This window comes from Bos mutus, chromosome 16 (genome assembly GCF_027580195.1).
Source record: "Bos mutus isolate GX-2022 chromosome 16, NWIPB_WYAK_1.1, whole genome shotgun sequence".
Taxonomy (NCBI): domain Eukaryota; kingdom Metazoa; phylum Chordata; class Mammalia; order Artiodactyla; family Bovidae; genus Bos; species Bos mutus.
In genome coordinates, this window is record NC_091632.1 from 50,976,914 (window position 1) to 51,243,670 (window position 266,757).

At 39.8% G+C, this 266,757-nt stretch overlaps 4 protein-coding genes and 2 pseudogenes across 5 annotated transcripts; 5 read left to right on the plus strand and 1 right to left on the minus strand.

The window, feature by feature from the left end:
• Nucleotides 1–659: 659 nt before the first annotated feature.
• On the plus strand, nucleotides 660–120,768 carry WDR64 (WD repeat domain 64). The gene is made up of 28 exons (XM_070384485.1): nucleotides 660–804; nucleotides 11,624–11,754; nucleotides 18,104–18,206; nucleotides 20,930–21,033; nucleotides 23,955–23,984; nucleotides 25,258–25,368; nucleotides 28,748–28,962; nucleotides 32,802–32,936; nucleotides 43,123–43,202; nucleotides 44,773–44,912; nucleotides 59,297–59,423; nucleotides 63,062–63,210; nucleotides 65,291–65,414; nucleotides 67,262–67,437; nucleotides 75,394–75,570; nucleotides 80,568–80,698; nucleotides 83,339–83,440; nucleotides 84,628–84,697; nucleotides 85,574–85,610; nucleotides 86,188–86,330; nucleotides 92,376–92,481; nucleotides 99,060–99,118; nucleotides 102,353–102,462; nucleotides 106,677–106,865; nucleotides 109,535–109,640; nucleotides 113,562–113,642; nucleotides 114,446–114,559; nucleotides 120,685–120,768. Exons 1-28 carry the CDS (start codon nucleotides 660–662, stop codon nucleotides 120,766–120,768), a joined length of 3,279 nt encoding a protein of 1,092 aa, XP_070240586.1.
• On the minus strand, nucleotides 98,165–98,898 carry LOC102266099 (protein-L-isoaspartate(D-aspartate) O-methyltransferase pseudogene; annotated as a pseudogene).
• A 9,807-nt stretch (nucleotides 120,769–130,575) lies between the features above and the next one.
• Nucleotides 130,576–174,128, plus strand: EXO1 (exonuclease 1). Of its 2 annotated transcripts, none has more exons than XM_070384486.1 (14): nucleotides 130,576–130,763; nucleotides 132,186–132,359; nucleotides 135,262–135,381; nucleotides 137,132–137,255; nucleotides 139,616–139,753; nucleotides 140,655–140,867; nucleotides 142,326–142,513; nucleotides 143,204–143,300; nucleotides 150,522–150,747; nucleotides 153,281–153,527; nucleotides 160,659–161,211; nucleotides 164,768–164,869; nucleotides 170,600–170,793; nucleotides 173,536–174,128. In XM_070384486.1, exons 2-14 carry the CDS (start codon nucleotides 132,199–132,201, stop codon nucleotides 173,672–173,674), a joined length of 2,502 nt encoding a protein of 833 aa, XP_070240587.1. In that variant the 5' UTR covers nucleotides 130,576–130,763; nucleotides 132,186–132,198; the 3' UTR covers nucleotides 173,675–174,128. The 2 variants fall into 2 exon arrangements, with proteins under 2 accessions (XP_070240587.1, XP_070240588.1); XM_070384487.1 differs by having other exon boundaries at nucleotides 153,284–153,527.
• Nucleotides 174,129–187,284: 13,156 nt separating this feature from the next.
• Nucleotides 187,285–192,863, plus strand: MAP1LC3C (microtubule associated protein 1 light chain 3 gamma). Its single transcript, XM_005897204.2, has 4 exons — nucleotides 187,285–187,429; nucleotides 187,535–187,590; nucleotides 187,794–187,900; nucleotides 192,163–192,863. Exons 1-4 carry the CDS (start codon nucleotides 187,372–187,374, stop codon nucleotides 192,386–192,388), a joined length of 447 nt encoding a protein of 148 aa, XP_005897266.1. The 5' UTR covers nucleotides 187,285–187,371; the 3' UTR covers nucleotides 192,389–192,863.
• Nucleotides 192,864–196,956: 4,093 nt separating this feature from the next.
• On the plus strand, nucleotides 196,957–197,846 carry LOC102264582 (ferritin light chain pseudogene; annotated as a pseudogene).
• Nucleotides 197,847–222,289: 24,443 nt separating this feature from the next.
• On the plus strand, nucleotides 222,290–223,585 carry BECN2 (beclin 2). Its single transcript, XM_005897211.2, has one exon. It carries the CDS (start codon nucleotides 222,290–222,292, stop codon nucleotides 223,583–223,585), a length of 1,296 nt encoding a protein of 431 aa, XP_005897273.1.
• Nucleotides 223,586–266,757: the final 43,172 nt, after the last annotated feature.

Here is a 266,757-nt window from a genome sequence, read left to right on the forward strand (position 1 = left end):
TTTAATTGAAGGACAATACATAAAGGAAGAAAAAGTATTTTTATTCTCTGTGACCTCAAAGACCATCTTCATTTGTCATAGAAAGGTCAGATACTGAAATACATTTTCATCTTTAGAAGTTCAGGTATCCAATCAAATATGGCTGCAAGAGTGAATGTGAATTTACTCTCCAGGGCATATCCTGAGGAAGGCAAAATGAGGTGAAAAGAGATATGGGGGGAGAAGGTAATGCCCAGTTTCCAAACTTGGCCTTTATCCATTCTTCTTTCCTCTTAGGGAGTATATACACACACACCCCACACACACCCACACATGCATACACACAAATTTGTGGAGAAAGAAATCTCAATTTCCTCTTTATGAAGGAAGGAGGATGTTACAAAGGTATTATGATGCAATAAGGACCATATGAAGGACACTGGTAACATTATGAGGTCAGGAGTTTTACTGAAGTGTTTGCCTATATGAAATGCATTAGACCTAAGTCAGTGTTTTCCCTGCTATACTCCTACCCACAGTATGGGATGTTAAGATCAAAGGAATGAGACCTAGGGCAAAAACTGAGGCAGCAGGGAGGCATTGCAACAACTGGAAGGTTTTCCCAGTTGGCAAATTTACACTGTTATTTCTGGACAAAATAAAAGATTCCCTATGTCCTTATGGATATCAGGGAGGAAAAACATATCAACACTGCACTGCAGGTTAGCAGTTTCAGGACAGCCTTGAGAGGGTTTGAAAGATTGGTTGAACACGTAGCAGCCCAGAAAAGAGATGAAAGAGCCGGCGTGTTTGCCCCAAAAGAAGGTAAGATCAGTGAACATGGGGCAGTCTAGTTGGCTCTGTTGATTAGAACTGGGAATACTATCAAACAGAAAGATGATAGAATTTAATAATTTACAAATTACTTTAATAAATATAATTTAATTACTTCTTATAACAGGGATAGGCAACATAGCTGAATAGCAAAGACATTGAATGGGAGGGTGGTGTACAGTTCCTCATCTGACTCTGTCCTTGAATAGCTAAGTGGACTTGAGGAAGCTCTTTTCATTTCTCTGAATGTTCAGTTCAGTTCGGTTCAGTTGCTCAGTCGTGTCTGATTCTTTGTGACCCCATGAATCGCAGCACGCCAGGCCTCTCTGTCCATCACCAACTTCTGGAGTTTACCCAAACTCATGTCCGTCGAGTCAGTGATGCCATCCAGCCATCTCATCCTCTGTCGTCCCCTTCTCCTCCTGCCCCCAATCTCTCCCAGCATCAGAGTCTTTTCCAATGAATCAACTCTTCGCATGGGGTGGCCAAAGTATTGGAGTTTCAGCCTCAGCATCAGTCCTTCCAATGAACACCCAGGACTGATCTCCTTTAGAATGGACTGGTTGGATCTCCTTGCAGTCCAAGGGAACCACAGTTCAAAAGCATCAATTCTTCGGCGCTCAGCCTTCTTCACAGTCCAACTCTCACATCCATACATGACCACAGGAAAAACCATAGCCTTGACTAGATGGACCTTTGTTGGCAAATAATGTCTCTGCTTTTGAATATGCTATCTAGGTTGGTCATAGCTTTCCTTCCAAGGAGTAAGCATCTTTTAATTTCATGGCTGCAGTCACCACCTGCAGTGATTTTGGAGCCCCAAAAAATAAAGTCAGCTGCTGTTTCCCCATCTATTTGCCATGAAGTGATGGGACCAGATGCCATGATCTTATTTTTCTGAATGTTGAGCTTTCAGTTGTGTCCAATTCTTTGTGACCCCATGGACTGCAGACCATCAGGCTCCTCTGTCCATGGAATTCTCCAGGAAAGAATACTGGTGTGGGTAGCCATTCCATTCTCCAGGAGACCTTCCATAACCAGGGATCAAACCCAGGTTTCCTGTATTGCAGGCGGATTCTTTACCACTTGAGTGACTAGTGCATAGTGATCATTAGTAAGCCACATGAACTACCTGCCATCACTTTCCTTAAGGGTATCACAAGATCATAAAGAATTTTATAAGTAAGGCAAAGTTTCCTGCCTCACCATGGTTCACTCGCTGGGCCTCTCCTCATGTCTCTGCTGCTGCTGCTAAGTTGCTTCAGTCGTGTCGGACTCTGTGCGACCCCATAGACGGCAGCCCACCAGGCTCCCCCGCCCCTGGGATTCTCCAGGCAAGAACACTGGAGTGGGTTGCCATTTCCTTCTCCAATGCATTAAAGTGAAAAGTGAAAGTGAAGTCACTCAGTCGTGTCCAACTCTTAGCGACCCCATGGACTGCAGCCTACCAGTCTCTAGGCTGGAATAATTTCAAGCATGCCAAGGTAAGGAGATGGTGGTGAGCAGTGATCTGCCAGGATTACTAGAATCAGATACCAACACAGAACTGAACGTATAGCTCCATGGTCAAGGTTGAAGGGGAGTGATGTAGTGTGTAGCTTCAGATCATTGAGGATAGCAGTGAAGAGCAAGGCTTAATGGTAGAGTAAAATTCTAACAGAACAAATCCTGCTGTTGTAAGGGAAGTAGTGGGGCCCACATAACTGCTAGAGGGTCAGCATGGCCAGCCTCTTAATATGCCAGGCTGGAGTAGGAAATGGCAACTCACTCCAGTATTTTTGCCTGGGAAATCCTATGGATAGAGGAGCCTGCTGGGCTACAGTCCCTGGGGTTGCAAAGAGAAGGACATGACTGAGTGACTGAACAACAATGACAACAACATAGTCATAAATAAGTGAAAATGTTGACTTTGGGTGTTCAAACCCAAACCAGTATTATTTGAATAGTCTTACTGACTTAAAAAACATGCACAACCTGAGAGCTGCGAGTTTAATTTTATTGGGGGCAAAATGGGGACTGCAGTCTGGGAGACAGCACCTCAGATGCCTGAGAGACTGCTCCAAGACGTAGTGGGGGAAGGTCAATATATGAGATTTTGGAGAAATGGGAGTTCATGCAATCAAGCACTTATCTTACAAAAGATTTTCTGCTAGTTACAAGGCGCTGATGTCACCATTAAGGGATTTAGGACTTTTGTAGATAGGAGGAGATTGCAAGGGATGGGATCATTAAATCAGTTCCTGAAAATATCTAACTATCTAAAGACCTGTTCCACCAGTTTTCCTGGAGCTTGTGCCTGCATGCTAAGTCACTTCAGTCCTATCCTACTCTTTGCGGCCCACCTCCTGTTTATGGGATTCTCCAGGCAAGAACACTAGAGTGGGTTGCCATGCCCTCCTCCAGGGGATCTTCCCGATCCAGGGATCAAACCCAAGTCTCTTACAACTCCTGCATTGGGAATTGGGTTCTTTACCACTAGTGCCACCTAGGAACCCCTGCTCTCCACCCTGAACTCCCTTCAGAGTGTCAAAGGTCAGCTGCTACAGCAGCACAGATTCAATCCCAGCAAAGGCAGATGGCAAATGCCCTTGGCAACTGCCAATTTGTAGTTGATAGTATTTAAGAATTTACAAATCATTTTAATAAATAAAATTTAATTACTTCTCATGACAATTCTAAAAGGCAAATATTACTGTCATTGCTATTTTTGTTGTTGTTGAGTTGCTAAGTCATGTCCAACTCTTTTGTGACCCCATGGATGTCTAGTCAAAGCTATGTTTTTTCCAGTAGTCATGTATGGATGTGAGAGTTGGACCATTGAAGAAAGCTGAGTGCCAAAGAATTGATGCTTTTGAACTGTGGTGTTGGAGAAGACTCTTGAAAGTCCCTGAGACAGCAAGGAGACCAAACTAGCCAATCCTAAAGGAAATCAGTTCTGAATTTTCATTGGAAGGACTGATGCTGAAGCTGAAGCTCCAATACTTTGGCCACCTGATGCGAAGAACTGACTTATTAGAAAAGACCCTGATGCTGAGAAAGATTGAAGGAAGGAGGAGAAGGGGATGACAGAGGATGAGATGGTTGAGTGACATCACCAGCTCGATGGATATGAGTTCGAGTAAACTCTGGGAGTTGGTGATGGACAGGGAGGCCTGGCGTGTTGCAGTTCATGGGGTCCCAAAGAGTTGGACATGACTGAATGACTGAACTGAACTGGACTCTAGTCTGCCAGGCTCCTTATTGCTATTAGCTCCATTTTATTTGTTAACAAATGAGAGATACGTAAAAATCATCTGTTCAAGTCACTCAATTCCTAAGTGTTAGAGCTGACTCAGACCTTTTATTAATAGATATGCTTTTGTTAAACGATTAAGAACTTGGCTGGGCTTTCTAAACTACTCAATAAGCTTTCATGTTTCCTTAGTCCCCTTGTTAGTTGGTTTTAACTCTCTCTGTAACTGATTTTCCAAACCCTTGCACTTTTTCTCAGTCCTCAATGGGATCTCACCTCCTCTCAGTCAAGCTTCCAACATCGTAAGTGAAAGCAAAGCCAAAAGATAAGAATTCTCTCAAACTCTCTTTCTTCCACTTCCAAATTACCTGAAGCAATACCTGTCCTCTCTTCCATGCCTCCTCCCCTCCAGAGCTGTTGCTACCTTGCTGCAACAACTGCAAAATCCTCCTTTTCCACTGGTTTTGTCCTCTAAAACTGAAATTATGATGACAGTCCTTACCTTGACTTTCTCTAAAGCTTGTATGTTTTTCCTTTGCTTCTCTGCTAAATTTCCGCATAGTGTCACCACTTAGCTTTCAATCAAGTATGGCTTCCTTCATCACTTTGCTGAAAAATCCTCTTACCAAGGTATTCGATCACCTAATATGCCTGCCAAATTCAACAACTTGTTTATATTTTCCAGCTTAGTTGGCCATTTCACTGCATAAACAGTTAGCTGCTACTGCTTCTAGAAATTCTCTTCTGTGTCACTCATTAACACCACTCTCCTCTTATTTTTTCCTCTTCTCATTCTTTCTTTGCCTCTTTTTTTCTTGAGCTTTGCCTGCATTGTCTCTCAGTCTTACAGCATAGACATCAACTAACTAGTCTCCTAAGCCAGGTGTCTTGGTATAAATGTTGACTGTTTATTTCACGGCATCTCACTCTTGGGTTATTATAACAGCTTCTTTATATAATGGTTTTCTTGCCAAGAGTGATTCCTTTCTGTATAGTTCTGCTGGGAGATTTTCCATTAAAAATCCGTTTAGAATTTCCATATTCCTAGTATATTAGAGCACCCTTAAAATCCATATACATTAACTTGGCATCATCCCCTAACCTACTTCAGTTGTAGCTCCTTGGAATTGCCCTGCCTGCACCTTCTGTCCTAACATTAAGTTCTCAGCATTTCCAAACCTGGCATACTGTTAACGACTCTGATTTTGCACGCATCATCCCTGCAAAGTGGTATACATTTCCTCCCTTTTTGAGGGTCTATGAATACTTCCTCATTTTTCAAGATCCAAATCAAACATCACTTCTTTACAAAAGCTTCCAAACTTTTCCTGAGCAAAGCCATCCTTAGAAATTTTGATGCACTTTATTGCCATCTCTGCTTTTGAACTGTGGTGTTGGAGAAGACTCTTGAGAGTCCTATGCACTACAAGGAGATCCAACCAGTCCATTCTAAAGATCAGTCCTGGGTATTCTTTGGAAGGAATGATGCTAAAGCTGAAACTCCAGTACTTTGGCCACCTCATGCAAAGAGTTGATTCATTGGAAAAGACCCTGATGCTGGGAGGGATTGGGGGCAGGAGGAAAAGGGGACGACAGAGGATGAGATGGCTGGATGGCGTCACCGACTCAATGGATGTAAGTTTGAGTGAACTCCGGGAGTTGGTGATGGACAGGGAAGCCTGGCGTGCTGTGGTTCATGGGGTTGCAAAGAGTCAGACATGACTGAGCGACTGAACTGAACTGAACTGATTGCCATCTTAAGGAATTTACTGCTAATCTTAACTTGTTGAAATTGATATACATGTGTGTATTCCTGCCTTTTCTTTCCAGCATTGAACTGTGAGTGCTTTGAAGACTTGGTAACCTTAGGGTTAGCCCAGAGTCTGAAGCCAGGAAGCACTCCTTAAATGTGTGCTAAACAAATAAACCTTGCTTAAATCTACAAGCTTGCAATTACAAAGCCACAATGAAAATTTCTTTCTCTAGTATATATGTTTGGAGAAGGCACTGGCGACCCACTTCAGTACTTTTGCCTGGAAACTTCCATGGACGGAGGAGCCTGGTAGGCTGCAGTCCATGGGATTGCTGAATCCGACACGACTGAGCGACTTCACTTTCACTTTTCACTGTCACGCATTGGAGAAGGAAATGGCAACCAACTCCAGTGTTCTTGCCTGGAGAATCGCAGGGACAGGGGAGCCTGGTGGGCTGCCATCTACGGGGTCGCACAGAGTCGGACACGACTGACGTGACTTAGCAGCAGCAGCAGTATATATGTTTATATACACACACATATACATATATATACATATATTTATGTTTATAGAGAGAGAACACATATATATTATAGACATATATATATACATTTTTATAGTATATTATACTATAACTAATGTGTAATGTACTAGTGGACTAAACTAAAAGATTGAGAAGGGAGAAATGTATCTGAATTTTGATCAGACTGCTAATACTGGCATACATTCATTTTTGTTGTTGTTGTTTAGTTGCTTAGTTGTGTCTGACTCTTTTGAGATACCATGGACTGTAGCCCACCAGGCCCCTCTGTCCATTGGAATTCCAAGGCAAGAATACTGGAGTGGGTTATCATTTCCTTCTCCAGGTGATCTTCCCAACCCTAGAGATTGAACCTGTGTCTCCTCCCTGGCAGGTGGATTCTTTACCAGTGAGCCACTTGGGGAGCCCCAAATCGGATCTACCTCTCACCATAGGCAACATTGGCAAGAAGCTGAGAACTACAGAGAATGTTTCTTAATGGCACCGTTGTTTACCTCAAAAACTATATCAAGTATATTGTAGGAGTTCATTTGTGCAATATTGCTCTTAAATCTTCTTGTTAATTACCCAATAGACTTAAAATCATCTGAGGAAAGAAAAGTCTTACATTCCTTATCCAGTGGCATTTAGAATGAGACATCTATCTTTACTAGTTGGTATGAATTTAAAACAGCTAAGCAATTTGGATCTCTCATATGAATTTCAAACTTAATATTACCAAGATTGAATGGTTTATTTTTCTCAAGAAATATGACTCTTACTCATTTTCCCCTGTTTTGGTAAATAGTACCAATATCTGTTCAGTTTTGAAATCAGAAACCTGAGTGTCATTCTAGAGCAAGGTTTCTCAACCTTGATACTGTTGACATTTGGGGCTTGATAATTCTTTCTTCTGTCTGTATGTGTATTCTATGGGTATGTGTGTGAGGCCAGGAGTGGGGGTGGGCTATCTTGTGCACTGCAGAATATTTAGTGGCATCTCTGGTTTCTACCCACCAGATGTCAGTAGCATCTTTATTCCTCATTGTAACAATCAAAAATGTCTGCAGATATTGCCAAATAGGTAGGGCAAACTCTCCCAATAATAACCATTACTCTAGAATCCAGCCTGTCCTTCACTCACAAATTCTGTCCCCCAAACTTACAAGCTGTTGCAAGTCTTTGCAATTCTACTTCCAGCCATATCTCACCATCTCACTGATCTCTCTTTGGTGCCTGTGTGTGTATGTGTGTATGAGTTGCTCAGTCATGTCCGACTCTCTGCGATCCCATGAACTGTAGCCCCCCAGGCTTCTCTGTCCATTGAATTCTCCAGGCAAGAATACTGGAGTGGGTTGTCATTTCCTTCTCCAGGGATCTTTCCTACGCAGGAATTGAATCCAGGTCTCCTGGATTGCAGGCAGATTATTTACCATCAGTGCCTATACCACTTATCATTCAGCTAAGGACACTTTCAAGAATGAAAGGGGTTGATATTAATAATTAAGTGGACAAAATAGGTGGGCTTCCCAGGTGGCTAAGTGGTAAAGAATCTACCTGCCAATGCAGGAGATGTGAGTTCAATCCTTGGGTCAGGAAGATCCCCTGGAGGAGGAAATGGCAACTCACTCCAGTATGCTTGCCTGGGAAATCCCATGGACAGAGGAGCCTGGCAGGCTACAGTTCATGGGGTGGCAAAGAGTTAGACAAGATTGAGCAACTGAGCACACTCACAGAGAAAAGAGGCATAAATGTATCATCTTGACCTAAGCCTCCACATCTGAAACCTGAATTAAATACTCAAACCCCTCACTAACTTTATAGTTTTCATCCTTGTCTCCTTATAGCAACCAGGGTCTTTCAAACGCTCTGGTAATAGCTCACCACCACGCTTAGAATAAAATACAAACTTCTAACTCTAACTTGGCCCTCCTTCCTCTCTGATCTCACCTCATGATAACTTTCCCCAGTCTTCACTATGCTTAATATCACTGACTTTTCCAGAACACACCAAGCTCTTTCCTGCCTTAGCATCTTTGTGTTTGTCAGCCTCTACCTAAAATGCTCTTCTCTAGCTTTAGCATATGTCTGACTCCTTTTGCTTATCAGGTCTCAGCTTTGTTGCTTTTTACCTGTCCTTAGAAAGGGATTCCCTCGGGTCCACCCTCACCCACCAGCATAGGATAATTCTGTTAACATCACATCTCCCTATTGATTTCCTTCTGAGCATTTATCTCACTCTCAACGATTCTCACATTGTTACTAAGATATGACCTACGTACAGTAAAGCACAGAAAGCGCACTGTTCTTAAGTGTATAACTCAATACATTTGGACATATGTAAACATACCTGTAGGTATCAACTAAATCAAGACAGAGAATATCTCTACCATTCCTGAATGTTCTCTCATGCCCTGTTATGCAGATAACCACTAATCCAATGTCCATCTCTAATAATTAGTTTTCCTGTCATAGTCCATAAATATTTTATTCACTTGATTTTCTGTTTATCCCATTAGAATATAAACTACCAGAAGAAGGGGTCTTGCCTACCTAGTTTTCCATTCTATGACCACTGTCTAGCTCAGCTCTGACACATAAGTTGCTTAATGTATATTTGTGTCTAGCTCCTTGTTGTCCTGTAACTCAATAGCTATGCCCCAGTGAATCATGAAATTTGTCAAAATCAACATTCAGTCAATGGTGTGGTTTGTGTACATGTGTGTTTACAGTGTCAAATAGTCAACAACTGTTCTTCATAGTGATTGTAATTATGTCCATTTAAAACATGGGAAACTAGAAAGTTAGAAATATTAAGTTACTAGTATGGCTCACAAAAAATCAATAATTATCAAAGCTTAGTTCAGTTCAATTCAGTCGCTCCATCATGTCCAACTCTTTGTGACCCCATGAACCACAGCACGCCAGGCCTCCCTGTCCATCACCAACTCCCGGAATCCACCCAAACCCATGTCCATTGAGTCGGTGATGCCATCCAACCATCTCATCCTCTGTCGTCCCCTTCTCCTCCTGCCCTCAATCTTTCTCAGCATCAGAGTCTTTACAAATGAGTCAGCTCTTCACATCAGATGTCCAAAACACTGGAGTTTCAGCTTCAACATCAGTCCTACCAATGAACACCCAGGACTGATCTCCTTTAGGATGAACTGGTCAGATCTCCTTGCAGTCCAAGGGACTCTCAAGAGTCTTCTCCGACACAACAGTTTAAAAGCATCAGTTCTTTGGCACTCAGCTTTCTTCACAGTCCAACTCCCACATCTGTACATGACCACAGGAAAAACCATAGCCTTGACTAGATGGACCTTTGTTGACAAAGTAACGTCTCTGCTTTTTAATATGCTCTCTAGGTTGGTATAACTTTCCTTCCAAGGAGTAAGCATCTTTTAATTTCATGGCTGCAATCACCATCTGCAGTGATTTGGAGCCCCAAAAAAGAAAGTCAGCCACGGTTTCCACTGTTTCCCAATCTATTTCCCATGAAGTGATGGGACCGGATGCCATGATCTTCGTTTTCTGAATGTTGAGCTTTAAGCCAACATTTTAACTCTCCTCTTTCACTTTCATCAAGAGGCTTTTTAGTTCCTCTTCACTTTCTGCCATAAGGGTGGTGTCATCTGCATATCTAAGGTTACTGATATTTTCCCGGCAATCTTGAATCCAGCTTGTGCTTCTTCCAGCCCAGCGTTTCTCATGATGTACTCTGCATATAAGTTAAATAAGCAGGGTGACAATATATAGCCTTGACGTACTCCTTTTCCTATTTGGAACCAGTCTGTTGTTCCATGGCCAGTTCTAACTGTTGCTTCCTGACCTGCATACAGCTAGAGTCCAGATTTTTTTTTTTTACTTTGTCTAGCACCCACTCCAGTACTCTTGCCTGGAGCATCCCAGGGATCAGGGAGCCTGGTTGGCTTCCATCTATGGGATCGCACAGAGTCGGACATGACTGAAGCGACTTAGCAGCAGCAGCAGCACGTGGCAAGTTAGTGATAAAAATTCAGGAAAAGTCAGATGTTATCCAAGACTTTAGGAAATTTGACATTAGTAAAAATTATTTCAAGGAGAGAGATTTTAGAAGAGATAGTGAAAAACAGATTGGAGCCTTTCAACAATTACAGAACAACTGCAAATGGTAAGAGAAAGAGGGAAGTTACACAAATAATGACAGTAGATACAAAGAACATTACTGAATAGGTTCTGCATGTAAAGGATTGGGATAAACTGTGAAAAATAATGCATTACAAGGGTGTAGGGGCAGGAGAATTCTGGGAACCAAGGAACCTGCAGGTAGACCACTTCCAGTAACAACCTTTTTGCTGAGACCTAAGAGGAGTAAGGGGCAAGTGAGGGCTCAGGATCTGTGGGAGTTCCACTGAAAGGTGGTATGGAGACCTGTCTTTCATGTGTTGAATGAATTCACCTCTCTTTCCTTTAACATGTATCAGAACTTTATTATGAGCTGAACTCTCTCATCACATACTCCTGTTCCCATTCTTCTTTCTTTCACAGGAGTTCTCCCCACCCCCAGTAAATTTCTTGCAATTCTGCATCTGTCTTGGGTCTGCTTCTTAGAGATGAATGAAACACCCTCACTTTACATAATATGTAAAAATATGCTGAGATGAACTAACGACATAATGGAAGAAATAATATAATTTTGGTGAGAAAACAAAACAAAACAAAAGAAGACATGCTCTTTACTCACTTTTATTGTCTAACAAATATTAGTTTGAGGAAATACTCCTGTTAGTAAAACTTCTTCCTAATAGGAAAGAAGTAATTCACTTTCTTACCTTTGTATTCCTGAACAAGACTTCTAAAATAATTGAAATAAAATCTATGGGGGAGATACTAAACACCAAAGTAAATTATTTCTTTCTGACTACATAATATTCTAGCCAAGAGCTTCGTTATGTTCCCATGGAAAGATCTTTAAACTTTAGAAGTTGTTATAGGTTGAAATAAGGACATAGATTGGGCTTCCCAGGTGGCTCAGTGGTAAAGAATCCACCTGCTAGTGAAGGAGACATGGGTTCAATCCTCGAGTTGGGAAGATCCCCTGGAGGAGGGCATGGCAACCCAGTCCAGTATTCTTGACTGAAGAATCCCCACGGACAGAGGAGCCTGGTGGGCTACAATCCATGGGATCACAAAGAGTCAGATATGACTTAGCAACTAAACCATCACCACCAGGAAATAAATTAGAAAATAGAAAAAGCAACTAAAAATGCAGTATAGTCCTTTGAATTTTCTGACAATGTTCATGTGCTTTGTTAAATGCAGATGCAGTTGATTATGACAAGTTTTACAAGATGGTACAGGAACTCTTTGGTCCAGAAGTGAAGAGTCAAGATGTGAAATGCTTTTATAGGAAGCTCTGCAACAACCCAGATGCATCTATAGACTGGTGTGAGGTATCCACTTTTCTTGTTTATAATATGAAAATCTGGTATTATTTTCCCTTGTTCAGCAAAAAATAAGTGTTAACCCCATAGGGGTTAACCACAGTGTGCCGTGGTTTCGATGCCTATACCCATTAAAGGCAAGGCACTGCCCATAATTAAGTGAGTAAGGCAGACAGAGTAAGGTTTTCATTACATTCTAAATGAGATATTCTTTTTCAGTAGTGTCAATGTATATAAATTTCAGTATATCCATATTTTTAAGAGAAGAATGAGGTTGACCAGCTCTTACGTTTGCCAAGTCATTTTCTTATCAGTCTGGTATTGACTCCTTAGATATCGTTCTGGTGTTATTGGAAGAACATATGTGAAGAAGCATATTTGATTGCAAAATAATCTGTGAACTATGGAAAAAGAGAGGGGAAATTCTTCACTCCTCATTTAAAACTCACAGAAGACTGCATTCTATAGATATGTTTATAAATCTAAAAGGATTTGAGGTAACTTAGAATTGAAAAAATTGCACACTGCATACAGAGTAATCAAAATGATCTCTTAAATTATTTGGCTGTCTCTGAAAAATCAGTAGATATAGTAGAAAAAGAAATAGCAAGGATTTAATGGATATGACTATCACATTTAAGGAACTAGTAAATATGTGTATATAGAATTTTGAATCAAAGATTTAGAAGAGATACATCTTCTCAATTATATATAGGGCCATCACAAAATTGACTGTGTGGAAAGCTAAAAGTAATATTTCAATTGATTCCAATTTGATAAAATCAGAAACCAATAGTAAATGATACCTCAGATCCTCAAAGTCAAACAAATAAATTCATCAATTAATTTTGGGGGAAAAATTGCAAACAAAAAAGTATTTCTATTAAGCCTTTAAGGAACACAAAATTCCCAAACTGAAACCAAGAAAAAGCCTGCAGGACCTTCCCAGTAGGTCTGGGACAATACAAACTGCTCTGTGTCCCTGCTTGTTGTTGATTGGGAAAAGCAGCTATAGAAATATGCCATGACTCCCTAGGCTCTCCGTGTAGAGTGAAGGACAGGCCCTAGCAGTTAAAGTTTGGGAAGTACAGAATGCAGAAACAAAGACAGGAGAGTCAGGCAGGAGAGTACCTATAACTCGAGCAGTTATGGCTATAGCTTAAAAGAGTTAAACATAACAGATCTATCCTAAAGACCCCAGATTCTGTTTTAAAGACATAACCCTAAGTATGAAGCAAGTACCTAACTTTTGCAGATATTAAAACACCCACCAGGTTGACTGCAACTTTAACCAGAAGTTCACTGCATCAGTATGCCCCTGGCATGTAGCCCCCAGACTAGTTAGAACCAGAAAACTGAAAATGGAGATTCCAACCATCAGCTAATCAGGGAATTTGAGCACAAGCTGATTTTTATTGTGAGCACAAGCTGATCACATACCCTGATTCTTAGTATCTGACTTATTTCACTTAGCATAATACTCTCAAGGTCCAGCATGTTATTGCAAACAGCAGGATTTCCTTTTATCTAACCTAACAACTCAAACTCATGTTCATCAAATCAGTGATGCCATCGAACCATCTCATCTTCTGTGATCCCCTTCTCCTCCTGCCTTCAATCTGTCCCAGCATCAGGGTCTTTTCTGAGGAGTCAGTTCATTGCATCAGGTGACCAAAACATTGGAGCTTCAGCATCAGTCATTCCAATGAATATTCAGGACTGATTTTCTTTAGGATTGACTGGTGCTCAGCTTTCTTTATGGTCCAACTCTCACATCCAAAAATGATCACTGGATATATTGGGTGGGCCAAAAAGCTCCTTTGGCTTTTTAAATAAAAATAAAAGACACATTTTTCATTTTTCACCAAGAACCTTATTGAACAATGTCTTCAATGCTTTGTTCCACTGCCTTCAGCAATTTTTCAGGCAACTTCATAATTCTGTCTTCCCAAAACTTCTCACCTTTTTGAGCAAAGAACTGTTCCAGGTGCCTTTTTCAGTCTTCAGGAAAATTGAAACTTTTTCCATTAAGAGAATTTTGTGAAGACTTCTGAAGGTGCAGTGTCTGGAAAATATGGTGGATGAATCAGAACTACCCAGCCAAGCTGTAACAGTTTTTGCCTGGTCATCAAAGAAACATGAGGTCTTGTATTATCCTGATGGAAGATTATGCACTTTCTGTTGACTAATTCCTGACACTTTCCATTGAGTGCTGCTTTCAGTTGGTCTAATAGTAGGTGGTGCTTGTTGGAATTAATCCTTTGGTTTTCTGGAAGAAGCTCATAATAGAGGAGTTCCTTCCAGTCTCACCATGTACACTACATCACCTTCTTTGGATGAAGACCGGCCTTTGGTGTGGTGGTGTCATTTCGCTTGCCCCATGATCTTTTATATTCCGTATTATTATACAGTATCCACTTTTCATTGCCTGTCATAATTTTTTTTTTCAAAACATGGAAAGTTTTCATCACACTTCAGTAGAGAATTTCATGCGGAAGTATAGTCAAGAAGGTTTTGTTCATTTAACTTATGTTAATGTTAACCCAAACATCAAAGTGATTAACACAGCCAGGCTGGTGCAAGTGACTTTCAAGGCTTGATTTGGATGCTTTGACTATAGTGGCTATCTCCTGGGTGGTAAACATTGATGTTCTCAGTGAGTGTCTGGATTGGATTGTCATCAACCACTCTACCTGACCACAGAGTACTGTCTAGTGTGAAACCTCCAGCATGAAACTTCGCAAACCACTTTTGACATGTTTCATCAGTCATGGCACCTTCTCCATACAGAGGACAAACTTTTTGCCCCCCTTTTTTTTTTTTTGCATTGCAACTATGTTTTAACATTTCTTGAAATAATGAAGCATAATATGCCAAAATGTTGCTTTTTTTCTTTATTCAATATTAAAAATGGCTACATAAAAATTCACCAATTTGATGTTTTTTCTAAAAAATGCATGCTGATATGACAGCTGTGACAATCTAATAAAATTAGTTCTTTTTTTACATTTTCAAAAAATCCAATTTATCATAGCCAGGTTCTTAAAGTTCATTGCACATTTAAAACTGCCTTCATGCATTTTGTATATTCAGTTCAGTTCAGTCACTCAGTCATGTCCGACTCTTTGTGACCCCATGAATCCCAGCATGCCAGGCCTCCCTGTCCATCACCAACTCCCAGAGTTCACTCAAACTCATGTCCATTGCGTCGGTGATGGCATCCAGCCATCTCATCTTCTGTCGTCCCCTTCTCCTCCTGCCCCATGGGATCACAAAAGAGTTGGACATGACTTAGTGACTAAGCAACAAAAATACTGTAAACCTGAAACTATTTGCTAACTTCAAAAATGAGAAAAGAATGCTCCAGGATAGGTTTAAAAATGAGTTGCATACTGGTTTTTATTTTTCTTTATCTGCTTTTTATTTTCTCCAAATATTCTACATTGAACATGTGTTCCTTAGGTAATCAGGGAATAAAAAAAAAGTATAGTTAAAAAAGATGGATCACTTAATGCATGTAGCAAGCCCTTTAAATAACATAGTTAAAATGAAAATTAACACTGTGAAGCATCATCAATAGTCATAAAATTCTCTAAAATGTCCCACTGGTTACTAGACTGAAATTTAAACCATTGAAAGAGAAATTTTGAGATTCTTGAGGCTACAGCCCATCACAAGAAAGTAGATGTTTTTTGTTCTTTAAAAACATTTTTTGTAAACCTTTTCTTTCAAAGTGTAATAACAGATAAAGACAGCTAAAGAGGGGTCTCTTTGAAAGGCCTTTATGTTGTATAATATCTCAAATTTTTTCTCAATAAATGTTAGTAATTTGATGTTTTTAGTATTCTTTGGAAATTGCTTATGGTAAGTATTGCAATATTGTATCACTAAGCTTAAAAATAGCAAAATGTATCATTTTCATAAGAGCAGATGTCCTATAGGATGGCACCTATCATAGATGTGACTGTAAACCACATATATGACAGATTGCATGGCTAATGTACTGACCGGGCAAGCAGCAAAGGTGCCCAGTGGACAGTTTAGAACCTGCAAAGAGGATATTAACGCAAATATTCATTCCTATTGTCATTTCACATTATTATCTGAAAATTATCTCACACGACTATCTGAAGTTAAATAGCCTGCTAATATCGGTATTTGTATTGTATTTTGCACAAATAGCTTATTGTATTGAATTGCATTTATAAAAGGAGGATGTGATAGGCAGAATGCTAAAGATGTCCCCCATGCCAGCCACCCACCCCAAGATTCTTGTCCTGTGGTCATCCAATAAAACATCAGAGTAATTTAGGTACTGCTGTGAAGGGACTTGGACTGCAAGGAGATCCAACCAGTCCATTCTAAAGGAGATCAGTCTTGGGTATTCTTTGGAAGGAATGATGCTAAAGCTGAAACTCCAGTACTTTGGCCACCTCATGTGAAGAGTTGACTCATTGGAAAAGACTCTGATGCTGGGAGGGATTGGGGGCAGGAGGAGAAGGGGACGACAGAGGATGAGATGGCTGGATGGCATCACTGACTCGATGGACGTGAGTCTGAGTGAACTCCGGGAGTTGGTGATGGACAGGGAGGCCTGGCGTGCTGTGATTCATGGGGTAACAAACAGTCAGACACGATAGCGAATGAACTGACTGACTGACTGTGAAGGGATTTTGCAGATGCAATTACAATGACTAATTAGTTACCTTAAAATAGACTGTCCTGGATTATCTGGGTGGACCCAATGTAATCACAGGAGTCCTTAAAAAGGGAAGAAGAAGGCGGAAGAAGATTCTAAATGTGAAGGATGTGAAGCACCATTGCTGGTGCTGAGATGTAGGGGCCCAAGTAGTAGGACTGAAAAGAGGCCTCTGAAAGGTTGGGGTAGCCCCACCTGACAGTTAGCAAGGACGTGAGGACCTCGGGCCTTCCTTTCAGCATGCTCTCGATCCTTCAAAGGGACTTAGATGCTGCATGCAGAATGTTTTGTACTCATGGAAAGTTAGCTTCAATTTCTGAAAAGTAATAAATTTCTTAATCTTTTAATGAATATTGGTTTTGCTGATGGGAAGAAAAATGGAAAAATACAAAAGAGTCTTTGATAATCTTGGTCTTCCCAAGGAATAAAACCTAATTGTAGGAAATTATTAAGGCAGTTGATAGATGTTGTGAGGTTTGGATGTGGGAGAATGTAAAGGAGGAGGTAGCAACATTTGTGAAACAACTGATGAAAGGATATGTAAACACATAAAGCTAAGCCATTACCTACATCAAAATAAACGAATGTTATTATAACAGACTGATATATAGTTGGTCCCTCATGGGCAGCTTCTTAGAAAGGTGCGCTCCCAGGCCTACAAGTCCGAACTGCACTTGAGTAAGATCCAGTGGTTCATATCCACACTTGAGTTTCAGAAGCTCATTCTACTCATTTACTAACAAGACTAGCTAATCTCAAGTTTATGAGAAATACAGTGTCATTAACTTCTAAGAACTTTATTTCTGCTTATCATAAGACAACTGAAAAAATAGCTATCTTATGTTTCAAATTCCTTGGAATTACACAATCTTGACAATTTATTCACAAATAAAAAGTACTTTATTTCTTCAAGATATTCTTTTTATAATAATTGATTAATGCAATTCCTGGAGGGTAGGATTTGGAACAGTAAAATTCCAAAGTGAGTGTAAGTGTTAGTTTCTCAATTGTGTCCAACTCTTTGCCACCCCATAGACTGTAGCCCGCCAGGCTCCTCTGTCCATGGAATTCTCCAGCAAGAATATTGGAATGGGTAACCATTGCCTTCTCCAGGGGATCTTCCTGACCCAGGGATCAAACTTGGGTTTCCTGAACTGCAGGCAGATTCTTAATTGCCTGAGCCACCAGGGAAAGCCCAACCCCCGCCCCCCTCCCCTACCACCAATAAAGAAATGAAAAGTCTTGCTCAGGAAGATTTATGGAAAATGGGTAGGAATAGTTATCTGAGAGTGGCAAAATTCAGCATCAGTGTTCTCAATTGAGCACTGAGAACTGTCTGATGAAGACTGATTTGATTTCCAAACAAGTGCCAGCTCCTAATTGAACTATCAGTCTGAGCAAGGATATCAGCCTGGGACATCAGTTTATCCATTGGAAAGAAAAATCTATGACTGCTCAAAACTCATGCCCATCAGCATGCAGTATGCTGAATAATGTTAAACCGCCTTCCGATATTTATATCAGAACTTTGTATTTATAAAGCAATGAGTTGATTGTTAATTCAAAGTAAGCCTTCAGATTCAACTGACATTAAATCTCTTACTCTATAGCCATTTCTGAGATACTGTGAGTGTTTACCTGTGTTGTTTGGATTTTCAGATCTTTGGCTACTTTTCCTCTGAAGAAGATTCTCTTATTAACCAAATGGATGAAGAAAATTTGGTTTTCCTTGTTTCTAGAAAACAGCGAGTTGTAATTTCAGGTGATAATTTAATTTCCCTAACAAATTAACATGGGTTTTAATATTTTATCAAAAATAAATAGTGGGAATACATTTCCATTGAACCATTTTCCATCTTATTTACTTGATCAGTAATTTATAACAAGAGAGGGGAGTGACAGTTTCAAATGCAGTATCAGAAGAAACTTGCAGTCGAGTTGGAAATATTATCGTTGCTCTGAAGGACACTAAGTAGGGAATATAAGGAGGGAAAACTCCCATTTTTCAGGAATGGTTCAGATCTCAAGTTAAATCTCTCCACAGTGTCACCTCAATAATGTGTGCTCCAGTACCAAATGGATCAATCACATTTTTAAAAATATATATTCTTAAAATTGAATTTTCAAGTTTTCACTTACTAGTGCTCTTTCCCAAGCTCCCATCCTTGATTATATTATGGAGGTTAGCCTTAACACCTCTCAGACTGTGCATTTGGGTTAATAACAGAGGAGTGTTAGTTCAGTTTGAGGTCTCCAGTTTAGATATGTCATTTGCTTTAAAATTTGAGCCTGGGTCCCGTGAATTCATTTCCCTGTCCACTATTGAAGCCATGGGTTTTCCTTCTTTTCTTCCCTCCAGGGTGGGAGAAGTCCAGGATGTGGAAAGAATCTGTCTCTGTCCTCAAGCATTTCATCTCAAATTCTGAGATGAAGGACATAGTCTAGATCAAATCTGGTGTTCTTTAAAAAAGAAAAAAAAAACAAAAAACCCTGAACTTACTTCAGTCCTTTGTGAACAAAACCCACCCTGGTTTTTGACCCTTCCTTAGCCCAACAATAGAGCTCACCAGAGCCTAAACTCCGGGCTTCTCCATGGGAACTGTCATCAAAGAACAGAAGCTAGGGAGCAGCGGTGATCCTGCTGTCATCACTTGAGGAGTGGCCAGTGACCAGGGGAGACGTGTTTCTGGCCTCCTAAATTAGAATTTCAAAAGCATCTTTATAGATGGCCATTGAGTTCTGTAACTTGTTTATTCCCTCAACAAATATTTGTTAAGATCTGCTTTGTAAGCCAGGCTTCCCTAGTGGCTCAGTGGTAAAGAATCTGCCTGCCAATTCAGAAGACATGGGTTCAGTCCCTGGGTCGGGAAGATCCCCTGGAGAAGGAAATGACAACCCACTCCAGTATTCCTGCCTGAAGAATTCCATGGACAGAGGAGCCTCGCTGGCTACAGTCCATAGGGTTGCAAAAGAGCTGGACATGACTTAGTGACTAAACAACTTTGTGAACTAGGTGACTTTCTAAGTGCTAGGAACACAGTGATGAACAAACAATCATAAATCCCTGACCTCATGGAATCTATATTCTAATGGGGGAAGAGACAGACAATTAAAAAAAAAAAAAAAGAGTAAATTAAGCACTATAGAAAAAAATAATAAAATGAGCAGATTGTGGAGAAAAATAAAGCAGGAGTGTGGGAGGAAGTTGAAGTTGGTTTGGACACGCGAACATGTGCTGGGACTTAAAACAGGGTAGTTGGGAAAGACGTGGAGGAGATACGCGAATAAAGCACACACTCCACGCTGAAGTGGAGTGGTGGGGGAGGGAGAACAGCAGAAGAGGGGGAGGTTAGAGCCGCAGCAGCGGTGAGGGCACTGATGTCCAGGGCCTTGAGGCCACACTAAAGACTTCTGAGACAAACAACTGTGAGAGGGCCTGGCCGGAGTTACACTTCGACAAATGTTCAGGCCTCTGTGATTAAAGTGGTCTATAGTGGGGAGGGAATGGAAGCAGGAAACATGTTGGTGGCTTGGCATAAAATATTCTCAACAGATTTTGTGTTTTTTTTTCATAGTGACCCCTCCAAGCAGTCTTTTGGAACTTTTTTCCTAATTGCAGGAAAATCCTGCAGGAAAATTTTCCTGCAGGAAAATCCATCCCCAACTCCCTCTCAACCTCATTTCCCCAAGCTTCAGACATTTTAATATCTCAGATACTGTGTCTCTGCCTATGGATTGTATGTACATCCGAACTTTGACACAGAGAGTAAGAGTTGTTTACATGCCTTGCCCACCAAGAACCAATTTGTACCCTTTTGGAGAAAATAATTTCTCTGTTGAGAATGTGTGGGTTAGGCAGATAATACTGGAGTATGAAATTTGTTCCCTTGCTTTTCCTCCCTAAACATTTGCAATTATAAAAACTTGATTTAAATCATCCTGGGAAGAGGCTCAATATGTGTGGCTTTATCATTCAGCACATAGGCAAAGAAACAGGAAAGTGTTTTCTCCAAAATACATTAAAAAAAAAAAAAAGAAAGAAAGAAAGCCTAAAACAGTATTAAGGCAGTTTCATTTTTTTGTACTGGAAAGCCTGAGATAGTATTAGACTTTCGTTCTGTGTAAATCACATGGTGACAGTTCAAAGAAAGGATTCCTGAATGTGAAGATCTTGAAATAATTCTAAAAGACATTTGGAAAACTCATTCTCTGAAATGTGCATGTTGTGATCTTAACAGCTTCTATGGGAGATCATGGACCACGTTTAGTTGGAAAGCATTAAAAAGTCAGATTAGTATCTCTAAGGATAATTAAAAAGCAATCATTGCTCATTTTTTTGGTTTTATTCTACTTTAGTTTTAAAGTAACTAGAGCCTTTCTAGCTTAACGTTGGTTGTTTCCTTTTTCTTTTATGATTAAAACTCTAACAAGTGACTTTTAGGGTCTTTACTGCTAGGAGCTGAAATGAGTGTGTGCCATTCACAGGGAGTAGAAGACGGGATGTGATTAAGTGCATTGTCAAGATCCCTCAGTTGGATTTACTAATAACAGCTTCTCAGAAAGGAATGATAACAGTCTTCAATAGCCAGGTAATTTGAGAGCTTTGTTTCCTTCCTCTCCTACCTTTCTCTTTTGTTTTGTCTATGCATTATGCCTATGTATCAGATGCAGCAGAAACCATAACCATATTTAAGAGTTATTCCAAGAAATAAAACCAAGTATTATTAAAACAAGAAGCTTGCTCAACCCCAGAGCAGCTTTTGAGAATTTAGTAACCACATTTGTCATTGTTCCTCTGGGTAACCTATTGAACCACGTGCATCAACACAATTAAAGGATGCCCTTAGATAATTTCTCAAATAAAATGATAAAAACTCACAAGTCAAGTGATTTTGTCATAATACTACCAAGTAATGAAAGCTTCCAAGACGAAACCTTGTGCTTGAGGTTTAAAAAAAGGCTCAGATGCTAGCTCCTCTATTTTACCATCCTATATGTTAAGCAGGGAACTTAATGAGCCAACTTACATCTTTTCATGTCTCTTTTTCTCGTATTTGTAAAATGAGGACAACAGGATCAGTCTCCCCGCCCTCAGAGCACTGTAGTGAACATCAAATGAGATAATGAATATGGACACATTTTAAGGCATTGCTATTATTAATGTCATTTCTTTCTAAATTTATGTTTTTGGACTTCTATTTTCAAAATATGAGGGACTGTAATGGAATGTATGATGACATGATAAAATATGATATAGACAAGTGTTTGGTGTTAAATATACAAAAATTGATTTAATTATTAATTTATTTTTAAGTAGAGTCACGCTTTAGACAAATAAAATATGTTTAAAATAATTATCACACGATTAAAATTTCAACAATGATTTTCAGCCTTTCAGTGATTTTCATCACAGGCAGACAGATTGCGTCAAAGGGAGCCACCTGCACCCAGAGGTGCAGCAGGAGATTCTGAGTGCAGGTGTGGAGACTGGCTCCCCCTACGACCTCCACCATAGCTATGCATGTTACCTCTAGGCCCCAGTTCCTCCTCATCCAGACCAGAGGACATGTCTCCCTAGGTAGTTGTGCTGTTTGCATGATTTCATCAATACAAATCACTTAGCTTCATTGTAAACCCTTAGTAAATAATGACAATTATAATTATGAACAAATAACGTGAAAATAAAAATGGATTTGCCTCATTAAGTAGGCTTCCCTTGTGGCTCAGCTGGTAAAGAATCTGCCTACAATGCAGAAGACCTTGGTTTGATCCCTGGGTTGGAAAGATTCCCTGGAGAAGGGAAAAGCTACCCACTCCAGTTTTCTGGCCTGGAGAATTCCATGGACTGTATAGTCCACTGGGTTACAAAGAGTTGAACACTCATTAAGTATGAAAATCTTCCTCAGTCTCTTTTTTTCTCTATGCATTATTATCCTTTTCATTTTTTTTTTTACCTTTAATTCCTCAAAAATAGAACTAATATGGTATCTAAAGAAAAACAGTGAGGAGAAAAATTATGATGTTCATAATGAAATAGTTTAGGATTATGTGAATTCAGTGAGATGGCATTATCAAATTTCCAGAGATACGTGTGTGTCTCTTTCTCTTTCATATACACATAGGATTATGAAAATTTTAGAGCAGATAAGGGAATTTTAAAGTGTCTTCCACTAAAGATGGAGAGAAATAGAAGAGGAATTTCTCTAATCCCTTTATTTGTTCCTTTAAAAAAAAGTCCCTGGTTGCAAAAGTATTTTTGAACTCTTCAGATGAAAGACAGTCTGTGATGACTACAAATAACAGTTCGAGTAATCTCTTTGATTCACATTTTCTTCTTTTCGCATAATCCATCCTTCTAGAATGCCATTTTCTAAACTTCTCCAAAGACCATTTGAGCATGCAATAGAAACTAGGTCATTAATAAACTTCAGACCCTTACCTTTACCTTGGGAGCAGTTAACATGTCTTAAGGGTATAAGAGGGCTTTACCTGGGGGCTCAGTGGTGAAGAGCAAGTGCAAGAGATACGAGAGATGAGGGTTGGATCCTTGGGTTGGGAAAATACTATTGAGAATGAAATGGCAACCACTCCAGTATTCTCGCCTGGGAAATCCCATGGACAGAGGAGCGTGATGGGCTAGAGTCCACGTGGTCACAAAAGACTCAGACATGACTTAGCAACTAAACAACAACAACAAAAGGGTATAAGAGGCTGCTCATGTACTTACTAGCTCTCCTGAGATAAATCTATGATTCTTCACTAGTATAGTACTTAGGATATTATACTCACTCAATACGTATTTATTGGGGCTTCCCTAGTGGCTCAGATGGTAAAGAATATGCCTGCAATGCAGGAGACCTGGGTTCCATCCTTGGGTTGGGAAGATCCCCCAAAGAAGAGAATGGCAACCCACTCCAGTAATCTTGCCTGGAGAATTCCATGGACAAAGGAGCCTGGTGAGCTACAGTCCATGGGATCGCAAAGAGTAGGACACAACTGAGCAAAACAACACATACACATACATTTATTGAATAAAAGAGAAAACCCACTAGATAGAATATTCTTAAATCTCAGTAACTTGAGAAATAACTTTCAAATGAAATGCTTTTTTTTCCTGTATTGATCTATATTCATATTGACCTATTTACCATTCTTGCCATTGCTGTTAGCATTATTTTACAGTCCCAAATTTTAGTATCAGAGGTTGCTCTGAATAGTTAAAGAATGTGAGGAACTGTACAAATAGAAGGAACAAAATAATTAATAAAGTTTAAGAGCACTGGGCTTAAAGATAAGACACAGAAGCCTAAAGTTGCCCAAAGCAAACAGTGCGTTATTCCACAGAGACAGGCTTTTCAGAAGCAGGAGGAACCAGAAGACTCACAGAAGGTAGAAATGACAGCTGAGGTTAAACCAAGGAGATAACATAGTGCTTTATACCCAGTATTTTCATCTTTAAGCATAGTGCCAACGGGGGTTCATTATTCTCTTCCTTTTTCTTTTTTAATAGATGAAAGTTCAGACCAGTACCAATGTTACAGTAAGTACTTTTTAAAATTCTTAATTAAGTTAAAATGATTGATGATGATTCTTCCATAACCAATCAAAATCTCAGTGAAGAGCCTGAATAGGCTCTGAGAATAAGATGTTTTCATAGGTTGTAGTTTTATCTTTATTGACTAGGATCCAAACTAAACCTTGAGCAACAGCAAAGAGGACACAGATCTTGTTTTCTGAGTTAATTTGCTTGGAAATTGATTATTCCCTGAAAGCTTCAATTTAAAAGCTTTGGCTGCTTTTCTAAGTGCTCACTGTTAAGGAATGTAAAAAAAAAAAAAAAAAAAATGGACAAAACCCACACAGTGTGAGGACAAGGAACTAGTCAGTGATAGTTATTTGAAAACATTTTAAACTTGAAAACAGCATAAAGAATTTGAGTGCAATTTTGTAATTGATTCAATACATATTACTAATTGGAACAGCAATCTTGTCGCAAATGTTGTAAAGCTATGGTGACTTCCCACTGTAGAATCCATGGCTTCTCATAGTGGAATCCCACTGTGGAATCCCACTGTAGCTTTATGAGGGATATGGAATGGTTGGCTTTCACCTTACCTGTATGCACTGAAATGCACTGAGGTACCAGGCAGAGGAGTCTCTGAGTCTCTGTTTCTTAAACTTTCTTAAAATTCCTAATGGGTTTTACAGAAGATTCAGGGCATACCTGGAGCACCGGGAGCCGTTTCTGGCACAGACACACTCCCCAGTGGGAGCCTTTGTTCCTGTAACATCGTGTGCTGTCAGTGGTAGTATGGGTCCAGGCCATGCCAACCTGGTGGCTTTTGGAAGGCATGAGGCAAACTTGTTGGCCTCAAGTTGATCCCTGACCAGATGATCACCAAGGTCTTATCCAGCTAAAAATGTTAAGCAGGAGGACAGGGCCAGAGAACTTGCTTAATCAGCGCCCTAAATCTAGTCTTACCTCCTATGAAGAAGTGTTCTCATGCAGAAGAACAGTGCACAAAGATGATTGCTTGACCAGTGGCTGTGAGCTTCCAGGGAGCTGTGCCAGGGCCCTGGCTGTGCCATTCTCCAGCTGATGGTGCTGAGAAACTCAGGGTAAAAGGGAAAAAGATGAGGCCCTCTTGTCAAGACATCAAAGAAGAGATATTGTGTGGCTCCTCTGCAAATAAGGGGGCAAAATGGTGCTTTTAATGTAACTAATCTACTCCTTAGTAGCCAGTCATTATGTGATAGAACAAAACACAATATAGTCCAAAACACAACATTCTGATTCCATGTTTTTCCATCAGGATACCTCCTGGATTACAGGATGCGATTACCTCTCACAGCTGAAACGAATTGTTGCTACTACCGAAAGGACTATTATTGTCTGGGATTATAAAGCTCAAGGGAGCAGCCAGGTACTGTGTTAAGGGAAATACTCAAAGAAATTGGATTGTCTTTTCCATACAGGTAGGATATGAGCAACTCACTTTCTCTATTGAACATCAGTTTCCTCATATATAAAATGAAAGTGAAGTGAAAGTTGCTCAGTTGTGTCCGACTCTTTGCAGCCCCTTGGACTATACAGTCCATGGAATTCTCCAGGCCAGAATACTGGAGAGGGTAGCTGTTCCTTTCCCCAGAGGATCTTCCCAATCCAGAGATCGAACCCAGATCTCCAGGATTGCAGGCAGATTCTTTACCAGCTGAGCCACCAGGGAAGCCCATAAAATCAGGGGTTAACTGTTAATAAAATAGTCTAGCCCAGCAGTAATATTCTGAGCCTTAATTAAAAGGGAACATATTTTCATTTAGCGTATGTTTAATTTGTTTTGTTTTTGAGAGCGAGAGATTGACTAGTTCATTTCTCATTTTACACCTTTCTCTGAATCCAAGTATTATCTTTGATTATGCTCATGTTATCCAGTTCAGACTTTCCCTTCAGTCCAGCTTTATTTGGCAAGAGAATTACTAAAATCAAATACCTAATTCTGGCAAAAAGAATCTAATGGGGTAGATGTTAATGTTAATCCTTTCAGTAAATGAAATGTTACGGCTTAACCAATTTACAGTATTTATTGAGCATCTGCAGAAACAAAGAAGAACATGTTCCCTGTACTGAAACAAAACTCAGCCTTGAGGAATCTCGTGAACAAACATAACATGTAATACAATGGTACAGAAAATTATAATGTAAAAAAGAACAAGAGCTCAGGGAGAGGTGAGATCACTAAGAACTTCCTGAGGGCGTATTTAAATAAATACGCCCTCAGGAAGCAGGCTGATTTTGACTGACATGGAAGATTAAGAAATAATTTACCCTTCCTCTGTGCCATACTAGTCTCAATGAAAAGTAAATTTCCTATGCTTGTCCATAATATTGGCCAACTAATGATGCCAAGATGATTTTAAAGAAGACAGCTGTTTGCTTAATGTATTTTAATATATGATGTGTCACTATCTCGTGTCATATAGTTTGATTATAATCTCTTCCTTCTCACTCTCTTGTTTTCACTCTTGGTTTTCATTCTCATAGAAACCTCCACTGTGTTGAAAGCATCTTCTTCCATGCTTCAGTACCCCTGCTTCTTCTCTCTTTCCCTTCTCATATTACCCCCAAGATGGGTCATCTCTTAAATCTCTGTCCTTCAAAACTTGAATCTCAGGTAGATGCTATAGCCCTGCTTTACTCCCTTGCAGTGGCTAAGCTCTGCTAGAGAAGAACTCAGAACCACACTATTTGGCATCGCTACAAAGTAAGGGTCTGCCACCTCGCTTGAGCACTCAGCGTCTTCTATCAACCTGTTTCTGATTCTTGCCAACTCACTTTCCCACTCCTGGCAAGTGTTCCCTTTCAGCAGATTAACTTCTTCCTGTTTCTGAGAATACTGAGTCTGGAAGGTTTCTCCTCTTTCAAATTCCAGCCTTAATTAAGCTTTAATTAAGAATGCAACACTACTTCCTTCCTTTCTTTGTTCCTCTCTCTAAAAACAAAATTTGACACTCTCTGTATCCAACACCCCCATCCCCTCCCGCCTTGTCCAGAACAAGGCTCCATAGCTTCTTCCCTTTCTCTTTTTTTGACATTAATCTCTTCTCCTAGGATCCTCCTTTTCAACCTCCTCTGAATCCTCCTCTCAACCAATTCAGATCCCAGATCCAAGGTCAACTTCCATAACCATGGGACCCAAAGTGACCTCTTCAGTAACTCTTTATCACAGCGCACTGGCTTATTTTTTAAAGTGTACATCCTATTATCTGGAATTATCTGTTTTATTCATCTGTCTCCCCCAACTGGGATAGTAGTTCCACAAAGTCAGAAACTTTGGTTCATCACGAAAAGGAAATCAAAAGCCTCTTGATGAAAGTGAAAGTGGAGAGTGAAAAAGTTGGCTTAAAGCTCAACATTCAGAAAACAAAGATCATGGCATCCGTCCCACCACTTCATGGGAAATAGATGGGCAAACAGTGGAAACAGTGTCAGACTTTATTTTTCTGGGCTCCAAAATCACTGCAGATGGTGACTGCAGCCATGAAATTCAAAGACGCTTACTCCTTGGAAGGAAAGTTATGACCAACCTAGATAGCATATTCAAAAGCAGAGACATTACTTTGCCAACAAAGGTCCATCTAGTCAAGGCTATGGTTTTTCCAGTGGTCACGTATGGATGTGAGAGTTGGACTGTGAAGAAGGCTGAGCGCTGAAGAATTGATGCTTTTGAACTGTGGTGTTGGAGAAGACTCTTGAGAGTCCCTTGGACTGCAAGGAGATCCAACCAGTCTATTCTAAAGGAGATCAGCCCTGGGATTTCTTTGGAAGGAATGATGCTAAAGCTGAAGCTCCAGTAATTTGGCCACCTCATGTGAAGAGTTGACTCATTGGAAAAGACTCTGATGTTGGGAGTGATTGGGGGCAGGAGGAGAAGGGGACGACAGAGGATGAGGTGGCTGGATGGCATCACTGACTCGATGGACGTGAGTCTGAGTGAACTCCGGGAGTTGGTGATGGACAAGGAGGCTTGGCGTGCTGCGATTCATGGGGTCGCAAAGAGTCGGACACGACTGAGCGACTGATCTGATCTGATCTGATCTGAACAGCCAGTGCCTAGAATGGTTCTTGCCATATTGTAGGTGCTTAATAAATATTTGTTGAATAACTGAATGAACCTGTCAATATGTTCAAGTTTTATTCATTCTATAGGAAACAAGACAGATTTAAAATTTTTTAAATACTTTTTTCTTCTCTCTTAGGTAGAAACTAAGTTCCAGGAAAGCAATGGCTATATAGCTTAGTGAACCCAGTTTGATAATACAGAGCCAGCTCGATAGATGCTTGCTGAATATTTCTGGATACTGTAGATGTTAGGATATTTTTCTCCTTGTAAAGTAATTGGGACTTTGATATTAGATTTTCCCATTACCACTCATTTTTATTTCAATGGTCTTTTAACACCTGAACTTTTTTTTTTTGCTTCCTGTTAATATTGCCTTACAAATTCAAGAAAGGAATATTCATAGTAATATATCAGAAAATCTCATTATTTATTGGGCCAAAGATAGATACCTCACACTTTTCTCCAACAAAACACCCAAAAGCACAGTGTTGGGCTCACAGCAAGTGTTCATTAACTTCTACTTAGTTAACTTTGTTTTTTTCAAGTTCCTTTAACAGTGGGAGTATCTAAAATGAAAAACATCAGAAAAGTAAATCTTATAAAGAATAAGAGCAATATTTAAATTTAATATGTAGATACTTAGAGCAACACAATAACATTTAAAGTGTTCTTCTATTTCTAGGAAAACTATTTTGTCATAAAACCTATGGATCATTGCCTCCTCTGCGTGTGTGTAGTGTCTCTGCCTGACCAGCTCTGCCGAGATGATATCCTCTTGGGGGACGATGGTGGTTTTGTGAGCAAATTCACAGTAAATAGTGAAGACTTTGGATTAAAGCAGGCAAAATCCAAAAAAAGATTACAGAATCAGGTCTTAGACTCAAAGAACTTCAAAAGGTAAGGATATGATATGGATATTCCAATAGTTTTAATATAGACATTGTTCAAGTATTTATATAATGAAAATAATATGCCAGACCCCATGGTAGATATTTTAAATACAAAGCTGAAAAAGAATTTCTTTTTTGTTTTTTTCACCTCAAGGGACTTCCCATTATAACAGGGAAGACAGGAAAATCAGCAACTGAAATCCCTATTTCAAATGCTATTGACAGTTAAAATCTATAGATACTTGAATGAATTAAAGAGTTCAATGAAAAATTAAATCATAAAAAAGGAAAAGGTACATATGACTGTTTCCTAGTATTTAAATCTGCAAGAAGATTCTAAACATAAAAACAATGGATACAGGACTCAGATAAAAAGTTTGATAGATTTGACTATACACAAAATCAGAAGATAATATCTTGAAAATAAATAGCAAACTGGGATAAATATAAAAATATAACAGACAGTGGGTTACTAATCTTTAATAGGTATTAGAATTCAATTAAAAATAATAATTTCTCAAGATAAAAATTGGCAAAGATGATGAACAGATAATTTACAAACATACCCACACAGTAGAAATAGTCAATGAACGTTTCAAACTGATCATCAGGCAAAAATGCTAACAACAGATATCTCCAACTGATGAGATTATGGGTGATTTCTATTGTCTTGTTTATAACTCTAGTGTTTTTGAAGTTTTTAGAGTAAGGTATATATTAATTTTATTAGCAGAAAAACAGACTTTTGACTAAACACAACCTTTTTATTAATCGAAGTGCAACTTAAAGTCATATACAACTTCTCACTTACAAAATTAGAAAAGATTAAAAATGGGTACGATGCTGTGAGACAGGCATTCTCGATTACTGCTTGTGGTGAAAAAATGAATTGAATCCCTTTCTGGAAAGCAGTTTGTGCAGATGCATCAAAGATCTTAAAAAACATTTATGCATTGAGGCTTGTGATCCCCATGTGTTTAAAAATTTAAGCATGATTATCACAGCATTATTTCTAATAATGAAACATCCAGTGTCCAACAATAGGGGAATGATTAATTTAAATAAGGAACCATTTAAATAAATAATTCATGCATTATATAAATGTATAATATTATATAAATTCTATAAGTATATTTACATATTTTAAAAGTGTCTATGCATGTGTAACACATTTATATGTAAAATACATTTTTATCAGAGTCCTAAAAAATATTTAAGGCAGCAAAGGCATGCAATAAATCACAGTATAACCATATTAGAGGATGCCATGCATCCCCATTAAATTATGTTTTGAAAAATATTTAATAATATGGAAAATGTTCATAATATAATATGAAGTAAAAATACTTTTGTTTTTCTATGTACATTTGAATCTAGTTTAATTTTAAAAACGCATAGATGTCCATATGTATATATGTCCGTGTGTGTCTGTGTACTTCTATGTAGAAAGAAAAATGCTGAATGAAAATATACCCAAACATTAACAATGATTGTCTTTGGAACCTAAGAGAAGTGACTTTTATTTTCTTCTTTATGTTTTTCTACTTTCTAAATTTTGTACAAACAAAATTTTTCTTTCACAGTAAGAAAAAAAACTTAAAAATACAGGATTATATTTTGTTATTAATATAGCAAATGTTTTATACCAGAGTTAGAATATGTAATTAAAAGCTCATTTACAGCTATCGCTACAACAGAATTAAGACTAGTCCATTGCTGAAACCCTAAGAATGACATAATACTTGTCTGGCTCCATTTTCCATCTTTCATATATGAACAGTATGACATAGTTCCACCAAAGTACTAGCCTCTAATGGGAGCCTTTCCCAAAATGTGATAGGCTGTTCTATCCATTATCAAGCACTTTATTCCTGTTATGATAGCCTCTTAGATGCCGAGACGTGAATCTTCTCTTTACTGAGATATGTGTCTGCTGTTGCTGCTGTTTAGTCACTGAGCAGTGTTTGATTCTTTGCGACTGTGGACTGTAGCTCACCAGGCTCCCCTGTCCATGGGATTTCCCAGGCAAGGATATTGGAGTGGGTCGCCATTTCATTTTTCAGAGGGTCTTCCTTACCCAGGGATCGAAACCAAGTCTCCTGCATCGGCAGATGGGTTCTTTACCATTGAGACTCTTGGGCATGACTTAAATTATTTGAGACTGAAGTATATATGGTGGCTCAGATGGTAAAAAATCTGCCTGCAATGCACAAGACCTGGGTTTGATCCCTGGGTTGGGAAGATCCCCTGGAGGAGGGCACGGCAACCCACCCCAGTATTCTCGCCTAGAGAATCCCCATGGACAGAGGAGCCTGGTGGACTACAGTCCATGGGGTTGCAAAGAGTTGGACATGACTAAGCGACTAAGCAGACACACACACATACACATATATATATACTTAGGTTGAGTGTTGAGGCAAAAACATTGTAGAAATTTAAAAAAGTAGCCAGTATCCAGAGTTCAAAATTTAACACAATGTGACATGGAAAAAAGAAATCCCCTCTTCACTCTGTTTCATCCAATATTGTCAAACTTTCCTGCCTTGAGTTATAAACATGTTTATTTCTCAACTACAATCTAAGATACTTGATGATAAGGATTTTACATTAATCATCTTTATGTCCTCAGTACCTAGGATTGAGGCCATAAAGCTCAACCAGTGTTTTTGACTGAGGAAACAAATACACTGGCTTCCCTGGTGGCTCAGGAGGTAAAGGAGCCACCTGCAATGCAGGAGGTGCAGGAGATACGGGTTTTATTTTTGGGAGCATGGCAACCCACTTCAGTACTCTTGCCTGGGAAATCCCGTGGACAGAGGAGTCTGGTGGGCTACAGTCCACGGGGTCGCAAAGAGTCAGATGCAACTGAAGCGACTGAGCACAGACGTGGCACACATATGGCAGTTGCCCTAGCCTCAGCTTCACCAGTGATCTGGGATTGCAAACCTCCTTGTTCTTCAGTTTTGAATGTACTCATGGGAAATATGAAAATGAATTGACTCGTATAAGATTTAAAATATTATGAAACAGACTCATATAAGATAAAAAATGTTATAAAACAGAATTTTTTCGAAAGGGTAATGATGACAGTGGCTTCCCTGGTGGCTCAGTGGTAAAGAATCTACCTGCCAATGCAGGGAACTCAGGTTTGATCCCTGGTTTGGGAAGATCCTATGGAGAAGGAAACGGCTACCCACTCTAGTATTTTTGCCTGGGAAATTCCAGGGATAGAGGAGCTTGGGAGGTCATAGTCCACGGGTTGGCAAATGAGTTGGACGTGACTTAGCGATTAAACAACAGCAACAAAAGATGATAGGGTCAATATTGGACTGAAATTCATCTAGATTAAAATTTAATTCTGAATCTATAGCTCAAAATCCGATGACAAACTTTTATTTTTTATTTTAAAATATGCGAGATGGTGAAAACGTAAACAGTTGAAAGTTGCACAATGCATGCTACTGCTGCTGCTAAGTCGCTTCAGTCGTGTCGGACTCTGTGAGACCCCATAGAGGGCAGCCCACCAGGCTCCCCCGTCCCTGGTATTCTCCAGGCAAGAACACTGGAGTGGGTTGCCATTTCCTTCTCCAGTAGATGAAAGTGAAAAGTGAAAGTGAAGTCGCTCAGTCGTGTCCAACCCTCAGCGACCCCATGGACTGCAGCCCACCAAGCTCCTCCGTCCATGGGATTTTCCAGGCAAGAGTACTGGAGTGGGGTTAATACATGGAGGCTTTACTATAGCTCAGAGTTGCAATTTGGTTAAAGTAAAAGTGAAATACCAAATAGAAATTCAACATGATGTGTCTGTGAGTCTAACATAATCCCCTTTTTTCTTGTAATTCCCAGTGTTAAAAGGAAGCTACATAATGACTGGGTTATGAAAATTAGATATATTTCAGCCTTACATTGCTTTGGATCCTGCTCCTTAGACAACGTTCATTCATTAGTTTTGGAATCCTTGAAAAGAATTGAGGATAATTTGTAAGTACAATTGTTTATATATATAAACATTTTGTGACTTTCAGGTGTTTTCCTTAAACTCACGGCAGCCTTGGAGCTTTTAAATTGTTTCTTAGAAGAATCAGATGTTAAATATTCCATTTGTTCAACAAGATTAATTAGATTTTCCAGAAGGCAGTTGAAGTTACACAAATATGAACATGATTTCTCTTTTCTTTGAAGCAATTCTGCTCATTTGTTGTTTATTGCTATATTCTATTAAAATAAATCAATGTTGATATAGCTATTTTTTCCAAACATAATTCTGTTGGTAAAACTTTATACTTTAAAAATCATTCTTATAGGTCAATTGACTAGCCAATTACCTATGAGTATCTGTAGCACAATCATCGTGTTTCATGTTTAATAAATACACAAAATGGCTCTCTTATAGACAGGTGAGTTTGAATAGTGTATAATCTTAGTTACTCCCTAGTTAGATATTTATTAATAGTTATATTGATGTATAGCAAGGTTATACTAATATATAGTAACTATAAAACAGCCATTGTATTTTTTAAAGAGAGATATATCCTACAGCATGTATAACCCTCAAAAACATTATGTAGGTGACAGAAGCCAGACACAAAAGTGCACATGAAGAATTCCATTTAAAGGAAATGCCCAGAAAAGACAAATTGGTGGAAATAGAAAGTAGTAGACTAGTGGATGCCTGGGAGCAGGGGGAAGCAGGGATCCCAAGTGGGCACGAGAGAACTTTCTGGGATTAGGGACGGCTAAAGAAGAAAGTGTGATCACATGATCATATCAATAGATGCATAAAAAGCACCTGACAAAATCCAACACCCATTCCTGATAAAAACTCTCAATCTGGACATAGTCATTATACAAGTTTTAGAGAAACAACTCAAAATGGATCATATACCCAAAGATAAAATGCAAAACTATAAATCTCCTAGAAGAAAATCCAGATGACTTTGGGTTTGGCAATAACATTTAAGATACAACTGCATGAAAGAAATCATTGGCAAACTGGACTTCATTCAAATTAAAAATTCTGTTTTGAAAAAGACACCATCAAGAGAACAAGAAGACAGGCCCTAGATTAGGAGAAAATATTTGCAAAACATATATGTGATAAAGGACAGTTATCCAAAATATACAAAGAACTCTTATAATACAACAATAAAGCAATCTGATTGAACAATAAGCAAAAGATCTGAGCAGACACATTACCAAAGAAGGTATACAGATGGCAATAAGTACATGAAAAGATGTTTCACATCCTACATCACTAGAGAAATGCAAACTAAAGTCACAATGAGATATCATTACACACCTCTAGTGCCCAACATCCAAAACATTGCCATCAAACGCTGGCAAGAATGTGGGACGACAGGAGCTCTCATCCAGTGCTGCTGGGAATGTAAAAGGAGCACAGCCACCTTGGAAGATAGTTGGGCAGTATTACTGATCACCCTCCCTAAAACTCTATTCTCTTGGCTTCTGGGAAGCCAGAGTTTTCTCCCAGAATCTTATGTTTGTTCTTTTCCCTTGTGATTTCTCTTTTTGCATCTGCTATTTTTGTGGTGGCATTCTCCAGAGTTTTGTCCTTAACCAACCTTAATAGTCACTTTCTATGCAAAATCTTGGGCTATTTTCCTCTATCCCAATATATTAATACCTGTATACTAATGAAACCCAAGCTGTCTTGAAATTAGACTTACTTATACCTGCTCACCATGTCCACCTAGATATCTCATAGCCCCTTAAATGTATTGTTCATAGCTAAATTTTACTTCCCTCACCTTTTAATCTATGCCTTTTATAGCATTTTAACTTTTCTTGGTAGCACTGAAATGGTGCACCTCAGAATGGGACTTGAGCCCACGTGGTGGGACTCAAACTCAGGCTAAAGCCAGACTGGGACCTGAACTCAACGATTTTTTAATTAGAATCACTCACCTGGTGTCAGGACTTACTGTGGCTCAGGTTCTTTGTGCCTAAGTACAGAAGGAATTGAGTGAGAGGCAAAGTGATAGGCAAGAAGTAGATTCACTAACATAGGACATTTGTGAGAAATGCAAACAGGCTGGCGGGATTCTGCCCTGAGGATTAAGTGCACTACATTTTTATAATCAAAGGAAAGTGAGGGAGGGGGAAAAGACTGCCTTCTTCCTCATTCTTCAAGTAGATGCCAGGCTTGCATCACTAGCTCCTCATTCCTATTGGGCAGGAGAGTGTCTGACCGTATGAGGTCAAACTAGGACTGTCATAGTGCTTATTCAAATCAGCTGAAAGGTGGTAACATTTTTTTCTTTCACTTAATGACTCAGGGCATATCTCATACTTTATAGTTAAGCAGGCCTGCTTCATTCCATGATCTGATAGCTTTTTGCTGCTGCTAAGTCACTTCAGTCGTGTGACTGAACTCTGTGCGACCCCATAGACAGCAGCCCACCAGGCTCTCTCGTCCCTGGGATTCTCCAGGCAACAACACTGGAGGGGGTTGCCATTTCCTTCTCCAATGCATGAAAGTGAAAAGTGAAAGTGAAGTCGCTCAGTCGTGTCCGACTCTTAGCGACCCCATGGCCTGCAGCCTTCCAGGCTCCTCCATCCATTTTTGAGTGATCATTAAATTACGGGGGTCTCCCATCTATCAGGACAAGTTGTACTTGGTCTGAGTTTACAGCATAATTTCTTTGTAATCTCTCTGTGTGTTAGTTGCTTAGTCATGTCTGACTCTTTGGGACCTCATGGACTGTAGCCAGCCAGGCTCTTCTGTTCATGGAATTCTCCAGGCAAGAATACTGGAGTGGGTTGCCATTCCCTTCTCCAGGGGGGATCTTCCCAACCCAGGGATTGAACCCGAGTCTCCTGCATTGCAGGCAGATTCTTTACCATTTGAGCCACCAGAGAAGCACAGCTGTTTCTTCATCTAATACAAAATCACTTGTTAAGAAGGGTCTCCCATACATTAATTCATAGGGACTGCATCTTAGCTTTTCTTTGAGGGCTGCCCTTGTTCTCATTAGAGTAATTGGTAATATCTGGACTCAGTTTTCCTGAGTCTCTCAGCATAATTTGGCTATACTTCACTTCCAAGTATCATTCATTTTTTCCACTTGCCCTGAGGATTGGGGTCTCTATGCTGTATGAAGGGAGGACTTTCCCCCAGGGTTTTAGCTACTTGCTGGGGCATTTTAGAGGTAAATTTAGAGGTATCACTTTGTATAGATTGAGGTAATCCTCAATAGATAATAGGGATTATCTCCTTAAGCAAGTGTTTTGTTACCTCTGAGGCCTGTTCTCTCTGTGTGGGAAAAACCTCTACCCATCCAGTGAATGTCTACCACTACCAATAAATATTTGTATCATCTGGACTTGGGCATGTGAGTCATGATAGTATAAGGATTAGACACAATAGAGTAGATGGATTCCATTGCTTCATTAACAGTCCTTAGATCTTGTACAAATTGATACTCCCTAGTTGGTTTGAAAATGTGTTCCTGGTGGCTCAGTTGGTAAAGAATCCACCTGCAATGCGGGAGACCTGAGTTCAATCCCTGGGTTGGAAAGATCCTCTGGAGGAGGGCATGGCAATCCACTCTAGTATCCATGCCTCGAGAATCCCTGTGGACAGAGGAACCTGGAGGGCTACAGTCCATGGGATCACAAAGAGTTGGACAAGACCAATCGACTTTCACTTTCAATATTGGCATATTACATGGTAACTGACCGAGTACCATCAATCCATCCAAGTTATTCCTTTACTAAGGGAAAAGATTCCTCTCTGTGTCTCTGATTTTAGGGGGTATTGCTTTTTGCAGGGATATTCCTGCCTAGGTCTTAACTTAATAACCACTGGCTGGATATCTTTGGTCAAGCCTGGAATCTCGATACTCCACACTCCAGGGTGTACTAAGGGTTCCATATCAGCTTCAATCTGTTCCTTTTCGCGTTCTGTTAGAACCATTTGGCAATGAGGGTGATTTCCTTGCTCCTCCAGAAACAGAGTGGTCCCTAATTTAGTTAGTAAATCTCTCCCTGTTAAAGGGATGGGACAATCAGGCACAAACTGAAAGCAATGTGAAAACAATTGGCCATTGATGTTTCACAGAAGGGGTTCCAGGAAACCATACCCTTGTCTCCTCCCTGACACTCTGTTGTTGTTTAGTTGCTAAGTCATGTCTGACTCTTGCAAGCCCATGGACTATAGCCTGTCAGGCTCCTCTGTCCATGGAATTTCCCAGGCAAGAACACTGGAGTGAGTTGCCATTTCTGATCTTCCTGAGCCAGGGATCAAACTCAAGTCCCTGCACTAGTAGGTGAATTCTTCTTTTACCACTGAGCCACCAGGGAAGCCCTGACACTCCGTTACATATTCCTTAGGATTGCTAAGGTTTCCAACCCTTTGGGTTATTATGGAGAAGGTTGCAACAGTGTTTACAAGAAATTCTATCAAGTGGCCCACCACATCAATGATCACTCATGGCTCAACGTTAGTTATGTAGATAGTATCTCTAGGCAGAGAAGCTTTCAGCCTTGAGCCCTGTCGGTCTTCTGATTCTGAAACCATTAGTGGTCCTCAGTGGTCACTCTCTGGCATCTGGGACATTCCCTCTTCCAGTGCTCTGGCTGTTTGCAAAGGCATGTTGATTGCCATCCTCCCTCCAATGCCCCCTTTGTCCACACAGAGGACACTGGCCTTGTATGGGTACCCATGGACCCCGTGGTCCACTAGGAACAGGCTGGCTCAGCAAAGTCAGCCTCCCAGTTGGTGGTCTCTGAGCAGACGAAGTCACTGCAAGCATTTGGACCTTTAGTATATTTCTTTGGGTGCGTTCAGCCTTTTTGGCAATATCCCCATTATTGAAAGCTGAATAAGCCAATTGGAGCAAATCACTCATTGGAGTTTGAGGACCAGCAGTAGCTTTCTGAATTTTGCACCTGATATCTGGGGCAGACCGGGCTATCAAATGCATAGCCAAAAGGGTCTGTCCTTTGGAGGAGAAGGGATCTACATCTCTGTACTTCCTAAGCCTCTTCTAGTCTCCCTTGGAAAACTGTAGGATGTTCATCCTGCCCCTGTTGGACCTCTTTTACTTTTTCATAATTAACAGGTTTTACTCTAAGGTTATTTGTGTGTTTTGTGTGTGTGTGTGTGTGCACGTGCGCGTGTGCGCATTCTAAGTTGCTTTCGTGATGTCCGACTCTTTGCAACCTAATGGACTGTGGCCCTCCAGGCTTCTCCGTCCATGGGGTTCTCCAGGCAAGAATACTGGAGTGGGTTGCCATGCCCTCCTCCAGGGGATCTTCCTAAAGCAGGGATCAAACCCATGTCTCATGTCTCTTGCATTGGCAGGTGGGTTCTTTACCACTAGCACCACCTGGGAAGCCCAAGTTTCTTCATATCTTCTATTAACCAGTTAATCATATGGTCCTATCTCTATCAATAGAATTTGCCTGGTAATCCATTGTGAGTCTGTCTCAGGGATAGTGTCACTCCCTGCCTGGTGGTAGACCCTGCATGGGTCTACTGGACTCAGGCTGCCAGGTGGTCTGCAAGGGCTCTGGCCACCAGTATTGTTCGCTGCTTTTCCTTGAGGGTGCAACAGCAGGATAGCAAGATCTGTAAATCTCCTCAGGTGAGATCAAAAGTTCTCACTAGTTGGGTAAACCCCTTTGTAAAAGCTCAGGATCCTCAGATAAACTTCTCAACTTGTCCTCTGCCATACTTAGATCAGACATTGCGAAAGGTACATGGACCTCTTTCTGTTCCCTGATTTCTATCAGGGCCTTCTCTCAGAGGCAAAACTGAAGGGGCAGTTGGTTGGTAACTTATAATCGCTGTGAGTGCAAGCTGGGCTAAGGATGGGCCCTTTGAGTATCTCAGGGTACAAAGAAGAGGTTCCTGAATATGAGGGGAGGCACCTCTTTTCATCTCTAGCTACTCCCCCTGGGGTAATAGCCTTAGCTGGAGGAGAGGCTTCAGCCAGCAGGGTGACCTCTGAGGTTAGTACCCTGGCTTCCCCTGGGGCAATCGCTCCTCCCAGCAGTCAGGGAGTAGCTCCTACTGAAAAAGCGGCTCCTAACTGCAATATAGTATAACTCAGGGACCCATTGAGTGTCACTTTTCTTGGCTTCCTAACTTATATTGTAGGTTGTTGTTGTTGGTGGTTTAGTCACTAAGTCATGTCTGACTATTGTGACCCCATGGACTGTAGCCCGCCAGGCTCCTCTGTCCATGGGATTTCCCAGGCAAGAATACTGGAGTGGGTAGCCATTTTCTTCTCCAGGATATCTTCCTGATCCAGAGATCATACTTGTGTCTCTTGTGTCTTCTGCATTGTAGGCAGATTCTTTACCACTGAGCCACCAGGGAAGCCCATATGGTAGGTTATGTACCTAATAAATATTTTTCTTTTTAATTTCTGTTGTCTGAATCTTTCCCAATCCTGGAGGATATGGCCCAGAGGGGTAATTTGTTGGGATTGATGCAGTCTGATTCATTTCAGACCCAAACCTGAGGAGATGTCTTTAACTCCTATGCTATCCAAAATTCCATTCAAGTCAAAATCCATCCATAATTTGGTCAAGGATTGCCCTTATGATTTTAGATGCTATCCCTTCCGAGGTATTTTTCCAACCAGGTGTTAGTACCTGAAAAGTTGCTGAAAGGGAATAGAACAGAAGTTATCCCCAGTGGTGTCCATGATGAGTGGGAGTTGCTCTGGCTGCAAGCTGGGAATAAAGTATCAACACTTGTAAGGATCAGTCAGAGGGGAGTAAAATAAGAAGTTCATCTTGGTGGTCACACAGGTGTTCTGGGGTTAACAAAAGAAAGAAATATAACAGGAGTGATTAAGAATGTAGGACCAAAAACTCAGAGTCAAAGACTACAGAGATTAATAGTTCTGTCTTGGACCTGCTGCTGGATGTGCATAAGCATACAGGGTTGACCCACCAGTCAAAAATGAGCAGACATTGGCAGAGCATCCTCCCCAGTACACCTGGCTAATGGTGTCCTATTGGCCCCTTTAGGACTGAGAGCTAACTCTCGTGTTTTCTTCCCTTACCACTGTCCTTTCGTGACTTGACAGCTGAAACTGTGCACCTCAGTTTGGGACTTGAACCTTTTAGCTGAGATCACACACCTGGTTTCAGGACTTAATGAAGCTCAGGTTCTTGATGTCTCATCACAGAAAAATTTCAGTGAGAGACAAAGTGATAGGTAAGAAATAGATTTGGAGAGAAACATACTCCATAGACAGTGTAGGCCATCTCAGAAGGAGAGAGAAAGGCTTTGAAATATGGTTTGGTTAATAATTTCATAGACTAATGAGTGAGAGGATTATTCCAACTATTTTGGGGACAGGGCAGAAATTTTCAAAAATTGGGCCTCTGCCCACTTTTTGATCTTTGATGGTAGTACTTGGAACTATCATGGCGCCTGTGAGTGTGTCATTTAACTTGCTGGTGTACAATGAGTATATACTGAGGCTCAAGGTCTAGCAGAAGTTGACTAGCTTGCCATCTTGAAAAGTGTTAGTTGCTCAGTTGTGTCCGACTCTGTGATCCCAGGGACTGTAGCCTGCCCAGCTACATGGTTGCTGTGATGGTTCTCCAGACAAGAATATTGAAGTGGGTAGCTTTTCCTCCTCCAGGGGATATTCCTGACTCAGGGATCAAACCTAGGTTTCCTGCATTGCAGCCAGATTCTTGAACATCTGAGGATCTATTTAATTCTAATCAGTCTATGTCGTGTTTTCAGGCTACATCATTTTTTAAACGTTTGTGCCATGCCCCCTTCCCTCCTATTTCAGCACCATGATCCATCAAATCATTCTGGGCAAAAATTTAGCAACCCCACATAATTCCTTTTCCCCTCAACTTTCACAAATAATCAATCACAAATTTGTCTATATCGCCTTATAAATTCTTGTTGAATCGCTTGTCTTCTGTATTTCTGTTGCCCTAGGCTCTCCTCTCCAATTAGCCTCTTGTCTCAGTACTCTTCCAAGAATTCCTGTAGACATGATGTCCAACCATCAGATTTCATTTCCATGTTCTCTCATTGACTCTGTGATTGTGTTCTGAGAACTCTACAGCTTGTGTTTAATTCATATCTATTTCTTTTATAACCCAAATCCACAATTGGGCACTTACAAAGAAAATTTATTCTTACCTGAAGTTTAAGGTGATAATTGCAATCCAAGGTGCTTCTGGGTATAGTCCCTTAGGTTCATTATCTCAAAGATAGCCCTCAAATACCAGCTATATATAATAAATTATGCTTTATAAGGCCCAGTTTTTGGAAAGAGCCCCGTTTAAAGAAGTGTAGTCCAGTGGGCAAAAATAATTAAAAAGAAACTGCAATATATTTTAAAATTACAAATGCAAGTATCCCTTGACTTGCAGTATCATTTCTAAGAACTTATAGAAAAATGACACTTTTACAAGACTGCTCATTGCAATATTATTTGTAATCACAAAAAATCTGACAGTCTGATGTTCCTCAGATTAAAGGATTTAGTCATTCAAGGGAATACTGTATGACAATTTTAAAAAGAATAAGAAAGTTTTTTAATGTACATATTTGGAAAGATCTTCAAGATTTATTATTAAGTGGAAAATCAAGGGACAGAATAGTATATACTACCATTTTATTTGTGAACAAAGAAAAGGAAAGGAAACATACAAGACAAGAGTAGACTAAGGTCAGGTGCTTTATGCCTAAGGGAAAATAACATGGTACCAGACTAGAAAATAACACAAAAGGCTTAATGTAGTTGGTGGGGGCAGGAGGGTGGAGTCTAGGAAAGGCCTTTCAGAGAAATTAATATTCAAGCAGACACCTGCATCTGTCTGTAATGAGGGAGACCTGGGTTCGATTTCTGGGTTGGGAAAATCCCTGGAGGAGGGCATGGCAACCCACTCCAGTATTCTTGCCAGAAGAATTCCCATGGACACAGGAGCTTGGTGAGTTTGCAAAGGAGTCCATGGGTTTGCAAAGAGTCAGACATGACTGACCAACTAAGCATAGCACATACACCTGGAGGAGGGTGGTTGCTAGTGTGGCTACAATCCAGGGGAGAAACATCTTTGGCCTGTGCAGAAGCTCTTGAGGAGGAAGAGAGTTCAGTGAGGCCAGAAAGGAGGCTGAAGAGATTACAAGGCTGGATCAAAGCGAGGAAGAAGGTGAAAGATGACAGGGACCACCCAGCGCCACCTAAGCCATGTGGGCCAAGTGATGGAACCTGGTATTCCTGAGAGCATCAGGAATCCACTGGAGAAAAGTGATGTGATCCAATTCATGTTTTAGAAAGGTCACTTTGGCTGCAACTTAACGGGATTTGGAGTGGGATTGGGGAAAGAGGAATAGAAAATAGTGGAAGCTGAGAAATTAGTTTATTGCAGTAGTTCTGGTGAGAGGGGATGGAGAGTTGAATCAGGATATTATTTATTTTTAACGTATTTATTCATTTTTGGCTGCATGTGGACTTTCTCTTGTTGCAGTAGGCAGAGGCTACTCTGTTGTGGTGTGTGGGCTTCTCACTGCAGTGGCTTCTCTTGCTGGGAGCACAGGCTCTAGGATCTGTGGGCCCAGAAGTTGTGGTGCATGGGCTTTGTAGCCTCATGGTATGTGGGATCTTCCTGGACTACAGGTCGAACTCATGTCCCCTGCTTTGCAAGGTGGATTCTTAACCACTGGACCAAAGGGAAGCCCAAAGCAAGATATTATGATGGAAATGGGAAGAAGTGGTCAATTTCCTGTCTATTTAGGAGGTAAAATCAACAAGACTTGACAGAATGTTGGATGTGGGTAATGAGAGAGGGAGAAATGTCCAAACACATTCCTGCCATTTTGTTCTACGAAAAAGACTCATTGAGCTGAACAATGTATTTACTGGCTTTAGAGGTGATATATCTGTCCATTCTTAACACCAGCACAACCTCAGCTCCAGGGCAGAGGAATGGATTTCTTTTTAAACAGAAACAATGCAAATGCTGTATTAATATCATATCATAGAATAAATAGATTCTGTGGGTCAGTGAGAATTTAATCATTACTTACATTTTTTTTTCCTGTGGGTAAATAGATTCACAATGACTTAGAGATGAACTTCTTGAACATTATTTATAAGTTGGAATTAACTTTAGAAAGAAAAATAAACAAGTTTTACATTTAGCTTGTGTTTTGCAGGCCTGTCAGAGAGTTTTCCATGCCAAGAGGAGCAAACACTTTCTGTTACTGTATAAAAGCAAACGTGATTGTCACTGGAGGTAAGAGGACAGTCCACGTTACACAGGGATTTTCTACTTTGCAAATGGTGCTCTCCTTAATTAGCACAGTTACAGAGTTTTCACACAGCTATTGCATTTTACTGCTAATAAGACCTTTTAGAGAATTTTTAAGTTTGTATAAAGTCAAATCTGTCATTCTTTTTCTTTGCGTCTTTTTGGTGTGGTGGCACACTTAGAAAGGCCCTCCCTAGCCTGAGACTGTGTGAAACAAATTCTCCTACATTTACTACAAATTTGTTTGTTTTACAGTTTACCTTTAATCTCTCTAGAATGTTTCATTGTGTGAGAGCATGAATTCCTAGCCTGGGGCCCATGTGTGGACTTTAAGGGAGTCCTATAGCCCCTTAGGCTGAATAACTGTGTCCACGTGCATATTTTTCCGGAGAGACAGTCCAAAATTTTATCAAATCCTCAAAGGAGTCCTTGACAAAAAGATCAAAAGCCAATGGTTTAGCATTAACAGAGAAGTGGACTAACGATAGAGTGCTTAAAACTACCAACATTTAAGGGCTCAGATTATCTGCTGAGAGTAACAGGAAAGATGACAAATACAAGAAACTTGAGGAGAAAGATGGGACGACTGAGCTATCCTGCTGGCCTGACTCTTTATCTGTCAAGCTGGGATATGAAGCCTGTGATGGCTTTCAGCCTGGGCTTTGGAGTCAGACTGTCTAGGAACAAATACTAGTTTTTTCACTAGCAAGCCTTGGATAGGTTATTCAACTCCTCTAAGTTTCAATCTCAGGCTTCCCAAGTGGTGCAGTGGTAAAGAATCCACCTGCCAATGCAGAAGACTCAAGAGACACAGGTTTGATACCTGGGCTGGGAAGATCTCCTGGAGTAGGAAATGACAACCCACACCAGTATTATTGCCTGGGAAATTCCATGAACAGAGGAGCCAGGCAGGCTACAGTCCACGGGGTTGCAAACAGTCAGACACAACTGAGCGACTGAGCATGCACGCACAATACATTAATGCATAAATGAGTAGGGACATATTAAATCAAGAAAAGAACTCATAGAATATTTATGAGAATTCAAATTTATATATGTAAATACAGTGGTTACAAAACAGCCTTGACAAGAAGAAGCAGATCCAAAGCAAGTCAATCATAGCATCCTGGAAGAAACAGACTGTGATTTGATATTAGAAGAAAGATAGTGAGAGTCACTCAGTCGTGTCCAGCTCTTTGTGACCCCATAGGCTATACAGTCCATGGAATTCTCCAGGCCAGAATACTGGAGTGGGTAGCTTTTCCCTTCTCCAAGGGATCTTCCCCACCCAGAGATGGAACCCAGGTCTCCCGCATTGCAGACGGATTCTTTACCAGCTGAGCCACAAGGGAAACCCAAGAATACTAGAGTGGGTAGCCTATCCCATCTCCATCAGATCTTCCTGACCCAGGAATCAAACTGGGGTCTCCTGATTGCATGAGGATTCTTTACCAGCTGAGCTATTAGGATATGATTAAAGTTGAGAAAGACTCTTTAAACTGTGACCATCTGCATCCCTGAGAACATAAACAATCTTCACATGTCCTTCTTTCAGGAGATGATAAAGTGCTCCGGTTGTGGCACCCCAACATCAGCACCAAGCCAGTGGGGAAACTTGTGGGGCACATGTTCAGTATCACCGAGATCGTGACAAATGAGAAAGAGCAACATGTTATCAGCCTTTCTTCTGCAAAGGTAACCAAAAGAAAACAACAAAAATGAAACAGAACAATTTTTTCCCTTAAAGTCAACTATTGGAAAATATAGGATGCATACAGTTTTTCACTGAAATAGCTGATAGTCAAAGAGAAAAATATTGTTAATATGGATAAGAAAATAAGAAGTCCCTGTTCTTTGTTTCTATTGATATCAACATAAGAAAGAACATATGTTTAAAGGCAAGAGTAAAAGGAATATAACACTGGGAAGAGAGCCATTATTCTCAATAGTAAAACATAATATGGCCCTTCTGTGATCATTAAAGACAGGAAAAATAAGGATTTCTAGACACAGAAAACAAACTTATGGTTACCAAAGGGGCAAGTGGGTGGGAGACAGATAAATTAGGAGTTTTGGATTAGATAAACAACTATTAGATAAACAAAATAAAGGTCCTACTGTGTAGCACAGAGAAGGAAATGGCAACCCTCTCCAGCATCCTTGCCTGGAGAATCCCTGGACAGAGGAGCCTGGCGGGCTGCAGTCCATGGGGTCGCAAGAGTCGGACACGACTGAGTGCCTAGACCACCACCACTGTACAGCACAGGGAACTATATCAATATCCTGTGATAAACCATAATGGAAAAGAAGATGAAAATCAGTATATATATTTGTATAACTGAATCACTTTTCTCTACACCAGGAACTAACATAACATTGCAAATCAACCATACTTCAATTTTTAAAAAAGCAAAGAAAGAAAAAAGTATTTCTGTTGTTGTTGCTATCACTACACAGTGTTTTAAATGTTCTAAACAAAGTAATAAAAAAGAAAAAATGACATGACTATTAGAAATGAGGTGACTGCATATTTGCAAATAATGTGATTGCTGGAAAAACTCAAGAAAACCAGCTTAAAGTTTTAGAACAGGTAAATTCAGTAAAGTGGGTAGTTATATTCATGATTGCAATTTATAAAAATAAATTTCTGTGTAAGAATAGAAACCAGTTAGGAAAAAATGGTCAAATGGATAGCATTCACAAGAGCAAAATTGTATGAAATGCCTAGAAATAATCTTAACAAACAATATTCACTATTAATGTTAAGATAACTATGAAGTTCTGAGGTACATTTATTTAAGAACATGAATGTAGGGACTTTCCTAAATGAGAGTATAGTACTGTAAAATATATTCTGCATCAAATAAAGCTATGTATATTTAATGCTATTTAGGATTATTTAGGAGCTTCCCAGGTGGTTCTAGTGGTAAAGAACACACCTGCCAGTGCAGGAGATATAAGAGACATGTATTCAATCCCTGGGTCAGGAAGATCCCCTAGAGGAGGGCATGGCAACCCACTCCAGTATTCTTTCCTGGAGAATCCGATGGATAGAAGAGCCTGGTGGGCTGCAGGCCATAGAGTCACAGTCGGACATGACTGAAGCGACTTAGCACAGACAGGAAAGGATTATTTAGACCTCAGTTTGCCAAATCTAAAGTTACTATAAAAGTGTTGACATACAAAAATATCCTAGAAACTTTAGAAAATAAGATTACAAGATAACACTTTCCCTATCAGATATTAAAACATTTAATAAAGCCTCAATAAATAAAACAGAACAGCAGTCAATGCAGCAATAGACACATCTATGAAACAAAAGAAGATTCACACATAAGTGTGAATGGGAATTTCATATATGATAGAAGTAGCATTTTAAGTTTATGAGCAAAAGATGGTTTGTTCATAAATGCTGGGAAAACTGATTAACCATATTAGGGAAAAATAAGTAATCAAATCATTACTTCATAATTACCAATGAAATACATTCCATATGGATTAAATATTTTAAATGTAAAACATAAAACCATAGTAGTTGTAAAATTTTCCGGAAGAAAACACAGGTGAATATTCATATAGCCATCAGGTAATTCCTATGTGTAACGTCTACAACTAAAGAAAAAAAAAGTGACTACATGAATATTCAAACTGTAATTATTATAAAGGCTGTCATTTATCAAATGCTTACCAAGAGTCAGGCACTATCCTCATTATTTTACATCACAACTTATTTGATGCTGGTAACAATCCTGTAATTATCCCAATTTTGCACATGTAAAGAAAAATGACATCTGTATACTTGCATTAAATAAATGTAGCCAATCTTGTGTCTATCCTGACCCCAGACAACCTTCTTATCTGCATAGAAAAGGTTAAGACAGATAATAGAGGGGGGAGCGTGTAATATAAATGACATAAACTGGAATAATATTCTTATACAAATAAAAAAAACTTTAACAAATCAGTAGGAAAATAGGATGAAGGAAGGAGAAGGGAAAGAATACAGGCATGTTTACATAGTGCTACCGGGGGTAAAGGTGGCAAAAATTTGGGGGGCATTTATTCTAATAAAATAATCAGAAAAGTGCCCGGAGACCAATGTAAAAGGATGTTTATGGTGCTATTGCTTATATAGGTTTAAAAAAGAAAAAAGAAAAGGAATAAAAAGGAAAATAAAAAGGAAAGGTAAGGGATAGAGAGTGAGAAATTCAGTTTCTAAAAATAAAGCTTTTATTCAGTAATTTATTTTCCCTAAGTTTTATTGAGATATAATTGATATATAACACTGTATGAGATTAACATTAATGTATCATTAAGCATAATGATCTGACTTACATTCAGCATGAAATTATTATTACCAAAGTTGGTTTAATGAACATTCATTATCTAATACTGAAACCAAAAATTGAAAAAAATGCTCTTAAAAAAACTTTGTAATGAAAATACTTAGGATTTATTCTCTTAGCAACTTTCATATATGTCATACATCAGTGTTAGCTATAGTTATCATGTTATACATTACACCCCTAGTACTTATATATCTTCTAACTGGAAGTTTGTATCATTTGACCACTTTTCTCTAATTCCTCCTCCCCTTAAATCAGCAATTTATGATATCTCTTTTTATATCATAGAAATTGTCACATAGACTTTCAACATCATATGGATGAATATTGATATGAGAATGTATACACAATATATTATGCAAAATATAATAAAATAGCATGTAAGATATTAACCCATTTTTAATATATGTGTCTATCATATATTATCAGGGATGATAGTGATTATGTGGGTAGCAAGGCTGTGGATGGATTTAATTTTTTTTCCCTTTTTGTGTTTTTTTTTCTTGTATTTATATCTTTCTAACAAAAAATATACATTGCTTTTATAATAAAACTATTTTTAATTTTAATTTTTATTTTTTCTTTTCCTTGTGCATTTTAAAATATAAATTTGTTTATTTTAATTGGAGGTTAATTACTTTACAATATGGTATTGGTTTTGTCATACATCAACATGAATCCACCACAGGTATACCCGTGTTCCCCATCCTGAACCCCCCTCCCTCCTCTGTCCCTGTACCATCCCTCTGGGGCGTCCCAGTGCACCAGCCCCAAGCATCCAGTATCATGCATCAAACCTGGACTGGCGATTCGTTTCATACATGATATTATACATGTTTCAATGCCATTCTCCCAAATCATCCCACCCTCTCCCTCTCCCACAGAGTCCAAAAGACTGTTCTATACATCTGTGTCTCTGTTGCTGTCTCGTATACAGGGTTATCGTTACCATCTTTCTAAATTCCATATATATGCATTAGTATACTGTATTGGTGTTTTTCTTTCTGGCTTACTTCACTCTGTATAATTGGCTCCAGTTTCATTCACCTCATTAGAACTGATTCAAATGTATTGTTTTTAATGGCTGAGTAATACTCCATTGTGTATATGTACCACAGCTTTCCTATCCATTCATCTGCTGATGGACATCTAGATTGCTTCCATGTCCTGGCTATTATAAACACTGCCACGATGAACATTGGGGTACATGTGTCTCTTTCAATTCTGGTCTCCTCGGTGTATATGCCCAGCAGTGGGATTGCTGGGTCATAAGGCAGTTCTATTTCCAGTTTTTTAAGGAATCTCCACACTGTTCTCCATAGTGGCTGTACTAGTTTGCATTCCCACCAACAGTGTAAGAGGGTTCCCTTTTCTCCACACCCTCTCCAGCATTTATTGCTTGTAGACTTTCAGATTGCAGCCATTCTGACTGGCATGAAATGGTACCTCATTGTGGTTTTGATTTGCACTTCTCTGATAATGAGTGATGTTGAGCATCTTTTCATGTGTTTGTTAGCCATCTATATGTCTTCTTTGGAGAAATGTCTATTTAGTTCTTTGGCCCATTTTTTGATTGGGTCATTTATTTTTCTGGAATTGAGCTGCAGGAGTTGCTTGTATATTTTTGAGATTAGTTGTTTGTCAGTTGCTTCATTTGCTATTATTTTCTCCCATTCTGAAGGCTGTCTTTTCACCTTGCTTATCCATATGATTATCTCAATAGATGCAGAGAAAGCCTTTGACAAAATTCAACACCATTTATGATAAAAACTCTCCAGAAAGCAGGAATAGAAGGAACATACCTCAACATAATAAAAGCTATATATGACAAACCCACAGCAAACATTATCCTCAATGGTGAAAAATTGAAAGCATTTCCTCTAAAGTCAGGAACAAGACAAGGGTGCCCACTTTCACCATTACTATTCAACATAGTTTTGGAAGTTTTGGCCACAGCAATCAGAGCAGAAAAAGAAATAAAAGGAATCCAAATTGGAAAAGAAGAAGTAAAACTCTCACTGTTTGCAGATGACATGATCCTCTACATAGAAAACCCTAAAGACTCCACCAGAAAATTACTAGAGCTAATCAATGAATATAGTAAAGTTTCAGGATATAAAATCAACACACAGAAATCCCTTGCATTCCTATACACTAATAATGAGAAAATAGAAAGAAATTAAGGAAACAATTCCATTCACCATTGCAACGGAAAGAATAAAATACTTAGGAATATATCTACCTAAAGAAACTAAAGACCTATATATAGAAAACTATAAAACCCTGGTGAAAGAAATCAAAGAGGATACTACTAGATGGAGAAATATACCATGTTCATGGATTGGAAGAATCAATATAGTGAAAATGAGTATACTACCCAAAGCAATCTATAGATTCAATGCAATCCCTATCAAGCTACCAACAGTAGTTTTCACAGAGCTAGAACAAATAATTTCACAATTTGTATGGAAATACAAAAAACCTCGAATAGCCAAAGCAATCTTGAGAAAGAAGAATGGAACTGGAGGAATCAACCTGCCTGACTTCAGGCTCTACTACAAAGCCACAGTCATCAAGACAGTATGGTACTGGCACAAAGACAGAAATATAGATCAATGGAACAAAATAGACAGCCCAGAGATAAATCCACACACTTATGGACACCTTATCTTTGACTAAGGGGGCAAGAATATAAAATGGATTAAGACAATCTCTTTAACAAGTGGTGCTGGGAAAACTGGTCAACCATTTGTAAAAGAATGAAACTAGAACACCATACACAAAAATAAACTCAAAATGGATTAAAGATATAAACGTAAGACCTGAAACTATAAAACTTCTAGAGGAGAACATAGGCAAAACACCCTCCGACATAAATCACAGCAGGATCCTCTATGACCCACCTCCCAGAATATTAGAAATAAAAGAAAAAAATAAACAAATGGGACCTAATTAAACTTAAAAGCTTCTGCACAACAAAGGAAATTATTTTTAATTTTTAAAATGGTACTAGAAAGACAGTAAGATTGTTGAGACATAAAAACTAAAACATTATGATGGAGATTCCTTAAAAAACTAGGAATAAAACCACCATATGACCCAGCAATCCCACTCCTAGGCATATACCCTGAGGAAACCAAAATTAAAAAATACACATGTATCCCATTGTTCCTTGCAGCACTATTTACAGTAGCCAGAACATGGAAGCAACCTAGATGTTCATCGACAGATGAATGGATAAAGAAGTTGTGGTACATATACACAATGGAATATTACTCAGCCATAAAAAGGAACACATTTGAGTCAGTTCTAATGAGGTGGATGAACCTAGAGCCTATATTCAGAGTGAAGTAAGTTGGAAAGAGAAAGATAAATATTGTATACTAACGCATATATATGGAATCTAGAAAGATGGTACTGAAGACTTTATTTGCAGGGCAGCAATGGAGAAACAAACATAGAGAATAGATTTATGGTCATGGGGAGAGGGGAGGAGAGGGTGAGATGTATGGAGAGAGTAACATGGAAACTTACATTACCATATGTAAAATAAATAGCCAATGGGAATTTTCTATATGTCTCAGGAAACTCAGACAGGGGCTCTGTATCAACGTAGAGGGGTGGGATGGGGAGAGAGATGGGAGGGAGGTTGAAGAGGGAGGGGATATATGTATACCTATGGCTGAGTCATGTTGAGGTTTGACAGAAAACAAAATTCTGTAAAGCAATTATCCTTCAATTAATAAATAAATTAAAACAAACAAAAGAAGTTCAGGCCATTCATGTCCAGAGGTGAAGAGACAGCAGAGATAAGCTTTCTAGTTTCCTTTAGACATAGTGAGTGTTTTCGGTGCTGCTCTTTCAAGCACCCTAGCAGCTCTACTTGGGCAAAATACTTAATATCTTTCCCCTCAATTTTTTTGTCTGTAAACTGTAGTGGTGCTTAGCTCACAAGACTGTTACAGAGAGATCATTCATTTAGTTATTCAGCAAGCTTTCTTTCTTGAGTGTCCTCTCTGTTTCAGGTATTGTTCTGGGTTCTGGAGACAGAAAACTGAACCAGGCAGTCAGGGCCCTCTCCACAGGAAGTGTACATTCTAGGGGAAGAGGGAGACAAGCAAAGTAACAATCATGTAAGAAAACAGAATGATAACTATTCCAATGAATAGAAAATACAACAATGTGATATGATTGAGTATCACCTCTGAAGAGGTGACATAAATGTTGAAACCTGCCATGACCAGAGCAGCCAGCCCCATGAAGATCTTGGAAAGGAGCAATTTAGGCACAAAGAACGACAATCCAGGCACATACATATTTTTGCTTAAGCTAGCTTCCTCTTCTCCTTCTCCATCTCCTTCCCCTCCCCGCTTTCTCCTCCTTGTCAGCAAAAATCATAGCCAGGTTTTACACATTTAACATTCCTTCATATTACTTCATATAAATTAGCTTTAATCACATCAAGTTTTAATAAATCACCACGGGTAGTCATGTGCCTACCCTGTGCCTTTATCTAAGCTCTTAAAGTAGATTTTCATCCTTCCTCTGAGATTTGCAGACTTTCCACCAGGATATTATTTTCTCCTGCACTGGTAAAATTTTTTTTCTAGTTACAGAGCTCAAGTATTTAATAGCTATGCCACATTTATTGCTCCTGAAGAACTGACAAACATTGAAAAAATAGAAATATAAATTTCAGTTGTTTTTATTTTATTAACAAAAACAAGAATAATGGTTGACAGGTGGCACTAGTGGTAAAGAACCCGCCTTCCAATGCAGGAGACATGAGAGACACAGGTTCCATCCCTGGGTTGGGAAGATTCCCTGGAGGAGGGCATCGAAACCCACTCCAGTATTCTTGCTTGGAGAATCCCATGGGCAGAGAAACCTGGCGGGCTGTAGTCAATGGGGTCACAAAGAGTCGGACATGACCGAAGCAACTTAGCACGCACGCGATCTTCCCAAGCACAACTCTATAGTTACCAGTGGTTATTTTTCTGAGAAGGAAACATGCTTTTATGATGAAAATGAGTGTTTAAACATTGTTATTTTCTTAAATCTTCGCTTTGGAAAGTGATATGAAAGGACCCCAGGAAAGGTAAAGCTTAACTAGGCTGTGGGTATGGCTTAGAGCAAGAAGCAATGTCCTGAAACCGAGTGCCAAGTGGATAACTCATAGCAAGTCAGAGGTTTGCCCATCTGGCCTGCTGCTCAGCTGGACTTCATCTTATCCATGACTATGTCTAAGATATTGTCCTAAGTGAAGATTTTTTTCCTGCCCTATCTCAATTCCAGGCACATGGCTTAGCACATGGCCTCTGAAATCAGGTAAAACTAAATTTAAGTTCTGGCTCTAATTTATGACCTTGGGTGAGCCATTTGAGAAAGTTGAGGAGGATAATAGAATACAGGCAGACCTTGTTTTACTGTGCTTTGTTTTATTACATTTGGAGGATGCTGAGGTTTTTACAAAGTAAAGGTTGGCCACAACCCTGAGTTGAGCAAGTCTATCTCCACCATTCTTCCAATGGCATTTGCTCACTTTGTGTCTCTGTGTCAAATTTTAGGAATTCTAGTAGTATTCCAAATGTTTCCACAATTAACACTGTATTAGTTATGGTGATCAGTGACCTTTGACGTTACTATTGTAATTTTTTCAGGGCACCAAACACCATGCCCATATAATCGATAGTTACTGTTTGTGTTCTGACTACTCCACCAACTGGCTGTTCCCCCATATCTCCCCTCTTCAGCCTCCCTATTCCCTGAGATACAACAATTGAAAATAGACAATTAATAACCCCACATCGTCCTCTAACTGTTCAAGTGAAAAGAAGAGCGGCACACTGAGGAAAGACGTGTCAGGCATCCAGACTTAAAAAGGGCCCTTGTGCCAAAAATGTTAGACTCATGCGGGCTACACAGGGATGGTCTCACATGAAAGCAGCCCTTCAAAATGACAGTGGTAACTGTTAAAACTCATAGAGAAATATAAGTAAAATGAAGAAGCACAGGAACCTCTCTCAGTTAAAAGATCAAGAGAATTCCAGTGAAAGAACAAACAATGAAACAGACCTGTCTAGCCTACTAGAGCCCAAGATAATAAAAATACTGAAGAAATTAAGAAAGGCTATTGATAGAAATGCCTATCAATATTAAAAAAAAAGAAATTATAATGAAGAGCCAATTAAAATTAGAAAAAAATCATTTGCCAAGATGAAAGCTGAGCTAAAAAGCCATAAGTAGTAAATTGAATGATGCAGAGGAAAGAGTAAGTGATCTGGTTCAGGAGGGAGGGGACATATGTATATTTATGGCTGATTCATGTTGTATGGCAGAAACCAACACAACATTGTAAAGCAATTATCCTCCAATTAAAAATAATTTTAAATGAAAAGACAACCCACATAATGAGAGAAAATATTTGCAAACATAGTGACTGGCAAGGGATTAACCACCAAAATATACAAATAGTTCATGCAGTTCAGTATGAAAAAACAATTAAAAAATGAGAGGAAGATCTAAATAGACATTTCTGCAAAGAAAACATACAGATGGCCAACAAGCATGTGAAAAGATGCTCAACATCACTAATTATTAGGGAAATGCAGATCAAATCTTAATGAGATATCACCTTATACCAATTAGAATGGCCACCATCAACATATCTAGAACAATAAACACTGGAAAGGGTGTGTGGAAAAAGGAACCTTAACTGCTGGTGAAAATGTAAATTGGTGCAGCCAGTCTAAAAAAAAGTAGGGAGGTTTCTTGAAAAATTAGAAATAGAGTTACTATATGATCCAGCAATCCTGTGCATATATCCAGCAAGGACAAAAACTATTTTGAAAAGATATATGCACCCCAGTGTTCGTCGCAGCACTATTTACAATAGCCAAGACATGGTGGCAACCTAAATGTCCATTGACAAAAGAGTGCAGAAAGAAGATGTGGTACATATATATAAAATAGAATATTGCTCAACCATAAAAAGAACAAAATAATGCCACCTGCAGCAATATGGATACACCTAGAGATCGTCATACTAAGTGAAGTAAGTCAAACACAGAAAACGAATATTATATGATATTGCTTATATGTGGAGTCTTTTAAAAATGGTATCGGTGAACTTATTTATAAAACAGAATAGAGTCACAGATGTAGAAAACAAATCTATGGGTCACCAGTGGAGAAAGAAGGAGAAGTAAATTGGGAGATTGGGACTGACATAAATATGCTATTATAAATAAAGCAGATAACTAATAAGCACCTACTGTATAGCAGAGAGAACTGTACTCAATGCTCTGTAATGGTCTACATGGGAAAAGAATCTAAAATATATATTTGCTTAGCTTATTCACTTTTAAAAACGATGGAAAAATAAGATAAAATAATGACTTAAAAATAAATTTTTAAACTCAAGTTCATAAAGATGTCCTCTAAACTTTTCTAAAAATAGGTTTCTTTTTAATATTTAGGAGCATGATGTCTGTATATGTGTGTGTGCATATGTGTGTATCTATATGCTTGCTACTCCATATCTCCTCACATAGGCATATACGCCTCAGTTTAGAAATAGATCTAGTCCCTGAACCAGAGGTTGCTTTGGTTTAGTTCCTTCTCAGTCTCCTTTTCCTGAACCAGGAGACCTGCTCTGGGCACTGCCATAGAGTGGTGAGAGTGCCTGTGGTCCTGTCTGCCCTGCTAGAGCTGCTCCCCTGCTGCCACTCTGCCCCAGACAGTGCCCGGGCTCTGGTTGGAGCCCATTCACTGTTTTGTATGCCTCTCTTAGTTGGATCTATCCAGTTCAGTTCAGTTCAGTTCAATCGCTCAGTCATGTCCAACTCTTTGTGACCCCATGGACTGCAGTATGCCAGGCTTCCCTATCCATCACAACTCCTGTAGCTTGCTCAAACTCATGTCCATCGAGTCCATAATGCCATCCAACCATCTCATCCTCTGTCATACCCTTCTCTTCCTGTTTTCAATCTTTCCCAGCATCAGGGTCTTTTCCAATGAGTTAGTTCTTCATATCAGGTGGCCAAAGGATCTGAGTTTCAGCTTCAAAGTCAGTCCTTCCAATGAATATTCAGGACTGATTTCCCTTATGATTGACTGGTTTGAACTCCTTGCAGTGTAAGGGACTCTCAAGAGTCTTCTCCAACACTACAGTTCAAAAGCATCAATTCTTCGGCACTCAGCTTTCTTTATGGTTTAACTCTCACATCCATTCATGACTACTGGCAAAACCATAACTTTCACTAAATAGGCCTTTGTCGGCAAAGTAATGTCTCTGCTTTTAAATATGCTGCCTAGATTGGTTATAACTTTTCTTCCAAGGAGCAAGCGTCTTTTAATTTCATGGCTGCAGTCACCATCTGCAGTGATTTCGGAGCCAAAGAAAATAAAGTCTCTCACTGTTTCCATTGTTTCCCCATCTATTTGCCATGAAATGATGGGACCGGATGCCATGATCTTCGTTTTTTGAATGTTGAATTTTAAGCCAGTTTTTTTTCACTCTCCTCTCTCACTTTCAACAAGAGGCTCTTCAGTTCCTCTTCGCTTTCTGGCATAAGGGTGGTGTCATCTGCATATTTGAGGTTAGTGATATTTCTCTCAGCAATCTTGATTCCAGCTTGTGCTTCATCTAACCTGGCATTTTGCATGATGTACTCTGCATAGAAGTTAAGTAAACAGAGTGACAATATACACCCTTGACTACTCCTTTCCCAATTTTAAGTCAGGTGGTCTGGTATTCTCATCTTTGGAAGAATTTTCCATAGTTTGTTGTGATCCACACAGCCAAAGGCTTTGGCATAGTCATTAAAGCAGAATTAATGTTTTTCTGGAATCCTCTTGCCTTTTTGATGATCCAACGGATGTTGACAATTTGATCTCTGGTTCCTCTGCCTTTTCTAAATCTAGCTTGAACATCTGGAAGTTCTCAGTTCATGCACTGTTGAAGCCTCGCGTGAAGAGTTTTGAGCGTTACTTTGCTAGCATGTGAGATGAGTGCAATTGTGTGGTAGTTAGAACATTCTTTGGCATTGCCTTTCTTTGAGATTGGAATGAAAACTGACCTTTTCTAGTCCTGTGAGTCCACTGCTGAGTTTTCCAAATTTGCTGGCATATTGAGTGCAGCACTTTAACAGCATCATTTTTGACTTGAAATAGCTCAGCTGGAATTTCATCACCTCCCCTAGCTTTGTTGGATCTACAGAGATTACATATCTTGCTTTGTTTCTTTCTGCTTTCTCTTTTTAACTTTACTATCTGTCTGTGTTTGGAGAAGAAATGGTGCATCGAGGTACCATACTGCAAATTCATTACACTATTGTGACCTGAACTCTAACTCTTTTCTAAAAAAATACTTTTTATTTTATATTGGAGTGTAGCCTGTAAACAATGTTGTGATAATTTCAGGTGGACAACAAAGGGACTCAGCCATACATATGCATGTATCCGTTCTCCCATAAATTCCCCTCCTACCCAGGCTGCGATGTAGCATTGTGAACTCTAATGCTAATAATCTTTATGACAGATTTAAAGAAAGAGCAGCAGTTAGCTAGATAGATAAGAGTGAGGAGAGGAAACAGTAGATGGTAGCAAGAGTATGTGTGAATGTGCTGAGACAACAGAGAAAAAGAGGTTTTTGGAACTGGAAGCAGTTTGGTATCACAGTAACTAGAACAACCTAAGGGGAGAGGGCAGCAGAAGAACCTAGAGGAGAGATGCAACATAATGAGGAAGGTCTTTGTGCCTTCTGCCAACAGTCACCACTTCCCTAAAAACACACAAAAGAAGTAGAAAATAGACTCACTGTGCAGAAAACATCACAGGTTTCAAAAGATATTCACATCGATTCACTGAGGTGGAGAGTGCTGGTGTTATTATGTCCATTCTAGAAACAAGAAAACGGAGGCTTAAGAAATTTAAATGATGGACTAGAACTGAAACCCAAAGCCTCTTTTGCTTCATCCTTTGTTCTTTCCATGGGCTTCCCTTGTGGCTCAGTTGGTAAAGAATCCACCTGCATTTGGGAGACCTGGGTTTGATCCTTGGGTTGGGAAGATCCCCTAGAGAAGGGAATGGCTACCCACTCCAGTATTCTGGACTGGAGAATTCCATGGAGATGTCCTTGGGGTAGCAAAGCGTCAGACACAACAGCAACTTTCACTTTCACTTTGTTCTTTCCTCCAACCACAGTTCAGAGCACATACATGAACAGTGAAAAGACCGCCAACCATGAAGCATCTCAAACAAAACAATAGAACTGGAAACAAAACAGAAATAAACTTCTTTGACACCCCTTGATTCTACTTCCCCTACTTGTCTCTCTGAACCTAATTCATAAATAGGCTCTGAACCTAACTCCATAAATTGTCCTAATGGACTCCTCCACTCTGTCATGCAAACAGTGATAAGTTTCAGTATTGTAGCTACGTCCCAAACTTACATTTTTACTAGCACAAAGGAAGTAACGACTTCCTTTGTAACAATTGCACAGGTTCTGAGTAATAGTGGCTTGTAGAGGGTATACATGTGACCCAAGCTTCTGATCACGTGATTTTGACATTTTTATGTTCCTGCATATAAGTACCAACCTGCCTTCACAATAATGAAGTTTTGAACTCTGTCTTAAGTAAGAAGTTAATACCTCTGTTAACAAAACTACTTATCAAATCTTTATATGTAGTTCTATAACACTCATTTATTCAACAAATATTCCAATTTAGGAAGTACTATATAATATAGCAATAGGTAATGTATATAATAATGACTATTATGACATAAAAATATTATTTCATGCTGATGCATGCTAGGACTTGTAATCCTTAATCAAATCACTTTTCTTCCCTGAAGTTTAATCACAATGTAACTTTCTGAAAAAGGAAAAAAAGAATAATGAAGAATACTAAGACTAGCTGTTTCAAGTGACAAAGCAAACTTGACCCAGTTTTGCTGAATTTGTACTTTATTGTTCTTTCTATTATATTATCCCAAGTTCTATCTGAGTAACTAACCTAGGTCTCTTTCCTTCCTCAAAGCAGAGCACTAATAATGTATTTACCTATAGTCTTTCTCCTCCAGGGCATTGTCCGGATCCAGGGATTGAACCTGCATCTCTTAGGTCTCTTGCATTAGCAGATGTGGTGTGTTTTTTTTTTTTTTTTACCACTAGTGTCACCTGGGAAGTCCCTCCTATATCTATACCATCCCTAAGAACTGCTTTCTGTAATTCTTCATTCCTGGATAGGAACAGGGAAGGTTCTTAGAAACCTCATTTAGTAAGACGTTCTCATCTTAAGTCATGAAAGAGCAGTTTGAAACCCTCCACCTGAACTATGCTGTGTCTCTATTTTCTAATCTATAGTGTAAAGAGAAATATGGCTTCAGATAAACTGTTAGTCATAACCAGCCCTTTATTCTTTGTCCAGATTCTTAAAGGATAATAAATTCTATGTCTTTCCCCTATCTTTTTTGAGGACAGAAAAAGTCTAGTTCCTATTGGCAAACTTTTAGTCACTGCTTTTATTTTCTTCTGACATTAATGAATAACAATTGAATCAAGAACCAAATTAAAGTTTAGCAAATGAGTGCTCATCATACAAATCATACTTTCCTGCAAGTTTTTAAGAGCATATCGCAGATTCTGAAGATGGTTCACCTCAATAGCTTTGAGTAGGGAAAGTAAAGTAGAAAAATGGTGACCCCTGTTCTTTATACCTCCAGGTTTTCAGAGTATGGGATATACAGACTCTTTCACTATTACAAGTCTTCCACGATAGCCAGGGAGGACCAGGAGACATGCAGATTTACTCTATGATATTTGATTCCAATCATCGCGTGCTTATTACAGGTAAGTGCACTCAATTAATGGGCTTCCCAGGTGGCACTTGTGGTAAAGAACCCACCCTCCAATGCAGGAGACATAAAAGACATGGGTTCTATCCCTGGGTTGGGAATATCCCCTGGAGGAGGGCATGTCAACCCAATCCAGTATATTCTTGCCTAGAGAATACCATGGACAGAGGAAACTGCCGGACTATGGTTCATAGGGTCACAAAGAATTGGACACAACTGAAGCGACTTAGCACCCCTGCACCCAGTTAATGAGAAATAAAATCTTAATTTTTTCAAATCTGTTTTTTAACTAGCACTTGATCACTGACCGGAAGAAAAACAAAACTAGATGGGAAACGTATAAACTGTGATTCCTCACAATAGATAACTGAATTCAATTCTATTTTTCTATGGCTTTCTATTTTTCTATAGCTTGGTGGATGAGGTCTTGAACCTAGGATGCAAGGTGGTGGGGTTAAGGCTGCTGCTACACACAGGGCAAATCCAGCTCTGCATTGAGTGTTGGAGCAGGAATATGACCCATCTTAGCACGGCTGCACCAGCATACTCTCAGTGCCCCTTTTCTTCAGGGAGGCAGTTTGGCCCCATGTACTCTGGTACTGAGACAGTTACTCAGTGGATAGGGTGTTGACCTTCCCATCTGCCGTTGCTTCTAGACAAAGGACAGTGAAGAGAGAGGATAGGGTTCTGAATGACAGAGCCACCAGCACTGATGCTCACAGATTTTTTTTCTCCTTTTCCTGCTGCCCCTGATAAACATGCTTACTAAAGAAACAAAAGACTCTGTTAGACATTTGGGTTGAACATTGCTCACATGCATATCCTCAGAAGAAGCTTTCAAAGACATGAATAGTATTAACAATAGTTCCTCCTTCTGTAACACCAACCCAGAATGCATTTCCTATTGACCACCTTATCTGAGTTCCTGTGGGATTAATAGGGCAGAGAAATGATTGATGCTATCTCTCCTGGTGGAGAATATGAGTTATTTTTAACTTTTAGGTGTTTTCTGGATTAGAAGTGAACTAGAACTTCATGTTTGATGGATAATCTTCTACCTTCTAAAACAGAAATTAACTCTCGTTGTAAGCACCCCTCCTCTATACTATGTCCTCTAAGAATAACATAAAAATGGCTACAATCAAGTTTTCTCTTAGTGCCCCAACTTGCATGTTTAATTTACTAAGCTCAGCATTTCCATCCCATTTATCATCAGAGTAACTAAAGCTTCAAATATCAAGGCAAAAGCAAAAACACAAAAGAGAACCCTAAGATCAAAATTTCTTCCTAAGTTTATGTAATTCGGATAATACTCTGCTTACAACAATATAGAGCTCTGTGTATTGCTTAATCACTAATATCACATACATTGACTGCAACCATCAATGTGACATCAGAATTGCATCTGAAGCTTAGCTCTCAGATTTTAATTTGTGCTTTTGTTCAAATGAAGCAGCCATAGTAATCTTATACACCCCAGGGACAGCAACACCACGTTATAGAATATGCTGTTGTTACTGTCACCATTGTTGTTTTTGTTACTCTAATAAGACAACTACCATTTGGTTAGTTCTTTCACAAAGTGCTTTCATGGACTTTATTTCATTTGCACAACCACCACTGAAGTAGGAATTATTTTTCATCTTATTTTATAAATGATAAGACTAAATATTAACTATTTCAGCTGACTAGTATAAGGACGTTAGTTGAGATACACAGGTGGGATTCAGTCCCAAAGTTTCTGACTCCTGGATCTACTTTCTTTCTCTGTATTGCTTTGTTTCTATACTGCTAAATGGTATATCTAGCCAAACATGGAGCGGATTGCCGCTTGTTCATAAGCATATCTAGCTTTGTTGTCAGTTCAAATAAAATCCATTACAGTCAGTAGAATATGAAGGCACTCCATGTGTTGTTTGATTATCTGGTTACCGCATCCCTCTCAGATTTCCACCCTGTGATATTTGAATTGAGAAATACTACCAGAAGAGCCAGAAATACTATCAGAAATACTTCCTCCATTCTCTTTACACATGAGTAGACTTTATCTTAGAATTCAAACATTTTAGGAAAGTGTTCAGTAACTCTTGCTGAAAATTTTGCTGCAGTTGAGATTTCTATGGAGAGACTTGAGAAAAAGAAGGGCCAGCCTTTGGTAACTCAATCTCCACACCAATAAATTAGGAAGAAGTTTCATTTCTGTTTGAACTGTGGAATGCTTTGAGATCCTTATGTATATTTCTAGACATTACACTAAAACAGAATACATTATTGATTTTGAGAGTTAAATCATACTTGCAGTTTATAGGATTAATATAAAAGCAAACCAAATGCCATGATGAATGGATAAGGAAGTTGTGGCACATGTATACAATGAAATATTACTCAGCTGTAAAAAGGAATGCACTTGAGTCAGTTCTAATGAGGTGGATGAACCTAGAGCCTATTACACAGAGTGAAGTAAGTCAGAAAGAGAAAGACAAATACTGTATATTAATGCTTGTATATGGAATCTAGAAAGATGGTATTGACAGTCCTACATACAGGGCAGCAAAGAAGACACAGGTGTAAAGAACAGACTTTTGGACTCGGTGGGAGGAGAGGATGGGATGATTTGAGAGAATAGCATGGAAACATATACATTACCATGTGTAAAATAGATAACCAGTGTGAGGTCAATGCATGAAGCAGGGCACTCAAAGCAGGTGCTGGGTGACAATCTAGAGGGATAGGATGGGGAGGGAGGTGGGAGGAAGTGTTCAGGATTGGGGGGGCACATGTGTATCTATGGCTGATTCATGTTGATATATGGCAAAAACCATCACAATACTGTAATTGTCCTCCAATTAAAATAAACACATAAATTTAAAAAATGCAAGTAAGAAATACCTGCTCTCCACCTAATTCACTATGGCAATTTGGAAATTAATCTTATTTAATATTGTTGCAAGCACTGGCTTGTTTTGTTGTTGCTGTTTAGTTGCTGGGTTGACTCTTTTGTGACCCCCTGGACTGTAGTTGGCCAGGCTTCTCCATCTATAGGATTTCCCAGGCAAGGGTACTGAAGCAGGTTGCCTTTCCTTCTCCAGGGGATCTTACTGACACAGGAATCAAACCCTCATCTCCTTCATTGTGTAGGTAGATTTTTTTGACCACTGAGTCACCAGGGAAGCACAAGACCATGTTTACGGAGTGCTTTATTATTTGTTGGTTGAAACAGCTTTCTAACATATCCCAATCACTAAGTGGAAGTTTTCCATCAGCAAAAAGGTGGCCACCATCTTTATTACTGTACACAAGATAATGTAGCAGGCACTCTAAAGAAGGAAAAAACTAGACTATAAAAAGTAGGAAAATAGTGGTCACTGAAAAGAAGATATCAAGAAAGTCCAAGTGCCCTACACTTGGAAATTAATGAAGCCCCACATGAATGCTTTTCTCTGGCTAAATCATATTTGTTTTATTTGTCAAAGGTGTTTTTGAATAAATGAATGTGTTTTTACCTCATTCGGTCTCCTAGGCATTAATAACCTCACTGATCAGCTAGTTCCAAACACAATTAGTTGAATAAAATGCTTTGTGGTTCAAATCTTCTAATATTTGTTATTTATGAGATTCTTATTTCTGTTCAAGGATCTAGTGTTATGGACATGTATCCTTTAACTAGGATGATACAAGATACAAAACAGGTCCCTCACACCCATGAACGAGAAATCAATGTCATGCTTTACAACAAATATTTTTACCAAGTACTTACCATCTGCTCTGAGTCCATAATTAAGGTGAGTACATATTGACTCCTCAGGAAGAAAAAAGCAAAGATAGAATTTTCTCTTCTTATAGATGAGTCTTTGAGTGATTAAATAAAGGTAATGGCATATATGATGGAACCTTATGTTAGAGCTATTTTTAAGCGTTCATGAATACATGAAAAGTAAGCTTTTTAATGCAGCTCAGACTGCTTGCTGTTAGGCTACAAGTTCAATTTAAAAAATGAAGCTAGTTCTTATGATTAAAACAGGAATTTTAAGGGAAATACGTCAAGGAAAAAAGCCTAGTGTGTGTGTAAAAAATTTTAAACTGAGCTATAGGAGACTGTTAAGAAGAAGGGAAAGAAATGTATAGATGTTTACTCTGACCCCTATAGGTGCGGGATATGTGCCAAGTGTCTTAAATCCACAATCTTGTTTAATCCTCACACTAGTTTTCTGTGTGAGGTTCCATTTAAAGAAGTGGAAATTAGGATTCAAAGATCAAGCAACTTGCCTCAGTTCATATAACTAGTAAGCATCGTGGCTGGGATACGAACCCAGGGTTTTCTGAGGTGAATACCAACATCCTTTCCTCTGCAATCCTCAGGCCATGTCATTAATGTGTTCTCCAGAGGCCAGAGTTCTGGACCACCCTAAATGTATTTGTATTTACGACCACTGACTTCACCTAGCAGTGATGGCTGGAGGTGTTTGCCTGAAGTGTTTATCCTTTTATTTCATGCATGCTCTCCAAAAGGAGACATAGGGAGCAGGAGAAAGCATTTCTCAGAGACGCTTCAAATTCCCTCTCAAACTTTGACCTTCTGTGCTCATCTGCTGGAGATTTTCTCAGGACAAAATCTCCTAAGTTCATGTAATTATCAGTTATTTCTAATAATGCCTACAGAATAAGTAGAGGGAAACTAAAACCTGGCTGTCTTCATGAAATACTGACCTCTTAAAAGGAAAGTGTCTTCCTTGCAAGGTAGGGAGGGGAAAAGAAGACATCTAGGTGAATTTTCATACCTGACTGGTTGGAGACAGATCATACTTTAGGCCAGGAAATGGGTGGCCCCTGAGACCCCTTCCTGTAGTGGTCCTTAGTCCTCATTCTCCCTTTGGGACCTCATCTACACCCAGGGGAGCACACAGGTTAAGAGCATGGGCTTTAGGGCCAGCCTGACTTCATTCAGATCTTGGCTCCGCCACAGCTCAGTCAATGGCCCTGTTGTCTGGTCTCCAGATCCGTGATTACATCAGCCACATCTCCTCCCTCTCTCCTTCTTTCACTCTAGCTGCAACAACTGACTTTCGGTTCCCTGGAGGAGCCGTGCCCCTTCCCAGCTCTGGCCCTTTGTTTATGCTGCCTGTTTCCAAATACCTCGAGTTCAAACTGTGCTGCCAGTTCAGTTTGTTTACTGGAAGTCTAATAGACACCTGAAGTTGGCAGATCCATGAAAAGAGAAAGATTCAGACCGAGACTGCAGGTCTCACGCTTCTACTGCATTTCTAAAGAGATAGTGATGAGCTTTGACATGTTTCTAGGCTTTCTGATTACACCCAACCTTCTCTGAAGTCTCAGCCTCCCCTGCCCTTCCTCTCCTGTTCTCTCTGTTAAGAACTGGCCCATGTCCCTAATCAGAACACTCCTTGGAAAGGTCAGTGAGCCCTTTCCTTGGGTTGTCTCAGATTTCACACTGTTAATTGTAGATTCTGTCCCATGATCTCTAGACAATTTGGATAAATGACAACAGAGAATACATTCAACTTTATTTCTTTGTCCACTGACCTCCTGTTACATTTCTAGCCTGCTGCTAAGCTTGCTTCATGCCGAGAGTAGCATCTGACTGCTTCCTAGATAGACAGGGGCTGACTGGAACAATTGTGGCTTGTCTCATCCCACCTATATATATTACAGAAACACTCTGGGGTGGCACAGTGACTATCAGACTACATCTTTTAGACCTTTCTTTGATTAAACCAACATTCATGGCAGAATGTTGGAAAAGGTGTTAGGTATGCCCTGTGCCAATTTTGAGGTTATTTTGAATATTGTAAAATTGATGAAAACTGAAGGTCTTATGAAGTATTTTATTGTTCTTTCTTGTAGGTATGGGAACTCGAAACTGGCCTCCAAATATACCAGATTTTAGATCCTCATGGCTTCAATGTTGAACTGACTGCTGCAGCTATCGATGAAAGTGGATTTATTTTTGCCACAGGAGCATATAATGGTCAGACTAATATCCAGAATATGGCCCCCCTGCTTTAGTGTCCCAAGAATTTGTTCTAGGATCTCATCACAAGTTGTTTGGGTTAGAGGGGAAGTGTGAATCGAGCTGGAATATGTAAGCATGCCAGTGAGACTGCTGTGCCTGACTGAACAGTGCTAGGCTCTTCTCTAATGGGCATTAATGTCCTGATATTGGTGTTAATCATAATAAATACCTTACTTATATAGATGCTTATCAGTTTGCAAAGTCTTTCATATATACCATCTCAGTCCATTTTGACTGAGATTTATCTGAGTTGCACTGACTCATTCTGTCCCTTAGTTGCTCAGTCATGTCCAACTCTTCTGTGATCCCAACCATGGACTATAGCCCTCCAGGCTCCTCTGTCCATGGTATTTCCCAGGCAAGAATACTGGAATGGGTTGCCATGTCCTTCTTCAGTAGATCTTCCCTACCTAGTGATTGAATCTATGTCTCCTGCATTAACAAGAGGATTCTTTACCACTGAGCCACCAGGGAAGCCCCATCAGCTGACACAGACATTCTATTTAGTGCTTTTCATAATATTTTTACTGAAAATATGGGACCAGACAAAACATCCATCCAACTTTGCCGTATCACATTTAGGATCCTATACTGGACTTGTTTATAAGTCTAAGATGCTTAAGGGCATGTGTCATGTCACCCCTGAGAGAATGTCATGCTCCAGTTGGGCTGTGTCTTTTGCTGCTGTGGAGAGTTCTTAGAACTTGTTGGAACCAGTCTTCTCTCCTTTCACCTTACCTTATTCTGAACTCCCATGAGAGAGACAATGTGACCTAGACAATATGACCATCTGTCATATATATATGACACTATACATATATAGTGATTCCCTTCTCCAGGGGATCTTCCCAACCCAGGGATCAAACCCAGCTCTCCCACATTGCAGGCGGATTATTTACCAGCTGAGCCACCAGGGAAGCCCATATTTCTTTTAGGGATATGTTTACTAGATAAATTCTTGTTTGTAAGCCAGTTGATGGATTGAGTATCTTGAGTAAAAGTCAGAGTTTTTAAAGTGTGAGCAGATAACAATATACATGAAATAAAATCCAGAATGCTGAGTTGATGGCGTATGAATAAATGCAACCTGAGGTCACTCTAAAAATCCATGTTAGAAGATAATTCTCTACACTGAGTAATGACCTAGAAACAGGCATTCAATAAGTATGCTATCATTTCACCTGGCCCTTTCAGAGGATCTCCTACACGAACAAAATTAATTAGAATGTATGATTCCAAATGTAAGAAGAAACTCGACATGCTTTTTGCATTTCCTTTTTATGTAACCAACAACTCCAAACATTTTGTTTTCTACCTGCTGGAATTCTCTTAATCCTTTTATTACCCAGTAGGATCTAGTTCTAAAACATGTTAGCACCTTAGGAAATGACACTATTGGAGTGACCTTTTACTGTTAATAATCACTGTGGCATGATTTTAGATAGATAGATATTGGAGAATATTTAGCAAACTGGAAAGCGTTGGGATAATAAAAGCAGAAAAGACCCAATGAAGACAGAAAACTCACACAGGAGAGTCTGGGAATTTCAAAGAATATGTTCACAAATTTCAAGACATTGCCTGGTCCTGTTCATTTTTTATCAGCCTGTGACAATGAAAGTATACAGAAATATACTTTGTACACAGCAATGCTAGGGAGACTCATGTGTCAGTCTCAATAGGGAATAAACTTAGGATAAATTGTTGCAGAAAGCTTTCAATTAGATTCATTTTCTCTGAGATAAAAGCCATTCCTCCTAGAAATGTTTTTTGCTTATAGAATCTTTTCTCTGTGTGTTCAGGAACAGTTAAAATCTGGGACTTTGGCAGTGGACAAGAGTTGAAGGTGTTACCAGAAGGGAAAGACTGGAAAGAGGAAGAGCACTGGCTGCACCGCCTGATTTTCCTGAAAGCTCAGGAGAAACACCAATACTTGCTCCTCTCCTTGGAGCGCAACGGAAAGATCAAAATGATCCAGGTTTGCAATCCCATTTCCACATACTCTATGTGCTCTTCTGGGGAAAATCAACTGAGCGTGGATAATCCCCATTTAACTCTTCTCTTGCCAGCCAGCGGAGGATAGTATTTCTCCACAGCCTTCCTAAGGTGTTCCTAATTAACCCTGCCCACGTCCAAGCAAAGAGCAAAAAAGAATAGCTGGTCGACACTGCCCATCCAATGTTTGCTGAAGGGATTAGCAGGATCCTTCTGGAGTAGATATCAAGAAGATTAAATTTACATACAGCTACCACCTCTGACATGGTTTATATTCTCATTGGAGGAATCCCAGGGACAGGGGAGCCTGGTGGGCTGCTGTCCATGGGGTCGCACAGAGTCAGACATGACTGAAGTGACTTAGCAGCAGCAGCAGCAGCACCGGCAGAGCTGCTCCCCAGTAGGCTTTATGAAAGGGAGCAATGATTCCTCTCGGAACCATATAACCCATAATGCATTCAGGGACATTCAAGTCACTTTTTCAGTTTGTCATCAAAACTGCTTTGTGTACTTAACGGTTAATATGGCAATCTGTTTAAGGATGTTTTGGAAGGATTGAGGTATGGGCGGAGGAGCCTGGTGGGCTGCAGTCCATGGGGTCGCTAAGAGTCGGACATGACTGAGTGACTTCACTTTCTCTTTTCACTCACGCTTTGCAGAAGGAAATGGCAACCCACTCCAGTGTTCTTGCCTGGAGAATCCCAGGGACGGGGGAGCCTGGTGGGCTGCTGTCTCTGGGGTTGCACAGAGTCGGACACGACTGAGGTGACTTAGTAGTAGTAGTAGTAGTAGGTAGACTAAATTTGTTTTTCCTGTGTGTCTTTTACCACCTAAGTACACTAAAGCCTTCTTCATGCTTAAAATGAAAACTATATCATTTACTCTGGCTGTTGAGTGATGTTTCCCTGCCTAGAACTCAAGGATTCTTTGCTCTTATTCTTCCCCTTTTGAAGATAGGAGTGAAAAACTTCCTTGATTCAACTAATCTTTGTTTGCTGTCTGAACAATCCAAAATGGCCCTGTACTAGAAAGGAAGTTCTTCAGTGGAAAGAAATAGCTGTAAATTTCTTTTAAAAGATTTTCTTTGTAATTCTGCCATGATGAGAATGTGGAATTCTTACTGAGGGACACAATTTCCTCAATATATAAGATGAAATACTGAGAAATGTGGTTAAAATTTGAATAACATAAAGACCAAAGGAAAAAGATTAATGTTCTTTTGGATAATTTAGACACAAACAGTCAAGGAATCAACACAATTCTATTTAATTATGTATTAAGTAATTTGTAGTAAAGTGAAAACAAGTTGATAGCCAAGTCAATACATGACTAAATCAATGTTTGGTCTGATTTTTCTTTTTCTTTTCTTTGCTGAATTGACAAAATAAAGCAATAATTTAAGTATCATCTAAACATAGCCATATTCCTTTGGAAAACAGAACCTGCAGGTAGCATTATCCTTGAAAACTGGGATAGACACTTGTGGGTTTTCAGCCTGTGAAGGAAGAACCTAAAAGATGACACAAAGCAAAGAGGTCATTAGGAAACTGTAACTTTGGACCTAAATAAAGTTTTGGCCAGAGATGGCACTAGTCTTTCGTATAGCTTACCATTTTTTTCAATGGATGGCTTTAGACTGAACATTCTTATTCTTTATTTCCCATTTTTTTACCACCTGGTCCTGACACACACACGTGCACACCCCTTGCCCCAGCTCATGCAGTCATTCATGTTGACAACTTTACTTTCATCAGAGCTTGGTCTACAAATCTACTCAATTTCTAGAGACATGAAATAAAACTAAACTCATCTCCACCCTCTTATCCCTTGGAATCTTTAATTACTATAATGTTTAAAAAATAAAGAAGTAATAAATAAAACAAGCTCACTTACTCCCTAAAAAAGTGGCACTGTAGAAAGGAACTTATTAGTAATATACTCTCAAATGTGACAATGTATTAATTTCTCTGTTTTAAGTTAGTGCAATCCCAGCAGACAAAATCTGCTATTATAAACACTCCTTTTTAAAAACTGCAAAATGGAGCATTGTGCTGTTCCCACATCAAAATTGCTTTTAGATCTACGATAGCAGTTTTTGCTTTGATTATTTTGATTTTTTATGTCTCCTGAACTCCATAGATTGAACTTGATGAGGACTGAAAACCTCTCTTATTCATATTTGTATTCTTGCTCTGCCCAGAGTAGGTGTTCACTAAGGACTGACAGAATGAAGAAATATAAGAAACCCCTTGTAAGGTATACAATAGTAGATCTATGGGGCATTTTACGGTATTTTATTAATGCTTGAGGGGGGAAATTTACATTAAGGATAATGTTGAAAACATTATTTTTATTATTATTGATATCTTATTATTTGCTTATCACTTATTATCTGCCTTCCCTGGTAGCTCAGACGGTAAAGCATCTGCCTACAATGTGGGAGACCTGGGTTCAATCCCTGGGTCAGGAAAATCCCCTGGAGAAGGAATCCACTCCAGTATTCTTGCCTGGAAAATCCCATGGACTGAGGAGACTGGTAGGCTACAGTCCACGGGTCGCAAAGAGTCGGACACGACTGAGCAACTTCACTTTCTTTCTTTCTTCACTTTATTATCTGCTTATTCAAAGTAAAATATGGTTTGATTTACATACTTAATTTTTGGAATACTTTCATTTATTCACTCATTTTTTTTCAGTAACCATTTACCAAATGTTTACCATGAACCAGAAAGATATCTCCCATTTCACAATGGAACTTATAATTTAATAAGAAGGACTGATATTGATCCACCTGTTATATGTGTTATGAATGCTTACACAAAGTGCTATAGAAATTAATGATGGCAGGTGGTGCCTAGCCTAATTTGGGAGTCAGGGAAGACTGCTTTCCTCTGATTTCCAACTAAACTCAACACAATTCAAGAAATATTTTGTGTGCTCCACATACAGTAGGTATTTTTCTAAATCCCAGGATTCTATATTATATAACTACTCAGGAAAGTCACTGAAAGCCATGAAACACTGTGGATAAAATATTTTCTAAATCTCCCAGCTGGTACTAAAGAGATGACAATATAGTAAGTAAATAGCAGACCAAAATTTTAGTGCCTGTGTGTGTGTGCTTAATCGCTCAGTAATGTCTGACTCTTTGCAGCCCTATGGACTGTAGCCTGCCAGGCTCCTCTGTCCATAGAATTTTCCAGGCAAGAATACTGGAGTGGGTTGCTGTTTCTTTCTCCATTCATGAGTTACAGGACCTTTTATTAGGTCTATATGTAACTGCACTGTCTTGAAGTGATAGTGCTGTCAATGAGCAATCCACAACTGGTCTGAGTCTTCTTCCTTTGTAAGCAACTTATTCTTTCTGCAAATTTATAAGATGTTATCTTTGTCCTTGGAGTTTAAAGTCTATGCCTCTGTTTGTATCTTTTCTCATCAATTCCACAGGAAACTCAATCTGAAGTCCTACGTACTTCTTCCAGCTCAGGGGATTTTTGTTGTATTATTATTCATTTCTTAGATGTCTCTTTGGCATATGTTTCTTTTTCTAATTCAGAAACTCATATTATTTGCATATTCAGTTCAGTTGCACAGTCGTGTCTAACTCATTAGGTCTTCTGAATTTGTCCTCCAGATTTCTTATATTTTTCTCTGTTTTTGTTTTGTTTTAGCTTTGCTGACTCTTGAAATATTTCTCTACTGCTAGGCTATTAGTTCAAGTCTCAGCCAGGCACTGTCTCCTTTAACTCATCAAGCAAATTCTTAAACTTGAAGATCATGTGTTGGTTTTTGTTTCTGTTTTGAACTCCCATGCTTTTGAACTGTGATGTTGAAGAAGGCCCTTGAGAGTCCCTTGGACTGCAAGGAGATCCAACCAGTCAATCCCAAAGGAAATCAGTCCTGAATATTCATTGGAAGGACTGATGCTGAAGCTGAAACTCCAATACTTTGGCCACCTGATGCAAAGAACCGACTCATTGGAAAAGACCCTGATGTTGGGAAGGATTAAAGGTGGGAGGAGAAGGGGATGACAGAGGATGAGATGGTTGGATGGCATCACCGACATGATAGACATGAGTTTGAGTAGGCTCCAGGAGTTGGTGATGGACAGGAAAGCCTGGCATGCTGCAGTCGATGGGGTCACAAAGAGTTGGACATGACTGAGCGACTGAACTGAAGTATTGTTCAGGTTTGCCCAAACAACAGACTGTTTCCAAATAGGAAAAGGAGTACGTCAAGGCTGTATATTGTCACCCTGCTTATTTAACTTATATGCAGAGTACATCATGAGAAACGCTGGGCTGGAAGAAGCACAAGCTGGAATCAAGATTGCCGAGAGAAATATCAATCACCTCAGATATGCAGATGACACCACCCTTATGGCAGAAGGTGAAGAGGAACTAAAAAGCCTCTTGATGAAAGTGAAAGTGGAGAGTGAAAAAGTTGGCTTAAAGCTCAACATTCAGAAAATGAAGATCATGGCATCTGGTCCCATCACTTCAGGGGAAATAGATGGGGAAACAGTGGAAACAGTGTCAGGCTTCATTTTTGGGGGCTCCAACATCACTGCAGATGGTGATTGCAGCCATGAAATTAAAAGACTCTTACTCCTTGGAAGGAAAGTTATGATGAACCTAGATAGCGTATTCAAAAGCAGAGACATTACTTTGCCAACAAAGGTCCGTCTAGTCAAGGCTATGGTTTTTCCAGTGGTCATGTATGGATGTGAGAGTTGGACTGTGAAGAAAGCTGAGAGCTGAAGAATTGATGCTTTTGAACTGCTGTTGGAGAAGACTCTTGAGAGTCCCTTGGACTGTAAGGAGATCCAACCAGTCCATTCTAAAGGAGATCAGTCCTGGGTATTCTTTGGAAGGAATGATGCTAAGGCTGAAACTAGTACTTTGGCCACCTCATGCGAAGAGTTGACTCATTGGAAAAGACTCTGATGCTGAGAGGGATTGGGGGCAGGAGGAAAAGGGGACGACAGAGGATGAGATGGCTGGATGGCATCACAGACTCTATGGACGTGAGTTTGGGTGAACTCCGGGAGTTGGTGATGGACAGGGAGGCCTGGCGTGCTGTGATTCATGGGGTCGCAAAGAGTCGGACATGACTAAGTGACTGAACTGACTGAACTGCTCAAGTTATTGTACTTCCCAGAAGTTCTAGCTACTCTGGGATCTGTTCTGCATGTTTTGTCTATTCTCTCTAGATTCTAGGCCCATTTAACTACAGTTTTTCTTCTCACTGGGCTTTGGCTACTAGAAAAATGCAAGAGGTGACAATCCCAAAGGGAGGATATACAGCCATGGTGTTCTTGAGGGTTGGGGTTCAGCATTCCCCACAGCAGTCCTCTGTTGAGACACCATCAGTACACCTTTCTGCTGCCCATTCTCTTCCCAATTCAAAAGTACCAAAGGCTGTTACACACATGTTCAGATACTCCTCTACATCCTTGGAAGCAAGGAATACTACGCATAAACCGTAGCATACATTGCCCCCTCCATACACACCTCTGGGGATTTAAGGATACTTGCAGATGAAACATCACACTCAAATCTCATCCTAGGACTGTCTCTGAATAAGGGTCCCCCCATGTCCTGGAGAAGGCAATGGCAACCCACTCCAGTACTCTTGCCTGGAGAATCCCATGGAGGCAGGAGCCTGGTAGGGTGCAGTCCGTGGGGTCGCTAAGAGTCGGACATGACTGAGCAACTTCACTTTCACTTTCACATGTCCTTTCTTGGTAAAATGAAATAGTAACTCTAAATAAATCTTTTAAAATATTTTTTAAAATTTAGTTTTCTGTGAATTCAGAAAGTCTGAAAGCTACTATCTGAAATGGTTCAGCTAAAACCAGCTAAACGTATTAAAACCACTGTAGCCAATTTATCTCATCAAGGGAGCCCACGACCCTAACCTAGCTATTGCTCAGTATATCAATATCTGATCACTATTTGGATATTGCTGAGATTCCTTCTAATCCCATGGTGCAAACACTAAAGAATCAATTAATATATAGGAGTACCATTGACTCACACTTTTGAATATGAGATAACAGAGATGTTAGGTCTACAACTAGAAACATAAAGTTTTTAAAAATAGGAATTTTATCTAAGAACTAAGGAAAATAAGGCCTCATAAAGATATATGCTTTGTCCAAGGTCTCACTAGAACTAAGACTAGAAACACATTGTCACCATGCCTAGAACCAATATTCTCTTCATTTTACCACAAGTGGCCTTTCAACCTACAAAGATCCCTGCTCTGCCAACTAAATAACCTTTACAAAGTAGCTTTTATTCCCATATAAAAGTTGAAAATTCTAAAACTAAAAGCATCTCACCAACAATAATCAACTAGAAAACAGAAAGAATGATGACAATAGCAAATACAAATCAAAGGTACCTAAAACAAACCCAGCAATAACATACAAGGCTCTTGTGGTGGGGATCTTAAAGGACATAAGGACAACCTGAATAAATGGGATATCACAAAGATATCTTCACTACAGTCAAATTAAAAATAAAAACCTGTCTTAGAAAACAAAGTAGAAAAACAAGTCACAGACTGTGAAAAGACAAATGCACCCCAGGTAAATAAGATTAGGAACCAGACTATCAAAAGAAACAACACAAATCCAGAAGAAAAAGAAACAGCCCAACAGAAAATGGACAAAGAACAGATAAGAAAATCAGATGGTTCAAAAATACATGAAAAATATGGTCAACTTACAAAATTAGGAAAATGTGATTAATGTAATTAATAAATTTAAAAAAATTTAAATGTTCTATTTTAAAACTATCAGATAGCCAAAAATAATTTTTAAAAATTCAAATGAAACCAAGTTTTGACAAGAATGTTAAGAAAGAACTGGATGCACATATCTTACAATTTAATAATTCTACACCAGGTACATGCGCTAGAAAATATGCCATTTGTCCATAAAAACATGCAGTGAAAAAGTCACAGCCTGAACACTCACCAGTAGGAGAATGGATAAGTAAATAGTTGTATATTCATACAATACTATAAAGGAGTTAAAAATAAATGAACTAGCTGCTGCTGCTGCTAAGTCACTTCAGTCGTGTCCAACTCTGTGCGACCCCATAGACGGAAGCCCACCAGATTTCCCCGTCCCTGGGATTCTCCAGGCAAGAACACTGGGATGGGTTATCATTTCCTTCTCCAATGCATGAAAGTGAAAAGTGAGAGGGAAGTTGCTCAGTCGTGTCTGACTCTTAGCGATCCCATGGACTGCAGCCTACTAGGTTCCTCCATCCATCGGATTTTCCAGGCAAGAGTACTGGAGTGGGGTGCCATTGCCCTCTCCAAAATGAACTAGAGTGCCACATAATTACTTGTATAAATCTCAAAAATAAATTAAGTGAAACCAGCAAGGTGAGTAAGAAACCATAAAGTTTGACATCATTTTATAAAAAGGTTAGAAGCCTGAAAGCAGTATCATATCATGTAACATACATATGAAAAGTGTTAGTCACTAGGTCATGTCTGACACTTTGTTACCCTGTGGGCTGTAACCTCCCAGGCTCCTCTGTCCATGGGATTCTCCATGTACTGGAATGGGTTGCCATTTCCTTCTTCAGGGGATATTCTTGACCCAGGGATCAAACATGGGTCTCTTGCATTGCAGGTGGATTCTTTACCATCTGAGTTGCCAGGGAAGCTATATATATGACTAATACCTGAATATGGCATATGGGTATAAACTTTGATGACTAAAACCATATGCAGGTTACTAGTTACCCCTAGAAAGTAAAGAAAGAGGAATTATATTAGGGAGGGACAGGTAGAGCTTAATATCTGATAAAGCTGAGTGGTAAGTACATCACTGTATGTTCTATTTTTCTCTATGCCATTAAAACAGCTCAAAATAGTTAACTGAATTTTTCATGTACTCACTGGATTTCTATTAAAGGGTAAAGAAGATGATATTTACCTTGCGGTGATATGGGAGCTGCCTGATGTTGTGCCTGTCCTACAAAGTGGGAATCGTATTGTGCATCTAAGGGTGTCTACTAAAGAAAGGAGCATGGCTATTCCCTTCCCAGATGTAGAGCTGATAGTTGAGAAAAACTTTTCTCAGCGTGTTGGTGTAAGTTTCTTCTTGAATTTTTTTCCTTTATATTATGAAAAATTACAAACATATACAAAAGTAGAGAAAATAATACAATGTATTTTCATGTACTGTTAGCCAGCTTCAAAAAGTATCTGTTATGGCCAATTTTTTTCCTCATTATTTCTACCACTTCCTCATGACCACTGTCAATGGATGGATTATTTTGAAGCAAGTCCTCAACATTGTGTAACTTTATCCCTAAATATTTCAGTATGTATCTCTAAATAGTAATGACTCAAAAATAGAACAATGGTACCAGTATTTTCTCAAATATTTTCTAAGATAATTTATAAGACATCTTTAATATAATCACATCACAGTTTCCAATTTTCCCAGATCTTCTCATACAATATATACTTCTTACAGTTTGTTTCAACCAGAATCCAATCAAGGCCCATTTGTTGCATTTGGTTCATGTCTCTTTAAAGCTGTAATCATCTTTCCCTATCTTTTTTCCCCTTGTAATTCATTTCTTAATGATACTAGACAATTGGTGCCTGGTTTCTCATTTTCCAGATTTTGCTGACTGCACCCTTGTGGTAAATTGAAGAGGTTCTTTTTTACTTCGTTTAATCTGGTAATTATGTCTGGTGCATACAGCTTTGATTTAAAAAAAAGACTCTATACTACATGGAGGTCACTATAGTACACGTGTCATTACCTCCATCAAAGTTCACATAATTTTTTTTTGGGGGGGGGATGTCAGCAGCCATTAATGATCACTACCTAGGTTTATTATTTCATTCAGAGTTGCCATTTTACCTTACTCTGATTAATTTGTTAGCTGGAATGTGTCTCTAAGCAAAAACTATGATCAACTATTTAGTTGAGGTACAGTTCAGACAGGAAATCAAAGTAACTGACTGTTTTCTTGCATTTATCAGTTTTCAAAGTAAGAAACTGGTTTTCTAGCATCCTACAAAAATGGTCAGTGCATTTTATTTGTTTAGTATCATTATCAGATCACAAATTTAAATATTCTTGATGTGTTTCAGTCTACTGCATTATTGATTAATTCTTAAATTGTCCCATCTCAAGCTAGTTGGACACTTCAGGTTTCTGAGTTCTTTTGATATGACCCTAGTAGTTCTGGATAAGTTTCAGGTACGACAAGTTTTCAGATTAAATATTTTTAAGTACATGCATCATTTGTCTATTCTTTGTTTATATTTCTATCTAGATTTTTCTTTTTTCTAATGTATTAAAAAGCTCTTTATATATTAGGAATATAAGAATATACACATATATGTAAAATGATTAGGAATATGTATTAGGAATATCAGTCCTCTGTGAGAGAAGTTTCAAATATTTTTTCCCATTTTCTTATTTGTGTTTTCACTTTGTGTATGGTCACTTTTGCCATGGCAATGCTAATTTCTGAGCAGCTTGGTGTAGATGAGGTTTCAACAGTTTTATTAGAAACTACTCTTGAAAATAATCACAGTTATTCTTTCAGCTCCACTCAGGGAGTCCATTAGCATTTCATGTTTTCATCTATCTAAAAATAGCTAGGTTGTTTTAACGTCTCCTAGATTTCGACAAGAAGGGTAAGTTTGGGATCATGTCAAGAGGTCACAAAATTGTTGTTCACATTTTCTGGCTAATTATTATTTCACCATGTTTACATTATATGATTTTAATTAGATTTTCCAATATCAGTTAATAAAATTTCAACTTTTTGTTTTCAGCTTTTATTTTTTAAGCTTCTTATATTGCTCTGGTGATATCACTTATTGATATCTGGTTAATTTTTTTCTTGCTGTCCTAAATATTGTTTAAAAAAATCTAAATAAGGAAAATATATCATCAGACTATTTCTGTTACAGGATATTCTCCGATTTTCAAAATTGTAAGTAGATTGAAAGAAACCAATATTGTTTTCCACACACAGATAAAAAGAAGTATCTCCTGACAAGTCCTTAGTAGTACATCCTTAGAGTTACAGAACCAGGGTCCGTAACGCCCTAATTTAGGATCCTTGAATTCTCTGTCCATGGGTGGACTTCCAGGGGTGTAAAAAGTCTTTGTAATTATAAAATCTCTTTTCTGAATAGTGTATGGTTCATAGGTTTTTCTTTCTCAACATTTCATTATGAAAAATTTCACAAATATAGAACAACTGGCAGCTTTATATAATGAGCACCTATAAAACCCTTCACTTAAAATTTACTCTTTACAAATATTTTGCAATATTTGCTTCATTGCATATGTAGTTACATATTCATCCCCTACTCACCCTTCAATCCTCCTTGTTTTTAAAATGTATTTCAAAGTAAGATGATGATATCAGTACATATCATCCCCAGACACATTCAGTATATGTATCTTCAAGTAGAATTTACTATTTACGTTCTTTTAGTAAAATTTAAAAATAATAAAATGCACAGAATTCAAGTGTGCTATTCAATGAATTTGAATAGGAATATATTCAAAACACAATCCAAACCCCATCAAGATAAAACACACTTTTATACCCCTGCCAATCAATACTTGCCCCTCACTCAAGACAACTACTGCTCTAATTTTTTTTAGATTTGCTTTTCCTTCTTCTAGAATGCTATGTAAGTTGAATCACACAGTATATACTAAAATATTCTTTAGTGGGTTTTTAAGACTTTTGTATGTCACTGCATGTATTTTTAATGAGCACCTACTAGGTATCCTGTCCCAGGGGTCATTAACTTACTGAGCTCACTGGGCAGGATGTGGGTTTCATGCCACCATTGTTTTATTGTTTTAGGGCATCTGTATAGTCAAAGCTGTAGTTTTTCCAGTAGTCATGTACAGATGTGAGAACTGGGCCATAAAGAAGGCTGAGCGCCAAAGAACTGATGCTTTTGAATAGCCGTGCTAGAGAAGACTCTTGCGAGTCCCTTAGACTGCAAGATCAAACCAGTTGATCTGAAAGGAAATCAACCCTAAATATTCATTGGAAGGACTGTTGCTTAAGCAGAAGATCTAATACTTTGGCCGTCTGATGTGCAGAGCCGACTCACTGGAAAAGACCCTGATTCTGGGAAAGATTGAAGGCAAAAGGAGAAGGGGGTGGTAGAGGATGAGATGGTTAGATAGCATCACCAACTGAATGGACATGAATCTGAGTAAACTCTAGAAGATAGTGGAGGAGAGAGGAGTCTGGTGTGCTGCAGTCCATGGGGTCACAAAGAGTCAGACATGACTTAGCAAATGAACAACAAAAAATGACTGATAAACTGAAAGACATGCTATCTTTCCCCAGAACTCTCAAAACAAAACTCTAATGGAAAATCTGATGACTTCATCCAGATCAACAGGAATTAACATTATGGGATCAGATGAACTGATAAACATGGTTTATAACTTTATGACTTTTTGGAAAATATACTAGTTTTAATCTTTGTTTTCCAAACGAGGTTTCCTCTTATGCTATAACTTACAACAAAGTTGATAAAGTATAGCTTTGTAAACAAAGATGTAATCGTTGTTTTAATCTGTTCTTCATTTCCAAATGTGTTTTGTGCCTCCATGCTGCCCTATGACTTTGTTAATATTACTAGCTGTATTACTTATATCCTGTCTATTTTATAAGGTTGTTGTCTCTTACTGTACCCAACTTATAACTAGGCCCTGTGACAAAACTAATGATGGCTAAACATTTTGAGGAAATAGATCACATTTATGACACATAAAATAATTCTAATAGTGTGATTCTAGGTACGGAAAGAAGCAATAAGGTGAAAACATTTCCTGGATCATAATGGACTAGTAAGACAGAGGATCCAGAGAATCTTTAATTATCAACAGAACCTAATTCAGAAATTAACATCCAAAGTGGCATATCAACAAAAATTTTTGCCAAATCTAAAAAGAATGTCCTAGCACCATGGGACAAAAATTGGTCATGAAATGTCTCCCAGGTATTGCTCAAACTTTGGACCAAGGTAAAGAACTGAGAAATAAAATATTATCTGCCATATCAGTAAAAAAAGATATCACAGTCATCAGTGATTGTAGCCAACTCTGACGGTGAGCTGGTAAGTCCTGAGGGAACTCAGGAAGGAAACAAAGAATACTTACCATCTAGCAGCCATCAGACTGCAGCCACTTCTGATGGTGAGCCCTGAGGAAACTCGGGATGTGAAAACAGGATACTGGCCCCAGATAGCTGAGGTGCATATCAAAGGAATGAACAGAGCCCAGACTCTTGCATCTTCTCATATATAGAAAAGTGTTAAATTCCTTAAATTGAGTTTTCTTTTATTAACTGTAATCTTCTGTGTCCTTTGTTGGATAATTCCTATATATCCTAGCTTCCTCCTCACTTCCTTGGAGCAGTTTTCCCAGGATTACTTAAGATGCTATCTCCTGGACGTCTGTCAAATAAAACATAAATTCTCAAAAAAAAAAAAATTGTATGTAATTAACATTTTATCTGAATTAGCAGTTATCTGAATGCTTGAATTTTATTAAAAATTTCTCTGGGTTTACTGACATTTTGTTTAACTATATATCCCAAGAACCTAACATAGTAGGTATCAAAAAATACTTGAGGCAAGACAACTGAAATATATCAAATAGCACTGGCAAAAGAAGTCCCTAGTGATATTTAGAAAAAGCTTTCATAGAGTGGCATGGAGCAGAAGCTAGGCCATGGGTGAAAGGAAGGTCAGCAAGTTAGAAGAGCTAATATAGGATATTCTGTCAAGAAGTTTGAAGAGAAGAGAAAGATGGGAAGGTAATTTAATGGTTGATAGTTTAGGCTGAAGGAAGAAGACAACAGATGAGTATATTTTTTCTTGCTTTATTAAATTCTACAAATTAAAGTATTTTATGCAAAAATAATTTAGATTTTACTAAATTTCATGCTTTAGGATTTAAATATATACTTTTTTTGGTTTAAGTTAATGAGAGAACAAAGTATACACATTGTCTTTGCACGGTGCTTAGATACTGTGTTCATGATGGTCACTGGGTCTGTTTCTTTCCCTCTTCAGAATCCTGCTGTTAGTATAGAAGTGAACTGCATTGATCTATTACAAACAGAAGGATATAATTTGATAGCTGCTGGAACCTTAAATGGTGTGATCATCTTATGGAATTTTGTAACATCAACTGTCAAAGAAGTGTGAGTTGAATTGTTTCCTTAAATACTATTTCCTTAAAAAGCTGCACTGCAGAAGAGTCAAAGTAACATTCATTACTTAAAAAAAAAAAAAAAAGCAATACATAAAAGTGATGATAATTTTCTCAAGGAGCCTTTCTTGGAGGTTATCTTTATAAGCAGGGTATGTACTAAGTGTTTAAATCCCATAATGATATGAATAAAGTAAACCTTTATTATTTGTATTCCCAAGTGCTTTTACATTTACTCTTCTTGAGTATGTACTAGAGTATGTACTTTATGTACAAAGAGTATGTACTAAAGTTAGTATATGCTTTCCATGTATAATCTTGTCCAAATACATAACTTTAACAAATATTTAAAATATGTAGTAATTTTAAACAATAATCTAAGAGTTTCAAGCACACATATCCAATTGCCTATTAGCAATTACCATATGGATGACTAACAAGACCCTTAAAGTCCCCCATGCCCAAGATTTCCTCCCAATCTACCGTCCCCCATCTTGTCTGGTATTCCCAGTGACACCAGCGTCAAATGGTGAGAGGTAATTAAGATGGGTTTTCCTTCTCATTCACCACTCCAACACATCCAGTTTATTGGGGTGGTCAAAAAGTTCTTTTGGGTTTTTCCATAAGCTCTTATGGAAAAAGAGCTCCACCCAATACTACAGGGCAGTACTAACAAGGGCATTACATATTCAATTCTACATCTCAACCAACTAGATTTGCTCTGTTCCACAAAATTTACCCTCCCCTGGAAATCTAGTTCTAAATATGCTTACCATTGGTTATAAGGGATATAATGTAACATTGTATTATTTGTTATGGATGGGTTAAAAATAATAACCTTTCCTCAGTTGTGTAATTGGGCTCTAAGTAAGGGCCGTATATCACCCTATATCTAGAGAGTTTCTAAAGTTGTACTTCAAGGTATAAGATGGCCAAGAACCTTAACAATGAATTAAAAATAAAATCAATTCTATTTAAGCATTTGGGGGAAGGAAAGAGGTATAAAGGAGAAGAGAGTCAGAGAAGACAGGGGAAAAGAAGAAGAAAAAGCGAAAGAAATCTCTGCCTCTCCTAGCTACAGTACCTGCATATGTCTTCCTGGACTCTATGCCCCTTTTCAGTCCATGTCAGAGTTTTTACTTTTAGCCAAGTTTTGGGAGGAAATATTCCTTTCTTTTTGGGACTCTGGGTATGCTTTTCTTTGAACCTTAAGCTGAGGTAGCTGTTTCTGCAAACCCCTCCTCTTTACCTCAGCCCAGGGTCTGCTGGGCCCTGCCCCTAGAAGTCCTGTCATCCTTCAGTTCCTTTCCTCCAATCCTTGCTTTTCTCACAGACTGTATACGTGTCACTTTATTCCTAAATAATAACACCACACAATTCCTCATCTTCTTATTAATACAGTTTTCACACTGTGTCAGCTTATGTATGACTCACTATTTTGGGAAAGCAGCTACTAGACTAAAAATGCAAAGACCATAACCTACTGCCACAGCTTAAAAGAGATTGCAGCTCCCCTGAGAATATTCCCAGTTCAAAGGTGGAGATTCTTCTTGAATCTATTCTTGAAGGGCTAGGCAGTTTGCCAAGGGATGCATGCAAATCCAGCACCCAAAGAAGAATAACTGACTACAGTGGGTCATACAGTGTCCTCTTCCCACAAAAAGGTGATTATATTAAAACAATTGATTTAGAATCACTGGAGTATTTTGCAAAACATATAATTTAACTGTCCAAAGTAATCCAGGTCCAGTTTAAAGACTCTAAAGTTAAGGATGGCCATCTCTACCTCTACCTCAAACTTTGTCTAACAGCCCTTCACCAGTCAGGAGAAATAGTCCTTCTTTTTCTGTTCCAAGTCCTATGCTTTTTTGAGGGTGCAAACTAGAAATTGTTATTGCTAATGAATAATCCACTTTACCATGCAGTTCACTTGCGGAGCAGAAATACATAAAAAGTTGGAGCTCAACAAGTCATCAAATTTGCAGTCTCCTCCTTTGAGCTTGGTTCACTCCCCAGCAGGTCCTTCATCACTTGTCCATCCAAATTAGGAGAGGTAATTTTCACTAAAGGAAAAAGAACAGTTTGTTACAACATCTATTTCCTATAAGGAATATCAAACATGGCTTTAAAAGCCTACTATGAAGTGCGAGGGCAGATGGTGGGGGACCAGCCTTCTGCTTCCATGAAACTACCTAGGAAGGTGTTTTTGGGAATCTGAGTCAATTGGAAACTGGAGCAGGAAGAATAGTGTGATTACTGAATTACCTGCTTTCCTTTTGCGCTTAATTATAAGGTGCTTGAGGGTAGTAACTATATTTTATTCTAATTTCTCACTGTACTTATTCAAAGAGTAGAAATCTATTCTTTAAACTGTATGAAACTTCCAGGAGGTTGTATAAGTTCACTCTCTGAACTAATAGACAAACTGATTGAATTAAAAGACTTCTAAACACTAAAAGATCATGTTGTTATATAGATGTTTATTAAGAAAGAATTCAAATGCTATACTTTTGGGTTTTCTCTCCATGTTCAATGATAATCAACATTTCAGGAGTTGATTACCTCTGCGTGGAATATATAATAATGTACGTTACCTTATTTGTAAATTTTTATCTTGTATGCTCATTCCTAGGTATAGACCAGAAGATTGCTTCACTATAGACCCTGATTTGGACCCTAAACGCTTTAGAATTAATGACATACTATTTCTCTTTCGTAATCCTGAATGTGTAAGGTAACTCAGCACTTACTGATCAAGAAATACTGTCTGGGACTTAAGTGGATGATATAAAAAGAGTTCTCCTCATCCCAGCATTTAGGAAGGTACAATTGAGAGAAGGGTCTTCCCAGGTGGCACTAGTGGTAAAGCTTCCACCTGACAATGCAAGAGATGCAGGAGATGCGGGTTCGATCCCTGGGGCCAGAAGATCCCCTGGAGGAGGAAGATGGCAACCCACTCTAGTATTGTTGCTTGAAAAATTCCATGGACAAGAGGAACCTGGTGGGCTACGGTCCACGGGTCACAAAGAGTCAGACACAACTGAATGACTGAGCACACACACACACACCTGAGGGGAGATATATTTGGACTGACATACTTGGCTTCAGCTTTCTTCCCTATTACTGTTTTTGTAAATGGGTGGCCCTAGGGGGATCTAATTGCCGTGTGGTTATCCAGTTTCCCCTTACCATTTCAGTCCCACGGCAGAGAGGAAAACTGCTCACTTGACCCCACTTGCAGCTAAAATACAACTCTATCAGCACTGATATAAAGCAGAAAAAAAAAGATTTATAGGGAAAATATGAAAGATCATATGGAAGCAGGTTTCATATGACATCCACTATAACTGAGCAATCATCATCCATTCCAAGACAGCAGGGGATTTTTTTTTTTTTAAGTTTAAGAAAAGGTGTTTTTCCTATTTATATTTGCCTGAGAGCTCTGATTTCAATAGGCAACGAAAAACACATCTCTGGAGAGAAATCAAAGGCTTCTGTACTATCTCATCATCCAGAAGTGAGCCAGAATATAACATCTTCCTTACTCCTTGACTTGAAATGTTCTGAGAATATTTTGAGGACCTCATCTGTATATATCTGCACCAGAACACTAAGCCAGTTTTCAGCCCATTGTAGCAGAATTAGAAACTGTAGAGCAGAAGTTACTAGGTTTTCCAAGCCTCCTCACAGCCACCTCACTCCTCACCATTTCAGTGTCAGAGCCTCTGGGACTAAATGTAGCCTTAACAGTGGGAAAGAACAGATTTTTATTTCCTACACCTGAGCAGTATCCACACTAAAATCCAGAGATGCTAAAAAAAAAAAAAGTAACCAGCTTAAATTAAAACAGAGGAGAGCACCTTCTGAGTATGAAAAAATATCTTAACTTTTCCTCCTTGGGCTTCCTCCCTCTCCTTATAGGAGATCAAGTCAGGATTCTATATGTTCTTCATCCCAGTGTGATTCTAGCAAGGGTCCACAGAGTAGCAAGGTAAGCAAGAGAAAAGGAGAGTGTGCCTTCCTGTTATTGCCAATGTTGGCTCAATAATTTGTTGCACGTAGTAGGTAAAATCTTTTTTGTTTTCCCTAAAAAGCAATGTCTAAACTGTTTTTATCTTTTTTCCCACTATTTTTCAAGGCTTTCCTATATGCAATAATAAATAAATAAATTTATTTATTTCATGAATAAAATAAATTACATAGGCTATTTTTATGTTCATTAAATAATAATTTTAGACTATCTCTTTTGCTAAAAAGTATTATATACATTTCACAGAGGAAAGAGACAGCATGTGATTATGTTACAACACAATGTAATGAAATGGTTTTCAAACTGTGTTCTTGGTTTCATATTTTATATTTTTTATACATTTTTATTTCTAGTTAAGATTTTGTTTGAAGGAAAGTTTTCACTGTATAAATTATTTTAAAAGCACTAGCATAGTGGAAATAATCAGCTTGTAAGGATGTGTCAAACAGACTTGTACTTAAATCCAAGCTTTAGAGATGTCACTTAACCTCTGAGTTTCCATTTCTTCAGCAATACAAAAAGGGAATAGTAGAACCTAACTGGTATGGTTGTTAATGGAATTAGAGACATTATACACCAAGAATGTAGCAAGCTCTAGGTATTTAATTACTCTCGTTATTATGCTACACTGGAGCCACTAGGAAAAGGCTGTGTTATAAATACCCTACTTATAAACATGAAAATCACTGCAATGCATCTTTTCAAAGAATTAATTGTAAAGTAACTTTAAAGTTAATGCTTGGAGATATAAATTTAACTATGACAAAAATCTATTCATTCAGTGTATCACATTTCCTTACAATACCATAAATATTCTCTTTTTCTCCCCGAATTCAGGGAAGCAAACAGAGCATACATGAGAGTGAGGTTAAAGGTTAGTATGAAATCGCCTCCCTTTCTTCACTTCTTTGCCACAGGGAGTTTAGGTGAGACTACTTAGAATTAATGTATATTCTTTTTTGTGACTAAATGCTGAGGTGCTGTAGGATTCAGTCATCTAAGAGGCGGAGTTTACATTATTATGATGCTTTTATAACTATGAACTTTAGATTTAAAAAATCCAAAGTACTACTGAGCTTCTTAGTCTCCAGCCTGCTGCCCTGAAGCTTATACTAGATTCATAAGCCTTTTTTGACTGTATAGGACTCATACTGGATGTATACCTAGTTTTAACTACCATGTACAGTACAGAGGCTTTTGTAATAGAACCCAAAATGAGCTCTTTTAGTTTTTTCCAGTAATACAGGATTCCATTTGTTAAAGGTTTTTTGTTCTCTGCACTGACTGAAGTTCTCTAAGATTTAAAAAAAAAAAATTTTTTTTTAATTCTAGGGAAAAGAATGTGAGTTTTTTTTTTTTTTCTATTTTCCTACTTGCTTCCTCTTTTATATTCTATAAAATTTGAAATGCCAAGTACAACAAACACTGGTAACTCACTAATTTTCCAACAGGTGAGCAAACAGATGTTGCTGTGAGAGAGCAACAGCCAGCGGACAAAAAGCCTCCCGGACGCACCAATGAAACAGATGCTCAACCACCACCTATCCTCGTCACTGCACATGAGGACGGACATCTCCGCTTGTGGACTATGGAGGTCAGGGCCTGTCATTTACCTGGAACAGCAAAGAACGGGAAAGATAAAAAGGATTATTGAATAAACCTTAGCCCCCTAAGGTTCGATATAGCATCTAATTTTATTAGTGTTCAATCTTCTAGCCAAATGGCTGGTTTTGCAGTCTACTCACTGAAAATACTACTCAAAAATTTAGGTCAATTTTGTAACTCAAAAGATCAAATCATCAAAACTGCTAAGACAACTACTGTATTTCCGATCTTTCTTTACATTGAGCTACAAATACATCCCACTATATATTTCATTGGATATTTAAATAATCAGTTCAGTCACTCAGTAGTGTCCAAGTCTTTGCAGCACCATGGACTGCAGCATACCAGGCCTCCCTGTCCATCAAAAACTCCCGGAGCTTACTCAAACTCATGTCCATCAAGTCAATGATGCCATCCAACCATCTCATCCTCTGTCATCCCCTTCTCCTCCCATCTTCAATCTTTCCCAATATCAGGGGTCTTTTCCAACGAGTCAGTTCTTCACATCAGCTGGCCAAAATATTGGAGTTTCAGCTTCAGCATTAGTCCTTCTGATGAATACTCAGGACTGATTTCCTTTAGGATGGACTGGTTGGATCTCCTTGCAGTCCAAGGGACTCTCAAGAGTCTTTTCCAACACAACAGTTCAAAAGCATCAATTCTTTGGTGCTCAGCTTTCTTTATAGTCCAACTCTCCCATCCATACATGACTACTGGATGGACCTTTGTTGGCAAAGTAATGTCTCTGCTTTTTAATATGCTGTCTAGGTGGGTCATAGCTTTTCTTCTAAGGAGCAAGCATTTTTAAATTTCATGGCTGCAGTCACCATCTGCAGTGATTTTGGAGCCAAAAAAATAAAATAAAATAAAATAAAGTCTGTCACTGTTTCCATTGTTTCCCCATCGACTTGCCATGAAGTAATGGAGATGAAGTCATGAAGATGGCAGAGTAGAAGGATATGTGCTCATCCTCTCCTGTGAAAACTCCAAAATTACAACTCACTGCTGAACAACCATCAACAGGAGAACGTTGGATCCCACCAAAAAAAGATACCCAATGTCCAAGGGCATAGGAAAAGCCCCAGCAAGATTGTAGGAGGGGTGAAATCACATTTAGAATTGAACCCCTTACCTGCCAGAGACACTTGGAGGGTTCAAACAAACCTTGTGCACACCAGGGCTCAGAGACTCCACAGAGACTGAGCCAGAACTGTGTTTGACTGTATTCTGGTGTGCACCTGGAGTGCACCAGGGGCAGGGGGTCTGGGTGCAGTCATTGTGGGTATGGCATAGGGCATAAGCCCTCTTGGAGAAGGTCACCATTAACCCCACCATAGAGCTGCCAGATCTTATGCAGGACTGGGGAAACAGACACTTGGAGGGCACAAATAAAACTTTGTGTACACTAGGACCCAGGAGAAAGGAGCAGTGATCCCACAAGAGACTGACCCAGATTTGCCCATGAGTGCCCAGGAGTCTCTGGTGGAGGTGTGGATCAGTGGTAGCCTGCTGCAGGGTTGGGGGCACTGAGTGCAGCAATGCCTGCATGGGACCTTTTGAAGGAGGTCACCATTATCTTCAATATCTCCACCATAGTTTGGCCTCAGGTCAAACAACAGGGAAGGAACACAGCCCATCCATCAACACGAAATTAGATTAAAGATTTACTGAGCATGGCCCCGCCCATCCAGTCAGTTTTTCCCATCAGGAAGCTTCTATAAGCCTCTTATCCCTATCCCACAGAGGGCAGGCAGAATGAAAACCACAATCACAGAAAACTCACTGATCACATGGACCACAGCCTTGTCTAACTCAATGAAACTATGAGCCATGCCGTGTAGGGCCACCCAAGACAGATGAGTCATAGTGGAGAGTTTTGACAAAACATGGTCCACTGGAGAAGGGAATATCAAACCACTTCAGCATTCTTGCCTTGAGAACCCCGTGAAGAGTATGAAAAGGCAAAAAGATAGGACACTGAAAGATGAACTTCCCAGGCTGGTAGGTGCCCAATATGCTACTGGAGATCAGTGGAGAAATAACTCCAGAAAGAATGAAGAGATGGAGCCAAAGCAAAAACAACACCCAGTTGGGGATGTGACTGGTGATGGAAGTAAAGTCCAATGCTGTAAACAGCAATATTGCATAGGAACCTGGAATGTTCAGTCCATGAATCAAGACAAATTGGAAGTGGTCAAACAGGAGATGGCAAGAGTGAACACTGACATTTTAGGAATCAGTGAACTAAAATGGACCAGAATGGGTGAATTTAACTCAGGTGACCATTGTATCTACCACTGTGGGCAAGAATCCCTTAGAAGAAATGGAGTAGACATCATTGTCAACAAAAGAGTCCGAAATGCAGTACGTAGATGCAATCTCAGAAACAGACAGAATGATCTCTTTGTTTCCAAGGCAAACCATTCACTATCACAGTAATGCAAGTCTATGCCCTGACCAATAATGCTGAAGAAGCTGAAGTTGAATGGTTCTGTGAAGACCTACAAGACCTTTTAGAACTAACACCGAAAAAAGATGTCCTTTTCAGTATAGGGGATTGGAATGCTAAAGTAGGAAGTCAAGAGATATCTGGAGTAACAGGCAAATTTGGCCTTGGAGTACAAAATGAAGCAGGTCAAAGGCTAACAGAGTTTTGCCAAGAGAACGCACTGGTCATAGCAAACACCCTCTTCCAACAACACAAGAGAAGACTCTACACATGGACATCACAGATGGTCAACACCAAAATCAGATTGATTATACTCTTTGCAGCCAAAGATGGAAAAGCTCTACACAGTCAGCAAAAACAAGACCAGGAGCTGACTGTGGCTCAGATCATGAACTCCTTATTGCCAAATTCAGACTTAAATTGAAGAAAGTAGGGAAAACCACAAGACCATTCAGGTATGATCTAAACCAAATCCTTTATTATTATACAATAGAAGTGAGAAATAGATTCAAGGGATTAGATCTGATAGAGTCCCTGAAGAACTACGGATAGAGCTTAATGACATTGTACAGGAGGCAATGATCAAGACCATCCCCAAGAAAAAGAAATGCAAAAAGGTAAAATGGTTGTCTGAGGAAGCCTTACAAATAGCTGAGAAAAGAAAAGACATGAAAGGCAAAGGAGAAAAGGAAAGATATACCCATTTGAATGCAGAGTTCCAAAGAATAGCAAGGAGAGATAAGAAAGCCCTCCTCAATGATCAATGCAAAGAAATAGAGGAAAACAATAGAACAGGAAAGACTAGAGATCTCTTCAAGAAAATTAGAGATACCAAGGGAACATTTCATGCAAAGATGGGCACAATAAAGGACAGAAATGGTATGGGCCTAATAGAAGCAGGAGATATTAAAAAGAGGTGGCAAGAATACACAGAAGACTATACAAAAAAGATCTTCATGACTCAGATAACCAGGATGGTGTGATCACTCACCTAGAATCAGACATCCTGGAATGTGAAGTCAAGTGGGCCTTAGGAAGCATCACTATGAACAAAGCTAGTGGAGGTAATGGAATTCCAGCTGAGCTGCTTCAAATCTGAAAAGATGATGCTGTGAAAGTACTACACTCAATATGCCAGCAAATCTGGAAAACTCACCAGTGGCCACAGGACTGGAAAAGGTCAGTTTTCATTCCAAACCCAAAGAAAGGCACTGCCAAAGAATGCTCAAACTACTGCACAATTGCACTCAACTCACACTAGCAAAGTAATGCTCAAAATTCTGCAAGCCAGGCTTCAACAGTATGTGAACTGTGAACTTCCAGACATTCAAGCTGGATTTAGAAAAGGCAGAGGAACCAGAGATCAAATTGCCAACATCTGTTGGATCATTGAAAAAGCAAGAGAGTTCCAGAAAAACATCTATTTCTGCTTTATTGACTATGCCAAAGCCTTTGACTGTGTGGATCACAATAAACTGTGGAAAATTCTGAAAGAGATGGGAATACCAGACCACCTGACCTGCCTCCTGAGAAATATGTATGCGCATCAGGAATCACAGAACTGGACATGGAACAACAGACTGGTTCCAAATTGGGAAAGGCGTACATCAAGGCTGTATATTGTCACCGTGCTTATTTAACTTATATGCAGAATACATCATGGAAATGTCGGGCTGGATGAAGCACATGCTCCATCAAGCACATGGAATCAAGATTGCTAGGAGAAATATCAATAATCTCAGATACAGAGATGACACCACCCTTGTGGCAGAAAGTGAAGAACTAAAGAGCCTCTTGATGAAATGAAAGAGGAGAGTGAAAAAGTTGGCTTAAAACAGCATTCAGAAAACTAAGATTTAAATAACATATAATATTAATGATGAATACATCATTAAACAGTGTAAGAACACTGAAATGTGGACTATACATGAAATTTTAGCTTTCCAAGCTACTGGAAGAAGTTATTACATTATATTGAGGGTCCTAAACACTTTACAATGAAGGGATAACTTTCATTTACTGAAAGACTTTAAATGATTTGGGGGTGGAAAGTAGGGCAGGGGGTTTGAAATGACAGAAGTAAGGATTTGAGTAGACTGATGATGGTGAACAGCAAGGGAGATGGCATCACTTATCGGATTCCTCTCTAGAGGGAAACTCAGAAAACAGCAAGTTTTGTATGGCAGATAGGTTCAACAACACAGGACAGCATACCGTCTGCTGTATAAAGCCTCCAACTGATCAGTTGATTCTAACTTATTAGTGAGAAACTCTTGATTCCTGGTGGCTCAGATGGTAAAGCATCTGCCTACAATGTGGGAGACCCAAGTACAATCCCTGGGTTGGGAAGATCTCCTGGAGAAGGAAATGGTAACCCACTCCAGTATTCTTGCCTGGAAAATCCCATGGATGGAGGAAACTGATAGGCTACAGTCCATGGGGTTGCAAAGAGTCGGACACAACTGAGCGACTTCACTTTCTTGGTTTGAAAATGCTATGAAATACTGTAAACAATGATTTTCTCTGAGACGATCCAGGTATTGGAGCAGTGACATTTCGCCCTCCCCCCAAAATAAGTAAATAATAAAAGTGTGTGAACAATAGGAGGAGAAAATATCATATCCAACTAAATCTCAGGAAACAAGTATCAGATTCAAAATTTTTCTTCCTATGTTTTGACTTTTATTCTCCAAGTAAGTACAGAAATGTATATGAAAGTCAGTGATGACTTACACTAAGCACTGAAAAACAACCTGCCAAGTTTGAATCTCTTGCAATCTGTCTTGTACCAATATTCAAAAATAGATATTTCTGAAAGGACAAATACAACATTCTGGCTTAAAGTGAGTGAGAAACACTTAAATATGAAAATCATGTTTATTTAAAAGGAGAATATATCACTGGAAAGGGGTTGAGGAACTGCATGAAGAGGGTTATCGGAAGTGACAGAAAACAACCTCCAAGTATAGAGGTGATCTGCAGTTAAGAGTCTAGATGGTTATAGTTAACAGTTGACCCCACTTTTACTAATATTTAGTTTCAAGGAAATAAGTCCTTATCAGTTCAGTTCAGTTCAGTTGCTCAGTCGTGTCCGACTCTTTGCGACCCCATGAATCACAGCACACCAGGCCTCCCTGTCCATCACCAACTCCCGGAGTTCGCTCAAACTCATGTCCATCGAGTCAGTGATGCCATCCAGCCATCTCATCCTCTGTCATCCCCTTCTCCTCCTGCCCCCAATCCCTCCCAGCATCAGAGTCTTCTCCAATGAGTCAACTCTTCGTATGAGGTGGCCAAAGTATTGGAGTTTCAGCTTTAGCATCATTCCTTCCAAAGAACACCCAGGAATGATCTCCTTTAAGATGGACTGGTTGGACCTCCTTGCCATCCAAGGGACTCTCAAGAGTCTTATCCAACACCACAGTTCAAAAGCATCATAATTTCAAATTATTTTTATTATGAAGAAGAGAAATCATGTTAGAAGAGAAATCACGTTATAATTAGTATATAGCTCTTCGGATAAATTATCTATAAACTCAACTCCAATACTGATGTTTATATAATTTATTATCATATTTTATACAGGGAAGACTACTGAAAGATATTCTACCTTTCACAAAACATGCTGCCATTTCTCTGACATCGCTGTTCACTGATTCATGTGCAAGAATACTACTGACTGGAAATACGGGTAAGTCACTGCTGTTATGCAGTTGGCCACAGGTATCTTAACAACCTACATGATATAAAAATGGATATAGGATAACACTGTGACATTTATTGAAACGGAAGGATACCCAAGCTGCCAAATAAACAGAAGAATGAAAGGATGTCAGGAGAACCTATTTCATTTATAGCTCTGTATTTAAAGCAAGACATATGATTTCTTCTGTCATTAAATTGGGTATAGGACTGTTGTTCACTTGCTCAGTTGTGTCTGACTTTTTGCGACCCCGTGGACTGCAGCATGCCAGGCTTCCCTGTCCATCACCATCTCCCGGAGCTTGCTCAAAATCATGTCCATCGAGTCGGTGATGCCATCCAACCATCTCATCCTCTGTCATCCCCTTCTCCTGCCTTCAATCTTTCCCAGCATTAGGGTCTTTACTAATGAGTCAAGTCTTTACATCAATTGGCCAAAGTATCAGAATTTCAGCTTCAGCCATCAGTCCTTCCAATGAATATTCAGGATGGATTTCTTTTAGGATTGATTGGTTTGATCTCCTTGCTGTCCAAAGGACTCTCTCAAGAGTCTTCGCCAACACAACAGTTCAAAAACATCAATTCTTCAGCACTCAGCCATCTTTATGGACCAACTCTCACATCCATACATTACTGGAAAAACCACAGCTTTGACTAGATGAACATTTGATGGCAATGTAATATCTCTGCTTTTTAATACGCTGTCTAGGTTGGTCATACCTTTTCTTCCAAGGAGCAAACATCTTTTAATTTCATGGCTGCGATTTTGGAGCCCAAGAAAATAAGGTCTATTACTGTTTCCATTGCTTCCCCATCTATTTGCCATGAAGTGATGGGACTGGATGCCATGATCTTCATTTTTTGAATGTTGAGTCTTAAGCCAGCTTTTTCACTCTCCTCTTTCACTTTCATCAAGAGGCTCTTTAGTTCTTCTTCACTTTCCTACACAAGGATGGTGTCATCTGCATATCTGAGGTTATTGATATTTCTCCTGGCAATCTTGATTCCAGCTTGTGCTTCATCCAGCCCAGCATTTCCATGGTGTATTCTGCATAAAAGTTAAATAAGCAGGGTGACTATATACAGCCTTGATGTACACCTTTTCCGATTTGGAACCAGTCTGTTGTTCCATGTCCGGTTCTAACTGTTGCTTTTTGACCTGCATACAGGTTTCACAGGAGGCAGGTAAGGTGATAGAGTATTCCCATCTCTTGAAGAATTTTCCACAGTTTGTTGTGATCCATGCAGTCAAAGGCTTTAGTGTAGTCAAGCAGAAGTAGATGTTTTTCTGGGATTCTCTTGTTTTTCCAAAAGTTGTTGGCAATTTTATCTCTGGTTCTTGTGCCTTTTCTAAATCCAGCTTGAACACCTGGGAGTTCTTGGTTCACATACTGTTGAAGCCTGCTGCTGCTGCTAAGTCAGCATTACTTTGCTAGCATGTGAAATGAATGCAATTGTGGAGTAGTGTGAACATTCCTTGGCATTGCACTTCTTTAGGACTGGAATGAAAACTGACCTTTTCCAGTCCTGTGGCCACTGCTGAGTTTTCCAAATTTGCTGGCATATTGAGTGCAGCACTTTCATAGCATCATCTTTTCAGATTTGAAATAGCTCAGCTGGAATTCCATCATCTTCACTAGCTTGCTTGTACTGATTCTTCCTAAATCCCACTTGACTTTGTACTCCAGGATGTCTGGCTCTAGGTAAGTGGTCACACCATTGTGGTTATCTGGATCATTAGATTTTTTTTTTTTTTGTATAGTTCTTCTGTATATTCTTGCCACCTCTTCTTAATATCTGCTGTTTCTGTTAGGTCCATATCATTCTGTACTTTATTGTGCCATCTTTGCATGAAATGTTCCCTTGGTGTCTCTAATTCTCTTTCCAACTCTACTGTTTTCCTCTATTTCTTTGCATTGTTCACTTAGGAAGGCTTTCTTATCTCTTCTTGCTATTCATTGGAATGCTGCATTCAGATGGGCATATCTTTCCTTTTCTCCTTTGTCTTTTGCTTCTCTTCTCTTCTCACATATTTGTAAGGCCTCCTCAGACAACTATTTGGCCTTTTCACATTTCTTCTTCTTGGGGATGGTTTTGATCACCGCCTCCTATTCCATGCTATGAACCTCTGTCCATAGATCTTCAGGCACTCTGTCTATCAGATCTAATCCCTTGAATCTATTTGTCACCTCCACTGTATAAGGGATTTAAGTCATACCTGAGTGGCACAGTGGTTTTCTCTACTTTTCTTCAATTTAAGTCTAAATGTGACAATAAGGAGTTCATGATATGAGTCACAGTCAGCTCCCAGTCTTGTTTTCATTGACTGTATAGTGACTCCATCTTCAGCTGCAAAGAATATACTCAATCTGATTTCGGTATTGACCATCTGGTGATGTCCATGTGTAGAGTCATCTTTTGTGTTGTTGGAAGAGGGTGTTTTCTATGACCAGTGTGTTCTCTTGGTAAAACTCTGTTAGCCTTTGCCCTGCTTCACTTAGTAATCCAAAGCCAAACTTGCCTGCTCCTCCAGGTATGTCTTGATTTCCTACTTTTGCATTCCAGTCTCCTATAATGAAAAGGATATCTTTTTTGGTGTTAGTTCTAGAAGGTCCTGTAGGTCTTCATAGAAGGTCTTCTTGTAGGTCTTCAACTTCAGCTTCTTCAGCATTATTGTTTGGGGTATAGACCTCGATTACTGTGATAGTAATCAAGGACATGAACAGAGATCATTGTGTCATTTTTGAGATTGCATCTAAGTACTGCACTTCAGACTCTTCTGCTGACTATGATGGCTACTCCATTTCTTCTAAGGGATTCTTGCCCACAGTAGTAGATATAATGGTAAGCTGAATTACATTTGTCCATTCCAGTCCATTTTAGTTCACTGATTCCTAAAATGTCAATGTTCACTCTTGCCATCTTCTGTTTGACCACTTCCAATTTGCCTTGATTCATCGACCTAACATTCCAGGTTCCTAAGCAATATTGTTCTTTACAGCATCAGACTTTACTTTCACAACAAGAGACATGCACATCTGGGTGTTCTTTCTGCTTTGGTACAGCCTCTTCATTCATTCTGGACCTATTTTTCCATTGATCTCCAGTAGCATATTGGGCACCTACCAACCTGGGAAGTTCATCTTTCAGTGTCACATCTTTTTTCCTTTTTACACTGTTCATGGACTTCTCAAGGGAAGAATGCTGAAGTGGTTTACCATTCCCTTCCCCAGTAGACCATGTTTTGTCAGAACTCTCCACCATGACCCATCCACCTTGGGTAGCCCTACATGGCATGGCTTATAATTCCTTTGATTTAGACAAGGCTGTGATCTATGTGATCAGTTTGGTTCACTTCCTGTGATTGTGGTTTTCACTCTCTCTCCCTCTGATGGATGAGGATTAGAGGCTTGTTGAAGCTTCATGGTAGGAAGGAATGGCTGTGGGGAAATCTGGGTCTTATTCTGGTGGGCAGGCCATAGTCAGTAAACCTTAAATGCAATTTTCTGCTGATGGGTGGGGCTGTGTTCCCTCCTTGTAGTTTTGGCTAATGGAATAATGGTGACCTCCTGCAAAGGGACTTATGTCAGCACGCCATGGCTCCATGAACTGTTTAGTTAGTGCCCCTGACCCCGCAGCAGGCCACTGTTGACCCATGCTCCACCAGAGACTCCTGGACACTCACAGGCAAGACTGGCTCAGTCTCTTGTGGGGTCACTGCTCCTTTCTCCGAGGTCCTGGTGAGCATAAGGTTTTGCTGTGCCCTCCAATAGTCTGCTTCCCCAGTCCTGTAGGATTTCTGTATAGGACTCCCATCCCCTTATTTGCATATTGGGAATAATGTAAAGATTTTATTTATAATCTTAAAAGGGTTATGTTGCATTGACCTTCATTCTAAAGGGAGTCATGCACGAGAAGAAAGGGATTATTTGTTCTTTATAGGGGACTTTTATTGTTATAACCAATATGAAAGTGAAAGTGAAGTCGCTCAGTCGTGTCCAACTCTTTGCGACCCCATAGACTGTAGCCTACCAGGCTCCTCTGTCCATGGGATTTTCCAGGACTGGAGTGGATTGCCATTTCCTTCTCCAGGGGATCTTCCCAACCCAGGGCTCGAACCCGGGTCTCCCGCATTGTAGACAGACACTTTACCATCTGAGCCACCAGGGAAGTCCATAACCAATATAGTTGGTCTTAATTTTTTCATGTAACACTATTTTTTTAATGCTTCCTTCCTATTTCCTCTCTTCTTTTGAATTAAGCCTAAGCTTTCTTTTCTTCTCTCAAGCTTAGCCTACCCTTCTTCTTATCACAGCCAACCCTTATTTTCTAATGTAATCTTGAGATCTGCATCCAGATATTGCTATTATACTAATATTTAAAATTTATGTCTCCTCTTTTAAAAACTAATTTTTCATTTCAAAGTTACCTTACAAAAGTCTCAATGTATTATTTTGTATTAACAATTACCTGAGTCTTCTGGAGATTGTAGAAAATAATTATTTATGTTTGCATTCAGTATTACCAGTAGATTTACAACATTTATTTAAAGCTATCTTTATTTAAATGAACTTATTTACAAAATAGAAACAGACTCACAGAGACAGAAAACAAACTTATGGTTACCAAACAGGAAAGTGGGGGAGGAGGGATAAATTAGGGTCAATATTGGAAAAGACTCTGATGCTGGGAGGGATTGGGGGAAGGAGGAGAAGGGGATAACAGAGGATGAGATGGCTGGATGGCATCACTGACTCGATGGACATGAGTCTGAGTGAACTCCGGGAGTTGGTGATGGACAGGGAGGCCTGGCGTGCTGCAATTCACGGGGTCGCAAAGAGTCGGACACGACTGAGCGACTGAACTGAACTGAACTGAGGGCTTGAGATCATCAGATACAGACTACTATATATAAAACAGACAGGCAAGGTCCTACCGTAGAACACAGTATACAGTAATGGAGACAGTGACAGACTTTATTTCCTTGAGCTCCAAAATCACTGTGATGCTGACTGCAGCCATGAAAACAAAAGGTGCTTGCTCTTTGGAAGAAAAGCTATGACAAACCTAGACAATATATTCAAAAGCAAAGATATCACTTTACCGACAAAGGTCCATACAGTCAAAGCTATGGTTTTTTGAGTAGTTGAGTATGGATGTGCGACTGAACCATAAAGAAGGCTGAGCACTGAAGAACTGATGCTTTGAACTGTGGTGTTGGAGAAGACTCTTGAGAGAGTCCCATGGACTGCAAGGAGAAAGAAAACCAGTTAATCCTAAAGGAAATCAATCCTGAAAATGCACTGGAAGGAGTGTTGCTGAAGCTGAAACTCCAATACTTTGGCCACCTGATGTGAAGACCCAACTCATTGGAAAAGACTCTGATGCTGTGAAAGATTGAAGGCAGAAGAGAAGGGGATGACAGAGGATGAGATGGCTGGATGGCATTACTGATTCAATGAACGTAAGTTCTTGCAGACTCCGGGAGATTGTGAAGGACAGGGAAGCCTGGTGTGCTGCAGTCCATGAGGCTGCAAAGAGTCAGACACAACTGAGTGACTGAACAACTGTATAGCACAGGGAAATATTATTCAACATCTTGCAGCAAACTATAATGGCAAATAATCTGAAAAAGGATATACGTATATAACTGAATCACCTTTCTGTCCGCATCACACATTGTGAGATTTCATTTCGACACTGCCAACACGTAGCTTGCCACATTACTCCAATATCTGGTTTTCACTTGCAGACCACTTGTAATATCAATCTTCTGGCAGGCTTTAACTGGTCTATTAGTGCCTGGGGACACAGCTGGGTCTGTGGCTCCTTCCTGAATAGCACCATAAGGGGCTTCTTCAGCATACTCCATCTTCCACCCCCCACAAGCAGCTGCAGTCTCCCTGGAAACAAAAGCACTGGATCATCCTTTCCGACATTATTTACTGAATAGTTTAGTAGCTCTTTAATGTCATCAATTCCTATGATTTTTCCAGTCAACCCAACCATACATGCAAAACATGCAGTTTAAGGGTCTCACTTCCAGCTCCTACAGCTTTAGCTCCTTCATGCAGCTGATCAGACAGAAGTTCTAGTACATATGCATGCATATGTGGAGTACTAATTGTTGCTTGGAACCCCATAGATTGTGAAGAATCCATATAAAGGTTTTATTTTGCATAGTGGGAGCAGTCTGAGGCCAACATTACTTCAAACACTTTACCTTGAGGATTCCATTTTTGTGGAGGTTGTGGATTAGCTCTGAGGGGCTGGCATCACCAGATTTCTAGGCCATCGCTAAGAACACTTGGAACAGGTACAGAACCAGTGCAGCAATGGTGCCCTGGGGTGTCTCCAAGAGTGAGACCACCCCCCGCATGGTCACCACCCTGCTCGAGTCCCTGCTGTAGCTGCTACAGCGGCACTACACCTCTCAGATACTATTTTACTTACCATTTTAAATGCTTAAATCAAAACAACTTGATCAAAACAAGTCTGAGTAGTATTAATAATTACTTAGACAAGAGAATATCTAATTAAAAATTCCAATGTTTAAATTTCATGCAGAAGGACACGTTATCCTTTGCAATATCAGTTCCTTCTTGGAATCACCTCATGATGAAAAGGTAAGAACTTCAGTTTTAGTTTAATTAATGAATCAAGACATTTACTGAGCATTTCTCTGTGCCAAATACCACAAAAGCTAGAAATACAGGACAAGACTACCTACTCTCAAGTCATATGTGATACTACTGAAACTTAAGCTATACGACAAGTAACAGTGGTCTACTGGAGAAAATAGGCGATGAATGAGTTGAGTGAGCAAACAAGCCGCTGGTCATTCTGCATCTGCTTCATGTTTTGACTTATTTGTTAGAGTCTGCCCAGAGCTTAAGAGCATCATACATCATGCAGTCCTCCAGTCATTGCCTTTATCTTATACAACTTCATAGAAGGAAGTTTCATAACCTTTCCTAGAAGCCCTGCCTGGTACCCAGACATTATTATTTTCAAGAAACTCTTCCCCTATAGTCTAAAATCATCCTTATGATTAAATATGTTATTCTATTTTTAGTGTTAATGCAATGTAAATGTCACCATCCTTAGTTGATAACCATTTAAATATGTACTTCCTGGGACTTCCCTGGCAGTCCAGTGGTTAAGATTCCATGCTCCCATCGCAAGGGGAGCGGGTTCAAACCCTGATTGGAGAACTAAGATACCAGATGCCTTGCAGCATGGCTAAAACAAACAAACAAAAAATGCACTTCTTGTGTGCGTGTGTGGATATGCCAATATATCTACATATATTATAAAAATTCAAAACTAATTAAAGACTACAGCAAGGAAGCACTATTTTATCATAGGCTTATTTCCCTGTAAGTTAATACTTCTAATCCAAAAGCCAAATAGTAGCTTAAACAGAAATGTTTTGTTTCTGGATTATAGGTATTGATATTAATGCATAGATACATAGATTAGGATGGGATTCTTTGCAGAGTGTTTTAGAATGCTTATTGTTTCAAACATTATCTCATTTGATCTACAGAGTTTTTGTTTCCAAGAACCCATTATAGCTTTTATAAAGTTCAGATACTTAGCTTCAGTATGACTATCTTCAATTTGCAGAAGGGAAATCAGAAAGCAGCTTGCCTGGGATCACATCATAGTTAATGATGAAGACAGAGCCAGAATCGGGGTTCCTGTCCTCTAATCCAATGCTCTTTCCACATGTAATACATACCACCAGCAAATGGAAAGCACTAAGTTTCAACTTACTGTATCAACTATATGGCATGCTGTGATAGGAACAACAACAATCATATGCTTGAATCATGTGTGAGAAGAAGGTTATCTAATTGTTTTCTCTTATCTGTGATAATTATCAATATTCTCATATTAATTTTAGCAGATAAAAAATACAATTCAAAACCTACATTTTCACAAATGGACTTCCTACAAACTGGCAACTGAGACCTTTCAAAATTCAGAGAAAATATTTAAAACAAAGTTATGTGTTGATACTGAATTAGAATAATAGTGGGATTGATTTTTAAAAGCATTTTCACTAATTGAAAAGAAGAGGATCTATTTTAATAACATATCTAAATTCTTCCCTATCCAACCTCATTTCAACCTTCTCTTTATTTGAACAATGTGATTTTCCAGTTTGTATCTGGCTGCCTATTTATAAATGCACAATGGACTCTGGTCATAAAACGCCTCATTATTACATACACTAATATGTACCATGCATTAAACAAGATTCAGTTATGGATTACAACTACAGTGAAAACTTAATAAGTCAGTCTATAAATCAGAGGTTAATCTGGTTCTCTTGAGGCAATACTGTTTAAAAGATGATCCATGGAATACCAATAGTCTAAGAGATACACTAGTCAAAATCTATCTACATAAAGACAAATAATATATATTCACATGCTTACAGAAAAAAGTTTTATTCCATGTTTTTTTCTAATTACTCGTTGTAATACACTAGGGGGAGTCATAAAAATCAGTTTAATAAGTGGCAAGCAGTACTTTTGTGAGAATAGAAGAGAATGGAGTGGAATGAAATATTGTGTTGGCCAAAAAGTGTGTTTGGGTTTTTCCATATCATTTTACGGAAAAAGCCAAACAAACCTTTTGGCCAACCCAATACAATTGAATAGAACAACAGATAGTATCAATTGTGCATTATACACAATATAGATTAAGTATCCTTTGTGAAGGATACTGAAACTTGTTTCAGATGCATGTGCAGGTACCACATGTGTTTACTGGGTCATGAAGTAAACTGTATTTCTTACTATAGATATGGTCCATATTAATGAAATCCTTGCCTTAAGAGAATTCCGTCCTGTGGCAGAGAAAGAACCTTCAGGCAACCAATGTTCTTGAAAAGCTTTGAGAAAATAAGTAGAAGGGGGTAGATTTTACCCTGGTTCTCTAAGAGTAGGGAACTGAATCAGAAGGTCAAGAAATATTGGAAGAATTGTGCCTAACTTACCATGTTAAAGTCTAAATGAATTTGGGTCTCATAGAACTCCGAGCTGCCAGAATTCTATCTCCCACATAGATAACCAGCAAGAAGTAAGGACTTAGTCTGGATTCATCAGTAACAGAGAAGGAACATGTTTTATGGGGATATAACTACAGAATAAGTCTCCCAATTGACAACTCTAGTCCACATGCTTTAAAATTGGCTGGAGCCAATTTAGAGGCTCTAAACTTGAGGATAAGTCACATCCTGAAGTGTCAAGATGTCTTTGCAAGAGAATGAGCTGGGTCCAATCCTTTTGTTAATTCTTTGTGGTATGTAAGTAACATATATATCCCTCAATCACCACCAACACCCCCCCTCCAAAACAAACAAAAAAACAATTAGCCAGGAATCTCTGGATAAAACTTGGAAATAGGAAAAGTCTTCTTGCCAATCTCCCCTTTGGTCGTCTTCTTTTAACTCTGCTTTCTCTTGCTTCTGATATATTATATACAATATTACTATATTATATAGTCCCCCCACAACCCTTCTCCTAAAGATTTTCTTTCATCTAGTCTTCTACTAGTTTTCAACTAAATGAATTGCTAATCCTCAGTTAAATGATAAGCTGCTAAAGGTATAAGATATTTCCTGTCCCAGGGATATGCATAGATTAACAAATATCTAAAAATAGAATTTTTGGTACTTCAACAAGCAATAGAAGAGATAACTGGAGTGGGGATTTCACTGTCTTGTACAGATGTCTACACCATTCATTCATTAGCTTAGCTCTTTAATGATTAATGTTTTTGTTCAAGATTGTATTTGGATTGGTATGTACTTATTAAAAGAGATATGCTTTATTGTTACTCTCTAGAAATTCAAGCAGCTTCTTGCCTGGCGTGCTCATTCATTAGAAATTGTTCAAATAATCTATGTAGAAGAGAAACAAGTGGTACTTACTGCCTCCATCGATGGCTCAGTAAGGTATGGACCTTCATATTGCGAATTCAGGTTGTATGAGGTCAAGGATTTTAAGTTAAACTTTGAGCATATACCATAAGTGGAATCTTGATTAGCTGATTAAAACAAATAAAAGGTGGCACCAAAGGGCTTTGAGAAGGTAGTCACTAATTTGTAATTTTCCACACTCAAGAAAATGAGATGCCATGCTCATCGACACTAAAAGGTATACTTTCAATACAAGTGTTCTTGTAGACTTATTTCAAATCATTAAGCAATATGGGTAGCTCAGAGAGATAGACCCAAGCCCAGGGAAGACTACAGGATACACAGGATGAGAAGTCATTACAAAATAGAGGAAAGAACAACTAATGCTGAGAAAAGTGAAAGTGAAGTAATTGTTTCAATGAAAATGTAATTGACATTAAAAGTCTACTTGTTTTTGTGGTTCTTTTCTTCCTTGGTTGCTCCTCTTACTTCAGAGGGGTGAGCACAGTGCTACAATTGGAGCAAACAGAGATGGTTTACTAGGACGAAAGCCTCCCCTTAGGATCAGCTTTTTTAAAAACTGAAGTTTTAAATAATAAATATTAGTTTCAGATTATAACACAATGACTCAATATATGTATATATTGTAAAAGGATCACCTTAATAAGTCAACACTTGTCACCATACATAGTAATAAAAATTTTTTTTCCCTTCTAATGAGGACTTTAGAGATCTACTACTTTGGAATTAATAACTATAGTGGCCATGGTCTACCAAACCTACTTGTTTTTAATTGCCTAGTGATGCTAAGTATACATACATAAAACGCTAAAAATACATACACACACATATATATATACACACACATAAAGAGAAAGGAAATTTCATGACCATTCTTGAGACAAATTGCTACATATAATTCAAACCATATTTCAAAAAGATACATGCAAGCCAGTGTTCACTGCAGCACTATTCACAATAGCCAGGACATGGAAGCAACCTAAACGTCCACTGACAAATAAAGAAGATGTAGTACACATTTACAACAGACTACTACTCAGCCATTAGAGAGAAGGAAATAGTGCCTTTTGCAGCAGTATGGATGGACCTAAAGATGGCCATACTAAGTCAAGTGGCACACAGAAAGACAAATACCATATGATATCACTTAAATGCAGAATCTTAAAAAAAAAAACGATACAAATGAGCTTATTCACAAAACAGAAACAGACTCACATCTTAGAGGTTGAATTTTTGGTTACCAGGGAGATGGGATAAATTGGGAATTTGCCATTGACATGTACATACTGCTCTACTCAAAATAGATAACCAACAAGGACCTAGTACATAGCACAAGGAACTAGGCCCGATACTCTGTAATAACCTGGGGAAAGAATTTGGAAAAGAATATATACATGTACATGTATAACGGAATCACTCTGTTTTATACTGAAACCAACACAACTTTTTAAATCAACTATACTTCAATATAAAATGAAAGTTTAAAACATTACATTAAGAATCATGATAATGAATTGGCCTTTTAAGGGCATAAAAGTAGGTAAGATCAAGGGAGATAAAGAGGTTTCAAAGTGTTTTCAAGAGTTTAAACATAAGGAAGATGAAAAGGAAGAAATATTTTATGTTGTGTGAATGACCGTGGTCTGAAATTCAGAAGACCCTAGCCAGCTATGAGCTTGAGCCTGGTGATTCAGACAGGGACAAGACCATACAGCATGTAGCAGACACTGTTCAGGATTTGGATCTTCATCTTGAAATAAACAGCCACCAAAAAATATTAAGTGAGTGAGTAACATAATTAGTAGAGTTTATATATAGCTCAGACGGGAAAGAATCTGCCTGCAGTGCAAGAGCCCTGGGTTGGATCCCTGGATCAGGAAGATCCCCTGGAGAAGGGAATGGCTATCCACTCCAGTATTCTTGCCTGGAGAATTCCATGGGCAGAGGAGTTGAACGACTAACACTCATTTAATTTGAGATATGTTTTAAAAATAATAATGTGTGAGGTATGGATTTTGGAGCAGCAAAATTGGGAGCACAAAGACCAGTTAAATGTCACTGGTGAATACAGTGGTGTGAACACAGGGAGTGGTAACAGTGCTAGGAATAAATATTTTGGATTTGAGAACAATCTAGGAGGCAAAATCCAGAAAACATAAACTTTAACTGAAAGAGAAGGTAAGAGATAGATGTCAAATGATTCCAGGCATTATAAAAGTAGATGAATATTAGTGTCATTCATTGAGAAAAGAAGCACTAAAAAAGGAAAACATTTGAAATATGGAAAGATGAAAATCTTTCAGAAATACCGAGTTCAAGATGAATCTTTAGGATAAGATGTTATTTGAGGGCAAACAGAGCTGCTTTCTCTGTCAAAGAGATCTGTTGTTTTATTCATAGGAAAAATGAACTGACATGAAAATTACATTTAATTATTATAGGTGTTTTCCAAGACTCCGTCCCTTGAGTCTCTGCTCCAGCTTATTTTTAGTTGTCATCATAAGTGTTAATTGGGCATTATAATACACATACACACACACACACACTCCCCACACGTTACATGTGTGCACACCTCTATCATTTATAAGCTTTTCCTGCTCAAACCAGTTATCTATGGCATGGAGAAATTACTTTTACAATTCCTTCAAATGAAGCTATCCCTAAATACTCAGTTCAAAAAACCTAGCTCTATTAACAGCTATCTCAGAACACAGTTCTTTTCACAAATAAGTCTTTCTGCTAATACTCACTGCCACTTCCTAAGTGTAAGTGAAAATCACTCAGTTGTCTCTGACTCTTTGCGATCCCATGAACTGTATGTAGCCCCTCAGGCTCATCTCTCCATGGAATTCTCCAGGCAAGCATACTGGAGGAGGTTGCCATGCCCTTCTCCAGGGGATCTTCCCAACCCAGGGTTTGAACTCAGGTCTCCCACACTGCAGGCAGATTCTTTACCAACTGAGCCACCAGGGAAGCATTTAACACTCTAAATCTTGTTTGTCAAAAAGATTGATTTTATCATAGGAAAAAGCATAATAAAGGCTTAGCTTTGGGACAGAGGCTAGAGAGGGGTAAAGATCCAAATCTATATCTGACTCCTAGAAAATCAGGCTCAGAGATGGGGTTAGTCATTTGGGAACACTGCACATGAAGCAGGAAACACCAGAAAACAAGACCAAAAATTACTTCAGTCCTTGCCTCCAGCACAATGAATTTAGAGTCGTCCTGAAGCCAGGCCCTCACCCCTCTAACTTCTGCGTTGAGAGGGCTTGTCAACTTCACTTTGGTCAAGTCTCTGGGAAGTCCATAAAAACATCTACGTAGCACTGGGGAATTAAAGTATGAAAGGAAGGGCACATTCTCAGGCCACTGTCAGGTGTGAGGACCCCTGACTGGATTCCTCTGTTTTACCTCCTCCTCAGTGCCTATCTCTTCGAACTGGGATACCACCTAGACTTTGTAGAATCTACTCTTAATCCATTTAGATTATTCTCCTCCTGGGTCACTGAGGTAGGCACATTATGATTGTTTCCATCACTTGCTATTTTGAGCTTGAAATCAAGACATAAATGGAAGATCTGTTGGACATTATTTTATTTGTGTCTTATTTCCCTAAGACATAGGACACATACTCTTGCTAATGACATTCTGTATGACTTTAAACCATGTGGGTTATTTAGAAGGACCTCTTGGAGTGAAATAATGCATATGTATAAAGAATCACTTCTTTTGCCACCTTATTCCAGAACTCAGTTGTAAAAAATAGTATGGCATTTCCATAATAGTAGAAAATACAGATGGCGGTTGAAATGATTTTGGTAAGAGTGAAACCGTTAGTAGATGTCTCCTCCCATAAGTTCTGTTGATGCTGATACAGAAATTAGACAGCTGAGATATGGCCCATTCTACAGCCTAATTCAACAGACGAGTCAATTTAAGTTGAATGAGCACTACTATTTTGGGAAAAATCCATTTCTGGTCTTCTGGGTTTAATAAGTGGTTATCATAAGTATAGATTTAAAACGACATTTCCAAAATTGTTGTAGATTAGAATTCCAACTGGTAAAAATGTTTATGTTATGATTAGCTCCACATATTTAATAGGCAGAGTTCTGGACTCGAGTTTAAAATCCCTGCTGGGCCAAGAAAAATCTACATAAATGACCCAAACAGAGTAACTTCCACTGAATTCCAGTTACTTTCTTCTCTCTGCCTTTGCCTTTCCCCAGGCTCTGGCATGCCCTCAATGGTCATTACTGTGGATATTTTGGACAGCGCAGGACCTTTGAACTATCACAGACAAGTGATTTTATTTTGCCTTGTGATGTTACTGAATATCCCATAGAAATAAAAGAAGAAAGCAAATTCACAGAGAAGAAGTTAACATATGAATATCCTCTGGTATTTGACCGGCAAAGGTAAGAGCATTTGGGATTCTTTAGGTGAGCAGATGAAATTAAACTATATGATATTGTCATACTGTGCTGAACATGGAGAACTCAAAGATGAAAAGCCCAGAACTTTTCAGTAATTTTGCAACTGAGGGAAAGGGAGAAACAAGTAAACAAAAGCTATAATTTGGTATAATAGTACCTCTAAGAACATGAGTTCTAAAATAATCACAGAAGGGCAGACAGGATTTAATTGAACAAAGATCAAGGAGGCAACTGCCTAAGCATACACACTAAATAGTGAAAGACCATGTTATAGTCTTTCAAGGCTTGGAGTCCAGGGAGCAAGTAGTGACGATATAATATCTTGCATAATATAAAGCAAGAAAAGTCTATAGGGGCCAAAGCACAATAAGACTTTTAAGGCCCAACATAAGGGCCTTACAGAAATCACTATGATACAATACATAAGGGGAAGAGGAGGTCTGAAGAAAAAGATGGTGAATTTGGTTTTGGACAGGTTTAAGTCTGAGATGTTTGTGGGACTTCCAAGTGGAGATATTTAATGAGCAGACAGATCTGTCTGGAGCTCCCCAAAGAGGTCAGACCTATGGGTAAAGGTTTTGGTGTCATCAGCATAATAGGATTTTCAATCTGGGTAAGTCACTCAGGTCCTGTATACAGAGTGAGCAGAAACAGAAAACTGAGGAAGAAATCAAGAAATGGCCTGTAAAGAGCAGTCCAAGGAAGAGAAACCAGTGAAAAACACTAAGAAGGAATAGCCAATAGGTTGAAAGGAAAGCCAGAAACAAAGGGTGCAATGGAAATCAAGGGACGAGAGAGGAAGAAAAGTGAGAGGACATATTTGTAGAATGCGGCGGTGAAATCACATCGGACAACAGAAAAGCAAACAGTGGATCCTGCATGTCTGTCAGCTGAAGGGTCACTGATGATTCTAAGTTTCAAAGAGTGATGGGTAAAAACTGCATCATCATGGTTGAGAAATAAATGGGAGATGTGAGGTGATGACCGCATAGGTTACTTTGCTAGGAAGTCAAATAGCTGTAGGACTGAAGAAGAGTTTGTTTCATGAGTTTGCTTGTTTGTGAGGGAGACTTGAGCATGCTTATAGGCATAGGGAATGAAGAACAGTCCCCAGTAAAGAATAAAATACTGGTGAAAAGTTGTTTTATGCTTTTGCAAAGTTCAGTCCTGGTTTTGACTGTGGCTGAATATTTGTCATAATGGAAGTGACTAGTGCTCATCTGAGCTTTCAACATCAGCAAAGCCCAGCCCTAAATGGTAGATGTCTAAACGTCTAGCCCTCACAGAACTAGAATACCTAGACTGGTAATATCCAGCAGATCACTCCAGTATTCTTGGCCTTCTCTGATAGCTCAGCTGATAAAGAATCTGCCTGCAATGCAGGAGACCTGGGTTCAATCCCCTGGTTGGAGAGATCCCCTAGAGAAGGGAACGGCTACCCACTCCAGTATTCTGGCCTGGAGAATTCCTAGACTATCCATGGGGTCGCAAAGAGTCGGACACGACTAAGCGACTTTCACTCACTCATTCACTCACTCAGAACTGGAATATCTGACAAGATGAGTCCAAAGGGGAAAGAATCAGAGAGGACTGTCTAAGATAGAGTCTTTTAGGGAAATCCTGAGTAAGTCAAGGCTGGGCCATCATGTGGTCCAAAAGTCGGTAGAACAGTTGTAAACAGGAACTGAAGCTAAGACTCATAAGCCACACAGAACTTGGTTCAAAACAGAAACAGTTGGGGAACAATTAACGAGGGTTCCAAATGATTGCCAAACCACACTGAAGGGTTCAAGGCTTGTCTTAGCTGGGCAGTAAGGAGCACTGGGGAAGACATCTGGCTAAAATGTAAAAGTGTGACTGTAGAGCCAAGATTCATCAGGATGTGGCAAAGTTCACCAGGCAAAGTTGATAAGTCTCCTTGGGTAATTGCTGAGTCTTGAGAATCCATGTATCTTAGTACTTAAAACACTATATTCTGATTTGTTAATATGCATCTTATTTACTATTCTCTTGAGTTCCTTGAAGACTAGGAGCATGTTTTATGTATCTTTATATATCCAATTCTTAGTTCAGTGCTTAGCACATAGTAGGCACTCAAAATATACTGTGGAACAAATAATGATTAATGGAGAACTTTGAAGCAGAGGCGACAGATATAAATGATAGATACAAAGTATGAAACAGTATGATATATTTGGGATACGTTAAAGTAGGATATATGTTTACATTTAGAAGACATATGTTTACATTTTTAATACTTAGTTATGACTTTTAAAATATACACATAAGTAAGTTTTAAATATAATGGAAATTTGACCTGAGTCATATGAAAAAAAATCAAACATTAGTTTTATACCAGAGATTTCTGTTTTTGTTTTTTTTCCCCCCAATGGCTATTAATGAAGTTAACTTCATGGAATGTTGAGATTTAGTAGAAATCTTGGGATTTAGTAGAAATCTTGGTGATTTCTTTGGAGGGAACTCTGGGAAGTGAAATAAGAGTTAAGTGCAAAGGTCACATCATTAGGACTGGTGCCATGGGAGCCAGAGAATTTGGAGGCCCAGACAAAGGGCATGATGGATACTTGTTGAGTAGGCATAGGTATGTCCTTAACCATGTTTTTAATATGTGTGTGTATCTTTATATGCAGATGGCAAAAAATGAGCTCGATGTCTTTGCTCTTCAAACGTACACCTCCTAAGGCCTTTGAAGTGGAACATGATTTTAAGTTTTTCAAGTCTCTTTCTTCTCCTAAGGTAGCTTTAAAAAACAACAAAAAATATCACTTTGCTTTTGTTTTTCTGAATTTAATATGTCCAGTGTATTCGTTTCCTATTGCTGCTGTTACATGTCAATAGAAACTTGGTGGTTTAAACCATACAAGTTAGTTATTTCACAGTTCTGTAGAAGTCTGACTTGCGTCTCACTGGTGTCGCCAGAGTTGTGCCTCCTTCCGGAGCCCCTAGGCAGAATCTCATATTCCCGTTTGTGGTTCTCTTCCTTCACCTTCAAAGCCAGAAAATCCTATTCTTCTGTGATCTCGTCTCTCTGAACAGTTGGAAATGCTTTTAAAAATTCCTGTGGCTAGATTGGGCCCACGTGGATGATCCATCTCAAGTTGCTTAATGTTAGCCACATCTGCAAGGTCCCTTTTGCCAAATGAAGCAATATATTCACAGATTTGGGGTGGGAGGAATAGTGTGTGAATATCATTGGTTGCCATTATTCTGCCTATCACAGATAGAAAAACTTCTCTTTGCGCAGAATAGGAGAGAAATGTACATTGCAATTTATTCTATTTCAATTTCTAAAACTTCTAAAAAATGAATATAGCCTCTGAGCCTTTAGGCTAAGGTCTAAATGCTTTCAAGATGTGGTGCTGGAGAAGACTCTTGAGAGTCCTTGGGCTGCAAGGAGATCAAACCAGTTAATACTAAAGGAAATCAACCCTGAATATTCATTGGAAGGACTGATGCTAAAGCCACCTGATGCAGAGTCAACTCATTGGAAAAGACCTGATGCTGGGTAAGACTGAAGGCAAAAGGAGAAGAGGGTGTCAGAAGATGAGCTAGTTAGATAACATCACCAGTGTCAAAAGATGAGCTGGTTAGATAGCATCACCAACTTGATGGACATGAATTTGAGCAAACTCTGGGAGATGGTGAAGGACAGGGTAGCCTGGCGTGCTGCAGTCCACGTGGTCACAAAGTGTGGGACACAGATTAGTGACTGAACATCATCACCACCACCAACTGGAAATAATTAAAATGGATTAATAAAAATGGATTTCTTCAAGATCTTCCACAATACAAACCAAATTTACCTCTGATTAAAACTTATCTCCCATTTCTAACCTATAGTTGTCTGACCCTCTATGCTGCTGCTGCTAAGTCACTTCAGTCGTGTCCAACTCTGTGCGACCCCATAGACGGCAGCCCACCAGGCTCCCTGTCCCTGGGATTCTCCAGGCAAGAACACTGGAGTGGGTTGCCATTTCCTTCTCCAATCTGATTCTCTATAAATCAGGCTAATTGTTTTTTCCTGAACATTTCTCTCAGTCTCCTGTTCGTACAGTCCACCTGGGCTACCTCTGCCATAACCATCATCTCTCTCTGTCAAAGTCCATCCCACTTTGCCACTGACAAAGTATTAGTATCCAGTATAGGAAAAAATCAATAATCAGAAAAGATGGTCCAGTTTAAAAAAGGGTGAAATACTTGGATACCTCACAAAAGAAAAAACAAACAATAAGTAACTGAAAAGATGCTCAGCCTCATTAGTAATCATGGAAGCACACATCAATAATATTATAAGATAGCATTTTATACCCACCAGATTGGCAAATATCAAAAAGTCTGACAATCGGTGTGCATTTAGAACAATCAGAACACTAATCTGCTGGTGGAAATAGTGTAAATTGCTAGAATCACTTTGGAAAATTATGTGACAGGCATTATCTAGTAAATTGAAAATAGGCATACTCTACCAAGTATCAACAGAAATTCCTAAATCACTTCATGGGAAATAGATGGGGAAACAGTGGAAACAGTATCAGACTTTATTTTTTTGGGCTCCAAAATCACTGCAGATGGTGACTGCAGCCATGAAATTAAAAGACTCTTACTCCTTGGAAGAAAAGTTATGACCAACCTAGATAGCATATTGAAAAGCAGAGACGTTACTTTGCCAACAAAGGTCCGTCTAGTCAAGGCTATGGTTTTTCCAGTGGTCATGTATGGATGTGAGAGTTGGACTGTGAAGAAAGCTGAGCACTGAAGAATTGATGCTTTTGAACTGTGGTGTTGGAGAAGACTCTTGAGAGTCCCTTGGACTGCAAGGAGATCCAAGCAGTCCATTCTAAAGGAGATCGGCCCTGGGTGTTCTTAGGAAGGAATGATGCTAAAGCTGAAACTCCAGTACTTTGGCCACCTCATACGAAGAGTTGACTCATTGGAAAAGACTCTGATGTTGGGAGGGATTGGGGGCAGGAGGAGAAGGGGACGACAGAGGATGAGATGGTTGGATGGCATCACCAATTCGACGGACGTGAGTTTGAGTGAACTCTGGGAGTTGGTGATGGACAAGGAGGTCGGGCGTGCTGTGATTCATGGGGTCGCAAAGAGTCGGACATGACTGAGCGACTGAACTGAACTGAACTGACTAAGTGTCAACAGAAATTCCTAAACATGTGTTTAGGAGGCAGGAACAAGACAGCTCATAGCAGTACTATTTGTCACAGCAAAAATCTGAAAGCAGCCTAAATGCTCATCAATAGTTTAACTGGTAACTAAATTATGGCCTATTTATAAATTAAAGTACTATGGAGCAGTAAAAATAAATGAACTCAAATAACACTTCCCTACACGGATGGATGTTTGAAACATACTACTGAATAAGACAAGTTGTGCATAGGAATATATACATAGTCATTTCATTTTGATAAAAATAGAGGAAAGGCAAAAGTAAACAAAATACTGTTTTGGCAAAAAGTTATATAAAAGGTAAAATTATATAAACAAAAGCAAGAGAGTTAAGAACACAACATTCAGATGGTCATTACGTTCGAGAGAAGATGAAAAGGACTGGGCACGGGACAGTGACAACCTCGAGTTGATGGCATTGTTCCAATTTGTAAAATGGAATATGTCATTTTTCACAGCATCAACTTCATGTTTGATAAGTATTTAACACTTTCCAAATGAAACCATTTTATAAACCCTCATTTTCTGTCCAAAGGGAACTCGGATAGCTTCGCCCAGAAGACTGGGTGACAGGCAAGAAAGAGACTGGCTGTGGAATGAAACAGACTTCAGTTTAATCTTAGGTGTTATTTTATCTTAACTAATAATCTAATCTCTCAAAGAGTTTTTTTGAGGATTAAATGAGAAAATGTATATGAGGTACATTGTAGGCATTCAATAAATGTTAATTCCACTTTCCCCAAAGGCCCCCATCTCTCCCTGTCTTGTGTCTCATAACAGGTTCACTTACCATGTTCTACACTGAAGTAGAACCATTGGTATACTGACTCTTACTTCTCCCCTCCACCAATAAATCATAAGCTCTTTATGGGCAAAGATACATGTATAGCACGTAACAAATGCTTGATCGTGTTGAACAGCACAACCTAAAAATAAAGATTGATATTCACATTTAATATTCTTTTCCAACTTGAAGTGGTAACTGTCAAAGTAATTTAACTGAAATGTTAAATAAATTTGGGGAAATCTTTAGAAAGGTTTTAAAGCTCTTGAAACAAATGAATGCACTCAATGTTATAAGGCTTGGCCTCTTCTTACCACATCTTTATCTTCTCAGTTGGTTGGTAAAATAACAAAGGTTTAATGCTTGATATAAAAATACATTTCAAGTAGGAATCTGATTTCTACTAGCAATTTTATTTTCCCCATTCCTTTTCATTCACAATTGTGTAAAATTTGTTCACTTCTTTTCATTTCTTTTTGACATATTGTTATTAGTAATAATAATACAATAGATTTAAATCTTACATTTGTAGCACCTTACTATATATGTTTTGTTCTCATAAGTTGTCAACAGGGAAAGAATTTGCTTTAGACCAGGCAAATAATAAGTGGAAGAGTCAGAATTTGATTCCAGGAATTTTGCCACTGATATAAAGTGCCCTTTTCATTAAACATTCACTCCTCTCTTTGCAGATTCGAAAACATGCCTTGGAAGGTTTCATGACTGAAAACAGAGAGGCAGGGATTGTTTTTGGTTCTCTGCCCATATACAGGGTGAGTTGGAGGTATCTAGGACTAGAGTGATTCCAGAATAATTAGGGAATCTGGCATCTCATTCCTGACCTTAAGCAAGCAATCGCATGAACCAAGCAGAAAGATGATTCCATAAACATGCTGAATCCAAAACCAGAGAAATCTTTGGGTTTCTGTGTCAGTGGCTTTGATCATTTTCTGTCATTCCACATTGAACAATACTACAGAGAAGTATTTCAGACTTTACCCTGGCTCTTCATCACCTATAGGATAAAACTAAATGCCTTTAGCCTGGCATCTCATGGTCTGACCTCCACCTGAACCGTATGACCCCATTTTCCACCATATTCTCCCATGTACACTACACTCCAGTGTGCTGACCTACCATTCCTTAAGCATCACTGCTCTTCCCTCTACTGTGACTTTGCCTGTGCTGCTCCTCTGCCAATAACTCCTCCACCCCTTGTTTCCCTCCAGATCCCTACTTCTCCTTCAAGTCTCCAACCCAGATAACCTCTGTTGTTTAATTAACCAAGAATAATAAACCAAAGACAAAACATTGCACCCTAATTTTAACTTATAATATTGTTTTATAAAATGTTACTTCTCTTTCCCAAGACCAGGTTGATAACCTCCTACAGGTATTAAACAGTTAAGCTATAGATGCTGCTAAGGGGAAAGCATCAGAATTAATAGTGGACTCCCGGGATGGTGGGTATGTTTTAAAGCAGTTGGACCTTCTCACTTCCTATCCCCCACCCCTGAATTCAAAATACAGAATTTATCACCTTAAGTATGTCTTATTCTTTATTTATGGCTCCTAGGTACCAAGCCCCACTAGTCTAAGATTCCTTCCACTAATTGGTTCAGAAGCACAAAGGGAATCTTCAGATGGCATTCATGGAAAGAAGAAGGGAAGCCATGTTCAACATGAAAAAGTGAGTTAGTACTTAGAATTCCACAATGTATACCATTTTGGTTTGGATTATTTCTTATCTCTGGGCCTAAAATTATCTCAGGTCGGACTTGTCTACAAATATTCCAGGATGCATATGTTTTAGCTCAGTGAGAAGGAAAACATAAATTTCCAGGACAGACAGAAAAATCAAGCAGGATCTCTGAGCCTGGGCAAATTAACATCCTAGAGTTAATTTCAAACTTAGGCTCACTGACTAATTTTAAAAGCCAGGCAGTATGGCATGACATATCTGATGGCTGTGTAGCCATTCTTACTTTCTAATATTATTGTACCTGCAGGATGGAGCCAAGATAACAGTAAGTTTCTGGCTCACCAGCCAAGTCAAGGAGAATCTTTTCCATGTATTAGTAGGAAAACTAACAGAAAACTTTATAGCTAACATGGTATTTTTATAAATGATTCTTTGATTTTCACAAAGATCACAAAGAAAATATTATACATTCATCTTAGAACTGGGGGGAAAAAAAAGGAACCAAAAGGGTGATTAAAATGACTTACCAAAGATCATATAAAATTAAGTCATAACCTGAAGTCAACTTTTTACTCCAAATATCATGCTCAGTCTCTTAAAATAAACAGCCTAAAAAACTAAAACCTTAAAACTGCTCTATTAGTTCTAGGAAGTTTGTATGAGCCTAATTTAAACTATGGCCATGTATCTAGTTATTCAAATTGATCAAATATTAAGAGGAAGATCTAACAAGTAGTAATTTTAATTTTAATTTTTTGACCACAACACACGGCATGTAGGATTTCTTAGTTATCCAATCAGGGATCAAACCCAAGCCCTCTGCAATGGAAGCACAGAGAGCTAACAACTGGATCACCAGGGAATTCTATTTTCATTTTTTAATTTATAGTTTATATTGGAGTATAGTTGATTTATCAGTACAATGTTATATTAGGTTCAGGTGTACAACAAAGTGATTAGGTTACATATATACACACTTCTAGTCTTTTTCAGATTCTTTTCCCATATAGATTATTCCAGCATATTAACTAGTCTCCTCTGTGCTATACAGTAGGTCCTTGTTGATTATTTTCTATATATTAGTATGTATATGTTAATCCCAGGGATTCTTCGGTGGCACTAGTGGTAAAGGATCCGCTTGCCAATGCAGGAGACACAAGAGACGTGGGTTTGATTTCCTGTGTCCGGAAGATGCCCTGGAGAAGGAAATGGCAACCCACTCCAATATTCTTGTCTGGCAAATTCCATAGACAGAAGAACTTGGTGGGCTGCTGTCCATGAGTCACAAACAGTCGGACATGACTAAGCACACAACATATGTTAATCCCAACCTGTTAAATCTCTCCCCTCAGCCTTTCCCATTTGGTAACCATATGTTTCTTTTCTAAGTTGGTGAGTCTGTTTCTGTTTTGTAAATAAGTGCATTTGTATAATTTTTTAGATTTCACATATAAATAATACCGTATCTTTCTCTGCCTGAATTACTTCACTGTGATAATCTCTAGATCCATCCATGATGCAACAAGTGGCATCATTTTGTTCTTTTTTATGGTTGTTCCATTGTATATATGTACCATATCTTCTTTATCTATTCCTCTGTCAATGGACATTTAGGTTGCTTCCATGTCATAGCTAAACAGTGCTGTAAACTGTGCTGCAATGAACACTGGGGTTCATGTATAATTTTGGCCCATGTTTTTCTCTGGATATATGTCGTGGAGTGGGATTGCTGGATGATATGGTAGTTCTACTTTTAGTTTTTAAAGGAACTGTTACACTGTTCTCCATTGTGACTGTACCAATTTATATTCAAATCAATAGTGTAGGAGGGTCCCCATCTCTCTACACCCTCTACCTACAAGCAATAAGGGAGTACTTATTGCTTGTAGACTTTTTGATGATGGTCATTCTGACTGGCGTGAGCTGGTGTCTTGTAGTTTTGACTTGCATTTCTCTAATAATTTCTGATATTGAGAAAATTTCATGTGCCTCTTGGTTATCTGTCTGTATTCGTTGGAGAAATGTCTATTTAGGTCTTCTGCCTATTTTTTAATTGTTTTTTTTTTTGATAGATAAATACAAACAGCTGTTTGTAAATCTTGGAGATTAATCTCTTGTCGATTACATTGTTTGTAAACATTTTCTCCCATTCTGTGGGTCATTTTATTGTTTTGTTTATAGTTTCCTTTGGTGTGCAAAAGCTTTTAAGTCCAATTTGCTTACATTTGTTTTTATTTCCATTGCTCTAGGAGATGGACTGAAAAAGATATTGCTGTGGTTTAGGTCAAAGTCTGTTTTGCCTATATTTTCCTCTAAGAGTTTTATAGTATCTGGATTTACATTTAGGCCTTTAGTCCATTTTGAGTTTATTTTTGGCTAGGACTTCCAAAACTACGCTGAATAAAAGTGGCAAGAGTAGGCAAATTTCTCTTGTTCCTGATCATAGAGGAAATGGTTTCACCTCTTCATTATTGAGTATAATGTTAGTTGTGGGTTTGTCATATATGTTTTTTTATTATATTAATGTAGGTTCCCTGTGTGCCCCCTTTCTAGAGAGTTTTTAATTATAAATGGGTGTCGAATTTTGTCAAAACCTTTTTCTGGATCTATTAAGATCATATAGTTTTTATTTTTCAATTTGTTGATGTGGTGTATCACACCAATTGATTTGTGGATACCAAACAATCCTTGCATCCCTGGAATGAATCTACTCTGTGGTGTATGGTCCTATTAATGTATTGTTGGATTTTGTTTGCTAGTATTTTGTTGAGGATTTTTGCATCTATATTCATCAATGATACTAGCCTCTAATTGTCCTTCCTTGTGGTAACTTGGTCTGGTTTTGGTATCAAGGTGATGTTGGTCTCATAGACTGAGTTTGAGACTGTTCTTTCCTCTGTGATTTTTTTTTTTTTTTTGATAGTTTCAGAAGGATAGGTGTTAACTCTTCTCTAAATGTTTGATAGAATTTGCCTGTGAAGTCATCTGGTCCTGGACTTTTTTTGGGAGTTTTAAAATCACAGTTGCAATTTTAGTACTTCTGATTGGTCTGTTCATATTTTCTATTTCTTCCTGGGTCAGTCTAGGGAGGTTGTACCTTTCTAAGAATTTGTCCATTTCTTCTAGTTTGTCCATTTCACCGGCATAAATTTCTGGCAGTAGTCTCTTATGATCCTTTATATTTCTGTGTTGTTTCTTATCTCCTTGTTCATTTCAAATTTTATTGATTTGAGCCTCTTTTTTTTTTTTAACTTGTAAGAGAAGTAAGCCTTCATTTTCTCATTTTCTTGATGAGTCTGGCTAAAGCTTTATTGATTTTATTTATCTTTTCAAAGAACCAGGCTTTAGTTTCATTGATTCTTTCTATTGTTTTCTTCATCTCTATTTCATTTATTTCTGCTCTGATCTTTATGCTTTCTTTCCTTCTAATAATTTTGGGTTTGATTGTTCTTCTTTAGTCACTTTAGGTATAAGGTTAGGTTATTCAACATTTTTCTTGTTTCCTGAGGTACGCTTTTATTGCTCTAAACGTCCTTCTTAGAATTCCTATTGCTATATCCCATTGGTTTTGGATCATCATGATTTCATTTGTCTCCAAATATATTTTAGATTCTTCTTTTGATTTCTTCAGTGATCCACTCGTTGTTCGGTTGCAAATCAGCTAGCCTCCACAGGTTTTTATTGTCTTTTTTTTTCTTATAGTGATCTATCCAGGAGAAAATTTCATGTGCACCTGAATATGTATTCTGCTGCTTTTGGATGGAATGCTATATAAATATTGATAGAGTCCATCTGGTCTAATGTGTCATTTAAGGGCTGTGTTTCCTTATTGATTTTGTTTCTGGATTATCCATCAATGGATGAAAGCTGGTGTTAAAGTCCTCCACTATTATGTATTACTGCTGATTTCTCCTTTTATGGCTTGCCTTCTCCTTTTATGTTAGCCTTGCCTCATATACTGAGGTGCTCCAATATATATGGGAGCACATATATTTACAATTGTTATGTGTTCTTCCTGGATTGATCCTGTGATCATTATGTAGTGTCTCTCTTTGTCTCTTTCAAAACTCTCTATTTTAAAGTCTATTTTAACTAATACAAGTATTATTAATCTAGCTTCTAGAGAGTTTTACTTGCATGCAGTTATCTGTTTCCATCCCCTTACTTTCAGTATGTATGTTTCCCTAGATCTAGTGTGGATCTCTTGTAGAAAGCATATTTATGGGTTTTATTTTCATATCCATCCAGCCAGTCTAAGTCTTTAGACTGTTGCAGCATTTAATCATCTTATGTAAGGTAATTCTCAAAATGTATGTTCTTATTGCCATTATGTTCAGTTTTGAATTTGTTTTCATCTGTTTTTCTTCCCTTCCTCTTTTGTTCTCTTCTCTAATGATCTGATGGCTATGTTTAGTGTTGTTTTTTCTATTTTGTGTGTATATATCTGTTGTATATTTTTTATTTACAGTTACCACAAAGTGTTGATATACAGTCCATATATAAATGATTAAGTTACTGTTCTCTTCATTTCAAATGCATTTCCAATGTTCTGCATTTGTACTTGCCTATTATCATCATTGCTGGTTTTTTTTTTTTTGGATGTGCAGCATGTGGAAAACTAAGTCCCCTGAATCTTCACCACCAGACTGCCAGCGAAGTCCCACGGTTGCTAATTTTGGATATCACATTTGTAGTGGATGATTTCCTACCTTTACTGCATGTTTGCCTTTACTGGTGAGCTTTTGCATTTGCAATTGTCTTCTTTCTAGTTGTGGTCTTCTTCTCCACTGAGAGAAGTTCCTTTAGCACTTGTTTAAAGCTAGTTTGGTTTGGTGGTGCTGAATTCTCTTAGTTTTTGCTTGGCTATAAACCTTTTCTCTTTTAAATCTGAACCAGAGCCTTGCTATACAGAAGTATTCTTGGTTGCAGTTTTTCCCTTTCACCACTTTAAATATATCATGTCACTCTCTTCTGTCTTACAGCTCACTTATCCATTTTTCTGCCTCCTTTATTCTGCTATTGATTCCTTCTGATGTATTTTGCATCACAGTTACTCTATTGTTCAACTTTGTTATTCTTTATATTCTTTTTCATCTGTGCTTCCATTCTTTTTGAAAATATAGAATGGTTTTTACTATCATCACATTGAATTCTTTTTTGGGTATACTGCCTATCTCCATTTTACTTTTTTGTTCCTTCATCTGGAATATATTCCTCTGCTATCTTTTTGCCTTTCTTTTTACTGTCTCCATTCTGCAGGCTGCAGGAATGTAGCTCCTCTTGCTTCAGGTGTTTGCCCCTGGTAGCTGAGTCTGGCCTAAGAGGGTTGTGCAGGGTTCCTGGTGGAAGGAACTGGTACCTATCCTCTGGCCAGTGGAACTAAGTTTTGTCCCTCTGGTGAGCCAGGTTGTATTGCAAATGAACCCCTCCTATCATCTCCTTGTTATTTTGGTTGGTTCCAGTCTTTTTTGTTAATGGTTTTTCAGCAGTTAGTTGTGGTTTTGATGTTTTCATGAGAAGAGGTAAGCTCGAGTCCTTCTACTGTACCATCCTGACAGTATGGTACAGTATGTCTCCTCTCTGACAAATTTAGACATTTCTTAACCTAGACTTTTGAAATCAAATGAGTTTAACTTTTTATATGCATGTCTCCCAAAAATACCTAATTGAAAACTTTCTCATTTGTGGGATCATCACTTGACTTTATTATTTTTTTGTAAGTCAGTGGACTCTGATGATATTAATATAGAATATCTATACCTTACAAAAACCTAGGAAGCTTCTTTATGTTTTCTTTTAACTAACCTTTTACAGATCAGGCAACAAATCCCAAGAATGGATAACTGCAGAGTTAAGTAGTTTTAAAGCCTTTGCTCTTCTTCCATGCCCTGCTGCAGCCCCACCTCCTGTATTTTTTTAAACACATTTTTACCCTGGAGGCACACAGGAGAGTTAAACTACTATTTATTTAACTATCCTCTTTTAGGATATTATTTAACTATCCTCTTTTAGGAGGATTAAAAGCTCTACAAAAGTTAGTGGCAAAACTTGACTCCAAAAAATTGTGCTCATCATATAATCCAGTTATTAATTATCTGTCCTTTATTTCTCAGGTACAACGAAGGAGAAGTCTGAAAAGAAATTTGGTCCCACAAGTAAACCTGGCTTCTTCTTTCTTCCCAGCCATCCCCAAGTGAAAAGAGAAAAATCAGAAGTGGCTGCTGTTATCTGAGCTATACATCAAAGGGCAAGGACTCAATTATATTCCAGTCTTTATTTCAGGATGAAAGTGAGGGTCTATCAATCAGATATTGTTATCCATCTCTGTATCCTCACGCCATCCTGTCTGTGGGTAAAATTACTCAGGGTGCTCAGATGACCTCATCTCTGAATATCAAGCAAGTAGCAAGCAGCCAGTTTGCTAATGTTTTTCCTTCATGGAAATCACTTACTGAATAGGCAATATTTCTCATTCACTCTCAGGAAAATGACACATAAAGAAAAAAAGAAAATAAATAGCATAAAGTAGATCTAAAATAATACAGTTATCAATGACTAGCTTTCCACCTCTCCCTATTGTTCACCGTAATTTATAACCTGAATTATTATCAGAATGCTTGCAGCAGGAGGCAAATTACTTATGTGTCATGCTATGTGCAATCAATGAGAATTATTATTAAAAAAAGTGTCAATCAGGCCTCTAGCATTTGTCTTATTTATTTAGAGAAATGTCATATGGAAGAAAATGTCCAGGGTTTCTTAAAGTTAGAAGTTATTTGCAATTAGTCTATATAGATTCCAGATGTTAGAATTTCAATGGTTATCTGATGTTGCCAGGGTCCATCTTTTACTGATACCTATATTAACTGACAGAGAAGTCAATAGCACTCCACTCTCGTACTCTTGCCTGGAAAATCCCATGGATGGAGGAGCCTGGTAGGCTGCAGCCCATGGAGTCGCTAAGAGTCAGACACGACTAAGTGACTTCACTTTCACTTTTCACTTTCATGCATTGGAGAAGGAAATGGCAACCCACTCCAGTGTTCTTGCCTGGAGAATCTCAGGGACGGGGGAGCCTGGTGGGCTGCCGTCTATAGGGTCGCACAGAGTCGGACACAACTGAAGCGACTTGGTAGCAGCAGCATATTAATTGCTTCTGGTATTTTGATCAAATGATTAATTACCATTGGGTACTCATGTAAAAAATAAAAGCATCTACATTTGATGAATAATAAATGAGATTTTAAATAAGTCAAATGAAGAAGGTATCAAGAATTAAAGCCTAAAGACTGGCTGAACCAGGTCTCTTTGGGAAAATATTTAGGGTTATAAGTAATAAAAGCATTCTGCTGTCAAGTATTAGTCTGTTTTCCACAAAGCACAAGGCCACATGGGAAGAAAAACCTATGGTCCCTGAGCATTTGATACTGCCTTTACATTCTAGGAAGGGTTTTATGGTTCTGAAAATCATAACAACTTTGGAAAACTAAACTAAGAAAACCTTTTATTATGTATCAGTTCAGTTCAGTCACTCAGTCGTGTCCGACTCTTTGTGTCCGACTCTTTGTGATCCCACGAATCGCAGCACGCCAGGCCTCCCTGTCCATCACCAACCCCTGGAGTTCACTCAGACTCACGTCCATCGAGTCACTGATGCCATCCAGCCATCTCATCCTCTGTCGTCCCCTTCTCCTCCTGCCCCCAATCCCTCCCAGCATCAGGGTCTTTTCCAATGAGTCAACTCTTCGCATGAGGTGGCCAAAGTACTGGAGTTTCAGCTTTAGCATCATTCCTTCCAAAGAACACCCAGGACTGATCTCTTTCAGAATGGACTGGTTGGATCTCCTTGCAGTCCAAGGGACTCTCAAGAGTCTTCTCCAACACCACAGTTCAAAAGCATCAATTCTTCAGCGCTCAGCTTTCTTCACAGTCCAACTCTCACATCCATATATAGGCATGTACTAACCATGGTAAGTCTAATTAACTTAACATCCATCCCATAGATAGTTACAATTTTTTTTGTGGTAAAAAAGTCTAAGAGGACTTTCACACTTCCCTGGTAGCGGGCAAACTGGCTTCCCTGGTAGCTCAGACAGTAAAGCATCTGCCTACAAGGTGGGTTCAACCCAGGATCGAACCCGGCTTGGGAAGATCCCCTGGAGAAGGCAATGGCAACCCACTCCAGTATTTTTGCCTGGAAAATCCCATGGACTGAGAATCCTGGTAGGCTACAGTCCACGGGGTCACAAAGAGTCGGACACGACTGAGTGACTTCACTTCACAAGAGGACTTTCATGATCTTCTCTCTGTGACCACATGGGGGAGCAGCTACAGTGCAGGTACCTGAGGGTTGCTGAGGAATTTTTTTTTAAACGATCTACTCTCAGGAACTTTTTAGATATACAACACAGAATCATTAACCACAATCACAGTGCTATATGTTACATCCTCGTGACATTTATTTTATAATTGGATGTCTACCTCTTAACTTCCTTCATCCATTTTGCCCCTAGAAGACTCCTTTTTAAAAAAATTCTAAAAGTAAAGATGAAAATTCAAAGGACCTCATGAAAATGATTTCATTTCTGTCTTTAATCTCAGTTGTAAAAGGTCATTTCATCCCCACAGATTTCCTAGAATAAAACAATATTGAATACCCTGCCATGCACTAAATCCCTTTAATGTGGCATTCAGGGCTCTAAATTAGCATCCCTCTTCTTTTTTCACTGAAGGATTCTCTCTGGCCTCTTTTTACAGAAACATACAATTTCTTGACCCTCTTATGACTAAAAAAATATTTTGGAATTTTTGCACATTATGTAATATATGATTGTATTTTAGTCAGCATACTGTTAAGAATGGCAGTATAATAATAATATTTAATGATATACAAAATATGTAGAAAAATTTTGTCGTTTTAATTTCCTTACTGATTTAAAATGCAGTATTTACATTACAATTCAGACATATGGGGAGAAAAAGGGTTTTAAGACAAGTTTATCCTGGTATGTAGATAAACACAAATCACAAAAACTAATCACAAAAGTCTTATAAGGAGGTAAGAGGGTCAAGGGCTACTCTCATGACTCAGATGGTAAAGAATCTGCCTGCAATGCAGGAGACCTGGGTTCAGTCCCTGGGTTGGGAAGATCCCCTGGAGAAGGGAATGGCAACCCACTCCCGTATTCTTGCCTGCAGAATCACATGAACAGAAGAGCCTGGTGGGCTACATGGGGTAACAGAGTTGGACATGACTGAGCAACTTTCACTTTTTACTTTCAAGAGGGTCAACATTGATAAAAAGAGATTTGACAACAGAAGCAGACTTGGGTGTAATATGCTTTGAAGACGGAAGGAGGTGCCACAAGTCAAAGAATGTAGGCTGCTGCTGAAACTAGAAAAGGCAACAAAACAGATTTCCCCTGGAGCTTCTAGAAGGAACATAGCCCTGTTAGATTCATTTCAGAAATATGGTCTCCAGAACTGTAAGATAACAAATGTGTATTATTCTAAACCATTGAGATTGTCATACTTTTGTTACAGCAACAGAAAAAAAAACAGAGAAGGGGTTATAGTGAATTTCAATTTCAACCTCCTAGGCAAGGTCTAGGCATCACTTTTGTTGTTGTTAATCTCCCTATGTGATTACTCCTCACTTGCGGTCAGAGTTTAAAAGTAGTAAACTAGGAGGGTGAAGGAGATGGTAAAATATTCTGACACCAAAGGAATGGCCTGTCTTCACTAAGTAGCTCTACTAATACAGAAAATTCAAGATTATAGAATAAGGGATATAACATTTTGATACAGGACCAAACAACAAAGAAATATTAACTAGAGCTGTCAGACTATGCACACTTCAGCAGAGTGTCCGAAGAATCTGTTGAAGCCAAGCTTGGACATACGCCATTTTTTATTAGTATTCACTTATATATCTTGTGTTTTGTTTGCTTTGTTGTTTTCTAAGTTTGTTTTTAGTCAAATTAATTATAAATTTTTTAAATGCAGATAAAGCTTATACTTTTTATAATCTAATTTAAACGAATTCTTGGATTCATTTATTGTGGAAGATATAATGTTGGTCACAAAATCCTGGTTATTTTTATTTCATAATATCCTGAAATCCCATCTGCTATTTGGCCCAGTGTTGAAGCCAAGTCCGCCCAACCTTCTGGGTGTGGCTAGGATATTTTGGGTGATATCCTAGCACCTTTTAGGATGACATAATTAGATTTATTCCAAGCTAGCAGATTTTACTCCTACCAAGTTGGGAACACCTGAGAATAAATATCAGTGGTCATCCAGACAGAAAATCAATATAGAAACATTAGACTCGAATGGTATTAGATCATATAGACTTAATATATACATACTTCATCCCATCCCAAATCAGCAGAATACACATTCTTCTCAAGTGTACATGGAACATTCACCAGGATAGATCACCTGTAAGGTCACAAAAAAAAGTATCAGTAAATTCAAGAAGACTGAAATCACATCCAGCAATCTCTCTGTCCACAACAGTATGAAACTAGAAATCAATCAAAAGAAAAAAAAATACACACAAAAATGTGGAGACTAAACAACATGCTACTGGACAGTGAGTAACAATGAATGAGTCATCAAAGAATAAAAGGAGAAATTTTACAAATATATAGAGAAAATTAACACAGAAATAGGACATATCAAAATTTATAAATGCAGCAAAAGTGGTTCTAAGAGGAAAGTTTGTAGCAGCACAGGATACCTCAAAAAACAAGAAAAATCCCAGATAATTTAATTTTACCCCTAAAAGAACTAGGAAAAAAAAAAAAAGAAGAGCAAACAAAGCCCAAATTAGAAGAAAGTAAATAATAAACATCAAAGTGGAAATAAATGAAAGAGACTAAAGTATCGGTGAAACTAAGAGCTAGTTCTTTGAAAAGAACCTTTACCTAGACTAACCAAGAAAGAGGCCTTAAATAAATAAAATGAGAAATTAAAGAGTGGACGTTACAACTGATAACCACAGAAATATGGAGGATGATACCCGACTATTACGAAAAATTATACACCAACAAAGTGGGCAATACACAAGAACTGGATACATTGCTAGAAACATACTATCTTACGAGATTGAGGCATGAAGCAATAGAAAATCTGAATAGACCAATTACTGTAACAAGATTGAAACTACAATAAAAAACTCCCAACAAACAGAAGCCCAGGAACAAATGATTTCACTGGTATTAATAAATTCCATAAAACATTCAAAAAAATTAATACCTATCTTTTTAAAACTCTTCTAAAACACTGAAGAGGAAGGAACCCTTCCAAACACATTTTACAAAATCAGTATTAACCCAATACAAACACTAGACAAAGGCAATCCAAAAAAGGAAATTATAGGCTAATATCCTTCATAAACATGTATTGTTTTATACATAGAAAATTCTAAATACTCCACAAAAAAACTGCTAAAATAAATTCAGTCAAGTTTCAGTTTAAAATAATCAACACACAGGTTTTTAGCATTCCTATACACTGATAAAAAACTATCAAAAAGAGAAACAAAAAAATAATAATCCCATTTATAGTTACATCAAAAACAATAAAATATCTAGGAATAAATTTAACCAGGGACATAAAAGACCTGTATGCAGAAAACTATAAGGCACTGATGAAAGAAATTAAAGAAGACCCAAATAAATGTAAAGATATTCCATGTTCATGGCAGAGGATCTGAATAGACATTTTCCCAAATAAAATATAAAATGTCAAACAAGCACATGAAAAGATGTTCAAGCACATATAGGTAAATAGATATATATTTAAATATAAATATTAATATATACAGATATATATATATATATACCTACATTTATAGGTGTATATATACATAACTCATTCAACTCAACATAAAAAAGAAATCCAAACAATACAAAAGCAGAGGATATGAATAGACATTTTCCCAAAGAAGATATAAAATGTCAAACAAGCACATGAAAAGATGTTCAAGGACACTTATTATTACAGAAATGCAAACCAAAACCACGACGAATCACCTCACTTCTGTTAGAATGCCTACTATCAAAATGGGGAACACATGTATACCTGTGGCGGATTCATCCTGATATTTGGCAAAACTAATACAATTATGTAAAGTTTAAAAATAAAATAAAATTTAAAAAAAAAGACAAATACTGGAGAGAATGTGGGAGAAAAAGGAAGCTTTTACACTATTGGTGCAGCCACTATGAAAAATAGTATGCAGATTTCTCAAAAAATTAAAACTAGAAATATCACATGACCCAGCAATTCCACTTCTGGGTATTTATCCAAAGAATCTGAAAACACTAATTAGAAAATTGTATGCACCCCTATGGAGAAGGCAATGGCAACCCACTCCAGTACTCTTGCCCGGAAAATCCCATGGACGGTAGAGCCTAGTAGGCTGCAGTCTATGGGGTCGCTAAGAGTTGGACACGACTGAGCGACTTCACTTTCACGCATTGGAGAAGGAAATGGCAACCCTCTCCAGTGTTCTTACCTGGAGAAACCCAGGGACGGTGGAGCCTGGTGGGCTGCTATCTATGGGGTCACACAGTGTCGGACACGACTGAAGGGACTTAGCAGCATGCACCCCTATGTTCATTACGGCATTATTTACAATAGTTAGGATGTGAAAACAACCCAAGTGTCTACTGATGGGTGAATGGATGAAGAAGATGTGCTATGTACCCAGTTGTCCAGGTACGTCTGAATTTCAGATACACGTGGAAATTTTTTTAGAATGTTTCAAATATTGCATTAGGCATACTTGTACTAAAAAAATGTATCTGTTTACCTGAAATTCAAATGTAACTGGGCCTATATTATTATCTGGTAAATCTGGGGGACAAAGTCAAATAAAATAGTATGAGAAGTGTCAAGGCAGAGGTCATCACAGGATATTTGGGCACATGTCAGGAAAGACTTCAGAGAGCTGATAAGACAACTGAATTTTAAGCTGATAATTGTGTGGTCTGTGCCACTCATTTCAGAATTATTAACACATCATCATGATTTGTGATTTCACTTTTTGATGAATATATGTTTTGTGTACAGAAACTTGCTTAAAGACAGTAACCAGTTCTTTGTGTTCCCCATATCACCTAGTACGGACAGGCACACATAAGGCATGCATTGATGTTATGGAAATACCCAAACTTTCTGGCCAACCCAATAGTAAGTAACTGCATGAATTGATTCAAATGGTTTTACCTTCTCAAAGTGTAAAAATATTCTGTTTAGGAAATCATTGTTAACTGATATTTTCTTCTTTAGTTTTTAAACACTATAGCCAAGAGTCCTGTCTAGAACCTTTGAGTCAAATTAGTAATAAAGATATGGGTTGTTCGTAGGGCAGTAACCTATCAAGTCTCATGATGCAGTGGGCATATTTTTGATGTTTGGGCTCCTTTCTAAGGCCCACCCTCCCCCCTCCCCACCCACATTTAGATCCCTTTTCCACTTACTACAGTTTGGAACTGTTCCCCCCACTTCCACTACAGGCAGCTCCAAGCTGATCCAGAGTGAGGTCTACTGCTGTACAAGGTGTTGGAACCACAGAGGAAGATCGTTTTTCTGACCTCCTCTCCTAGCCTGAGGTATTAAGACTAGACCTGGGGGAGGCAGCCACGTTCCCACTTAGCATATTTTCCCCAAGTGGCATCTTTCCAACAATTTATAAGGTAGTATGTTGACATGATAGATGTTAGATTCATCATGAAAAGACTTTAAAAAGAAGTATGAGGAAAAACATGCAGAGTGGGCAGTCAAAATGGGAGCCTTTTTAAAATCACTTTTCCTCCTTTAACTCCTTAAATTGAGTCTGAATTTATCATTCATGCCCATCCCTGGGCCAAGAGTATATTCTGTGGTCTAACCTAAGGTTCTTTCCAATTTCTTTTTCTGCAATATTCCTAAGAAGACAGTAATCAGGTCCAGAGTATCATGAGGACTCGAAGTTTCACCCCATGTGGCTGCCAAAATAAAAAATGTCTTTAAAGTCTATGCACCATAACCCATTTTCATGACTGCTTGGTTAGTTTCTCCAGGCCAAAGATAAAGCAGGACACCAGGTAAGGTGGTTAGGACAGACTTCAGTCAGTAATATATTGCAATAAGGAAAAGTGTCAATCATGAAGTGAACTCACCCTGGATTTGTACAGAAGTGACTGGGCAGTTTCAAGAGAAAATACGGGTGTGTGTGCGTGGTGACTCAGTAGAGTCAGGGAGTGAAAAATAAAAAAGAATGGGAAGGAGAACTGACCTGAGACTGCTAAGCAGAATTTATGGAAGTTAACCTCCTCCCTTCTTAGAGACGCTGGGGATAGAGATCTTGTCTTTGGATGTTAACGGGAACAAATGCTGAATTCTTTTGGTAGCCTTGAGCTTTCTCAGTTAGGCACTTCAAGTGGGGCTGGGGTGACCCAAGGGATGTGGTGGTAGTTGTTCAGCTGCTAAGTCGGGTTCCACTCTTTTGCGACCCCATAGACTGTAGCCTGGTGGGCTGCAGTCCATGGGGTCGCGAAGAGTCGGACACGACTGAGCGACTTCTCTTTCACTTTTCACTTTCATGCCATTGGAGAAGGAAATGGCAACGCACTCCAGTGTTCTTGCCTGGAGAATCCCAGGGTCGGGGGAGCCTGGTAGGCTGCCGTCTATGGGGTCGCACAGAATCGGGCACAACTGAAGCGACAGCAGCAGCAGACTGTAGCCCGCCAGACTCCTCTGTCCATGGATTTTCCAGCAATAATACTGGAGAGGGTTGCCATTTCCTTCTCCAGGGGATCTTCCCGACCTAGGGATGGAACCCGTGTCTCCTGCACTGGCAAGCAGATTCTTCACCACTGAGCCACCAGGGAAGCCCCAAGGATGTGGACTTGATGTTACAAACTATGTTACTATTCAAGTCTTTATAGAGCAAGGTTGAGTCTTAGTTGAGAAGAGGGCAGAGGAGCCCGTCCAGTTAAAGTAAAGACTCTCTGTCACTTATCAATTAAATTACTTAGTAAGCGCTTCCTCCACTTCTGGAAGTCTACAGGAAGGGTCCAAAGAATGTATACCTCAAGTTGCACTTTCTGTGTTCCTGGAACCACGTGCAGCGCCTGTTAAGAGCCAGGGTAAGCAGCACAACACAAGCACTAGGGACAATTCCAGCCAGGACCCTTTTTAAGTTTGGAAACCTCAACATAAACACAGGGCGGCGTTCTCCCAGCTTCAGCGCCTGGACCTGAGGCCGCAATTGGGAGAGATCCACGACTCCATCAGCCTGCGAAAGGAGCTCAACGAGCGTTCCGGGAGCCATGCCCTGTGAGGCAGCTGAGCCAGCTCCGCTCACCCTCCATAAGGACGCTTCGGAGTCCAGGGGCTGACTGCGGTGGCGGATACAGGTATCCAGGTGGCCAGGACCTGGTGACTCAGGCAGGAAGCGAGGAGCCGTGGGAAGCGGAGCAGACGTCGCAGAGGAGGTGACGTCACTTCTGGGCGGAGTCTCGGGCCATCCCGCGCAAATTGAAAAGTCCGGCCCTCCGTGCTGCGCTGCGTCCCTGCTTCTAGCTTTTGGCGCAGCTGGCTGGCGCGCTGCGGCACAGGTGAGTGCGGGCCGTGGCCTTGGGCTTCTGAGTCCGCACCTGGCTGCCATCGGACGGACGGGAGAAGAGGGACCTCCCCGGGAAGCAAGCGGAGCCAGCTGTGCAGAACACGCGGTAGATCCGGGCTGGTCCCCGCCCCTGCCTTGGATATCCCGGGTCTTAGGGGCAGAAGAGGAGCATCTGGCAAGTTACTAGACCCTGCAGCGGCCCTGGGAGACGGTGCGGGGGTATATGGGCCAGGGGAGGGCGCTCAGCCAGACCAGGGCTGCGGTTTGGCTGACTGAAGGAGGGTCCTTTCGTTTTCCTGAGGAAGCTACCAGGGCAGGCTTACCTGCAAGCTCCCACCTTCCAAATGCTTGACAAGTATATTCTTCATGTTGTGCAGGCCAAAGGAACGTGTCTTCTGGAAAGGGCGTGTGGGCCCCCCTTCCAGTCCGTGAGAGAGGCTGGAGCGATGACGTTGTGCTGTCAGTACTGCCGGGTGCCGCGGGCGGTCCCCTGAGGACGCTTTGTGCCTAAAACCCCCGATCTCCTCCATTGTTTCATCGTGCTAAAGAGGAAACATTTAGGAGAAAGTTGTAAGTTTCACGAAATATATGTATTGTGTCGGGCTTCCCTGGTAGCTCAGTGGTAAAGAATCCGCCTTGGGGATTCCCAGGTGGCGCTAGTGGTAAAGAACCCGCCTGTGCAGGAGACAAGAGATGAGAGTTCGATCACTGGGTGGGGAAGATCCCCTGCAGGAGGAAATGGCAACCCACTCCAGTATTCTTGCCTGGAGGTCCCATGGACAGAGGAGTCTGGCAGCCTACGGTCCATGGGGTCGCAAAAGAGTTGGACACGGCTTGGCGACTAAGCACCAGCATACACTATGTCAATTTTCCTCAGAAGAAGAAAACTCTTTTTAGGAACCTCTGAGAGGTCGGAGACTAATTGTTTTTCATAAATTGTGGTGTGAGGACCTCCTGCATCCAAATGACCTGCCTTGTTTAAAATGCAGAATTCCCACCTCACTCGAGGACTAATGAATCATAGTCCCTAGGAGTGGAATTTAGACTGTAGGAAGAACTGAAATTTGAAGACTGCTGTACTAGACTATCAGAACTTTGATACAGGGTATCATCAGCATGAGTCTGTCTTTTGATCTTGTACATTCTTCTTTTCCTCCCAGACTTAATACCTCTTGTGAGAGATTTATTTTAGGAAATGCTAAGCAACTGCTCAGTTTTTGTCACGGGGTTTGGAGGAGGGGACAGTAATTGCTAGGGAAAGGATTGGCAGCTACAGATTTCTGTATAGAAAGGAGGCTTGGGGCTGCAACTTGGATGGAAGATGGTGGAAAGCTAAAACATTTTTCTCGAAACTAATTGGACAGTAGGTGCAGTTTCTCCTTATTTGGGGATAGTTTTCAGAGAGTCTGATGGAGTTGCCCCTGGGCACCACCACTGCTTATTAACAGAATGTTGGTTTCTTGGAATAAAGCATTCTGATGGTGGTAAATTTCAGTCCTAAAAAAGTACACCTTTAGTTCTAGAATTGTTTGTTTTATTTTTCAGTTGAAATGTCTTATGAAGTATTTTGCATGTTATTTCATATAATGCCTGTGCAGATGCAGGTGATATCATAGCATATACAGTTTTATAGATGTTATAAAGCAATGCCTTTTTGGAGAGAAGACAGACTCATACTTTTTTAGTACCTTCTACCTGCTTTGTTCAGTGTTAAGGGCTTAGAGTAAACATGATTCCAAATGGGAAAGCACTTTAGAAAGAATAAACACTAAGGAACTATCAAGTGGCATTAGATTAGGATACTAGACTATGGAGGTTGTTTGACAGAGAGGGGCCCACTTAAAATATTAAAGAGCAGTGATTCTCAAATATCTGAACAATAACAGTTGCTATATCAATTTCCAAGCTCTTTTCTTTATTTTTCCAAAACTGCAGTAAATATATTTTGCTTTAAATTTTGCTGTTTTCCCTTTCTCTTTTTATATCATATAGTTAACTTGGCACTATGGGGATACACGGATTGCTGCAATTTATCAAAGAAGCTTCTGAACCTATCCACATAAGGAAGTATAAAGGGCAGGTGGTAGCTGTGGATACATATTGCTGGCTTCACAAAGGAGCTGTTGCTTGTGCAGAAAAGCTAGCCAAAGGTGAACCTACTGATAAGTAAGTTTGGATCTTATATTAATTCTTTGCCAGTTAAGAATGAGACTTACAATGACCTTTTTTCAGAAAGGAGTCATTTTTATTCAGTGCAGGGTTTATTAAGAAGTGAGAATATATGCTTTAGAATATTGCCAAGGAACATTTCCCTCTTTGATGTAGGTCTAGTTTCCATTCTTTCTAATAAGCCAGAGTATTAGGACACTAATGGACAAAGGCCAAAGACTCTCTTCTTTTTTCTATTATCTAAGGTAAAACTTTTTAACAATATTCTACAAATCCATGGTGATTTCACAATTCATAGGCAACACATTTGCTAAGCCCTGTTAGCCAAACAAGGCAGTTGTTTCTAAGGGACATGGTGTTCTCATTCCCTTTTACTTCACTTGGGGCCAAAAATTGTGGCCATCCTGATATCCAGTCATAACTCTGTGCCTTCATTTGAGGCAGGACAAATGCCTTCTTTATTTTTTAAATAGAAACACTAGAAAAACAAGCAAGCATAGTTTTTAGACAGAGATTTTCCACAGGGATTTGGACACTATTATGTATTTTCTTTTCTGCAATGCATGCTTTATCTCCTAGAGTAAAGGCTCACAGATCTTAGTCCGATGTACTTAAGCACAAAGGACATTAATGATCCTTTTTGTTTACAGAAAATGGAGGAGGGGGTGGGGATGGACAGCAATAGAGAAATCATTATTGAAAAGTAGCTGTGTGTTTGGGGCTTTCAGGCCTATCAAGTTAATTTGCCCAAAAGTGGGGAGTCTGGGCATTTCAGCCACTCTCAACTGTTGTAATCATTTTTGGAAAGTGATTTGTTTTCTACCACTGAATTTGAATGGGACGACAGAGGATGAGATTGTTGGATGGCATCACCGACTCAATGGACATGAGTTTGAGTAAGCTCAGGGAGCTGGTGATGAACAGGGAAGCCTGGCGTGCTGCAGTCCATGGGGTCACAAAGAGTCCGACATGACTGAGTGAACTGAACTGAATTTGAGCAGTAGCAGTAATAGTTCAAAACTGCAAGTTTTTCAGTGCTGCCTTCAGTGTTTCTTTTAATTCTCTTCCCTAGGAGGAGAACTTTATCTCCTATTTATTGGTATTTGTTAAGGGTTCTAATATTTTTGAGTAACTGGAAGAGCTATCCAGAGTGCAGGGGATATCTTTTATTACCAGATGAACTCCACAGGTCCGGCCTCTGGCAACCACAAGCCTGTAGTCTAGATCGCCTCCTTTGTTGACGATCAGCTGTCCAGAGGTGTGTGAGTTTATTCTTGTGCTGTGTATTTTATTCCATTCATCTCTGTGCCTGTTTTTGTGCTGATACTGTGTTGTTTTGATTACTATAGCTTTGCAGTATTGTGTGAAGTCTGGGAAGTTAAGCAGGAGCCTCTTGCTTTGGTTTTTTTTTTCTCAAGATTGCTTTGGCAATTCTAGGTCTTTTATGGTTACATTTAAGTTTTAGGATTATTTACTCTAGTTTTGGGGGAAATGTCATTGGTATTTTCATAGATATTGCATTAAATCCATAGGTTGCTTTGGGTCATATGCCATTTTAACAATATTAATTCTTCCAATTAAAAGAGCATGGGATATCTTTCCATTCTTTGAGTCATCTTCAGTTTCCTTTTAATGTTTTATACTTCTCAGCATATGTCTTTCACCTCTTTGGTGAGATTTATTCCTAAGTGTTTCAAAAGGGATTGTTTGTTTTCATTCCCTTTCTGCCATTTCATTGTTAATATATAAGAACACAACTGATTTTGTATGTTAATCTTGTATCCTGCTACCTTGCTAAGTTCGTTTATCAGTTCCCCTGGTTTATGTATGGAGACTTCAGGGTTTTCTATTCATAGTATCATGTCTTCACTACCAATTTAAATACATTTTATTTCTTTTTCTTATCTGATTGCTGTGGATAAGACTTCCAGTATTATGTTGAAGAGAAGTGGTGAGAGAGGATATCCTTGTTTTGTTTCAGATTTTAGTGGGAAGGCTTTGAGCTTTCACTGTTGAGTATTATATTCACTGTGGGTTTGTCATAAATAACTTTTTATTATGTTGAGATATGTTCCCTCTATACCCACTTTCATAAGGGTTTTTATCATGAATGGATGTTGAATTTTGTCAGATATTTTTTCTGTGTCTATTGAGATGATCATGTGGTTTTTGTCTTTTCTTTTGTTGATGTGATGTATCACCTTGTTTGATATACATGTGTTGAACCATCCTTGTGACCCTGGAATGACTCTACACATAGTAATTTTAATTGTCTTGCCAGAATAAAAATCTAAATGCAATACATGATTCTTGTTTGCATCCTGCACTGGGGGAAAACTGTAGCAGAGCTGTGCTACAGTCAACTTACATGAGCTTCCTATACACCATCTTCTCCCAGTTCAGCATTTAATGAGCCTATGTTAGTAGTTTATCCACCATTGTAGAATACGCATGTCAAGGCAATTGACAAACGCTACAAATCAGGCACCCCTTTCCCCAGAACTGGTTGTTGCACGTTTATTAGGTCACCACTGGTTATAACCTTACTGAGACAATTGGATAAATTTTAATATAGACTGTATATTAGATAATATTATATTACTATTAGATTTCTTGGGTATAATAATGGTGTTGTTGGAGAAATCAGGTATTCTACTGTTCTTTTAACTTTTCAATAGATTTGAAATTTCTCAAAGCAAAAGAAAACGGGTGGGAGGGTGGAGAGGTAAAAAGATTAGATTTAGAATAATGCAATGTGAGAACTTCAGGAATGTAAAAGTCTTAAATCTACACCTGAAGAAAACATATAGCCAGTAGCCCATTAGGATCCAAGGCAGGATTTGAATCCAAGTCTAAATTAGAGTTTATATTTCTTAATTATTTTTCTTCATTTTCATAGGTATGTAGGATTTTGTATGAAATTGGTAAATATGTTACTATCTCATGGAATCAAGCCTATCCTGGTATTTGATGGATGTACTTTACCTTCTAAAAAGGAAGTGGAAAAGTCTAGAAGAGAGTAAGTGATACCTTAATGTAATTATTTAAGGTTTGACATTGTGGTCTCTATGATACTAATTTCTCTTTTGTTTTAGTTTGTCAAGGCTTGTTTTAAACTCGTACCTAAATGGATTTCCTTAAATGTTCCATGTATGCTGGAAAGGAAAGTATTCCTCAGTTACTGAGTGGATAGTTTTATGTCTGTCCAGTAAATCAAGCTTATTGGTTGTAGTATTCAAATCTTCCATATCCTTATTGATTTTTTGAATGTTTTTTTAAATGTGTGTCTACTTAATCTTACTTAATGAGCTTCCCTGGTAGCTCAGCTGGTAAACAATCTACCTGCAAAGCAGGAGACCCCAGTACGATTCCTGGGTCAGGAAGATCCCCTGGAAAAGGGATAGACTACCCACTCCAGTATTCTTGGGCTTCCCTGGTGACTCAGACAGTAAAGAATCCGCCTGCAATGCAGGAGACCTGGGGTCAATCCCTGGGTTGGGAAGATCCCCTGGAGAAGGGAATAGCTACCCACTCCAGTATTCTGGCCTGGAGAATTCCATAAACAGAGGAGCCTGACTGGCTGTAGTGGAGGCACAAAGATTCAGACACAACTGAGCAACTTTCACTTTACTTAATCTATCAATTACTAAGAAAAGTATGTTAAAATTTCACTATAATAGTGGAATTGTCAGTTCCCTTGTAGTTCTGTCCATTTTTTTTCCTGCTTTGTTTGTTTTGAAGCTATTTTATCGGTAGCATTCAGGTTTAGAATTTGTTATTTTTTTGGCATATAAGAACAATATGCACTGACTTTTTAAATTTCTGTGCTTTTTTGTTCTAAAGTCTATTATGTCTGATGTTAATATAGCCATAACAATTTTCTTTTGTATGTTTCTAATTTCTTTTTCTGTTGACTTTTACTATGTCATTGGTTTTAAGTTTGTCTTTTATAAAGAATACATCACTGTAATTTTTTTTAATTGATTCCGTCAGTCTTTGTCATTTTTAAAACTGTAGTTTTATTCTTTTTACCTTGATCTTAATTACTAATATATACCTCCTACCTTGTTTGATTTCTGGGTTGATTGTTTTTTCCACTCTTATTGTTGTCCCTTATTTCTAGTTGAAAAGTGATGTACTCTATTTTTATTCTTTTAGTAGTTTTAATTGAAATTGTATCTCATATTTAACTCAACAGAATCCAGTATTTTTACAGTAGACTTTAAAAAGGATTTCTGTATTTTCTTTTAAGAATTTTAGTGAAGCATTTTAGTGAAGCGTCTGTTCTACTACTTTCATCGATTCTTGTTTTTATCCTCTGTTGGTTTTTAGGAGTCATTATGCTGTACAGGAGACACCACTGGGCGTAGTTGTTAAAGCTAGTGTGAGTCAGCCCCAAATAGAAGTAAACCTCACTAAGTGGGGTTGGTAAATTGTACCTTTATAATGGAAAGTTAGTTTTAATGGTATAAAAGCCGTGACTTACATTTTCTTAACGTGTCTTCATTACTTCACTTTCTTTTGACATGTAGCAGTGCTGTGAGAAAGTCTGATGATTAGCTTGTGCATATGGGCACTGTAAATCCGTGTTCTTTTTGTCTACAAGCCCAAAAGATCTGGGTTAGCATAGTCAAGGAACAGGTGTGCACGTTCATATGAGTCAAGCATTTTTTATTCCAGAAAAAATTCTTGAATACAATTCAAGGGTATAATATTGTAATATTTTGAGTCCTCTTCTCACTTTTTTTTTTTTTTTTTCAATCTTGCAGAAGACGACAAGCCAATCTCCTTAAGGGAAAGCAGCTTCTTCGTGAAGGGAAGGTCTCAGAAGCCAGAGAATGTTTCATACGGTCTATTAATATCACACATACTATGGCCCACAACGTAATTAAAGTGAGCTAAATAAGAAGCTAAAGTAACAGATTACACGGTTCATTTAGGTTAATGGGAGAGCAAGGAGGTGAAGGGAGGAGGATTATTCTGGGTCTAACCTTTAGGAAAGCTGGTTGTCAGAGGAAGAAGAGAAGAATATCTAGGTAGAAGAGAGGAGTTTTTTCCAGCAGTTTTTTCCAGCAATTTCCAAAGAAGAAATCCTGAGGAACAAACAGCTCAGCTCTCACTTTCTAGATGAGTCACTTACATAGATAAATGTTTTCTGCAGAGACAGAAGGAATAAATTCCTAGAGGTTCAATCCCACCCCACTCTCATAATCTTCAACACTTACTCTTGAGTGTCTGTCAGAGATCTCTTGAAGTCAACTGGCCAGCTCAGGAGATTTGCAGCAGATCAGTTCCACTTGACCTGCTTCTTAGAAGCTTCTTTCCTTATTATCTATTACCATAAATCTTAGTGTCAGCACACCCACAGTCACAGCCCATACAATCCCTTTTCAGGTCTGTGTTCAAACTATTTGATAAACAAATGGGAAGATAGATAGTTGTAGAGTCTGTTAGTTTCATCAGTTCAGTGTCAGGCTTGTGTTCTGCGGTAAGAGATTGTGGGGAAACAAGTGACTTGTGTTCTTTAGAGCACAATCATTCTTAAGATGGTAGATTTCTATAATTTGAAAAATTGAGTTTGCAGCTTGTATCCCCCCACCCCTGCCAAATGTATAGCAATATTTCTTTTTCCCTAATTCATACATTGATTTTTAAAAAAGATTTATTAGCAGCTATATGATTCAATATATAGGACTACATATAGCTCAATATGCCATCAAATTTGGAAAACTCAGCAGTGGCCACAGGACTGGAAAAGGTCAGTTTTCATTCCAATCCCAAAGAAAGGCAATGCCAAAGAATGCCCAAACTACCGCACAATTGCACTCACCTCACATGCTAGTAAAGTAATGCTCAAAGTTCTCCAAGCCAGGCTTCAGCAATATGTGAACCGTGAACTTCCAGATGTTCAAGCTGCTTGTAGAAAAGGCAGAGGAACCAGAGATCAAATTACCAACATCTGCTGGATCATGGAAAAAGCAAGAGAGTTCCAGAAAAACATCTATTTCTGCTTTATTGACTATGCCAAAGCCTTTGACTGTTTGGATCACAATAAACTGTAGAAAATTCTGAAAGAGATGGGAATACCAGACCACCTGACCTGCCTCTTGAGAAACCTATATGCAGGTCAGGAAGGAACAGTTAGAACTGGCCATGGAACAACAGACTGGTTCCAAATAGGAAAAGGAGTATGTCAAGGCTGTATATTGTCACCCTGCTTATTTAACTTATATGCAGAGTACATCATGAGAAACGCTGGGCTGGAAAAAGCACAAGCTGGAATCAAGATTGCCGGGAGAAATATCAATAACCTCAGATATGCAGATGACACCACCCTTATGGTAGAAAGTGAAGAGGAACTCAAAAGCCTCTTGATGAAAGTGAAAGTGGAGAGTGAAAAAGTTGGCTTAAAGCTCAATATTCAGAAAACGAAGATCATGGCATCTGGTCCCATCACTTCATGGCAAATAGATGGAGAAACAGTGTCATAGTTTATTTTTGTGGGGCTCCAAAATCACTGCAGATGGTGACTGCAGCCATGAAATGAAAAGACGCTTACTCCTTGGAAGGAGAATTATGACCAACTTGGATAGCATATTGAAAAGCAGAGACATTACTTTGCCAACAAAGGTCCGTCTAGTCAAGGCTGTGGTTTTCCCTGTGGTCATGTATGGATGTGAGAGTTGGACTGTGAAGAAGGCTGAGCGCCAAAGAATTGATGCTTTTGAACTGTGGTGTTGGAGAAGACTCTTGAGAGTCCCTTGGACTGCAAGGAGATCCAACCAGTCCATTCTAAAGGAGATCAGTCCTGGGTATTCTTTGGAAGGAATGATGCTAACGCTGAAACTCTAGTACTTTGGCCACCTCATGCGAAGAGTTGACTCATTGGAAAATACTCTGAAGCTAGGAGGGATTGGGGGCAGAAGGAGAAGGGGACGATAGAGGATGAGATGGCTGGATGGCATCACCAACTCGATGGACGTGAGTTTGGGTAAACTCTGGGAGTTGGTGATGGACAGGGAGGCCTGGCGTGCTGCGATTCATGGGGTCGCAAAGAGTCGGACACGACTGAGTGACTAAACTGAACTAATAGTTCAATATTTAGGACTAAAAGTAGAAACCTGTACTTCAAAGGAAATAATACTAGCATGTATTCAATACATGTTGAGGCTGGTGATAAATTGGTTTGATACAGGAAGTTGTTCAGTGCTTTCCAGATGCTGTTCTTGAGACTGACTCATCCTTTCTCACAGGCTGCTCGGTCTCAGGGAGTAGATTGTCTTGTGGCCCCATATGAAGCGGATGCGCAGCTGGCCTATCTTAACAAGGCTGGCATTGTACAAGCTGTGATTACGGAGGACTCTGATCTCCTTGCTTTTGGCTGTAAAAAGGTACCTAACATAAATAAAGGTGCTGAAGTTTTTATCTTATATAATACCTGCAACTAATATCTACTTGTGATGTTAATAATAATTTTATTTAAAATGGGAAGAAAGGTTTTGCTGCTTGACATTTGTATAATCTGAATGATTTTTCAGATTAAGCCCTTAAAGTTAGAGGATTTTGTTGTTTTCTCTAAATTCTGTAGTGGTATGTAGCCTTATTTTTTAAAAACGATTACTTATATGCTTTATAGTTCTCAATTAGATTAGATGAATAAGCTAACTTATCTACTAATGAGATGCTTTGCAGTTTTTTAAAATTATGTATAAAACTTTAATGGAAATTTTTATTATGATATTAAGATACAAAACTATACGTTGATCTCATTTTTGTTAATATCTATTTTATATTATCTATTTCATAAATGACTAGAAGGATCTGTGAAAAGGTTGATGCTGGGTAATAGTGATAGATAAGACATTTGGGGCAATTTCTGTTTTCTTCCTGAATTTCTGTTTTCCAAATTTTCTACAAGTAACATGTATTACTTTAAGACTAAGCAAAGGGTTACTTTAATATGTAAAAGTGGAGGGTAAGGAGAAGATGCTTTTTGTAAGAATTGCTGTTTGACATGATAACCCGGTAGTGCAGGTAGGGAGTAGGTGCAGAAAGAGCCTTCTTTACACCAGAGGCTAAACGATCGAGTGCTGGCATATGACTTTGTCCAGCCATGGCCTGTGTTTCAATTTAACTTATTTGCAAATTTCACAATAATTACCTGGCCTACGTATCTGTCTGCTCACGTATGATAAAGAACAGGAAAGATTTCTTAGAAATGCTGCAGTGGATTAGATGATGAAAAATAAAAATGACTCTTACAGGTGTTCACAGTTTCCCTTCCTCTTGAAGGTTATTTTAAAAATGGACCAGTTTGGAAATGGACTAGAAGTTGATCAGGCTCGTCTGGGAATGTGCAAACAGCTTGGGGATGTGTTCACAGAAGAGAAGTTCCGTTACATGTGCATTCTTTCAGGCTGTGACTATCTTTCATCACTGCGTGGAATTGGATTAGCCAAGGCCTGCAAACTACTAAGACTAGCCAACAATCCAGATATTTTAAAGGTAAGAGTGATTTACCAACTCTTGTGTTCAGTTTCTAAGCAATTCTTAAGTAATAGATGAATCAATCAGAATGTGGATCTTAAATATTCTATTATATCCATAACCAATATTGTGTCATTGAAAGGAGAAATGATTAAAACACTACAGCTTTGCTTTCAGCAGCAGATGAATCCTGTTTTTAGCAGTTGACAGAAGATTAGTAGTAGTTTTTTGAAAATGAAGACTAATATAAAGAAACTTCAGGATAAGATATTCTAGGGTTGAATTAATGTTAAAATGCACGATTTTTTTTTTGTTTCTGTCCTATTACTCTGTAGTAACGGTTCTCAAAGTTTTTGGTCTCAAAAGGATCCCTTTACACTCTTAAAAACTCTTTGTGACAATTATTTTTGTTTATATGGGTTATAGCTATTGAAATTTACTGAGTCAGAAATTGAAAGAGAAGAATTTTAATGTTTATTAATTCACTTAAAATTAACAATAATTAATGCATTGCATTTTAACATTGATATCGTATTTTTATGAGAAGTAGTCTTCTAAAAAAATGAAAGTTATGAGAGGAATTGCACATTTATGTAAATCTCTTTAACATGGCTTAATAAAATATAGCCAGATTCCTACTTCTTCATACAGTTTAAGGAAGTGTCATGTATTTTCTAAAGAAACTCTGAGACCTCATTACATCACTGCTGTATAGATTCTCTGATGTCTTTTCCTTAAAAAATGAAGTAGATTATTCCTACCCTCACTGTACCTTGGGTATTTCTCTTAAGCCCTTAGAGTTTGCAGAGCAGAATTTCCAAGATTATAAAATGTGAGTCCTCAGGGCCAAGGGTGGTGTACTGAAGTAGACAGATCTCAAGGTTGGGAGATAGTAGCAGATTTTGAAATAGAGCAACATGTACTAGCCTGTGACTTCAGGATCACTTCAGGTCTCTGGGTCTTCTCTTCTTCATCTCTTCCAGCTTTAATCATCCATGACTCTAATAGAAGTTAAAATGTTGACTTCTTTTTTGAAATATGATCTACAAATATTTGTGGGTTTTTTTTTGTTTGTTTGTTTTTTTAATTCTCAGGTAATTGTGTGTTTTGTTTTTGCTTTCTGGATGAAAGAGACTTTGAAGGCGAAGAACATATCTTTGAATTTTAAGTCATGATGTGTTTACCGGTTGAGGTTTTTAATGTAGCTGTATGATGGCCTAGACGGGGTGAATGGGAGAAAGGTCCAAGAAGGAGGAGATATGTATACATGTGGCTGATTCACTTCATTGTACAGCAGAAACTAACACAACATTGTGAAGCAATTATTCCACCCACCCCCCCAAAAAAAGCAATTGATTTTTCTATCCCTCCTCATCCTTCTCTAATGTAAAGTGATGGATCTTGGGAATAATACTTCCCCTATTCTTTATCTTCAGGTATTAAATAACTCATAAATATATTTATACTCATTATTAGGTCGTCAGGAAAATTGGACATTATCTCAAGATGAACATAACAGTACCAGAAGATTACATCAAAGGATTTATTCGGGCCAACAATACCTTCCTCTATCAGCTAGTTTTTGATCCCATCAAAAGGAAACTCATCCCTCTGAATGCCTATGAAGATGATGTTGATCCCAAAATACTAAGCTATGCTGGGCAGTATCCTTTCTGAACCAGAATGGTAGAACTTTGCACTCCTTCCATATCTTTGTGGTGGTATTTTTAGCTAGACATTCAGTCAAAAGCTGGCAAATTGTTTTTGGCTTTCTTTTTTTTTATATAGTGGAATCTTTATTTTGTTAAATTTAATTATCATGTGAGTTAAAAATTTAGAGTAACTATTTGTTTATAAACCTGAAGCTCATCCATTATAACTTGCTAATTACTTAGGTTGATTTGACAGAAACATGTACAGTCAGTCACTTAAAGTACATACTCCAGAGGTGGCACTGAAGAGAAGCACTCATGGTAAGCAAGCTCAGTTAATCAGGAAGAACGCTTTGGTCATGTGAGTACACCAGTTGAGGATGCTGTCCACAGAGCCACTGGCCACGTACATACAGGGTGATGTGGAGCTGTGAGTCACCTGGGCAGGGCTTTCCTCTCCATCTCCCTTGACAGGGAATAACTGATGCCGTGGGGCTTTGCTTCAGAAAATCGCCAACTCCTGCTGTGACTAGTAAACTATCATGTGGTTTCAGTGAAGCCAAATGTGGAAAGGAAGTAGGGTCCTTTGAAGTCATAAACCTGAAGGTTTTCTCTGACAATAGACCACACTTTGCTGTCTTAATACAGTATTGTTTGTTTGGTTGTTAGTAAAATTGTTTTTCCTTAATCTTACCAACCTAGGTATGTTGATGATTCTATAGCTCTTCAAATAGCACTTGGGAATAAAGATATAAATACTCTCGAGCAGATCGATGACTACAATCCAGACACTGCCATGGTAACATATTAAAGACTTCTTTCTAAAAGCATGTTTTGTTATTGCTTAGGAACTAATACTAAAGGCAAATCTTCACTTAGTAAACATCTTTTAAACATTTCTACATGCAAGCACCGTACAGAGTGTTGATTGAAAACAACTCAATTCTAGAGAAAATATGTCTCTTAGAACCAATGGGTATATTGGTTAATTTTCTTAAAAAGTGACCACATAATATATGACCTTTATACTTGAACATTTTTTTTGAATATACCAAGTGCTTAGTGCCTTTTTCTCATCTCACCCAATCCTACCTCTAGCATTTGGCATTGTTGAAGACTCAAATCTAGAAATACCTCTCGGGAGTAAAAACTTTTTTTTCTCTCAATCACAGTTTAGCAGTACTTACCGAGTACCTCTGCTGTATGTCATTCAGTCCTTTCCTGTTTTCTTCTACTTTTTCCCAATAGTATGTCTCTTGTGATGTATGCTCCCATCGTTCTCTCTTTTCTGTTCATATTTCCAGATTCTGTTCTCTCTTATGTTCAAATTTATTCCTTAATAAGTTCTTACGACTCTAATTGGAGAAGGAAATAGCAGCCCACTCCAGTATTCTTGCCTGGAGAATGCTATGGACAGAGGAGCCTGACAGGCTACAGTCCATGGGGTCACAAGAATTGGACACGACTTAGCAACTAAACCACCACCACCTTGACTCTAATTATCTCATTTTATGCAGAGAACTTGCACATCTTTAACAGTCTCTAATCTGTGTACCAGCCACAATAATTGTAAATGTCTCCTGTGTCTACATAAGTACTTTCTTATAACCTTAAATCTATCTACAATAAAAAGCAAACTCTATTTCTTATCAGCTTTTTATAACCTTTATTCTTTTTAGCACTTATTACACCATAAATTCGGAGAAGGCAATGGCACATCACTCCAGTACTCTTGCCTGGAAAATCCCGTGGACGGAGGAGCCTGGTAGGCTGCAGTCCCTGGAGTCGCTAAGGGTCAGACACAACTGAGCGACATCACTTTTCACTTTTCACTTTCATGCATTGGAGAAGGAAATGGCAACCTACTCCAGTGTTCTTGCCTGGAGAATCCCAGGGACGGGGGAGCCTGGTGGGCTGCCGTCTGTGGGGTCGCACAGAGTCGGACACGACTGAAGCGACTTAGCAGCAGCAGCAACACCATAAATTATGTCTCAACCGTTTATTTTCTGATTCTTTCCAATAGACTGTAATCTTCATAAAGGCAGGATTTTGTGATATTCATTGCCATATTTTATTTACCATTTTTTGTAATGAATGAATGTCAGTTACATGATCTCTATTATTCTCTCAGACTATAAAATTTGGAATTTAATTTTTTTTAATTGAAGTATTGTTAACTTACAATATTATATGATTGACCCTTGAATAATATGGCTTTGAACTGTACACATCCACTTATTCATGGATGTTTTTCGATAGTAAATACTACAGTACTACAAAATCCCATGGACGGAGGAGCCTGGTGGGCTGCAGTCCAGGGGGTCGCTGAGAGTCGGGCACGACTGAGCGACTTGACTTTCACTTTCCACTTTCATGCATTGGAGAAGGAAATGGCAACCCACTCCAGTATTCTTGCCTGGAGAGTCCCAGGGACGGGGGAGCCTAGTGGGCTGCTGTCTACGGGGTCGCACAGAGTCGGACACGACTGAAGCGACTTAGTAGCAGCAGCAGCACACCATCCATGGTTGGTTGATTCCGCAGGTGATAGAGAACTATAAACACAGAGGGCCGACTGTCAGGTATACTCAGGTTAACCCTCACATTGTTCAAGGGTCAACTGTATTAGTTTCGATTCTACAATATAGTAATTTGATATTTCTGTAGATTATACTGCATACAAAGTTATTATAAAGTATTGACTATATTCACTGCTGTACATTACATCCTTGTAACTTATTTATTTTATACTTGGTCTTTTGTACCTCTTAATCTCCTTCATCTATTTTGCTCCTCCCCACCCCTGGCTTCTCTTTCATTGCTAAGTCCTCCTACTTCTTTTTTGTCTTTCTGGTTAATAGTTACTTCTTTCTCATAGTTTTTAGTCTAGTCCAGATCTTTACCTTTACTCACCATTCAGTTCTTTACTAAGCATTAATTATTATAATGAACATACTCTGGAATGTTCTGGAATATAAAGAAAAACAGAACATAATCCTTGCTTGTAACATACTCATTGTCTAAGGGAGAGACACGTGGTTATATACATAGAAATATGGTATGTCCCATAATAGAGATGTATTCTAGGCTCCATGGAGACAAAGGGGATGCACTTAACTCCACCGAAAGAGAGAATACCTTTTACTAATAATAAGAGACATTTATTGACCTGTTTTCTAAGTGCCATTCTAAGCACATTACACATAGTAACTTATTTACTCCGTAAAAAGCCTCTGAGGGCAGTACCATTATTTCTACTTTGCAGATGAGGAAACAATTAGAGATTAGGTGACTTGCCAGGTCATACATTTAATCAATGGGGAAGCTCTGACTCCAAGCCAAGCCCTCTACTGTCTCCTAATAGAGGAGCTAGAGTGTGTCCTGGATTTACAAAGATGAGTTGGGATTTTCAAAATGGGTGAGTGGTTTGAGGCTAAAGGAATAGCATGTATGGAAGAGGATAGCATATTAAAGGTACTCAAAGTAGTTCATTCTGGCTGGACTAAGAATGTCTCAGTGTTTACCAGCTAAATGAATCAGAGCACCTTGAGAAAGAAAACGAAATGAGCCTAAAGAAGATGGCCACAGAGAAACTGGTGACAAGTTGAGCATTGAGAAGAATCATTACTGTCAGCTGAAATAAGCCAAGCTTATTAAGACAGCACAAATGTATAATGGTACTAAAAAAGAACTTTATGTTCATCAGCTCAAATTACATAATCCTTATACTCAGGTTGCTGTTTCTTCTTTTCTGTTTCCTCTGTTCTGTTTCTGGAACTTCTATTAGTTAGATATTGGTTTTTCCTGGTCTTTAGATTCTGGAACTTTTCTATCTTATTCGTCTTTGTCTTCTTTTCTTTCTGGGGGAGACTTTTTTTCTATTTTGTCTTTCAACTTTGTGCTATCCAGTATGTTAGCCACTGACCACAGTTCAGTTCAGTCACTCAGTCGTGTCAGACTCTTTATGACCCCATAAATCGCAGCACGCCAGGCCTCCCTGTCCATCACCAACTCCCAGAGTTTACCCAAACCCCATTTCCATCGAGTTGGTGATGCCATCCAGCCATCTCATCCTCTATCGTCCCCTTCTCCTCCTGCCCTGAATCCTTCCCAGCATTAGGGTCTTTTCCAATGAGTCCACTCTTCGCATGAGGTGGCCAAAGTATTGGGGTTTCAGCTTCAACATCAGTCCTTCCAATGAACACCCAGGACTGATCTCCTTTAGAATGGACTGGCTGGATCTTCCAGTCCAAGGGACTCTCAAGAGTCTTCTCCAATACCACAGTTCAAAAGCATCAATTCTTATACATGACTACCGGAAAAACCATAGCCTTGACTAGACGGACCTTTGTTGGCAAAGTATGTGGTTATTTAAATTAACATTAAATTAAATTTTAGTTCTCCAGTTGCATTGGTCAGTTTTCAAGTCCTTAGTGGCTACCATGTTGGACAGCACAGAACTTTTCTATCATTACAGAAAATTCTGATGAATATTTAGTTTTTGCTGTCATTTTCACATCTAAGAACCCTTTCTAAGACCTTGTTTCATTTCATGAATATACTCTCCTCTTTCCCACTCCTCTCAGAAATTTAATATTAATTTTAATATTAAATACATGTACATTTTCTTGTACATTTCTCTTGTACATTTTCTTCTCTCTGCATTATTTCTGTTAGCTTTGGATTTTTTTTTTCCTATGTGTTTTGGCTTTTCTCTTTTATGGTGGAGACTTTTCTAACACCTAGCTTCTTGTCAGTTTCTTCCTATTTGGGAGAGGCACTGAGAAGCTTAACAAGCTTTGTGTAAATGAGTGGGGCTTATAGTCTTGGGTTTTATTACTCTTGGTTGAACTCGTTAGCAACAAGCTGACTTTGTTTTGTGAATTCTTCAACATCAGCATGTTTTCTTTGTACAGTTCTTTTTTCAAAAATGGGATCCTCCAATTTCTACTTAGCTATGTAAACATTTTAAGAGCAAGCTAGGGAAAATAAATTGGGGTGGACCAGGAAGGGGTGGATTTCCCTAGTGGCTTAGTCAGTAAAGAGTGCCTGCAATGTGGGAGACCGGGGTGTGATCCCTGGGTTGGGAAGATCTCAACCCAATGGCAACCCACTCCAGTATTCTTGCCTGGAGAATCCCATGGACAGAGGAGCCTGGTGGGTACAGTCCATGGGGTCACAAAAAGTTTGACACGACTGAGTGACTAACTTTCTTTTCTTTCTTTAGGAAGGGGTAGGGCTAGTGCCACCATTCAGTATTTAACCTTGCATTTGATCCCTGTGTAGACAAATGGCTCTTCTCACCTTTTGAAGTTTTTATGTTACTGTTTGTGGGTTTCGAAGGTCTGGTTGCTCTGAAGGCAGATGGGTATGAATTGACCATATTGGACAGATCAAAGATGACGGCCCAGGAGCCATATAATCCTTTTCTCAGCCCTCCCCCTATTTGCGGCCTCCATGGTACTTGGTTCAAGTCTTTCTCTAAGTTTCTGTATGTGGAATTAACATCATTCTTTTCTGCAGACACATGAGTTTGATCTTTCTTAAGCTACGTTCTTTATTTTTATCTTTTTATTGAGATATAGTTGATTTATAATATATGTTTCAGGTATACAACATAGTGATTCAGAATTTTTAAGGGTTATACTTTATAGTTATAAAATATTGGCTATATTCCCTGTATTGTACAGTATATCCTTGTAGCTTTTTTACACCTAATAGTTTGAACCTCTTAATCTCCACCCCGATCTTACCCCTCCCTCTTTGGGCTAGGTTCTTTAAATTTTTCTGTCTATACTCTTATCTTCACTATGGTTTGGAAATCACAGATATCTCCTAATTTTTCTGCAGAGGAAGTTTACATTTGTTTCTTCTTATTGGTTTGGGCGTGATTTTTTTCTTATTGAATTATTATTGACATATTAGTTTCAAGTGTACACATAGGGATTCCATATTTATATACATTAATAAATTATCATGATCAATCTAATTACCATCTTTCACCATACAGAGTTATTATAATTTTATTATTATTATTTGGCCATGCCAGCATGAGGGATCTTGGTTTTCTGATCAGGGATCGAACCAATGCCTCCTGCATTGGAAGCACAGAGTCCTAACTACCGGACCATGAGGGAAGTTCCACAATATTATTGACTGTACAGCCCTCCACATCCGTGGGCATCTGCAGATTCAACCAACCCAGATCCAATTAGATTGAATCCTTGGATGCAGAATCCATGGATGTGGAGGGCTGACAGTACTACTCCATTTTATGTAAGGGAGTTGAACATCATGGATTTGGATATCTGAAAGGATCCTATAACCAGTCCCCTGCAGCCACTAAGGGATGACTGTATTCTCTGTGCTGTACATTATAGCTATGTGACTTATTTACCTTATAATTGTAAATTTCTAGACTAAGGGGACTGAAAAGTCTTTATTCTGCTATCTTCTTTACACATTTGAATTACTGATATTAATATAATTTCATCAAGAATGATTCTCAAGTTTCTCCTTTGTCTCAGAAACTCAAAAGTAATTGGTTGTATTGCAAATGTTCAGATATCATTGGGAATGTTATGGATCACTAAGATGGCCATCCTTCATGAGACCAAATCCTTATCAGATCTTTTATTTCATGAGGACATTTCTTTCAGAACCACTAATTGTACATCAAACTAATTATTATTATTTATCTAAAATGTATTCTTCCCAATCAGATTTTCTACTCTGCTATTTCTCTTTTTTTAATGAAACCATCAATGAGATCTAATGCCATGACCTATACTGCTTAAGCTGTTTTTTATTATACCTTTTTTCTCAGTTGATTGTTGTTCATTCTTAAAATACATTGTGAATAATGTCACATTCGTTTTTATTTATTTTTATATTTAATCCTTTCTTTAACTGAAAGATTAGATTCCAAATTCAAGTGGGACTTTTGTCACGTGGAACTCACACCCTTAGTACCAGCATTTTTTATACCATTGTTAATTTTTCCCTTTGCCTCTTCTACTCTATTAGAGTATCATTGGCACCCTTTTAGCAGATCATTGTCATCTAAAATATATTTATTGTGAATAATTTGTATTAGCATTAAAAATGATTATTTACCAATCTTTACTGTCAATAAGCTCTTTCTCAGAGAAAGTTTTATGCATGACTCAGTGTAGACCAAAGTAGCTTTTTGTTTAATACATAGGTATTGTTCACTAATACTTGCCTATTTAATACATAGATATTGTCCACTAAAGAAGCTATTGTTTTGTAAATAAGATTGTTTCCATTTAAGCTCATCCAAGTTCTGAAGATACGATAGTTGATTAAATATATAATTTTATGGTTTTGATTTTCAGATCCTTTGTAAAGGGTATGTCAGTAATTAGAGGCTTATTTGCTATATGATTATTAAACTAAATATTGCATATTGAACTATTACTCACATTTTAAAATATTACTCACATTTTAAAAGTATTTTTTTTCTGGTCATACTTCTTCAAGTGTAATTTTATTTCTTGCACCGCTTATCTTAGGAAGATATATTTTTTTATTGCTTAAAATGATCTAACAAGTTTGACCCTCATTAGGAGAAAAACAGACCTAGGGATACAAGACACATTTAATGGAAAAGTATAGGACTAGCAAATGGGCTTCCCAGGCTGCTCAATGATCAAGAATTCACCTGCAATGCAGGAGACGTGGGTTCGATACCCTGGGTCAGGCAAATGCCCTGGAGAAGGAAATAGCAACGCACTCCAGTATTGTTCCTGGGAAATCCCATGGACAGAGGAGCCTGTCAGGGTGCAGTCCATGGGGTTGCCAAAGAGTCGGACATGACTTAGCAACTCAACAACAGCAAATAGGACTAGCAAAGTAGAAAGTGTTATTAGAGGATGGATATTTCATCAAAAGCAGTTCAAAGGAGTAATTTAATTATTTGCTTATAATTTATGTTGATACAGTGGGAAATGATTTAACCATTTTTCTTCTTTAAGTAACCTTTTTCTTTTTACTACTTTAGCCTGCCCAATCAAGAAGTCATAGTTGGACTGACAAAGCATGTCAAAAATCATCTAATATTAATAGCATTTGGCATAGGAATTATTGCCCTAGACGTGAACTGGATATTGTTTCAGATACTACAAAGGTGAAGGAAAATCCAAGTACTGTGGGCATTAAACAAGTGATTAGTATTAAAGGGTTAAATCTTCCAAGGAAGTCATCCATTGTAAAAAGACCAAGAAGTGGTATGTATTTTGTTTTTGTGAAATACTAGTGAGAACTGGTCACATTTTAGAAGTCTTTGTTAAATCTAAGGTTGTTAAGATTTTTTTTCCTGTTTCTTTTAGAAGTTTAATAATTTTAGTTCTTACATTTAGGCCTTTGATCCATTTTGAATTAATTTTTATATGGTGTGAGGTAAGGATCAAGGTTCACTTTTTTTTGTATATGGCAATTAAGTTGTTCTAACACCATTTGTTTAAATGATTATCCTTTTTCCATTGAATTGTCTTGGGTCATTTGTGGACTGTCAGTTGACCATATATGTGCAGGTCTCTTTCTGGGCTCTATTCTGTACCATTGATCTCCTCCTACTTTATGCCAGAAAAACTGTCCTGATTACTGTACCTTTATAGTCAGTCTTGAAATCAGGTAATGTGAGTCTGTAAGTTTGTTCTTCTTTTGAAAAGTTGTTTTGACTATTTTGTGTTCTTTGCATTTCCATACAGATTGAATCAACTTGTCAATTTCTTTAAAGAAAAAAAAAAGGAGCCTGCTAAGGTTTTGATTGGGATTTAGTTGAATCTATAGATTATTTTCCCAGGTGGTGCTAGTGGTAAAGAACCCACCTGCCAGTGCAGGAGACTTAGTAAGGGACTCAATTTCCATCCCTGGGGTGGGAAGATCCGCTGGAGGAGACCATGGCAATCCGCTTCAGTATTCTTGCCTGGAGAATCCCTTGGACAGAGGCGTCTGGCAGGCTACAGTCCATAGGGTCACAGAGTCAGACATAACTGAAGCAACTTGACACATGCATGGATTATTTCGTGGAGAATTGACATCTTAATGATATCAAGTTTTCAGACCCATTTATTTAAGTCTTCTTTAGTTTAAGCCTTCAGAAATGCTTTGTAGTTCTTAGTGTACAGGTCTTTGCACATATGTTGTCAAATTTATCCCTGTATTTCAGGTTTTTGATGCCATTATAAATGATATTTTTAACTGCAATTTTTGGTTCATTGTTAGTATATAGAAATACACTTGACTTCTGTATATTAATCTTGTATTTTGAACCTTACTAAAATCACATATTAGTTCTAGTGGAAATCTAGAGCCCTGTAGTAGAGACAGACCCCCTTTCAGACCAATAGTCAGCAATAGTCTGTCTGGCTATTCAACTCGCTGCAAATTCTTGTAACTAGTATATAATAACTTTTGCTAAGCATTGTCCACTATGATGATATGAGACACTGAAGTGTCTTGATCAATTCAGGATATACTAAATCTATGAATTTCTCCAAATAGATAGTCTAACAACATTATCATAAAAAGAAAATGAGGTTAGCATAGTGTAACTTCTTGGTGAAGGCTTTTCTGGGGATCCTACAATATTTTTTTTTCCTCTTCTGTAGAGCTTACAGTTTCCTGCGTAATAAACAGATTTTGGTTTATACAAGTTTGCTGACCTGTAGGTATTTTTTTTAACCTGTACATTTTTGAATTTGAGGTGTCACCTTGTCTCTAGTATTTAGGCACCCTCCACTGCTCTACCCATGTCTTAATCATGAGCACTTACTCCCATGTGAGTGGAAGCTATTTAGACTGAGAAGTAGTTGGATTAATTTTAAGCACATTAATGCTTTGTCTATGTGCTTGCCTATTTCAGCTTTACCACTTTTATGTTATTTAGTCTTATGATTTATTCTTATACCATTAGATTGCTACATAACAATCTTCTAGAACTCTATAGCTGTGTAATGAGGATCAGAGCTAGAGTACAAATTACTTTCCACTATAAGACAATCAAATATACCTCAAAAACCATCTCAGTGATGGTGTATATATACATATATTAGGTATAGCACCTGGTTTTAATGAAACATTCTTTTAAACCAAACATAGATTAATCATAGGTTTAATTTTTTTCTTCCCGTGGTGGCTCAGCTGGTAAGGAATCCGCCTGCAATGCAGGAGATCCTGGTTAGATTCCTGGGTCTGGAAGATCCCCTGGAGAAGGGATAGGCTACCCACTCCAGTATTCTTGGGCTTCCCTGATGGCTCAGGTGGTAAAGAATCCACCTGCAATGCGGGAGACCTGAGTTTGATCCCTGGGTTGGGAAGATCCTCTGGAGAAGGGAACAGCTACCCACTCCAGTATTCTGGCCTGGAGAATTCCATGGACTATATAGTCCATGGAGTCACAAAAAGTCAGACATGACTGAGTGGCTTTCACTTCACTTAATTTTTTTTTTTTTTTTGCAAAATTAGGCCCTTTTTTTTTTATATTCAAATAGTATAATGAGTGTAGAGCCTTGCAGAATTGATTGTATCCTGAAATTCATACAAATAATTGACATTAAATCATAGTTAATTTTGAAACAGTAAAACACAGCCAAGGGAATTTTTTTTTAATCATTGTTTTATTTCCTTTTCTGATGCATAATCAAAAAAAAAAAAAGACTTTATCTTTAGGGCAATAGAACATAGGCTGTGAAACTGAGACCAAATCTCTAACTAGTCATGAAAGAAAAACTTACAAATAATCTTATTTTTATTTAGAAGAGCTGTCAGAAGATGATATGTTGGATCAATATTCTACTTCCTTTACAAAGAAGATCAAGAAAAATAGTTGTGAAGGTAATAAGTCACTGAACTCTTCTGAACTGTTTATGCCTGACCTGTTAGATGGAACTACTGTTAAAAAAAGCTTAAGCACACCACCTACGACAAGAAACAAATTTGCAGCATTTTTGCAGAGAAAAAATGAAGAAAGTGGTGCAGTTGTGGTTCCAGGCACCAGAAGCAGGTATTGTTACATCTATAGAATGTTGTGTGTCTATTAGATTATATACTCTGTTGGTGTTTATTTTCATTGTTATGAATAGCATTGAATCTAATGAAACAGGTGTAGGATTTGGCTTAATCCAGTTTATCATGTATTGCCTTAGTTCCACTTGGACTTCTATTACTTTTGTTATCTCTTGATACAGAACTAAAATAAGAATTGTAGACCTTACTGCATTTTGCATCAGAATATCCTCTGTTACTTTGCCAGGGGGCAGGGAGGATCCACCTTCTTTTTTTCTATTTTTTTTAGTTTGTTTAAGAGTTAAATATAATTTCACAAAGTACTTTTATAAATCTATTTAAATACAGATGACTATGGAATTCTCATATTAATTGATATTAATTAATATAATTAATTATATTTAATTATATAATTAATTTAATTATATAATTAATTATCTCATATTAATCTGATATAATACTAGGTGCTGGGTTACAGAAATGAGAGACATAGTTTTTGCTCTTGAGAAATGAATAGTTTTCCTAGTTGGAAAAATAGGTCAGTAACAAAATCATTCCATACCCTGTGGTAAGTACAGTGACAAAATCATGCATGAGGTGTTTTGCGGGCATCTAATGCTGAGACAGTGGTTGGAAAGGGTGAGAGGGAAGGGGCGCATGTAAAGTGTTCTTACCTAGGTTTAAATGATTTGTGAGTGAAGCAGATAAAGAATGGAGCTGGGTATTTTACCAGCAGACTCATGTAGCTTGGACAGAGGTATGGAGCGTGGGGGCAACTCTTTGCTGTTTGATCACCGCTATTATTACTTCTGCCACAATGTAAATTGGAAGAAGAATGAAAAAGGAGCAGGAAGGTACTTGATGAAGGAGGAGAAATAAGGAAGCCAGTTCATGAAAGGCTTGTGACCCAACCTAAGGAACTTTGAGTCTTTAAGGGTGATAGGAAACATTTAGAAGGTTTTAATCAGGAGAGGGTTGTGATTTGATTCCTGGTTTAGGTAGACCAATGGTCCTCAACCTTTTTGGCACCAGGGATCAGTTTCTTGGAAGACAGTTTTTCCAGGAACCGGGTGAGGGGATGGTTTCAGGATGATTGAAGCACATTGCATTTATTGTGCACCTTATTTCTAGTATTATTACATTGTGATACATAATGAAATAATTATACAATTCACCATAATGCAGAAGGGGTACATTCTGGGAGAGTGCATTCAATGGGAGCCTTGAGCTTGTTTTCCTGCAACTAGATGGTCCCACCTGGGGTGGTGGGAGACAGTGACACCTGAAGCATGTTGCTTATGTCCAGTCTACTCCATAACCTCGTTTTGGTTGCTGTCACTGCAGAAAACCCTGCTTCACAGAGTTAGGATGTTGGAAATGGAAGCCAACTTTTTAGTGTTTTTGTGGCAATCTCAGGCTATTCCTCCTTGACTTTAATCCAAAACGTATGGAGGTTTGAGGTTGTCTCAAACATACTTTTATGGCCACCATCATTTACAATCTCAAGCAGGTGATCCTCTTCTAGCATGGACAACATCTGTTCACCTGGCTTGTTGACAATTGGGTCACGGATACACTCCTTCCCAGTCTGGGGGTCTTTTGTGGTAGGGGAGTAATGCTCAAACTCTTGTGAAAACTGAGGCAGGTGATTATGCATCCAGCTGGGAAAAAGAAGGCCCTGGCTCAATCTCTTTCAAAATCTATAAATGTCAAAAAATCCCAGTGTTCACTTGTCGCCCCCATAATTCCAGTCTGGCTTTGAGTGCAACCACTGTATCTGCTGACTTGAACACAGTTGTTCTCCCCTGAAGTGACAGACTGAGTTTGCTGAGCAGGTTGAATATGTCACACAAGCAAGTTTTGCAACCCCTTCTGTTTCTCTGAAATGTGCTACCAGTGGTGACTGTTTTTCTAAAAGAAATCTCTGGAGTGACTCTCATAACTCAGAAACTCTAGCCAGTGATCTACCTTTAGAAAACCACCTCACTTCTGTATATAAGAGAAGACGTGTGTCCATCTCTTCACAGAGTTGTGCAAATAGACTTGAATTAAAGGTGTGTACTTTAATCACATTATTTTAATCACATCCTGCAAAACGTTAAGTTCAGGTGATATTTTTCAGCTAGCCAGCATTTCTCTATGGATGACACAGTACACAGACTCATATTCAGAAATGAGCTCTTTGACCCATGTAGTGGAACCAGAAAGCTGTCCAGTCATGGCAGCCGCTCCATCTGTGCATATCTCAACACAAAATGACCAGTTTTCCTGATATGTAATCAGTCAGAGACTTTAGTTTTGCAGCTGTGGTGTTGATTGCCAACAGAAGTGCACATAACATATCCTCATGCACATCCTCCTAAAAAACAGATCACACAAAAACAGGCATTGTTGTCTTGTCAACATCGGTAGACTTGTCAACCTGGATTGTGTACCATGGTGACTCATTAATCCTCTCTAACAATTATGCCTCAATATCCTCTGCTGTTTCATCAGTTTGTCTAGTTATGGTGCTAGCCTAAAGGGGAACCTGTGCCACCAAAGTTCATGACAAGTGTCCTTAGCGGGATCAACTCCTCACCAAGAGTAAAGGGCTTCTTAACTTTAGCCTTGCAGTCAGCCACTAAGAATGATGCTCTCAGTGTAGACACACTTAATGAAGTGGTGGCCTTCAAGAATTGCTTCTCTTCTTCATGTTCACATTTTTTCTTTTGAATCTCCAGAGGCTTGTCTTTTGATCCCGGGTGCTTGGTCTCCATGTGGCAAAGTAGTTTTGAAGGTTTCATGGCTTCTCTAGATAGCTAATCACCGCATATTATACAAAGCAGACTTGGAGAATGTGAATTGCATGTTTCAATGAACCCATAATTTAGGTAGGACTCTTGGTATTTTCTTTTAAATGCAGGTTTCTTTTTGTTGGCAGTCTTAGAGTGTTCTGCTGTTTCATCATTGGGTCTTTCCCCCTTTTCAAAGAAGTTCCCCAGTAATGTTTGTTTTTTACTCATTTTCACTAGGGTTAGCCTGTGGGCTTACCAAAACTGACTGAGACAAGTGTACAGGGTGGAAAAGAGGCAAGGAATTAGAGGTGGTAAATAAAATAATGGGCAGGCCACACATGAACTAAAAATAAGCATTGCATTCTGACTTAAAGCCTGCTACCAGATGTACGTGTACAACTGAAGTATATCAACTCACTCACCACTATAAAGCTTGCCACCAGATGCAGCATAATTGTCACTTGCCATCACTGATAGGGTTTTGATATAAGTCTGCAAGCGTGTGATTTGTTTGATCTCTGTATATCTCTGCCTGTGATAATCTCTATTTGCAGCCGCTGCCCAAAGCTAGCGTCACCACCTCAGTTCCACCTTAGATCATTAGGCATTAGATTCTTATAAGGAGCACGCAGCCTAGATCGCTCACGTGCACAGTTCACGGTAGAGTTCTCGCTTCTATGAAAATCTAATGCCACCAGTGATCTGACAGGAGGCAGAGCTCAGGCGGTAATGTGAGCAATGCAGAGTGACTATAAATACAAGTGAAGCTTCACTTGCTCATCCACCCTTCGTTTACCTCTTACTTTGTGGCCTGGTTCCAAACAGGCCTTCCCTGGTGGCTCAGACGGTAAAAGCGTCTGCTTACAATGTGGGAGACCCGGGTTCGATCCCTGTGTTGGGAAGATCCCCTGGAGAAGGAAATGGCACCCCACTCCAGTACTCTTGCCTGGAAAATCCCATGGACAGAAGAGCCTGGTAGGCTACAGTCCATGGGGTCACAAAGAGTCGGACACAACTGAGTGACTTCACTAGTCCAAACAGGCCACGGAGGTTGGAGACCCCGAGATGGACCACTCTGAACACACTGTAAAGAGTGGATTCTAGAGGGCCAATGGCTGTTGTCATAGTCCCTGCTAGTGAAGATAAGAATTTGAAGAGTCAATATAACTTAGGGGTTAGGAATTTGGACCCTGGGGTTAGACCACCTGGATTTTGAATCCTGTCCTGTTTACTCATGAGATGTTTGACTTGGGCAAGTTAATTTCTAGGTGCTTCAGTTTCTTCAAGTATAGCAATCTTAGGATTGCTGATGGAGTTAAATTATTAACCTAAGTAAAGTATGTAAAATAGTGCCCAGTAGATGGTAGACATACAATGAATAGCTCTGTTTCATTGAATTCGGATAGTAGTGCCACAACTAGAAACAGGAATTAGTAACTTTCAGATCAGATCAGATCAGTCACTCAGTCGTGTCCTACTCTTTGTGACCCCATGACTTGTAGCACGCCAGGCCTCCCTGTCCATCACCAACTCCCGGAGTTCTAAGAGAAGGAAAATTTATCAGCTTCTGTATTTCTCCAAAAGACTTAGAATGTGATTTTTTTTTTTTTTTTCAAGTTTAATAAGTTAGGTTGCAGCCAATTTTGTCTAACCATGATGATGGGAAATGGTCATGAAGGAATGAACCACTGGTAAATCCCTAAGCTCCTTTTAGGGGATGTGTCAAACCCTTCTCCCATCAGATCTTCTCAAGGAAACATTCACAGTGCAGTGAAATGATCATTTTGATTCTTCCTTTGTTAAAGAAGGAATTAACACCCTCATTAAAGGTGTTTGTTAACAATGCAATAATGAAAACATGGCTGCACAAATGGAAAATGGGTTTCTAGATGATATATGTTGCTTTATACATTCTAGAAAGTTGAATTCTGTCATTTGGAGAAATTTTTGAAATTTGTGTTTTATCTTTCCTTTTGGGTAAAAATAGAATTTCCTTTTTCTGCCTCTTTGGAGACAGCTAATGAGAATGAAATGGCAATCCACTCCAGTATTCCTACCTGGAAGATTCTATGGACAGAGGAGCCTGGCGGGCTACAGGAGTCACAAAGAGTTGGACATGACTGAGCACAAACAAGCAAAACAAATGAGAAGAATGTCTGTGTATCTCTTCAGGTCTTGGCTGTTGAGTCATTGTGGAAGCTTAACGAAATCTTCATTCGAAGCTGTAAATAGCTGTTTTACCTAGTTTAGTGAGATGTTTCACTAATAGTTCAGAGGATGTATTAAGAAAAGCTTAGAAAAATATTTTTTTTCTGCATCAACTTCCTGTGAAATAATAATTGTGAGTGAAACTTCTGAGGTATAATTTTCTGATCTAGATTATATAACAATATCTAATAATAACTAGATATTATTAAATTAGTTTTCTCAGCTGATTTTCAAGATTTTTTTATATGTTATTCTTCACAACAGTATTATGAGATATTCAGCTCAGAGTTACTTTCTCTATTTTGGGCTCAGACATTGCGGCTCTAAGAGGTTAAGAAACTTTCCCAGGGTTGTGCAGTTAGTAACAGTGCTAGGAAAGACTCCCAGTCGTAGTTGATTAGCCATACCGTGGAGTGGTGCGTTGAAAGGAGCACACAGTCAGGTCGGCCCGGATTGGATTGTCACTCTATTCTTTACTTAGACTTTCACGTGCCATTTAACTTCTCTAAGCCTATTTTTTTAACTATAAAATATGGGTTAGATAATATATAGAAGATAATATGTATAAGACTGTTCCAAGACTAGCGGCAGTTATGTGAATCAGACAGCTGGCATAGGTGCCCAGTCACTAACATATATGCCAGTGGTCGTTCCCACCCCATTCTTTTTGATGTAACATAACAGGAAGTGTATTAAATATGCAAAAGTTTGTCTCCAATTGCCTGTCTTTTGAAAGTCTGTTTTAAGTCTTTATCTTTATTATATAGATACTTATCCTAGAGTAATGCATATTTATTTTTTGAGATCTAGTTAAGTAACACCACAGGCTATTTGGAAAGAAGCAACCATGAACTGGGAGGAGTTCTGGGTTTTAATTCTGTTCTTTGTTGTTCAGTCACCCAGTCATGTCCGACTCTCTGCGACCCCATGGACTGCAGAATACCAGGCTTCCCTGTCCTTCACCGTCTCCTGGAGTTTGCTCAGACTCATGTCCCTTGAGTTGGTGATGCCATCCACCCATCATCCTCTGTTCTTTAGCTGATTAATTTTACAACCTTGGGCTCTGTTATTCTAACTTCTCTTACCTATGAAATAATACATAGAAAAATGTTTGGGTATCATAGAGGTGATTGTTTGCTGAAAAATGAACTATGTGATCAGATAAAGGAGCTAATGTTTTCTGCTCAATGAAAAACCAGATAAGACTTTTCCTTTCACATGCTGCTTCCTTTCTGCCTTATACCCACACACATGAGCTAATGATTTGATGAAAAGCCAAGAGGATTTTTACTCTCGAGCATTTAGTAAATATTCTGCTTATCATCTTGGTTTTGAATTAATGCTTATTGAGGTACATTCTTTGTAAGTTTCATATTTAACCCATCATACGCTCCAGGATTTCCTTTTTAAACCTGAAAATGCTACTTGAATACATCCTTCCGAGTAATGATGCAATCTTTGTTTCATTTATATTGGAGTTTTTAAAATGAGTTTCTTAAAGCTACTACCCTGAGTAAGTAGTACCTCTTTAGAAATATAGAATTTAGTAATTGATTTGGAAGTCTTAACCTCAATATTTAAAATAGTATAGAAATATTTAGGGTATATAGAAAGCTTGGTAGATTAGTATGCTACTACAAGTTCCCAGACAGTTTACTACTAGGAGTTAAGCTAAAATGAGAGGTAAATAGCTAATTCATTTTACTAGTATTTTAATTAATTTATTTAATTTGTATTCAAATTACAGAATAAGAGACAATAGTTATTAAGTGTCCTTTCTGTTGCATATTTCTTTATCTGTTCAAATATTTGAGTGTCATGCATGTCTGCTCAGTTGTGTCCTACTCTTTTGTGACCTCATGGACTGTAGCCTGTCAGGCTCCTTTGTCCATGGCATTTTCCAAGAGCACTGGAGTGGGTTCCTATTACCTGCTCCAGGGTATCTTCCCAACCCAGGGATCAAACCCACAGCTTTTGTGGCTCCTGCATTGGCAGGCGGATCAGCCATGTGTAAAATGTATTTATTTATGAAATTAATATATTTATTTTTAAAAAGAAGCAACCATCTTTCCATTATGAATGTTCTCACCTTCGTGAGCAAACTCAAATATTTCTGCATTGTTTCTGCTGTTTTTTTCTGTTAGGTTTTTTTCCAATTCTCTGGATTCTGCTGACTGTATATCAAAGAAAGCAAGCAGCCAGCCTCTAGCTGAAACTGCTGTCACAGATAAAGAAACCGATGCAGGTGAACCAGATTGTCTAGAGGACAAGAAGTTGGTTGATACCAGTGTATCGCATAATTCCAGTGAGCAGATTCCAGATGACGTGACTGTGATGGCTGAAGAGTCTCAGTCTTTTAAGACCAGCACATTCACGAGGACCATATCACCACCCACCTCGGGGACACTAAGAAGTTGTTTCAGTTGGTCTGGAAGTCTTGGAGATATTTCAAGAACTCCGAGCCCCTCTCCAAGCACAGCACTGCAGCAGTTCCGGAGAAAGAGTGATTCTTCCACCTCTCTGCCTGAGAATACTGAGAAGTCTGATGTAGCTCCGTTAAAAAGCGAGGAGTCAAGTGATGAATCACATCCCTTACATGACGTGGGTTGCTCTTCACAGGAAAGCATGGACTTGTCACCACACAATTTAAACGCATCAAAACTTTCTCAGCCTTCTAGTAAGGATTCAGATTCAGACGTAAGTCACATTCTGAAGCCTTTGGTTTCAAATTCATATGTAAGAGAAAATAGGGTGTTAATCAGGTAATTGAGGAAACTGTGCCCGTGTTACGGAAATAATTGGTTGTTCTAATTTTTCACTCTAGACCTTACTGTATAGAAAGTTCATGTTTTACTCACCTGAAGGACTTCTCTGTATCTTTCATATTTTAGACTCTTATACTTTTAATCTAGCTGTATATCTTGAATCATCACTTATGTGTTCCACTGATAAGTGTCTCAAGTTGTGGAACCTTAAGACCTAAGAATGATAAGCTTATTGAAGTTATTATAAATTTAATATTTAAATCCTTCAGACAATGTTTGAAACCTTATAACTAAATGACCCTATTAACGTGTGGTGTTTGTCTTAAGTTTTAATACTTAAGAAATATATAAATTTTTTACTCTTATTATTCTTGTTGTAAGTCCCCTTTATGATAAAACAAGATAGTAATGTAAGGGATTTTATGTTATTCTGTTTAAATTAATAAAAGCATTCTAGCCATTTTTTCTTATTCATAAAATAGCTTTATTCTTACTTAAAATCAAAGCTCCAAATAACTACTAGGAAGACCCAGTGATGTCATATTTTAAAATGACATGATGGCCTAAGAGCATTCTTTAAATCTGAGTTATCTCAAATTTACTAATTTCACATACTTCATTTTATGTTCACAACTGTAGTTACCAAGTTGTAAGAACAATTATAACCTTGGTAATATTTGACAGAATTTTGAGGTCTGATAATCCTGAATATTAAACATCTAAGAAATCAGTGTGTCTCTGTGTACCTGTGGTACGTTGCTCAGTTGTGTCCAACTCTTTTTCGACCCCATGGACTGTAGCCCACCAGGCTCCTCTGTCCATGGAATTTTCCAGGCAAGAATACTGGAGCAGGTTGCCATTTCCTTCTCCAAGGGATCTTCCTGACCCAGAGATAAAACCCACATCTCTCTTGTCTCTCGCATTGGCAGGTGGATTCTTTACTACTGCGCTACCTGGGAAGTCCAATAAATCAGTATATCTTGTGTTTATCAAAAGGAAAATATTTTATTCAGGTTCCTAAAGGAAACTTGAGTTGTATTGGACTCAAAGAAAAAAGCCTAGTTAAAATGTGGAAACAAATTTTCATTTAGGGAAAGCTGAAATCAGTTAATGTCTTCAAATCCAAAATCCATTCCAGTTTTTTAAGTAAGAGGGGCTTCCCTGGTGGTTCATCTGTGAAGAATCTGCCTGTAATGCAGGAGATGCAGGTTTTAATCCCTGGGTCAGGAAGATCCCCTGGAAAAGAACCGGCAACCCACTTCAGTACTCACCTAGTAAATTCCATGGACAGAGGAGCCTGGTGGGGTACAGTCCGTGGGGTCGCAAAGGAATTGGATAGGACTTGGCAACTAAACAACAACAAAATGCCAAACCAAACCCTTGAGACTTTTGCTACTCTTTTCCTGTTCACTCACTTTGTGTTCAGTTCATCCATACTGTTTTAAAGACTGTTTCTTTTAATATGAGCCTCCATTTTAATGCCATCTTTTTCATTTTCCACGTCTTACTGCATTTTTCTCGGGGCACTATTTGGTTTCCATCACAGTTGTTTCTTGAACTTCTTTCTTTTTTTTTTTTTTTTTAATTTTTTATTTTATTTAACTTTACAATATTATATTGGTTTTGCCATATATCAAAATGAATCTGCCACAGGTATACTTGTGTTCCCCATCCTGAACCCTCCTCCCTCCTCCCTCCCCATACCATCCCTCTGGGTCGTCCCAGTGCACCAGCCCCAAACATCCAGTATTGTGCATCGAACCTGGACTGGCAACTCATTTCATATATGATATTATACATATTTCAATGCCATTCTCCCAAATCATCCCACCTTCTCCCTCTCCCACAGAGGCCAAAAGACTGTTCTATACATCAGTGTCTCTTTTGCTGTCTTGTATACAGGGTTATTGTTACCATCTTTCTAAATTCCATATATATATGTTAATATACTGTATTGGTGTTTTTCTTTCTGTGAGGATACTTTCAAGTCCTCTGAACTCCTTTAGGGTATTTTTGTTCCTTTTCCAATAGACATCTTCCTGTTTTACTAACTTTGTAAAGCTTGCTTACCAGCTCACAGCCTAAGAGCTCGTCATGCTGACAAAACTCTCCACATGTCTGTCTTCTGGGCAATCATTTTTGTGCTTACAGTTATAGAAACATAAATTCTCTCCCCTCACCAAAAAAAAACCAAACTAAACTAAAAATCTTTCTTTAAATCATCTCTTGCCACCAGATGTGGTAAATTTCCCTTAGGATAAAAGGATTAATGGTCAAACAATTGGGACAATAACAGGTAACTTAAAAATTATGTTATCTTTCTTTATTCAGAAAATGTTTTAGAGTGTCACTGACGTTTCATTTTGAATATAATTTTTACTGTATGATTCTGAAGAAAATGCATTGGAGATTTCCATTGGTGGTTCACTGTGAAAAGCAACAACTGTATACTCTATGTTTATTAAGTTCATTAACCCTATTTGAGGTTAATTAATCTTAGGATCTTACTCTTGATCTTTCTTTTAAGAAACAATATAGCCCAGAGTCATCACTACTATGAGCAAGGAATGTTAGTGTTTCTGTAAGTTACAATCCAAATTAAAGGAATATTTTTGACTTTTGGATTGCTTTTTAAGTATATAATGTTATGTAGAATCCCAAGATAAATATATATATGTTTTAAATCCTCTTGAAAAATGCAGAAATGTAAAGTCTCCTGAATTTATTTATTTACTTTCTAAAGTCCTTGAAAGGGTGCAGCATCACACGGATTCTGTATCCGATGGCTTACGCAAGAAGGTTGCTTAGAAATTTGGCATGAAGCATGCCATTGTTTCCATGAACATGAGTTGCTTTTCCCCAGATTACTGTGACTTTGTTGAGCATTGTTCTTTGCTTTGTACACACAGAAGCATATCTCTTGCCTGGGTAGAAGTCAATTTCATCTCAGGCATATGTCCGCTCAGTCATGTCCAACTCTTCGTGACCCCATGGACATAGCCCACCAGGCTCCTCTGTCCATGGAATTCTCCAGGCAAGAATACTAGAGTGTATTGCCATTCCCTTCTCCAGGGGGTCATCCCAACCCAGGAGTCAAACCCGGGTCTCCTGCATTGCAGGCAGATTCTTTACCATCTCAGCCACCAGTTATAAACACCTTCAATTTTAAGAAGAGCTGTGTGCTCCTTCTGGTTCTGGAGACCCCACTTAGAGCTTTTTAATTTATATTTTATACAATTTACTTCTCCAGCTGAAATTTCTTACTAGTTTTCTGTAGTGAGACTGGCAAAGATCATTCTTTCCACATTAATTTTCTTTTATTGTATTTCATGCTTTTAATACTTTTTTTCTTCTGAGAAGTTACATTTTATTTACACTGATTTTTCTCAATTTACTTGTTTTATGTTTTGTTGAATATTGGTCAGTTGTCATAAAATCTTGATAGTAAAAATCTAATTTTGCTTTATTTTTCGATCTTGGGGATCTAGGAATCTGATTGCAATTTTAAGTCACTTGATAAACAAGGTAATCAGAAATCCAAGCTACACTTGTTTCATTTTTCGAAGAAAGACACGCCTCTAAGAAACAAGGTAAAACACTTATATAAATTACTTTTAAATTTCAGAAGCAGGGCATGCTTATTACCAGGAAATATGTATATAAGCAAATTTAAAACTCAAAGTGCCTGTATTCTTATTTACACAAAAATGTCTACCTTCAAATCTTTAAGACCATATTTGTATTTGATTTGTATCGGGTTGGCCAAAACGTTCCTTCAGTTTTTAGGTAAAAATAAAAGACACATTTTTCATTTTCACCAAGAACTTTATTGAACAACATATTCATTGTTTTGTTCCACTACCTTCTGCTATTTTCCAGGCAACTTCGTAACTCTATCTTCCCAAAACTTTTTATCATTTTGAATAAAGAATTGTTCCAGGTACATTATTTTCAAAATTTTATAAAGACCAAAATAAATGAAAATCCGAAGTTATAATATCTGAATGTGGCAGTTAAATCAGAAAACCAGTCTAGCTGTAAATTTTTGCCTGGTCATCAAAGAAACCTTGTGGTATCCTGATGGAAGATGACACGTTTTCTGTTGACTCTTTTCATCTAGTGCTGCTTTCAGTTGGTCCAGTTGGGAGCAGTACTTGTTGGAATTAATTGTTTGGTTTTCCAGAAGGAACTCACAATAAAGGACTCCTTTCCAATTCCACCGTATGCACATCACTTTCTTTTTTTTTTATACCTGTGGCGGATTCATTTTGATATTTGGCAAAACTAATACAATTATGTAAAGTTTAAAAATAAAATAAAATTAAAAAAAAAATCAACTTCATTTATTTTTCTTTATTCAACGTTTTGATTGCCTGTCACAATTTGTTTTTATAACAGAATGTTTTAATTATGTTTAAGTAGAAAATCACATGCATAAATACTGTCAAGGTTTTTTTTTCACTTATATGGAACCTAAACTTCAAAGCAATTAAAATAAGCAAGCTGGTGCATATGATTTTCAACATGTGATTTGGATATTTGAGTATGTGAGTGAGCTATCTCCTGTGTGGTATAACTTTGATCTCAGTTTACATCTCCCTTTGATCACTGTCAACTTGAATTGGTCTACCTGACCGTGGATCTTCATCTAGCAAGAAATTTTTACCTTTCCTGGAATGAAAAGTGAAAAATGAAAGTGAAAGTTGCTCAGTCATCTCCAACTCTTTGCAACCCCATGAACTATACAGTCCATGGAATTCTCCAGACCAGAATGCTGGAGTGGGTAGCCTTTCCCTTCTCCAGGTGATCTTCCCAATCCAGAGATTGAAGCCAGGTCTCCTGCATTGCAGGTGGATTCTTTACCACCTGAGCCACAAGGGAAGCCCAAGAATACTGGAGTGGGTAGCCTATCCCTTCTCCAGCGGGTCTTCCTGACCCAGAAATCGAACCAGGGTCTCCTGCATTGCAGGTGGATTCTTTACCAACTGAGCTATCAGGGAATAATAAAGTATAATATTGCCAAAAATATTTTTTAAATTCCATCTTCAATATTAAAATGACTGCACAGAAATTCACTATTTTTTTTTTTTTAAGCACACTAATATGAAAGCTGTCACAATGCTATCTAACAAAATTGTTTCAAATGAAGTTATAGACAAGGAAGTGCTATTAGAGCCATCTTATGGAAAAAACCTAATGAACATTTTGGCCAACCTAATAGGTGTTTAAGTTGTGAAACTTGCTTTTTTTTTTTCTTTATAGTATTTAAAGATCTATTTCATGTACTTAAGTAACATTACTTATAATGACTAAAATATGCCATGGTGTGGGTTTAACTAATCTTCTTATGTTTGTCCTTTACTCTAAACATTTTTGTTATACCAAACAGTACTGCAATGAAGATTTTGTTGATAAATGTTTGAGTACTATACACGTTCTTAATTTTTCATGGGGATGAATTCTGTGGAGTGGTATTACTGGTCCAAGGGCAGGTATGATGTAAAGCTTTGATGTGTATTGCAAAAAGGCCTTCTAGAAACTGGGTCCCTGATAAGTCAAGGGTTTTTTTCAGTCAGACTATATAAATATTTGTGTGCCTGCATAGTGAAAGCTCATAAGTCAAAAGTCCATTTTATGTATTAAGTGTCTTGCCAGTATCAAAATACTAATTCCTAACTTAAAAATGGGCAAGAGACATGAACAGAGATCACAAAAGCAAAAAGCCCAAGTGGATGATTAACATATAAAAGCATGTTCAACCTCATTAGTAATCAAATAACACAAATTAAAGTAAGGCAATGGCACCCCACTCCAGTACTCTTGCCTGGAAAATTTCCATGGATGGAGGAGCCTAGTAGGCTGCAGTCCATGGGGTTGCTAAGAGTCAGACACGACTGAGCGACTTCACTTTCACTTTTCACTTTCATGCGTTGGAGAAGGAAATGGCAACCAACTCCAGTGTTCTTGCCTGGAGAATTCCAGGGACAGGGGAGCCTGGTGGGCTGCCGTCTATGGGGTCGCACAGAGTCAGACATGACTGAAGTGACTTAGCAGCAAAGTAATAAAATATAATTTCTTACCTCTTATTTTTCCAAAAGTTTTTAATTTACTGATTTTATAAGGGTATAAAGTGCTGAGATGAATAATCACATTTAAGATATCATAATCCTATTAATTGGTATGATTAATTATCCCAATAATTAATTAATTAGGATAATAATTACTTAAGATAATCATATTGAGGAGAATAAGAATTGCAGTGCCATTTCTGGAAAGCAATTTGAAAGAGTTCAAATAATTTAACCCAGTAAGTACATTCTAGAACTTGAGCCTAAAGAGATAATGAGAATTTAAATACAAGACAACTTATTCTTGCATTGGTTGCAATAGTGAAAAATTGGGGGGAAAAATCTAAATATCTAAAAAATAAATGGGTGAAATACATTAAATACTTTGTTGGTTTTAGTGGACATATATTATTTTTCTTATATAAGAAAGCTATATTTATATAGTTAATAATGTTACTTTCTTATGTTTATTTGTAAAAGCATAGAAACTTTACAAATATTTTTAATAAGTGACTAGTACATCTATTTGAAAGAAGGTCATATCTCATACTATGTAAATATAAAACTGAAAGATATTAAGGATATAAATGCAAAATATGTAAATATAAAGTGAAAGTTGCCCAGTCATGTCCGACTTTTTGGGGACCTCCAAAAGTATGAGCTGTATAGTCCAAGGACTAGATGTATATGAACTGTATAGTCCAAGGACTTCTCCAGGCCAGAATACTGGAGTGGGTAGCTATTCTCTTCTCCAGGGATCTTGCCAACCTAGGGATCAAATCCAGGTCTCCTGCACTGCAGACGGATTCTTTACTAGCTGAGCCAACAGAAAATATAAGTTTCATTTTTTATTCTTCCAATTTTATTTTATTTTTAAACTTTACATAATTGTATTAGATGGTTTCTTTTAAAAAGCTGAGTCCAACAGAAAATCTCTCAGTGAAAGCAATACAATGCTGGTAAAATCAAACATTTTGTAGGATTAGTTTCTTTAAAGAAAAATAAACATTTCTTTTGATAAAAAAAAAAAAAAAAAAAAAATCTGAGTGAGAAAGACTTTTTCAAACAGATCCTGTGTTGTAAAAATTTCCATATCATTTTTGAATGAAAAGGGAAACCATACTATTAAATAATATGTATAGCATGGTGTTTTTGTTTGCTTAAACTCTTGACAATACACATATTGTGTATGTTTGTATGTGTGTGTGTGTGTTAGTCACTTAGTCGTATCCGACTCTGTGACCCCATGGACTGTAGCCCACCAGGCTCTTCTGTCCATGGGATTTTCCAGGCAAGAATGCTATAGTGGGTTGCCATTCCTTTCTCCAGGGGATCTTCCCGACCCAGAGACTGAACCCAGATCTCCTGCACTGCAGGCAGACTCTTTACCTTCTGAACCTCCAGGGAAGCCCATGTTTGTATAATCATGGTAAAAAGTCTGGAAAGATATTAAAATTATTTGCAGTGATAGGACTAAAGATATAGAAAGTACTTTCTCAAAAGAAGTTACGTCTGAACATTAAACCGTCATCTTTTTATTATTATTATACTTTCAGATTTGCATTGTCAGTGTTTTAACTGACACTTCTGTTTTGGTGACAGCTCCCCAGATGAACCTTCCCTCTTGCTCCCTGGTGTCCATCTTCAGTATATAAAATCAAACTCATCTTTATTTTTTAACCTATAACCAGTGCTTCTTAAAGCACTTATCAGCTGTAGTAATATTTGCTCTGTGTCACTTAGTTTCAAAATCTTAGGGTTGTCCTCTTTCTTTATAACATCGAGCTAGATCCTTCTTTTTCAAGGGCTAAAGAAAAACAATCAGGACATCTATACCTATCTAAATCCTGTTTCTTTCTCTGTCTTATTTCTTGTTCTCCTTTTTTCCTATCACCAACATCCTAATTTAATATTTCATCTTTCAGGTGTGAATCTGTCCATTCTTTATACACCCTCTACTAGGTTCATCAATTTTAAATCCTTGTTTTATATTACCACACTCATACTGTCCTAAAAAAAAACAGTAACAAAACTTTAATGGCTCCACATTTCTAGCAGCATACAAGTCAATGGATTCAAGGCGCAGATAAAGACAAATATCATATGACATCATTTAATCATGGAATCTTTTTTAAAAAATGATACACATGAACTGATTTACAAATCAGGAATAGAGTCACAGACATAGAAAACAAACTTAAGTTGCCAAAGGGGATAGTGGGGAAAGTAGGGTAGGGACATAAGCTAAGTGTTGGGGATGAGCATATACACACTGCTGCTACTGCTGCTAAGTCGCTTCAGTCATGTCCGACTCTGTGCGGCCCCATAGACGGCAGCCCACCAGGCTCCCCCATCCCTGGGAATCTCCAGGCAAGAACACTGGAGTGGGTTGCCATTTCCTTCTCTAATACATGAAAGGGAAAAGTGAAAGTGAAGTCGCTCAGTCGTGTCCAACTCTCAGCGACCCCATGGACTGCAGCCCACCAGGCTCCTCCGCCCATGGGATTTTCCAGACAAGAGTACTGGAGTGGGGTGCCATTGCCTATATAAAATAACAAGGACCTACTGTATAGCACAGGGAAATATACTCAGTATCTTGTGATAACCTATAAGGGAAAAGAATCCGAAAAGAATATATATATAATATATATGTGTATATAACTGAGTCACTTTGCTGTACCCTTAAAATTAATACAATATTGTAAATTCTACCTCAATTAAAAATCAATAGATCAACTTAAATGTCAGTAGAGATCTGTTTAAGTAAATTATGGTACATATATACAATGGAAAAGATAAGCAGCCTATTCAAAACAAAATTCAGTTCTATATGTGAAATGGAAAAATCTTCAAGATACATTACTTGGTAAAATCAAGATATATTAAGCAAGGAAAAAAAGTACACATTGTAGTATGACACAATTTTTAGTATGCTGCCAGTCATGTGGTGTGTGTATGTAAATGAATTCAGTCATTGCACAGGAAACCAGTAATAGCAATTGCCTAAAGGCAGTGACGAAGCAAGAGAGACTCACTTTTCTGTCTTTTCTTTTGTAACTCTTGAATTTAGGTACATGGATCACCTGTTAAAAATATTATATAAGTTTTGCAGACCTAAACCCACTTTTGCACATTGATTATAGGTTATTTTTTGTTCCAGTGTATAAATAATTTTGTTTCAGTGTATAAAGTTTGAGATTAAAGGTAGTTTGTTTTAACACAGTAGTATTAAAACAAGCATTTAATCTTCAGATTCCTGGGCTGTATAAATCCAGTTCTGTGGACAATCTTTCTACAACCAAGATCAAACCTTTAGTACCTGCCAGAGCCAGTGGGCTGAGCAAGAAGCCACCAAGTGTCCATAAGAGAAATCATCACAATGCCGAGAACAAGCCAGGACTGCAGATCAAAATCAATGAACTCTGGAAAAATTTTGTATTTAAAAAGTGAGTTACCGTGTTACTGATTCTAAAATAGTATAAATCATTTTTTTTCTATAATCTTAATTCCTGTCTCCTCTTTCTATTTTCATATGAATCAGTTTCTTTTTCTCTTACCCTAAGAGCTTTAATTTCCTCTGGTCCCTGTAACTGACTCTTTGTAAGAATATGTAGTCTCAGTTTCTGTATCTTCTTTTTAGTGAAAAGATGGCCAACTGAAAACCTCAGTTCTCAGTCTGGCTTTGGGGTCTCTATGTTGTTAAGCAAACTACTTTTCCAGGGCTTAAGTGCCTCAGCTTTTTTTCCTTCTAAAAGTTGTTTCAGACTTGAGAACGGAAAGATAATGCTGTATGGTTATTTCTGGACTTAAGCAGTTTGTTTCCCTAAATTACCTCATCTAAAATGGGAAGAATCAATGAGTTTATGAGTTTTTATGATGAATTAGCCAGATTTCTATGGTATATGGCAAACTGTTTTAAGAGAGTTGACCTGGCATTTATCTACATTTTTTGAACCGCTTTACTTCCGTTAGACAACAAAATTAACCACAGAGTAGCATGACTTTATAGTTAATTTATTTTCTTGTTCTTATTACAGCAAATGTGCCAAGAATAAAAGCAAAGAGAAAGGGGTCGGGGGAGGTGACTTACATGGGATGATAAGATTAAACTTTCAGTTCAGTTCAGTTCAGTCGCTCAGTCGTGTCCGACTCTGCGATCCCATGAATCGCAGCACGCCAGGCCTCCCTGTCCATCACCAACTCCCGGAGTTCACTCAGACTCACGTCCATCGAGTCATTGATGCCATCCAGCCATCTCATCCTCTGTTGTCCCCTTCTCCTCCCACCTTCAAGCTTTCCCAGCATTCAGTTCAGTTCAGTTCAGTCTCTCAGTTGTGTCCGACTCTTTGCGACCCCATGAATTGCAGCACGCCAGGCCTCCCTGTCCATCACCAACTCCTGGAGTTCACTCAGACTCACGTTCATCGAGACAGTGATGCCATCCAGCCATCTCATCCTCTGTCGTCCCCTTCTCCTCCTGCCCCCAATCCCTCCCAGCATCAGGGTCTTTTCCAATGAGTCATCTCTTCGCATGAGGTGGCCAAAGATTAAACTTTACCTAGTAGATATTGTTATCACAATCAGTTGAGATAGTATTAGTGGAAATACTTCGTAATAAGTGCTGGACAATTAATTTTTACTTACATTGTGTAAAGTCTAGATTAAACCATATAGCAGCAGTTCTCAAGCTTTTTGCCTTTAGGAACACTTTATAGTCTTAAAAATTACTGAGAGCCCAAAAGTACTTTGCTTTATATGGGTTATATCTGTTTTTAATCTGTTATTAAAAGGGACATTTAGAAAATATTTATTTATTTTAAAATAACAACAATCTCATTTCATCTTAAAATTGATAGTATATTTTTACAAAACTATGTTTTTCAAAACAAAAGTGAGAATGACATTGTTTTACATTTTTGCAGATCTTTTCTGTCCAATTTAATGTAACTGAACTGCATTCTTATATCTGCTTCTTTGTTTGATTTGTTATGTTTTGGTTGAGTTATATGAAGAAAATCTGGTCCCACATGTAAATGCACTTTAGCATAATAGCATTTTTTATTTAATTTTAATTTTTCTTCTTTTATATTACACCAAAATTCAGTACGTGGTAGTTTCTCAAAAGTTGTAATATAGGATATGAAACCATATTAATTGATTTTTATATATTACAGTCTACTGGCTCATATTGTATTTTGGTGTTCATCTTTTACTCATTCATAATTTTATAACATTGGTGTAAATCATTTGAAAAATGTGGACTTACTGAGTTGTGCTTATCTTTCAATTGTTGACACATTTCATTATACAATATTTTTAAAAATCACAGTCTTGCCAGCAGTCTTTTAAGTATTGGGAAGGCGTCAAGGGGCAGATATAAGTTTTCCAAAATTCTAATTTTCACTGGAAAGCTTGAATTTTTGTCTCTGGCAACTAATGCTGTTAGGTTTTTTTTTTTTTTTTTCCTTAGAAATAACAAACAATCTCTGTTCATTTTAGACAAGCCCTTTGCTAAATAATTAAATTTGAATTTCCATAGTGAGACTGACTTTTCTTTTAGTACTATCAATATTTCTTAAACAGTTTGGTGATACTGTGTTGATTCATTGTCAGCAGCTTTACTTATTATCAACACAAGTGTCTTTTTTTAGGTTATTGATACAAGTATCAGCACAGTATGAAAAGTAGATAAAGTCTAAATACTATTATGAAAATAGTTTTAAATATTACAAACCCCCCAAAAGGGTCTTGGGAATAGGATTAGTTTTTATAGACGTAGAACTTCCTTCCAAAAGTTGGGAGAGGGGAAGGAGTGAAAAGATAGGGCTTAAACGTTTGTTCATGCTTCACTCACGCTGCTTCTCAGCCAGACTTGAGAAGGATGCTAGAAAGAAAAAAACTAAAGTTTGTTTACTGAAATCATTCTACCTTAGCTAGTGTCTGTTTAGTAGTGGTGTGGTACCTCCTTTGAAAGATGATTTAGAAAGCAGGAATGGGTACTAAGAAGCAAAACTCAAATTCTGTGGGGCGTACTCAGAGGAGAATTTGATTGTGTTACATAATGAACTGAGAGAAATTATACAGTAGAGGTTCTCATCCTCTTTATATACCTCTATTTTGTCCAGGCAGATTATTATCGAATAAACACTACCATAAAAACACCAAATTCATTTTATTATATTTTGCAGAGATTCTGAAAAGCTTCCTTCTTGTAAGAAGCCAGATCCCCTGTCTCCAGTCAAAGATAACATCCAGCTAACTCCAGAAGAAGAGGATATATTTAACAATTCTGAATGTATGCTTGTTCAGAGAGCACTATTCCAGTAAACGCAAGCAGCTGGGAGACTGTTGCCTGCAAGAGAATCTCTATCAATTTCGAGTCCTGTTTGGAAATGAGGCCATTCTGAAAGATTTGTTCTTAGATCTATGCTATTTATTTTAAATAGAACACAATTTTTTATAATAATTTTGTAACTGTTCTTGTTTGGCTTTTTATATTTTTATAAGAAGCTAACTAGAGAAAGAACTTTGGAAAATCTACTCTCCTACTTTCCCTGTGGTACAGCGGCTAAGACTCCTTGCACCCAATGCAGGGGACCTGGGTTCGACCCCTGATCAGGGAACTAGATCCCACTTGCCACAACTAAGGGTCCCCATGCTGCAACTAGGTCCCAGTGCAGCCAAAATACATAGTTTTAAAACAAAAATCTATTCTAAAGAAACAAAAATCTATTCTAAAGATTTCTATAATGTTGTCAAATACAAAGATGGTAAATGGAAAACCACAATTCTGTGATCATTTTGTACTATAAGAATTTACTATACTTTTCCATGTTTTCATTTTTTTCCACCTACCTTTCTTGTCTTTCAGGGTTGAATTGGAAATATGGTTGCTGGGATGGGAGGGGTAGTTGGAAGGGTTAAAGATCACTGCATAAATGGGACAGTGCTCTGTCATCCCTGAAGAGCTTGGTAGGTTACAGATTGACAGTGAAGGAAAATTGCTTTCAGCATCTTATGAAAGGAACTACTTATATCATTCATATTCTTAAACTTCCAAAATAGCCTGTTTCTCTTGTATATCTGTTTTGAAGTGTAGGCTAAAAATTCCTTAACTTATATTTAAAACTTATGTCCTAGGTGTGATGTAAGATATTACTACTAAAGCTACAGAATCGATGATTTGTCCATACTCTGCAAAGAAATAGATGGGAACCAAAACCAGGTATGCAAGTGAAGATCTGAAGTAAGGAAGTGAAGTGACAGTCTGACCAGAAGTAAAACAGTTATAAAAGTGTCTGAGATATAGAGGATAAATGAAAGGGATTCAGAGCAGTTTAATTTTTATGAGACTTAGTAGAGGACTTGGATAAAGAGTCCAAGTGGAAAAAAACATAATGTTTTAAGAAACAGCATAAAAATTTTAAATGGAGACAATTTTTTTCTCAAAATCTGGAAAAGGCTATACAAAGAACAAAAGCAAAATGGAACTTTCTGTGAATGTTTCCTATTACAGAACAAATTGAGAAAGGGAAATGGCAACAGTGCTGTAGTTTTTCAGTCTCCGAACCCCCACATAACCGCAACTGGATGACAAAGTCAAAATACCAGTGAACAACATTACAACAAATTCAGATGGCATCATGTATTTAAATCCCAAAATGTAAGTAGGTGAAGACAAGCCACCAACAGCCATAAGACTGCAAGGAGGTACTGACATCTATATGGGAGAAGTAGAGAATGGTAATAGGTCATCTAATGGACATGAGAACAGAACTTACAGAATAATTGTTGAAACACAGAGCAGACTAAGTTGCAAACAGCATTTAAAACTGTTATGCAACCCAATGGTGAGTGAGTGCGAGAGGCCTGCAATTATATCTGAAGGACTGAAGCAGTGTAGTCCATGTGAACTTTTGAGATGATTTCCCGTATTTGCCAAGGCTCCCTTCTAGGGGAACAGGGTCCCCCACAGAAGAGAAACTGCTGGCAAGTAAAACAAAAGCTTGAGTGGGAAAGAGACAGTAGACACAAAGGAAGAGGAAGAGTTGGCCAAGAAATCTCAGCAGGATACTGCCTGAGTATACTTTGAACACTGAGAAAGCAACGACAGCAGCAAACAGCTGAGAAGCCCCCATGAGCCGTGCCTGCTCAAAGTTTAGGAAATTTATTTTTACTTAAAAAGAAACTACAGAAAAATGTTTAGGTCAGTCCTTTACAAAACTGATTTAATGACTCAAGCAGTGTAACATCTCTACAAATAATGAAAATCTACCAGAAAGGCCCACAGAGCCAATCAAAACCAGTACATTTGAAAATGTGCTAAAAGTTAAGGAAATGCTATAGAATATGAAGGAAATTTCGAACTGGAAAAAGTCAGAGGGGTGGTGGGGAAAAGGCAAGCTCAGGAAAGCATTAGAAATAAAAATTTCAGAAATTAAAGCTAGAAGGAACACAAGCAAATATTATACAGATAGATGATGCCTTAAATAGGTTAAAAAAAAAAAAAACCAAAATGGAAAAAACACCTTAAAAGATTAGCAAGTCACAGATATTGAAGATGGAGCAGAAGGTCCAATATACAGATAATAAGAGTCTCTGAAGAAAAAACAACCTATAATTTCAGCAAAATTTTAAATTTTAAGATTTGAAACAATATTTTTTAAATGCACTCTTACACCCAGGATTATTGATCCCAAACAGCTAACACCAAGATGTAAACAACAAGTTACTTTAAAGAAGGAAAAATCCTCTGGATAGGCAAGGACAGTGAGTGACATGTAAGAAAAAAAATAATAATCATGAGATTTTTCCACAATTATTCTTTATACCTGAAGAAATTGAGTAATGTGTTACAGATACTCAAGGGAAAATGTAAGCAAAAGATTTTATAGTCAACAAAATCAACTTTCAAGTATAAAGAATACAAACATCTATCAAACAAGAATTTAGAAGTTACTGCTCACTTAAGCTCTTCCTGAGAAATCAGAAAATAACCAAAATAACTGGAGAAATAGCACCATAAAGATTGATGATGACCATCAAACATAGTGACTTGTACAACTAAAAATGAGAGGTAAAAGGGAAATATGATATGCAATGGCTGTGTGCCCAGATGATATAGACAGTACAGCTACAGAGAAGAGACCATATGCAAAACATTTGGTTTAGTTTGAAGTAGTCTGATAATTGTTATTTTAGAACTGTTGTGTATATAATGTGGGATAGGGTAAACGAGTATTTGGGGGGTATTTTAATTCATCCCCAATTTTCTTGAGAACCAAGATTCTTCCCCACCCCCAAGATTCTTAATGTCTAGGAAAAAGGAGATTAAGACAAAATACAGAACACCTTAATTTTTTTTAATGTAGTTATAAACTTGAGTTGGAAGTACTAGTAAACTTATGAATGTATATATACACATATACATATATGTGTATGTGTACATACATAGAGCTTCCCTGGTAGCTTAGATGGTAAAGCGTCTGCCTACAGTGCAGGAGACCTACCCACACATACTAAAGAGACCCAGAAAAAAGTAACCAATCCTGTACCAATGAGCATCCCAATCACTAGTCTTAATATACCACTTTTTACTGAAAGAAATGAGAGCTTGGAAAAGACGTATAAAAGCAAGCCTGAGGTATCTTGTTAAAACAGAAGTCTTTAGTGAGTAATATGTAATTTCAAAAATGTAAATTCAAAAATAAGAGAAATATAAGGAGACACCTGAAGAGGACCCCACTCTCCAAACATGGGTGATTTTGATCTTGAAAAGATAGGAACTGTCCTTTGTTTGATCCCATCATAAACATATTTAAAAAAAATTGGTCACCTTCAGAAGACGACAGAGTATCAACGCATTATCTTGAATATGGGAAAGTAAAAGGAGAAATATCAGGCGTTTCCCCTGTCTTTATACTGTATACTTTATACTCAAGGCAAGAATACTGGAATGGGTTGCCACTTCCTTCCCCAGGGGATCTTCCCAACCCAGGAATCAAACCTGGGTCTCCTGCATTGCTGGCAGATTCTTTACCAACTGAGTTACAAGGAATGCCCATCTTTATACTGTACCAGTGGATTACCAAACAGAAGATAAATCTCTTTTTAGTGCTCTAACAATGAAAAAGAGATATTACTGTTTTGCAATCCCCAATGGATTAATGGATTTAGGTTTAGTGTCAGCTGCTATTAACATTGTAACTAGACATTTCATTTCTCTTAATGAAAGAACTCAGCATCCTCTAGTCTTGCCACGGGATTGGAGATGAGACATCATTCCTCTGGATCCAACTGCAGAATTGCAGAAAATACAGAGGACAGAGGAAATAGGGAACTGCAACCTGAGTGTGCAATTAGCAAAATTCAGACAGCAAGAAATTACAGATTAAATGCCTTTGGATTCTCAACAGATAAATTTTAAGGAAAGGGAGAGGAAAAGTCCATATTAAAAAAAGGACAAAACTAAATTACTTAGGGAGGCCCACTCTGGTGATTAGACAATAAGAGAAATATAAGGAAGTGATAGCTATAAAATTTAGGGTGGTGGTTACAGGGAGCTCAGTAGTGTCCAACTCTTTGTGACCCTATGGACTATAGAGTTCATGGAATTCTCCAGGCCAGAATACTGGAGTGGATAGTCTTTCCCTTCTCCAAGGGATCTTCCCAGCTCAGGGATTGAACCCAGGTTTCTCGAATTATGACAAGGTTTGCTCATAATAGCTTATTAGGGTATCGATGTCAGAAAGTAAAATGGTGGCCTTCTAATTTATTAGGCCATTGTGTGGCCCTTCATATTCTTTTTTTTTCATTTATGTAAATATTTGTTAAAATGTTTACAATGTTGTGTTGGTTTCTGCCATACAACAGTTTTTTTAAATCATATTATTTTAATAGTATTCCATCAAATTGAAAATATGATTGTAAGAGGCATCATTAATTTATGTACCGTTGAGAATAAACTCCATCAACTTTAAGGTATACACTGTTCTTAAAAATGTTAAAATACGTACCTTAGACTAGAGGCCCTGCCACAATTCAGTGATACACATCCTGTGCCTTGGGCACGGAATCCAGCAACTATCCTTGTTTCCAAAAGTTAACTGGACAATCGGCACCAGACAACCTCTGTTCTTGAAAGACATGAAGCACAGCTGAAAGTACAAGGAGGAAAAGATGGGATAAAGTGACAACAAATTGAACTCAGTCTCACTTCCCTATATAGGTCCCATTCTCTCTTCTTCTGGGGTTCCAGCTGCACACATTAGAAAGCTATAAGTTGTCACACAGCTATTAGGGCTGTTACGTTTACTTTCTACTCCGTTTTTCAGTTTGGGTAATTGCTATGAACCCATTTTCTAGTTAACCAATTCTTTCCCTGACTCTTCATCTGGGTTATTCTGCTTTTTGTTTTTATTTCTTGTATTTCTAACTTACAGTTTCTGTCTCTCTGCTGACATTCCCCCAACCCGCTCATGCACATATGGTCCATATTTTATGCAAGGCATATTAACTATAGTGATTTTAAATACTTTGTCTGATATTTCTAGTATCTGGGTCATCTCTGAGTCTGGTTCTGCATCTTGTGTCTTGAAAGTGTTTTCATTTTCCTTGTTTTGTGTGTGTGTGTATCATGTTTTCTGATTGACTTGTATGCCACATATTGATATAGGAAAGTAGTGACCGAAGTAAATAGTACACTTGGAAATGAGCATGCATCTTCCACTAGGGGTTAGTGTGAGGCATTGTAAAGTCTACTCAGGAGTTTAACTGGCTTGGGTTTATTATTGCTATGACAATAAAGTCCTCTAGTGTGGTGCTAGGGTTTTTAGTTTTGTTTGTTTTTCAGTGTTCCTGCTCTATCTTCAGTTTTTAGCCTTCTTCATGCGCTTATGTCTCAGAAGGGGTCTCTCTTCAACCCCCTGCCCCTCTCCATCAGTACACTGTTGTTTATTGTTGCTTGTTTAATGACTAGATGCAGTGCGGCCTGTGCTGTGCTGTGCTTAGTCACTCAGTCGTGTCTGACTCTTTCCGACCCCATGGACTATAGCCCACCCAGCTCCTCTGTCCATAGGATTCTCCAGGCAAGAATACTGGAGTGGGTTGCCATGCCCTCCTCCAGGAAATCTTCCCAACCTAGAGATCAAACCCAGGTCTGCAGGTCTGCCGCATTGTAGATGCATTCTTTTACGATCTGAGTCACCAGGGAAGCCCAAGAATACTGGAGTGTGTAGCCTAACCCTTCTCCAGGGGATCTTCTTGACCCAGGAGTCAAACTGGGGCCTGTTACATTGCAGGTGGATTCTTTACCAGCTGAGTTTCCCAGCTATCAGCTGGGAAGCCCAGATGTAGCCTGAGGGTAACGTAAAACTATATCAATTACATTTGACTTTATAATCCACTGCACAATCAGTATTATCCACCTTTGTTTCTCAATGCCTAGAAAGTTCCTAGCAATATGATCAGTATTTCAAGTTCTTATCACATGACTTCTGGCCACCGGGCACTGCGTATTGTATAGCACCTGAAGTCTTTATAAACACGTGTCAGTGTTTAACAGTTGTTGACTCATTGCTTAGCAGCGACAGAGGAATAATCGAATGCTAGATAGGGATCAGAAGACTTGATATATATTAATAATTCTGATTTGCCCAAAACTCTTAAGTGACCTTGAGTAAACTATTGAACTTTTGTTGTCTTTTTTTTTTTTCTCATAGAACAAACATTACAGCTCCAAAATCCTGTGAACCAAACAGTAAATTCTCTGATTTATCCCTGGTAGCTCAGATGGTAAAGATTCTGCCTGCAATGCAGGAGACCCAGGTTCTAGCCCTGGGTTGGGAAGATCCCCTGGAGAAGGGAATGGCTACTCACTCTAGTATTCTTGCCTGGAGAATTCCATGGATCAAGGAGCCTGGCGGGCTACAGTCCATGGGGGTTTTAAAGAGTCAGACAGGACTGAGCGACTAACACACATTTTAAAGTCTATTCCAAAGGCTCCACAAGAGGGCAGCTCCTCCACATTGCTTAATGTCTGAAAAGAATTCCACAAGTCTTTAAGTCTTTAAAAACTCACCCTTTGAGATTACACTATGGAGAACAGTGTGGAGATTCCTTAAAAAACTGGAAATAAAAACTCATGCTTGCATACAATATTTTACTTTTGTTTCTTTTAATTGTACAAGTCAGGCACAAATATAGTCACATTTATGAAAAAGTTCCAGCATTACAGACTAACTTCAAGTCTCTTAATTAGTACCCCCAATCCTAATTTTCCCTTCTGTCAGGTTGTGGGCATTTTATTTTTTATGAAGTTTTCTGTGACTTCTTTAAAACAGTTTCTGAAACTAACTTGTTTTAATCCGCATAGGATTTAAACATCTTTTCCTAATCTAGATAGATTAGTTTACCTTTAATTGTTCTAACTCCATAAAATGCATGTCATAATTAACTTATTTCTTAATGACGTTTAGATAATGTTTTCAGTATTTAAACAATGTTGCATCAAAAATTTCTATACTGCATTTTGGAAAAAAGTGAAAATTCTCCCTCTCAAGATTTCATAGTAATTAAGATTTGAAAGCTAATTTATTCAACCAAAAGAGGAATGTTTTAGTAATTTTACTAGCCACAAAAATATATAACAGGAAAGATGTTACAGAAAAGGGGCTAGAAGAAGGAGAAACACTTAACAGCCTTCCTTGGAAAATTTAATCCATTTCGTGATATAAATCATTCTAGATGCCATTACTGTTAGGGTGCTTCACAGATATGTTTTTGTTGTAGAGAAGATTAGACCTAGGCAACAAATGGCCCAATTAATAGAGAACAGAGACAAGAAAGACTCAAGTGTGGCTACCCAGTGAGGGTAGGTTCTATGTTTTGGTTACCTCTTTGTCTTCTACACTGTGAGGGACATGTTTGATGGGAATAAGCCAGAGCTGTTTATATGTCATATACACACACACACACAAATGTCTGGTGTTACTGCACATGTACACGCTAAGTTACTCAGTTGTGCCAGATTCTTTGCAACCCCATGGATGGTAGCCCATCAGGTCCCTCTGTCCATGCAATTCTCCAGGCAAGAATACTGGAGTAGGTTTCTATTTTCTCCTTCAGGGGAATCTTCCCAGCCCAGGGAATGAACCTACGTCTCTTGTGTCTCCTGCACTGGTAGGCAGGTTCTTTTCCTCTAGCGCCATCTGGGAAGCCCTTGGTGGTATTAATGGATATAAGTTGTACCTATAGCAAATATTGATCAATGATTGTAATAGTGTAACTCTAGAAGGCAATGGCAACACACTCTAGTACTCTTGCCTGAGAAATCCCATGGACGGAGGAGCCTGGTAGGCTCCAGTCCATGGGGTTGCTAAGAGTCGGACACGACTGAGCATCTTTACTTTCACTTTTCATGCATTGGAGAAGGAAATGGCAACCCACTCCAGTGTTCTTGCCTGGAGAATCCCAGGGACAGGGGAACCTCGTGGGCTTCCGTCTATGGGGTCGCACAGAGTCAGACACGATTGAAATGGCTTAGCAGCAGTAGCAGCTGCATAGCAAATATTCCCAGAGAAATAGACAGGTTCTTCTTTGGAACTTTTTTAGAATTTGGAACCTGATTGTCCTTGAATGGGATGTGTGAAACAAAGACAGGTAAAGAGGCAGTTGGGATGCTTTCTGTGACCAAAACTTAGAGAAAGGGATGTACAGAATATGTTTGCAGAAAAGTGAAATTAGCCACACCATTCTAAACATGGAGGTTTGTTAGGAGGCTACAGGACCAACGGTCAGGTGTTGTCAGGAATGTGTGTGTGTGTTTGTGCTCAGTCCTGTCCTCCTTTTTGTGACCCCACGGACTGTAGCCCATCAGGCTCTTCTGTCCATGGGATTTCCCAGGCAAGAATACTGGAGTGGGTTGCCATTTCCTTCTCTAGGGGCACTTTCCAACTCAGATCAAAGCAGCATTTCTAGCATCTTCTGCATTAGCAGACAGATTCTCTACCACTGTGCCAATCCATACATTAGAATAAATAAGAGGTGCAGAAGCAAGAATTTGCCTAGGATCTTAATAAAATGGGCTTGAAACTCCCTCTGTGGCTGATATCAAGGCCTGCCACCTCCCCAGCCTGGTGTTCAAACTGTGGTCCAAACTCACATTAGGCTTATTTTCCCCTTTCTACTTCCCTGGGTCTACGGGATGCTTTGATGTCAGAAAAGTTTTGTTTAATAAGACACAAACACCTGAAAATTTGACTCATTAAAGGATACCAAGAATTATGACTGGATTTTTGGAGCTGTGGGGCAGGACCTTAAATCATTTATACTTATCCCCATAGGACCTGGAGGCAGCCTACTCACCTTTATTCTGGGATGCCATCTTTTGATTTCTGAAGAGACCATCTGTGATGGTATTTGGGGACTAAAGGAAGAAATAGTCTTTGGAAGTATTGAAGGGGTATTTTTCATTTATAGACTTAAAGTGTTTAATACCTACATTTGGAGGTATTGAGGGGGTATTCTTCATTTTGATCTGAACTTTGAAGATTTGTACACTGGAATGACAGTGTCTGGCCCTTTAAGAACTGTGCAGATGAGGAGGTTGCCAGAGAAATGTTTAAGAAAATATTTCCCCTAGAGCACAATATTTTCTACTCCCAACTTTTCAACTTAAAATTCGAGAGCATGTTAGCAGCATGGTTTTTGTGTTGTTCAAATCCTACCACCTGTGCAATACAGAGCTTGTTACTTTTTCTCTGAGCTTCAGTTCTCTTTTTCAGAAGAAATGAGAAAATACAGGTAGTAATTAGCAAGTACAGTATCAAACATGATGTGTGCTTCCTGCCTATTCCAATGAGGGTAATAGTGATGATGAAGACATTTGTGATATTGATAACCCAAGTCTGTTGTCCAGACTGACCTTGTCTTTTTCAAATAACATTACCCCTCTGATCCTCAAGCTGTTCATCAATTAAATTGTGACAACATTAACTTACACTTTTTGAGTTGTATGTTCAAGCCATTCTTGTAAGTGTTTGCATATATTAACTAATTCATTTGATGCTCACAGTCCCCCAAGGTAGATATTATTTTTATTTTACACACAGGGTGTCAGGGAACATTTAACAGGAGGATTCCTGCATGCTGTTTTTTATTTCTCAAGGATTCTCTGTTCCTTATCAGTTCCTATTCCAAGAATGAGTAAAGCTGCACTCAGTTCTCAGGACTGAGGTCATGGGATGAGACATGCAGTGACTCTTTTCAGTGTCAGTGACCTTGTATGTGTTAGACTATCCATATTGTGGCTATTGATAAAATCTCATCCTGGGTAATAGCTGAGTAATTATCTTACTAAAGATATAGAAGCCTGCATTGCTGCTAATAAAGCACCTTTGCTCCATCAGAGCTTGAGTCCCTGTGTCTTTCTTTCTTTCTTCCTCTCTTTCTCTCTCTCCCTCCCTCCGGCTCTCTCTCTTCCACTTTCTTATCGTCGACTCCGGACCTCCAGGTCCGGTCCAGTAAAGGACCCCAACAACAGGGTAACTGAGGCAGAGAGAGGGGTTGGTTGTATCAATTGCCATAAGGTCACATAGCTAGTAGGTAAAAGATCCAGAGTTCAGCCCCAAGTGGTATGTTTTTTGCTTTTGTTCTTTTGGTCACTAAGTTACATCGGACTCTTTGCGACCCCATGGATGTAGCCCACCAGGCTCCCCTGTCCTTGGGATTTCCTAGGCAAGAATATTGGAGTGGGTTGCCATTTACTTTTCCAAGTATGTATATGAATACCAAATGGTATGCATACTATTTTTGTGGAATATTAAAATGTAAAATTAATAAAGGACATATTAATTGCTTGGAATATAATCACTATGTTGGAAAAAGTAGTGATTATGATAGAGGCCTCTCTATAGGTACGGTCATATGATTAATGTTCATCAAAGGAATATGAGTGAACACTCTGAGATGTTACCACGCTAAACACTTTAAGTCTGAGAAGGCTAAGTGTAAGTGTCTTTTCCACCTATTTTTCTCATCTGAACTTGTGGAAACAGAACCTTGAGATGGCAGAATTTCAAGTGTACAGCAGCATGTACACTTGAATTTCTTCTGAAACAATGCCAAACAGGGAGTCTCCTACCTGTACTGGAGTGCAATGTGGGTGAAAACCAACTTTCTTTATGTTTATCTATTAAAGTTAGGGGGCTTCCCTGGTGGCTCAGCAGTAAAGAATCTGCCTGCAGTGCCGGAGATGTGAGTTTGATCCCTGGGTCATGAAGACCCTCTGGAAAAGGAACTGGCAACCCACTCCAGTATTCTTGCCTGGGAAATCTCATGGACAGAGGAGCCTGGGGGACTACAATGCATGGGATGCAAAGAGTTGGACTTGACTTAGCTTGTGGACTTGACTAAGTTGTGTTCGACTCTTTGCGACCCCATAAACTGCAGCACACCAGGCTTCCCTGTCTTTCACTATCTCCCAGAGTTTGCTCAAACTCATATCCATTGAGTCAGTGATACTATCTAACCATCTCATCTTCTGTGAACCCCTTATCCTTCTGTTCAGTCTTTCCCAGCATCAGGATATTTTCCAGTGAGTCAGCTCTTCATATCAGGTGGCCAACATATTGGAACTTCAGCCTTATCATCAGTCCTCCCAATGAATATTCAGGACTGATTTCCTTTAGGATTGACTGGTTTGATCTTATAGTCCAAGGGACTCTCAAGAATCTTCTCCAGCACTACAATTCAAAGGCAGCAATTCTTCAGTTCTCAGTCTTCTTTATGGTCCAGCTCTAAAATTCATACATGACTACTGGAAAAACCATAGCTTTGACTATATGGACCTTTTTAGCAAAGTGATGTCTCTGATTTTTAACCATTAAATGGAAATAATGATTATTTTTCTCAAGTATAAGTATCTAGGAAAGAAAAATATCATAAAGTTAATATGAAATATGTAAGATTCTTTCTTCTTGAGCAATAAAAAGACATTTTTAAAGCCCAGAGCTTAAGAGATTGGTTAGATGATATTGAGTGGAGATGAGAAGGAAGGCAAAACCAAGAAAGGGAAAAGAAAAGGGTCCCAGGGCAATCATGTTTCTGTGGAAGACTGTCAGACCATAACAGAATGCCAGCACCTCTAGTCATTGCCGCAACCTACTCCCAGGACATTGTCCATGGAGGAATGGCCCTAGGATCTGCAAGCCTTCTAAGACACCCTCTGACTAGTGAGGCCAAGTTCCCTCTCTTCCCTGTGGACTCAAGGACTCAGAGTGAGTTCAGCAACTTTATGAAGTCCTAGCTTCCTGTTGTTGTTCTTTAGTCATTAAGTCACTTCCGACTCTTTGGTGACTCCATGAGCTGTATCCTGCCAGGCTTCTCTGTGGAATTTTCGAGGCAAGAATACTGGAGTGGGGTGGCATTTCCTTCTCCAGGGGATCTTCCTGACCCAGAGACTGAGCCCGCATCTCCTGCATTAGTAGGTGGATTTTTTACCAGGGAAGCCTACCTAGCTTCCTAGGCAGGAGAAAATGCAAAAAAAAAAAAAAAAAAGTTTTAATGGAGAAGTTTTAAGTAGTGAAAGTGAAAGTCTCTCATTTGTGTCCAGCTCTTTGTGACCCCATGGATTATACACTCTATGGAATTCTCTAGGCCGGAATACTGAAGTGGGTAGCTGTCTCTTCTCCAGGGGATCTTCCCAACCCAGGGATCAAACAAAGATCTCTCGCATTGCAGGTGAATTCTTTACCAGCTGAGCCACAAGGGAAGCCCATAAAAAAGCTGACTAACCTACTTTTCTTTGTGTCCCTCAACAAACCTAGAGAATGTTTGGTTTTCTCTATGTCATCATCATTAGGCTGAAGACTTCAATGTCCAGTGTCCTGCATGGAACAGAACCAGAGATGACCTATGAAAATCGTGGTACCTTCAGAGACAGTGGAAGAAATCCAAATGGTCCTATTTATTGTTAGGACATATCTGAATAAGATGGCGGGACCACTGTGCTCCTGGATGTAAGGTAAGTAGGTGATCAGCATAAAATGGGAAAGCTGAATCGCTAGAACCAAAATTAATGCATAAAAGAAGCACAATCAGGTGAAACACCCTGATCCGAGAATAAGAACTGGGTCTGTTTGTCCATATGACCAGTGAGTCAGTTTCCATGGATCTCAGTTTTATCATCTTTTAAATGCAAGATCCTGAGAATAATAATCAGTGTTCTACACACATTCCTAGACCTGTAAAAATATGAACAAAATATGTTGGAAATACTACTTTGCTACACATCTGGATTTTAACGCTGGTTTTACCTATTTTTATCTGGACAAATTGTTCAACCTTTTGGGAATACCTATTAATATTTCTTACTGTGAAAAATAGCAATATATTTCAGGATAAGGTGAATCACTCTTCAATTTGCTTCATTACTGTAGTATTACAATGTCCTCACATGAAACTGTTTCTACCCATAACTTCTTAGCTTAGGCTCATAGAACCATTTATAGGGAGAACCAATGCTTTTTGTTTTAGTCACTGTCATGTCGGACTCTTTGCCACCCCACGGCTCCTCTTGTCTATGGAATCTTCCAGGCAAGAATACTGGTGCGGGTTGCCATTTCCTTCCCCAGGGGATGTTCCTGATCCAGGGATTGAACCTGCATCTCCTGCAATGTCAGGCAGATTTTTACCTCTGAGCCACCAGGGAAGCCTCGATGACCAATGAATGACCTTATAAAATTTAATTTCTTTAGCAAAAACAAAATTTTTAAATAGTAGTGAGTGAAGTAACTTTCTTGAACCAGCAACCAGGTGCCTGTTTCATTTCCTTTCTCAGAACTGACCTCCTCCTGCCTGGGGAGAAGGGAGGGTTGGAGAAGGCTGATGTCACACAGCCCTACATAAAAGCCTCCTTTGGGCTCCTGCCGGCAGTTTGGAAGCAGCTGGAAGGATGAATTAGGTCCTGGTGGTGAGATTTTTTTTTTTTTTTTTCCAGGCAGACACAGACACAACTGTTGAGCAAAATGCAGACTCCACAGAAAAGCCCAAGCCTCAGACCTTTCAAGCAGAGGAAGAGCTTAGGTAAAGCTCTCAGAATAGCTGTCTGGGTTTTGGCCCTTGAGACAGTGAGGGAAGGTACAGACTTCTGTGTATGCTGATGTGCTCATTAATCTTAAATGTTCACAGCAACCAGAAGAGAGGAAGTTGCTGGAATCAGAGTGAAGTTCCCTGGCAAGATCCCGGTAAGACTCCATTGTCCTGGGGAGTGGGAGTGAGGGTGAAGGCAGGGATTAGGGGGAGGGGGGCTGTGAGAGCCTATTCTTTGAAACACCAAAACCCAGCCAATGACCTCCTTCTTTCTAGTCCAAGTTCCTCAGACATAGAAAAGTGAGGTGTATCCTTTGACATTTGCTTCAGAGGAGATTCAGGTTGAAACCCTTGACAGGTGATAGTGGAGCGCTACCCCAGGGAGAAGTTCCTGCCCCGGCTGGATAAGACCAAGTTCCTGGTCCCACAGGAACTGACCATGACCCAGTTCCTCAGCGTCATTCGGTAGGTAGCTAAGTGCCTGTGGGGGTGTGTGTTGTGTGGGCTTGGGCTTTTGGAACAATGAGAGATGGGATGTGGCAGAGAGGAGGAGAATGATTTGTGCTTCCCCTTTCTCTTCAATATGCCTTGTGTGTATGTGTGTGTGTGTGTGGCTGTGCTGTGTCTTCGTTGCTGTGTGGGCTTTTCTCTAACTGTGGCCGGCTGAGGCTACTCTCTAGTTCTGGTGCACGGGCTTCTCATTGTGGTGGCTTCTCTTGTTGCAAAGCATGACTCTAGGGTGCTTGGGCTTCAGTAGTTGCGTCACGTGGGCTCAGCAATTGTGGCTCCCGGGCTCTAGAGCACAGGCTCAGTGCCTGTGGTGCAGGGGCTTAGTTGCTCTGGACATGTGGGATCTTCCCAGACCAGGAATCGAAGAACCCATGTCTTCTGCATTAGCACGCGGACGCTTTGACTCTTTACCACTGAGCCACTAGGGGAGCCCCAACTATGCCTTTAAAAAGAATGATCTCATGAGTAACCAATTTTAAAAATGATGTCAAATATTTTGCTACTGCCCTAAAATAAATGAGCACTCCCAATATTGATGTATCAGCTATTTTTTCCTTTGTTTCCACATTTTACTGGTACTGTGTTTTAATTTCTACCTTCAAATTTCTCTAAGAATTTTTAGACACTGGTCCAAAACCCTGTTTTTAGCTATTATAAAAGCCCAAGGACAGCTTTTTACCTCTAAATATTTTCCCTCTTGTGGCTGGGAGGGAATTTGGGGTAGGAAAATGCACTGTCCACCTGCTGAATCACTGAGCAGGAGAACCACACCTTCCCCACATCCTTCTTTCTTCCATTCAGAACAAGGGAAGGCGTAGTCAAACCAGTGTTGCTGACTTTGAAGCTTAAGGGATTGAAGTTGTCATCTGCCAGCTGGACTCAATAAAAAATGATATGAAACCAAAAATAGCTGACTAAGGGTTCCGTAAACATGGCTGGCATGTGACTCTCCCTGTGCTGGAAACAACCTCTCAAAAGTTTTGGCTGATGCAGACAGTTTCATCTGAGAATTTATTATGATTTTTTAAAAAATGAGCTCTTTCCGAAGACCCTACATTCTTCTCAGACCTACTTAAGGGTTAGGTTAATCCATGGAAATTGGGGCAACTCAAGGAGAACCACAGTCGGGTGTAGACCCCTCCTTCTGTCAGCCTACAGGCTGCTGGGGCACAGCATGGCTTCACCAAAAAGTGAATTTTGACACAACTTCCTCCTTTTTTCCATGTAGGTACACCTCCAGTTATCATACTCTTCATCCTTCATCCTAATAATTTGAATCTTTGTATGTATGTTAGTCACTCAATCCGTTACAACCCCCAGGTCTGTAGCTTGCCAGGCTCCTCTGTCCATGGGATTTCCCAGACAAGAATACTGGAGTGGGCTGCCATTTCCTTCTCCAGAGGATCTCCCTGACCTAGGAGAACCTGGTCTCCTGCATTGCAAGCAGATTCTTTACCATCTGAGCCACCAGGGAAGCCCTTGAATCTTTACATTAAGTCATAATGGGTGCTTAATATGTTTAAATGACTTGAATCTTAACATTAAGTCATTAACACACTGATATTAAGCACCCATTATGTATCATGCACTGTGCTGGGAGCTGCACAAACAGCAATGAAAAGCACAGACCAAAAGTCCTACGCTAAACAACATTCAAACTAAAGTTTTCACTCTTGGAGACTCCTCACCCTTAATAAAATGAGACCCTAGTGGAAGAAGAAAGGAGATGAAGGTGCGATGTGGGAATATAGGAGCCCCATCTTCAGAGCTACTCTTTCCCATGTAGAACAGGCATTTGCTCACCATTGAGAGCAGTGCAATGGTCAGGGTTTGGTCTTTGGATTATCCAATGTTAGTTAATCAGATTCTGAAACTACTTCCTCTCCCACCCACCACATAAATTTAGCTCCTCCTAGCTAAGACTAGGGTGTAATGGCTGTGCCTCTAATGTCTGGATGGAGGGTGGTCAGACAGGGCAAGCCATTGCCAACAGATTCATCTTGCTCTGCTACTAAAACAATTCAGAACTCCTATGAATCTAGCCAAACATGGCTGCTCCTTTGCATCCCCAACCCAAGGGGAGGGATTTATACTTTTGCATAGTAATGCTTTTCCAAATGGGCTTCCCTGGTGGCTCAGATGGTAAAGCATCTGCTGGCAATGCAGGAGACCTGGGTTCGATTCCTGCCCAGATTGCTCAGTGGTAAACTACGCCTGCCAATGCAGAAGATGCGGGTTTGATCTCTGGGTCCAGAAGTTCCCCTGGGGAGGAAATGGCAACCCACTCCAGTATTCTTGCCTGGAGAATCCCCATGGACACAGGAACCTGGGAGCTATAATCCATGGGGTGGCAAAGAGTATGACACAACTTAGCAACTAAACAACAACAACCTTTTTCAAATGTCACCCCAAAGCTGCTTAACTGACATGTCAAAATACACAGCATTATGTGTTTTCTTTGCACCACTCGGGAAATTCTTAACTTGAAATTCACAGCAAACTGAGGCATATTTACTTAGCATTTTTGAGCTAAGAATATTTTTTTTTCTAGTTTTTAATGGGATGGTCTCACAGTCTGAGCTCATCTAGGAGTTTGAAGACATTTCAAATCTCCAGAAAAATGAACAATCTTTTAGCCAGTTTCTAATAAATTTATCTTATTTACTGCAGAGAGACAGCTACAATAAGCAGATTCTTTGATTTCTTTTATTATTATATTTTTAATTGTGATAAAATATTGTTTTAAGCGAGCAGATCATGGCTTTAAGTACATTCACATTGTTGTGCAAACATTACAAGTATCCATCTCATCTTCCCAAAGGAAAACTCTGTCCCCATTAAAGACTGATTTTCCCATCCTCTCCTTCCCCTAATCCCTGGAAACCAGCATTCTACCTTCTATCTCTATGAATTTGACTATGCTAGGTACCTCATCGGAGAAGGCAATGGCACCCCACTCCAGTACTCTTGCCTGGAAAATCCCACGGACGGAGGAGCCTGGTAGGCTGCAGTCCATGGGGTCGCTAGAGTTGGACACGACTGAGCGACTTCCCTTTCACTTTTCACTTTCATGCATTGGAGAAGGAAATGGCAACCCACTCCAGTGTTCTTGCCTGAAGAATCCCAGGGACGGGGGAGCCTGGTGGGCTGCGGTCTATGGAGTCGCACAGAGTCAGACACGACTGAAGCGACTTAGCAGCAGCAGGTACCTCATATAAGTGAGATCACATGGTATCCTTTTGTGACTGACTTATTTCACTGAACATACTGTCCTTAAAATTCATCCATATTGTGGCATTTACTTGTCAGTATTTCCTCCCTTTTTTAAGGGTGATTAATACTCCATTTGTGGATGGACCGCGTTTTGTTTATTCATGTGCTGATGGACACTTGGCTTACTTCCATCAGATTCTTTCGCTTCTGTGCCTTAGCTTATCTGTTATTAGGGAATGAAATGGAACAAAGACTGAAGTTGTATATAAAAAAGTTAAGTAGGGACTTTTCACTTTCCTTGCGGTCAGTAATTAATAATCTGCAAGCCAATGCAGGGGATGCAGGTTTGACCCCTCATCTGGGAACTAAGATTCTACATGCCTTAGGGCAACTAAGCCTGTGCAACCCAGCTGCTGGAGCCTTAGTGCCCTAGAGCCAGTGCTGCACAGCAAGAGAAGTCACCCTAATGAGAAGCCCAGGAACAGCAACTAGAGAGTAGCCCCTGCTTGCCACAACTGGAAAAAGCCCGCACGCAGAATCGAAAACCCAGTACAGACAAAAATAAAGAAATAAAAATTTTCAAAAAAAAAGTAATGACCAGATATAAATTCCTATTTTAGCAGTCACTAGTATAAGCAAGCAAATAGATATAAATGACACTCTGAAAGACTCCGGGCAGCAGCAGGAGTGGAAGTTAGACTGCCTGTGCGTCTAGAGTAACGTTTCAGGGCAAGTTCTGCCTGCTTCACGGTCCCACAGATTTCTGGGCTGCTTCCAAGATCTACTAAACCAAAACCTGTGGGATGGAGTCCACTTTCAACAGGACTCTCCTAGATAATTCTAAAGTTTGAGGGTAACAGCCCTGGAGTAGGGAGGTGGGTATCTTGGGTAGATAGGCTTACACTGGCCAAATAAAGGTAAGAAAGGCTGTGGGTCAGCAATCATTCCCTTCCGGGTTAACTTTTTCCCTTCCTGCCCGCTGTGCACCCTCTTCCCCAACCCAGGAGCCGCATGGTCCTAGGGGCCACTGAAGCCTTTTACTTGCTGGTGAACAACAAGAGCCTGGGAAGTATGAATGTGACCATGGCAGAGATCTACAGGGACTACAAGGATGAGGATGGCTTTGTGTACATGACCTATGCCTCCCAGGAGATGTTTGGCTGCTTGGGATCAGCAGCCCCCGAGGATGCGAGCAGCCTTGGGGAGGACAGGCCCTGCCATCCTCTCTAGCACGTGTCCTGTAACCGGTGCGTTCACCAGTATAGGAGGTATGGACTGCTTTCTGTGTGTGCAGTGATGATCTGGGGGCAAAGCCCCCTGCAGTGATCAGCACCAACCATGACAATGAGGCAAGACCTGCCGTGTTTTGTGCTCACCCTCTTTGGTGGCTCTTGAAAATTTTGGAAATAGTCAGTCTTTTCTGAGAAAGAAGTAGTTAACTTGCTCAATGAACTAGGGAGGTATTTTAAGTGTTTCCTGTGATGGAGGCCAAGCTGGAGGCCCTGGAGGTGTGTGATCTGCCTTGGTGGGCAGGAGTCCCGAGTATGCTTGGGCGTGGAGATCCTGTGACCTGTGGATGGTCTCCATAGAGCCTGGTGCAGCCATCGTGAACTGCCTCATTTGGGGCTGGTGGGGGTGGAGGGTGGAATGACTGCAGAGGGGAAGTGGCCTTATCTATGTCATTAAAGAGATTATTGTTATTTACACACCATTCACTTGACTTGGTTGTTTCCCCTTATATTCTTTTAGTCTGTCTGTGCCCCTCACAAATTTATGCCAAAGTGGTGACTGCTCAGTTTCAAATAATTTAAATGATTAGTTTTCCTTACAATAGAAGTTTGTGAGTGCCGTTTCTTTGGAGCACCTGAGCTGATTGCCAGCATGCCCATGGCTGAGCACAGTGCCAACAACAGTGTATTTTGTGAGTGTACACAGAGGGTGATAGGTGACAACACAGAGCATACTTCTGGGCGGACACCTCCTGCAGAGGGGTACTCAGTGGCTTAGTTACCAGCAGGAACCTGCCCATTCTGCCCACCTCACACTGCAGCTTAGAAGCGGATCTGGTATAAAAACCAACAACTGTGGAGCAGACCCTGCCCCTGACAGGGCTGTGACAACCACAGAGCAGAGAGAAGGCCCCAACCAATATCCAGGGAAGGCTTGGATCACCACAACACCAATTATATCCCCTACCCAGGGGATAAGGGCCAGCAAACACGGAAGAAAGATGTGGTAGGCATCCATAGTAAAATCAGACTTTGCACCAAAAATACTGGATTCACACAGGCTACACATGGACACTCTCACATAGAAACAGTCTCATACTCTCACTGATTTCCTGTGGCCAAGTGTCTGATAGGAGGAGTTTCTTGGTTCTTCAGGCATCATAGGGCTTCCAAGTCAGGGCTCCACTGCTCCTTCAAGAAAGTCTATTCCCTGCGTTCTCTCCTTGTTATTGTCTCTAAGTGTGTGTGCCCTACTCTTCAGCACAGATGACCCTGCTTCTCAGCTATCCCCTCCACTCAAACTCCCAGGCTCCCAGGGTCTGAGTATCTCTCATACCATGAGTCTAAGTCACTTGAGACTAGCAGAGAGGAGGATATTTCTCTGTCTATCCATCTTTAAGTTCTCATGGTTGGATTAATAATTAAATTGACACGACATTAACAGGAGAAAAAGAAACTAATTTACGCACCCACAGATCCATTCAAATGGGACCTAAGGAGTATGTAAGAAGTGGCCAAAGCAGACAGAGTTTATACTTTTTAGACATAAGCAATACATTTCTGAGGAATGGACAGGATAAAGAAACTTGGGCTTTGGATGCCCAGTTAGTGAAGAATCTAAAGAGTTTGGGCTTGGGATGGTAAATGAAAAAAGTACAAGGTTTGTTTATATAGGCTTCTCAACACCAAATGCCCTCTCTGGCAATAAGGGTGCCCTTCTACTTTCAGATGCAGGAAGCACACCTTTTATAGAGGAGATTTATTTTCTGCTTTCGAGAAGATGGAAAGGAGGCTCAGAGTGTTTCTCTTGCATTGGCTGTTTCTTCAATAACTTCAATTCAAAGTAATCAATATGCCCTTGTGACTTACTAGAGGGCAGCCTGCCCTGGGCCCTAACAACGTCTAGAATCATGGGCAATAAGACCACTCAGCTTTTTCTTCTCATCCCTTGGAAAAGTGTCCTATTTATATTTCATCTCTTTCCATTCCCCTTCCAGCTCAAGTAGGATAAAGTCCATGGGTACAATTTGAGCAGGTACATAACCCAACATCATACCAGGAGAGGGCCTCCCTCGTGGCTCAGCAGTAAAGAACCCACCTGCCAATGCAGGAGGCATGGGTTCGATCCCTGGATCAGGAAGATTCCCTGGAAAAGGAAATGGCAACCCACTCCTGTATGCTTGCATGGGAAATTCCATGGACAGAGGAGCCTGGCTGGCTTCAGTCCATGTCACAAAGAGTTGGACACAATTCAGTGACTAAACAACAATGACATACCCAAACCTTGTAATCAGACAAACCTGGATTCAATGGCCAGGCCTGTCTCTGTTCTCAGCACAGTTACTTTCTTTCTCTGTGTTGATTTCTTTATCTGTCAAAACTGTGGACTATACCCTAGGACAGCTGCATAGGCGTATGTTGTACAGGGCTTTGCACTGAGAAGGGCCCCTTGGTTTACTGCTTTGCTATGGCCATCTTGAAACTCTTAACTTTCTAACAGGAGCCGTGCATTTTCATTTTGCACTGGGCCCTGCAAATTACACCGCCAATTCTGTCTAAACAATCAGGTTAATATGAAAAGAGCCACATGCAAGTAAGTGAGATTGGTCAATTGTTACAGAGTACTTACCATGACCTAGATTCATGAGAAGATTCATGATATCTCATTTCACAGACAGATGGTAACTTCTATTAGCACATCATATGTGAAGGGCCGGACTGCTCTTTCCATCTGTGCCACCTTGGGAAATCTCAATGTCTCAGATGCCCTCAGTTCACCATTTATAAGATGTAGATAATAAAAGTATTTACCCTGTGGGGTTTGGGAGAGGATTAAATGAGGTGATATATGAATCATTCCTAAAACAGTACTTAGCACATAGCAAGTTATTCATATTCTTATTGTATATTTAACATTATTTTGTTTGAAGCTGTGTTTTAGTTTAAATATTTTATGTTAATACAGGGTAATTGTAGGTACCATAGAAATAAAAAATTGACCAAAAAAGAAATACAAATGGCCCATAAAAATTTGAAAAGACTTTTCATATTTCACATGGCTAAAGGAATACAAAGTAAGTTAGTTATGGGATGGTTATTTTTCACTCATCTTACTGGGGAAAATTTTTTTAATGATAATATTCCATATTAGCCAGATTATGGGAGATAGGTACCTCTGGAGCATTGCTGATGAGGAATACAAGTGTGTTCACAATTTTAGGACAATATGGCTGTGTTTACCTAAGTTTTTTTTTTTTTTTTTTAATTTAAATATATTTATTTTAATTAGAGGCTAATATCTTTACAATATTGCATTGGTTTTGCCATACATCAACATGAATCTGCCACGGGTGTACACGTGTTCCCAATCCTGAACCCCCCTCCCACCTCCCTCCCCATACTATCCCTCTGGGTCATCCCAGTGCCCCAGCCCCAAGCTTTATGTCAACAATCCCAATCCAAGGAAATGCAATACTTGCAGACATAGTAAAAATATATTCACTCATTCATTTATTTATTGAATGTATATTGAACATCTGTTTAGTATCAACTGAAGTCAGTGATTCGTGGACTCCCTTAAAGAAGGTAATCAATCAGATGACATGATTTCATATAATCATAAGTATTATTAGGACAAAGAAAGTCAGCTCATGATTAAAGAATGATGAGATAGGGAATATGATAGTCTATGGATGAAAGAGGAAGGCCTTGCCAAAGAAATGATACTGAGGGCTTCCCTGGTGGCTCAGTGGTAGAAGAATCTGCCTGCCAGTGCAGGAGACATGGGTTCAGTCATTGGTCCAGGAAGATCCTACATGCCACAGAAAAGCTAAGCTCATGTGCCACAACTATCGCACCTGTCCTCTGGAGCCCAGGGATCGCAACTAAAAAGCCCATGTGCCTCAACTACTGAAGCCCTGTGCCCTAGAGTCCATGCTCAACAAGATAAGCCACTGCAATGAGAAGCCCACGCCCTGCAACTAGACAGCAACCCCCACTCTACGCAAGTAGAGTCAAGCCTGTGCAGCAATGAAGACCTAGCACAGCCAAAAACAAACAAACAAATAAATAAGATTATTTTTTTAAAAAGGAAGTGATATGGAGCAGAGACCTGAAGGAGGGTGTGCTGGCTCCCTCTATGGGAAGGTCGTTCAGTGCAGCCAACAAAGACAAAGAGGGCCCAGAGGGAATACAGTGGCTCTTCAGGGACCTCCAGCAGGGAAGTCACAGTGTAACTTCAGTGTAACAGACAAAGGACTATTAATAAAGGGGTAAGAGTGCTTTCTTGTCATCTGTACGCTGGAGAATTATATGAAGCTGAAAAAGTGAGAAGACCTGCTTGTACATAGCTGGAAATGTGTTTGTGACACATGTAGTGGAAATAAAATTACATACAGCAATGTATTAATAATCTTATCCTGATAAAAATATGGAAATGTGTGTATGTTGTTTTGGGTAAACATTTGGAAAGATCTTGAGATAGAAAACCAAGTATTATGGATGGTTGTAGCAAGGGGATTAGAGAGCTGACTATCGGTCCAAAGGGTAAAAGAGAGTGTGACAGAAGTGCGCTCGGCGGCCCCGCGGATCTGTCTCTTGCTTCAACAGTGCTTGGACGGAACAGACCCAGGGACGCCCCTTGCTCCAGCCTCCGACCACCCTCCAACCTTTTTTCCAGTCGCAACCTTCGGAGTCAGCCACTCAGCTGTCCGCGATCACCGGGACCAGCCACCATTTTTTAACTCCTTATTATTACCGACCAATCATGAGCTCCCAGATTCGTCAGAATTATTCTACCGAGGTGGAGGCCGCCGTCAACCGCCTGGTTAACATGCAACTGCGGGCCTCCTACACCTACCTCTCTCTGGGCTTCTATTTCGACCGCGACGATGTGGCCCTGGAGGGTGTGGGTCACTTTTTTCGCGAATTGGCCAAGGAGAAGCGCGAGGGCGCTGAGCGTCTCTTGAAACTGCAAAACCAGCGTGGCGGCCGCGCCCTCTTCCTGGACGTGCAGAAGCCATCTCAAGATGAGTGGGGTAAAACCCAGGACGCTATGGAGGCCGCCCTTCTCATAGAGAAGAACCTGAATCAAGCCCTGTTGGATCTGCATGGCCTGGCTTCTGCCCGCGGAGACCCCCACATCTGTGACTTCCTGGAGAACCACTTCCTAGATGAGGAAGTGAAACTCATCAAGAAGATGGGTGACCACCTGACCAACCTCCGCAGGCTGGCTGGTCCCCAGGCTGGGTTGGGCGAGTATCTCTTTGAAAGGCTCACCCTCAAGCACGACTAGGAGCTTCTGGAGACCAGTGGCCATTGAAGAACCCACCTAACATCAGGGCTGCCTGAAGCCCCTCTCTGCAGCTACTAGGCAGCTTTTTTAACACCCTGGAGCCCTCTCTCAAGCCTTGGACCATATGGAAACAATAAAGCTTTTTGCAGCATAAAAAAAAAAAAAAGAGAGAGTGTGACAGATCAGTGGGTTTACAGTGTCATTCTCAAAGTTTAAGTTTTCTGCTTCCCTCCAGAGTAACTGGAAGGTGCTAATCATATATTTGCAAGGATCTTCTTGTTGTGAAGTGGTTTCCCTTGTAAATAGTCCTGCAGGGGAAGAATATCCAGATCACACTGATGACTTATGTGCCTTTAATTAGTGCACTGTTTTGTGTTGTGATTTTCACATCATTTGGCCTGTTGCAATCCCAGCAGTGGGTGATAGATTCCCCATTGACAGCTCACAGACACTTGAGCCAAGGACAGGCCCAGGAGCAGGCGCTCCCCACCCATCCCAGGCTACCTGGGCAGACTATGGGGCATCCTGAGGCCCCTCCAAGGCAACACTACCCACCCTCTTAGGCTAAGGTCAAGGTTAGATAAAATATGATGCGTGAAACACCTGGCAGATCTCCTGGAAAACACTGTGTGCACGTGTGCTAAGTCACTTCAATTGTGTCCGGCTCTGCGACACCATGGTCACGCCTGCCAGTCTCCTCTGTCCATGAGATTTTGAGATTTCCCAAGCAAGGATACTGGAGTGGGTTGCCATTTCTTTCTCTACGGGATGTTTTCCACCCAGAACTCAAACCTGCTTCTCCTGAATTTGTCTCCTTCATTGGCAGGCAGATTCTTTACCACTGAGCCACCTGAATGCTCTTTCACAAGGGGGTTTTGATGCACTTTGAGAGAAAGAACATAGTCATGGAAGCCAGAGAATAATCAAAGACTACACACAAATGTAGAATTTATAAATCATGGGAAAATGTCGCCAAGAGTCAAAGGAATTATCTGGATTATTCAGGTACTGACCTTCACTTTTCCTGGATTGGATTTTATTCTCTGAAGAATTATCCTAAAAGTCATGTGAAATTTTCTTTTCCTCTTCTGGTTTTATGAGTTCAGGTCTAATGAGTGCTTTCTGTCCTTAAACACCTTACATTTTGGTTCTACCTTATGATCTCATCTTAGAGGAAGAGTAAGATTTTTCTGGATCTCTGTTCCATCACATGAACACTGTTACTGCTTCTCTTAAACCTCCCTTGAGGGATCCAGTCGGCTTTGAAAAAATACATCATTTTGCTCTCCTGTTTGAAGACATTTTACATGAGGGAGGCAGCAGCCTGCTCTTTTTAGTCTCCATTCCCTCATTTCCTTCCCTGCCTATCCCCTCCATATATGCATTGGAATATGCTGCCTTTGTTCTGAGAACTGAAAGTCCAGGAGGCTAGTGCAAAGGGAAGAAGGAGAAAAGTAGGAGAAGAGGTAGAGCGGAGGGCAGGGGAGAAATCAAGCAAAACATTTATTTTCTTAGGATTTTGTTCTAAATGTGATAAGACGTTATGCAAGAGTTGCAAGCACTGGGGTGAAGTGACCCAGTGGACATTTTAAGGTCATTTCTGTGACTGTGATGAGAAAGGATTGAAGGCAGTAGGTATAGGTAGTCTGGGTGAGAACCTGTGGCTTGGATAAAGAGGTGGCCAGAAAAATGAAGAGGAGTGGCAAAATCCAAGGACTAATTTGGAGGTTAAACTGCCAGGGCTTGAGGCACTGGATGTAGGATTGGGGGAGAGAAATCCAGGGTGAAGCTCAGTGTCAGCCTGATGCAATGCATTGATGGACACGGCTGCCATTTACTGCAGAGGAAGGACCTGCAGGATGAGGCTACGGGAAGACTAAATTTCACAGAAAACCAACCTCTTATTTTTGGACTTCCTAAGAGTAAAATTCTGAAAGAGATGGGAATACCAGACCACCTGAGCTGCCTCTTGAGAAATTTGTATGCAGGTCAGGAAGCAACAGTTAGAACTGGACATGGAACAACAGACTGGTTCCAAATAGGAAAAGGAGTACGTCAAGGCTGTATATTGTCACCCTGCTTATTTAACTTCTATGCAGAGTACATCATGAGAAATGCTGGGCTGGAAGAAACACAAGCTGGAATCAAGATTGCCAGGAGAAATATCAATAACCTCAGATATGCAGATGACACCACCCTTATGGCAGAAAGTGAAGAGGAACTCAAAAGCCTCTTGATGAAAGTGAAAGTGGAGAGTGAAAAAGTTGGCTTAAAGCTCAACATTCAGAAAACGAAGATCATGGCATCTGGTCCCACCACTTCATGGGAAATAGATGGGGAAACAGTGGAAACATTGTCAGACTTTATTTTTCTGGGCTCCAAAATCACTACAGATGGTGACTGCAGCCATGAAATTAAAAGATGCTTACTCCTTGGAAGGAAAGTTATGACCAACCTAGATAGCATATTCAAAAACAGAGACATTACTTTGCCAACAAAGGTTCGTCTAGTCAAGGCTATGGTTTTTCCTGTGGTCATGTCTGGATGTGAGAGTTGGACTGTGAAGAAGGCTGAGTGCTGAAGAATTGATGCTTTTGAACTGTGGTGTTGGAGAAGACTCTTGAGAGTCCCTTGGACTGCAAGGAGATCCAACCAGTCCATTCTAAAGGAGATCAGCCCTGGGATTTCTTTGGAAGGAATGATGCTAAAGCTGAAACTCCAGTACTTTGGCCACCTCATGTGAAGAGTTGACTCATTGGAAAAGACTCTGATGCTGGGAGGGATTGGGGGGCAGTAGTAGAAGGGGACGACAGAGGATGAGATGGCTGGATGGCATCACTGACTCTATGAATGTGAGTCTCAGTGAACTCCGGGAGTTGGTGATGGACAGGGAGGCCTGGCGTGCTGCGATTCATGGGGTCTCAAAGAGTCAGTCACAACTGAGCGACTGATTTGATCTGATCTGAAGAGTAAAATGTCTACAGCATCCAAGGGAGGCTGCCCTCTAAGCAATGGGGGAGCTGGGAGAGGCCTTCCTCCCCCTTTGCCTTGCATCTTCCGTTGTAAGCTGAGCTGCCCTCAACTCCAGCATTACCCCCATCTGTGCACTGCGGCAGATTAAATTCAACACAGATCCTGAGGGTCTTCTGCACATGGGGCTGCTCCTTGTCAAGGCCCAAGTCTCAGGCTGGGGAATCATCTCCCACATCTTAGGTGCACAGACTTTCCCTGTTGCTGGAGCTCAGGAATAGTGCTCTGACCCATGCTGGGATATGGTCTAAACTGTGCTGGGAGTAGGGACACACACTGGAGATAGTGATCAATTGTCAGTATAAGAATCTAAACAGTAGGAAGGAATGAGGGAACATAAAAATGGGAGGAACAAAAATGATGGGAACCCACTGAGATGCATATATCTCCAAGCTGTCATTTGAATTGAAACCTTGGTGGCTCAGACGGTAAAGAATCTGCCTGCAATGCAGGAAACCCAAGTTTGATCCCTGGGTCGGAAAGATCCCTTGGAGAAGGGAATGGCAACCCACTCCAGTATTCTTGCCTGGAGAATTCCATGGACAGAGGAGCCTGGCGGGCTACTCCATGAGGTCACAAAGAGTAGGACATGACTGAGCAACTAGCACTTTCACTTCTGCCCTATGACAAGTCTGTTCCTCAGCCCCACACTTAGATCTGGGCAATAAAAGCCCTTTCTCCAGCTGCTGACTTAAAGGGTACTGTTCTAGGCCTCTCCAGTCACAACCCTTCCCATGGGTCTGAGTCCTCGGTGCCCCCCTGGAACCCATGACCCTTCTGAACAGTGCCAGGATACCAAGGCCCCAGAATTAATTACCTACACTAATTGGTAGAGCCTACTTCCAGGGCTAGTCTGGACCCTTCCCTGTCTAAGCAAATCACCTCATGTTATTGGTTAGAGCAAGGAGGGAGACCAAATCTTTGAACTGGGATAATATATCACCCACACCTCCCTCCTACTGTTACAGAAAGGTATGCATGGGGAGTCAGGCTGCTCACTGCTCAAAAGCCAATAAGAAGGCCAGGTTGGTGGAAAGGAAAGTTTGTTTTATTTCAGATGCCGCCAGCTGTAGGGGGGAGGGTGGCAGGCTTACTCCCTGCCCCCAACAAGCAGCGGGTGAGAGCATTTATAAACAAAGTGGAGGGGGTTTATATGCAGAAATAGCATAGTCATCTCTAACAGTCACCTTCAGTTGGTCATCAGTGGTAGGGCTAGCATCATCTTGGTTGTTTTAGATACAATTAACCTTTATTTCTGCTTTATTGACTATGCCAAAGCCTTTGACTGTGTGGATCACAATAAACTGTGGAAAATTCTGAAAGAGATGGGAATACCAGACCACCTGAGCTGCCTCTTGAGAAATTTGTATGCAGGTCAGGAAGCAACAGTTAGAACTGGACATGGAACAACAGACTGGTTCCAAATAGGAAAAGGAGTACGTCAAGGCTGTATATTGTCACCCTGCTTATTTAACTTCTATGCAGAGTACATCATGAGAAACGCTGGGCTGGAAGAAACACAAGCTGGAATCAAGATTGCCGGGAGAAATATCAATAACCTCAGATATGCAGATGACACCACCCTTATGGCAGAAAGTGAAGAGGAACTCAAAAGCCTCTTGATGAAAGTGAAAGTGGAGAGTGAAAAAGTTGGCTTAAAGCTCAACATTCAGAAAACGAAGATCATGGCATCTGGTCCCATCACTTCATGGGAAATAGATGGGGAAACAGTGGAAACATTGTCAGACTTTATTGTTTTGGGCTCCAAAATCACTGCAGATGGTGAATGCAGCTGTGAAATTAAAAGACACTTACTTCTTGGAAGGAAAGTTATGACCAACCTAGATAGCATATTCAAAAACAGAGACATTACTTTGCCAACAAAGGTCCATCTAATCAAGGCTATGGTTTTTCCTGTGGTCATGTCTGGATGTGAGAGTTGGACTGTGAAGAAGGCTGAGCACTGAAGAATTGATGCTTTTGAACTGTGGTGTTGGAGAAGACTCTTGAGAGTCCCTTGGACTGCAAGGAGATCCAACCAGTCCATTCTAAAGGAGATCAGCCCTGGGATTTCTTTGGAAGGAATGATGCTAAAGCTGAAACTCCAGTACTTTGGCCACCTCATGTGAAGAGTTGACTCATTGGAAAAGACTCTGATGCTGGGAGGGACTGGGGGCAGTAGTAGAAGGGGACGACAGAGGATGATATGGCTGAATGGTATCACTGACTCGATGGACGTGAGTTTGAGTGAACTCTGGGAGTTGGTGATGGACAGGGAGGCCTGGCGTGCTGCGATTCACGGGGTCGCAAAGAGTTGGACACGACTGAGCAACTGAACTGAACTGAACTGAACCTTCAGTTCTGGAGTGCACTTTTTCCCTTTTTTCATGGTCAGTTCTCAGAATTTTGGCAGCTCAAGTCCTGGATACAGTCTGGTCATCATGTAGTTAGTTTCTCCACCTGGTGTTTTGGTATCTATAAGACAGCTCACAGGATATGGCTCAGAATATTATCTATAGCCCTTGAGAAAGAGCTAAAGGTCCTTGACTACGCGTAATGACTACATTATTATTAATCTCCTTAGACTGTTTTCCTTTCTTTCAGTACTTCTCACTTCTCTGATTAAATTTATTCTTTGACTAAAGTTTTCCACAGGCGAAAGTCAGGCAGAAGATATGGCAGGGGGCCAAGGACTAGAGACTCCTGCTCCATTTCACTACCCCCCCATCCCAATGCAGGGTACTGATGGATCAAATAACTCTAAATTTGAACCTGGCTTAAAAGATTTTATGAAGATATATTGTTCAAGGTATGAGGATAGTATTTTAGAATCAGGTTTGTTTGAGCCCACACACAACAAGCCAATCACTGAGACACTGAATTTGCATCAGAGAAAGGATTTATTCACAAGGCCAGCAAGCAAGACAGGAGAACAAATCTCAGGTACACAGTCCCAAAGGGACAAAGAAGCAGGGTGGTTAGGAGTGGGGAAGGCCATCCCTGAGTCACATGTTTCTTTATGGGATGCATGTTAAAAATGGAGGCACTTAACATCTGAGCATGGAGTTTTCACTCCTCTGACGTCAAAAGGTCATATGTCTGCACAGGCCCAGTTTTAGGATTGGTGACCCCAGTCAGATTTAGCTGGCTCAAACTAGAAAAGAACTTCCTCCAAGTTTCTGAAAAACAGCTTAAACACCTCTTACTATTGTGACCCATATGTCAGAGATGTTATCTGCAGGGGATGGTTGAAAGTGAAAATGTTAGTGTCCGACTCTTTGCAACCCTATGGACTGTAGCCCACCAGTCTCCTATGTCCATGGAATTCTCTAGGCAAGAATACTGGAGTGGGTTGCCATGCCCTTCTCCAGGGGATCTGTCTGACCCAGGGGTCAAACCCAGGTCTCCCACATTGCAGGCAGATTCTGCACTGGGGAAGCCATGGGGATGATTAAGTAGTCAAAAAAATCCTTAAGGCAAGGGCTTCCCTGGTGGTCCAGTGTTTAACAACCCACCTACCAATGCAGGGAACATGCTCCGATCCCTGGTCTGAAAAGATCTCACATGCTGTGGAGCAGATATGCCCATGTACCATAACTTATGATGCCCAAGTGCCCAGAGCCTGTGCTCTGCAACAAGAGAAGCCGTGCAATGAGAAGCCCGAGCACCACAACTATAGTAGCGCCTGCTCTCCACAACTAGAGAATGCCTGCCTGCAGCAACTAAGACCCAGCACAGCCATAAATGAATAAATAAAAATTAAAAAATTAAATTAAGGTAAGTTTGGTTAGTGAAGGCAGATTATAAGCTGAGGGGTTTTAAACAACCTATACCCTTAACTGTTGTTCTGTAAGGTCAAGAATTCCAGTTAGTCACCAGTTTCTATTAACCCTAAGGGGCACAGTTTCAATAGAACATATTTTATTTAAAATTTTAGTTTGATTTAAACATTGACTTTTTAAATATGTGGTACATAGGCCTTCATTTGTACTTTTACCCTGATTATTATTATATTTGTATTGGGCTAAAGTCCTTAAAATCCCTGTCTTGCTTAGACTGTAGGGAAACACAGAGGGATTGGATGGCAGAGGGGGAAAGAGCAGGCAGTCAGTCTCAGGAATCAGCTGAGGTGGTCCCTAGAGTCCCACCTGTCCAGTCCCACTCTGTCTAGAACCACTGCAGATATCTGGAAAGTTCCAACTAGTTACAGGAATACAGAATTTTCTCCATGAATAGGCAAGGGTCAACCACCACCACCACATGGCACCAATCCAACTTTTGAGGGTCTAGAAGTGGGAAGCATTGGATTGTTGTCCAGTAAACATGTAAAGATCCAAACCATTTCAGACCTCTTAAGGGATGTATATTTCAGAGGAGTGTCCTCTGAAAGGCTGGCATAGGGGAGGAGTGACTATGTATAGATGTGGGGAAGTGTCATTAGGAAAATTAAATGAGTGTCATCGATGCAAACGCTAACCAAGGAGATCCCAAATTAGGCAACCAGAGATTAGAACTGCTGAGACCTTGAAAGTAACAAAACTCCATATAGGAAAGCACAGTCCTCTCAACTCCTGACATTGTCATGGCAACTGGAGCCCAAATGAAGTCATCCCAAAGGCGGGGAGTGACCTAGGTGACTGACTGGGGGAGGGACTGGGGTGAAGACTCAAACCACCAGGAGGGAAATGGAAACTATGGGAGGAAACCATAGAGAATGTCTGGTAACAGAATAAAATTAGTCACAGCCATTAAGCTACAGCCACAAAATCTTGAGCAGAACTTTTGGCCAAAAAGAAAGGAAAAGACTCAGAATTTACTTTGCTCTTGCATATGTCTCTCATCAGGGGATATTAAAACATTTCACTCACACCAAGCACTTTATTCAGGGAGCAGTTGCATCCAGTTTAGGAATAGTTCAGTCAAGTCAGTGATTCATGCTAACAGAGAGCATGGAATGTATGAATAAAGGCATTTCATGGGAACTGGCCCTAGTATTAAATATTTGCAACTCATTTGGGCCCCCAAGATTAAACCTCTTGTTTTATCAAACTTGTCTCTAACCTCGTGAATATAAAGGTAAGGCTAAAGGAAAATTACCTTTCAACAACCATATTGATTGTAGAAAAACAAAAAAATTAAAACTCAGGGTTTATAATGAGAATATGGTGTAGATCTGGCTTAACTAAGGAGAGGGACAAAGGCAGGATTATAGTAGAGATGACTTTCTCATGTCTACAGCTGAAATCACAAGGTTTCCTGGGAAACATAAATAACTATACTACCTTCCTTAACAATACTCTTCTATCACTTGATAGCTTTCAGCCTGAGGAAGTGAGAACAACTCCTTACACAAGCCAAATCCTTAAGTCTTTATAACCCCTCTTATAGTCAAAGGTATGGTTTTTCCAGTAGGCATGCACGAGTGTGAGACTTGGATCATAAAGAAGGCTGAGCACCAAGGAATTGATGCTCTTAAGAGTCCTTTGGACTGCAAGGAGATCCAGTCAATCACAAAGGAAATCAGTCCTGAATATTCATTGGAAGGACTCATGCTGAAGCTGAAGCTTCAATACTTTGGCCACCTGATGTGAAGAGCCAATTCATTCGAAAAGACCCTGATGCTGGGAAGGATTGAAGGCAGGAGCAGAAGGGAACAACAGAGGATGAGACGGTTGGATGGTATCACTGACTCCATGAACATGAGTTTGAGCAAGTTCCGGGAGATGGTGAAGGACAGGGAAGCCTGATGTGCTGCAGTCCATGGAGTTGCAAAGAGTCGGACACAACTGAGTGACTGAACAAAAACTGAAATGCCCTCTAGTTCTTCATATTATGAGTTCTCCTTTGTTGTAAAGAGTTAATAACCTCAACTTTAACTAGAGGTGTGTTCCTTGATGGAGAAGGCGATGGCACCCCACTCCAGTACTCTTGCCAGGAAAATCCCATGAGCGGAGGAGCCTGGTAGGCTGCAGTCCATGGGGTCGCGAAGAGTCGGACACGACTGAGCGACTTCACTTTCACTTTTCACTTTCATACATTGGAGAAGGAAATGGAAACCCACTCCAGTGTTCTTGCCTGGAGAACCTCAGGGACAAGGGAGCCTGGTGGGCTGCCGTCTATGGGGTCGCACAGAGTCGGACACGACTGAAGCGACTTAGCAGCAGCAGTGTTCCTTGATGACTAAGATAAGCCAGTTTACTATTTCATAAGATTGGAGGGGATCATTATTCCATAGACTCCAGATTTACTTTTGTAAATCCTGACTAATCATGGTTTTATCCTCTGGTGATTTGAACATTTTATCATATCTAATTTGATCTCTTATAATGCTTTTGCCTTAAGGTCAATTTCATCTGGTATTAATGTAACTATACAGATTTGGGGAAATTAGTGTTTGTATATATATATATATATATATATTATATATACTACTCTTTTAGTCTGCATATGTGCTTTAGATGTATCTCCTTTTATTGGATAATAAATTTTAATAAATTTTCCTTTAGTTACAATCCATTTGCATTTAGTATAAATAAGTGACACATTTGAGTTTTATTGTACTATAAAACTTATGCTCTGGGGGCTTCCCTGGTGGTCCAGTGGTTAAGAATCTGCCTGCTAAAGCAGGGGACATGGGTTCTATCCCTGGTCCCGGAAGATCCCAGATGCAGTAAACCAGCTAAGCCCATGCACCACAATTACTGAGCTGGTGCTCTAGAGCCCACAATCTGCAACTGCTGAGCCCATGCACCACCATTACTGAAGCCTGTGTGCCTAGAGCCTGCGCTATACAATGAGAGAAGCCACTACAATGGGAAGTCTGTGGATCACAACCAAGTGTAGCCCCTGCTTGCTGCAACCAGATAAAGTCCACACACAGAAATGAAGACACAGTGCAGCCAATAAATCTTTTTTTTAAATTATGGTTTTTGTTTTCTTGTTTTTTATTTTTGGCCTCCATTTATACTTTATCTGACATCTATTTTTTTTCTTTTATTTTTCTTTTGACATCTATTTTTTTTTATTAGTCTACCTTCCCCCATTTTATTAGTTTAGAAACTTTATTCTTCTGTTCTTTTTGTGATGGATTGAGAAATTACAGCGTGCCTTATTAACACATTAATGTCTAAATTTAATTTATTTACCTCATTGTAGATAATAAAAGAAATTTAGAACACTTTTAACTCTATTTACCACTCCAGATTACTGCTTTACTTCATGTCTTTTAGTTTTATCCTTTTTGAAAAACTCTATATGACATTATTTTTCTATGTGATGAAGTTGGACATCTGTCTTGATTTTCCCACATATTTATTACTTTCTTTAGAATGTCTACCGGTGGGGCACTCTCAATTTTTATTTGATCTGAAAATGGCTTTGTATTGTTTATGTTCTTGAAAGATACTTCATCCCATATGGGGTTCTAGATAATATTATTACTTTTTTTTTTTTTACTATTTTAAGATATTCCCATAACTTCTATTTTCTGCAGTTTTACTGTGATGTATCTAGGTACTGTTTTTTAAAAATTTACTCAGCTGGGGATATGTTAGGCTTTTTGAATTGAAATCTTTCAAACGTTTATCAGTTTTGGATTGTCATTATTTCTTCATATACTGCTTTTCTTAATTCTCTCTCTTCTCTCAATTAAATTGCAGCTTCAATTAAATGTACACTGGGTGAACTCCGGGAGTTGGTGATGGACAGGGAGGCCTGGCGTGCTGCGATTCACGGGGTCGCAAAGAGTCGGACATGACTGAGGGACTGAACTGAACTGAGACTATTTATTCTATTATTCACATCTCTTAAACTTGCTATCATATTTTCTTTTTGTCTATGTGGCATTGTTCCTTCTGACCTATCTTCTATAAATTTCTTTTGTTCCCAAACTCATCCATTATGTTAATTTTGAATTTTAGTTATTGAATTTTTTCCTTTGGAGAACTTCCTTTTTCTTTTTTTTTCAAGTATGCCAGTATCCAATTTATAATTTTCTGTTTCTCACAGATACTGTTTCAGTTCAGTTCAGTTCAGTCATTCAGTCATGTCCAGCTCTTTGCGACCCCATGAACTGCAGCACGCCAGGCCTCCTTGTCCATCACCAACTCCCAGAGTTTACCCAAACTCATGTACATTGAGTTGGTGATACCATCCAACCGTCTCATCCTCTGTCATCCCCTTCTCCTCCTGCCCTCAATCTTTCCCAGCATCCTGGTCTTTTCCAATGAGTCAACTCTGTATCAGGTAGCCAAAGTATTGGAGTTTCAGCTTCAACATCAGTCCTTCCAATGAACACCCTGGACTAATCTCCTTTCAATATGAGGGGCTCTCAAGAGTCTTCACCAACACCACAGTTAAAAAGCAACAATTCTTTAGCGCTCGGCTTTCTTTATACTTCAGCTCTCACATCTATACATGACTACTGGAAAAACCATAGCCTTGATGAAATAGACCTTTGTTGGCAAAGTAATGTCTCTGCTTTTTAATATGCTGTCTAGGTTGGTCATAACTTCCTTTCCAAGGAGTAAGAGTCTTTTAATTTCATGGCTGCAGTCACCATCTGCAGTGATTTTGGAGCCCAGAAAAATAAAGTCTGACACTGTTTCCACTGTTTCCCCATCTATTTGCCATGAAGTGATGGGACCAGATGCCATGATCTTAGTTTTCTGAATGTTGAGCTGTAAGCTAACTTTTTCACTCTCCACTTTCACTTTCATCAAGAGGCTGTTTAGTTCTTCTTCACTTTCTGCCATAAGGGTGGTGTCTGCATATCTGAGGTTATTGATATTTCTCCTGGCAATCTTGATTCCAGCTTGTGCTTCATCCAGCCCAGTGTTTCTCATGATATACTCTGTATATAAGTTAAATAAGCAGGGTGACAATATACAGTCTTGAATTACTCCCTTTCCTATTTGGAACCAGTCTATTGTTCTATGTCCAGTTCTGTTGCTTCCTGACCTGCATATAGGTTTCTCAAGAGGCAGGTCAGGTGGTCTGGTAGTCCCATCTCTTTCAGAATTTTCCACAGTTTATTGTGATCCACACAGTCAAAGGCTTTGGCATAGTCAATAAAGCAGAAATAGATGTTTTTCTGGAACTCTCTTGGTTTTTCGATGATCCAGCAGATGTTGGCAATTTGATCTTGGTTCCTCTGCTTTTTCTAAATCCAGCTTGAACATCTGGAAGTTCAGAGTTCACGAATTGCTGAAGCCTAGCTTGGAGAATTTTGAGCATTTCTTTACTAGTGTGTGAGATGAGTGCAATAGTGTGGTAGTTTGAGCATTCTTTGGCATTGCCCTTCTTTGGGATTGGAATGAAAACTGACCTTTTCCAGTCCTATGGCCACTGCTGAGTTTTCCAAATTTGCTGGCATATTGAGAACAACACTTTCACAGCATCATCTTTCAGGATTTGAAATAGCTCAACTGGAATTCCTTCACCTCCACTAGCTTTGTTCATAGTGATGCTTTCTAAGGCCCACTTGACTTCATTTTCCAGGATGTCTGGCTCTAGATGAGTGATCACACCATTGTGATTATCTGGGTCATGAAGATCTTTTTTGTACAGTTCTTCTGTGTATTCTTGCCACCTCTTCTTAATATCTTCTGCTTCTGTTAGGTCCATATCATTTCTGTCCTTTATTGTGCCCATCTTTGCATGAAATGTTCCCTTGGTATCTCTAATTTTCTTGAAGAGATCCCTAGTCTTTCCCATTCTGTTGTTTTCCTCTATTTCTTTGCATTGATCGCTGAAGAAGGCTTTCTTATCTCTTCTTGCTATTCTTTGGAACTCTGCATTCAGATGTCTATATCTTTCCTTTTCTCCTTTGATTTTCACTTCTCTTCTTTTCACAGCTATTTGTAAGGCCTCCTCAGACTCTTTTTCTTGGGGGTGGTCTTGATTCCTGTCTCCTGAACAATGTCACGAACCTCCGTCCATAGTTCATCAGGCACTCTATCAGATCTAGTCCCTTAAATCTATTTCTCACTTCCACTGTATAATCATAAGGGATTTGATTTAGTTCATACCTGAATGGTCTAGTTGTTTTCCCCACTTTCTTCAATTTAAGTCTGAATTTGGCAATAAGGAGTTCATGATCTGAGCCACAGTCAACTCCCGGTCTTGTTTTTGCTGACTGTACAGATACTGTTTAGTAAGTCATATTTTAAATACTATAATCATTCTTTAGAATAATTTGTGTCTTATTCAATTTTCAAAGTCATTGGAGGTCAGTTTATGTCATCTGCTGTTTTAGCCGATTCCCATTCAAAATGAATTTAGTTATCTTTGATGATAAGCTTCTCAAAGCCCTGGAATAGTTACTAATGTTCCTAGAAACATAGGCTCATTCCTCTACTGAGAGTTTACATTTGTATTTTCTAAATTTCTGAAGCATTACCAGTTTGCAACCACTTAAATTCACCATTTGGTGCTGATATGAATGAGATACAATTCCCTGGAAACATGGGCATTTGGTTTATAAACTCTCAGAGACACATTTTTTACCCATGCAACAAGAAGAAAATTCAATCTCTCCCAGCAAGAAAATTCTTCCCATAGCTCTAGAAAGATGGGGAAGGGCACTGGATTTCTGCTGATTTGCCTGATTTTGAGGAAGACATCTTTTGTCTTTCTTCTCTGGAGGGTGCCTTGGGCTTTTATCTGTCAGTCTCTCCCCACATGTCAATTTAGCAGCTGCTTTCATCCAGACCAGCAAATGCCCCAAAGGGCACAAGTCAGCTATGGCATTCCTGCTCTCTTCCCTGTTCTTCCTTCTCCTGTATTTTGGGCTGCATTTCTCATTATATTTCAGTTCTTCTATGCTTTAAGAAGTTTTCAGATATCTTCCAGTACTTTCATCTCTTTCAGTAGAGATGCTGATCTGAATAAACTAGACACCCCACAGTCCCCATTACCTGACATGGAAATCCCTCAAACAATATTTCTTTCCTGTCTCCCACTTTTGTGACCTGCCATGCCTGAATACTGGCAGCCAAAGTCACTGAGGTTCACTGGCTTCAGTTTCCTCAACTGTAAAACGGGATTAATGATTTTCATTACCTCATAGAATTATGAGACTCAGGTAGATAAAAGTTCTCAACAAATCATAGATACTCAGTTCTTTTTTGTGTGTGTATGCTCAGTCATGTCCGACTCTTTGTAACTGCATAGACTGTAGCCAATCAGGCTCCTCTGTCCATGGAATTCTCTAGTCAAGAATATTGGAATGGGTTGCCATTCCCTTCTCTAGGGGATCTTCCTAACCCAGGGACTGAACCCATGTCTCTTGTATCTTCTTCACTGGCAGGCAGATTCTTTACCACTGCACTACCTGGTAAGCCCCATAATTATTATATATACATATAATAATGTTTATATATAATGAATTATGTAAATGATAAATGTATATAATAAAGATATTATCTAGTGTAGGAGAGAAAAAATAATTTTCCCTCTACCTCCGCTTCTAACCTCTTTGGAGCAGTTCTTCAGAGCGATCTGAAATGCTGTCTTCTGGGCTATAGTCCTCATTTTGCTCCATATAAAATTTAATGCACAACTCTTATATTGTACATTTTTCTTCAGTCATTAGTCAGTGGGAGGCATTTTGTTTTTTAAAAAGTCCTCAGTGATTCTAATGTTCAGCCAGAGTTAAGAATCACAGTTGTCTTCCTCCCATTTTTCCATTGGTTGTTTATTTTTCTATTGATTTGTGGAAATTCATTATATATTCTGATATTAATATCTGACTCTTACATGTGTTTATAGGGATTCTCTGTACCCTATATTTAATGATGCTGCAACTTAATGAACTCTTTCAGAAAAGACTATTAACACAGCATTCCAAAAGAAATTCATAGCTTTTAAGACACTTACCCTAGAACATATAACATATAATTACCACACACGTGTATATACATAAATATATTAAAAATCATGGAGAACATAACATAAAAACATCATATAGCTACTAAATTGAAAAAGATCACAAGTATTGATAGTGTGAGTTTCTTTTTAAAAAAAAATTAAGCGTGGGGCCTTAGATATAGCAGCTCCAGTAAATTTTATTGAATAAAGAAAAACTTTTGAAGAATTTTTTAATAAGAAAGGAGAAATATATCCTTAATCTTTTTATAGTGGTAACTTTGCATTACTGTGACTAGAGGGGAGAAGGAAAGACTTTTTAAATAAAATAACTACTAATAAAAAGTAGAAAAATATACCATCATGTAGTCAGAAAATCTGAATCCTTCAGGTTTAGCACTTCATTTATTCAATTATTATTTAATGGAAAACCTGCTACATGCCAGGTACTGGGATTAAGTATCCATAGAAGACAAGGTGACTGAAAATTTTAATCCTGTATTTGAACAGAGCTCTCAAGGAATAATTATGTATATTTTTATAATGCTTTCCCTCCCCCAGAAATCCAGCCAACAAATTTATAGGAAGGGATCTAAAACTGGTGCTAGCCAGGACATCAGAGCAGTAAAAGAAGTATTTGATGAATATGATTTTCAAACTATCCTTAAATCAAAAGACATCTCAAGAAATGACAGAGGGTGTCACAAAAGCTCCAAACTACATCTCCCAGTGCTCTGTGGACTTGTGTTGGATTTGTCAAGTCCAGTGGTCACTGCCTATAGCAGAAGCAGTGGGTCTGCACATGCTTGGCGGTCTCTGTCTGTAGAACGAAAAAGCAGCCAGGATTGGGAAGACATCATATATGGCTTCTAACAAAGCTAGACCTTCCTCCTGCTGCTTCACAATTTAATTGTGTGAAAACTGGCTAGACAGATTGAAGACCCTGTGTGTGTGTGTGTGTGTGTGTGGTCAGTCACTCAATTGTGTCCACCTCTTTGCGACCCCATGTTACAGTTCACCAGGCTCTTCTGTCCTTTAGATTCTCCAGGCAGGAATACTGGAATGGACTGCCGTTTTCCCAAACCAGGGATCAATCCCACATCTCCTGTGTCTCCTGCACTGCAGGAGGATTCTTTACCACTGAGCTGTCGGGAAAGCCTGAGGCCTGTAACTACTTGTCAATGTGTTTATGAAACATGGGAACTACAGAAGCACTAGATAAGCTTTTATTTACTATGAATTTCCCTTGTAGTAAGAGTTAAATGCTGTGTGACATTTTTGATTAACAATCCTTAGAGTGAGTTTCTGATGATGATATTATCGAGTTGGAGCTCAAATTTCTTGCCACCCAACAGGCCAGCAAGTTGAGAAACAAGGTGCTGAGGCAAGGAGTAGCATTTTATTTGGAAAACGGGCAAACTGAGAAGATGGCAGACTAACATCTTAAAGAACCGTTCCGTTTGGGTTTGAAAACAAGCTTCTTCTGTGCTACAGAGGGGGAGATGAGAGAAAGATCAAAAGGTGAAGGGCTATTGCAGAGTTCTCGGAGCCTGCCAGACCTTGAAGCTGGCTTGTTAATTCTTTGGTATTGCAGCATTTGTTCATAGTAGCCCCGGACGTGTTGCTCCTGTAAGTCTTCAACGAGTGTCATTTCCTGTCCTAAGACAAGTGTTCTTTCCTGTCCTGCAACAGCTTATCTCTTTATGAAATATGTGATCACTAAGCAAAGGAGAGTTATCTTTCTAATAATTCATACTTCAAGCTGTAGGTCACAATCCTTTTATGATTAATGTGCCTGTGTGCAGAATTAGCAAGGCAATTAGCTGTAGAGTATAAAATTTAGAGCTTAAAAAAAATAGATTCACTATGGAGTCAGATTAGTTCTTCCCTGTTACAAGAAGAAATTGCAAAATAATTATTTATAGAATAAAAATAACTTGTCTATAGATAGTGCAAATCAGTTTACATTATCAAGGGAAACAGCCTATCTTGGTAAATCCTGCTTTGGGATGAAAGCAAAAGCTAATTGCAAAAGATCAAAGAGAAACTGGCTCCAAATGCTTGGTTGCCATTTTCTAGTTTTCCATCCATAGGGAAATGGAACAAATTACATGTAATAAGCAGCATATAGGAAAAGGGAAGTTTCTATCATCCTTGAAGAAAAAGAAAACTCACATTAAAGGATACTTCTATGGGCACAGAAGTAAAAATGTGTTGAAAGGAGAAGGCTAGTGATGTTTCTGATCATTCAGTTTCAATGTGTGGTGGATTTTCACCACCAACAAGAGATTCTTGGGCATCAGCTGAGTGTCCTACAATTTAATTCAGTTATGACACTATCTGCCTGGAGACAACTTCAGATTCCATGTGTAATGGGCTCAGTCTTACAAGTCCGTCTCCCTCCCACATGCATGCTCAGTCACTTCAGTCCTGTCTGACTGTTTGCAATCCCATGGACTGTAACCCTCCAGGGTTCTTTGTCCTTGGGATTGTCTAAGCAAGAACACTGGGGTGGGTTGCCATTTCCTCCTCCAGGGGATCTTCTGACCCAGCTAAGGAACCTGGATCTCCTGCGTTGCAGGCAGATTCTTTACTGCTGAGCCACTGGGGAAGCCCTTTCTCTCCCACTTTAGATGCCAATTCCAAGTCCAGGTTAGCTCTGCTTCTGACCCAACTGGATATAAGTCAGAGGTTCCCATGATCAGTTTCTCTGGTTCAGTTAACTTGCTAGAGTGGCTGACAGAACACAGGAAATTTTTTTACTTATTAGATTGCTGGTTTGTTATAAAAAGATATAACTTAGGAATAGGCTGATGGAAGAGACATACAGGGCAAGCTACAGGGAAAGGATGAGGAGCTTCCATGCCCTCTCTGAGAACATCAATCTCCAGAATCTCCACCTTTTCACCAACTTAGAAGCTCTCAGAATCCCATCCTTTTGGGTTTTTATGGAAGCATCATTACAGAGGCTTGATGATCAAATAATGATGAGACATTGATGTTAACCTCCAGCCTCTCTCCCCTTCTCAGAGGTCAGGGGTGGGACTGAAAGTTTTAACCTTCCAATCACTTGGTTGGTTCTCTTGGCAACTAGCCCCCATCCTTTGATGTGGCTTAAAAGTCACTTAACAGAACAAAACAAAAAACAGAACGAAAGACAGCTTTGTCACTCTGAATGCTTAGGAAATTCAAAGAGTCTTAGGAGGGTTCCTCTGGTGGCTCAGTGGAAAAGAATCTGCGTTGCCAATACAAGAAACAGGAGTCAATGCTTGGATTGGGAAGATCCCCTGGAAAAGGAAATGGCAACCCACTCCGATATTCTTGCCTGGGAAATCCCATGCACAGAGAAGCCTCACAGACTGCAGAGTTGGACATGACTTGGAGAGTAAAAACATACATGCATGGATTTTAGGAGCTCTGGGCCAGGAACAAGATCAAATACGTACTTCATATTATAAATTATACTATCACATTAACAGAAAAGAGAACAAAAACTCTTAAATGGTTACTTGGGGGAAGGGAAGGGGCTAGATGTAGAGGACAAAGAAAGGGGTACTTTGCCTCTGTCTTTCATTTCCTCAAAATACTTGAATATTCTGTAGCGGGAAGTCTTCACATATTATTTATGTGATAAAATTAAGGCAACATTTAAAAAAAAATCTGGACAGAATTCATCAGTTAATAGTAAAATTATACTTGCTTTTCAGGCCTGATGTAAAAATGTACTCATTCACTCAATCAATCATTAAGTCCCTAATTATCAAGTTCATAAACTACCAAACAAAAGGGCTTTAGCAATGAATAAGCTGGATTTACTCCCTGAAGTTCAAATTCTAATGGAAAAAGGCACAGGATAAATAGCTAAGCCGCAGCTCACTAAGAGTGGTGGTATTCTAACCTAGGACCACCTGAAGAGATGAGCTTACATAGAAAGGTCAGGCAAGAAACAGTCAGACAGGATTTAATGACTTGATAACAATAAATAACAACAAAAAACAAAGAGATTCTGCCCCAGGCACAGACTCTGTGAATTCCCAGACATTAGAGCAACAGGACAGGGGAGGCTGGCCCTTCCTTTAAACCCTAGACACTAACAAAGAAGTTTCTTAGTAGACCACAGGGCCGTGTTCAACTTCTCTTTGGGCCAGTCTGACCCTGGGGGCAATACATTTGGAAAATAGAAAAATTACTCAGGCTCTTCAAAAAATACACATGAAATACATTTTCTGGTTAACTGTATGAAGCCCTGCTGTCCTTCCCCAGCCAATTTCCAAACAGCCTTTCCATTCCATGGCTTCCTCTTTCCTACTTTCCACTGGTAAGCCCTGAAATACTTCTCCATACCAGAGCATCATTTTTAATCCCTGAGAGTCACAACCAAACACCTGCAGCATGACTCATGAAAGAAATGAATCATAGCTTTCTGACAGAAAAATGTAGGGACTATGAGGCAGGACTCATTGTTTTTACTGTCTCTAAAGGTATTGGAAGCAATCTGACCATCTATTACCTGTGATGCCAGTTTGTGGTCTATTCCTAACTATATTATTTATGTATGGCATTTAGGGAGAAGGGGAAAAAGGGGTTGCTAGCATCTGAGTGTCTGAAACTACTTTGGTAATATAGAACTCATATTAGGTCATCTATTCTATGGAAGAGGTTTCCCAGGTGGCTCAGTGGTAAAGAATATGCTTGCCAGTGCAGAAGACGTGAATTCCACCCCTGGATTGGGAAGATCCCCTGGAGAAGGAAGTGGTAACCCACTCCAGTATTCTTGCCTGGAGAATTCCATGGACAGAGGAGCCTGGCAGGCTACAGTCCATAGGGTCGCAAGAGTTGGACTCTACTTAGTGACTAAATAACAACAACATTTCTGTGGAAGAGTCTGACACTTTGGTACTTAGGGCTACTGGAGGCATATTCAGTTGACATTTTCTCTAAGACCACAGTTCTATGCTAAGTCGACTATTGCTTTACTCATCAAGGACTAGGGTTGTTATGTCTTAATGGAAAGCATGGCTTTTGATATCATTTATGCCTGGGCCTAAATCCCAGAATCTGCGGGATTCTGATATTTGCGTTTCTGAGACTTTGTTGCCTGTTTCTGAAGGACTAAAATGAGAAAATACATGTTAAGTGATTAACACTGTGTCTATTAGTCATATTTTGCTGTGATAATAATCCCCCAATTTTCATGGCTTACAACTCAAGCATTTATTTCTCAGAGTTTTGCAGGTAAGTTATGGTTGGTTTCTATGTCTTCTCATTTGGGGACCAAGATTGAAGGAGCAGCTCCTTTACGGGATATGCTTGTCTCATGGTGGAGGACAGGAGCAGAAAAGAGCTAGCAAAAACCTGGACTTGGTACTACCACACTGTCGCTTCAGCCCACAGTCCATTGTACAAAATAAGTTCCTATGTGGAGGGAGGGGAGGATGAATATTTGAGCAACAGTAATACAATGTATTATTGTAGACACGACTGAAGTGACTTAGCAGCAGCAGCAGCAGCAGGAGCAATACAATCTATGAACTAAGCTGGAAACATGACAGTTACTTACATGTTAGCCTCCATTCTTTCCCAATGCCTGTAGGAGTCAATAAATAAATGTGTCAATGAAAAGCCAATTCTGTAGCTAGCCTAAAATTGTGACATAAAATTGGTTGGCTGCTCTCCATGCTGAACCCAAATACCTTTGCCTTCATCAGTTTTATTGTCCAAGAACTGTTTCACCATTTCCAGATCTACTCCCAAATTCCTCACTCCAACCACTTGCTTCACTCTCCCCTGCAGCACCGCACTTAACCTTGTGTCCTGACACTAACTGGTGAAGACCCCCACTTTCCACCCTCTCCATAACTCCAACAGCCCTGCAGCCACATAGGATCCTGCCACTGTAGGCTGTGTTTGCTAGGCACAAAATGGCTATGTGAGCCAGAATTTGACCAACATCTTTGCCACTGAAACAGTGCATCAAGCATCAACACTTAGCCTGAACTATCCAAATAACTGAAAAATAGTCTATAGTCACACGGCCATATCACATTGTTATTTTTGGATGTAAGTCTGTACATTTTAATAAATTCTGGTCTTTAAATGACTTTTCAGTGGTATTGTTATTGGGGGAAGGAGGAAGTTTGAGGTGGGCACAAGAACTAGTTGGCAATCCTAACTAAAAGGAATGGAGGACTTCCCTGGAGGTCCAATGGTTAAGAATCTGCCTGCCAATGCGGGGGACACAGACTCGACCCCTGGGTCTGGGAAGATCCCACTACGCCTACATTCCACAACTACTGAGCCCCAAAGCCCTAGAGCCTGTGCTGAGCAACAAGAAGCCACTGTAAAGATTGCCTGCATCTGGAAGTAAAATACCTTTATTGTCAGACATAGGGAAACGGGGCTGAGATGCCTGTGTAAACAAACGTTGCTACTTTTAAAATTTACTAGTCAAAACTCTGTTTAGATTCTTCACTAACTGAGCACCTAAAACGTGTTTCTCTGTCCTGTCAATACCTGTCAATTCCTCACAAATGTATTATTTCTTTGTCTAAAAAGTTTAAAAGCTGTCTGCTTTGGCCACTTCTTAGGTCCCATTTCCGTGGATGTGTGTGTGCACAAATTAAAATCTGTTTCTCCTGTTAAACTATATTGTGTAATTTAATTATTAGTCCAGACACAAGTACTCATGAGGGGTAGGGGAAAATTTCCCCCTCCCTGATGATGGTATTAGAAATGAGTAAGGAGTGGCAGATGGTGTGGTTACAGTCCCTTTGAGCACTTCCAGGATTGATGGTATGGGAATTTTCAATGGTTTACAGAACATTTAACTCACAGCTGTGTTAAGCAAAGAGGGTGCACAATTACAGAGGCATATTGGGGTGGTATTTCTGAGCTGTGAATATTTTTTTTGTAGTTAACAATGAGATGGCCTTGGATTTTGAGCCCATCTGAGAGTCCTGGGACATTTTAAGTCTCCGGGAAAATGAACAACTTTCCAGCCAGTTTGCTTTCTTTTTTTTTTTCATTGACATGATTTTTTGTTTGTTTATTTTTGGCTGTGCTAGGTCTTCCTTGCTGCATGCAGGCTTTCTCTAGTTGCAGAGGGTAGGGGCTACTCTCTAGCTGCGCTGTGCAGGCTCTCTTGTTGTGGAGCACAGTCTCTGGGCAGACAGACTTCAATAGTTGTAGCTTGTGGGCTCAAGAGGGCAGATTCAGTAGTTGTGGCCAAGGGGCTTAGTTGTTCCACATCATGTGAGATCTTCATGAACCAAGGGCTGAACCAGTGTCCCCTGCATTGGCAGGTGGATTCTTAACTGCTGGACCACCAGGGAAGTCCCACTATTTTCTTATTTTTTAATTGACTTTATTAAATGATTCATAAATTAGGCAGCATCCCATCTAACAAGTAGAAAAGTGCTTTTCAGCCAGTTTCTAATAACTTTTTTTTTTTTTCACTTTTGAATCAGGCCTATTTTATTCTTTTCTTTTTTACAAAAAGCTTTTTATTTTGTATTGGAGTATAGCCAAGTAACAAGCAATGTGATAACTTCAGGTGAACAGCAAAAGGACTCAGCCATACATATTAGGCCTATTTTTCCTATTTCACCACCACTTACCTTGGCCTTCCTCGTTCATAATTTTGGGGCAGTTTTTTCACATTTTGGGTCTGGCCTTGATTTCCCTCAAACTATTAGATGGTCTTTTCCTCATTCTTCCAGCAGTCTGTGCTTTCTTCCCTATACCTAAGAAGCTCTCCTGGGCCAATAAGAGGAGAGTTTCTCAAAACATGAATGATTAGCCACCTCTTCCCATTTCTCAAGCCAAGCACGCCCAGAGCCTTCCCTTGCCTGATGCCCTTCTTTGGATGACTGTATGGCACTGATGGTCTTCATCTTTCTTTCTTTTTTTTTTTTTTATTGTTGTTTTAATTTTAAAACATGTGTTCCCCATCCTGAACCCTCCTCCCTCCTCCCTCCCCATACCATCCCTCTGGGTCGTCCCAGTGCACCAGCCCCAAGCATCCAGCATCGTGCATTGAACCTGGACTGGCATCTCGTTTCATACATGACATTTCACATGTTTCAATGCCATTCTCCAAAATCTTCCCACCCTCTCCCTCTCCCACAGAGTCCATAAGCCTGTTCTATACATCAGTGTTTCTTTTGCTGTCTCGTATACAGGGTTATCGTTACCATCTTTCTAAATTCCATATACATGCGTTAGTATACTGTATTGGTGTTTGTCCTTCTGGCTTACTTCACTCTGTATAATAGGCTCCAGTTTCATCCACCTCATTAAAACTGATTCAAATGTATTCTTTTTAATGGCTGAGTAATACTCCATTGTGTATATGTAACACAGCTTTCTTATCCATTCATCTGCTGATGGACATCTAGGTTGCTTCCATGTCCTGGCTATTATAAACAGTGCTGCGATGAACATTGGGGTACACGTGTCTCTTTCCCTTCTGGTTTCCTCAGTGTGTATGCCCAGCAGTGGGATTGCTGGATCATAAGGCAGTTCTATTTCCAGTTTTTTAAGGAATCTCCACACTGTTCTCCATAGTGGCTGTACTAGTTTGCATTCCCACCAACAGTGTAAGAGGGTTCCCTTTTCTCCACACCCTCTCCAGCATTTATTATTTGTAGACTTTTGGGTCGCAGCCATTCTGACTGGTGTTCTAATAACTTTTTAAAAATTATTTATTTTTGGTTGCACTGGGCCTTCATTGCTGCATGCAGGCTTTCTTTAGTTGCAGTGAGTGGGGCCTACTGTCTAGTTGCAATGTGTGGGCTTCTCATTGCAGTGGCTTCTCTTGTTGCAGAGCATGAGCTCTAGAGTACTCAGGCTTCAGTAGGTGTGGGCTTCCCTTGTAGCTCAGTTGGTAAAGACTTTGCCTGCAGTGCAGGAGACCTGGGTTGGGAAGATCCCCTGGAGAAGGAAATGGCAACCCACTCCAGTATTCTTGCCATGGACAAAGGAGCCTGGCAGGCTACAGTCCATGGGGTTGCAAGAGTCTGACATGACTTAGCGACTAACCCCCCCACCCCCACTGAAGCTACTTTATTTGATGTGATTTGGTAATCAAACAAATATTAATAAAGTTTTCATGTATGCCCATTACATTACTATGAGATAAAGAATGTGAAGTATGTCATCAGAACAGAAAACCCAAATTTTGTAGTCAGGGAAGGCTTTCTGGAAGAAATGACATCTAACCCAAAGGATGGGTAGAAGTTATCCAGGTACAGATGGGAAGGAAGAGTGTTCCAGTCAGCAGGAACAATAAGAAATGTTGAAAGAGCTGAAATTCAGTTATTATGCAGGAGCCAAAGTGAGGGTGGCAGGAAATGGGAAAAAGTTGGAAAGATGGAGAGAGGCCTTGGTGTCAGGTTAAGATGTTTAGACTTTATATTGAGGTAAAATAAAGGCATTAAACATTTTAAGGAGGGATGTGCCCATGACCAGATTTTAGTTTTAGAAAGATTATTATTTCTAAGGGTGGAGTAAGATGATTGGCTTTTCTTTTTAGAAAGAAAGCCTATAAGGAGGTAAGGGAGGTCTATAAGTATTTAAGGAGGGTACCATTGTAAGGTCTTAAGGAGAGTAACAAGATGAGATATGCATTTTAGAAGCAGTTCTAAAAGGTATAAATGGTTAACTAACTGGTGACCCAGAGGAAGCAGTGTCAAGTTGAGAGTCAAGGCCTCCACCATGTCCCACTTCTGCTTTCTTTGCCAGCGCTGCAGCCAGGCCCTGAAGCTGAATCACTCTGTGGAGCCCTCCCAGGAACCTGGAGCTTCGATGCTCATCTCAGCTCAGGGAGAGACAAGAGAAACACCGGAGGGAGGCCCTCCCTCCAAGGAGGAGGCAAACTTTGAAAATCTACAGGATGGTGCCTTTTGCAGGACTCCTCACCCCCCCAGTGGTGGGATGTCCTGGGACTATTCCAGCTTCACCCTGCTTGGGAGGTTGGAGCCCTGGAGGAGTCTCAACAGCATCCAGAAGACTATTAGGGACAGTTCTGACATCCTCTCTGGTGAAACAGAGGTGGACCACCCGCTATGTGTGGACTGTACTGACTATCTTTTAGAGGTACTGGACGTTGAACTCGCCATCACGGAATCTGACATTCAGAACTACAAACGCTGTTTGGAGACCAGGAAGTGGGTCAGTGGGGACGACAGGGAGATGCTGCAGGAGAAGCTGAAGGGCCTGGAGTTGGAGGAAGCGAGGCTACTCCAGGAAGTGGCAGAAGTGGAAAAGAACCAAGAAAGGGTAGCAGCCGATCTTGAGGCAGCCCAGGCAGAGACGAAGATGCTGGAGCAGCAGGAAAAGCAGTACTGGGAGGACTACAGTCAACTGAAATGGCAACAATTAGAACTAAATGAGGAGCTGAGCAGTGTGGAGATGCGACTGCAGTACGCCCAGCTCCAGTGCAACCAGTTGGAGAAAACCGACGTCTTTAATGCCACCTTCGAGATCTGGCAAGACGGCCCCTTACCCGTCATCAATAACTTCAGATTGGGCCGCCTCCCCACTGTCCCTGTGTGCTGGAATGAGATCAGTGCAGCCTGGGGACAGACAGCCTTGCTGCTCCTCGCCCTGGCCAATACAATTGGACTGGAGTTTCAGAGGTACCATCTCATCCCCTGCGGAAACCATTCCTACCTGAGGTCTTTAATAGATGATTGTGCCGAGTTGCCATTGTTCTCTAGTGGGAAGCAGAATGTTTTCTTACATAACAAATTTGATCAGGCTATGATGGCTTTCCTGGACTGCATGCAGCAGTTCAAGGAAGCAGCTGAGAGCGGTGAGTCGGGTCTCTGTTTGCCCTACAAGATTCATGTGAAGAAAGGCCTGATGGAAGACCCTGGAAGCAGCAGTGGATTCTATTCCATCAGAACCCACTTGAACACGGAGGAGGACTGGACGAAGGCGCTCAAGCTCATGCTTATCAATTTTAAGTGTAGTCTCACTTGGGTCTCCTTAAGGTATGGTCGAAAATAATTTATTCTACAAGGGGGAGATTATGTTTTGAATTAATATATTTTATTTGTGAAAGTGTTATCAGATAAAATTTAAAACTGAAGCATGTGTGTTTATATGTTTTTGGCTGTGCTGGGTCTTTGTTGCTGCGCGTGGGCTTTCTCTAGTTGCAGGGAGCAGGTCTTCCTTGCGGTGCTCGGGTTTCTGATTGTGGTGGCTTCCTTCCCCTGTTGTGGAGCACAGGTTCTAGGTGTGTGGGCTTCATCAGCTGTGGCTCTCAGGCTCGGTAGTTGTGCCTCATGGGCCCTGGAGCACAGGCTCGGTAGCTGTGGCCCACGGGATTTAGTTGCTCCTTGGCATGTGGGATCCTCTTGGACTATGGATCGAACCCATGTCCACTGCATTGGCAGGCAGATTCCTATCCCCTGCACCACCAGGGAAGTCTTATATGTTTACTTTAAAAATGAATAGCCACACAGGCACTAATTTAAAATTATTGTCCCGAGCAACCCCAAAGTTATTGCTGTCTTTCCCAGCACGTTTGTCCTCTCTCCCATTTTTCCTAAACATTCAAAAGGACAAAGATTAAGTCACAAGATGACAAGACTATTTCTCCATTAAAATGGAATAAAGATTGCAGAAAAAACTGAAATGGGTGGTGGTGGGGTGATGAGAGGATGGGGTATTAAGGAGAGAGGTGGGGACGTGCTCAATCGTGGCCGACTCTTTGCAACCCCATGGACTGTAGCCCGCCAGGTTCCTCTGTCCATGGAATTTTCCAGGCAAGAATACTGGAGTGAGTTGCCATTTCCTTCTTCAAAAGAGAGGTCTTTAATTTTTTATGAGGAAAGTACTTGGGCCATTGTCCATAGAACTTTGAAGTCAGGAGGTGAATATTAAAAGATAATCACATTTCTGCTGTGATACAGTAAACCCTCTTCATCCCAGAAAAGCTTTAAATAAACTTCTACACTTTCTTCTGTGATTTAAAGTGAGAAGTGTGTCTTTGACACAAACCTTAGGTGAGGGGCTATGGAGACCAGAGAAGACTGGTAGCATTTCTACTGGCCAATGCTCAGGTAAGGGTCACAGCGAACCCTCACAGAGAACTGAAGATTGTAAAAGTCAGAGTATTCTGCAAATTGTAGGACTGTCCTGGTGATCCAGTGGTGAGAACTCTGTGTTTCCCCTGTATGGGCAGAGGTTCAATCCCAGGTTAGGGAACTAAGAGCCTGCATGCAGCTGCAATATGCATTCATTGATGCCAAGTTTTTTTTTTTTTTAACAAAACACAGAAATTTCAAAAAAGCCCATTGTGTCATGTCATTTACTCGATTCTCCATTGCTCTCAGAAGAAAGTCCCAAATTCTTACCGTGACTTTTAGCCTGGGTAATCTGTCCTTCCTACCTCTCTAGGCTCACCTCATATTTCTCCCAGCTCCTTTCTGTTCCCAAATATGCTAACTCCACTCTCCTTCTGCCTTTGGCCCATGCTCTTCCCTGTATGTTTTCTGAAATTTATTTTTGGTGTGCTGGGTCTTTGTTGCTGTGCCCGGGCTTTCTCTAATTGCAGTGAGCAAGGGCTACACTCTAGTTGCAGTGTGCGGGCTTCTCATTGTGGTAGCTTCCCCTGGATGCGTGGGCCTTAGTAGCTGTGGTGCACACAGGCTTAGTTGTTCTTCGGCATGTGAAATCAGGATCAAGGACGGAACCCGCATCCCCTGCACCGGCAGGCACATTCTTTACCACTGAGCCACCAGGAAATCCCTGATAACTACTTTAGCTTAGTGGTCCAGATGATGCCTAGAAAGACCCTCATATATATTAAACATCTGTCAGTAGAAATCACTGTGGAAAATAATAACAGGGAGTTGACTAGTTTGTCATGGACTCAAGGCTTCCTGGGTAGCTCAAATGGTAAAGAATCTGCCTGCAGTGCGGGAGACCCAGGTTTATCCCTGGGTCAGGAAGATCCCCTGGAGAAGGGCTTGGCAACCCACGCCAGTACTCTTGCCTAGAGAACTCCATGTACAGAGGAGCCTGGCAGGCTATAGTTCATGGACTCGCAAAGAGTCAGACACAACTGAGTGACTAATACACACACAGATGTAATTAGGGGGCTTCCCAGGTGGTGCCAGTAGTAAAGAAACTGCCTGCCGATGCAGGTAGATGTAAGATGCACAGGTTCGATCCTTGGGTTGGGAAGACCCCCTGGAGGATGGCATGGCAACCCACTCTGGTGTTCTTGCCTAGGAAATCTCATAGACAGAGGAGCCTGCTGGGCTTCTGTCCATAGGGTCACACAGAGTTGGACAGGATTGAAGCAACTTAGCATGCAAAAGTAATAGAAAACTCCTAGGAGATTAAGCTTCCCTGGTGGCTCAGATGGTAAAGAGTCCACCTGCAATGCAGGAGACCTGGGTTTGGTCCCTGGGTCAGGAAGATCCCCTGGAGAAGGAAATGACTACTCACTCCAGTATCCTGGACATGGGGTTGCAAAGAGTCATTCGTGACTGAGCGACTAACTCTTTCACTTTCACTTTCCAGCCTTCAGACCTATTTACTGGAACAAGTTAAATGCCATCTTGAAGAAATAATCAGATTAGTCTAGAAATGTGGCTCCATGTGGCCTAGGTTTTAAGAAGTAGACATTTTTTTTTAAGTAGGAGGTGTGTATTAAAAGAAATAAATGAGACATAACTGAATATAGTGAGAACCCTGAGATGAAAAAAGGAGCCCCTGACTGCTGTCACTGAGCTGGCCTGACTTTAACAGCTGGAGTTCTCCTAGATAACATAAATAACTTTACAGAACAAAAGAATCCCCTCACTCTGTGACTATGATGGAGCAAGCAAAAGAATCCCCTCACTCTGTGACTATGATGGAGCAAGACAAGAACAGGTCTAGTCTGTAGTGCTGTCTAAGAGACAAAAACAAGAACATTTCCAAACCACAAAAATGGCCAAACATTCCCCTTTCCTGCTGTTTCTTTTGCTTTCACGTAAAAAATCAAGATAATCGTAGAATTGTCCTTGCTTTTGACAAGTCCAGGCAAAATCCCAAGAATCCACACTTCATCGAGATGCCACCTTCATTCCTTCCCTGTGGCATCTTTCCCTCCTTGCAGAGAACTGATCAATCCAAATTTGTTCACATAGATTCCCAGTCTTTGGCTGGAGGGCAGCAATCATTTTGATTAGACCCTGGCTTGAAAAAGCAAGCTCAGTTCAGTCACTCAGTTGTGTCTGACTCTTTGCAACCCCATGGACTGCAGCACGCCAGGCTTCCCAGTCCGTCACCAACTCCTGGAGTTTTTTCAAACTCATGTCTATCAAGTTGGTGATGCCATCCAGTCATCTCATCCTCTGTTGTCCCCTTCCCCTCCTGCCTTCAATTTTTCCCATCATGAGGGTTTTTTCCAATGAGTCAGTTCTTCACATCAGGTGGCCAAAGTATTGGAGTTTCAGCTTCAGCATCAGTCCTTCCAGTGAATATTCAGGACTGATTTCCTTTAGGATGGACTGGTTTGATCTCCTTGCAGTCCAAGAGACTCTCAAGAGTCTTCAACATCACAGTTGAAAAGCATCAGTTCTTTGGTGGTCAGCTTTCTTTATAGTCCAACTCTCACATCCATACATAACTACTGGAAAAACCATAGCTTTGAGTAGACAGACTTTTGTTGGCAAAGTAATGTCTCTGCTTTTTAATATGCTGTCTAGGCTTGTCATAGCTTTTCTTCCAAGGAGCAAGTGTCTTTTAATTTCATGGTTGCAGTCACCATCTACAGTGATTTTGGAGCCCCCCAAAATAAAGTCTCTCATTGTTTCCATTGTTTCCCCTTCTATTTGTCATGAAGTGATGGGACGGGATGACATGATCTTAGTTCTCTGAATGTTGAGGGTGTGTGTGTGTGTGTGTGTGTATAGCAGAGTTTTATTCGAGTAAACAGCATGGATCACAAGTCCCTTGAAAGTCTACAATCTGACAGATAGGTTAGTAGTTCTAATTCCCCACACCATTACGAAATGGTCAAAGAGACCAGGAAAAGGTGACCCAGAAAGGAAAGTTCAGTCCTCACGCTTTCCCCATTTTTGGTCACTCCCCTCACAAGGACCTTGGGTGTCTCTTGGCATTGTCGGGTCTGTATAAACCCCTGACTGGGCTCCCCTGTTTGGGAGTGCCTTCAACCATTACAAGGCACCGAGAAACCGCAAAGCAGGGCCTGTCGCTTGCTTCACTCAGGGCATGTCATTCATTCACACAAACACACTGTAGAGTTAGTAAAGCAAAGCAGAAAATGTGTATTCTGAGAAGGCAGAGAGGTTAGAGCTCTGAGTGTTCTTACCTTGTCCTGAAGATCCTGGACAAGCCCCCAAGATGATAGCTTACAGTGAACCTTGTTGGATTCGTGATCTCCAAAGAAAGTTTAGCTTCGGGACCAAGGACCAGGCTTGATCACTCAAGAGCTTTTGTGTAGAAGTTTTATTAAACGGAGGAAGGGGACAGAGAGAGCTTCTGATGCAGACATCAAAAGGGGGATGAAGAATGCCCCTTGAATGTTGAGTTTTAAGCCAACTTTTTCATTCTTCTCTTTCACTTTCATCAAGAGGCTCTTTAGTTGTCTTTGCTTTTTGCCACAAGGGTGGTATCATCTGTGTATCTGAAGGTATTGATACTTCTCCCGGCAATCTTGATTCCAGCTTGTGCTTCATCCAGCCTGCCATTTCACATGGTATACTCTGCACATAAGTTAAATAAGCTGGGTGACAGTATACAACCTTGATGTACTCCTTTCCCTATTTGGAACCAGTCTGTTGTTCCATATCCAGTTTTAACTGTTGCTTCTTGATCTGCACACAGATTTCTCAGGAGGCAGGTCAAGTGGTCTGGTATTCCCATCTCTTTCAGAATTTTCCACAGTTTGTTGTGATCCACACAGTCAAAAGCTTTAGCATAGTCAAGCAGAAGTAGGCTAAATTTGCCTATTACTCCAGGTATCTCTTAACTTCCTACTTTTTCATTCCAGTCCCCTATAATGAAAAGGATATCTTTTGGGGGTGTTAGTTCTAGAAGGTCTGGTAGGTCATAATATAACTGTTCAACTTCAGCTTTTTTCAACATTACTGGTTGGGGCATAGATTTGGACTACTGTGATATTGAATGGTTTGCCTTGGAAATGAACAGAGATCATTCTATCATTTTTGAGATTGCATCCAAGAACTGAATTTTGGACTCTTTTGTTGACTATGATGGCTACTCCATTTCTTCTAAGGGATTCTTGCCCTCAGTAGTAGATATAATTGTCATCTGAGTTAAATTCGCCCATTCCAGTCCATTTTAGTTCACGGATTCCTAAAATGTCAATGTTCACTCTTGCCATCTCCTGTTTGACGACTTCCAATTTACCTTGATTCGTGGACCTAAGATTCCAAGTTCTTATGCAATATTGATATTTACAGCATCAGACTTTACTTCCATCACCAGTCATATCCACAACTGGGTGTTGTTTTTGCTTTGGCTCCATCTCTTCATTCTTTCTGGAGTTATTTCTTCACTCTTCTCAGTAGCATATTGGGCACATACTGACCTGGGGAGTTAATCTTTCAGTGTCATATCTTTTTGCATTTTCATACCATTCATGGAGTTCTTAAGGCAAGACTACTTGCCTTAAGTGGTTTGCCATTGCCTTCTCCAGTGAAGTGAAGTTGCTCAGTCATGTATGACTCTTTGTGACCCCATTGACTGTAACCTACCAGGCTCCTCTGTCCATGGCATTTTCCAGGCAAATGTAATGGAGTGGTTTGCCATTTCCTTCACCAGGGGATCTTCCTGACCCCAACCCAGGGATTGAACCTAGGTCTCCCACATTGCAGGCAGACACTTTACCCTCTGGCCACCAGGGAAGCCTGCCTTCTCCAGTGGACCACAGTTTGTCAGAGCTCTCCATCATGACCCGTCCATCTTGGGTGGCCCTACATGGCTTGGCTCATAGTTTCATTGAGTTAGACAAGGCTGTGGTCCATGTGATCAGTTTGATTAGTTTTCTGTGATTGTGGTTTTCATTCTGTCTGCCCTCTGTGGGATAGGGATGAGAGGCTTTTGGAAGGTTCTTGATGGGAGAGACTGACTGGGGGTGAGGGGTGGGGGGGAACTGGGTCTTGTTCTGATGTCCATTCTCAGTAAATATTTAATCCAATTTTCTGTTGATGGGTGGGGCTGTGTTCCCCTCCTTGTTGTTTGACCTGAGACCAAACTACGGTGAAGTTAATGAAGTAATGGTGACCCCTTCAAAAGGTCCCATGCATGCACTGCTGCACTCAGTGCCCCCAACCCTGTAGCAGGCCACTGCCAACCCATGCCTCTGCAGGAGACTCCTGGACACTCACAGGCAAGTTGGGTCAGTCTCTTGTGGGGTCCCTGCTCCTTTCTCCTGGGTCCTGGTGAGCACAAGGTTTTGTTTGTGCCTTCCAAGAGTCTGTTTCCCCAGCCCTGTGTGAGTTCTGTAATCAAATCCCACTGTTCTCCAAAGTCAAATTCCCTGGGGGTTCTCAGTCCCTTTGCCAGATCCCCAAGTTGGGAAATCTCTTGTGAGTCCTAGAACTTTCTTAACAGTGTGAGAATTTACTTAGTATGATTGTTCTGCAGTTTGTGAGTTGTCTGCTCGGCGGCTCTATGTTGGAGTTAATGGTGATCTCCTTCAAAGGGCTTATTCCACACCCAGGACAGCTGCACCCAGAGCCCCTGACCCTGTGACAGGCCACCTGAAAAAGCAACAGACAGCTCTAAGAGACGTATTGGGAAGAATTACTGAAATTAGATCATACAGAGTTTGTCTTTCTCTGTACGCCTTATTCTTTAATTTTTAAAGAGAAATAGTATAACGGTCAGGTATATACAAACCTTTTTTTTTTTTTTAATTTGAAAAATGTCATTATCAGATGTTAAAAAAAGCCCCAGCTCCTCAGCTAAACTACTTATAAACTAAATAGAAAGTAGATATTCTCTTTAAACTTTCATCTTATCTTCTAAAACATGGAATTAATGATAGTAATTTTATTGTTAACTTAACAATATTTTAAGTTAGTAAAGTACTTGGCACATTTTATTATCATCTATTGTTAAAACTATGCAGATGTTGTAAACACCTTTGTACATAAGTTTGTGTACTTATATGACATATGAGTATTTCCATATCATAAATTTCTGAAGAGGAAATTTTTGAGTAAATGGATATGAATATTTTCTAAGTTAAAAAATTTCTTCACCAAATATTGTTCTATAATGAATGTACACAAACCTACCCTGACACCTATGGAACCTAGAGCAGAAGCACCAGTGGAGTATGTATAAACACTTAAACCAAGCTACAGACTATTCAGTGACATACATTTTATCTTCTAGCCTTGATAAATACACCATCATCACCTCAAAGGCCAGCTTCAACTTTGGAATTCTCAGACAGATACCTTGAAGTTCCAGGATGAGAGGCTATGTGGGTCCATAATCAATGAACCATCTCCTTCTTCTTGCCTCTGTCTCCTTTCCACAAGGCAGAGTCTCTCACACGTCCCTGTGAGCACATCAGTTTCAAGCTTCATCCATAGATCTGCAAGCAGCCATCCTTCAGTGGCCCCTTCAGGCCAAAGGTCCAAGCAGCACAATCCATCCTTAGGAAAATGGACTAAGGAGAGAGGCCTGTGTAGTTTCTGATATGGGTACTGGGCCACTTGCACAGAGATGGGCAGGGTCCTATACACATGGAGTATGATCTCGAAGGGGAGGGCCAGTCTTCTTAACCCCCTAGAACCTTATTCCAGTGGGGAAGTAGGCAGCAGATGAAGACCAGAATGGGGTTCTTTAAAGTACAGAGAGGCCCCTCTTGCTCATGTTTAAGGAGGTATTTATAAGCTTATATTCCTATTGAAGTTGCCTATTCCATCCCAACATAATAACACTGGATACTACCGATTTTGAAAACATTTAGTAATCTTTTACCTGAGAAAATCCCAATGTTTCAACATGAATTCCTATAATTATCAGTAAACATTTTGGTGTTTGCAACCACTTGGATTTCCTCTTTGTTGAATGAAGAACATTTTGTTAATAATTTTTAATATTGTTCAATCAAATTCCAAGATTTTCTGTATACTAGGGAAGTCAGCAGTTTGTCATAAGGGTTGCAAACATCCCCCACCTCCAGGTTTCATTTGATCATATTTGTAATTGGTTATCTAGAAGTCTTAGTTTCAATTTTTATGTAGTCAAAATTAGTATTCTTTTCTTTATGGCATTTGAGTTTTGTGTCATGGTGAGAAAGATGATCTCCATTCCAAGATTATAAAATTATACACCCACAGTTTATTTTCATCTAGCACAATACAGTTTCACTGCTTTTACATTAAAATACTTGATGCATCTGGAATTTATTTTAATGTAAGACTTGATTTGGGTCTCATGTTTTCTTTTATTCCAAATGGCAAGCTCATTGTTTCAATTGCTTTTATCAAATAATCCATCCTTTGGCACAGATGATCTAACTTGCTCCTGCTATAATCATGTTTTATCTCCCTAACAACACTCCACACTCAAGACAAAGCCTTTATTTTCTTGGGACACTCACGTCAATGGGCAAGTCCTCAACAAATGTACTCAGAAGTGTTCAACAAATACTAGGGATAAATTGGAGAGCTTGCTATTATCTAGTGAGAAAATGGCTATTACAAAGCTTAAATGAAATATTGGGACTTCCCTGGTGATACAGTGGATAAGAATCCACCTGCCAATGCAGGGAATACGGGTTTGATACCTGGTCCAGGAAGATTCCACATGCCATGGAGCAACCAGCCCCATGTGTCACAACTACTGAAGCCCGTGCTCCCTAGAGCCTGTGTTCCTCTACAAGAGAAGCCATCACAGTGAGAAACCAGTGCATCACAAGTAGAGTGTCGCCCCTAACCTCTGCAACTAGAGAAAGCCCATGAGCAGCTACAAAGATGCTCAGTCATGTCTGACTCTTTGCGACCATGTGAAATATACAGTCCATGGAATTCTCCAGGCCAGAATACTGGAGTGGGCAGTCTTTCCCTTCTCCAGGGGATCTTCCCAACCCAGGTATTGAACCAAGGTCTCCCACATTGCAGGTGGATTCTATACCAGCTGAGCCCCAAGGGAAGCCCACCCAGTGCAAACAAAAAAATAAATAAATTATTTTAAAACCTTTAGGTTGTTCATATATATATATATATATAAAGATTAAATGAACTGTAAAGTTCCTAGGACAGGATTGGTACATATTAAGGTACTACTACTCTTCTTTTAGGACTTCCCTGGTGGCTCAGACGGTAAAGCATCTGCCTGAAATGTGGGAGACCTGGTTCGATCCCTGGGTCAGGAAGATTCTCTGGAGAAGAAAATGGCAATCCACTCCAGTACTCTTACCTGGAAAATGGCATGGACAGAGGAGCCTGGTAGGCTACACCCCATGGGGTCACAAAGAGTCAGACACGACTGAGTGACTAAACTTTCACTTTCATTCTTCTTTTGATTAGGTTAAAAAATTATGTTCAATATTATATTTAGACAATGGCATTAACAACATAATGAGAGAAGAACTTTTACCATGTTAGTCAAGAATTCTACTTCTTGCCAGCTTCAGTGCATGAGTCACTCCTTCCCTCCTACTCTCCATTATTTCTGAATCACACAGAACCTAGCAAGACAAATAGCTGTATGTGACCACTGACTTGGTGACCTCAGATTCTCTTTTGTTTTTTAATTCACATGGCTTACCATCAAGATCAAGATATTATAAAGGAAAAAAGAATAAAACACAATAGTAATGTTTTTTTGTTTGCTTGTTTTTATTTTTGCTTGTTTTAACTATAGTAATGAAGAAAAAACCTTTTTCAAAGCCTGTGTTGATTCCATATTTACCAACATGTAATCCTAGCTGTGTTACTTTCCCCAGGTCTATTTCCTGCTATGTCTCTGTTGATCTCTAAGCCTCCATATGAGATTTCTAAGCAGGTACTGTCACTTAACAAAGAGCCTACTTCCTATTTATTTCCCACCAAACTTTCTGAGGGCAGAACTTCTCAAAGCAGACTGATAATCACATGAACCAAATTCTAGCTCCTAGACAGTCCTGGGCAGTATGAACACTGTTCCCCACCCCCTCCCAGCCCCACTTTGGGGAAGTGCCCTAATTATGGTGAATCTGTGTTCATTCTGCTTCTGCTCTAGTAAAACCAATTTAACAAACATGTTTTGAGCAAATACTTTTGCTTAGCATGGTCCTGAGTGGTTGAAGCATCCTGGAAAGAGCATGGGCTTTGCAAGCAGACAAATACAGTTTGGGAAGATAGCCCACCTTGGGCCCAGTGAAGTTACTTAATCTCTTTGTCAGTTTCCTCATCTATAAAACTTGATCGTGTGATTTGAAACAACCTACGAACAAATGGACAAGACAGCCCACTGTAGCAGAGGAATCCATTCAAGCAAGATCTGGGGCTTCCCTGGTGGTTCAGATGGTAAAGAATCTGCCTGCAAGGCAGGAGACCCGGGTTCGATCCTTAAGTCAGGACCCTGGAGAAGGGAATAGCCACCCACTCAGTATTGTTGCCTGGAAAATTCCATGGACAGAGGAGCCTGGTGGGCTACATTCCATGGGGTCACAAAGAGTCAAACGGAAGTGACTTAGCAAGCACATGTAGATCATTTTAAACCTTCTTCCAACTGTAATATTCTATAATTTTGAAATGCCTATGTAAAGCTAGAAGAAACCATTTCTTCCAGAATCACAGCCAATTAGTTCTGTATTAAATTAGGTTATAAATTAAAAGTAACACATGAGGTTGAAAAGTGAAAGTGAAAGTCACTCAGTCTTGTCCCACTCTTTGTGACCCCACAGACTGCAGCACACCAGACTCCTCTGTCCATGGGATTCTCCAGGCAAGCATACTGGAGTAGGGTCCCATCCCTTCTTAGGGGTCTGGGTCTCTGGCATTGTAGGCAGGTTCTTTACTGTCTGAGCCACTACATGAGTTATTATTATTACTTTTTCACTGTTACTCAGTGACAAACTGGCACTTGCTGAGAACACTTGCCATTTGCCTCTGTGGGAACCGAATCCTGTGCTGCTGCAGCTGTTGACCTTTGACACGCCCTGAAGGGAGTTCAGGTGGAGAATGAGACACTTTTGCTCCAGGAATACTGGTGGAATAGGTCTTTAGATAGTTAGATATTTTCAGGAATTGATTTAATGAACTCAGTCCTTGCATCTCCTCCCATCTAGAAAAGCCCTATATCCCTTCATGGTGACATCAGCTCCTTGTGACTAGCAGAAAACCTTTTGTCAGATAAATACTTGATTGCATGAGCTGTTCCTTCACCAAAGTCCTATATATTGACCTTGCCCCCTACCTCTTTGTTTCAGTCTCTCAGAGCTATCTGAGGTGCTGTCTCCCAGCCTGTACTCCTCATTTTGTCCCAAGTAAAACTTAACTCGCAGCTCTCACATTATGCCACTTTAAATCACCAGCTATTTTTTTAAGTTCTGAAATTCCTATTTGAGTAAGAGAAAAGTACATACCTTCATACCAAGGAGCTGGCCTGGTACTTACAGATAAACCAGTGTCTTCCTGGTGAACATAACAACTTCATAGAGCAACTACATCAGACAAGGCCACTCTGTGACTATCCATGGTGGATCAAGATAAGAACAAGACCTCTCTGTAATCATGTCTGAACACAGGCAAAAATACAGGCATTGTCCAAGCTACAAAAACTACCCAGACCACAAAAATGACCAAAGAGCCCCTAACTTGGCCAGTGTGAGTGACTGCTATTTCTTCACCAATCACAGCTTTAGCCTTTTGCCATTCTTTTCCTCTTATAGATAAGATTTATTAAAATACCTAAGTATGGAATTTCCCCTGTCTCCTGACAGCATTCAATTCAAAGCAAAACCATTCTGCTTTAAACTCTTTCCAAATCATCAACACAAGTCCAAATCCCATAATACCTTTATATCCCCTCTTACCGAGACCCATGTTTTCCAGTGAGTGCATTCCCCTTCACTGTAATGGGCAATAACCCAACTTAACAATAGCTCTGCTTCTGGTGACCTTTGGCTGGAGATCATTAACACATTCAAAGCTGAACTATTCTCCAGAAAATTATTACCAAATGACCAATTTCTAGGGCTTTTTGCCTCTCAGAAAAGAAACCCAGAGACTTCTTGAAGCAGAATATAGTTCAGCTTCATTATTTCTGCAGTTATAGAACATTTAACTTAGCTTCTTAGGGTTTGGAAATACCCAAACAGTATCTGTCCAACACACATAATAAAGCCTAAGAGACTTCATAACTTCAATAGGTATGTACATATGAAACTAATATAATGTTGCAAAACAACTAAACCTCAATGAAAAAAATATTTCTTTTCTTTTTTTAAAAAAGATTTAAAAGAAACCTAAATAGATGAATCCAAATTGTCTGAAAATACCTCAATCAGTTGGGAGTGACGGTGGGGTTTGATAGGGGAGCAATGCAGTGTGGAGTGTGGGGAGTGATCTCCAGCCAAAGGTCACCAGAAGCAGAGTTATCTTTAAACAAGTTGGGTTATTACCCATTACAGTGAAGGGGAACACACTCAATGGAAAACATGGGTCTTGGTAAGAGTAGTGTGGAGGAAAGTGGGGTTCACAGTTGGGCAGGAGGGGATCCCACTTCACTGACTACCATGAGAATAGAAGCCCCTGAATTTTGTAGCATAACAAGCCTGGATTAAAGGGTTAGGTGAAGAGTAGCTATAAATGTTAAAAGAGTTTCATGCAACACAAAGATTAACCAAAGGGCATCTAAAATTGTCAATCAGATCAGAATGCTTAACTGCTGAGGATGCTGAAATGAGGAATGCAAAAAAGAAAAAAAGCCCAATAAAAGAAAACACAACTTCCAAATCCTTCATGCTGCCATGGCAACTGGAGCTCACAATGATGGCATCATAAAGGCAGCTGGATTTGAGCACATGTGACTGCTGTTGGGAGCTGGAGGGTGGGGAGGAGGATGAGGGCAAGATCCCACCATGAGGGAAATGGAAACTGGGCAAGGGAAAATGCACACTAATCCTGGTAACAAAAATAAAATTGGTCACAGCTGTTAGCTGTAAGAGAAGAATAAGTGGATTTTACTTTTGCATGATGTCTTTTCACCAGAGATTGTTAAAACACACTTAACTATCACCAGTTCATTCCTTGAACACCTCGCTGAGAGTGCTGTCACCCCTTTTATGGGCAATATGGTCAGTTCAATGACTCATGATAAGGGGAAAAAGGTATAAAATATTCCATAGCAACTGGCCATCGTACAAAATATGAGTTTACAAACTTATTTGAACCCCCATATTCTCCTATACCATAAGGTCTCTAACTTTATTCAGTAAAGCTTAACATTAAAAGTAGTTTTTATCTCAAAATAGGGCTAAATGAAACGCATTGTTGAATCTTGGTAAAGGGTATGGGGGAGCTCCTTGTGCTGTTCTTGCAGTTTATCTGCACCTTTGAATTCTATCAAAACACAAAGTACAACAAAATAACTAGAGCAGCTGTGTCCAGTGCTTTTCTCAGGGCAGGGCTTTCTAGCTGTGGTGTCCACTGCTATGGCCCAGTGCCAAGTCTAGGGCTTTGCCCACAGTAGGTGGTCAATCAGTGCCTGTTGCATCAATGGGCACTCAGTGAACAATAGCAACTGTTACTGAGTGTAGTTTGCCAGGGCATTCTCACTGAAGTACTGACCGAGCAGCTCCAACAAGTCCTATATCATGAGGATATTCTCCGATGACTTCCCTGGTCACTAATATTCTTTCACTCATTCACACATATTTTCCAAGTGACTCTAGGATGCTAGGAACCGTGCCAGACGTTGATTCAGAGTTGATGAATTTCAAGCACATGGACTCATTACATTTATAGGCTGGTGGAGGAGACAGACATGAAGCAAGCAATTCGCAAAAGGGAACTGGCCTTCAGTGGTGACAGGGATTATGGGAGGAGGGTACAGAGAGCTCTGAGAGCCTGGGACAGAAGAAAAGGAAAAGAATGAGCCATGTGTAATGAGCTAAGAAGAAAGAAGTATAACGTCAGCCTGGAGAATTGCGTGGAGGCTGGTGTGAGGGAGGAAAAATGAATTTCCCTCTACCCTCTAAGTTCTTGACTAATGTAATAAAAGACAGAGGAGCAAATGAAAAAATGAAAAAACAATTATTAATGTGTATACATGGGAGATGGGCTTCCCAGGTGACGCAATGGTAAAGAATCTGTCTGCTAATGCAAGAGACGCAGGTCTGATTCCTGGATCGGAAAAATCCCCTGGAGGAGGAAATGGCACTCCAGTGTTCTTGCCGGAAAATTCCATAGACAGAGGAGTCTGGTGGGCTACCATCCATGGGGGTGCAAAGAGTCAGATACAGCTGAGCACAACATCTTAATAGGCAGGGGAAAGGGCTCTGGACCTCTTAAGGGAAAGTAAATGGATTGGAGAAGACCCTGATGCTGGGAAAGATTGAAGGAAGGAGGAGAAGGGGATGACAGACGATGAGATGGTTGGATGGCATCACCGACTCAATGGACAGGAGTTTGAATAAGCTCTTGGAGTTGGTGATGGACAGGGAAGCCTGGCGTGCTGCTGTCCATGGGGTTGCAAAGAGCTGGACACGACTGAGCAACTGAACTGAACTGAAACAGATTTTAGAAATGTGATTGGTCCCTTAGAAGAATAGATGGGAGGATTGATAGTTTGTGACAGAGTTTGTCTGGGTGTGGTATTGATGTCTAGTCTCCCGTCTTGTGACAAGGTCACCAACCTCTTTAGTATAGTGGTGAGTGTATCCCCACCTATACTGTGGGAGACCAGAGTTCAATTCCCTGATGGGGAGGCAACAAGCCCTTTTTAGGCTTCCCAGGTAGCTTAAATTGTAAAGAATCTGCCTGCAATGTGAGAGACCTGGGTTTGATCCCTAAGGGGAGAAGATCCCCTGGAGAAGGAAATGGCAACCCACTCCAGTATTCTTGCCTGGAGAATTCCATGGACAAGTAGCCTGGAAGGCTACAGTCCATGGGGTTGCAAAGAGTTGGACACAACTGAGCAACTAACATGTTCACTTTACTTTCACTTGTGATAGGAGTCAATCTTTCCTTTTTGATGAAACTCCCAGGGAGGAGATTTAGGAGAGTTGAGCACTTTTCAGAGAATCTGTCTTTAGGTAGGAAAGGGGAGTTCAGAGAAAGCCCCTCCCTGCATTTGCTGTTTTTCAAGTGCCTATAGCTCAAAATAATCAATATGCCAAAGTGTATGTGGAGGTAACATATTCTGCTACTGCTCACAGCCCACTTCAGACCTTGAAGCCAAAGTTATGGACTTCAGTTTTAACATCAGAGCAGCAGGAAGCATGAAGGAAGCCAGTCTTAGGAGGAAACTTCTAAAGATCTTTCAAGCTATTGTCAAAATCTGAAGTTCTTTCCACTGAGTCTCACTGCCATACTCTTTGGAGGGACAAAGATAGAATTTTTAAAACCTAACATAATCTAAAGGTAACCTGTATTTATGACAGCCAAGTGAGGATTCTTATGCACTGAAGCTCAGCAGGCCAACTGCCTAATGATAGTAGTTTATGCTTATTTAGTGCTTAATCTTCCTCAAGAATTATTTTAAGCTCATTACACACATTAACTCATTAAATTGTCATTAAGTCTATGAGGTAGGTACTATTTTTATTTCCATTTTTACAGATGAAGGTTTTGAGGCTTAGATAATTTTAAGTAACTTTCTCAAAGTCCCAGAGTAAATGGGGGAAACACTATTCATACCTTAGCAGGCTGGCTCCCAAACCAGTGGTGATGATACTGAAGGGATCAGGATATGCCACCTCAAAATGTGTTATAAAGATTATTGGTATAATGATTATTTTGAGCTGAAGGCAATTGAGAATTAATAGATTCAGGCAGAGTTCTCTGTTCTGCCTTATCTGCCTAAAAGCAGGGCATAAATTTCCCCTTGTGAAGGAGCCCCTCTGTACCAGCAACAGTAGAGCAACTCTTATCACCATAGATGGAAAGAGGAGTTGTCATAAACAGTCCTAACTAAAATAATCCCTCTCTTTCATTAGTGTCCTCATATACAACTGACCCTTGAACAAATTCAGGGGTTAGGGGTGCCAACCCTCTGCAAAGTTGAAAATCCAACTTAATAAAACCCTCTATATCCTCAGCTCCACATCCCTGAATTCAACCAACCACAGATTCAACCAACCTCAGATCATGTAGTAGTGTATGTGAATGCTCAGTGGCTCAGTCGTGTCCGACTGTTTTCGACCCCATGGACTATAGTCCGCCAGGCTCCTCTGTCCATGAGACTCTCCAGGCAAGAATACTGGAGTGGGTTGCCATTCCCTTCTCCAGTAATAGTGCAGTATATACTATTGGAAAAAATCTGCACACAGATAAAACTGAGTAGTTGAAATCAATGTTGTTCAAGGGTCAACTTTCCTAGCTACTTCATAATTTATCATTCCTCAAACCCTTCTCCTTTGTTAAAATGATATATAAACTACGGATTCTAACCATTTCTTTGAGTTATACTTCTTTTCTGTGAACTCATCCTGCAAATAAATATGAATAAAAGCTATATTTTTTTCTTGTTAGTTCATCTTTTGTTAGTTTAATTTGCAGGCTCCCAAGGATTGAGTCTAAGATAGCAGGGAAAAAGCTTTTCCTCCTTTGCAGTAGAATTGGGAGTCTAGATCACCAAGGGATTGAGCACGTCACAGGACTGTGTGGAGCTCCAAAATTCAGATATACAGGTCCCCGGATTCCAAACCTCGATGAAAGCACTTTGGTGACAGAAAACAACCACAAAGTAAAACAGACATCAGACACATTTTAAAAACAAATAACTTCCCCCTCCCCCCAAACCCACTTGGATTCTGTTTCCACATAATCTGGTGAAGAAGGTTTCTGCAGAAATCAAAGGAAGTTCAGGCCCTGGTGCCATACATGCCCAGGCTTCTTACTCTTCCAGGGTCTATTCCCTGACTCTCCAGCTTGTTGGGGCTAGGGTCCCTGGACCTCAGCGCCAGGACTCAAGCCCCCTTCCAGGTTTCAGGGACCTCCTCTAAGGCCCTCCTAGGAGCTTCAGCTCCCAGAATCTGTCTTACTCTGTTCTCCTCTTGCTGCTTGGCCTACATGTGAATTCTCTTTGTCTTGTCTCCTTCTTGCCCCAAGCCACCTCTGGTGGAGGTCTGCCCTGACATTCTGGACCACAGTCATGTTGATCTGGGATATGGATGACAGCTGTAAGCCACAAAAGAGTGACCGTCAGCAGGGCTGAAACCCTCAGTTCTTGAATAAAAAGACCAGTGTTCCTCAAAGTGTGTGTTGACCAGACCTGTAGCAACAGATCCCCTGGAAACCTCTTAGAAATATTTAGGCCCATCCCTCAATTTTCTTAATTGGAAACTGTCAGGCTGAGGCCTGTCAATCTTGTTTAATAAGCGTTTCAAGCAGAGTGACAGAGACCGTAAGCCTGAAATATTTACATCTGACACTTTGGAGAAAATTTTTGTTGACCTCTGCTCTAGGCAAATCTGCTTTGAAATCTACAATGTTTGGCATGGTGTGGCAGCTATCAGCTGCACCCCAAAACACAGGCCAGTTACACAGATTTCACTGCATAGAATCTATTTCTGTGACTTGCAGCTAAATTAATTTACGTCTCTAAAAAATGCTAATAGTGGAATTAGGATTTGGAAACATTTCCAAAGGCCCATCCAGTCCCAAATCCAAATAAATGAAGCATGTGTGCTCAGTTGTGTCCAACTCTTTGTGACCCAATGGATGGTAGCCTGCCAAGCTCCTCTGTTCATGGAATTTGCCAGGTAAGAATACTGGAGTGGGGTGCCATTTCCTCCTCCAGGGGATCTTACTGACCCAGGGGTCAAACCTGCATCTCTTATGTCTCTTGCATTGGAAGGTGGGTTCTTTATCACTAGCTCCACCTGGAAAGCCCCAGTGTCTGGTGTAAAGAGTCCCAAGAAACAAGGCTAGGCAGGTAGTTCAATCATTGAAGACCTTGTGCAACATACCATGGAAGTCAGAATTTATGCAGTATGTAATGGGCATCATGCAAGTGTTTTAAGGATGAGGGTGCCAAGACTTCCCTGGTGGTGGAATCACTAAGACTTCAATTCCCAATGCAGGGGTTCCGGGTTCAATCCCTAGGTCAGGCAACTAGGTCCCACATGCCACAATTAAGGATTCACATGTTGAAACTACAGATAGAGTGTGCCACGACTAAGACCTGGCACAGCCAAATATATATACGTGTGTGTGTGTGTGTGTGCGCTAAGTCTCTTCAGTTGTGTCCTTCTCTTTGCTACACCATGGACTGTAGCCTACCAGGCTCCTCTGTCCATGGGATTCTCCAGGCAAGAATACTGGAGTGGGTTGCCATGCCCTCCTCCAGATATATATATATATATATATGTGAATGAGGGCATCCATTTCTTTAATGCTAGATTGTATTAAACTCCAGGTATACAAAACAATGTCCTTTCTGTAAAGAAATGTCTAATCGGAGAAGCATATATATAAACAAAAAGAGTTAATAATTAAATTAAAAAATTTTAACTTAATGTTAGGATTTTTAATGTTTGTGAATTCAAGATCAAGACACCTTCAATTTGGACATGCAGGTTCCCAAATTCCCCCAACCTCCCACAGAGAGGTGAACTGAACAGGTCTGAGTGAGCCAAATGGGATGACTATGATGTATGGAGTCCAGGACCATGACCAGGGAAACTCGCCCCCGAAGGAGGGCACTTCAGCCAGAAGCATCAGCAGTAACAAGTCTGTGGGTAGGAGAGGTGTGTCTGTTTAGGGAAAGTGGACTTGTTCAACGTGATTGGAATTTAAGACTCTCACAGGGGGTAAAAAACATCTGGGAGATATTTGTGATGAAGACTGGGTTCTGGAGTCTGACCAAATAGTGTTCAGTTCCCACTTTTCTTCTTACTTGCCTGGTGACCTTTCTTAATCTTCCACCTCTCAATTTCCTCATCACTATTAATAAAATGGGAATCATAGTTGCTCCTACTTCATAGGATTATTATGAGGTTTAAATAAAACCTTTCACAGAAATAATGTAGCACAAAGCTTGGCTTATAGATGCCAGTGAATGTTTCCTATTATTTTAAATTATTATTTGCATATGAGTTCAAAACAGTCAAGCCAAAAACAAATTATAACTACATTAACCTTGTTGGTTGCCAGAGGTGGGAAGTGGGAGGTGGATGAAATGGATTAAGTGATCAAAATGCACAAACTTTCAGTTTTAAGATAAATAAGGTCAGGGATGTAATATACAGCATGGTGACTGTAGTTCACAATACTGTCTTGTATATTTGAAAGGTTCTGAGATTATATCTTAAAAATTCTCATCACAAGGAAAAATTGTGATTATGTGATATGATAGATGTTAATTAAACTTACTGTGATGATCGTTGCACAACATATACTTTTATTAAATCATTAGGTTGTACACTTTAATACAACATTATATGTCAATTATTTCTCAACAAAATTGGGAAAAAAATCAAACAGGCCAAGTGTTCTCTTTCCCCTGGTCAGGGATGACCACACCCATCAGAGTCTTTTCTTAGTGCACACCCGGTACATACATTTATCACTACATTTTCTAAATTATTTTTCTTTACTTCCTTAGCACACTGACTGTGTTGTAGTCAGTACTGAGGGCTTCCCGGGTGGTGCTAATGGTAAAGAGCCGGCTTGCCAATGCAGGAGACATAAGACATGTGGGTTCGATCCCTGGCTCAGGAAGATCCCCTGGAGGAGGGCATGGCAAACCACTCCAGTATTCTTGCCTGGAGAATCCCATAGACAGAGGAGCCTGGTGGGCTACAGTCCATAGTGTTGCAAAGAGTTGGACACGACTGAAGCAACTTAGAACTGAAATCAAGGTTTGCTCCCTTTCTTAAACATTAATAGAATGTATTTGCCAGACTTTCAGCAGTGGCTGTGCAGAGGCCACTGTAGGAGGTGTGAGATCCCTGGGAAAGATTCCTTCTACTACAGAGGCAGAAACCACCACCTTGGGATAGAAAAGCCCTGCCTATAACTATATTTCACATTAATAGCTGATTTCAGACTTCATTTCACTTTGCTTTGCTTCAAATGTTTCTTAGATAACTTACTTTTCAATAAGACGACAGAGAGGAGGTCAAAAGGCAGAGACTTTTTTTTTAATGACTAAATGTTTCTCGTCTTGCCATAAAATATGAATTTTATTTCACACCAGAAGTGAAAAGGAAACAAAAAATTAGTATTGTCCTCAAACTATAAAAAAAAAATTATTTAGGAAGTGGAGTAAGTTACCACTCATGATCGGCACTCTGGGGTCCACACCCCTCTCTTCCTGAGCTTCCTGATAATATCCACCCACACAGGCACTGGTTCATAGCCCTTCCTCTACTCCTCTGAGAGACAGGCAGGCTGAAAGCAACTCCTAGTCAAGTTCAAGGCAGTTTCTGCCCCTCTCCTGGAGGTTTTACTGACAGCATCCATTTCTCAGAACTGGCTGCCTACCTTCTGTGGAGACTAGTACCTTTTCCTGCCTTCTACCACGGAGTCCATTAATCCAAGTTGAGTTCAAGTCCAGGCTGGCTCACAGCTCTCTGAATGGCTGGCCTATCAAGTCCAAGGTTCTCTAGTATTTGTAATCAATTCACAAGTCAATCCTAAAGGAAAACAATCCTGAATATTCACTAGAAGGACAGATGCTGAAGCTGAAGCTCCAATACTTTGGCCACCTGAGGCGAAGAACTGACTCATTAGAAAAGACCTTGATGCTGGGAAAGACTGAAGGCAGGAGAAGGGGACGACAGAGGATGAGATTGTTGGATGGCATCACCAACTCGATGGACATGAGTTTGAGTAAGCATCGGGAGTTGTTGATGGACAGGGAAGCCTGGTGTGTTGCATGCAGTCCATGGGGTTGCAAAGAGTCGGACATTACTGAGTGACTAAACAAGAATACCTAGTATGGTGTAAGGATGGTTTGAGTCAAAGTTACCTGGGCAATTTTTAGCTCCTTGTCAAACACCTACTGGTTATAAAAAAAAAAAAAAAAAAGACACCAAATTGTCTGAAACTAAGTCAAACTAAATTAATTTGTCTCTGAGTTAAGTAAGATGACAAAAACAATTTAATATGGTCAATGGCAACCCACTCCAGTACTCTTGCCTGGAAAATCCCATGGACGGAGGAGCCTGGTAGGCTTCAGTCCGTGGGGTCGCTAGGAGTCGGATACGACTGAGCGACTTCACTTTCACTTTTCACTTTCATTCATTGGAGAAGGAAATGGCAACCCACTCCAGTGTTCTTGCCTGGAGAATCCCAGGGATGGGGGAGCCTGGTGGGCTGCCATCTATGGGGTCGCACAGAGTTGGACACAACTGAAGTGACTTAGCAGTAGCAATACATGGAACACTCCAAAATTTTATTCTGGATTATTTAGTCCCTTCTGTTGCTCATCTTTCCCAACTGAAATAAGTGACCCTGCTCAAGGTTTTTTGGAGGTTGAGGGTAAAGTCATAAGATTTTAACCTCAAAACTTTTTAAGGACTGACAGGCCAGTCTTGAATCAGGACTTAAAAGGAGCCAAGAGAACTGCATCTGGAAACAGACAACTTTCTTTTTCTCTAAAAAATAATTACTTATTTATTTGACTGCTCTGGGTCTTAGTTGCCACATGCGGAATCTAGTTAGTTCCCTGACAAGGGATCTAACCTAGGTCCCTGCATCGGGAGCTTGGACTCAAGTCCAACTTTTATTTATTTATTTAACCACACTGTGTAGCTGTAGGGATCTTAGTTTCCTCACCAGGGATTGAACCCAGACCCTCTGCAGTGAAAGCCTGCATCTTAACCACTAGACGCCAGGAATTCCCAGACAACTTTCTATTTCACAGTCGTTCTAAGTCACTCTGCAGCTAAAGGCTAATAGCCATAGGGTAATTGGAAGTCAGTCATCCCTTCCTGCCCCACCCCCTTTAGGAGAATAGTCTCTAAATCGCCTTTAGAAAGAAAGTGAAGTTGCTTTCTGTGAAGCAGAAAGTGAAGTCTGACTCTGTGACCCCATGGACTATAGCCTGCCAGGCTCCTCTGTCCATGGAATTTTCCAGGCAAGAATAGTGGAGTGGGTTGACATTTCTTTCTCCAAAGGATCTTCCTGACCCAGGTATCGAAGCCTGGTCTCCCGCATTGCAGGCAGACTCTTCACCATCTGAACCACCAAGTCTCAGGCTAAACTCAGAAAATCTCTCTTCACAATCAAGCAAAAATGTACTATACCCTAAACTTGACCTGTCTTAAAAGGGATTTGGAGTTTCCAATCTCTGGAGTTCTCAAGAAATCCAATTCTAATGTAATTATAATTAAGAATAAAGGGAGGGGCACTCTGCTCTCTTTTCTGCCCCCACCCACTCCCACCCTCCTACATGCCTAGCAACACCCTTTCTCCACCCCACACTCACTTGGTTAATTTCTTCAGGTTTCAACCTAAAAATCACCTTTTTGAAGAGGTCTTCCAAAATCTGAGTCTATATACAATTACCAAAAGGTGTAGATATTCATTAGTTTTTCCCTTTATTTGATGTGATTTTCATGACTTAAGGTATTTGGTCTTCATTAGCCATTTGTCCAAAGGTTCTTTGGACACCAAGTTTCTGGTCTGTTATGACATATTCACTGTTTTCCCTTGTCTTTATCTATGCTTTTGTATTTAAACAGCCTCCTTGCTATCTTCAAATGAATCTTTGAAAAAGTAAATGCAAAGAAGTTGAAAATGTGTTCACTGTCTTAATAATGCTTTATTTATTCATTAATTCCTTTATTAATGATACTTTAGAGGGAACCATGATCTTAAATTCACAATTATTCACCTTGTTTTATGACTGAGGCTGGTCATTTTCAGTGACTGAAAATCTTTTGTCCTCCGTCCAGAGTACCCCTTCCAAGGAATCATGGAAGCTGCCTCAATTCAGGAAAGGTTCTTACCCGCTGACCCCCTCCACCTCCTGCTCCCACTCAATTCTTGTTGACCCAGAAGTCTGCACTGTTGATTTTTAAGTGTTAATCCAACTTTGGACCCTGAAAAACCATTCTAATATCATGGCTTGGTGTGTGAAAGGCATGGTAGTAGATGAGCTTTCTTTCTGAATTAGGTGCTTAGGGCTGAACATTACCCAGAGTGCTTATCTTTTGCTAAAAGGCATCAGATAAAGGTAAAAAAGCATCAACATCGGGCACAGGTGTGCTACGTTGCTTCAGTTGTGTCCGACTCTTTGCGACCCTATGAACTGTAGCCCACCAGGCTCACTGTCCATGGGATTCTTCAGGTAAGAATACTGGAGTGGATTTCCATTCCCTTTTCCAGGGAATCCTCCTGATCCAGGGATCAAACCCACGTCTCTTGCATTGCAAGTGGATTCTTTGCCAGTGAGCAACCAGGGAAGTCAACTTGTTTCGTTTCTGCTTCTAGAGATTCTCTTTTATCCCTCTCCTGTCTTCCTTTGTCACGTGGTAGTCTGTGGTCCTCACTCCTCAACCCTTCTCCCAGAATTCACCAGGCCACTTGTTCCTTTATGATGGCTCCAATTGCTGTGGCAATACCAGGACTTGGGAAGGCTGTGCTTTCTTTTATGATGTTTTGCTGTTTTCAAAGTCTCTGTAGTTCTTTTCTGTGGACTGGTCAGCATGCATGTCAAGGAGATGCATTTAACATTCTACCTACTTTTTCCTCAAGTAATACCTGATCTCCTCTGTAACTAGAGCTAGACTTTGCAGAACTTTCAGATACATCTATTAGGAACTTTAAAATTTGGACAGGACTTTCCAGGTAGTCCAGTGGTTATGAATCCGCCTTCCAATGCAGGGGACACAGGTTACACCCCTGGTACAGGAATATCCCACATGCAGCTAAGCCCGTGAGCCACAACTACTGAGCCCCCCTCTCTGCAACAAGAGAAACCACCCTAAGGAGAAGCCAAAGCCACCACAACTGGAGAATAGCCCCTGCTCACCTCAACTAGAGAAAAGCCCACGCAGAAACAAAGACCCAGAACAATAAAGAAAGAAAGAAATTTTAAAAATTCTTTAAAAAAATTGGAAGGATTTATGTTTATTAGAAACAAGCTTGGACATTTCTCAATCTATTAAAGTGGTATTGGCGCCACCTGGTGGTATTTTCGAGCTCTGACTTCAACGTCAGTGGAGACCACTGGGATTCCGAACACAAGTTACGGAGTCCAAAGTGTAAAGGAAGTAATTCCTTGTATAGTCCTGTTAATTGGAAACTTGCGGTATCAGTGATTTCATCACTTGTGAGAAACTTATATGTGATTTGACATTTTTGAAAAAGTCTGCTGATCTTTTGATGACAATCTGCTCAGAAAGTCTTCATGTTCTGTAACACAATCCAGAGATTTGTCAGATAAAGACAACGAAACAGATTAAATAAGCCCCCCAGACCCACAGGGACAGAGCCTTCTTTTGAACTCAGGTCTGTCTGATGACAAAAACCTGGCTCTTCCCAGGACAGCCCACTGTCTCTTAATACAGTACTAGGCCAATGGGCGTGCTCAAAAAGTTGAGACAAGGTTGATGTAAATGAAGCACAGTTACCATACTTTACCAAGGAGTGGAAGGAGAAAGCAACAAAGGCTTTACCCCCCAAAATGTCTAGATCAGTGCTTCTGATGCCGAGCAGGGCTTAAGGGGCTCCCGGGCACAGAGGCTGCTTTGTCCCCCAAAGGTAAGACTCCAACCTCCATGACCTTACCTGAGTTCCAAAAAGCAAATTCGAGCAGTTGCTAATCAAGGGAGGAGCAGCCATGAAACCACCCGAGGCCAGCTTAAAGGGACCAGAGAGACTCATCAAGGTTAGGAGATGGACTACCTGAGACCCTGAAAGTGAAAGTGTTAGTTGCTCATTCATGCCCAACTCTTTGAGACCCCATGGACTGCAGCCCACTAGGCTCCTCTGTCCATGGGATTTTCCAGGCAAGGATACTGGAGTGGTTTGCCATTTCCTTCTCCAGGGGTCTTTCTGACTCAGGTATCAAGCCCAGGTCTCCTGCACTGCAGACAGATTCTTTACTGACTGAGCTACCAAGGAAGCCCACCTGAGACCCTGCACACACCCTAATCTTGTCAGCAACCCCACTTGTATGAAACTTTGTAGAAGAAATAAGAATGCAAGACTGTTACTGCCTTGATCCTCATCATGTACCCCTGTCTGACTATATAACCTCTCCCTATTCACAAGGGAGTGGGCACAGTTCTTGAGGTGCTAACCTACTGTGTTCCCCCTTTGCCTGACAAAGTAATAAAACCACTCTTTCCTTCTCCTCCATAACTCTGTCTCCATATTTCTGTTTGGCATTGGTGCATAGAGCCAAGATTTTGGCATCAGTTCTCAAACTCTAATACACCTATGACTCACCTGGGGGATCTTGATAAACTGCAGATCCTGGCTCAGCAGTTCTGATAAGGGGCCTGGGATTTGGCATCTTGAAGAAACTCCCCGGTGAGGCTTACGCTGCTGGTCTGCAGACCACACTGTTTCTAGGGTAGACTCTATACCAGTGGTTTTTTAGCCATTAGGGGACATTTGACAATGTCAGTGTTACTGAGTCCAGGCTCACTCTGCTTGCAGCACGACAGGCCAATGAATCCGAGAGACAAGGTGTTGAGACAGACTTTATTCAGGAAGCAGCTGACTGAGAAGATGGCAGGCTAGTGCCTCAAAATAACCCTTTTGTCAGGATGTGGATGCCATGTTCTTTTATAGATCAGAGAAGCAATGAGGAACTAAAGTCAAAAGGAAGAATAGAGAGGGCGAGGCAGTCGGGAAGTAAAGTGAAAGCGCCTTCAGTCTTGCAGAACATCTCCAAGCGAATGGCCAGCCTTTGCCAGGGGCGTGTTAATCTCTTCTATTCACAGGTGGGCAGGGCCAAAGTATCTCCCTGAGCTGAACAAAGGTGCTTTACAGTCAGGCAGAAGGGCAGGGTCCTCCAGGCAAGCCACTGAGTATGATCATAATAACAAGAGAAACAAAAAGCAAGTCAGAGAAACAGTTTTCAACATGGAGTCAGAATTGGCTTCCTCCCTGCAACATCTGGAGACATTCTTGTTGTCACTGCTGAGAACTGATGTCTAGTGGGCACAGGTCAGGGTTGTTGCTAAACATCCCCAAACCTCAGCATCCTCAGCCAAGAGTTATTTGCCCTGATGTCCATTTCACAGCAATTGGGAAAACCTGATCTAGACATAGTTTTAGATGACTTGGGCCCAGCTGCTTGAGAAAAGAGTTTGCTAGAAAATAGGTGTGTTCCTGGTGGTCCAGTGGTTAAGATAAAAAAAAAAAGAAAGAAAATAGGTGTGAATTGGTTCTGTTCGTTCATAGAAGAAAACAAAACACAGATAAAGCATGTATCTCCCGCACATGTTGTAGAGGCAAGTAAAGTATGAAGGAGAATGGAGACAACGCTGTGACGATGGGCTGGGACTAAGAACACCATCTGACCCGTGAAGAACTCTTATGTGTGCTGTATTAAACTCTCCCAGTCCATGAATGTTAATGCAAAATCAGGGAGTCCAGAATAATTGGAAATCTTGTATAAGACCAAAACAACATAAGGGATAAATATTTCTATTTTTATATATCTCCCAAGATACCTTGATGATAAAATTATTATTGTAAACCTAGAGTAGGTGGTAAGCAAACTTCTCCTGTAAAGGGTGATATAATAAATATTTTAGGCTTTGTATATGTCACAATTACTCACCTCAGCCACAGGAGCACAAAAATAGTCAGAGATAATAGTAAACAAATGAGTGTGACAGAGGTTCAATAATATTTTATTTACAAAATGGGCCCCAGGCCAGATGGCCCATGGAATAAATTGCCGACCTCTGGTCCAGGCAGTCAAATGAATCTGGGGTCTCTAATTAGCTATGACACAAGCAGCTACACTTTTTATTTGGCCCTTTTGGTTTTCTGCTGGTGGGAAGAGGGTGACTAATGCATTGCAATAGGCGCACACACACACACACACCCCCCAAGGTCTACAAACAACACAATCCAATCAGTCTATTATCTCCCTCTTAAGTTGACACAGGGGGTTCTATTTTATCACTGAGTGTTAATTAACCACCTAAGATGTGTTTCAAATCCTAAAAGGTGATGCTATAAAATGTTGCATTCAATAAGGCAGCAAATTTGGAAAACTCAGCAGTGGCCACAGGACTGGAAAAGGTCAGTTTTCATTCCAATTCCAAAGAAGGGCAATGCCAAAGAATGTTCAAACTATTGTACATTTGTATTCACTTCACACGCTAGCAAGGTTATGCTCAAAATCCTTCAAGCTGGGCTTCAGCAGTATGTGAACTGAGAACTTCCAGATGTTCAAGCTGGATTTAGAAAAAGCAGAGGAACCAGAGGTCAAATTGCCAACATTCATTGGAGCATGGAGAAAGCAAGGGAATTCCAGAGAAACATCTACTTCTGCTTCATTGACTATGCTAAAGTCTTTGACTGTGTGGATCACAACAAACTGGGAAATTCTTAAAGAGCTGAGAGTACCAGACCACCTTAACTATCTCCTAACAAACCTGTATTCAAGTCAAGAAACACTTAACATTGGACGTGAAACAACAGACTGGTTCAAAATTGGGAAAAAAAGTACATCAAGGCTGAATATTGCCACCTTGTTTATTTAACTTATATTCAGAGTACACCATATGAAATGCCAGGTTGGATGAATCACAAGTTAGAATCAAGATTGCTGGGAGAAATATCAACAACCTCAGATACGCAGGTGTTACCACTCTAATGGCAGAAAGTGAAGAGGAACTGAACAGCCTCTTGATGAATGTGAAACAGGAGAGTGAAAAAGCTGGCTTGAAACTCAACATGAAAACAGTTAAGATCATGGCATCTGGTCCCATCACTCCATGGCAAATAGAAGGGAAAAAGTAGAAGCAGTGGAAGATTTTATTTTCTTGGGGTCCAAAATCACTGTGGATGGTAACTGCAACTATGAAATTAAAAGATGCTTGATCCTTGGAAGAAAAGCTATGACAAACCTAGAAGGCATATTATTAATAAAAAGCAGAGACGTCGCTTTGCTGGCAAAGGTCCACATAGTCAAAGTTATGGTTTTTCCAGTAGTCATATATGAATGTGAGTTGCACCATAAAGAAGTTTGAGCACCAAAGAATTGATGCTTTTGAGTTGTGGTGTGGGAGAAGACTGTTGGGAGTCCTTTGGACTGCAAGGAGAGCAAATTAGTCAATCCTAAAGGAAATCAACCCTGAATATTCATTGGAAGGATTGTTGCTGAAGCTGAAGCTCCAATATTTGGCCTCCTGATGCAAAGAACCATCTCACTGGGAAAGACCCCAATGCTGGAAAGATTGAAGGCAGAAGAAGAAGCAGCAGTAGAGGATGAGATGGTTGGATGGTATCACTGACTCAATGGACATGAATCTGAGCAAAGAGCTGACTCATTTGAAAAGACCCTGATGCTGGGAAAGGTTGAAGGTGGGAGGAGAATGGGACGACAGAGGCCAAGATGGTTGGATGGCATCACTGACTCAATGAACATGAGTTTGAGTAAGCTCCAGGAGTTGGTGATGGACAGGGAAGCCTGGCATGCTGCAGTTCTTGGGATCGCAAAGAGTTGGGCATGACTGAGTGACTGAACTGAACTGAACTGAACCTGGATGGGGGCTTGGTTCCTGCAGAAGAACTCAAAAGATATTGCTATTATATTCCTTGAAAAAATCCAGAACCCAGCCCCAGGGCTGTACTACTGTTTCTTGACTGCTCTTCCTGTGTTTCTGCTGTCACTGATTGGCAACTGTTTGAATCTGCCTTTTGGAACTCAAGGAAGGTGGACCAGCATGCTGATCCGCTTCCCCCAGGGCCCAGCCAGCTTTGGCCCAATGGCTCCCTGGAAAGCAATGGGAGTCCCAATACACAGGTTCAAGTCTTACCATTGTCACTTCCTGGCCATGTGATCTCAAATGGTCAGAGTGGGAGGCTGAAGCTGCCTGTAGGCGGGACTCTTCATCCAGAGGCTGGATGAAGCCTATTTCCTACAAATAAGAAACAGGGGACACAAAGGCTTTTTGTGTCTAGGAGCCCAAGATCCTTCTCAATTTCAAAGAAACACAGACCCAGCATCCCAGCAAATTCAAATGTCCATGGATAGATTATTCATTATTGGCACATGCCAATTGGTTAGGCATTTGGAATAACTGGAACTGTCGACAAAAAATTTGCAGATCTCAAGAATTGTAGTTCAGTTTTACTTGGGACAAAATGAGGACTGCAACCTAGAGACAATACCTCAGATGACTCTGAGAAAGTGCTCCAAAGAGGTAAGTGGGGATGGTCAATATATATGATTTTGGTGAAGGGGGGAGTTCAATGTAATCAAGTGCTTATTTTACAAAAGATTTTCTGCTAGTCACGAGGAGCTGATGTCACCATGCAGAGATTTAGTGCTTTTCTAAATCTGAGAAGATGCAAGGATTGGGCTCACAAAATCAGTTCCTGAAAGTGTCTAATTATCTGAAGACCTGCTCATTGCCAGTTTTCCTGGAGTACAAAGTGCCTCCTGTTCTCCACCCACAACTCTCTTCAGGACATGTCGAAGGTCAACAGCTGCAGCTGCATAGGATTCAACTCCTGCAGAGTAGATGGCAAATGCCCTTGGCAAGAACCAGTTTGCAGTTGACAGGATCTAGGTACTTCCTTCTGTTAATAGGATAAATTCCAGTTGGTTCAAATGCTTAAGCATAAACAAAATGAAACCACAGTGCTAGAAGTAAACACAGGATTTAAAAATATTTTTTAAATAATCTTAGAGTTTGAATAGTCTTTGTTGCCTGCAAAACTGGGTTCGCCTCTTCCTCTTGGTGGAGCTGAGCCAAAAGATATAACCAAGTCAAAAATTAGAATTTTAATATAATGTGTTTTTAGTTCTGATGCATTATTCAGAAAAGACTGAATATCTCTCCCAGCTGATTCAGCATCAATATATTCTCTGGCCACATTCACCTGAAGGCATGATTAAAAGCAAAAATCCTATCTACCATTTGTACGGAGAACACGACTCTTTTACTTTCCTTAGCCCTGCATGAAAATGGGTGCCTTTTTCCTGTTTAATGATAAATAACATTTGTGTAGGGTTTTCAAATGTATTATCTCATTTTCACAAGAAGTTGATGCCAAAGCAATATTATTACCTCGCTACAAATGAAGTATCTAGGGCTCAAAAACGGAGAGGGCAATGGCAATCCACTCCAGTACTCTTGCCTGGAAAATCCCACGGATGGAGGAGCCTGGTGGGCTGCAGTCTGTGGGGTCGCTAGGAGTCGGACATGACTGAAGCCACTTAGCAGCAGCAGCAGCAGCAGCAGGGCTCAAAAAAGAATTGACTTGCCTACTGGCACCCAGCTGATAAAGCAGCAAGGCCATGACCAGCTTCCAAGGAGAACCCTGGAACCCATGGCCTCTCCACTTTCCACTGTAACACCATGCCTGTCTGATTTCAGTGTTTCTACTTCACAATGTCAGGTCTTTTCCAATACTGTTGCTTAATTTTGATATCTTAATGGATTCCTTCCCTTTATAAGCCTGACTTCTTACCTACATAGAGTAATACTTGGCTTCCTGAGTTGTTTGGTTTGAAATGGGTTTTCTAGATTTCCTACCTAAAATTCACCAAAAATTTGCCAATTCTGTAGCTTCTGCTTTCAGTTTTTGAGGGTTAATCATGGGAGAACTAGGTGGAAGTGTCTTTGCCTCAGTTCCCACTTTCTAAATAATGGATTTTCAAGGACAGAATTAATTAATGCTGGAGGAATTTGAAATCTATATTTCAGCGAGCACGGGTTTCCTTTTCTGACTCACTCTCAAGAGTACATTACACAGATGCAATAGCATCATTTGCCATCCACAGAGCAGAGACTCTTAGTATAGGAGCCAAATGCATTTAAACATTTGTCTGCCAGTGCTAATGTATTGGCCTTCATCTCATCCGTCTTTGTTAGTAATCAGGCAAGATATCATAAATGGTTTTTTCTTTTTTTCCTCTAAATAATATAATGAATATTAATGCAACCAAGAGCTCGTGAGTAGGTGTGATGGATGGTTACTAGGAGAAAAGAAAATCAATGTAGTATAACCTCAAATCTCAGTTTGAATTCCACTTTAGGAAGCTGTTCTGTGGTTTAGAAAGAAATGATTTTGATACCAGTTGTTTGTGAATTGACAAGGGGGAAAAAAAAAAGATCTGATGACAGTTTTGTTAAAGGATGAAGTCTCAGACAATCGAAGGTGGAACTAGTACAAGCTCTGGGATATAGCTTTTGGGACACTTATCTCCTCCTGCAAGGCTAGGGTTTTTTTGAGACCCTATGGACTGTAGCCCATTGGGCTCCTCTGTCCATGGGATTCTCCAGGCAAGAATACTGGAGTGAGTTGCCATTCCCTCCCCAGGGGATCTTCCCAACCCAGGGATGGAACCCGCCTCTCTTGTGTGTCCTGCATTGGCAGGTAGGTTCTTTACCACTAGCTCCACCTGGGAAGCCCTGATTATCAGTAATTCATATGCAGTGTCTGGTATAGACATGTGCTTAATAGAGAGTAGCAATTATTCTTATGCTTCCTATCAAGGGATTATTTTGTAGAGAACTTATAAGATTATTCTCTTATTGATTCACAAATGCATATTTTTTACATATTATTTACCCAATCACTTCTCACCTTTTGGCTAAGATCAAGTGTAGTATGGGGGCTTCGCAGGTGGCACAGTGGTAAAGAATTCTGCCAGTGAAGGAGACACAAGAGACTCAGATTCCATCCCTGGGTCTGGAATATGCCCCGGGGAAGGAAATGGCAACCCACTATAGTATTCTTACCTAGAAAACTCCATAGATAGAGGAACCTGGTGGGCTATAGTCCATGGGGTTGCAGAGTCAGACATGACTGAGTGATTAAGCACATATTCAAAAGCAAATGATAACATAAAATGCTCCCTATTCTTCATCATCTTTTTTTTTTTAATAATTGTATTTATTTATTTATGGCTGTGCTGGGTCTTCATTGCTGCATAGGCTTTTCTCTAGTGGTGGAGAGTGTGGGTTACTCTGTAGTTGCAGGGCACCAGCTTTTCATTGTGGTGGCTTCTCCCTATTCTTCTTCTTAATTAACCCCTTTGAGATCCCTGGTCTTAATCTACAAAGCTGTAAGGATAATGCTAATGATATTACCAACCTTTAAATACACCAAGATTTCCATGACAGCAATTGAGATATGACATGCAAAAATACTTTACAAGATGTAAAAATGTGTTGCAATAGTATTTTTAGGCTTCGTCTCTCAATACTGAATATTAGTGCATTTAGGAGACTCAGTCTTCTGAACGACTGATTGCGAAGCAGATGTGCATTTTTCTACATATGTGTTTTGTACAATAGCAGACCTCAAACGGGTGTAGGTGATGGCCAGGAAAAGGCATTTCTTGTAGGAATTTGTCATGTCTGACAACCAGATTGTCTTCCCTCATTTGTCTTCCAGTCATTTCTAAGTAAACAGCTGTTTACATAAATACCACCAAGCAGTGGAGCTAAAAACCTTCCTTCAGAATAGCTAATAATAATTTGGATGGCTAGTGATGGAGAATGACAAGCAGCAAGCTACAAGAGCATAGGGGGTACTTCCTTATTTTTAACCAGAGTCTAATACATTTGGAGCTTTTATTTATTTACCGTTCTGCTCTGTTTCTACAAATTCAGCTTTTTCTCCCCTTTAAATTAATTTATTTTTGGCTGCGCCGAGTCTTGGTTGCTGCTCTCGGGCTTTGTCTAGTTGCGGTGAGTGGGGGCTGCTGTCTGCTGTAGTGAGAGGGCTTCTCATCACCGTGGCTTCTTTTGTTGGGGAGTGCAGGCTCTAGGCATGAAGGCTTCTGTGGTTGCGGCATATGGGGTTTAGAGAACAGGGTCGGTGGTTGTGGGTGCATGGGCTGAATTGCTCTGCATTGTGTTGGGTCTTCCTGGACCAGGGATTGAACTTGTGTACCCTGCATTGGCAGGTGGATTCTTATCCTCTGTATCACCAGGGAAGTCTTGGGGCCTTTATTTTTAAGTTGTGATGATAATGGTGGGGGTGGGTGTTATTCATACTTGTTATAATAAATCAAATAATACTGAGTGCATAAGAAAATATGAAAAGAAGAAATATTCCTTCTCCCAGGTTTCAGAGGTATAGAACATAGACAGTTAGATGTGGGTTCTTCCAGATATACATGAGTTTTTCAGCTATCATGAAAGCCATCAGGGGAATGACTTTGAAAGATGAAATAAGGAATCAATATCCTGGAGAAACAGAATCTCTTGCTGTCAGGCTTTCAAAACAGTTACAAGGAGGTTATCTGGGAGATCAACAAACTTGTAAACTGTGTATAAGAATGCAAATATGACTATAGTTAACAGTGCTGGATGGTATATTTGAAAGCTCTTAAGAGAGTAAATCCTAAAACTGCTCATCACAAGGAAATTAAACTTGTAGTCATCATTTCACACTATAGTGTACCTTAAACTTACACACTGCTGTATGTCCATTATATCTCAATAAAACAAAGAAAAACAGAATGCAAATAATTTTTCTTTCAATGGCATAATCCCCCTACACACACAGATGGCAAGTACTTTATAATCTGATCATGGCACTTTTTTTTGCAGAAAAGGAGAAAAGGAAGATTCCCTACCCAAATGACTAGGAACGAAAAAAGTTCTTACTCTTTAGAACTGAATTTGAAAGTCTTCTAGTTTAACTCCAATCTCCTTTTCCCGTTTCACTTTCCACCACACACAGAATCTTAGGTTTGGGAACTTCAAAGATCATCCATCTGTAGCAATGCTTCTCTACCTGCAACAAGTGTACAGATCACCTGCGGGTGTTGTTTGAATATTGATTCTGATTCAATAGCGTGCACGAGATTCGGCTTTCTGCATTTCTAGCAAGTTTCCAGGCCTATACACCACATATTAACAAGTTCTGAATTTCCTTGGACAGTTCTTCCTTTTATTCCTATTTTATTCCTTATTTTATTCCTAAGGTCTGTCTCCCTATAGCTTTCCCCCTTTAATCCTGGTTCCAAACATTTCAAGGTTGAATCCCTTTTACTCCTAAAGGATCTGTAAACATTTGAAGACAGTTATAGGGTCACCTCAGGTAAACATCTCCATTCCCTTCAACCCTTCCTGCACGTCAGGGCATTGCTATTCTTATATGCCCAGTGCTTCATCCCTACTCAGTGGCTATTCGGTTTGTTCTGGGTCAAAGGCCTTCTCCATCTCATTTGCCAGCTTCTTGCAAGGGTCCATTTAAACACCGTATCTTCTCTGCTGCCTAAGTTTCTCTCTCTCCTCACACACTCCCCCTCCCATTCTAACCAGGGTAATTGAGAGAGTGGCCTCCTGACTACTGCTGTGTTTTATTTCACCAAACTGACCTTTAGTAATGGGTTAGAGTTGGATATCTTAGTATCCCGAGTTTGTCCTGGAAGCAGACACTTTGGGTGTGCTCAAGAATTGTTTACGATCTCTTTAACTATGTTCACTTCTATCTGGATGGATCTTTCCTGCTAGATTATCATTCTTAGAGGGTAGAGACCACATTTTTCATCCCTTGCCAACACTACCCTGGCTAATTAGAAGCAAGCACATAGTAGGTAAATACCCAAAGTATTGGAGTCAGAAAAAGCAGAACTGAGTGCTGATTCTGCCACAGTACAGGTAAGTGACCTTGGAAATTCATTTAAACTCTCTGGGCCCACGTTTTCATATCATATACTAAGCTGACTTTAAAAATGAAGAAATGATTCTCCATTTAGGCTTGAAATTGGAGAAGGGGGAGTAAAAATGATCGAGAAACTTGGAAGTGTTAGTTTCTGAGAAAGGACACACCATCTACCTCCTGGTCCCTGAATATTCTCCTTGTGGAAGGGATGAGGGCAAGAGAAGAGCTATGGCCTTCTGGAAGGTGAAAGATGCTTTAGCTTCTGGGACTGGGGAACAGGAAGAATAACCAAGGTAAGAACAGCTGTATCTATTTTTGTTCCTTTAGTTTCAACTTTACTGCTTCTCTGAGGTTATAAAAAGGTAATATGAATCAAGCCAAAACACAGCTTCTGTGACTCTGGCTTTGAAGTTAGTATGTAGGAAAAGCTGAGGTTGACTACTGGGGACAGTCTTGGAATTCTTAGCTGCCTGCAACTGGGTAAGCATACTCACACACAGGAACGGAGGACACACCATTGGCTCCCAATCATTTATATGGGTCAAAAGGAAGATCATTGGAGCCAGAGGACACATGGGCATGTTCATGGGGGCTTCCTGTACTTGAGGCAAATGCTGGTACTTCATCCTTAAGGCTTTGTATTGGTCTTTGGGGTTTGATGACCTCATCCATCCTTCATACTTGAAGTATTGATGCACAAGGCAAAGTCCATGGGATAGAATTACAGAAATAAGGTCTTTTACCCACTGTTTGAATGGTATAAGATGTCATATAACACAGACCACTAATGATGAGAGGGATAATAACATCAGATGGACCGTCAGATGGATCCCAGTGACAAAGGCTTTAGAATTGTCTTCTTCACATGACTTGTCTGATATAACATTAGTACTCTTTTAGATACCTTGGGTGCAGTGGGAATAAGTCAGCTTTTTAAGTCTAGAATGAATGGGGTAAAAATTTATCCAAATGAGCTTTTGCACATCTGTGTAGTGCATTGAAATGCTGACATACAAAAGGAGAACAAAGTCATAGTTGTGGAAACACAGAGCTGAAGCATCTGTACTAAGACCAACCCTCAACCTCCCATCTGTATCTGTTTAACACACAGCTAAGTTTTCCAAGGGCCTGGCTAGGAGCAGAGGAGCTGCAGTGACCTCACGGCCCTGCAGATTAATTCAACACTGCTCAGTGCTTGTGCATTGAGCACCCTTCTAAGCTCTCGGGGTACAGAATAAATAGATCAGCGTCAAAATTACTGGCCTCATGGATCTCACATGAGGAAGGAAGTCCTCATGTCCTTCCAGAAATGAAGATAGTTCATTTTAAAAGTAAGCAAGTAAGATATATAATGCTATCAGATGATAAAAATACAACAAGGCAGACGAAGAAGGAAGTCAGAGGAAAAAGTAAATGGAAAAATCTGGAGGCAAGAATGTGCTTGACTTCTGAGAAACAGCAAAGAGCCAGAGTAGGTGGAGTGGAGTGAGCAGAGAGAAGCGGTGGGAGATGACTGCGTAACAGCTGAGGCCATTTGACTTTTACTCTAAGGCAGATCATTGTAAGGAAGAAAGCTGAACAGCTGGCCTTAAATGTATTTTTTTTTTAAATCCATTCTCCTGATTATTGGCGCAGAGGCTCCCAGAAAAAGAAAGAGTGGACTTCCCTGGTGGCATAGTGGATAAGAATTTTCCTGCCAACAGAGGGGACTTGGGTTTGATCCCTGGTGTGGGAAGATCCCACATACCACAGAGCAAGTAAGCCTGTGTGCCACAACTACTGAGCCTGAGCTCTAGAGCCTGGGAACCACAGACTGAGGCCTGAGAGTCAATAATTTGTACCCTGCAACAAGAGAAGTCACAGCAATGAGATGCAATGAAGAGTAGCCCCCGCACATGGCAACTAGAGAAAGCCTGTGCAAAGCATGAAAACTCAATGCAGCCAAAAATATAAATAAATAATTTTTAAAAAAGAGTAACAAGTTTAATCTTCTAGTAACATGCTGTTAACTAGATCTTTTGGTACACAGATGTGTCTTACACGCTAAGAGAAGAGTCCTTCTTTATACAAGGCTCATAGCGGGATGTCTCTGGTTTAGGATTGCTTATGATAAACTGAGACTCTACGGGTTTCTGAAACATGGCTCTCTGGAAAATGTCACAAGCCCTATGGTGATCAAAGATTAAAATAGAGAAATTTCATTACCTAAATACTTCCTCCTCTGTGAGGTGACCCACAAACCTTACTTAGAGACTTTATGTATCATCCAGGACAGAGACCATGTCTTTATTGTGGGAAGAAAGAAGTTGGGGAGCCACATGGTATCTCAGACCTCTCCCTGTTTGCTGGTGTCTTTAAAGCTATTAGTAAAGCATGATAATGGATACGATCTCTTATTTGTGTTAGTCTGATTTGGAATCCATTTCTTTTAGTATAGGTAGTTTATTTCCAAGATTCCAGGAAATGCAAATGGGGGAGTATGGAAAATGAGACAGAGAAGGGAGAAAAGCAATGAAGGAGGCAATAATGTGTGGATTTTGCTGTGAGCAACTGTCACTCAGTCATGTCTGACTCTTTGTGAGCCATGGACTGTAGCCTGCCAGGCTCCTTCCTCTTTGGAATTTTCCAGGCAGGGGTATTGGAGTGGGTTGTCATTTCCTATTCCAGGAGACCTTTCCCACCCAGGGGTCAAACCCTCATCTCTTGCATATCCTGCATTGGCAGATGGATTCTTTACCACTGTGCCATCTGGGTTTCACAGAGCGACTGTGCATAACCCTTTAAAGACCTTCTGAGAAACAGGAATCCAATTCTTTAGTTAATTTAGATAAGGAGCCATTGAAGAGCTGAGTAAAATGGCACGTTCAAGCTGACGTTTTAAAAGGATCACCTTGACTCTTCTTTTTTTAACTCTTGTTTTAAAAACAGATGCTATAGGGCTTCTCTGGTGGTTCAGTGGTAAAGAATCAACCTGCCAATGCAGGAGAAACAGGTTTAATCCCTGATCTGGGAGATCCCATATGCTGTGGAGTAACTCAGCCTGTGCGTGTGAGTGTGTGTGTGTGCATGTGTGTGTGTACTCAGCTGTGTCTGACTCTTTGTAACCCTGTGGACTGTAGCCCTCCAGGCTCCACAAGCTCCAGCTCCTCTATCCATGGGATTTCCCAGGCAAGAATACTGGAGTGGGTTGCCATTTCCTCCTCCAGGGGATCTTCCTGACCCAGGGATCAAACCCCCGTCTCTTGCAATCTCCTGGCAGGCAGATTCTTTACTTCTGTGCCACCCGGGAAGCTCTAGAGACTGAGAACTGAAACTACTGAAGCCCAGGTGCCCTAGAGCCCCTGCTCCACAAGAGAAGCCACTGCAATGAGAAACCTGAGCGTTACAACTGGAAGGCACTTCACTGGCCTCAACTAGAGAAAAGCCCACACAGCAGTGAAGACCCGGCACCGCCAAAAATAAAAATAAATGAATAAATAAAACTGTTTTTAAAAAACAGATGCTATAGGGGCAAGGGTAGAAGCAACGAGACCATTTTTGGGCTAGTTCAGCAATCTAGATGAGAGTTGATGACTTGGACCACTTGGGAGTGATGAAAGGTGGTCCAGAAGACTTTGAGAGAAGATCAGAAGTTTACTTTAGACATGCTACCATTGAGTTACCTGTTGGTCATGTAAGGTCAAGTGCCACATAAGCAGGTCCATAGTTCAATAGAGAGATCTGGTCAGAAGATATACATTCTGGAGTCAACAGCATATTCATGCATACTGTGAGTGCATGTGTGCTCAGTTGCTTCAGCTGTGTCTGACTCTTTGAGACCCTATGGATTGTAGCCCTCCAGGCTCCTCTGTCCATGGGATTCTTCAGGCAAGAATACTGGAGTAGGTTGCCATTTCCTGCTTCAGTGATCGTCCCAAACTGGGGATCAAACTTGAGTCTCTTACATCTTCTGCATTGGCAGGCAAGTTCTTTACCACTTGGGAAGCCATACAATGTAGTATAGAGAGAGAAAAGAGAAGAGGTCAAGATCAAAGCTCTGCAGCCCTATAAAATGCAGCCCTATGTCAAATGAAAGAGATGGGTGAGATGAGAAGGAACCAGTAAAAGAATCTGAGGAGGAGAAAAACCAAGCGAGAGCAGTATTCCAGAAGCCCAATGATGACAGTGTTTCCAGAAGGAGCAAGTGGTCGCCTGGGGCAAATGCTGCTTTAAGGTCATGCAAGATGTGGCTCAGAATTGGCTCTAATAAGGTGCACATCCTTAGGGCTTTGGTAAGAGCTGTGTGGTTGGAGCAGAGAGGGTAAAGGCCTGATTGAGGAGGTGCGCTCTAGCAGAGAACTGGAGGAGACAAAGGGGAGATGCAAAAAGAAACTTCTGTTTAGGAGCTTTGCAAGTTAGGGAAGCAAGGAAATGGGAGAGGTACTTGGCAGAAAGGGTGAGTATGAGAGAAGATTTACTTATTATTGTGTGTTTTCCTGCGATGGAACTATTACAGCACATTTCAGTATTGATGAGAGTGTTACAATAGAGCGGGAGAAGCTGTAGATGTGGAAAAACATGAGAGCAAATCTTGGAGTGATATTCAGAGGGGATGAGATCTCTATCACAAGTGAAGGGATTGGCTTTAGATAAGAATGTAGGTGATTTACCGATAGAAAAGGAGGGCATGCAGAATTTAAGGGCACAGTGCAAGTGGGTGGGTAGACAGATTTAGTGGCGAGAACAAGTAGGGATTTTCTTTTGGTTGTTTCTATTTTTTTCTGTGATGTAGAAAGAAATTGTCTGGCATCAAACGCCTCTAAGTGTAGCCCACAGAATAGTAACACCAGTGTCATATAGAAGCTTATTAAAATGTAGACTATTAGGCTTTACCTTAGATCTCCTGAGGTAGAAACTTTATTTTTAAAATTTCTTTCTTTCTTTCTATTTTTGGCTGAGCTGGGTCTTCATTGCCTCACAGAAACTTTCTCTGGTTGTGGTGTGTGAGGGCTACTCTGTTGCTGTGGGCAGGCTTCTCATGGTGGCAGCTTCTCATTGCAGAGCACAGGCTCTAGGTACAGGCTTCAGTAACTGCAGTTCTCAGGCTCTAGGGCACACAAGCTGCGTACTTGTGGTGCATGGGCTTAGTTGCTCCTCGGCACATGGAATCATCACAGACCAGGGATTGAACCCAAGTCCCCTGCATTGGCAGGTGGATTCCTATCCACTGCCCTACCAGGGAAGTCCTCAGTTCAGTTCAGCTGCTCAGTCATGTCCGACTCTTGTGACCCCATGGACTGTAGCACAACAGGCTTCCCAGTCCACCACCGACTCCCAGAGTTTGCTCAAACTCATGTCCATAGAGTCAGTGATGCCATCCAACCATCTCATCCTCTGTCATCCCCTTCTCCTCCCACCTTCAATCTTTCCCAGCATCAGGGTCTTTTCCAATGAGTCAGTTCTTTGCATCAGGTGGCCAAAATATTGGAGTTTCAGCTTCAGTATCAATCCTTCCAATGAATACTCAGGACGGATTTCCTTTGGGATGGACTGGTTGGATCTCCTTGCAGTCCAAGGGACTCTCAAGAGTCTTCTCCAACACTACAGTTTAAAAGCATCAAATCTTTGGTGCTCAGCTTTCACATCCATACATGACTACAGGAAAAACATAGCTTTGACTAGATGGACCTTTGTTGGCAAGGTAATGTCTCTGCTTTTAAATATGCTGTCTAGGTTGGTCATAGCTTTTCTTCCAAGGAGCCAGTGTCTTTTGATTTCATAGCTGCAGTCACCATTTGCAGTAGTTTTGGAGCCCAAGAAAATAAAGTCTATTACTGTTTCCATTGTTTCCCATCTATTTGCCATGAAGTGATGGGTCCAGATGCCATGATCTTCATTTTCTGAATGTTGAGTTTTAAGCCAGCTTTTTCACTCCTCTCTTTCATGTTCATTGAGAGCCTCTTCAGTTCCTCTTCACTTTCTGCCATAAGGGTGGTGTCATCTGCATATCTGAGGTTATTGATATTTCTCCCGGCAATCTTGATTTCAGCTTGTGCTGTAAAGGAGTACATCAAGGCTGTATATTATCACCCTGCTTATTTATCTTATATTCAGAGTACATCATGAGAAATGCCGAGTTGGATGAAGCAAAGCTGGAATCAAGGCAAGTCCTAGAATCTTTATTTTAATAGGAACTCTCAGGTGATTCTTACCCACATTAAAGTTTGAGAAACATTCATCTAGAATGGTTGTTCCTATTTAGTCACGAAGTCGTGTCTGACTCTTTTGCTACCCCATGGACTGTAGACCTGACAGGCTCCTCTATTCTTGGAATTCTTCAGGCAAGAATACTGGAGTGGGTTGCCATTTCCTTCTCCAGGGTTCCCAACCCAGGAATTGAATCCAAGTCTCCTGTGTCTCTGCATTGGCAAGTTAGTTCTTTTACCACTGAGCCACCATGGAAGCCCATGTGAAACATTTTATTAGGTGAAATAAGCCAGACACAAAACAGTACTTATATGAGATATCTAGAATAGATAGTCAAATTCATAGAGAAAGTGAGTACAATAGAATAGAAATACCAGGAGCTAAGGGATAGAGTGAATAGGAAGTTATTGTTTAATGGCTAGAAGGTTTACATTTGGGATGATGGGAAATTTTTAGCAGAGGATTGCGGCAATGGTTGCACAAAAATGTGAATATATTTTGCTACTAAATGGTATACTTTTGAAAGGTTAAAATGTTAAAGCGTTTGTTATGTATATTTTAGTACAATTTTTAAAAAGTATATCAACCTAGTATAATTTTTATCATTCCATGGAGCTGGAATTCAGCCAATATACAGCTAAGGCAGTCTGTGGCAAAGGGAGCAAGACCATTTCTCCCCTTCCTAATCTGGTTCACTCCTCATGAGTATATTGGCACGTATTCAATCATTCCTGTCACTCACTGGAACAAGAGACTGTTAATGTCCACCAAAACCCATTTCCTTTCCCTTCTGGGCATACAATTAGACCTGATTAAAAGATATATATATTTGTTTATTTTTGGCTTTGGTGGGTCCTTGTTGCTGCATGGGCTTTTCTCTGATTGCAGAGACTGGGGCTGCCCTCTACTTGTGGTGTGCGGACTTCTAATAGCAGTGGGCTCTCTTCCGTGGAGCACGGCTCTCAGGCACACAGGCTTCAGTAGCTGCGGCACGTGGGCTCATTAGTTGCAGTTCCTGGACTCTAGAGCACAGCCTCAATAGTTGTGGCACATGGGCTTAGTCACTCATCGCCATATGGGATCTTCCTGGATCAGGGATCAAACTGGTGTCTCCTGCATTGGCAGGCAGATTCATCTACCACTGAGCCACCAGGGAAGCCCTAAACCAGATTTCTAAGTTAGGAGAGACCACATCATTAAGATATGTGCCATTTTGGGGTCCATCTACCCCTATAGGTGACCTTCTTTTTCTCTGTTTACTGTGAGAATGGAGATAAGCCCAAGGTCCCAAAGGAGGGGTAGAGCTCAGCCAAACATTGCACTGGATACTCATTGGTGAAGAAACAGATTTATGCCATCAAGCCATGGAGAATATTCGTTTTTTCTGTTATGGAAGCCTTTGTTACATTAATTTAAATATACACTTTTTGGGAAAGTTGCTTCTAATGAGATCTGTGGACAGGAAAGAGCTAGATATGCTGGCACTTTTATTATAGAAGTAGCACTATGATAAGAAAATCTTTTGTTCCCTCTCACAGAAGCAAATGCAATCTTTTTCTTGAAACACATTTCTAAAAAAATTTACATCACAACATATCCAGTAATAGATGTTAGCAGCTATTACATAGAAAGCTATTAAAGTAAAATGTGAGATATTGGCCCAGTTCTTGCATGGACACGAAAATAGTGTTATGGTTTGTCATAATGTAAAAACATAGCATTCTGTAGAAAACAAAATTAAGAAAATACACAGCACTTCAGAATAATTTGTATAAAGCTTTGTCATAACAAAATATTTCAAATATACAAGGAAAGCACATAATTATTGAACAATATATTTCAGTGTGTGGAGAACCTCAGTTAGATACTGGTATTAAAATTAGATACTTATGAAGCTGGGCTTTTTTCTCTTCCCTATTTTGAATTTATCTTCATACTCAAAGTATCCCTCCATAATCTTCCAATGAGACTCTTTCACAGGGGAGAAGTACCCTATTTTTAAAAAAGATTTTATTAAAGTATAGCTGATTTACAATGTTGTGTTCATTTCTGCTGTAACAG

What these genes read in the sequence shown, in the direction of transcription:
- WDR64 (XM_070384485.1), top strand. Translation starts at nt 660, where the DNA reads ATGGATATCAGGGAGGAAAAACATATCAACACTGCACTGCAGGTTAGC. An exon ending in GAAAGATCAAAATGATCCAG is followed by an intron (nt 67,438 to 75,393) that starts GTTTGCAATCCC and finishes TTTCTATTAAAG; the next exon opens with GGTAAAGAAGATGATATTTA. An exon ending in GTTCTCTGCCCATATACAGG is followed by an intron (nt 113,643 to 114,445) that starts GTGAGTTGGAGG and finishes TATGGCTCCTAG; the next exon opens with GTACCAAGCCCCACTAGTCT.
- MAP1LC3C (XM_005897204.2), top strand. Translation starts at nt 187,372, where the DNA reads ATGCAGACTCCACAGAAAAGCCCAAGCCTCAGACCTTTCAAGCAGAGG. An exon ending in CAAGCAGAGGAAGAGCTTAG is followed by an intron (nt 187,430 to 187,534) that starts GTAAAGCTCTCA and finishes AAATGTTCACAG; the next exon opens with CAACCAGAAGAGAGGAAGTT. An exon ending in CAGTTCCTCAGCGTCATTCG is followed by an intron (nt 187,901 to 192,162) that starts GTAGGTAGCTAA and finishes TCCCCAACCCAG; the next exon opens with GAGCCGCATGGTCCTAGGGG.
- BECN2 (XM_005897211.2), top strand. Translation starts at nt 222,290, where the DNA reads ATGTCCCACTTCTGCTTTCTTTGCCAGCGCTGCAGCCAGGCCCTGAAG.
- EXO1 (XM_070384486.1), top strand. Translation starts at nt 132,199, where the DNA reads ATGGGGATACACGGATTGCTGCAATTTATCAAAGAAGCTTCTGAACCT. An exon ending in GTGGAAAAGTCTAGAAGAGA is followed by an intron (nt 135,382 to 137,131) that starts GTAAGTGATACC and finishes TCAATCTTGCAG; the next exon opens with AAGACGACAAGCCAATCTCC. An exon ending in AAAAATTTTGTATTTAAAAA is followed by an intron (nt 170,794 to 173,535) that starts GTGAGTTACCGT and finishes TATATTTTGCAG; the next exon opens with AGATTCTGAAAAGCTTCCTT.